Source organism: Melospiza georgiana, chromosome 3 (assembly GCF_028018845.1).
Source record: "Melospiza georgiana isolate bMelGeo1 chromosome 3, bMelGeo1.pri, whole genome shotgun sequence".
Lineage (NCBI taxonomy): Eukaryota > Metazoa > Chordata > Aves > Passeriformes > Passerellidae > Melospiza > Melospiza georgiana.
Window position 1 is genome coordinate 35,088,870 of NC_080432.1, and position 288,358 is coordinate 35,377,227.

Here is a 288,358-nt window from a genome sequence, read left to right on the forward strand (position 1 = left end):
CATGATGTCTGAGACTTCATAACCATATTTCTAAAAGTACAATATCCTCTCTTTTGCCTGCTATTCTACAAAAACTTTTTTAAAGTTGTCTAACTAAGGGCCATGGCCATACACTTTGATCCACAAATGAATTCAGCATAAATGTGAAAGAATATGTGAGGAATTTACACTGTCTAACTTAAAAGTCTAACTTCAGGTACCCACACTAAGACCCTATATAATCAATAGAGATAGGTGACAGGCTCTTCCTGAAGGCCATCTAAAGGAGTGAACTCTAGCATTCCACAATTACCTCTAATTTTTTTAAAAGTTTTGATTCTATTTTGTCTTTTCCATTTTAAAATTTTAAAACATATCAAAAAGAAGTGAGGAGAAATAAAGAAAATGGCAAACTACGAAAAATGTACCTTTTAACTTGAAATTAAAATTTCAATTCCAATAAGTCATAGGAAAACTACTAATACTGACTACTAATTATCTAAAGGTATTTTCTTATGATAAATGTTGGTGAAAACTGGTGTAAAAGAGTCAGAAGGAAATAAAACTCAAAGAACACCCATGGAAATTATGCATAAAAGCATCCAATATTGCACCACTGTTTTCTTTAAAATCTACTACAAGCTTTCAAAGCGTAAGTTTATTGCATCTAACATAATAAGCCTGTACCGTACACAAAGTTATTATTGTTAATGGATCTGGACATGCTCAGTAATGTCAGATCTCTAAGTGCTCAGTACAGAAATACCCATTTACAGCAAGCCCAGCAAACAAGAAAATAGCATCAGATCTAATTCCTTCAATTCATAGAAGCGGTTGCACAGTTTATCATCTTCTAATTCCCACTTAGAAATCAATGGATAAGCTCTTAATAGATTCTTTTGGATTTTTCTAGGGCAAAACAGGAAATAATTAATAAACTGGGATTTATTAACAAAACATACAGGGTAATGTTTGAAAACCCTTATTTATTCATCCTTCTTAGATGGCTGACTCAGGTATGAGCAGCAAAACAACTAAACAACTTCTTTCCAGATGAATAGCATGCACCAAAACAAAAATAAAATTATTATCTACTGCTTGCCCACAAGATAGGTTGCAAGATTGCAGTCTTATGGTATTCAGATACTCAAACTGAGGGATCTACCTCAAGCATCTGAACCAAAATGTATATTCCATAATGCCACAACCTATCTAAACACAGGACCAAGGTTTTACAGCAAAAATTCATCAGCTGCCAAATGTAGCAGGCTGCAGATGCAATCCAGGCTGAAAAGTCTTCCTGCTGAATCCAAGACAGCAGTTCAATCCAAGACACTGTTCTGCTCATCTGAGCCCTTCCTGCCAAGTCACTACATCTGGCCCATCAGTATGTTCAACTAGAGGTTTCTGGGAGCAGCTTTCTGTGGCTTTGGGGTTAAATAGCAAAATCTGGATCCTAAATCAACAGATCAGATTTGTAAGCAAATATAAGCACCATATTTTAATGCAGTTTGCTCTGTAAGTCCCTCTCAAAAAGCAGTCACAAATTAAGGATATCTACTCTTACCCCTACAATTCTTTTCTGTGTTGCCAGTAAACTCAGAAATAGAAGAGATTGATCTTGAAAGGATTTCTGTCTTATTTCTACATTAACAAGGCATTAGTTTGTCTTCCTAATTTCAGAATTTTTTAACTAATTTAATTTAACTAATGTTTTTTTAACTAATTTCAGAATTTTTCTCTGAGTACTGCTAATGCTTTATTACCCAGCAGCAAACTTGAAAAAAAGGTATTAAGGTTTTCATTGCTAAAAGATAGCCAACTGCTAAGCAAATCAGGCACCTTAGAATGCATTTCTAATACTCCAGTAAAAGTAACCATTTAGAACACATTTCTAATACCCCAGTACATGCAGCCATTCAGACCTCCAAGAAGGAGGCTGAAGCCTGGGTTACAGTCATCCAAGCTGGCTATTCTGGAACATCACAAGAGTTCTCACAGTTCCACCACAAGACCAGACTGACACTTCGTGCTACCACACTTGTGCAGTCTCAAAGCTGGCTACAAACCTTTATTTCCTTTTTTTCTATTCCAAGACACACTGAACATATAGGAAGACAACTCAAAGATTTGTAAGTGAAACTCCAATTTCTCAGTTGAACTGCTTCTGTTACAGCCACAAATTAAGGGGCATTTTTTGACTTCTCAAAATACAGCATGATAAACTGAAATGCCTGCAAAGAACCTGCTGTGGTCTAGTAGATTCACACAGTGACCTGAATTATTTTCAGCATTAACCTGTGTTATCACAGTGGAATTATTGGGGTGAGAGTGAGTTCACACTTCTGTTTGCCTTTGTTCCCTATGGTCATCGATATCAAAAGCCATCCTGCATGTGCTGTGAAAATAGATAGTGTCATCATTGTATTAGGCACTGTTGAGATGTATCCAAATAGATATTTTTCCCTAACAGATGGAATCATAGCCTAAGTTCTAGGTAGTCCATTTCACTGATTTGGTAAAACAGCAAGTTCTATCTGTCTGAAAATGTAACTTTTAAATTATATCATATTTATGTTATAACCTATTATAACATTATTTTTAGTATAATTATAAATAATACATTATTTTTATATAAAATATTATGTATTGTAATTTCTATTATAGCCTATTTTGTATTGTATCAGCTCACCTGAAAAAGGTAAGACCTGTCCCTTCAGATCTTTCTGTCTTCTCTAATATTCTCAGACTATCATGGATATAATTCTATACTTTGTGTCCTTTAAACTAATATACTCCTTCCATTTAAAACAAAACCTAAATAAGTAATAGAAAGTAAGCTGCTCGCGTGCTAATAGACCATATTCTGAGCTTGTTAGCTATTTGGTATAAATTGAATTGCAGAAAAATTATATAAGGGTAAAAAAGAGAAACCTGGTCTTCACAGCCAAGCTTGAGCCAGCAAAACCAGTAAATGCTGAAAAGCTTGTAAACAGCAAGGGTGGCTGAAAGTTTTAACTTTCTGTTGTTAATTGGGAGATGTCTTTAATAGTAGTGCTGGTGAGTCACACCACTGAAAACACGGGAAGAGACGCAGTGCATTAGAAACCTTGCCAGAGCCCATCACTTTAGAGGGTAGAAAGCTGAGATGGACAAGGAAAGCATGTTATGTAAAAGCCATTATTTCCATTAATGGGCTTGTCCAACCATAGATTTTTTATTTGGGGAGTCATTGTTCTTTTAAATATTCATCTGGCTTTAAATGTAGCCAAACATACTCTGCTTCTGTGATTTCCCAATCTCTATCCAGTCATAAGAACTGCAGCAAAACCTGGCTCTAAATAGAGATAGAGAAGAAATCATTGAATCTCTATCTCTGCTTGAAACACTTTACGGTATCTTAAGATGTTGGCTTGTGCAATGAGTGGACAGGATTGTACAAAGCTGAACTCCCAGGCTTTTTCAGTCACATCCCATCTTCTTGTACATCAGATTATTTCTGTCAAGCTGGCTGTATTTTTTTCCAAGCAAACCCTAACTATCAGGGAGGTCCAACACACTGTTCCTTTACCATCAGTTTTGTTTTCAAACACACAATGGTTTGGCATGACTCCAGTCACCACCAGGTGATTTTTGGCCCTTGCCCTTTTTATTATCTGGTATCTCTTAGGGAACGGCAGATGAAACCAATAGAAAAGGAGAGAAAAAGAAAAAGCGGGAAAAAAAGAAAGACCTTCTCCTTTGCTTTCCTGGTAATGTGACATCTTGCCCTCTTGCACTGCACATTTCTGTCCAGCTGATGCTTTGTCCTAGTGGAATCGTGGTTCTGGTATTAGCTCCAAATGGTAGGCAGGCATTTTCATTAAAAACAATTACTATTTCCAAACAGGAGCTGGTTCCTCAGTTCCAGCCATTCTTGCTGTAAAACGTTCAGCTGAGAGGAGCAGATTGTTCCTGCTGAAAATGAATGGAATCTGGCAGGAAAACCTCATGTTTTTCCAATCCTAGTTTTTTTACAAAGAAAACACTGGGATCTTGTTGAAAAATCACAATTGTTTTGGTGTGCACATAATTTTTCTCAGTTGAACTGCTTCCAGCTACAGGAGACAAATTTTGTGCATACATATGTGCATGTGTGTGTGAATATATATGCATATATCTGCACAAGCACACAAGATTTTGCATCTAATTGCTATGCAAAAAAAAAATTAATAAGTCAAGGAAGAGTAAACTTTTTTGTTGTTGTTAAAAAGAATTTATGCAAATTGATTTTTTAAATAGCTTCTACATTATGAACCTTCAAAAGAAAGTCAATGAGTAAAATACTATATCATAGTAACTGCTAGCCTCTCTTTTAATACTAGGAGAAGAAAGAGGCCAAGGTGACTGAACTGTTTATCCCTTGGTTGTTCTCAGTAACTTAGAAACATTGTCAGACTGCATTATTCTGATGAAAATATCAAAGGAAAGAAAACAGAGAAGACTATTGCATTCACAAAAGGAACGAGCTGCAGACATCCCCATATTGATCACCTGTGTGGATGCTGCCATTTGGTAATAAGTGGTTTTGTTTATCTCAGACAGAGATAGATAATAGGTCAGGCTGACCTTGTGTCCATATGAGGGTGGAAACACCTCCTTCTAGGAGCTGTTTTTCCCCTTTTATGTGAAGCAGCCATGCCAGGCAGGTTGGATGCTGGTGTGCCTTGTGCCTGCTGCTCCTTGAGAGCTTCAGGGCACCCCCCAGGCAAAGCTCAGCCCATCACATTAGCAACATTCAAACCAGGTTCTGACCCTCTGCACCAACAAGCAGGCAGGATCCTGACTGACACTTCAGCTGTGGCATCTCCAGCCACAACCTTCAACACAGTGAAACTGTGTCACCTGCACCTGACAATCAAAATTGCCAAGAATTAGGCAATAAAACTTTCTCTACCAAAAATGAGCAACAACCTAGTGCAATAGCACAGAACAGCCCACAAGCTGATCACTTCAAGGATGTGCTGCCAAGGCCTCTGATGCACTTCGATCACAGCTGCAAATATAACCAGTCATACAAAACACTCTTGAATTTTCTGAGGCTGAGAAGTTGAGTCCCTGGTGCAGCCAGCTGTAAATCACCAGTTTTCACCAATCTTTTGGGTCACCTTTTGACCCAACACAAATAAATCACAAAGGAAATTTAAATGGAAAGGATGACAGTATTACGGTAACTGCTCATTTTAAAAGGAATCACCTGACAGAGAAAGGAAAAATGAGAAGCATTTCCATTTTCTGTTATTGGTCACCTAGTAGAATTTCTTGTCTCCCTTTCAGATGCTCTCACCCCAAATTTTATCATTATAACAATAAAATTTGGTAAGTTTACAGCCAAAAGGAACCTTAAGAGATCTGCTAGTCCAGTTCCTTGCAGCAAGAAAAGATCAACTACCTACCTATAGCTGCTGAATTTGGACTTAAAAGCCTTGACAGAAGAGTGCAAAACATCCCTTGTGAGTTTGCTATTTCAATTGTTTGTCCTGGAAATAAGCATGCACTCCTACCCACTCAGCACAAAAGCAACCACAAAATGAAGCATTGCTTCTGTGCTCCCTGCCAGCCTCTGGTCTGAGCACACTGCTCCCTCTAAGCCCTAGGACCTTCCTGGGTGAGCAGGGGTCAGCAGCTTCCCACTGTGCAGCTGCGGCACACTTACCACAAGCCCAGCCTCAAGATCCTGGCTGCCTTGCATTGCACAAGGGCCACAGTTTCATTGCTCTAATAGGATACGGCACCTTGCAGTCAGAATTTGAATGGCACAAAGTACATTGAACAAGTTCACTCTTCTTCTCATAATTTAAAATCAGACACTAAATAAGGTGTCAGCAGGCTTCCCACAAGGATCTACCTGTAAAGTCTTTATTGTTGTGTTTGCTTTGAAGTCAAGAGGAAAAAAATTCTTGTTTGCCAACTTATAATTCAAACAGTGCCAGAAGAATCTTCTTTCAAACAAACAAGATGCAAAAGAAATGCTGCCACCAAAGTGGTGCAGTCTTGTGAATTATGGAGTTATGGAATGATTTTGAAAGTAAATTGTATGCTACATAAATGTTCATGTTAATAAGAATAGATTTCTTCCACAGAGGGAGAGATACAGATCAGAGACACCAAAACTGTTTATGGTCAGCCTAGGAACTGTTTACTTGATACACAGCTATGCAGCAGATAACAAAAAGAGGACATTCTAGTGTGGAAGAACTATATCATAAAAATGAGGGGAAACCTTCTCTTTTTATAGAACACATCTGAGCCTGCAGTCCTGCAACACATACTGCACAACAAAACTAATTTCTGTCACTTGCAAATCTAGAAGCCTGCCTTTGTCAGCCATTTGCACATGTGAGGGATCAGAGCAGCCACTGCTCAAATCAGTCATTTTTCTTGAAAGGAATTAAAGCTCTGAGGCCTGCTGAAAGAGTCCTTTTGTATTTTTCCAGCAATTTTGTTGTTTTCCATTTGTTCTGTTTTAGTCTGATTTATACCATTCTCCAGTGTTTGAGCCCAACAGCTTCCATTTTAGAGATAAACAAAACACTGCAGGGGCATTGAAAAGGCAGACACCAAACACCAGTCCAGTTCCATACACCACAGCATTCACCAGCACCTGAGCACAGCTGTGCCCACCAGGGCCTTGCACTTACCTCATGGTAAGTGCTGATTCTGTTTCTATTGTGTGTGTGTGTGTAACCACACATATTTTTCTGTGAGCACCTAGTAGGCCTGAGTAAGTACAGAAGTACAGAAAGGCTGCATCAAAAGTTGGGAAGTTTGCTGTTTGAAATGCCATTTTGGAGTACTACCAAAACCAAGCAGACAACAAAAACTGCATTAAGGTAGAAAAAGCCAGATGTGGCTGTTGCAATATTGTGAGATACCTCCTGCCCTCTGAAGCATGCAGCACAAGAACGTATCACAGCTCATCCCACCAGCAGCCTCAGCCTGTGGCAGCAGCTCTGGGGCAATACCAGGACCAGCAGAGAAGGAGCACAAGAAAAGCTTTTCCAACATGAATGTAAAACCTGAGGTCAACGTTCTCAACTAGCCTGAAGAAAAAGATTTGGTTCAGGCAAGCTGTCACACCCCACACAGCCTTCTATCCATGTAGGGTTCTTCCTGACAGGAATTAGCCGTGCGCACAGCTCTGCTAAGTGGTGGCCTTCAGCACATGAAGGAGCCACAAGCTGGTGGCACTCTTCCAAGGACCTAAACTATGGGCACATGTCCTTCTCCTGTTAAACACAGCGTTTAACACTCAGCCAAATCTGCACCTCCTGGTTTTTGCTTTATCCATGGTCTATGCAGTATATGTGAGCACTCCCCACTTCACTCCAGGTCAAATATCCTAGCTGAAACCACAGTTTCCAGTTGTGTAACTAACTCTAAAACAATTTAAAGAGTGAGGAACAGTGACCTTTGAAGAGGAGGGCAGTAATATCTTCTATGGGTGCATCTAGATTCAGAGGGGGATAAACTTTCTTTGGCCATAAAGGTGAAAAACCTGCAAATTGTTAAGTGAAAGACCAAGTTGTTTTCCTGCAAGATACCTCCAGTCCTAAACTCAAGTGGAAATCAGACATCACCAGTTGTGACCCCAATTGAAGTCAAAGGCAGTTTTGTCATTGACTTTAACAAAACTAGGATTCACCCTAGGGTAAGGGGCATTGTGTTTTTCAGCAACCACTCATGTGGAAATTTTGCTTAGATGACTGACTGCCTGGAAGGTAGCAGTGGTAGACCACATAATACCAGAAATGTTTCTGTTAACCCATATACTCCAGCATTTGAAACTGCAGATATCGAAGTACCCTCTTGTCCTCTAAAAAGAGTATGTTTCCATACCCTTGGCTTCTTACTCCACCTGAAGCTGGTTGTGCACCTGAGGTACCTAACCCGTTGTTCAGCAGTGCTACTGGGTCTGACTGTTTATCAAGAAACATCAGGGAGTTTTTATGTTCTCACATTGTAAATAATGTGACAGACCTTGAAAATATAATGTGTCTTTTTATAGCTACTGTATGCATTGTGAATTATAACAACTCCTGAAAATAGAGTTGAAAATAGGCTGTTACGTTCCTGCTTCATGTTCACTCAAATTTTGATTGAAAAAAAATTCACTTATAATGTATGTTGAGAGCATAAGAAATGGATAAAAATATAATAAGCTGGAATCTAAAAATTAATCCAACAGCATGCCTAAAAAATTCTTAGATTAATTTGAGCAATTCATCTGGTATCTAGGCTCCAGGTGGAAAAACCATCTGAGCTCAAAAGAACTAACATACATATGAAAGGATATTTCAAAATTCCTCTGAGCTGTGAGTCTGAACAAAAGTTCTTGTTATTTCTCATGGTTTGACCCCACTCAGCAACAGAAATGCAACCAAAGTCCTTGGCAAGATTGCTTGAGCATTGGCTTTTCAGTATAAGGAGTCCTACACTTGGTAACATGCATAAGAATTTTACTTGTGCAAATACAGTTTGGTATTAAAACTGCCTTGAAAACGCACACTGTGTAAAGGTTAAAACCACACTGCAGTACAATAAAGCTCATGCTTAGCTGAGCTGATTTTACCTGCTGCAATTAGAGAGGGCCTCACATAAATAAAAGATAAAAATCAGAGGTGGAAGAAAAGTATCAAAAAATTCAGAAAGGTTGCAAAAAAAAAAAAAAAATTCTTCAGTCTAGAAATTAGATCAGAAGAGAGGGTGTCTCACACACAAAATTTCCACCATTTTCTGCTTCTCCTTTCTGCAGTGAGTTCATTAAAAGCACTTCCATGCTTCCACTATTGAGTCAAGTCACACAACAGGGGCAGGAGGAACCCCAAATTTCCTAAACACCATTCCTAAGGCACAGGAAGGGCCCCTTGGCTCCTTCATGTTTCTGTTCCCTCAAAGAATTTTTCCATCATTATGCAAATGAGGGAAGATGCTCCCATACATCCCTCTCCCCACTTACAAACTGCCTCTCTTAGAGCTATATTTTATGTCTACCATCCCTCTTTAGCTGCCAAAGAGCTTTCCACCTCAGCACTAGTGCCTTACAGAGCAACCACAAAACCCTGCAGTACAACAGAGCTGAGCTTCTATGGCTGGGACAACTGCTCTTTTCATCAATTCTTCAGCAAACCAGCTGATCATAAAAGCCATTCTTGACTAGGCTGCCTTTGTAACACCAGTCACCAGGAGAACACAGCACTTAGGATTGGCTGTGGCCCTCACTAAAATACACTGCATTCTCACACAACAACAAAAACTCCCACAAGGGCCAATGGACAGCAGACTAAAAACAGTAACCAAAGCTTTAAACTGCACAAATTACAAAGGTAGAAGAACTGAAAGCAGCATGCCACTAAAAGCCATCTGCCATCTTGGCCCGCCCATGTGTCCCTTCTCCCCAGCAGTGTTTTATATTAGTAATGATGTCTCTGTATTATGTATGACAGAGTCTCTGCTGCTTTGAGCAAGCAGTAATATAGATGCTCCTTCAGTCTGGTGCTTTGCATATACACACTAGCTGCGGGAGCAGAAGATCTGCCTCCCATGTCTCTCTCTCTGGATCTAGTTCAGTTGGAAGGCAATATTCACATGCATATATTTTCCAAATCACATGTACATGCTGTATTATCAGGACTCCCATGTGCATTAATAATACACAAAAATACACAGAAGGAAGCATGGATTCAGCCATGATGTAGATTAGATGAGACAAGAAGGGACAACATAGAAATACAGGAAGAATCAGCAAATGGTTATTCTGATTATGGCCAGTTTTCAGAGTATAAAAAATGGTTTCAGGTTTTTTATTAATTACTTTTATTAATAGGTTAATTACTTTACTTGTCATTGAAGCTGTCATTTATAAGAGTCTTTGAAGTGAATTCTCAGAAGAGTTTTGAAGGAAGAGAAATATGAAGCCAGCCATTAGAATAGCCTGAAAGAAGCTTCAGAAATGGAGACAAGGATGGGGCACAGTAGTTCCGTAAGGAGAAATACTCAAGATAACTCTCGGTGATCAAGCACAGGTACAAGAAACAGTTTCCCAGGTTAACAGCCCTGTAAAAGAACAAAGAAGGGAGAGAGAGAGGATCCATTAGCCCTGGAAAGGTAACATAGTGATCTGTAAAAACTGCTTTTACTACCTAAGCTAATGGCTTAGCTCAGGTGTTTTCATGCAGCCCTGCAAATACCATCCAAGCCAAGAGGCTGTGCTGTGAGAAACGACACTGACCAGGGACCAGAGAAAAGACCATAATATTAATCAGAGGAAAAAGCTTATCCGAAGCAGGTTCAAGTGAAATTACTACTTTTGCAGCTGACCTCGGAAACCACTGCAGGGAAATGAAATGGATTATTAGCAAGTTGGTGGAAAAGTTTATTTGCTAATTATACAAGTTCATTCAAAGCATCGTGCAAAATACTCTGCCTAACCCACTTGCTGGGCTGCTGCACATTGGAAGTGTGAGAATCCAAAACACTTTAGCTGGGGTTCAGTGGGTGCTCTCACAAGGCACAGAGCTTGCAGATCTCTGGTACCACATGACTACAGACATTAGTTAGTTTACCTCCAACTTTCTGCTCAAAGAGATCTCCTCCTGCTCCAGTAACTTCCTCAGCTTTCCCAGCTCACTCAAGGAGACTTTGACAGACATCTGAGTAACTGTGAGGTTCTGTAAGAAATGTGCCATCATCACAGTTCAACCCTCTTCAGGAGAAAGGCTGAAGGCACAGGATATATCCAGGATGAAGGCAGGGAGGTCTGAAGAGATGCACAGCACAAAAAAAAAAAAAAGAGGTGGAAAGATACGAAAGCAAAGGAAGGACCAGACAAGGAAAACTGCACAGGAGAAAGAGGGAGGCAGAGGAATTATCAGAGAAGAAGAAAAACAGAAACCCAAAGCTGAACAGGTAGATCATGTGTAATGGTGGGTAACCAGCAGCTTAGGAAAGAAGAAAGTCTGCAAACAACAGGACAAAGAAATAGCATGATGGAATGGTTGAATCCATGAGGAACCAGAGGAACCAAAGAGACAAATGAGCTGTCCAGTTTCAGAAAGACAACTGCAAAGGATATACAGTAGATGTATTTTTCTATTTCCTTGTTAGAACATTTATCACTTAGAATACACGAGAATTGTTCCACAGCTGAGGTGGAGATCCCACGCCAGTGTTATCTGTATTTGAGCACAGGATGTTATATACTAGTAGATGTCCTCATTTTCAAAGGTCCTAAAAAGGCATCCTGCAACAGTAAAAATTATTTTATTAGAAACATAATTTGGACTCATCAAGCCTCAGCTCAGAGAACTTCTGGACAAGAACAGTTATTTGGCTAGCACACAGTATGGGTGAATCTGTTCTTGGAGTCAAAACTTTTTAGGTATTCTCCCAGGCAAGCTGCTCAACTTGTGGTTCCTCATACCTGTGAGATAAGAACATCTAATTCTATAATTGCCAGGAATATTGGCCTAGGTATACAAAGTGCTATGAGATCCTCAGGAGAAAGAATTAGTTTTAAGTCCAGAGAGTTGACATTTACTTTTTCTTTTCCAATCTGCTGTTTCTTGTAACTCCAAATCAAAAAGGATGTGATGGTGCAGGTGACTGGTGACACCATTGTCACAACAGCAACATCACAGCACAGAGAGCCCCAGCTCAAAAGGCAGGAGGAAGCACATGAGTTGCTACATCAGAAAGGACTGGCAGCACAATGCCCTGTGTGGATGCCAGACTCACTGCTCACCGAAAACTGCACTTTCAAATCCACCATTCGCCTCATGTTTGAGTTTAAGTTGACTGTTACAGGGGGAAAATATCTTTAAAAAAATATTCTAAGCCTGAGACTTTGCATTGCTCTTGATTCTTGCAGCACATGGAGGAAATCAGCAATTTTGCACTAAAATGCCATTGAAGTGTAGGTCTGGACTGGGCTTTCTCTTGGCATTCTGGCTGTTCCTGCCTTTGTAAAAACTATCAGGCAAGGGTTTGTTTCTTTGTGAGAGATTTAATGAAGCTACAGACATCTATTTTAGCCAAAATGATTTCATCTGTTTTTCCTCCAAGGCTGCCCAGCTGAAGAGTTATCATCAGCATTTTTCTCATCGCAACTGTCAGTCATTGGTTGGTAACCAACCTACTATTCACTTCTTCCAGCCCCTCTCCAGACTCACAAACATCAAACAGTTCAGATGTAGCTCAGGAAAAATAGTATGAATAAAAACTAGTAGAGAAAATAAAAACTCAAACTACTCTTCAGAGATCTGTGCATATTTTACTTCACACTGAAGGTATTTAAGAGAGAATCTACAGGCTACTTCCCGACTTCTGGGGATGTTGAGCTTCAGGCTCATGGTTTGGCCTCTTTTTTTAGCCAGGAAAGCACAACTACAGGATAAAGGAAGAACTGCTTATGGATCCAATTACAGGACTGAAAGCCAGGAAACTGTGAATATCAGTATTATCACCAGAATTTTCCCTTGTAAATCACTTAATTTCAATGCCTCCTCATTCCTATGTCTGGCTGAAGACAGACAGACTTGCCTACTTTTAAATAAGTCTCAAAGTTACTGGCAGAGAATCCCTTAGGCCAAAGTCAGATTTGATTTTTGACCACTTGTCAGGAGTTGAATGTGTAAATTACCAAGATTAGAAAGAGCAATTTCATGGCAAAAGAGGACCTGTTTACAGGCTCTGAAGAAGATTTGGGGAAGCCCAAACATGTTCAAGATTGATCTTGTAGGTAGAGAAGTTATTTTCTTACTGACCTCAAATTTGTGTTGTTTATGTAGCACTGGACCACAGTTGGAGGCATTTTCTTTCTGTCATTTGGGAGTGGAAAAATGTTGCATGAAAAATTTCACATTTGACAATCAAAACATTCCTTTCAGCACTAAGAAACATAAGAAACATTTAGTAAAGACATCCTAAGAAACAGAAATGTTTCACTTATTTACATAGGCACTAATGCAGAACAGAAAAACAAAATGGGGGTCGATATCAGGCAATATTCTTTTAGTCTTTAACTCCCATAGGGTATTACAAGGAGTCACTGCATGGGCTATGATATTGCAAGCTGTGCAAGCTTAATTTAAGATCAAATACTTGCAGATTAAAAAAAAATAATAATTTTAAAAATATTCAAGCATTTCACCATCCATTTTTATCTACTGAGAGACCAACCCAATAAATGTGATAATGTACCTGATGTACTCAGTACAGAATGTCTGAACTGGTAATCAAAATAAGTCAAATGCAAGGGGAATTTTTAGAAATTCTTAGTAACATAAAGTCATTTGGCAAGATTCATCACTTTTTAAGGGTATGTTACAAAGTGACTTTGCTTGATGTAAAGTATAGCTAATAGCAGATATTTGATCAATGCAAAAACATGGATCATCAGTCCACCAGCATCAGAGACATCCTGATTTACTTAGATCAGCTGCTCTGCCAAAAGTTGTGTCTTCAGGATGATTAGGTCCTGCCTATATGCACGAGGAGCAGCCAACTGCATTTTCATTAAGGCTCCTAAATGAAGCACGAAGATAAGGATGATCATGCTGGAAATTGTATACAGCTGATTTGAATCCTAGCAGCATTTGCTTAGGAGTGAAAATAACTGTAGAAGCCAAGTTGAAACTAATGGGGAGTTTGTTTCAAAAATTTACTTTTCATCATATAATGTTACCATTGCAAAGATACAGTCCAAGAGTGGAATACCAGTGGGTGTAAAAATCCCCTTGCACATTTGGAGAGGGATCCATCTCACACCAATGCAATGTAAACAAATATAAAAGACATAACGGAGCAGATCTCTTGTTTATTTAAAGGAGCTCTATTCCAAACCACAGAGAGAAGAGATAGTTAATAATTCTGCAAAGACAGCCTAGAGAAGGAACAGAATGAAACCCCTAAACAGGATATACTCATCACCTATTGGAGAAGTGTTTAATGAAAAAATATACAGGTTTCTCCAGCAATGTTGGAACAAGACACAGGCATTAAAATTAAAAGCAATATCCACAATGAAAAAGTAAGCAAAAAGTAAGAGATTATGCTCTAGCCCCAGCTGAAGTATATAGAAAACAGACAAAACAGAACTTAGTGATACACATAATTTCTCCTGAAAAGCACAAGCAGAATGTGAGGTTTCAAAATCCCCCTAGAAATACAGAGAGGCTGACAGGAGACCTTGCTGAGAGCAATGAATTATTTGCAGTAATCACTACCCTTAAAAGCCCAGATGTGCAGAAGGAGTCCAGAACATTCCCAATTTAATGGGACAACACCTCCTGTTTTCCAGGCTTTCAGAGGGCCCCCAGTAGCTGCTATCACAGCCAAACTCATGTAAAATTATTAAAGACAGTGAAAAAAAAAGATTAAACTGGAAATAAAAGGTGAGTTGAAGAGTCCTTAGAATAAATCAATAAATGAATATTAAACAGTCACTTGGAATAGAAAATACATATTCAAGAGCTCCAAAACAAAGATGTTACTAAGTTACTGATGGAGGCCTGTAACCAAGACCTCAATTCTGCCTCAGTATCTGAAGAAAGAATAAGCAAAAAATGAAAATATTGGGATGTTTCCTAAGGGCTCCATAGAAGACTGAGAGAATGAGAGATTTGGAAACCTGACCTCTACAGCAGATAAATTGCTAGAAACCAATATAATGAATAAAATTAGTAAACACATATAAATATGATGTTCTGGGGAAAGATCCAACAGTTTCTACAAAAAGGAGTCATCCCTCACATTTCTTTTTAAGTATTCAATGAGCATATGGACTGAGACAGTACCAGGTCAAAACAGTGTGAACATCTCCACTTGCAGTGAAGCCAAGCATCCCCAGAATAAGAAATTAATAGCAGAAGTCAAACTGAACAATTAATTTTCCCAATGGAAAATGGTTTCAAGCATGTTCTTCACTATTCTCATAAACAACCTGGGGAAGCAGTACAAGTGAGGTGACAAAGTGTGCTGACAATACAGCATTGCTCAGAAGAGCCAGAGCTGAAGCTAATTGTGAAGAGCTGCTGAAGGATGTCATGGGCTAAGATGAAACTCAGTGGTGGGAAATGGCAACTAACACATGTGGGGAAATATAACACAAGTTATAGGTACACAGTGATCAGCACTGCCCAGGAGAGAGATCTTGGAGTCACTTTGAATAATTATAAAAGGTCACCTCAGTGCCAACTGCTGTCAGAAATGCCCACAGGGGCTTTTAGGAATTGTCAGGAAAGAAAACGAGAGAAAAACAGAATGAAAAAAAAAATCCATCTTGATGCATAAATCCACAGTGCACCTGCATCTTGAATACTTCCAGTCTCTATCTCAGAGCACAGAATGCATAGGAATGTTATGAAGAGGGGTGGAATAGCTGACCACAGGCACAGGAGAGCTTTTTTTTGCAGCAAGAAATGAGGCTGTAGCTCATCAGACTGGAAAAAATATACAGCAAAAGAGGGATGTGATAAAGTTTACAAAAGCATGAATGGTAGTAAGAAGGTGAACATGGAATGATTATGTTAATACAAAGAGTTGGGGCACTCAATGAAATTATCAGATAGAAAAACTTTTTTTTTTTTAATTATTCTTCATGCAACACAAATTCTGATATTTGCTGTCACGTGGTGTTGTGAAAGCCAGAAGTATAAACGGGTTCTAGAAAAATGAATGGAGAAATAAATCTGTGAGGCACTATTAAATACAATGCAGTGAGAAGCTTAGAAAGTTTCTAAAGTCCTGATTGATGATATCTTGGCGGGTAAATCTTTGGGTTGCCTCTAAATTTTCAGAAGGTGATGCTGTTACTGCTTTATGTTATGGCTCTCCTTCAAAGCTGACCAGGAAATCTAGGGTGTCGCTTATGCAAAGCATGGAGTCACATAACAGAGATGTTCTCTGTCCTCAAAAGTATATCCTTTGTGGGGAGAAAAGCTCCAAAAGTCAGGACACTCAGCTTCAATTTGCTGCTGAATCTGAGAAACTCTGGAATTTTTTTTCCAAACAAGTGTCATTGCTTGTACTAGGTAATCAGAAATCATGAGATGAGATAAAGAATAGCAAGATGCTGTCAACAGCGTGGTTCTTGAGAGTGCCAGTAAGAGTGCCAGTAAGACACATTTAGTTTGGAATTACTTTAAGAAATAACATAAATAATCAACCCATATAAATGCTTCACACCATAATACCTGAGTTAGCAGATTTGTAGTTCAACAGTGTGAATGAAGAAACCAGCTCAGATCAGGACTGGCTGATGGCAAGTGAGCCATGGCTTAGTGCACAAAGTGGACTCAGCTGTGATAAATACACCAAGATTTAAGGACACCATGGTGTGACTTAGATGCTCCTTCTGTTATGCATGGGAATACCATGCAAAGCCATTAGCTCTCAGTTCATGGAGCAGGCTCTGAGTGCAGCAGCTTCCAGCAGGGACACTTCTACCCACCATCACTGACAGGCTTCACTGAGCATTGGGATTTGCTCTCTGACAACACCAAGTGAAGGCTGTGCTGCTAAGGATAAAAGCAGGCACTCTTTTCCCAGAGAGATATTGGAGCCAAGTGTACCCTGGCCTATAGCACCAGAAGGCTGCAGGCATGATTTGACACAACAGGAATGGGAAAGAAATCTGCTGTTGTGACCTCTCTTGCTGCAGCTTGCCAGGGCAGGTAGGATATCCACTGGAGTTAAAATCAAACATGAGGGCCTGTTTCACTCTTCATTCAAAGGTACAGCTGCTGCATATCCAGAGGGATGCTCTCTTCCTTGCTTCCAGGAAGGATTTTCTGGTTTTGCAGCCAGGAGTAAGACCATCAGCATGTTTCAAACAGGTGATGCATGGAGAAATAAGCAATTTCAGGACTGATCTGAAAATAATCAAAATAGTGTAAGATGCCTAGTGACAGATGAGGAAATAAAAGAAGCTTTCTGCTTCTGTTATCTTTTGCCACTTCCTATTAATAATTTCCCTTGCACATCATTCTCTTCTTTCCTGCTCAGTAACTGATATCACTTCTTCCTCACTGACAAGTAGATACTCACCACCTTAGATTCCCCAAGGTGGATTCCAAGTAGCTATCTGGAGAAAATGGTTTCCATGCCTGTTAAAAATGCCCTTAGAGGCTTTGCCCTTCCTCACTTTAGCTTGTCTGCATTGCAAGGCAACATTTCTATTTCCAAAGAAGGAAATCATTAAAGGCAGTAAACAAATAAATCATGACAGTAGAAAATGGAGAAATCACAATCTTTGTTCCATTTACATTTTCAAGAAAAACTTGAGATCATATGGATAAAAGTAAGATTTTTAGAGAAGTTGCATCTGAAGCAGACATGAGCAATGAACAGAACTTGTATGGTTACAATGCTTTTCATCTCTGTCAGCACAGAGTGTCTCATAAGAGAAAAAACGTGCAGCCTCACCCAGAGTCCTGTGTAGGGGTTTGAGTGCCACAAGGTAAGAAGGATGTAAAGCTATTAGAGTGTCCAAAGGGCAATGAACAGGGTGAAGGATCTAGAGGGGAAGCCACACTTAGCTTGTTCAGTGTGGAGGAGACTGACGAGAGACCTCACCGCAGTTACAACTCCTCATGAGGGGAAGAAGAGGGACAGGCACGGATTTCTGCTCTCTTGGTGCCCAGTGACAGGACCCAAGGGAATGGCCTGAAGCTGTGTCAGGGCAGGTTTAGGATGGATGTCAGGACAAAGCTCTTCACCCAGAGAGTGTTTGGGCACTGGAACAGCTCCCCATGGCAGTGGTCACCGCACCAAGCCCGAGAGGTGTTTGGGCAACGCTCTCAGGCATTTGGTGTCAATCTTTGGGGTGTCTTGGGCAGGTTCAGGAGTTGGAATTTGATGATCCAAGTGGATCCTTCCAACTCAGAATATTCTGTGATTCTGTGATCCCAGAGACCCTCTTTTCAACTCTGTCAAATATAAGTGAATGTGAAGTACTTGCATGTCCTCCTTGCACATGAACACGCCTCCTTCTGCATTTAAAAATATTCATGCAGGACAATCACTGCATGCACCTGAAGGTTTTGATTGCAGTTTCAGAGTTGTATATAAGCATTTTGGAAGCATACAGCCAAATCACAGGCACAGCACAGCATAGAGCAACCTCTAAGAGTCCCAGCTGCAGCAGGAGAGCAGATAGAAATGGATGAGAAAATACTTCTTACTGCATACTGCAAGAATGGTGTTCCCAAGGGAGCTGCCATAAATATTTTCACTGTAAGACTCTGACCCTTGTATTTTTACACCCCACAAAATATCCCCTCAAAGTGCACTGAAAAAATAGCATTTCTGCAAAAAACCCATAAAGAATTGAGATTTAGAGTGTGACATTTCAAAAGCATATTTCATATCACGATAGGTCTGAAGTCATTAGGGAAAAGGACCCCTTTTTGCAAGGAAAAACTCACAAGCCAAGCTGGTGTGTGCGGTAGAGAAAAAGAAAGAGGCCTATTTTCGAGTTCAAAACACCACACAAAAGCAAGGTCATGTTTCCAGCAGTTTTCGTGGGGTTAGGTTACATCCAGTTCCAGCGATGCTATACATATCAGACTTTAAAACAATACCTCACTTGATCTTACTCAGTAGAAAAGACAAACCACATAAAACAGGTGCTAGAGACCAATGCAGCCTCCCCACAGTTATTTGGTTTACAAACAGAAAACTCTTTAGCCCTATTATTGTTCTCTCATTTGCCACATTCTAGCTCCAAAAGGCACTCTGGTTCTCTAAATTGTTAGCAGCTTTTATAGCCAAAGATAAGTATCCATCACTTTTAATTTTCATCGTTGCATCTGTTTTGTCATTTAGCTGCAGCAGGTTGTATTACAATGATTAATGAGGAAATGGATACAAACATTTTTATTTCGAATAGCAGCTCTCGGACAAGATCTGGAAAACAGAACCGAGCCATATGATTGTAAAAAAATAAATAAATACACACACACACGCAAACCTAAACAAGTGGGCATTGTGCCACTCTCTGTGAACACCCTTGAAATGCAAATATCTCTAGAAAGAAAGAAAAAGGTGTATTTTTCACATTTGCTCATGTGATGGTTTGTTTGCCTGTTTTCCTTGGAGGGGGGTGTTTTGCTTTACAATTAATTTGGCCCCTTTTATTTCACATAAATGTCCAGCTCAAGTGTGCCACATCAACAAATGGGTTCATTTATCTTTCCGGGGAAAGCCAAACATTGCATTTCTGTTCAGAAAATGTAGCATATATAAAATGTACTGCTAATAGCAGAGGCCTTTAGCATGAAAAATAATAATTTTTATTGCTCTCTTTTGGACATTTCCTGTAAACATATTTCATCTGTAATTATATTCCCAAAAAAAGTATTATAGTTACCTACAAACTTAGAAGGCAAATAATATTTTACAATTCCTGCTGGATGGAGAAAAGATTGTAAGTGCTTTTTGCAGAAAGCAGAAGAGTCTTTCAGGTTAAATGCCCTTTAGAACAATCCTTCAATTCAGAAGAATTAACTTTATTTCCTTAATACTGGTACTATATTCACTAAATTCAAAGATTTTTCTAGGACAGCAAGAAAATTTATAAAAATATACTCACAGGAAAGAATTATTCATCTAACAAACAAAGATGTGTAAAACACAGATGAAGACTATAATATTAGACTGAGATAAATAATCTAGCTGGAGACCTATTAGATTCTACACTTTCATGTCAATGAAGCATTTGGCCTACCGATGTATTTTTGCCTACTCTGCCAGGCAGGGCTCAGGCTCTGCAGGAGAATACAGCCGTGGATCTCTGCAGGAAGAGAAGACCTTTTTTCCCAAGTAAAATGTTCCCTAACTCCACAAGGGAGGTTGGCAGTAGATCTCAAACTCTGGCCTGTCTTTTTAATACCCCCACAATAGCTCAGTTGGATTGAGACCAGCTGTTGGTGCATTACCATTTGTAAATGCTTAAAGCAACTACTCCTTGTTTTCTTGGCAACACGTACTGTGAAGGGGGGGGGAAAAGCACTTTCATTCAGACATTAAGAATTGCTAGATGCCAGCTTTGGCTTACACAAGCTATTGTTTGCACAGCTCCCTTCAACAAGTTTTCACCAAAAAAAAAAAAAATCCTGTAGAGATAAATCCAGCCCCTAAAATTCTGATTTACATTATCTACTTCATTGGAAACAAGATTCCTTTTTTTAATCCAACGATTTAAGGTCACAGGTCTTTCAGAGTTTCAGCTTCCACAACACCCCCACAAAATCAACCATATTGTCTTAGGAATTAAAATTAAGACTTTCTTACTCACTGTTTAAAAATAACAGTGATTTTTTTTTCCTGCTAATATAAGCATTAAAAAAAAGATCTAAAATCAGATTTTGAGCATATGGAAGCTTGGGTGCAGGGGTAAAAAGAAAACAAAAATTACATTGGCATTATACTTCAGCATTCGAGAAATACTGAGTGTCTCAAAATACCAGATTGATAGATTGGGTTGCCACAGTAAAAAGAGCCTAGTCACAGTAGAGAACATACACCAACATTTTTTATGATTATTATTGTTGTTCTTGTTCAGATATAAACAGTTCCAGTGACCTTTCATTGCCTCATCCTTTCCAACCACCCCTACTAGAGCTTGGTGTACTGGAAGTGTCTAAGCATGAATGCGAGCATCTTGGTGGCTGCAGCTGCTAGTACAATAGGATTAATTTGCCATCCACCAACTCTAATGCCCTTCTGTTTCATCTTCTTTCCCCACCAGGGGCAGTGGTGACAGCATCTGTTCCACTGTTATTTTAGTGGCGCCTTTCGTGCTGTTATAGTTAAGGGTCTGTCAGCATTTCCATTACACACACACACACACACACACACACACACACACACACACACACACACTTCTTGAGGAAAGGAATGGCTCAAATCAGCCTCCAGGAAAAAAAAATACTGAATGCATTGGGGTTGACAATGGTATGAGTGTGTCAGAAAAGAAGCATTTGTATGTTTGATTTTGTGGTATTATTTGAGAAAAAGAAATGGAGATACGAGAGGCTCAAAGTAACCTGTTTGGCATTTAGCAATGGCAAATAATGGTGAAAGTTGATTTGGATTATTCTATAATCACATAGAAAGCAACAATGCCAAAAAAAAGACAAGGAACAAAATCTAAATAAGGTAATTGTTCTCTACCAAGAACCTTCTTTTAGGTAATTAATTTAGATGACAGAATACTACTTTAAAAGCATCTCAGAAAAGATTTGATGAACAGATCAGCAATTGTGGGTGACCAACTCTAAATACATAACAGGAGCCTCAGATCTCCAAGTTGAGAGTGATAATCACAGAGTCATAGAATGGTTTGGGTTGGAAGTGACCTTAAAGACTGTCTTGTTCCAACCCTCCCGCCATGGGCAGGGGCACCTTCCACTAGACCAAGAGCTCCATCCAGTCTGGCCTTGAACACTTACAGGAATGGGGTATTCACCGCTGCTCTGGGCAACCTGTTCCAGTTCCTCACCACCCCCACAGCAAAAAACTTCCTCTACTATCTAATCTGAACCTACTGCCTTTCGGTTTGAAGCCATTCCCCCTTATCCTGTCACTAAGGCTCTTGTAAAAAGTCCTTCTCCATCTTTCATGTAGGCTCTGTCCAGGTACTGAAAGGCCACAGTTAGGTCACCCCAAAGCCTTCTCTTCTCTAGGCTGAACAAACCAAATTCTCTCAGCCTTTGCTCACAGGAGAGGTGCTCCATAGCTCTAATCAGTTTGGTGGCCTCCTCTGGACTTGCTCCAACAGATCCATGTCTTTCTTGGGCTGAGAACCCCAGGACTGGACTCAGTATTCCAGGTGGGGTCTCACCAGAGTGGAGTAAGGGGACAGAACAAGAAGAACATGTTTTCTGCAGCCAGTCAAAAACACCAAGAGGTAAAAAAATCTCCCACTGCCAGGAGTGGTTTGAGAACCATAGGTGGCTGTTCCCAGCCTCTCTGATATGTGTGAGATATAAAGGGTAATGATTTCTGCAGTCTGCAAGACACAGGCTCATCCCACTGGTGCTTTGTGGGAGCTGTTGCCCACACACACATCTGACTCATGAGCATGGCTTTCTATCCACAAAAGGAACAGGAAAAAAGCAAGTGCTGGGGCAATTAGAGAACAGGTCAACTTATGGCAGCAAAGAAACCCTCTGGAAGATGATAGGCTTGAGGTTAAGCCACTTAGGGCTGCTTCACAGACCCCACAGGTGATTTCTCTCCTCAGGCTATGCCAGACTTTCCATGTGAGATGATTATGCATGGGCAGGTTTCCACCTAGTCCAAGAGAACTTTGAACTAGCAGAACTCATCTGAATTCTCAAAATAAATGCCCTCTTCTTTGGCATGCTTCACTACTGCAGGCAGGTACGACTTCTGCAACAGGAGGTGGGAATTATGTTTTTCCAGATATCTCTTCTTACAGAGAGAAATTAACAGAAAATTTAGAGGGTCAATACAGGTCTTTCCTAGCACCAGAGTGCTCACTATAGGATTGGTATAATCTGTAACACCAGATGTGAGTCTCCCCCTAGTCATACCAACACCCTACCATTTACAGCACTTTCTGCAAGTCTCTCCAGCATTTTGAAGTAATACCAATGATTTGTCTTGCAAAATACAGAGACAAAAGAGATTTAGAGTTAACTGGGGATTTTCAAACTCACAGCATACTAGGAGGGTAAAAAAAACTGTTAAGCAATTAATTTGGAGGCAAGGCTCTGAAGCAATGCAGATTTCTTTAGTCACAATCATGGTAGGCACAGTCCAGTCTCTGTGATTCAAAATGGATTAATAACATGATGTTTCTTTTTCAAGTTACATTATCAAATACCTAGGTGTCTTTTGTCACATCACTTAACTGCTCTGCATTTCAGCATCCTCATCTGTGAAATGGAATAGGTAATTAAACACTCATGAATGCTTTGGGACTCTTTGGTGGAAAGAATTATTATGGTGTCTTATTACTGTGAGACAACATGCAATTGTCTCAGGTCTCTGTAACAGCTGAGCCTAAACAGAAAAGGAAGAAAAATCTAAAAGCTCCACTGAGATCTTCTGCCCTATCCTCTGCAAGATGCAACTACTACTTCAGTCCATTTTCCATGCTGAAGAAATTGCTCTGAGGTTGATCACGCTGTGAAAATATTATCATGTTGCAGGACTTTCAAAACCATTCTGAGAAAGGATAAAAAAAAATAACATGTCTCCCAGAAATATTGCATCCATGGATGGTAGGAATTATTTAAGAGATGACTGAAAAGAGGAAACTCAAAAGAAAAACACGTAATATAAAGATATAAAGCCCTCCCCTCAGGAAAAAAAACAAACCTAAAAGCATCAGAAACCCACTCCCCACTGTACAGACAATTTCCCAAAAGCTTACAGCAATGAAAAGCATTTTATATTGTCCCAAATCATGCCAGCAGAGAGATCTAGGTGGCTACTGCCCACCTCACAGCACTGAAAAAGCAAGTGCCCAGTGGGTATCATTCTCCATTATCCCTCAAACCTTTGCCACCAGTGTACAGATAGAAGTGGCGGAAAAATGAAAAGTGTGTATATTGTAAGCGTTGGTTAAACAACCCCACAGTAATTCTTATTTGCTGGAGGTTTTAGAGAGCAGATGTAGGATTGGCAGGGGCTGGGAGCTGGCTATATTGTTCTAGCACATTTAGAGCCAACACGGAAAGAACACGGAAAGCTGCATTTTTTTGTGTGTATGCATGTGAATGTCTGTGTGTACGTGCATGTGTGTGTGTTTGCCTTTTGCCATCAGCTCATCTAAGGTTTCTTGGATTCACACTGACACATAACAAAAAAAAAAAAAAAAAGCTAGGTTGGTTCTCTTCCAAAAGAAATATGACTTATATCAGCTGCTGCATGAGAGTCTCTCAATTGCCACTACTAAGCTGCCTATTTTGCAGTAGCAAGTGGCCATGTGCTGTAACACACTGATTGCCTGCTTTGGTGGTATCGGTTGCTAGAATAAGGGCAAACAAATGGGGAACCAAATATAAAAAGCAGCCAGCAGCACTGAAGAAGCATTACAGCTGCCAGGCAATAACTTAGATAGTTACAGCTGCCATCACCTAGTTCACGCAAGCTTTTTAATATCTTTTGGCAGCGCTCGGTGTCACAGCACAAAAGGAAAGTTGGCACTTCCTAGCATACTTTGTTTGACATAACTGTGGGCAGAACCCAGCTGATACCTTCATCAATGTGTGTGTGTTTGCTCTTAAGGTACGTTTTAGCAGATCAAACATTGTTTTTCTCTTTCTGTTGCACACACCACGGTTAAATCATAGGTTGGGAACCACACCAGATAAATGGGAAAGAGCACACTAAGCTGCAGCACACGGCCAGTCCCAGCAGCACCTCAGATAAGGAACACAAAAAACCCTGAAAAAAAAAGAAAAATATAGTACAGCAGGAGGGGCTGTGGAGGGAGGTTTAAAAAAAATAAATATACTGCTTTGCCAAAATGTTCTCCTGCCTCGCCAGTAGCAGCAGCAGCCTCAGAGCCAGGCCAGATTCTCTTCTCCATTTACCGTACTTATAAAAAACCCACAAGCACAAACACATAGACCATCACATACACATAATTAAAGCATCGACATCCCTTACTGTGATTTACAATCCACACCACCAGAAGTACACAGGCGCTCCCAGGATTTCATCAATGTCTCATCTGGTGCTCTTGGCAAACCCAACCTCTTCCTTAGACACAGCGCATGCTGCACCTCGTTCTCTCAGAAATGGGGATGCAGAGCTCTTCCCCTTATGTGAACTAGGGAAGACAAGCACTAAATGTGTCAGCACTGGCTGATTTGCTGCTGTGGGACCTCATTTTGCAGGAGATTAATAAAAGACTAGCCTGCAGCGTTGACTCTTGAGACTGCTTTCTATCATCACAAGCCTTCTCTGTGGCCCACGAATTTGGGTTACAATATTGTACATGGGACTGGACAGCCTCTGCATAATGATATTATTTTGTGGCTCTTAAAAACAAATATACAGAGGGAGAAGCTTCTGCCCCCAGGAGCTTCCATTGGCCATGAACAAAACAAGCCCATAAACCTCTACCTGAAATCAGCCCAGGGTTCTAATAATGTACGAGTTAGTTTATTTGTAATTCATCCCCTTAAATAAATGCACTTATCTTTTAGGCCTCTGGCACTTGAACAGCGTCAAAAAGCTACAGTATTGAAACGAGCAGCTTTAAAAGAATTTTCAGGTGTAACACACCAACAAAAAATAGCAATTAAGCTGACAGGAGGAAAAAATGCAGAGAGCAAATATCAAAATCTCCATTTGAAAATTAGGAAACTACAGAGCATGGATGTGAGACTGGTCCCAGCCTGACCCAGACAAGAAGGGCGGAAGGTTGGTCATCCTGAGTTCCCATTCAACACCTCACCCCCACAAGCCAATTGCACCCCTGAACAACAGAGTGAAAAGGGCTTCCCTTTAGGAAGAAGTGGAGTCCTGCCCCAGTCTGCCTGCAGCCCCATGGAAGCTGAGGCCTTTTGCTGAATCCAACCCCAGAAACACCAAAGGGACACTAAGGAAGTGTTTGCATGTTTTCCTAATGCATAGTATCTATACTGGACATTCCTTGGGTAAGTCAGATATTGACAATAAAATGAAAAGGCATGTCAAGAATCACACCAATCTGAATTATTTATTTGAAGCTGATCTAGGAGCAAACTGTTTTAATAGCAACATACAAACAACTGAACTGACTGTGGCTAGGAATGAATAAAATGCATGTGGTGGCCCATGGGAAGGACAAGAAGTTTTTCTTTGGGACCCCAGGTGATCCTTTTGCGGTAGCAGGAAAGGAAAGCCAATCCATAAATATGCACATGTGCCCCCAGAATGGTCCAGGCTATGAATATATTTTGGAAGCTCCTAATATGCTACGTAAAGAAACAATCATTCATGTGCACACACACGAAAGGACAGTCCCAGATTTACAGCCACCCACCAGGGTAGAACAGGTGGCTGTAATGTAGTAAAAATGTATTGCAAGGAACTTGTCATGAATTTTAAAAACAAAGACGCCTACAGACATAATAAAATTGATGTGACATTCAGTTAAAGCTTAAGCTTTCACCTATCTTAATAAAATGACAATGCAGGGGAATTCAAGGAAAGGGAGCCTTTCCATCAGCCCTCAAAGAACAAAGTGTTTCACTCCGTTTGTGCAAATAATGTCATTGATCTCATCAATGGCATGGCTTACACCTGCTACATGGATAGGAAATGAGGACCAAAGACACCCAACAAAATCACCCCAGACAATTGCTGTAGAAAATAAATGCCTCAAGGTCCTGGCAAAGAAAGCCAAGTCCTTTCCTTCCTCTGCCACAGGATATTGCATCTTCTTTTCCTTGATTATTTTAAACATTTCAGGGGAGATAATTCCAACTGTTAGCCATTAATTGCTTCCTCTTTTCCTTGATTGTGTTTTTAGTGGCAGCACATGAATTTGGAAATACTAGAAATCCTAGTCACTTCTCAATAGCTTGGGCACAATAAACTGACCGATGCCCCTGAGAACCCCAAAAACTAAAGTGGAAAAGGAAAGAAAACCTCATTTAGATTTTGCAGGCAAGCTTTATCCATCTCTATTAAGATGCAGCTCAACAAGTTAGCCAGTTATCATATCTTTTAACTGGGTGGGAAAAACACAGTCAGGTGCCATGGGATAGAGAACAGAAAGAGACTGGGATAAAGAATGAAGGATAACCAATTATGATAAACTGGTTTCCTTGGTAACTATATTTATAACTCTAATGATGTTGCTATTCTTTTAGCAATGAACAGAAAGGTTTGGTACAAAGTTATATAATTCAGGCATACAAACCAGCATCTGTTCCATTGGTAAAGCTGAATCCATGCCTTAACACAAGACAAGGCACATCAAAAGATTTATCAATGCTTTTAAACAGCTTCCAAATGTTTCTAAACTTTCTCCTCAAGACAGGCGAGCTCACAGTGTTGAATTTCTATCCCCACATCCAGGTCTGGCTATATGTAATTACCTCATGATCTTTGTGCCTGGAATAACACCCCAGTTCAAAAGACAGCAAGCACAGGGGCACAGGAGAAAAAGAGGGGAAAAAAACAAATGAGAAAACCTTGGGAATGATATTTGAGTTGTCAAGCAGTTAAGTGCATGTGACCTTTACCAAATATTGCCATAATTATACATGGCATTCCTGACTGCTTCCGAACATTATGTTGGTAAACAATCCCTTCCTTTTGAAAATGTACTTGAATTTTCACTACTGTCATCTGAAAATGAGGTCTACTGATATCTGTCACTGCCATTTTAACCATTTTGAGAAGTCCATTGAAATTCCAGTATAAATTACACCTGTCCTATATAGGGTCTCCACAAGGACTCACTTTAAAGAAGTAATGGGGGCAGCACCTAAATGAAGAGCATGGGCACCCTGCTGTTATGAATCTGTGATCCTGACAGCAGGTCAGGTATACAGGAACTGGTTTTCTCCCTCCACATGTTCCCAGCTTTTCCCCCAGTGATTTTCCAGGGTTGGAGGACAAGCATAGTTGATGCTCAGTTTGCACTTGGAAAGAAATAATCCTCCTGATGAGCTACTCTCTGAGATAGGGGCTGACTGTGTGCCTGTGTGTGAAATGCAAGCCTTCCTTGCCTGACTGAAGCAGGCTTTTCAGTTGGTGCTCAGCACTGACTAATGGAAGCACTACAGCTCTAGCATTATAATGCTCACAAATTTTACCCTCTGCTGTCTCTTTAGGCCATTGCCCCAAAGGCTTTCATGTTCCTAAAGCTGTCATTTAAAACATTTGTGAATCAGGATGTGTGGACAATAGAAGAAGCTGGTAGAGCCAGGGAGTGCAGATGTGAAATAATTTAATCAACAGCAATTTTTCCATTTACTTCAATGGGCTTTGGATCACCCGCCTCATGAGTGGAACATGTATTGAGGAGGAAGCAACCCGAGCCAGATAAAGAGCCAAGATACCAAAGTAACAGAGTTCCACCAAACAAGAGAGTCCACAGCAGCTGCAGCTTGAGATGCATGATGTAAACACGGATCTAGACTCAGCTAGCAGACTGGGAAAAGGACTGAAGAGAAAGCAGAAAATAAGCAAGGATTTAGCCATCAAAGAACAGAGCTGTATGGGTTACTACTAAGAATTTTTTTTTGCGGTAGGAAATGTTACATAAAGTATGAGCAATATTTAAAGAGCTTTACAGAATTTATCTGATGAGGAAATGAAGGCACAAAGAAAAAAAAATGAAAACCTCAGAATACAGATTTTTTTTGCCAAATCAGAGAAAAAAAAAAGCCTTAAGGTTTTTATTCCCTATATGACATAAGTATCAGGCTATGATACTCATTGTAATAGTTATATCACACTGTGGTGCTGAGATCATTGTATGCTAGTTGACAATGCTTGCCCTAATTGGGGCCATTAAGTAATAAAATAATAATTGTACCTCAGATCATTGGCACTTCAGAAATGGCCATTTCCAAGCACAAATGATGGTGTGTCCCTGTGCACCGTTCAGCGCTGAAATGGTTAACACCATGTATTATGTGTCAGTAATGAAAACTAGCACTCAAGCAAGGAAATTCAAAGCTAAGGCTGACACATCATCGTTAACGCAGCCCTTTGTGCTTAGCTACCACAGGAGTCTTGGAGCAGCACATGGTGTTGTACCCCACACAATATGTGCTACTACAATACCGCATTCACAACACAATGAATTGAGGTCAAGTGAGTGACCTTAAAAAGAGCTTTCTTTTATTTCTTTAAAGAAACACCCCATGATATGTAGGAGCCCATTAAACAAAGCTGCAAGAAGATACAGTAAACTTTAATTAGCAGTGAAGGCAATAACCTCACTTTATACTTCATAATTTCTCCCACCATGTTTTATTACATGGAACAGTCATTTTAGTACCTTTGTACCTAAGGCAGCATCCATGTGGTGTGGAAAGGGATGTGTTGTTGGATATTTATTGTAATGGGGCTTCATGTGGTTGGAGGTCAAAGTGTAGGACTTTCATTTGTACATCACTGCTCTACTATCTGCTCATGTCTCTGGGTAACCTGATGTTCAAACCTTTTGTAAGGCAATTGCTGAGGAGGTTGTACTTATTGTTAGGAGAACTTGGAGAAAGGATGCTGGGCCCTGGCTTCGGCACAAGCCCGCTGTGTGACATAGGGTACTCCGCCAAAATTTTTTCTCACACTGATCTCAGAATCTTCCATTTTTAGGGGACTCAGGTGCAGCTCCTAGGGTCGTGTCTCAGAAAGCTTGGGAACCAGTAGTTTTTGGCTTCTCAAGGCCATTCAGAACCAAGTTTGGAAAAATCACAAATTCATCTCCTCACAAATTACCTACAATTTTGAAATGTTGCCTTTTTCCTCTCTGCCTGTCAAAACATCCCACATCAAGTCGGAATTATATTTTCCTAGCAGCTTGCAGTCTGAAAGGAGTACTGTTAAACTTTTCTTTGTCCTTTTTATGTTAACTACTTATCTGATAATGGGGCACAATAACTGAACTCCTTCGGGAGATAAGGACACTTTGTGCAGTTTACTGGTAGAAAACTCAATGCTTCTGGACCAGACTCACAACAGTGCTTGGAAAGCTATAACCTGCCTGCATGGCAAAGATATAAGCCTCACAACACCCAGAAGTCTTTTGGCACATGAGTCAATTGCATTGCATTTTACCCAGCTTCCACAATTTTGTTTCTATGCATGGCTAGAAAATGCTGTCTTGAAAAGGCCCAGTCACTCAAAGGGGATCAAGTACTTTTGCCCCAGCAGGCATCCACACATTCCCATCTACATCAGAAGATCAGCCTGGTCTTATAGGTACCTTTGGAACATGTGCTGAAAGGGCCTTCCATACAAAACCATCTCCATAGAATTCTCCATTAATACACCTGGACTAAGGAGGAAGGCACACCTAGCAGTAATGACAGCACTGGATTTCTATTATGTGTTTCACAGTCTCTGACACACAACCTTCCTTTCCTAAGTAGGTGTGCTAACTAATGTGCTACAGAGTTAGGTTATTCTCACATCCTTTTTCTATCCCCATTAATCCTGAATTTTACAACAAGAATTGTTTTAAGAAGAGGCATGAAGAGTGTCCTCTCCTCTCATCCTGCTTACAACTAGCTTGATGTGTAGGATCTAATCCTACCAGAAAAGAGATGAAGGAATTAAGGCAGGAGAAAAGGAGAGTGAACTCCAATGTTTTGGATGAATTTACAAACCAGTAAAGTATCAGACAAATTACTGCTGTCACCTTGTTGGCTCCTGAGAGAAAGGTCAGACACTGAGCTGAGCCCAGGCACAGGGTGACAGTGCCAGTTACAGAGTCTGTGCCTGGAGGGCAGCACCTTGCAATGGTCACTCCTGACCAGCTCCAGAACTCCATCTAGATTTTACAACAAACCTGCACACCTACGTTCAGGCTGCCAATCTCTCCATGGGCACTGCACCACTGGAGAAAGGTGCTGTGACACTTGCTACAGTGGCACTCAGTGTTGTATCTGTGCCGTGGGGCCAAAAGGCTTGCCAGAACTAGTACAGAAAATGAAAATATTCTAGAGGGATAAAATACATCAACCAAAATGTCCAGTGCCATAGCTGAGACATAAATACTGGATCAAGTTTTTCTTCTTGAAGCTTATTCATTTTTCCTGTACACACAGTTGCAAACAAAATTCTGCTAATAAGGGTGGGACAATCCTCTCTTCTAATACAATCTTCTTGAACATGTCTGCTTTTTGATGGACTAGCTCCTGGTCCACTCAGTGCTTTCTCATTATGTAACTACGTTTTCCTTGGTGCTTTTCACACAAAAAAGAAAATAAAACTACTTAAGGACAAGAAGAGTTGGAAACTATAACACCCAAAAGTTACCGAGAGGCCTAAGAAGCAGGTCTTGGAACTGAACCTGTTGTAATTCACTTTTTTATACAGATTTCAAGCTGACTGTGCCACTTCATTTCTGGCTTCAAGAAAAAGATTCCATTTTTCCACAAAAAATGTCAGTATTACTTCTTCTTCTTCTTCTTCTTCTTCAAAACATACATGTTTCATGCATTCTCAATTAAAAGGTCTATCCCTTTCCTTCTGTCTGTCTGAAAATGTCTGGAAACAGTAACAAAAGCACTATCTATGTCAAATAACATACCACAAGGCCTGGCTTTCTTTCCCCAGCTTTATCTATGTAGTTTAGTACCTCAATCCAGGAGTATATAACACAGAAAAACTCATTTGCTGAGAAGGACTAAGATCCTAAAAGGTAGACAGGTACATACCACCCTTTATTTGAGTTTGCTGATGTTTTGCCTCTTGTAGAAGAGAATAACTAATTCTGTCCAGGTCCATAACAATCAGATACAACTCCTCTTGTGGGTCTGAGACTCCATTCACAGTAGGCTTCACCCTTAGGACAAGTTTAGAAGACCACAGCCCACATGAAATAACTGGATATGGATACAGTTGTGCACTACATGCTCCCCAAGATCATCCTTCCCAATAGCTTTATCTGCACCATCTGAAGGCCAGAATTATCAGCGCTCAAGCAGGGACATGTGGTTCTACATAGGAGCACACCAGGAGCTTCAGCCAGCTGGTATCTGCACACACAAACACACACAGCCAGCAGAATATCCAGATATGATGCAGGTGGCTGGGAATAGGCCACAGAGGTTTCTGAATCTGGAGTACTTCTGAAGGGTCTAAGCAGGGCTGGTATCACTGAATCCACTCACAGTCTGCCCTGGCACAGAAGTTTGAGTGGTGCCTTGCAACCACAGGTATCTGCATGCCTTCAAAATAAAATGTTTGGGACAATGTTATGATGTGTAAGGAAAGAAGAAAGGCACTTTTAATGATGTGTTCTCCATCACTCCAGTTGATGTTAGTTAGCACAAATGCAGTAACATACCCCAAACTGTGATATATCCCTACCAGTGCTGCAGAAAAGAATATTTCCCAGAGTACTATAATTACTAAAATGAAAAGCACAGTCAGCATTCTAAAAAGGGAGTCTTGAGGTTTGAGAAGAGAGCAAGAAATGTAACCTGTAGATGCTAATGATTACATCATTAGCATCTACAGGTTAGATGCTAATGTTTACATCTCTTACTTTTCATCCAAACCGTTCATTTGTTTAGATCAACATCTCCTCAGATCTTTCTGCTGCAAGATGTTAAAGGATTGAAAACAGTAAGGGAGGAGAAATTACGGAAATAAATATGATGCTCCTTCCCTCTTTTTCATTCCTCCTAACAAAACACAGCTGAAACCCTCAATAGTAATAATGGGTGAGATATTATTAGTATTTTTTTCTTTTCTGGCAATGGTAGGGCCGCAGTGCTCTCTGGTTCTACCTGACAGAAACACTGCAAGAAGCACATAGAATAAAACTGGAGGATTTATGTAATTTCTCTCAAAGCAGTCCTTCAAGAGGTGAGATATCTTCACCTCACTCTGACTTAGAAAAGCAGCACTCCTGAGCATCTGGAAGGCTACACACCACAACAAGCATGTCAACAGCATGTAGGCCTGCCTTAGCAGCAGGAGAGAACAGAGGTGCTGCATGCTCCCAGCAGCACATCCTCAGGGAATGCTGGCCTGGATGCTCTGATCCAGCACAGGCCTCTCAATTCCTGAAAAAATAGCTTTGTTTGAGCACATTACAGCAGCCTGCCCACATGGTGACAGACACACAGGAAACTGCCACAACCTCGTGACACAGGAAAGGGCAAAATCTGAATAACCCAACAGAGAGACAAGAGGTGTGTTCATATGGAAGCAAAGGAGAAAATTCAGCAGAATTAACACAAGATGAATTAGCACTTCTTTCATAGGCTACGCAAAAGGGGCAACAACAATAAATGGTAGTTGGATTTATCTGGGTAAATTTTCCCACTTTAAGAAAGGCAGCACAGTGCCATGGGTGCCATGTGAAAGTCCTGTTGGGATAAACATTTTCTAATCTGTGTTGTGTGGCTAAATCTTTGTTGCAATCCCAATCCCAGCAGCTCAAGTACCCAGACAGTATTGTCATCTTGCTCTACAAAAAACCATTGTGGAACTCTGCAAGAGTTCCAAGAACACCAAATAAATTCCACTATAATATAATATCATCAATAACTCTCAATAACTCCCTTTCACACAACACCTTTATATCTAGAAATTATCAAAATACACTTGTTTAGATTCATCCTTGATGCAACACTACCAGATCTGTCAGCAACAAAATTATATCAGGTGTGGTTTTGGCCCTAGGGCAGCATTCAAGAAAATTTCAGTGCATTGAGGCTTAAATGCACCAAGAGGAGAAATAACCAATCAGCTCCAGAAATTCCAGGAATGCCTTCATCTTTCTGTTTTCCCTGTGCTTTTATAGAATTTTATTACGTATGAGTTACAAATGTGGGAAAACATTAAAGTTGAGCCAACTACAAAATAAGCTAATATCTTGTGTTTTCTAAAAAATGCAAGCCTAATTAGAGTTTAGGTAATTAAAGCTTTCACAGTTATAAAAAATACAATACATTCATTTATGCAAATCTGCCACTGAGTGTGATTTCAGTAAAATACCATGTAATGCGCATAACGTCAGAATTTTGGTTACAATTGAAACGTCTGCAAAGCAAGTTCTCTTCCTAAATTTCAGGCACATGCACTGTAATTCTGTTGCATTATGGATTTAAAACTCAGATTGCTTTGTCTTCATTTAAAAATGATTAGCAGTTTACATCGGATTTATGTGCTGGCATAGCCTTTGTATCATTGAACAACTACAAGCTGATTTACAAAAGCCCAGATACACTATGTGTATATCTATGTAACTACAAAGTAATATGTGATGGCAGGCATAACCAGCAGACATAATTTATAATTAAGTGATTAGCAATATAAGCCACTATTATTAATTAATGTGTAATGCTGACATTGTGCTTGGGGCTGTATAAACTACAAGTGTAAGGCAATCTCTGCCTTGGAGTGGCAAGAGGCTAAAATGACAGGCGACGTCCCCTAGTCCCACAGCTTCCGGAGAGCTGGGAGAAGGCAGGACCCAGCAGGAGTCCTGGAGCTGGTTTGGCACAGCTGGAGGGGCTCAGCCAGACACAGGCCACTGCAGGCTGCCACAGCCACCAACACCTCTGAAATTACAGCAGGGGCAAAAGCTGAGAGTTCTTCTCTCTAGTTCAAAAGCAATGAACACCAAATGCATAAAGACTCTCCAGTCCTTATAACCCTGGAAAAAAATCAGTAAAATTACAGAGAAAGGCAGACCTGGTGTCTTTGCCTCTTCTTGATGGGGAGCAAGTGGGGAGAAGTCTCTTTGGGAGCTGCATTGATGATCTTTTCACCACTCCGTCACTCCAGAGCTGAGATTGACTTGAAAGCCAAAACCTAACCATGCTTCCTAAAAGATCAAGAAAGATTAACAGCATATAAGATCCCCTTAAAACCCCAACACCCAGTTCTCATGAAAAAGCACCTAATGCACATCTGCACAGAAAAATAGTAGTTCAGAAACACAGTCTAAAAAGTGAGATGCCACAACCAGAGAAGTTAATCAGGATATGTAGGAGCACAAGAACAGTCACTAAATATTTGAGGGAAACATGACTTTCCAGGTAGAGCACATATTTGGGGTTGATCATTTCTTTCAAATTTAGATTGGGATTTTAACAGGAGCAGCACATAAGAGAGCTATTTCTAGTTCACTGCACTCACAACATTGCTCTGGGAATAGTCACATTTCCTTGAATTCAGAAGGCCGAACGATATGAAACTTCTTGCCACAAATCAGTACAGCTCCAACAGTGGTAAACACTCAAGAAGGAATAAAAATCCCTTTCCATATAAAGAAGGATAGAGAGAGATTTTAATATTTGCCCTATGAATTAGCCAGGTGAAGTTTTCAGTAACTAAAATTGAGGTTAACATTTTTTTGAGGGTAATTAGACTTTGGAAAACAGGTCTAACAGATACTGCCACTAGTTTTGAAAATCCTCTGCTTCTTTCATGCTTAGCAATCAAAATGGGAAAAAATCCAACTTGGAAGTGTCCTTCATAATTATTTACATAGGGCCTTACCTGCTCTTTTGTTGATACATCGAAAAGCTGTACTTGCAGCAAAATAATGATAATATCCAGCTGCATGGGCAGATTACGAAAAGCCAAGCAGCCAGACAATTATTTACTGTGCTGCTATAAGACAGGCACTAACTTTCTTTACATCAACAAGTTTTAAAGCTGTCACGCAGCTTTTAATTGCCATTAATAAGGTAGAGATAAAGCCCTCTGGGTCTTAATCCCATCATCATGGTGTCGCAAGTTAATGATATGTTAGCCAGTGCTTTGTATCACCAGCTTACAGAAGGGTCAGGGGGAACATTTCATCCTAGGCCATCAAGACTGTATTCCATGGGTAACCTCTAACCTGTTGGGGCTGTCAATCAGGGAGCACTATGCATGAACACCATGCTCCTGGTAAATCTCCTTTCACACCTAAGAGTTTTGTCAGTCATCATCCATTATTAACAGTTCTTTCAGTTGCTACACCTAGGCTTCAGTTGCCAGATCGTTTTAGGATAGCAGAGGATGATGGGCTATTGATCTTATCTCAGAGAATTAGGGATCTACTCATGGGCTTGGCTAGCTGATGGCACTGTGAAAGGTAGAAGATTGTTTGGCTTGCTTTGAAGGACCTCAGAAGGTTCCAAGAATACAAGAACTGTAAGAAACCTGTAAAATATTGAAAGGGCTATCAAGGAAACAGCTTCAGATGAATTTAGCTAAGAGATGAACTGGGATCATAAATGTCAGGTCATGGAAAGTAGCTGGGCCCCAGTAATGAGCAGGACCTCTAAAAGGTATTGTCACACAGATAATAGAGATCTGCATCCAATCTACCACAAGATTCATTGGCACTTTGATCAAATCTATGTCTCCTGTATAGATAAGGGCAAACAAAGAATCCAAAGCAAAGGCCATTTTCCCTAGCTTGCTATTGAAGTCTTTTTACAGAAAAAAAATACTCTGGAGACCAGGGGCTCTGTTGAATAGTTTTACATAAGAAATAGGACTGGAAGAGTCCTCCCAGGTCATCCCCTGCTACGTCTGACACATCATATCTCATTGATATCACAACATCACAATCTCATTGATAAATTTCTCAAGTTTTTTCTTGAAACCAGGTAGTTTTCTTGCCCCTGTGACTCCTATTGGAAAACTGCTCCAAAACTTCACGTTATTAAAACCTTCATCCCTTTTCCAAAGAACATTTATTCAGTTGGCTCCTATCAATTGTTCCTATGTTCCTACACCCTTAATTTAACCAGTTCTCTCTCACCACTTACCCTGATAATATATCTATAGGGAGAAATATATCTCTACTCAGTTTTTGTTTTGCTAAACTAAAGACACAGTCCTTTATCCCCCATTTCCTATCTCAATTTAATTTCCCTTCTTCTGTAGTCTTTTTTTGGATGTCCCCAGTGTCTTGTACAAAAGTAGTCAGGAATCCCACATGTTTCCTGGATATGCTTCCCCTGATGCAACATCCAGGAGAACATCTCAGGGAATACTTCCCTTCCCTGCTGTTGCAGAGCCCCAGCATTTGTCAATCATTGGGAGATTCAGCAAAACACTTCTCTCTTACTTCCAGCTGATGAGCCCCCTGCTCAGAGCAAAAAAACATCTGCATGACCTTGTGGTTTATTAGTACTTCATTTTATCCGTTTTCCATTTCTCCTGTTGTCAGGGTCAGTCCTTCTCTGAACTGTCAAGGCCTCTCAGCTGTCTCTTTATAGACTTGGTATGTGCACAGATTTTCTGCTGCAACTACAAATAAAAATATTCAGATAGGTCAAAAGACTGATCATTTAATAAACTTTGCTAGTTACTGTTCTTGTCCCTTGGCAGTTCTTTTAGTTCAGTTTTCAGCAATCTTTCCTTAGCCATTTCTTTACATTTATTGTGCCATATCTTCTCCAGCCCAAATAGTTTTCTTCTGTATTCCACTGTATTAAACATTTTATAGAAATCTTGATGAACTAGAATTTCGACTCTATTTCTCTTGGTCACAAACTCAGGGAAATCTATCATAGCAATGTAGCAAAATTTATCTTTGGTGGGTATCTATTGCTGTATCATTTGTTAATTAATCTTTCTTCCAACAGATCTACACAAAGTTCAGTGTCCATGTATTATACTTCCAAAAAAAGGTCAGCTACCCCTAATCTCACTCTGCTAGAAACAAAGAGCTTAAAAACTTAGTAACATTACTCTGTGCAAAAAAAGATATAAGAGCTGACCTGCCTTGGAACACGAGCCATTATGCAAGCCCATAGCAATAAAATAATTTATAGAAATTGAAAAGATTTACCATCCCAAAATTATGACACTATTTATTTAGAATCAAAATAAGTTGAAATGTCCCACCAGCCTTAGATATGTTTTGAAGTTTATGACAGGAAGTATCATTGGCCACTGTTGTTAAGCTAAGAAAACACCATTTAGTTGCATACAGCTACTTACCCTGGAGTGTGCAAAGAGAGTAGAGCAAAATTTACTGTATTGTCCTAAATAATCTCTAACTTTGCCTCAGCAATTCCCAGGTGCCAGTCCCTCTCTAGTTATGACCTTGTGTTCTGCAGGACGTAACTTCAAAATTACAAACATGCACTGAGCCCATGCTGCTGTGTGTCTTTTCAGTCTGCTACTCATGATGTTAATGGAAGCATAATAATATGGACAACTGGCTGAAAATTACATTCCTTTGTGAACTCCTCTGTCTCACCAGGTCAATTTAATTATTCAGACAAGATTGACAAAGAGAGGAAGAAGTCCCATCACTAGACCCCAAACCATGTACCAACCACATCCTTCTGCCAGGAGAGAGGATGGCTTTAATTAAAACAGAGCAAAGAGACTTCCAGTGCGATTCTGGATGTCCTTCATTACATTGGGTAAGTCATTTGAGCTCTTCGTGCCTCAGTTTCCCCCCATGTAAAGTCTCCATCATGACAGCACACATAATCACAGACTCATTCTGAGACTTTTAGATCCTTAGGTGAGAGTAGCTAGAAAGTATTACTGACCCAGTAAGTATGTTCAGAAGTAACAATTCTGATTTTCAGCTGAGTCAATAAGGCTGCCCCTCATATGAAGCTCTCAGTATAGCACTTCTTAAGGGTTTAAAGAGCCTGAGTTACAGCCTTGTTGAAGTAGCTTGAAAAAACAACAGCAATGTGCACAACCTAGCAAGTGTTGACACACTTGTCACTGGAAGCCAGTAGATGTAGGTGAACATGAAGGTGACAGCAGACAGATACCTCAAACCCTGACAGAACTAAATGGTAGGAAATGTTTTAGCAAAGGTCTGGCATTTGCCTACAGGCCCAACACTATGAAATGCAGGGCACTGTTTCTATGACAGCCATTCACCTAACCCTCACTACTAATTCACTCAAAGCTGCCTGAACAGTCTAAAACATTTTCCTTACAGTTATACAATTTCTTTATTAAACTTCTCAGACCTGGGCTTGTATGAAATCCAAGTCAAGTCACCAAAAATTCAGCATGTAATCTGCAGACCTGTGCTTTATGCCTGACTGTGTTCCTGCTAGGTGTGCATAACTCCTGTTGTCCAGCCTTCTCTAGAGAAAGAGGACAAGGGGAAAGTTCATTGTTTCCTCAACAATTTGCAAGAATATCTGAATCAAAAAATGAAGTTTTGTCATTTGCATGGCAAAGAGAGCAGGGAAAGAGAGGAAGTATTGTTAGGTATTGGTAATGTAAAAACATAAGTATGCTGTTATTTATGTAATTAGTTATTGCTTTCATTATGGGTGCAGTCTTAATGGTTATAGTATTTATGTATAATTACCTTAATATTCACTGAAATTTCCAAGTAGCTCCCTAATTAACTGTCTCAAATATATAATTACATTGCATCTTTACGCAAGACTTGCCTAATTAATGTAGTTACACCACTTCTTTGTGAATGTGCATTATTAAATGCTCTTCGCATCATTCTTCTGACTTCTTGTAATTCACTCTTTACAAAAATTAAGACCCTGAATTAGAAACCTTCATGAGCAACCAGCTCCAAAAGCAAGCGCCAGATGATCTTTTCTTAACAAAAAACAAATCTTACTAAGCCTCATTACCACTCCTTTCAACAAAAGCTTTCCATCTGGATCTGAAAGAAATCCCAGGTACCATTGTCTTTTAAGAGGGCATAGAAAACATGTTATACATAAATTTAAAGAGAAGAAGACTTTGCTGCCATCAAGGGTCCAAACTCCTGGACTTCTAACTCATCCAAGAAGCCCATCTAGCAGAGGGATCAGGTGACTGTTTGATAGCACCCGTATCACTCGACAGTGTTAGGTGACATTTTCAAAATACAAAAAAGTAACAAAAGATTTTGGGAGGCTGTCATTATACTCCAAAACCAGGCGTGACTTGGTTTAAATCAAGAACTTTGAATTCCTTTTTCCTAAGTGCTCCACCTCTGTGCTTGGCACACTGCAAGCCACTCTCAAGTGCCTTGCATGTCACAAGTTAGCAGTGTCCCACAGCTTAGGGGCTCTTCTCTTGAATTCAGCGCCCAGCTCCATGGGGAAAGGACTGAATGCCACCATCAACCAACAACACATGTGAAGGGAAAGTTTCTGCTGTGAAGAATTTAATTGCATTTATAGATTGAATTCCTCTGACCCTCAGCATCCTAGGCAGCCCGGGCAGTGACCAGAGAAGAAGATTGAGAAGAAATTCTGGGACCTCTTTCTGTAGCAAGGTTTTTCTCAGGGGTAATTTGTGCCCAGTTTAGGACATTACCAAGCTACTGAAGTGGCAGAGAGGTTAGGCCAGACACAGTTTCTCTAACCAGGAGTAGATGCACAGGGAAGTAGCAGAGCCATGGGTCAAACTTTGGATACATTGCACACAGAGAATCTAGCTGGCAATAAGAACATGAAAAGCCTTACAATGTCCTCTAGTAGCAATGGACTCAACCATGTTCAGCTGGTTTAAAGGCAGCACATTTTTTACACACTGGGTCTTTTGAAGAACAATAGGGTATTCATGACAGACATTTTCCAAGCATGTATGTACCGGTTAGAGTTACTCCAACAGTTGGGATTTAGAGAAAATTTTCCCAAGTGTACTTGTAGACACTACAAGTGCTTCAGCAAGTGACATCCACCCGTCAAGTGAGTGAAGTGGGGGAAGAAACATGCTTCAAGGACATTTACTCAGAAGATGTTCACCTGCAGAACTGAGGGGAAGGCTGACAGAACTGTGACAAAGATAGTTGCTGTCAGTTCCAGATAACCTGGGTTTTACATTAGTTATCCCTTTCCAATGTGAAATTTGACTTGACACATATTCATGGCAACTGAATCTCAAAGATAAATTGGCAAAACCTCTGGAGCTTAGGACCCAGGCTTATATGTACTTACCTTTGCAAAGTTTTCGGCAATGAGCTGTCAAATACAAGCATTACAGGTACATAAAACTGAGCAGCTCATCCCATTTCAGCTCCAGGCTCAGTCTCTATATACTAGCACCAGGATACACCACATCTAAACTACACCATACAGGAAGAAAACCTGATCCCAGTAAGTCTGCTTGGATACAGATATAATTACTTTGGTAAGCAAAGAGTTGGCATGGCTGAGCTTTATGAGGCAGGCTGATATTTTCAAGTGTAGAAATACATAGTTAGTCATCAGAAGCCAGAGTAAGACCTGCTGTGTGCATCTTCAAATATCCTGCCCTAGGCCTGTGTATTTTGGCCATTTAATAAGTCCTAAACTACCTACATCAGACAAACCTGTGCCTAAACAGGTTCAAGCACTGAACAAATACTAAATCCATGATTGCCAGCAAATCGTTGCTATTTTAAAAGAGCCTCTTGCTTTTCGAAATAGCAGATGCCAACTATACCCTGAATGGACACAATAATTAAGCCCTTTGTATAGCAGTATTTTAGATAGATGTTTAACATATCAGTTGAACATGTTGCAGCCAGCGTGCGACACGCGCATGGAAAATACGCTACCATTCCAACGTGGGGTTTTTCCACTGGCCTTTTTTTTTTCAGTTCTGTAGTACGCAAAGAGTTACTGAAATAGCCAGCCATACAACATCTGGGAGAAAAAAAAACACACACAGGAAAATGCAGCAGAAGGGCACGATTCATGAAAACAGGAAACATTAAGAGGAGAGTGAAAATATGTCAAAACAAAGGAGGTAATAGAGTGTCAGAACGAATGAGTTCAGCAATCGGCAGAAGTTCCTCAAGAGCCTTCAGAGACCAGCCAGGTGACGTCTGCCACTCCTGACACAACAGGACAGCAACCTTTTTAACCTCCATTCTGAACACATATGAAGGATGGTGGTCTGCCCACAGACATGCCCATTCCACACAGAAAGGTCCATTTGCTGAGCCTGTGCCTCTGATAGGAAATGGTAGCATATAAAGAGCACTGCTAACAGCAAACACAGATGGCCACAGGTGCCCAGCATAGGTGTTTGGACCTAGTTAAAGCACCATTTACAACATGCACATTGCTGAGGCCTTTTGCTTCCAACTGTGTCCATACCCTTTTCACCAGTGTTGGCACAAATACCCTTTTGTTTGCCCAAAGTTTTGCCAGTGCTTCTTGCCTCCCAGGCACACAAGAGTATTTATTTGCATTCTTCATCTTCCTTCATGTTTCCATTCAGAGTAGTTTAGTCCCTCAGATATTATTGCTAATATTCTGTGCATTGGGATACCTTCACAACAGAAGAGTAAGTGGTAAATACCCAAAGTGAGCAGCCCTCACTCAGACTGAGTACTGCTCACCCAAGCTCAGGCAATGTTGCATTGACAAATACAAGTGTAGAAATCAGGACATGGTGCAACATGAGGAGCTGTGAAAGCAGAGGCCATTCTGCAAGAGATTACACAGACTTTAAAGCCTGTCAAAGCAAATCTCCCCCCGCCTCTCTGAGGGGACCCTCGGATAGAGGGAGCCTTTGTAAGACATCATCAGCTCTTGAATCTCTATAACTTTAGACAGAAAAGCAGCCAGGTATCATCTGTACAAAGACAAGTTCCTTGTGTGGATTTTCTCAGTCTTCTTATCACAAAACTATCTAGGAGGATTTCGACTGAGGAGATGAGGTATCTCAATGCTTTGTAACAAACCAATTCCCAGCCTGTGAGAAATGAAGGATAGGAAGGCAATTTAAAAAACAAAACAAAAAAAAAAGACCAAAAAAACCCACAAAAAACCAGTTCAGTGTAGCCTCACCCATTGGCTTTCTTTATCACTTGCAACAGATATGTGGGCTCTACCCATTTCACAGTATTTCCCTCACACACAAAGGCCATTTAGATGTGTAACTCCTGTTGACTTTCAAAAGAAAGTAAGCACTTAAATGCATTTGTGCCTTCAAAAATCTCCCCCTAGTGACACAGCAGTAAAATTAAGCCTCCAAGACTTGCAATAAAATGTGTTCACCAGTGCCCCATGAAACACCCCAAATAAAAATCACACGTGCTCATGGGAATGAAAGCAGTGCATGGAACAGAGCATTACTTTTGCTTTTTCAGCATAACTAGACCTCTGTCTTCACTGACAGAAAGGGGAAATGATCCTGGCACAGGATCTGCCCTGCCCAGGGCAAGGGGAGCCATCAGTTGGGCCCCACTTCTCCTTGGGGCATGATTCTCCTTCTCCTCTGCACAGGGGGAGAAGTGGGGAAACCTTGGGACCAAAGCAACTGTGGGCCATGGGCACTGTGGAAGGGCTGAGGGGAGGACAAGGAGAACAAGGTGGACATTGGCAGCTGTACAACAGAGGTTCTGGCCTAAAAATTCCATCAGCTTCAGTCCCAAATGTTGCCATCTGAAGGGCACACCATCTCCATGAACCTGTATCAACACATGGCCTCTAAAAGGACTACAGGAGACAGGTTCTTTGGAATAGCTGCCCCCACAGGAGCAATGCAAACAGTTGTTAGATGCCAGCCTTGGCAAAAGGTGTCTTCAGTTTATCTCCTTGGAAATTGTGATCTTGAGCTCTCCCTCCAGCACTGCAACTACACTGCCATTGCCATGGGTGTTTCATTTTACTTCAAGAAATGTTAAAGAGTTTCACAATCTCCAATTTTGGCTTCAAAGGTACCCAAAAATCCTGTGCTGTGCAGTCAAGATGCAAACACGATTGCAGAGTAAACTATTGTTGCTGGGCATCTGTCAGGTTGCAGCAGATGTTGGGCCAAAAGATAAATGACTGCAGACCCCGAAAGTTCATTGTAATCCAGGACCATGTCGTATGACAAAAAGACCTGCTCCTCTCTGCCCACAGATGCCCACAGTCATCAGGCAAACAAGGGATACCCCAACTGCCCCAGATGAAAGAGCAGTAGCAGCTGCCAAGGCTGCCCCGTAAATGCACAGAGAGCAGCACACACTTGAGAGCCAGGCATCGGGAGCTGGTGTGACCCCACTCCAGCCCCTGCGAGTGAGCAGTGCAGCGGAGCAGCACCGTGCTCAGCAGGACACTGGGAAGTGAGTCCCTAACCACACATCTCATTTTTACAAAGTTAATGCTAACCATTACCTGAAAGGCAGCTGTTCCACAAAGTGTTAATCATTCGCAACAACAATGAAACCAGGAAACATTCAGGGGGTTAGGAAAGAAAAAAAAAAAAAAAGGAAAAAAAGCCTCTTAATTACATACAGTGCTGCATGACTTCACAGAGCAAAGCTTTTCTTTAAGATCTTAAGACCACCCACAAGCATAACACATGGCCTGGAACCTGAAGAGAATATCTGAACAGGGGTCTCAGCATAAGGATGGGAGGGGGCAGTTTTGCTTGGGCATATGCAAATGTTTGCTTCTATGGGATCAAATAAAAATTAACTATTTGTTGTGTCTGGTTATCATTTGTCAGAGCTGGGAGCTGCTTGGTAAAACAGGGAGAAATAAACCTTTAAAACCTGTGACACTGGAGGATTATTTGTCTGTGCAAGGCTTTAGTCATGGGTTTTGGTGGTTTATGTATGGATATTGTGCAGGAACAGGACAACAAGGGCTTTGTTCAACTTGATCATCTCATCAAACAAGGCTAAAAGAATAAAAGTTGGGATGCAGGACTAAATGGATATGATCTGAATGCATATTTGTGTTACATCTAATACAACTAGCATCATAGATGAACAAGATCAAATAAATGGTAAAACCTGACAAAGAGAAGAATAGATGGTGTGTGGAGCCATCTGTTTTGGAGGACACCCAAATCTGTCTGAATCAGGAAGGCCAAACTACCAGCTATTCTAAGATCCTCCATTCCAAGAGTGGCCTAATACGCAACTACACAATCAGCTTCTCTCACCATCACTTTGGCTGCAACTTTTTTGTGCAATTAAGTAATTTATTCCTTTCTTCATCCTCCTGATTCTAATGAATCCAAGCCACAAACAAGCCCCAGTTGCTCCTATTCAAGGAGTCTGATTGCATCTGGCAGTAATTGCTGAAAATCCTGAAGAGGAAACAGGGAAGGAAAGCATATTGTTTGTGGGGGTAATAGGTGAAGACCTGCCTCTCTTGACCTATAATACATTAGTGTCAGTGAACATTTGGCAGCCTTCAGATGATTAGCAATGAAGATGAATCAAGCAAAAAAAGAGGTAGAAATCTGCCTCATCTGAATCGCCAGAACTGCATAAATTTGCATGTTGATTAGCTGTTCTTTTGTCTGTGTTCCTAATTATTATGACACATTATGTCTTCATCATGCAAGATTCTGATCTGTCTTGTTCAAAATGCATGTAGAAAAAAGTGCTGTTTATTGATTCAACATGTAACTTTAATTTTTATGTTTGCTTTAATTAAATACATATTTGATTGCCTTTGACTGGTGCCTCCGATTTTTTTAACTCTTATTTACTTCATCCTGTTGACAAACAAACAGGTAACCTTTCTTTATTCTCAGATCACTTGCTGATTGAAAACCTCCCCATCCCCACCCTTGTCTTCACACACAACAACCTTTGCTTCCTTGTTAGAGCAAAGATTACCAAAAATACTCCTTAGGTGGTGAAGTGTGGTGTCTACAGCACGGAGCGGGATTGCAAGGGCCTTAAAAGCGCTGACAATAGGAAAGAAGTGCACACACTACAGGGTCAAGGGAATTTTCTCATGCCACAGATTCATCAGCAACAAGCCCAGGGAAGTACCTCAGTCTGCAGACTTTTTGATTCACAGGATTAGCTGCAACAGGACAGATCCTGCACACACATTTTTCCACTGACTTCCATGGTAGCCAGCTCAAAGTCCAAAGCTCCTAAGCCCAGAGCAAGCGAAGTCCCCACTATTCCCTTGACTCTCCTAACTGGTTCCAATAGTTGGAATATTTTTTCTGTTTCTAGGAAGTGGGAAACTTGAAATTGATGTTTATTCCTTTAAGCTTTGTTCAAGGGGCTATAAGCAGCCAACCCTAATCAAAGCCAAATCAAAAGATAATATGCAATCATTAGTTGCTTTGACCTAAAATAAGTTTCCAGAAGTTTTCCTTTGTTAAAAAATAAACATTAGCAAAAAAAAAGCGGATTATACCATCCCAGCAAAAAAATTTATTCACTCAAAAAAGTTTAATTTCTATTTAATCTCTTTCATTTTACTTTTTTAAATAAACCGGAAGAAATTTTGAAAATGAAATAACATTTGGAGTTGTGAAATCAAAGTGTTTCATTGTAGAACATATTGGAATGTTTAGAAATGCTGAAATGAAACAGGTTTTTGGCCATTTTTTTTACTTTTTTCCTCAGAATGAAGCAACTCCCTACAAGCAGCAAAAATTCATTACTCTCTTTGTTTGACAGAAAACTGCATGTTTTAACCAAGAAATCAGTTTCAGATTAAACATTTGACCCTCTCTTCTGCTGGCTAATATTAGTTTACCTTCATTACATGTGTGCTTATTTTGAGCTCTGACCTGTTTGTAATAGGGCAAACAATACTGTGCTGGAATTTTTGTTTGTTAAATATAAATAAATATAGTATTGTAATTTAGAAAACTAAATAGCTCACAGATCTTTTCAAATAATTCTTCAGGTTCTGGGTCAAATATGAGGATCATCAGCATTGACTGACTTCCTCTAAACATAAACATTAGATTTTTTTTTTAAATTCCAAAATCCACCTATTGGACAAAAATAGTGAACAACCTATTAAATTTTCTCTAATGGCAATAGGAAAATGCCAGTCAGTGTACAGATATTAATCAAAGCTGTGCTGATAAAGATGCCTGAAGGTGAAAAACCCTGTATATTCAAGCAATTGATTTAGCTGTTATTTTTTACCATCATACCCTTGCCAAACCAAATGAGATTTGAAACAACAGTGCCTGCCATTTTTCACTGTTAATGGCACAGGATTGGCTGTAAGTGTAATCAGTTGCTTGGCACCCACTAATCATCTTGAAACACAGGTAAATGTAAATCCACATTTATAAGAATATAAACACGTAATTAACATGTAGCTGCAGAAAAAACTACTCAGACATAAAGACTTAAAGGTTTTTACATTGATCCACAAGGTAGGAAGGGAAAAGTTGTTGCATATTCAGGCTCTCTGTGTTTATTTTTGTTCAGTGCCAAGTGCATTTGGTCCCAAGCTGATGGTACACAGTAACCACCCCCATGGATTTACATTAAATACTGACAGCCAGAAGGAACCAAGGAGCCAGAAGAAATCTTACACATAGGCACAAATAATCACAGGGAGCTCAAATGAGACAGCTAATAGACTTTCTCCTTTCTGTAATTCTCTCCTTGAGGCACTTCAGCACACACTGATCTGCACAGAGGCGCAAGAGCTCTGGGCTCACCCAGCTTCCACAGCAACCAAGCAAAGCCAGAACAACTCAGTGCGCTGCAAGCTGGGGCCCAGTGCAGTGGACAAGTGGCCTTTTACACATGGCCAAAAGCTACCTTCATTTAAAAATCCTAGGAAGTGCTCTGACCCATTTGATCAGAAGGTAAAGTGTTTAGCAGTGTGCTGACAGGACAGGGCTTCTGGCTGCAGTGACTACACCTCAGAACTCCTTCTTGTCCTGGATTTAACCTGGCAATGTTGTCGGGATTCCTCATGCTGCCATCTGCGCAAGATTGTTCCAGAGCCCAGCCCAGAAAGTCCAAGTCTTGAAGAGGGAAGACAGGGAACACCAACTGGGGAATTACTGACACGTTGGGATTTGACTGTCACCTAGCCTTGAGAAAATCTACCCTGCGGACATGAGTTCTTCCAAACCAATATTCAAGAGGGTTCCCAACTACCAGGAAATTTCCTACAGTTTCTAGCCAAAGGGCAGCTTGAACTATACCTGCTAAAGGTGAATCTTTTAAATCTGGCACAGTCTGGATTGAAGCCAGGACATGGAACTGGAGCTGTTCAAGTGGCATTGATGGATGACACCCTCCTGTCAGTGGAGAGAGGGCAGGCATCCATCCTCATCCTCCTTAACTTCAGCATTAACCATGAGATATTGCTGTCTTGCCTGATGGGTGGCACAAGTCCAGGGTAATGTACTAAAATTATTTTGAATCATTCCTGCTGGTACACACCTCCTGACTTGTGAAGAGGTGTTATCTCCAGCACTACACTCCTCTCTCCTGTGGGCTCCTGATCTGTATTTGTTGTGGTGCCTCCCTGTTTCTACACGAAGATGCTGAGTGATACAACATGGACTGAATTGCCAGGTGAAATACAGCTATACCTAAATTTCTCTGTATATACTCACACTGCTACCACAACATGGCAGTGAAAGAAAAACAGCTGGTTAAATACAAGCAAAACAGGGGTAAGACAGATGGGAGACAAGAAAGTTTCTCTAAGACCTTGTCACTTGAGTGCACTATGCATGGCTGGATGGTGTATTTCCCCAAGTGGTGTGCTGGTTTCGCAATTTAGGTGTGCTCTTGGATTTGCTATTGGTGCCAAGTTTTCCCATGGCAACCACTGCAAGAAACACTTCTTTTCCATTGGTTAGGAGGCTCTGTGCCACCCTGGCAGGTGATGACCTTGTCTCTGTTATTCATGGCTATGTCACTTCTCAGCTGGACTATAGTCATTTGAAATACGCAAACACGCAGCATTCATGCTTAGAAAACTTCATTTACTGCTGCAATGCATCTCTTCAGTGACAAAGGCATATCAAACCTGGCATTGGGCCTGGGACCAGCTTCCTGTGGAATTCTTAATTGAGTTCATGGTCTTCATTCTTATAATCCTCATCACATCTAACACTGCATGAAGCTGCAGCAAAGGAAACATTTGACAGATTCACTCGGTGGAGTGAGCCCTATGAGCTCTCTGCAGAAAGAATCACACACATCTGTCCAAAGCCCTCAGCTTGAATACCTTCAGGGAATGCAAACCTTCACCAAACTTCCCCTCCATCACATGGCATATTTGACTTGCATAAATAACAACATCAGAAACACAGAAACACAATACTCCATTACATCCACTTCTCCCTTGGCAGGAAGGTGGGAGAGGGAATCAATGAGCGACTGATGAATGGACACAAGGCTCACTGTATGGTTCTGGGAGCTGGCTGTTATGAGCATGACCCACATGAGCTCATTCCCCACCAGTACTACTGCCCTCAGCCACCAACAGCACTTTCATAGGCCTCTCTCCCCGTAAATGTGTCCTTGTTGTGCAGCGTGGTTCCACCAGAAAAGCCTTTTCCACGGCACCTGTTTCCCATGAGACTCTATCTGCAGGTAGCAGCAGTCCTACCAGCCATGCCAAAGCTTGGTACAGCTGGCTGGCCTGACCCTGGCACCAGCTGTGCCACCCCTCCCAGGGAAAGGGTGGGCACTCGGGGGGAACCAGTGTCAGGGCACACCTTTGGGTCAGGAGTCCATGTCGGACCTATCGTGCCTGGGAGTTAGCCTAGATCTGACTGGAAAGAAACCAGATCTGTCCCACTCACATTGCATTCACCATTTCTATTTTTAAATATTGTTCCGGTTCAAATAAGGAGTTTGCATTAATTCTATACCTTGCCAGCTTCTTAGGATGGATATTATAATTGTTTAAACTGAGAGTTTATACATGCATCTCAGCATATTAAACATGGTTTTAAAGGATGTTAGCAGGTCATCTGGCCTTTAAAATCATATGCTCTTCTCTGAAGTATAAACTTCAATCCAAATAAGGCTTTTTAAAATTGATTTTTCAAGTGCTGCAGTATTTTTAAAGCATTATTGTAAATCCCATTTCAAATACTGAGTTATCTCTGAGTCCCAAAATCTGAAAAAATCGCAGCAGATGATGGTGAGATGGCAGTCACACTACCAGGAAGCACATGGAAACTATTTACAATACGAGAATTTGTAAATATAATGAAGACCTGCATAAGGGATGAAAGCATTTTGCTTAAAAGCACTTTTCACTGAAATTCACACTGATTAAATTATTGTGGAAACAGTCTCTTGTTCTTCCCACAAGCTTCTTCCCCACAGCTAACTTACAAGTCACTCATAATATGGTTCTTCCTAATATGTTTTTATCTGGGAAACTGAGTACTGTATTGCACCTACTTTTTTTTGCTGTAAATAGTCTTTACCTTCAAGAAAGATTAATACTTGTTCCATACTCAGATTTCTACCAATGTAATGGTCAGTTAGACATATTTATTTTGCCAGTGCATTAAAACTGGTACAATTCATAATGCACACCAAAACAGAGCAGTTACACAGTACAAATCTACTTGTGTTGTAAGTAAGAAATCACTACCATAAAGCATCTTTCTATTAATTAAATTGCTCTCACACAATGGAGGTTGTGTTAATTTAATCAGGCTAACACGATCTGAGACAGATCATGCAAAGCTTGCTAAAGTCACTGCAGCTACCTGCTTGTGGTCTTCCTTGGGGAGAAGGATCACCAAAGTTCACATTGGGTGGAGCGTTTCCAACTCTTTTTGTTAGTGTGGCTTGCCCAAATCTCAAAATCAAATGAGAGGGGGAAAACAAAAAGACCAAAGGGCCTTTCATCTCAGAGGTGATGAGACCTGTGTCGAAACTTTGGAAAACAGGACTTGGCCAGAAAGTTTGCAGATATGGTCTGCCCACTCAGTAGAAGAGACCTCAGGGTCTGGGGGAGATGGCACTTCCTGACCTTCCGATATCCCTGCATAAGGGCCTTACCTGGTTTTATCTGTCGTTGCGCTGTCAGAATCCCACCATCTCCTGTTCCACTCTTCTCTCAAAACCTGGAACAGATCAAAGAGCACGTGGCTGTTTCAGTCTCCTTATAATCTTAGTGTTTTTTTGTGTTTTTTTTTTTTTTTTCTGAGGAAAGATCTCCAAAAATCCACACCATACTCCATGCCCTGCCACCCCTGGCCCTGAGGCAGCTGGAGGAGCCCATCTCCACCAGGGGCCTTGGCCCCGCTGGGGTTGGGACAACCCAACAGGTTCACCCAACTCCGCCCTCCTTTTCTGAAGTTTTGGAAGGAAAGGGAAAATCACAAACCTGAATCTGCTGAATCACCACAGGCAGCTGGGCGGGGCTTGGCTCCAGGGCAGGGGCAGTTAAACACTCTGAGGGACAGACTTACAGACAGAAATGCATGCCAAAAAGCGGTTGGCAAATTCCTTGAAAGTGAGGATTTGCAGGGCACTTCAGCTTTTCTGCTCTCATGGGTCCTGGGCAGCCCTGAAGTGAGGTCACTTCAGTGACCCACAGCCATGTCCCCAGGCAGGAAAGTGACAGTGGCATGGCTCTTGCCGTCAGCAGTGGTGAGAGGAACACCACTTTAGGGTGCGGATTATTGTTCCTCGTATTCCTTTGTTTGCCATTGTAATCTCAGCAGTCATTCTCCTTGATAAACAAACAAGTGAAAAGATGCAATGAGGTGTAAGAATAGATTTGCACAGGGCAGACAACTGAACATTTAATTTATTTACCTCTCCTAACAGATACCTGGGGTGACATTTATTAATAAACGGCATTATCAGGTGTCTGATATGTAGCTCACAGAAATTAATTACCCAGCCCATGGTAAAACCATAACAAGCCTGCAGTGCTGTAACATTTGTGCTAATTGAAAATGAGATAAGTGCTGTGGGTGCAATTTGCATTCAATGCAGTGTATTAATTATCTTCAGTTCTCTTCATGATAAATATACCTGACTGAACCACTCTGCTAATTTACTGGGTAATAGAGTCATAAGTGGATTCCCTTAGGTGACCAGCTACAGGCATCAGGCTCTTTGGAACATCAAGGCCTTCCCCTTTCCTGAGCACTTATATGGGTTAGCAACCATGGATCGCTTTTCTTGCAGGCTGGGCTGGAGGTACATGGCAGCAAACGCTTCTTGTGACCACACGGCCGTTCAGTACAAAATTGGGAAACAACACCCCTCACCCCAAAACTTCTGCACTGAAGAGAAGGTAGTTTGCCTATGTTGATAACACGCCGTGGTGTCTGATGGCAGCTCCATAAGGAAAGGATTTTCCCACCCTTCTCCTCACTCCCCCCTTCTTCATTTCACAGTCAGGTTATCATGGGATTTAATTACATTTTGTGTGAAATATAAATTAATTGACTCTTGTAATACCCATAATGATCAGGAAAATTCAGATTTAAAGATACTGTGTAGTCCCAGTAGATTAAGGCACTAATTGTTCTGCTCTCACCAACTATGATTTATGTGGGGATCAGGTTACAAAACCAATATGTGCTCAAGTTAAAGCTCTGTGGTACCATACAATTAGGGCTAAAGCTTTTTGTAAATGGGCCCAATAATGCAAAAAAGCTCTTTGCTAATCCTGGTCTTTTAATTCAGAGGTCACGCATTGTCTAAGGCAACCGTTTATACTGTACACAACCACTGTCCTTTATTCACCCTCCCCGTGTAGCTTGGGTATCTGAATTTGCCACTAACCTTGGACGTGCTGTTACTAATTTCAGGGTAGGTGATGGCAATGCAAGAAGATCAGGGCCAGCGCTTTGCCGCGCTGCCCCCGGAGCAGGCTGGGCACGCTGTGACTGAGAGGTGATATCTGCCTCCCCAGCTCCCCTTCAGTGCGCAGCCCGCCGATGGGGTCAGCCCTTGGGCTCGGCTGTCAGGCAAGCAGACGTCCGGGGCAGCAGACGGATGGAGGTGACAGTCACTCCCACAGCTGAGGGGGGCAGGAGGTGGTGCAGGCAAGGAGAAGGGGCAGCAACAGAGGAGGGGGCAGCAACAGAGGAGGGGGCACAGGCCCTGCTCCCCTTCAACCCGCCTACCCCACGGCCAGCAGCACTTTGTAATCTTCATGCAGACAAGTGCTTTTCCATCATTTTGTCCTTGTCCCTGGGGTGCTAAAATTCAGCTCAATTTTCCCTGCTGAGCATTACTAGGACAGCTCTCCATCACTCTCCATCAAGTACTGGATTCCCATGTAGTGAACATGTGTGTGCTCACAGGACAGGAGGTGGCACAGGACGAGCACATGGTCAGCGTGCCAGAGGAACTAAAAGGTGAGAAAGATCAATTCAGTGCCAGAAGAACCAGTTTGCTTTTTCAACAGATCATCTAAGTAGGAGCAAAAGAACTGGAGATAAGGTGTGTGTCTGACAAAGATGGGTTCACATGTTCCAATGTAAGACAGAGGAAGCTCTCTGAGCTCTTACTCTGTCCATTTCTAAACACACCAACAACAAAAACACGTTGTGTGGCTGCCCAAATATTCCTTGATTCTTGAGTTTGGTCAATTTAATATGAAAGGAGCACTGTAACTTTTTGAAACTATTTTTAAGTTGCTGATATTATCTATGCCAGAGACCTTAGCAGTGACATCTACAAAGGAGGCATCAATTATATCTCTTCATCCCTTTCTTATTCTTTAGTAAGGAATTCTTTGGAAAGATGCAATCAAAGAAATCTTATTTCTTAGAAAACTCTGTGTGTTAGCTTAGCAGTATCACTTGGTTCAAACAATAGCCCCAAACCAGATTTCTTATTTTTCCCTTCAGTAGGCAGAGAAGAGGAAAGCCTGGTGGAATACTGGTTCTCCCAATCCAAGTAATTATCTCGCTACAAGGACAAGGGATGAAGAGGGATCTTTTAAGGGTGGAGTACTGGGGTAGTCCTCAACCCAGAGCAAAGGCAGGGTTATCCCACTGACACCAGAGCTGTCTGACATCACGGACTTGTGGAAGCAAGTAGGCATGGGACAACATTCACTGCAGACACCACTGCTTTACCATCACCCAGGTCCAAAATGAGTTCTTCTCAGCTGTAACACCTCATATGGACTCCACATTCTTTTTCTGGAGAAGAGAAAAAAGCTCTGAGGGGAAGGAGAGCCACAACACATCTGCAGTGCCTAAGGACCCCAGCACAAATGTCTGAGCTGGCATCCCTGAGTGAGATGTGCTGCAACACCTGCCTCTCTCGGCACCATGCAGCCCGCCTGCATCTTTACCACCATGGAGTCGACCAGCAGCTTCAGCAGTGTCACAGCCCCTCCTGGGGCAAGCAGGATGGCTGCTGTGCTCTGCTGGGAGGGTGTCAGCATCCCCACCCCTTGGGCAAACAGGACACAGCAGAGTGCAGGCACACAGCTTGCCCAGGGGTGCTCAGAGGGCAGCACCAGGGCTCAGACAATGCCCTGCCCTGCCTCATCCTTGTTTTGCTCTCAACATGCCAGACCTCACTGCCTTTGCACAGGTGCAGTGGGTAAAACACTTCCCTGCTCTTTCAGGCAAGCCAGCACTGCACAGAATAGGACAGGAGATGCAATTGAAATCATGGCAGGGAAAACATGAACAAAAAAAAGTCTTAACTTTTAGTGTGAAGCACACATTTGCTAAATAGAATCCTAATGGCATTATTGTAGCTAAAAACAGAGACTTGAAAATGCTGTATACATTATTATGTTCATTATCTACCAACTGCAAGAATGCTGTACTGAAACTAACTCAAAACACCTCAGGTAAGGTAATTGCTACTAATGGATTTGAAGTGTGCAAAATTGAGCATTATTACACAGACATCACATTCTCAACTTGGTGAAGCCGTTGGATATTGTAGCTACCAGCTCACTCATCTCTCGATCAGGGAGAGATTTGAGGAAAAGGGCAAGCTCTCTTTCATGTGGCACTGGAAGGAAAATTCAACAACACGATATTGCAGCAGCCTGTTTGCACCTCTGTGGTTAAGAGGGGGTCAGAGCTTGCTTTCTGAATCAATGCTTCAGAAAAACATCTACAAAAATTTGCTCCAGGATTCAGTATCTCGGGAAGGACCTGAAAGTAGACTTTGCATTTATAAACTTTTGCAACTTGTAGGTCAAAAGAAAAGAATAGCAGAGGAGCCTGGAAAATTATGAGGGGATCCATAAATCCTGTGTCATATTCTGATGCAAATTAAGGGCTGGCTCTTCAAGATATTCCATGCCACTATAAAGCCCTCCTGCCTAAAGACAGAAAACAATTTTAATAGACTCCCTGCTATGCTAGGATATGTCTGTGGGTGAATCACAGCAAATCTAAACTTCAGCAAAGTCCAGGTGTGCTTGAAACAAGATACTCGATTCACCTGCTGGAAAAATCCCATATAACAATATAACTAATACATTTAGTTTGCTTGATATCTTGGTTTTCAGAGAGGGTAGGATTAATTTTTTTTAAATTTGTGACTCTGCATAAAAATCTATGATTCCAGTTTAACTGTTTGTAGCTACATCAGTAGCCCCCAGGTTATCCTCCAAAAGTGCCTCCCAGGAGTTTTGCTCTCTTTCATGAAAACAAAAATTGAACTCTACCAGAGCAGATTATTTTTTCTAATCTTTGAGAAGTTAAGTTGCTATCTTATAAATTATTTTAGTAGTAACATTAAAGCCATGAAATAGTGTTTGGATAAAATTATATAAAACATTGTCATTTCAGTTAATATGTAGAAAATATATGTGGCCAGGAGCTAGTAAGCTTCAATTCCTTCTGATTATGTTGAGAAAAAGAAATTAAAAAGGCCATGTATGTTCAAGATTAAAGCAGCCTCTATCCGAGTACAGAAAGCACAAAGAAATTTGAACTCGCAGCTGCAACCGAAGGCAATGGGAGCTGTGCTTTGAACAGATAACAAACTAAGTCCTCTGAAAAATCAGACCATGCATCTCAGATGGGGAACTTAAAATTAGTGAATACTTTTGTACTTAATCTCTTTCTGCCTCAGTTCTTCATCATGAAATGGGGATAATACTACCACCCAATGCCTCACTGCAGTGCAGTGAAAATAAGTTCATTAATGTTTATGAAACATTCAGTTACCATAGTGATGAGTTCTATAGAAAAGCCCATGTGGAAATTAATATTTCTGTCTTCAGAGCAGGGTTTGAATAGAACACATTTAGTAAGGCCTGGGGCCGCACAATGGGGAGAAAAGTAAACAGTAAATAACTTGCCATTGAAAGATAAAAACAATAATCAAATCAAAATGGCCTGTTAAACAAAATATTTTTTAAAGAAATCTTTTATTTCTATAAAGTGAAATTTTATTTTACAAATTTTTACTGATTTCTTGGTAAAATATCCCAGCTGTTTTGCTTTTAACTTTCACTACTCTAGTTTTCTGCTTTTGTTTTCCTAGCCTAGGAGAGTTTTTCTAAGGAGATTATTTAAATAATCTTGAAACAATTATCTTCCACTTTTCAAAAATCAAAACTTTTACTGATTTGCTTTGGCAAAATACCGGAAAAATTAGTGACATTGGTGGCCTCAAGATTGCCAAGACGGGTTCCTGAACAATCCTGACCCATTCAATCCAGCAATTCTTCTCACCAAGTTGGGTTGCAAAGTGGGGACTATAGGGTTTATATTTTGAACCATAAGCCCAGGTACTTGGTTTGGATTGGTTGCAGGTATATCAGGTGCTGATTGGGCAATCAACACAATTATCTCTGAATTTGAGTCATTAACCTCTTGGCCATGCGTAAATCACAGGCAAGCACAACCTGACTCTGCATAACCTGTGCAGATAAATGTGTAGATGAGAAGACACCCCATTTTAAGAGGAGAGATGGTTCTGGCAGGAGAAGAGTCTTATCAAGAAACTGCCCCCATGGCCAATGGCAAGTTCCTATGGCAGGTGCTGGGTGACCCACAGCAAGCACAGATCAGGGATAAATTTGCTCACTTTCCACCATTTCATAAGCTGCTTTTGAAACTAGATCCCATTTTTCCCCTTCAAGCTGTTTTGCAGTCAAAGGCATTGCCTTTCCTTTATGAGAGAACTTTTGCCAAAAAGCAAAGAAGAAAAATCTGAATACACCTACCTTTCATGGAAATCAATTATTTAAGTCTTTCTCCCACCTGTCTGCTTTAGTCATTGCTTTCTCACACACCTCTGCCATTGTGCCCAACAGAAATGTCACAGAATCATAGAATGCTTTGGGTCAGAAGGGGCCTTTGAAGGTCGTCTAATCCAACAGCCCTACAATAAGCAGGGGCATCTTCAGCCAGAGCAGGTTACTCAGAGGTTGGAGGTTACTCAGATCCAATGGGATCTTGAATGTTTCCAGGGATGGGACACCCACCACCTCTCCAGGCAACCTGTTCCAGTATTTCACCTCTCTTGTTGTAAAAAAAGTCTTCCTTCTACCTAATCTGAAGCTTTTTTAGTTTAAAACATCTACCCCTTGACCTACCTGTCTTTTTAGAAAGTTTGTCCCCAGTTCTCTTGTAGCCCTTTTAGGCACTGGAAGGTGTTATAAGGTCTCCCCAGAGCCTTCTCTTCTCCAGGCTGAGCCCCAACTCTCTCAGGCTGTCTGCACAGCAGAGATGTTGCAGCTCTGTGAAAATTTTCATTAACCTCCTCTGGACCTCCTCCAACAGTTCCATGTTTTTCCTGTGCTGAATATAGTGGTGGAGCCTTCTACAGCAGCTTCATTTTCATTTAGCAACAATGCTTTTTTCTGAAAAATGAAGTTTCAAAATGTTGTAGGTGACAGGATTGAGGCAGGGATAATAAACTGCTGGAATTATGTACTGTGCTCGTTTATTGAATTTGATACCGAGCTGGGTTGCTCACCTGCTTTTTTCTTTCTAATGAGTAACACTGTTGTCCTGTTAATTACCACTTATTTTAAAGCTATGATTAATAGTTTTTAAATATATAATAACAGAATTAATAGAATACATTTCTAATGTTCCTATGTAGGAAGCAAAGGATCCTGTTCACTCAGAATTTCCACAAAGCCAAACCTCCAAGGTGTGTGGCTGCAACTGCTCTGAAATTCTTGTTGTCCTCAGCTGTGCTGGGAGGTGCTTCTGCTCCCTTCATTAGCACGGGGTGACTCTCCTACCATGCAGGAATTGCTTTGGAGCTGAGCCTGGGAGCAAGCACTCCAGGCAAAAGACAGCATTTCTAGTTAAGCACAGCATCAAATGGGCTTGTGCAATCCACTGTCACAAAATCCCCTTAAAACCAAGACATTAATGGGATTTTAAAAACAATAAATAAATATTTAAAACCCAATAAATTTTAACAACAGTTCAAGCAGATCTAGTTAAAGCTGTTCAAGTAAACAAAGGTACGATGGGTATAATCTTCCACATTTCAAAGCCAAGTCTGAAACTAATTGGACTTTGCAGGGAACTCCACCTACAGAAAATTATGTCATGGTTCTTTATTATAGAGATGCAATTCTCAGGCAGGCCTGGTGCTGAAAAAGAGTGAGGAGCAGGCACTCAGGGCAGTGAGCAGTGATTTTATTTCAGAGTGCCTATGTTTCTCTATGCCACCTAAAGCTGAGGAGGCTGCAGCATCGCTGGTGCTGCGTGTTTGCTGGGACACGCAGGGGGAGAAAGAGCAGCTGTGCCTGGAGCCTTCACTGTCCTGTCACAGGAGTGGCTCAGCCACACAGGAAAGGAGCAAACCAGCCCACAGCTACAAACTTGTCCTCTGAGACAGAGAATCATGCTGTCCTTTTGCACAAACCAGGGGGCTGCACCAGGATTACAGAAGCTTTCAGGTTTTCTTTAGGAAAAGCTCTTCTAAACTGAGGTAGCCTAATTATGAGACCTGAGTCTGCTACACAGAGCTCTTGTACCAGAAATGATGAGAGGGCCAATTGCCAGGAATAAACATTTACTGCATCAACAGGTGTTACATGTTATGCATCAATGAGGTGTACATCAGCGAAACATAAAGACCCAGCAAGCCAACAGCACAGCTATCAACCAGAACAACACAGCTATAAAATCCTAATTAGCCTCATACACATGTTATGGACATTTTTATTTATTGACATGGTCAAATTAACAGGCAGCAGCATTTATTTTTAATGATAGCCTTGAAATCAGCCCAGGAAGAAAGTTAGCATTAATGTTCAGAATACTGCATGCCATCCACATTTTTCCAGATGAAGGTATATTTAAAAATAATAAATAAATATTAACACCCTAATTAAGTTACCTTGAGCAGGTGAGAGAAATCCAGTTCCCATTCAATGCAAATCTTGTTTGTCCTGTTCTCAAGCTGTACAGGAAAACTACCCAGCAGGAGAAACTCAGCAAGCTCCATGGTTTTAAGTGTGCGCTTAATTTAGGTGAATGATGAGCTGTGTCTGTAAAGATTTGTGTTGGTCACCACTGAATGGAAGATTCCTGTGAAGCAGACAAGATGTAATTGCCAGTAAATATCAGTGCTAGCTTGGCCACACAACATTCACAGAGCAGGAGTGAATATCTTGGTATATTTGTTATTACAGTGGGGAATTTTGACAGTCACCCTAATCACTCTTTGAGACAGGTGAAGAGAAAGGAACTGGGCAGCAGCACAATTATCAGCTGGGTTAGAGGAAGCACACAGAACAAAGGAGATTGAAGAGCATTTCACAGGGTATTTTAAACAGGTTTACATTTGGATGAAGATATTAGGAGTTTTTGGATATTAAGCACTTGTGGAAATAAAATCATTGCTTCAGGCATTTAAAATTTACTTGCTAGAAGTGCCTTCACAACCAGACTGCCCACTTTAAAACTTCTGATCTACCCACCTTAAACAAGAATATTCCATAAATTGCAAAGAAAGACTGGGAAATGATCTGTGTGTAATAGCTGAACCAAGCAATTTGCCTGTTTTCATGAATTACTGTAATGTGTTCTGCTTGTAATTTCACTTGTGTACAAAGGATCACAGTTGCAAGAAGTACCAACATGTCATGTTCAAAAGTGATTCAAGAGTCTAATTTCATAGTCCAAAATGCTGAGACAAAAATTAAAAATTGAAATCATTGTTCTCTTCATTGCACTAGAAAGTTTTGCACTAAATCCTGCTCAGTGGTTTAGATATGGGGTGAAAATTGGAGGAAGAGGAAAGCCCTAAACCAGGACACACTATCAGAGGCTCCTTGGTTCTTTTGAGTTGGCATTCACGCATGTGCATGCTGTCTCAAGCTATTAAAAAAACAAAACAAAATAAACACATCAACCCCCTCCCCCCCCCCAAAAAAAAAAAAATCAATTTTCACTGAAAGATTTTGTTTTTTTTCAGGGAAGTAAAGGTCTGTAAGCTTACCTGAGAAAAAGTTTCTCAGCTGATTTTATTTTTTTTAAATGGTGATGAATGACCCACATTAAAGGTGGGGGAAGGATCCAATTCCTGCCCACAAGGGAGAAGAGTGAGGCATGGTGGGCATCTTGGGCTGCAAGAGCAGGCACAGGATAGGGCATGGGCTCGCAGGGCAGGTGCCTGTAGCTCCTGGCCAATCTCGGCCTCTGTGGGGTCTCTGAGAGGGGCTGAATTATTGTGCCCAGGGAGCTCCCCCCCATGCTGGCCAAGTCAGGATACATTTTTTTAGCCTTTCCTCAAGTGATAGAAATATCTAGGGGAGGGCAAAAAATAGGGGAGGGGGGGAAAGGGACGCAGTTTCCAGTATTTGTCATTATTATAGGTTATATATACAGGAAGAAAGTTAATTAAGCTTTAAAAAATCCATCACACATCAATGGGTGCATTTTAATGAGTACAAAAAGTTGAGATGTTTACTGCCAATTAAAGTGGTTTTTAAATAAGCATTAATTAACACGGAAATTCAGAAGAAAGTTATACCTTGTCAAAGAAAGGCCAGTGCAGTCTATGCCCACTTCTGCTCCCATTCATACTCAGATAGTAATTACCACCAACCCTATATTTTCCATAATAATGAGGAGAGGCTGTCATGGCTGTCAAACAAAAACAAAACAAAAAAAAAAAGAAAAAAAGAAAAAAAGGTGCTGCACAAAAATACTCTCAATCTGAAGTAAACTTTTGTTTTTAAATATATAATAAAAAGCCACAGGAGACAGCAGTGTAGAGCATGGCGGTGAGGGGCGCAGTCAGGCAGCCATGCCAGGGGCAGCTGCACACACATGGCTCCTCCCTAGGGAGCAGAGACTTTGGATTTTGGGAGGAAGCCTCCCCAGACAGTCCAGCTGAAGAAAGACCCAAGAAAAGCCAAAACCAAGCAGTTGTTTCATCCCTAGCACTGTAACTCGTGGAGGAGCTGATTCCCCTGTTAAAGCTAGAGGAGCTGGTTTTTTCCACAAACAAGTGCTGACAGACCAGCTCCATGCTTCCCAAAGTCAGGTCAAAGCAACCACTGCAAATAAGTTCAGCTTCCATGTGCACTTCCAGCTGGTCCAACTGGTGACATGGGAAACAGTATGACCCTCAATTCTGTCGCTTCTCCATTCTTAAGGATTTCTTAATAATTGTCAGGAGTTTCAGCTCTATTTCAGCTAGTGTCAAATCCTGAGGGAAGAGCAAAGGAAGTGATTTCTCCCATTGTTAGTCAGGTGAATGTTTAAATATCTTAGGAAAACCTTTCCTCCCCCAAATGAATCTTAGGCACCAAGTAAGATTTTCAAACGGCCTTATTGAGAACGGCTTCTCTCCTCACTTCCCCAGCTGTGGAGAAACAAAAACCCCACTGCCTTTTCAGCCAGCAGAAGAGGCAGGTCCCATTCCCAGTGGCCTAACAAATTTTGGACAAATATTTGGTGTAGTGTTTTTAAAGTTAATTTTAATAAATATCCAAAACCCCAGAAAAGAAGGCTGTAGATATGCACAGACTCCTGTTCCTGCCCCTCGGCATGTCACTCAGACAGTGTGCAGCCTCTCTGTAGCTTGTGTCTATCAGGGAGTTTCTGGGAGCCTTTTACCTACTCCGTGTCCACAGACAATATCTGCAATGAAATAAAAAAGGAGAGCATTAAAAGCCATGGAAGTTTTGTTGAATTTAGCTGGATAGGGCCTTCAGATCTTGCAATAATCTTTCTAACATACCTGATGGCACTACAGAGGAATATTTTATTGCTAGAAATAGTTGAGCGATTACTTCAGAGAAAGGACGGACGTAACACAAAAGAGTTTCCAAGAGCCGACAGGAAGGAGTGTTGCTCATGCAAAATTCCACATTAGGTGTTACAAAAATAATAAAAAAAACCACCGGCCCTTGTGATGTCTGAACTCCCTGACACTGATGTATGGACAGGGGAACAGAGGAGGAAAACGACAGGGAGAGCAAAGCAAATACACTGGGATGCTTATGAACTGAATACAGGAGACAAGTGTCACAAGTTGACCCTCTGTGTTTGCACTGAAATTTGACCACTCCAGACAAAATTCCTTCAGTGGGTTTTACCTGGTTGGAGTTCAGTTGATAATGGCTATTTCTTACAGTATTGTGACATCAATGCTGTTAAATCAAGACTTCAGAGGAGGAGTTACAACTTTAATTCCTAAAAAAGCCATTGTAAGACCTTTATGTTTTCCTTAGAGGGATGTGACCCAGCTCTGATTAAGGGCTGGAATAAATAAGCATTGTGCATAGAGTGGCACACCAGGAACACAGCTTCCTTTGTAACAAATGAGCTGCACACATCCAGGGCAAACACTCTCTCCATGATGACTGCAGAAAAGCCCTGTTGTATTCCATGCTAGAAAATCTCTGACTTCCTGTAGAAGAGCTGGCCAGTGCTCAGGGTGGATGTACTGTACATCATCCTCTGGGACTCCTATGGCAGCAACACCTGGACACCAGCACAGGAGGTTCTTATCATTCAGGAGCAAGGAAAACAAGCAAGAAAGTTGTGGTGGATATAAATCATGTAGGGTGGATATAAATCATTAGGGTGAGGGTGGCAATGGGCTGGGGAACATCTGGGAAATATCAGGGACCTGAAGAGCTCAGTCCCAGCAGGATCAGTGGTACCAAACACTGTGGCTTCAGCCCCAGTGTTTTTTTCAGGCCCTCTGATGTGAGACCATTAGAGCTGTCAGTTCTCTGGGGCTGAGAATGTTCCCTCCTTCAGGCTTCCACATGGGTTGGATGAGATTGTAGCATAAAGACAAAATAGTGCTACCTCACTGAAGACAGGAGTTTTTCTCTTATCTATCAGACTTTTGGGTTGGTGTCCTTCTCCAGCTGGTCCAATTCACACTTAGTTGGAATGGGGACTATACAAATCCCACTACTGGCAGGAATTCTTGGTGCTTGGGGTTTTGCATAATAAAAAAAGTTAGCCTCCAGCCAAAAATCCTGTTCAAAAAAACAGTGGCAACAACAGTCATACTATCAACAGCAGGCTTAAAAGATGGAAACCTGAAGAAACCCATTCTGCTTTCAGTCATCTTCTGGACAGTGCACTGACCCAGCTCTGAAGGTGGACTCTGAATTCAACTGACTGTCAGAGCTCTGCAGTTAGTCTCTTAAAATGATGAAAGATGAAGGACAGAAAGAAAGCTTTTGTTTAAAAAGGCCTAGCTGAAGGTTGACTTATGCTTTAAGCTAAAAGGGATTCTAATTCTTCCAAAGCTTCTAATCTCATTCAGAGTATTGAGATTTTTTTAATATTTCTCATTCATATAGGAATATTTTAATAGCCACATAAACTTGAACTGCTCTTGGCCTCAACATACAAGCTGTAAGGATGTACTAAAAAGAAGGGAACATGCTTTTAAAATGTTAGAATGGAAAGAAAGCCAGCATTTCTGCAGCAAACCACCCTTTTGGTGGCTAGGACACAAGTCAGAACCAAGTCCATCTAGAAAAAGACTAAAAAATAAATGAAAGTAAAAACTGCTGTCATGTGAATGAAAAAACCAACATTCAATGAATAACTTGGTTGCAAATGGAACCCCCTCAGGAGGCACATATATGGAGAGAGGAGGAGGAGATATTCCCTTGGGAGTAATGTAGGAGCTGTCCAGGCTCCTGAGGCTTTGAGTGAGGGTGCCTGGTCTAGCCAATAAGCAAAGCTGTGCCATACTCTTAAGACTGTATTTTATGCTGTTTTGTTTTGTTTTGTTTGGTTTTGTTTTGTTTTGTTAAATCAATGAAAAAAAAAAACCCTACCTGTACTCTCTGAAATCAGTGGAAACCTGATTTCTTTGCATGCTGATCTCTGCAGCCTCAGCAGACCCAGCTGGCCAGGTGAAGTGTCCTTCCACAGGGCACAAGCATCATGACACAAGTGTAAATCTCAATATAACCAATGTCTTGCACCAACACCAGAACTTAAACCAAAATGAAAACATCAGACAATGTTGGCTTGGCCTGGACTTGCCGGGAAACTGATAAAAAGTCTCAAAACCCAGGAGCACCACCGGGTTCAGCTCCATGAGCAGTTACAGCTGTAGGACAGACAGCTTGCCTGTACCAACCACTTCAAGCATGTACAGCTTTATTTGTGATCCTGAAAGAAATGCACATGTCCTTCACTGCCACATAAACATAGTGACCCGTCTCTCTAAAAACCAACTTGACAGTTCTACGTTTTTTGTACAACTGAGCAATAGGTTCCCATTTCAGTGAGGCCTTCTCTTTTGGTCTCCCCTCAATAATATACCTTTTGATTCAAAAATCACTTACACACCAGAAACATTTTGAAAGGACTAAAGAGATGCCACACTGCAAAGAGGGTCCAAAGAAAATCTCCAAAGACATCTCTCTTTTTTGCCATTGACTGTGTGGCAGGAGCCCTGATTTACACCTCTCTACCTGTTCAAGTGACAAAGGTCAACAGAAAATTTCCAAAACGGAAACAAATCTTTAATTTTAGATACTACATTTCCAGAGATGAGGCCAACAATGTGACAAGATAGTATGCTGGTATGAAGGTGGATATTATTGTGAAATGGGTGGGAGGTCAAAAAGCCACCCCCGAGCTACAGACAGGAGGTGACCAGTAGCACAGGTTCCATATCCCTGTGCCAGAAAAGCCAAACCAAAACATAAATCCTCACGTGCCTTTGCACACGTGCTGCAAACCAAGGTGTGGGACTCCTAAAGGGGCCGTGCCAGTGCTGGTGTCACATCACACACAGGACCTAAGGTCTGCCAAGAGAGCTGCTACCTCCATTGTAAATTCAGCTTGCCAGATATTTTTTATTTGAAAACCAAAAATTATACACTTTCTAGAGGGAAAAAAAATGAGAGAGAAAAATATTTTTTCTAAAATCTAATTGACATAACAAAAAAAATAGAGTACTGTGTTTCCAAGAGAGTCTGAATAAAAACACACCCTGAAAACCTCACGTGAAACAGCTCTGAGCATTTAGAGGTTTCTCATGCATTGTATTGTAAAACAGCAGCTCGTTCTTTTCAGAGCAGCAGAGGTAAGAGCACACAAATGATTAAACAAGGAGGTTTAACTATCTTGCACTGACGAGGAATTTGTCAACATGGGCTCGGTATTTTTGCAGCTCTGCAGCAAATACTGTGTGGCTGCAGGAGTCAAACAGCTGTCTGTCAATAAAGCTATTCTCCTCGCTGGAACATAATAGCACAGACTCAACATGACCCTCAGAGGCCTCTTTAAGCTGCCTGGCTGTCTCCTCCTTCTCCATCCCTCCAGAGTCCTTCCCCAGCAAGCTCTGAATTAAAAGGGAGAGGGAAAAAAAAAAAAAAAAAAGAAAAAAAGTATTAGAGTCTTTTCTACCCATCTTAATATTAAAAGTGACTTAACCCTGGGCAAGTCAGTCTACACACACAAGCCTGAGCGAAAGCAAAGTTAGGGAAAGACAGCTTTGATTCACCGCACGTGAAGGGCTACTGACAATCCCTTTTAATAGAGCTTGCAACATTAATGTCGCCAGAGCCACATGTGACACCCATTAGGGCCAGGGAGAGCTCCCACGCATATATTTCAAGGAAGCAGTAGATTCCCCGGTCCCAGAAGCTGTCTTCATTACAAAAGTCTAATGCATTTTTTATTATTCAGCCTTCAGTGGAAATGTCACCTTTCTAAAGCAAGCTGTTATCGTGTGTTTCCCATGCCAAACACATGGCCTCTAAGGAGAGGGTTTTATCTCTACATTTTTAGTGATTTGTATTTCTCTTTCAAGGAGCTCCATGCCTTAAGGCACCTGAAACGCTCACAGCACAAGAAGGTGAGGTTACGCGGGATGCTGCCGATGAGGACAAAAAAACCCAGGGCCGGGAGCCGGCGCAGCTCCCAGCAGCAGCCGCCCCAGCCGATAATTCACCTCCTTTAGCAGATTTAATTATCATCCCTGGTCTTGCTTGGGACCACATCCTCAAAGAAGCAGGGCGCCCACCAAGCGCCGCCACGGCCGCCTGACAGCGCGGCCAGCACCACTGCCCGGCGCCTGCCAACCAGCCAGATGCTGCCACATATTGGCATCTGGGGCCTGGAAAAGCAACTGCGGGCTCCGTTTGGCGGCCAATCCTGACCCCGACAACTGAAGGAGACAAAAGGAAGATAGACGGGAGCGGGGGGCGGAAATCTCTCCTGACAATTTCACTGGTAAAGATTTAGACAAAAACCTATTGTTTCATCGCTCTCCAAATGAATAAGTTTCGGAGAGGAGAAGAAAAAGAACCTGCCCGGCATATTCTAAATGCTGTCAGAGTGCAGGGTGCAAGGACAAGGGATTATTTATGAAAAGAAATAATGAGGAAACCAGATGCCTGCCTTTCTCAGCCCTCTGCGCTCCAGTCACCCTAACGGGGCTTGTGCAACCCTGCTCATCAAAGACTTCTCAGCCTTAAAACGCAGGGCAGGCTCTCAGTAACTCTTCCCATCTCTGCCACCAGGCAAAATGCCCTCCCTGTTTTATAGGGAGGCCCCCACAGTAAATCAGAGGCACAGCAAAGGCTGAGGGAAGACTAGCAGATCTCACCCCAGCCAGGGAGAGTAACTGAACTGCCATATTAACTGCACCCACCAGAATAGCACAGAAACCAAAACAGCATTAAAAAAAAAAAAAAAAAAAAAAAAAAAAAACACTCAAAAATTATAAAAAAAAAAACACGCTTATTTCACTAACACCAGGACTGAAATTGCATGGGTGTGCTTAAAGTAGGAAAGCAAACAAGCTTTCTATACCTGTTTCCAATGAAATTGGCTTCTCTCTGTAATTGAAGGGTAAGCTCCTGACCCCAGAAAAGTCAATGGGAAAACTCCCAGTGAAGTTAATGGGGCTGGGACTTCACACTGAGAGGTTGCTTTACCCTGGGAAGGTGATTAACTCAGGACTCGGCAGTACCCCAGAGCACCTGTCAAGGGCCTGCAAGGAGCCAGAGCAGCCAGGGTCCTTCTCAGGGGAACTGCCCTCTCACCTCACCCTGCTGTGCGTGCTGGGCCTGGCAGGGGCAGATGGCAGGGGAGTTCTCTGAGGCCAAAGAAGACATGAAGCTGGAAAGGATGCAGACCAAGGCAGCAGAGTAGCAAATTTTAAAATCTGGAGAAAGGGTATGTGCCACTTGGCTCATGATCCATGCTGTTGAAGTAGCTCTTCTCCATGCTGGTTTGTAAAGGAAGATTATGAGCTGGCAAATGTCAGACCACAGAGCACTAGCAAGACCCCGAGTGGAGCGTGGCTGGCCAGAGCCATGCTCTAAATCATGGCACACCACTGGTCTCTCTCATGGAGGCTCCTTCCTTGTTATCCCAGCGCTGCACGAGGTGCCGTAAAGCTCTCGTTACTCACACCCTGCTGGGGGAACCAATTTCCCAACGCTTTTACAGTCCCTGTACTTTCATATTGTGGGAGTAACCCTCTCTCTTTGCTTCACCAGTGCATGGGGATAACAGCTGCATTTAATAATCTGCTCCTGTGTGCCAGCATTTTGGGGCAGCATTTCAGAATCAAGGGCACAGAGAAGGTAAGAAAATCTATGACCAAGGCTGAAGGATGTAACACAGGACACCGATGGAGAGAGCTAAGGAAACCTAGAAAATATCCTGTAAATAAATGGCTCAGCTCATGGAAGGGGATGGGAGAAACTGGCACAAGTGAGGTTGTATCAAAGCAAAAAGTCTCTTCTCCAAGGCAAAGAAAAAAGAGGTTAGCAAGGCTCTGCTAAGACCACTGACCTCAACAACTGCTCATTCCTTATCTGGTCCATCTTTATCCAGCTCCACCACTTGGCAACAGCCCAGTCTAGCTTATTACCCTGAAAAGACTTTTCTCAAACTTGCCACTCTTAGGATCTCAGCAGCAAAGCACCAAGGTAACCACCCACAGCCTACCCAAGACAACACCAATTCCTCACTGCCCAGAGCTGCACATGTCCCCAGCCTTCCCGCACATCACAGAGCCACTGCAGTCCTCTGGCAGCAGCACTAATCCCTCCTGATGGGTCCCTGGGCCAAGAAGATGGAGACAGAGCAGCCTTTGGAGAAGGAGAGCCTCTGATCTGCCAAGAGACAGTGAGGTCCTGTTGGGGCAGCACATCAAGCTGTCGCCCGCTGCCAGGAGTCTGGAGCATCCTCTCTGCTGTACCCTGATTAGCCTCCTCTGCCCCGCAGCAGGGGTGCAGGAGATTTCACTGCACAGCACCAGCGAGCGGTGGGATCACTTCCACCGCTTTGCCACTCACAAGTTGGGATTTTCTTGAGGACAACGCAACCTTTGGGCCAGGGCTGCCCAGCTCTGCTCATGCAGATGGCTCAGGCAGGAACTAGCCCTCCACCGGCCCCGCGGCGCAGCAGCCAGCCCTGCGCTGCCAGTCTCAACCCCTGCTGCCAGCAGCAGCTGCTCGGCACCTTTTAAGCAAGTCCCATTTCCCCTCTGGGAGTTGGCTCTGCCACCCCTTCCCAAACGGCAGCTGGAGCCACGCGAGGCACCCTGTCCCGGGGGCTGCCAGCATCCCTGCTGCTGCTGCTTGGCCCTGTCCCTCAGTCCCCCCCTGGCCCCAGACCCACTCCCCTAAGCAGGAGCTCACCCCAGCCCGGTGACCTTGCCACAGCCCTGTCCCCGCGCAGCGCTGTGGTGTGACACCCACAGGGGCCCGGCCAGAGGCACAACCACACAGAAGGTCCTCAGGGTGGCCAAAGTCCCAGACCTGGTCCTCACTACACCCTAAGCTACCCTTTGCTGGGGGCACATGCCAAACAGCCACCATTAATGCCTGTGGTGCCACAAACTACCGCAGGGCAGAGCCCTCAGGGCGGGAGCATGGCTGAGGGGAACAACAGGCCCCGGGCCACGCAAGGGCCTCTCCAGTGGCGTCTCCCACAGTCCCCTCAGGACACCAGGCAGCAAGCACGGCACTCCTCAGGGAACAGCCACTGAGGGAGGGAATGGGCAACACTCAGCAGGGCGCTGCTGCAGCAAACCAATCCCGCACACCAAACCAAACCTCTCGGGGCCTGCAAAGAGCTGTGGGGCTCTGATGTGAAAGCCACGGGTGGCTCAGCCGACGCACAGAGCTGAGGGCTGGCTGCCAGAGGTGCTGCTGACTGGAGGAAGGGATGGTGCCCAGCCACAGGATGGCACATGCCGGGGCCCAGGAAACAACCCCCTACATGGAGCACAGGACCAGGCAGCAGCCAGGAGCCAGAGCACTCAGCCCACAGCACAGCCCTCACAGAAAGCAAAAACCCAAAGAAACCAACAATTGTACTTTTTCATTTTATTGCTAAAATCCCTACCATAAATCTCACCACAGAGGAAGTTTCTGTTTCTCCAGCTTCCTACTCAGTGTCCTTGAGAAAACAAATGATACCACACTCAAAAAAAAAAAAATCCTATAGTGGTTTACTTCGCACTTCCCTGTACCTTGTTATGCTGAGTGCTTCATTTAGAGAGAGCTGACCTCCCCAGCCTTCTTCATCCCAGTGCCCTTCGCTGCAGGGACACACCAAGGAACAGGTTAGCACTGGCGAGAGGAGCGGGGTGGATGTTCCGGCACGGGTAACCCTGCCAACTCAGCATCCCAAAGGTGCGCCCGCAGTCAGCGTGACAGTGACTGCTGTCTGCCAGGTGATTTTCACAGGAGACACAGGAGCTGTGCTACAAGAACAGAAGCTGTGAATACAGCCATTCAAAGTTATATCCCTTGTATTTCATGAGATGCACTTTCTCCTATAGGTCTGGGCAGGGGCCCAGGCTTACCTCACGGCAATTCTACCTAGGGCAAGCCTTTGAACATTTTGTATCCCAGATTTTCTTAGTAGGACACAAAGAATATTACAGGGTTCAACAGGGTGCAAAGAATTACCACTTTGAGGTGCCCCAAGTGTGTAATCTGCTGTACCTGAACATCCAGAGGAGAATAGGAAAATCTATAGGTTTATTTTACCATGTTTTACATAGACTGTAGCTAATTCTTGTGGGGAAAAAAGGCACTGATTTGTTTTGCTGTTAGCTACTAGGTGTAACAGAAGGAAGTGGGAATGAACACTCATCCAAATGGAGGTGTGCATCACAGGGCTTTGTGACAGGCACCAAAAAGAAGGTATCTAGAGCATTTCAACCAATTAAAGCAAAGGACAAAAAGCACTGATAGGTAAGGTCAGTCTTCAAGAACAAAATGTGAAGTTCAGAAAGCCAAGGCCTGAATTAGGTTTGAAAGGTTTTGTTTATTAAAGGAATACATGTAAACACCAATACAACATAATACATGTTCAAGGAAAAAATAAAAATAGAAGCAGGATTGGTTTTGTGCAATTAACTCCAGACCGTGCTTCCCTTGACAAACAATTATCTGAGTCAGTGGTAATGTTACAAATACTTGTAGCATCTCAAAAGCTCATTTCTGGCAAGTCATACTGCCATTCCTTCTACTTTCCATGATCTAGATTTCCTCACTACTAACATACTTGAAAAAATATGTTGATGTCATTAACTAAACCGAATGCTTTGCAGTGAAAGTGACTGATCATCTGGTTTCTGCCAGAACAGGGTTCTCCTGCTGCTGCTCACAGAAACCAGTTTGTGCTCCTGTGCTATCTTATCCTGCCTTTGCTTACAGCCAGCACACGAGCACAACCTGAACACAACCGCATTTCCAAGTAACATGGAAAATACTTTTTTGTACAGTTATCACCAGGCAAATGCAATGGGACAGATCAACACAGGCAGGGGCATTATCTGGTGGCTGGGCTGGAGAGCCCCAGGGAGGGAGGGAGTCAGGTGGCTGAGGGGAGGGAGGCTTTCCTTGAGCGAGGAGCCCTCTCCAGAGTCCCAGCCAGGGCAGTGCTGGGAGGAAGCTGGGGATCAGTTTGCTCTCTGCATTAGAGATTTCCGACACAGGAAGTTGTTCCTGTGGCTCACCTGAGGGAGTTCCTGTTATGAAGCCAGAGGGTGGCGGGTTGAAACGCAGCTTCTGCGGGTGATGTAATCTTGGACAGCCCTGGCTAGGCAGTGATACCAGTGACCTGGTTACAACCTGCAGTGTTGTGACAGCCCCTCTGCTGGCCTGGTGATCACAAGAAAGGGAAGAAAAAAAAAAAAGAGGGGAGTGGAATAATTTTTAAAGGAAAAAGAAAAAGTTTCCAGATTTCCTTTGTTTAAGTGAAGCATTTTCCTTTTCCACTTTATTTGAATACATCGACCTGGTGTCTAACAGATGGAGACTGTACAGATGCACTTTTGGGAGTGCCCATAAAATACACTGCTAAAATACAAATGGAAGGATACCTCTTTTTTTTTAGAGTTGTAAATTCAGTAATCGTTGCTGTCTCCTCACTTTCCCAAAGGAATTTGCCCTTTGTTCTCCGGATAAAGCTGGGCAGAAGAAGAAAAAAGGGGGGGAAAAGAGTGCAAGCAAAGGGAATATTTAGGAAAAAACCCACGGATACATAATCTGTACATTGCAGTGTACAGCATTTATACATCAGAAACCCATACAGGCATGGCTGCTTAGCAGCACTAGCAGCACTCAGCAAAATATTCTGCATGTCTTATATTCTTCTCCCATTCTCCAGACATTTTTAGCAAACAAACAGGTCAGCTAATTGGCTCCTACCCAAGTCTTACCCACTAGGGTTTCCTCAGAGATGTCACTTAGTCATTTGGCATGAGCAAATCACAGGCTTCTTCCTGTTCAAGCAGCAGAGTGGGTGAAGGCTTTCTTTGATTTATTAAGACTATTAACAAACAAACTGGGGAGTTCAGAAGCTTCCTCAAGCACAAGAACACGAGCAGAAAGGATTTTTTCCTGAAGTAGCAGCTAAAAATAGGACACTTAGAGGAAGTAAAGTTCATTAAGTGATAAAGCAGTGGCTGCAGCGATGAAAGAAGAGTTTTTCCTTTTTTATCTATATATTTATTTAGTGTTATGTGTTCTTGCTCCTTATTAGAGTGCTAAAGCAGTGTTTATCCAGCTGAGGAAAAGAAGATTTCCCTTTCTGTAGTGACTTTAACATGTAGCTCATCAAATACAATAGTCAAGAGTTTTAAACAGACATTGCCAGCCAACAAAGTACAACATTTGACAGCGTTATTTGCCTTTCATATGCTCTTTCCAGAATGGGAAATGATATGCTATTTTCAAGACACATTCTGCAGTATTATGCAACAGTTTTCTTAATTTTTAATGGATATATTATTTTTAATGTGTCAACTTTTGCATAAAGCATTTTAGTATTTTATTTAGTATTTTCTTTAGCATATACCGTTAATAAATTATTTGCTTTTTCCTTCCCTGCCCCCCCAAGAGCTGCACTTAGCATAGGGAAATGGTCTATTGACACAATAAAAAAATACTTTCAACTGGCACAGTCTATAGACACCTCCATCACCAGACAAAGCACCAGGAGGACATTCCTGCCCCTGCTTATCTGGCAGTGCCAGACATGCTGCCCAGGAGTTGCCTCACAAACCTTCCTTTGATGAAAGGACTCACACACACGTAGCAACCAGCTGTGGTAAAAATAAGCCAGCACCCTGTACAACCAGTGATTCCTGTTAAAAGTGTTCACTTCTGGCTCTGTTGCTCCAGCATCCTTTAGCCATTACATCCAAGTGGTTTGAGACATCCAAAGGAAGCGAGTCAGGGTGCTCCTGTGCCAGAGAAACTTGTCCAGTTGACCTGAGTTTGTTCAGAGGGCGCGTGTCTCTCATCTCTGCAGATCTGCCCATTCTATAAGGGCAAAAAATGGATGAGATTTGATGTCTTCAACACCAGCAACGCCAGCACCAAGACGCTCCGCAGGATTAAACTGCAAAAGCTTGACATAAAAGAAAAAAACACATGATTCAGTGAGTAAGAACAAAAACAACTGCTTAAAAGTTACAGAAAGGTCTAAGGTAAGGGACATCCTACTGTTTTCCTGCTCTATGAATTACTTTCAAGAGTGCAAAAGCATACTTGAAATTCCTAAAATCCAGTAAATGGAAGAAGACTCTCCTTTCCTTGAGTATCAGTCTTACAGTCTTCAGAGACTACTGATCACAGCATGCAATTCCCTGAAGCACTGCACACTGGGACTTCATTTCAAGTGTAACCTCATTTTAAAAAGAGACAGCAGCAGCCAGAGCCTGCATCAGTAGAACTCTGGACGCTGCGTTTGCTTCATGTTAACCTTTGCTCACACCACTGTGTTATGGCTACATCAGAGACAGCAGTCTGTAACTTTCCGTTTCATAAATTTTGAGCTGATCCTAAAATATCAGGATAACATAGCCAGCTCTCCATTTCCTAAAAAGAAAAAAAAAAGTTTTAAAGAGTCCTACAAATGGCCTAAAACTGAAAAGTCAAAACCCCAGTGAAAGAAACAAAACAGCCTAATGGCTTCATGGAAATTTCCTGAAACTCAGCACCTCATTTGCTTTTTAGTTGTACATCACATGCTGAATTCATGTGAGAAGGAAATCACAATATTTACATCTGTTTAAAGATACCAATCCATATAAAACAGAATGCAAAGGTAAACTCCAAAGAGACTAATAAAGACACACAAACATATTTTGCAGTTTTCAAGAAGTGTTTATACTCTATTCAATTACAGCCAGTACAAAGGCATGATCTCTTGCTTGCTTTTTCTGCAACAGCTAATAGGATAACTTCTCCCAGTTGTCACTTGGAAAAATGTGTATTCATATCTTGATGCAGTCAACATCGAAGTGAGCCTACATCCATAAACATAGGAATTTACACATTTTAAGATGGCTCTGCTACTTGCAGTCACAGTGTCACACAGTAAAAGTAGCTTGCTGACAGTGAATGGCACTGCTCTGGTATCTCCCACAAGCCACAAATGCAGCCAGGGTGTATCAGTCTTCCCTGGAAATACAGGCAGCACCAGCACAGGAAAATCACGCATGGTCACTTATTTTCTGGAGTCTGTCCTTCCAGAATAACTTTAATTTCAGAAAACAAATGTAAACTGAAACAGACACCTATTGAAAAGTCACATTGCATGTTTTGTTGGTAGTAGAACTTGAAGGTTCCTGAAAACAAAAACCTGAGTGCAAAATTCCTAACGAACATCAAAAAACAACTTTATCTTTCAGCAGAAATAAACAGATCTCTGTTTTTCAGATGCTGGCTAAATGAAGATGATGTTTACAATGAAGTCACCTGGACTGGATGCCACAGCAGGAGACAACTCCTGACACAATTTTCTGTATAGCTGAACACTGATCCCGGAGAGTTACTCTGTGATGTTTTGACCTGTTTACCCTTGGCAGTGGGGGGAAGGAAAGTCGCAATGACAAATTGCTATCCATGCCAAGAGAGCTCTCTTCCTTTTCCTGACAAGGCTTCCTTAACAATGAATGGCAGCTTCCTTGGATAGTCACACAACAAAAATGTGATTTACTGCTTCGTATAGCCAAACCTCCACCAGATAAGTCACCACCCTACACAAGACAGCTTGATCTAACAGGCACTGGGGAAACTGTTCTCTGAACAGACATGGCCTTGTAACACAGCTGTGAGGGGCAGAAATACATTTGCCACTTAAACTCACCAGTGGCAAAAGAGACATTCTTTGGCATATGTGAAAATAGGCAATACATCAGAATCATACTAATAGTAGTACTAATAATACTATTAGTACTTATAATACTATATTAATTATTATTAGTCTACATCCAAAAACAATCCTGCAATGGCAGGGACACATGGACTGGACGACTTCATTTGTCTTCTAGTCTTAATGGGAGAATTCCCTTCATTAAATGTGATTTTGCTTTCCTCCAGCTATTTGTCTCTTATGGCGTAAAAATTTGCTACCGTCCAACTATATAAATGCAGAATATATAGAAATGGATTTTTCTTTAATCATTTCCCTTTCTACCTTTGCCAGACATGGACTTTCACCTTCAGTGACTTCATGTCACTTAGTCAAAATAGGTGGTGTCCAAACATACAGTTCCATTTCCACTAATCATTTCACAGTAACAGCACAGAAATCAATCTGTCACTGGATCTTCTCACTCACTGAATTTTCAAATTCTGTTTCCTTTGTTTTCTTCAAGAAATACTTTTTCCACTTTGCTCTGTTGAAAACTACATCTAAGTCATGCCACTATTTATGCACCCACTAGCAAGATCCTCTTCAAAGCTAAACAGCACAATTTGCATATATTGTTGCTACTTCTCAAGTGGAACAGGTCAGATCTAGGCACCACTTCCACAGCTATGTCAAAATTAACTAGCAGGAAGATTGCATTAATTGAATTTCAAGACCCTGAACTATATGTGCAGTTATGACTACCTAAAGTGTGAGTAAACTAAACCCATCAAACAGTACTATTTCCATTAATTTTAAAATGGTGTATCAGTCTGGAAGCTTGTCTATATCTTACAATTTTGCCTTTTGTCCAACCTACCCACTTATCTTCTGACTACAAAAGTCATTGGATTCACCATTTAAAGTACTTTTCTTTAAAAATGGCATCCAGAAGGTTTCCTGGAGGAGAGCTACACACTTTCAAGCACAGCAAGGTCATAACTTCAAATCAGTGTGCTACAGGTTTTGTAGCACTTTGAGTTATTCTGCTGAATTGGCATCAGCATTTTTTACTTTATTTCACTACAATGTTTCCACGAACATTTAGGGCAGAATTCCTAAAACGTGCATCACCAGCAGGTGTTTCCAAAGCGTTTGCCAAACTTGTTCTTTGAAGAAATGGCAAAGCACTCCAGTTTTCTACAGACCCAGCTGGCAGCAGAAGTCAAAGTTTGCAAATGCAACAAGACAACTGGGCAAAATTCATCAGTGCTGACAAAAGGGCCATCCACGTTCCTACCAGCAGCTTACTGGTTTTACATTTACTTCACTAGAACAAATTAGGTAGGTAAGTATTTGTCCCATCCACACATGCACATAGACAAAACAAATTCTCCCCTCACCTACCTGCTGAATCAGTGATCTGGCCTCCTTCGATACATGGTCTGGTATATTCAAAGAAGTATGAGTGTTTATTCCTGATGGATGGCACTCAGCCAGAGACTAGAGGAGAAAAGGAAAAACGGATAAAGTAAATCAAAGCAGGAAAGCATATTTATTGATTTCAAAACTGCAGTGTTGGATTATCTCCTACTATCCATGCAAATTTAACACACAAAGCCAAAATTCAGTGCTTCCTAGTGTGAAGTACTGGTTCTGGGAAGAATGTCTACAGGTGCTGAGGAGCTCCCTGAGTTAGAGCTTTAGAACATTTACGTCTTAAAGCTTCTGTTCTATTGCTCAAATTTGAAGAGCCTGGGAATTTGGTGGACTTTGCTTTCTTTGTGCAGAGCCATCAACCAATCACCAGTTTGATTTGGTCGATCCCTCTTTGCCTCAAAATACTGAATTAATGTGTAACAACAATATATGGCTTCTACACAGTCTCAGGAAATACTACTGGAAGTATTAGGGCAAAAGTTTTGTACATGTACAGATGGAATGTTAGAGAATTTGGATTTCACTGCAGCTAAGAGGGCATCATGGTTTTGGTTATTTTTTCAGTCCTTAGTTTGGTACAGCTCTATTAAGTTGTTCTGCTGAAGGCTGAAAATGTTTTGTTTCTCTGGTCCCATGCAGACTAAGCAAATTGAGAGTGCTCAGGTTGGCAAAGCTCATCAGAGAAATACAATCAAGGGAATCACACCTGGGCACATCACTGGTAAGAAACTACTGGCCAAGAAGTCACTTTTATGGAGTCACTTGCCCCCAGCCCTACCTTCCCAGTGAGGAGTTCGAAAAGAATGGCACCCAGGCTCCACCAGTCACAGGCTTCTGTCTCTTCTAGGATAGCACCAACCTCTAAACATGAGACATTTCAATTAATATTAAAAAGGTCAGTTACACCTTCAAAATTAACATATATTTACAAGGTGACTGTTTAATGCTGACAGAACATATACCAAACACCACAGAGCTTTCATTATGCCTGCAATTTAGTTAGCCCTTTAGCCACCTACAGACTGCATTGTTCAAGCACAGCAACACCATACATTTCATGCATAATTTGTATTTTCCATGCACACATAGGCACTTTCAAGACTTGTAGGCATTACAGTTATGATTTTTCTATTCTGGACAAAACTGGACAATGACAGACAGTAAAACAAAGCATATTTAGAGAATTTACCCTGGCCACAAGAGCTGGACACATCAGAATGGCCTAATCCAGAAAAGCAGCTCAAAGGAGGGTGCAGTAGTTTACTGCATACCTTAGTTTTGCCTCTGAGGGTAGGATCTGTCTCATGGCTAACCCACACCATTTACTGAGATCCCCATGGAAGATCCCCATGAGCTTTTCACAATGGTCTCATGGAGAGATATCAAATCTGCTTCAAACAGAATAACCACAGCCAGTAACCGTGTATTGCTACAACCCAGCCCAAACTGTACATTGGTATAAAAAGTTGTTTCCCCTTGCATCCAACCCAACAGTGCTATTGCTGCACAGGCACAAGGGACAGCAGGGAGGGGAGAAGGGGGTGACAGTCCCTGGCCGTATACACACACCTATTCAGTGGCATGATGCATGCAGAAAACTTGGCCTTCACTGACTCAGGCTTTAAACTGCAAAAATTATTAAATACAAACACACCACACTGTCTGCCCTAAAACAGGCAGAAAACCAGATTGCAATGAAGATGAAATCTTCATTATGACTGTCAAAAAAATGCAGAGGCTGCACTAAAATAGCTTTGGTGGCAAAAGCCACACCAGCTCCCCAGCAGAGGACAACAATTAGCATACAGTCACATAGCTGTTGCTGTGAAAAGCAGTGCAGCATGGGCAGAAAAATCCTGCTCATCATTTTATGGAGCTTAGCATGAGCACGGCCAAGAAGAGCTCCAGATGAGTCCCAGCCCAGGGTCAGGGAGAGGGAGGTGTCACCCCGGAGCTCCCCAGAGGCAGGGAAGCACAGCCACACTGAGCTCAGGGACGTGCAGCAGCCACACAGCTGGAAGAGGCTCAGCACCTCCCAGAACTAAGCTCAGGCTGCTGTTGCAAGAGCAACAAGGAGGGATGGCTCAGACATTGTCTCTTGAGGTAGCACATCCCTCACACTGAAAAGTTTACTACACTTAATGGCCTTGGAACGACCAATACATCACTGTAAGGGTGCCACACAGCAGAATTTATTCCTCTCCTTACAGATTATTGCTCCTATCAGCACCAAGAAACTTTTACAAAGATGGAACAGCAACTATAAGAGAAACTGTATCAGGATAGTTACATCCATTTTTAAAATGTTTTAAGATCCCATGTGAGCACCAGGATGAAGCTGAAGTTACAGTAAACTGAGAGAATTTGTGTAAAAATCAAAATGTGTTCTTGCAATTTAATTTTAAAGTCCTTCAGAAAGTCTAACCTTCTAGGTAACTATCCTTTAGAAGAAGAAAAAGAAAGAAACCCCAACGTTGGGCCTTTCTACACAAACCAGCTGGTGAAAGGTATTCAGAGCAATTCTCAGTGAAACCTACTACATGGAATTGCCTTTTCAGCTCAAGGAAGATTTCTTCCCAACAAGTGAAGATTTTTATTTTTAAATTAAATTACACACTTATTACAGAATAAGGACAACAAAGCCAAGAATTAATAAGATTGACTACTACATTCTCAGTTCCACTAACTATCCCATATTGACACACCTTAAATTTTAGAATAATGCCACAGAAGGAAATAATTCAATTTTCCCAAAGGTGTTTAGTGGGAATGGACCTCATGAGTTACAGCCCAATTGAAAAAAAAATTACCTAAATGTGAAAAAAATACATCATTCAGAGTACAGAGAAAAGAAATTCTAAAAAAACAAATTTTACTCAGTTTTGGTGCTATTTCTCTTTATGCTGGCAATCAGAGATGCTGATCCAGTTCTCTAAAGAACCAAAGTCACAGTGCCTCCTGTCACAGAACTGTTCGTTACAGGAAGCAGCACTGATGAAAATGGACATATATAGAATAAGAGTCAAAAAACAAACCAGAGTCCACTTCCTCAAAATTCAAGCTCATATTTTCAACTGGAAGAACACTTTCAATATATGCCAAGCCAAAACAAATGTCACTGCAGTTCTCTGACAAGAGCAGCACTGAACTGGTCCATCCACTTTTGGCCATCACCAAAATGACATGAGTGGAATAAATTAAGAACAGGCAAGTAACACGGATTTCTCCCAGGGCTGAAGGGCTCTGCCTGGGTTCTCATGCACAAGCAGAAGTTGCATAACAAGTCATCTGACCAACACAGAACACAAAATGGAAGACTCAGCTGAGGGCAACACCTGAGTCCCCTTCTTTACAAAAACTAAATTTTAGCTCAACTTTTTCCCTATTATGCAATGTCTGCCTTCCAGCTGCTTTCCCTATGTTCTGAAGTTTCCTTATTTCATGTTAAAATAAACGTTTTCCTTTAAAAAAAAAAAAAGAAAATTTAAAAATCACTGTGTACACTACAAATAAACATATGTTGTTTACATTTCCTTCCTTCAAACAGGTCTCATGATTTCTGATGCAATACTGATCATAATAAGTCCAGGATACCACATCAGTATTACTGCATTTTATCTTGACTAAACATCATGGAAAATTTAGAAACTGTAGATTATGAAGTGCTTTTGAGGGACACAGAGTAGCTGGCTAATGTAATATACACACAGGGCATATGCTTTTTTTAAAGCTTCAATATTGCAATAAATCTGAACTACAATATCTGCCTTCACTAAGAAAACATTTTCATCTCAATCCATCAGCAAAGTAATTTAGACAATAAATGGTAGTGACACATAAGCTTAAGTGAATAACATGGGGATATTTGTGCCAAATCTTTCCTTCATGAACCTTGAAGTCAAGGACCTTACCCGGATTTGTACAAAAATAAACATGTGTACACATGTACGGTGTTGGTGCTTCTAGGACTGGCAGAACAACATTTGCAGAAAAAAACATTCCTATCATCCTCAAATAGAAAATCAGAGAAATAATAAAGTAGGGTGAAAAAAATTTAATAGCTCTTTCAACTCTACTGCAATTTCATTAAAGAGAGAGCTTTCCTCTTTCTCCTTCCCAAAGCATGGCCATGACATCCAGCACCACGAAGCACAAGTCAACAGCAATGCTAAATTCCTGCACAAAGCAATTCCAACGGCAGCCACTGGGATAACTGAAGGGAAGGGGATTTGTAAAATGCTATCAGGTTTATACAGAGACAGATGGTGCAGGTAAACACCTTCACTACCCTGCACTGTCCTCCTTCCAGAGCAGCTGGTCTCAACTGAAAGGCCATTTCTTTATGGTTTCCATACTTATCTCAATATTTGCATTACACACAGCAATACCTTACTTCCTGATAAGGGAAACATAGCTGACAACATTTTGTATTTTAAACAGAAGTGCCAGTTCTGAAGAAAAAGCAGAACTTCCCTTCTCTTGAACACACATTCTCAATAAAGCTATTGATGGCAAACCAAGGCTTTTCTCATTCTTTACACAGCAACTTGAAATCTATACCCTATATATACCCCGTCTTGCTGAAGGATTTCAAAGGCTGTTACTACAACACCTGCCACATTTTCTTCCAAACACAGTTTCCTCCAGGGCTGACAATAATGCCTCACAACCAGCACAGGCAAACAGTAGTTAACATGGAAGAAGCCAGGCTTACAGGAGGCCTTAGACATTCTCTGTGCAACTCAGGCCAGATGGCTCATGAATCACCAAGAACAAAAACTTCATCAAAAATTTTGTAGGACAAACAGTAATTAAAAAAAAAAATTTAAAAAAGCATCTCCAGTCAGCTCACAGAAAAACTGGCGCTAGGTGGATGTAGTGCATCCCCAGACACCCAGGAGTCAGGAAAGGCTTTCCCCTTACGCCACACTGCAAGCAGGAACAGCATACTCTCAAGTATCACTTCTGCACTGATAGGAGAATAGGGAGACTCATCTGAACTACCATCAGGTGTCTGAAACTGTTCATGAGGAATTGGACTTGTTCAACATCCTGAAAATAAATACAATGTTTTCCCCTTCTGCGGCCATTAAGATAAACATTGCATGAAAAACCATTAGAGACTCTGCAAATTCTATTTACCTTACACTCACTTAATTTTAAAAGATTACTGTTTTATCATCTTTTGATATCTATATATGTAAAGAAACATTTGCAGAGAATCAACTAAAATAATTCCAACCTAATTCACTCGCAACAGACTCAGTCAGCCAAGATACCATAAGATACAGTCACTAAATAGAACATCCCACAAGCAATCTGGCCATAATGCTTTGCCTAAAATGCTTCAGCAATTTATAAAGCACAGTATTGAACCATCTATATTTAAGTATAAGAAGTTTATCATGGTATTTAAACAATAAAGTAGTGAGGCAAGTCCAATGAACATTTGCTAAGATCAAATGGAGTATGAAAATAGGAAGTTTCATCTAAAAGTTATTCAAAAACACAAGCATCTGTGCTCTTCTTTGGGGGAAAAAAAAAAAAAGAATAAAAATAGAGGGAACTGTATTCTTTCTTTCTTTTAGTGGCCCAAGATGGAATCAAAACTTCCTCTAAAATAATCATATGATGAAAGAGACAAAGTTTTATGACTGTTCTGTTATCAAAACAAAGCAAACATTAATTAACCTCACAGCCAGCTCCGCTTATTTTCACAAGGCATCTTGTATGCTATCTTCAAGGTTTAGTCCCATCTGTAATGTTAATACTACTAATAACAACAGATATAAATAAACACAGGTAAGTACAGTTTCTTCTGGAGTTAACAACTGGCATTTATGACAGCCAGACTAAAATATCAAATTTTTGACAAATCAACAGCTTGGTACATCTTACTGCTTATTCTAGTTACAGAGTCTAAGAAAAACCACAAGACCATGTGCTTCACCTGAAACACACTGTGTACTTACAACAAGCCTGGGATCAGATTTTTTTCAGAAAGTACCTGATGCTCTCCCCAGACCTATGCCTTCAATTACCAACTCCACGTTCATGACATTTTGCTATTCAGGGAGCAGTCAGTTGTCACTGTTTTCTGCGGGACACTCTGGGGTCTCTAGAGAGCTGTCCCACTCCAAATAGTTGCTGAAAAACTGCTACTCCCAGCTTCACAGGAATCAGTACTTTTTCTGCACATTCAGACCTTATTCACACCAGCCATTTATTTTTCATGTTTGTGTTTGATCCTGCTTCCTATTGCCAGGGTTTTTCAAATCTAGCTCATCCTTCTGATTTTGGTGTCCAAAGCTCCTTCACCTATCCAGATATTTTCTTTTCCTTTTAGGATAATCCTGAGACATTAATGTCACACAAAAATCTAGGACAGAGTTAGAGGTAAAAAGCAGGAAGTCCAGTCTTACACTGTAACTACGAGACCAGCCCACCCCTCGACACATCTCAGGGTCAATGGCACTTTAATCCACCACAGTTATTTTTCTTCTTAAACAATCTACTCAAATTAAATTACTATAATACAGAATAGCAGATTTAATGAGTGCCTGCAAACTCCTACTGAAAAACACATACACAAATAATATGCAGGTTTTTCTGCATCAAATGTCTATTTGGTAAACAGAGGCAAATAATCTTTTTCCTTATTCAGTAAATAAAAATTATAGCATGCAGGCTAATAATATCAACTAGCAATTTTTATTTTCATGCCATCTATTTTAGGTGACCAGCTGCACTTTGCATCTGTATTTTCAATTGTTTAAGAGCAAAAGTGACATCTTTATTTGGGAGTACAAAAATCAGGTTGTACATTGAAACATTTTTGTCTTTTTTTTTTTTTTGGAACAAAATACTTTACACACAATTCCTTCTTTTTGCTTAGGTTTTGCACTGTGCACAAGTAACAGCAGGTTACATAAAACCAAATTTACCATATATTTATTTGTAGGCTTCTGTGAATGTTACTTTGTGTAAATAAGACTTGATTATAGCACACAGCTTATGAAAGCCTCAGAATAATACGAAGCATTACTGATGGCCAGTTTCCTACTTACATTTTCTAGGAAGCTAAGCTCCCTTTGGCTTTAGGATCTCAAGCAGCAAATCTCCAGTTTTTAGTAAACACAGTCTGGTGAAAACTTGTTTAAACAAGAAAGAAAAAAGACTCTAAAGGCAGCCCAGTTCTGAAACCTCGTCCTCCAAAAACACTACAGGGATGCAACAGAAAGCATCCCCGCTGCTGAAACAAGAACTCGGGGAGTGTAAATAAAACATCTCGTTCACACATCATATTTACACAAGATGTCAGACCAGCAAGCTGCTTCTACAAGGTTCACAGGTTAGACTGAAAAAGTACCTTAAAGATTTCTCTTCATGGAAAATCCTCAACTTAAATCTGCTTTACCCGAAGACAGCCTTGACTAGGCAACGGCTGTAGACAATTCTGTCTTTCTCACAGGTATTCTCATACTGAGAATGGCTTTTTACAAAAAAAGTTACCAATTTTTTTTTTTTAAATTGTGACTGTCACGGATGGAATACAATTATTATTGTATTTAAAAGTTAACAACTCTTTATATTTAAGATCACAATGTTGGCAAAACCAATACTTAAAATAACAGAAGGTGATAATTTGCATTTCAAAATTCATCTATCTTGCTTTTCTCTCAATTAGACCAAAACATGTTGATTCACAGGTTAGTGTGTGTGTGTTTCTTTTTTAAACTTATTTATAGAGCAGAATAATGGCCCCCCTGCTAGGCTGGCATTTGCTCAAGTTTCTGTCCATGTAAATTGAATCTGTTACTGGAATTTTCCCCCCTTCAGAATACCAAGGCACATTAACCAAGAGATAAAGAGATACATTGCTGATACTATCAGCCACCAGGCAGGTGGATAAAGCAAGGGATTTTTTGTTAGTTTTCGTGGGGATTTTTTGGACAAATATGTGATAAGAGTTCTCAGGGGGCATGGAGAGCAAAGGGCTGTTTAAACAGAAGTGAATCATTCTCATCTGATCTGCTAATAACTTTGTATTCAGACATCAGCTGCTCAGCGCACTTTAAAATGTTCAGAAAACAAAATTACTACAAAGAGGGGGAAAGTTAAAGGAAACAAAACACATAAACCTCACTATAGTCACCTTAGCCATATTAACACAGCAGAAAGTCTCAGTTACAAGTGCCTAATTTCTTCTTTAAAAGCAAATAGGTCATTCTTAGCCAAACCTCCCACAGTTTTGCTTGAAGTGGTGTCGAGTTTATACGGTACGATTTATAATTTAACATTTCCCTTGTGAATTAGAGAAACAACATTTGACTTATCATAGGTGAACAGCAAAGATTTTATTTGGGCATTAATCAAAGCATAGCACAGACACTACTTTGAAGCATCTGCAGACAGCTTTGCTGGTGCCAGAGCTGGTTCAGGAACTTTTGGGTTTTTTTAAATTGAGCAGAACTGTACAGCAGTAAAGAGTAACCCAGCCACACCAACAGATCCGGCAGCACCGTAACACACCACCAGCTTACGAGCACAATTCTTGATGTGCAAATCATTACAAATGAGCCGCATCTTCCGTCTCCAGTTCTTAGGAGAAGTTAAGCAAACGAGGGGCAGGCAGGGCGACAGCAGCATCCATTAATGGTACAATGCCACCTCCCGTCGGCAGCGGGGAAGTGCCGCTCCTGCAACACACGCAGCCCCCTCGGACTGAGGCACCGTGCGAAATAACCATCGCTATTTCACACAGAACTAATCATACTGCTCGCAGGGAGCGCGACGCAGCTTTTCAAACTGTTCCCTTCCCTCGTCTTTTTGACACTTCTGCATTTATAGTCGTTGCATTTTATACATGCACTGCATAATGTCTTTTTGCCTCTCCACCTCCCCCAGGACAACAGGAGCTGAACAAGTCGCTGCTCTTCAGGGATCTGATCACTGCTGCTGAACCCACTCTGCTTTGCTTTACTTCAATGCAAGGTTACACTCTGGTGCACAGAAAGCCTTAAACACAAAATCCTACATCCCACAAGCAAGTTTCACACAGGTGGACCTATTATCCCTTGGCCCTGCAAAGCTTCATCACTAATACATTACTATCCCTAGCCCATCCAGCAATTAGTTTTCAATATATAAATTGCAGAATTTAGATTTCATGGTTTTTTTCAACAAATAAAACAGCTTAAGATTTAAATACATCTTCATGCACTTCACTGCTAATCATTTTATAACTTACACTGTAGAAAAACAATACCTGAAACCTCAACAACTGAAAAGACACAAGTGTTTCAAATACGTTTAAAATTTTCATGTAATTCTCAATACAATTTTCTACTTCTTTTTAACTGAAGATATCCTGCAATGTGTTTAAATTTCTCATTCATCCTCCCCTTTTTCTGCCCGCAAAATTTGCTCCTCAAAAATCAATGCAGAAAAAAACTGCAGCCCTAAACTCATCTGTTCTCAGTCTCCAACAGCAAACTCTAAAAAGTAAAGTTTATTGATAGACACCTTCCCTTTCTTGCATACTATGAAAGAGTGCACTAAATTGTTGAAATCAGGTAGAATACAAGTTATCATATCCAAACCTATTCTGTCTCAAACTCTGTTAAAAGCACACAGCAAGCCAAACACAAAATTTTTACAAGTTTCACTGCATCCTTCAGCAGGAGAGAAGAGGAGAAGGAAGGCTGACTATCCAGAGACAGGGCAACACAGCACATAATCCTGAAAACACCGGGAAAATTCAAAACGAGATAAAGACTCATTTTGAGTCACTTATTTTAGACACTGTGTTTTACTACAGTGAGAAATCATAAGACGCGATAAAATTTTGTGAAGGTAATTGTTCACTTCTACAAAACTACAGCATTTGCTTCAGGAAAAAAAAAAAAAAAAAAAAAAAAAAAAAAAAAAAACCAAAACCAGGCTGTGAAAAACACTTATTAAAAAGAAACTTAAAAAATAATATTGAAACCTCAAAACTTGTTCCTAGTGTACTGAACTGAAGGACAAATATAATTTCAAAATCCTTATTGGAAGAGGCAGCTTGAGGAGAAATGCTTTCATGATAAAGGGGTTCTGGGACATAGTGCACTCCTCAAAATGAAAAAAACTATCATTCAAATGAAGTTTTTTTTGCCCCCAGTAATATTTTAACGTGATTATTTCTTTTAACACTGCTCAAAAGTTCTAAAACAACATTTACCAGCAGCAGTAGCCCTAAGAAAGCCACTGTGGACACAGCTACACACCATTACTGAATCATTCTTCATAAAAGAATGACACTTGAATTCAAAATAAATTTTGTGCTGCTAAATTATACCAATTATTACTCTCCTACTAAAAATTAACATGTAACAGTTACACTAAAGTACCAGCATGCTTCACAGAGGCAACATTAAGATCAAGAAATCTGAAAGGCAAGAATCACGGAGCAGTACCAATTCATCCACCTTGAATACATCTAATACTTGCGTTTGCAAATCCTCACCTTGCAGACACACAAAGCAAATGCAGCCTGGGGTAGGGCAGAGAGGGCAGAGAGGGGAAGGCAACTCCAGGAAAAAAAGCCCGGATGGGTACCACACCTGTGCTGTGAGGTGGAAATAATGACGGTGTGCAAAACTTCATTCCTGCATTCGGGGACTTCTAAATATTATTTCAACTGCTCCCTAAACACTTAATTACTGCAGGAGTTGGCTGGTTGGGGCTTAGGGGGCAAAAAGCACCTCTCTTTGGATCCTCATTAAAGTACAGAAAAATTAAGCTTTGACTTTCACAGCTCATTAATGATGACAGGGTGGGAAAAGGCTGCACTTCCATCTTTGCTGGAACTCGACTGGGGAGCGCTCTGTTCGTGGCTGCATTAGGGAGGCAGGAAAACACCTCTCTAACAGGTTGTCACACATGTTGGCCTCCAGGACAGCCATCTATTTAACAAACACAGTAATTGCTGGGATCCCCAATTATCTTATTATTTAATAAAAGTGCCCTGAGGGTAGAATGAAGGTGTTGGATTTACTTTGATAGGTGAAAAGAATTATTTTCTGTGATACCTGCCCTTTTGACTTGCATAGAAAAGATTTTATTTTTCACTTATCTCAAGAAGCTGACATTCAAAGTTTGTTGAGACCCTACCACCTTTATTCACAGAGGCAGCTCCTTGCCTCCTTGCCTTCAAGCATTTCACTTGAAGAACAAAAACACAGAAGAAACACCTAATGCCAAACTAAATTCAGAACTTCCATGGCTGGTAACTCTTATTCTAAATTTTTCTAAACACACATTTGCAGACCTTGAGCTTGAGGACTACCTGCATGCCAAGTTGCAATGCTTGGCCAGACCATGCACTCTTCAGAAAGTTATGCTGGCATTTCAAGGTTGGAATGAAAATGTAGTAATCTCGAGTCTAAACATAGTTTTTATAAGTTAACTATGAAATTTTAAAAATATTAAGCTGTACATGAAACACCTGAATTTTGGCTGTCACTTCCAAAAATCACAGACCACTGTATTAGCAGAAAATAAATTGGAAAAAGGAAAAGAGGGAGGGCTCAGTTTCAAGTGCCATCCTTGCTATAAGATCCCAAGAGATATTGATTTTATCACCCTCATGATTGATGAAAGCAGTTCTAAGGAAAGAGCTCTCTAAACTATTTCAAAGCCCACTGTAGCTCATCAAAAATGTCAGAGGCATCTCTGAGCCTATTAGGGTTGTATTTTTCAAACCTCTGTGGTTCTCCCCCACCACCCATGTCCTTTGCATGTATAAATTTTTATATTTTTAAGGGTCTTAGCGCCACTTTTTCAGCCTCATTTGCTCTTTTCATTTACCAAGATGTACTCACACACAGGAAATAACTAGAAGAAAACAGAACATTCCTAACTTGCTTAAACAAGACATTCAGTACAATTACACGTTATGGAAATGACATAACAAACACCACCACAGTTCAACAATAAAGCAGTTATGAGCCCTGTAGCTTTTTAAAACATTAAGGAAAAGAGACAAAGAAAACTCAGATATCGCATGATCTCAAGCTGTATGCTACAGAGACTACAAGAGAAAATGAAAGCTGCTAATCTACTTTCCAAGTGAAACATTGTAGGTGATTGCTCTAACCTGGGGCACAGTACATTCTCTCTATGGCATCGTTGTCACAGGAATCTTCAACCTCCCTCCACCTGCTAAAATACGTTAGCTGAATGTGTCCTAAAAACAAAACGACAGGAGAAATCAAAACATTTTTCCCTTCCATTTTCTGCAGAAGTGAACTGTAATTACTCCTTTTGTAGCTAAAAACAGTATCATTAAGAATAATGGCATCATTAAGTACTAGAAGCTATTACTGGGGGTGAATTTGCTGCACTGATAATGAAGCTCTAGACAGGAAATGAAGATACTAATTACAAGATAAAACGCCTACTCAGTTAATTGGAAGCAACAGCGAATAAAAAGAAATGCATTTGCAAAAGTTCCTGACCTCTATCATTCAATAAGATGTTGTTTGGGTTCAAATCGCGGCACACAATTCCTTCTCTATGTAAAGCATCAAGGGCTACCACCATTTCAGCTGCCCATCTTTGAATGCAATCCTCTGGGATATTAAACCTGGAGGTTAGCGCTAATCTTTCGTCGAGGTCCTGAAAAATTTGATGTATTTCCTTCTGCCCTGCTCCTGCTATTTTGTCTTCCTTCTTTGGTGCAGTCTTTTTACTTTCAGCTGCTGGTGACATAGCTGAGTCTGCCTCCTCTTTTCTGCTGTCTTCAGTTTGACTGGAAAACAGCGACACTCCTTCATTCCTTAGTGTGTCTGTGTCCAAGCTAACCTCTGGAGCACCTGAGAGCGGGTTGGAAACACATGAACTTTCTTCTTCGCTTGCCATGTTTAAGGAGCAGGCCCCAAGCTCTTGGAACAGAGCCCCATCTTCTGAAGCACCTACCTCTTGGTCAGATGAAAAGAGGGTCCCAAGAGCTCCCTGAGTGACACCACTTTGCTCATTTGCTTCCTTGTGGGCAGGATCACCCACTTCTGGTGCCACATGATTTGGCTCTTGATCAAATGCTTTGCATGGCTCTGCAGAATTATTTAATTGCAAGACATCAGGTGTTTCCAACAACTTTACTTCTGACACGTCCCTATCAGATTTTGTAAACTTTGCCGGCCTTGACACGGCTGGCTCCTCTGTTTCATCAGACATGCCTGGTAAGTTTATTAGGAGATCAGGCCTTCCTTCATCAATGCTGTTCACATCATCAAAAGCAGCATCCTTAAAGGAGATGACTGGCACAGAGTCATTTGAACCCCTGCTCACAGTGTCATGAGCTTTCACACCCATCTTGCTCTCCAGGGCATCCAAGCTTCTGTCATGATCTGGAACAGAAAACAATGGCTTTAAAGGCTCTGATTTCAGGTTATACAACTTTTCTCCAAACTCAAGCCCCAGGAGCTCACTAGTGCTATCTTTGCTGTCTATCCTGAAGAGCTCCATGGGGCTGTTCTTGGATCTAGTCAACGAGTCCAGTATCCTAGTAGGGCTGGCTATTTCTGACTCGGCATCGTTGATGAACAGCTTTCGTTCCTGAGGCGCAACTTGGGAGGTGAAGCTGTCACTGCCAACAACACTGCACCTCTGCAAGGAACTCCTCTCTTTGGTGTGCAGCCCTTCACTCTCTGCTTTAGCCACTGGTTCCTCACTTAGGGAGCCAGAGTCAATTTTTTCCTGCCCGTATTCATTGCACAACGTTAAATAACTAGTGGTGCACTCTTCTTCTGAGCTGGATGCCGAGTCCATCCACTTGGAACTCTCCTGACCATCTTCCTGGGTGCTGCTGTCATCCTGAGAGCTTGGTGTCAGGCTGCTCCTCAGTGGCACCACCTTCAGCATGCTCTCTCCATAGCTTTCTCTGGAATCAGTGCTGCTACCAGTTTCTTTAGGAGTTGGTGTTGGTTGCTCCAGGTAAATTTTAGTTGAACTGGATGTTCTGGATTCAGGAATTTCAAAGCTCTCTTCAGGACTTCTGTTCAGGAACTTACTGACATAAGACCAGAGTTTCCCTCCTGAAAAAAAAAAAAGAAAAAAGGGAGGGGTTAATTTCACTCAAAAATAGAATTATTTTTTTTTTATGAAACAGGAAAATATCCTCACTGTCACTGTACCCTTACATCCACAGAGTTATTTGGATCTGCTACCCCAGCAGTAAATAATTTCAGGGACTACAACTTGCTTTTCACGTAGATTTGTATTATTACATAAATATTTAAAGAGCTGCATCTGAGATTCAGATGCTGCTTTTTTGTTTCTAAACTTCAGTAAAGTCTCATTACAGAGCATGTCTCAAGTTGCAAAGTGGTCCCTACTCTCCACCTGCTGCCTCAAAAGAAGCAAAAACCAGGAAAAATCAAATTGTTTAGTGCTCATCACCATCTCTATCTACCCTGAATAATTCTGTACCCCAGCTCTAAACTCATCAGCAGCATTAGTGGAAATGGACTGAAAACTAAACAGCAAGTTCAGTAAGGGAAATTACCATATTAGCTGGATATTTTAAGGGTCTGTGTCTCTCTTTGAAGAAGTTGGGGATTTTAGTTAAATACTGATATAATTCTTCTATTTACTTTAGAATTCAAAAAAAGGTTTCTATGCTTGGCTGCACCAGACAAGAATTTATCAATACTTTAAGGTACACAGGCAAAAAGCTCCTTCACAGCATCTAAGAAAGTGGTATCTCCAAAAATAAGTTACATTTAAAAAATACAAACCAGGACTCTTCATCTTTCCAAATGCTGCACACATTAAAAAAGCTCACAGACTTCAAAACGTAATTTTAGCAAAATAAATCAGGAAGTTACTGTACCTCTTGTATGTGCCAAAGAATTTGGCTTAAAGCTAGCAAGTCTCCTTTGATAACTTAGGGAGAAATGCAATGTCAAGACATTTCAACTTCAAAGACTGTACAGAAATTCTGGAAAATGCAGGAGTTTGAACAAAATCTTTGTAAAAGAAAAAATAAGTATCCATCCCACTGGGCATCTGCAAAGTTGGTGGGGTTTTTGTTGGGTTTTTGTTACTTATTTGGATAAACCAGAGTTTTATATTTTTCCAAAATACATTCTTTAATAGCTTGGGGTTTTTAACACTCTCTTTATAAGGCAAAATTCCTTTAAAAAGTACAATAAAAGAAGAAACTATTTATCATTGCCTAGGAACAGATTTTCTATACTCCCAGGTATTTCAAATAAAACTTATCAAAGACAGAAAAACCTTGACACTTTAAAAAATTAATTTGAATAATATAATGTGAAGTTTTCCTGCCCTCCATCCCCCTGGCTAAGACAAGACTTGTTTTTCAAGGGGAAAAAAACATCTCACTGGCTGTGGTGAAAGTAAGTATATTAAAAACACTAAAAGGCAATTCTAACAGCTTGAGTCCAATGGTAAAAATGAAAATTTAGGTCTGTTAATCACCCTGGTTTCTGCCCAAAGTACAAACAGAGCTAGCACCAGGTCAGGATGACCCTTGCCACCTTCTAGAATGCGGTGAGAAAGGATGCCAGGTAAAGCAACAGGAGCAAAGGGAAGCAATGCTCACAGAGAGAGGAACAAGAACTGCTATACTGACCACTGTAAACAAAAGCACTTTAAATTCTTACCCAGAGGTGCATTCACAATATGCACCCAAAGTGTGCCCTGCCTCAGCAGCGAGCACAGCCCCTGGGTCCCTCCCAGCACAGCTGCAGGGCAGGGACTGGCTCTGAGCCTGCCTGGGCACAAGTGACCCCAGGCCCTGTGCTGGTGACACCGAGGGCCCTGGCCCTGCCAGAGCTGCCTCACAGGAGGATCTCAGCCCTGTGAGAAGCAGGGAGCCCCTGCAGGCCCTTCAGGTGAGGCCTCTTGCTTTAAACACAACAGGTCACACAGCCGCGCAGCAGGGCGAAGGCAGCCTGCCCTTGGAGCCCTGCAGCTTGCACAGCACTCCAGGATTACTGCAGCTGATTTAGTGAATAAGAGTTGCCCATCCCATAATCACCAGCAGTTCTTTTCTAATGTTATACTTCTACATTTATTCATATTTTTGCTATAAAACAGCAGGGAGATTAAAAAAACAGAAAAGTGAATGAGAAAGAGAGTGAGAACATACATAATTTTTACATATGTGAGAGTTTGTCCTCTTTTCACACTTTTATCCAGAAGAATTAATTTCCTTTAAAATTTCAATTAAATTACTTCAAGTACTTTGCCCAATTTAATAAAATAACTATTTTTATTATAATTTATTTTTAATAAAATAACTTTGCCCAGTTTATTAACTAGGCATGTAATGATTCATGTCCATTTCATACAAAACAATAAAATCTAATTTGAGAACCACCAACTGCATTTAATAAAACACACTATCTAATAAAAAAATTATATAGTCTCCCCATCCCACTTTAATTAATGATTAATAGTACAAGCTAAATATTTTCATCTACATATTACTAGTGTTTAGTCACAAATTTATGCTGAAAACACAAATCTCAGGTGTCAAAGCAGGTTCACAGACCATGAAGACTCACATAAGATATTTGGAGTTTTGGGAAGTGCCTGGCACAACCTGGCACCACCTCAGCCTCCAGGTATGGCTTTAATTCAAGTATGAGCATCATCAGTGCTTCCCCTGAAGGAAGTTGTAAAAGGTCTTTCTAACAGAGGCCTGCCTTGAGCTTTGACCTAGGGAGACAAAGCTCAAAACCGTCTTCCTGTGCTCTTTTGTCACATCTTTTTCCTGTGTCATTACTGGACACCAGGTGGGCTTTTACATGTGACTCCTGAATGGCTCTCACTGACCCAAATGTTTTGTACCCCTACACTGGTAGGGGGTACAAAATAAGATAAGAAGGGGCTGGGCGGCCCACAATATGAGGAATGCAAGAATTATCTGTGCACAACTTAGGTTTTTCACCTATTGAGAAGTTCAGCTGCTCTCAGGACAAATCCTGTCTGCTGCTCCCTCTGCCTCACTTCATGGAAGATTTCATGCAACCTCCACTAGATTTGGACTTCTACTTGGATTACTGCAGCTTAAAGGAGACCCAAGAAAGATTAAGGAAGGAAAAAGAGACATGTTGGGATCAATACTTCAAAAATCCACGGAAAAATCACTGGCAGATTTGAGAGGTTCAGTAAACAGAGAAGTTGCAAAAGACAAAAAAGAAATCTCTTTATTTTTACAGTGTTCAAGAATTCACCACTGTCCACTTGTGAAAACAGGGAGAACTGCAACAATTCATTTATTTTTGCAAATCTATTATCTTAGGTTTTCAAAAAGAAGTTGTTCATTATTCATGACTTGTATTTAAAAACCACACTGGAAATGACTACTTATTGCAACTTCACTTAAGAGTTAACACAAGTAAACAAAACAAAACAAAAATTATGTCCAAATATGTTAACATACAAATATTTCAAGACTGGCCTCCTGGTCAAGTGGAAATACGTAAATAAATGTCATGCAATAATTGTGTTCTATAGTGAAAAACAATAATTTCATTCCTTTTTGCAAACATTCAATCCAGGGTCAAACAAAAGTGATATTTGTATCTGCGTATGTAATTATGCCTTTATGAATGACATACTAATAATCTTTCCCCCTCTCCCCATGTGTTGTGTAAGATCAAGAAAACCCATTAGCAAACCATGCTAATATAGTATCAGGAATCTATAAAAACTAAAATTACAGAAATCAATCCAAACAAGTAAGCTTCAGTCACTGTCAGATAGTCCAACAGACTAAATAACTATAAAAGCTACAGTATTAAGCTAAAGTTTATTAGTGTTTAATGCAATTTCAGAACTCTATTATTAGCATAACTAATTATTATGTTTGTTTTCTTCTACCATGAACTGATTCTACAGTCAGTCTAGTTCAGTCTTTCTGGTTTTATAAGCACATGAAAATCATCAAGTTTCACATTCTTCTGCAGTTATTCAGTGAGAAATTTCTTATCAGCAGTGCTATACTTAACCACATTTCCAGTATTCTGGAGCTTACACCTTTGTTTCTAAAGGCAGAATCTAAAAAGTTAGTGTCCAAAATAAGCAACAGGAAATTCAGCATAAAGTGACCAAGTGATGAAGCTGACTAGAAATTTTTTATATTCTTTCAAACATTTCTGCAGCTTTTTTATTAATAGCACTTGATGTAGGAACACCAAAAAGAAAATACAGAGACTATAATAGCACATAAGACAGAATAAAACGAAACCTAACAGATCAGCACATTTGTCTCCTAAACATGTTTTTTGTTCCAGCTGACAAGAAAAATTCATGACCAGTTGGATTCTTCTTTACCCAGTTATCAGACACTTCCCATTTCAGTTTCACATCCTGAAAGACTGGCTGACTAAAGAGATAATATTCCAAAATAAATCAATCGCTTTTGCTACCTTGGCCCATGAGATTATTCCCAATAAGTATTGGCAATAATGTTCTGCAATTCTCACAGAACTGGAATGCAGCTAAGAATGTAGCAGTCACTGTATTTAGGAAATCCCAAACAAAGTCAAAGTGAACAACCCAAACTTCCAACTAATTGTGATGTGATGGGAAGAAAAATAGTACTGAAAGACATATGCCCGAATTATTCTCCAAAACTGGGCCCAAGTGTCTACATCACCGCATAAGGATTTGTATATGGCTAGGACTTTCAATCCTAAACCATGCACCTCATGAGAATTATTAGCCTTCCTTGCTGGGAAAGGAACAATTTTATGGTTTTCAAAGAATCACTGTCCCCCTTTTGAACAGAGACATGCCCTGGTAAACTTCACCATCTTAACGCAACAGCTACAAAAAGTGGGGCTTGCACAGTTCCTAGGCCAAAAGCAAAGCAGACACACAGGCACTGCCATGGCACAACAACAATATTCCACAGCATCCTGAAGGCACACACAGTGGAGCTGCAGCTCCACACGAGCAGGAAGCTGAGCTCCTGCCTAATCTCCAACATGACAGTAGTTACAAGCACCAGAGTCCTGCATCTGCAGTCCTGTACTTCCAGTGCTGCTGGTGAATCTCTGCTGCAAGGTTTGCTAGTTTAGGCAAAGCTCCAATGCACTTGGAGCAAAAGCTACTATTCCAAAGCAGCCTCCTGAAAAAGTCACTTGCCAAGGAGCGTATCACCTTCCCTGCATTTTCTGATTGCTCTCAAATATTTACAGCTAGCATTATCTCCTCTCCTAACAACAAATCCTCAGCTTTGCAAGCCAGAGCGCTGCCGTGGTGTTGTCTATCAATTGCTGCATGCAGCAAGCCTCTTCAGCAGGAAGTTTCTTGAGTGCTCTCCAGATTGATAGGAACTCCAGCTTGTTTATGCTTAAAGAGATTTGACAGCTTCTAACAGCCACTTAAACTTTGATGTCCCATGGAAGCCCCCCAGCCTATTTTGAAGCATCTGTTTCTAAAATTTCAGTTGTTAGTAGTGCCAGGAAGAAGCGAGGCCTTATTAACATCAGATTGGCTCTCTCCCACACTAGAACTTGGCAAGTGCTTTCCTAAAAAGCTACAAGATAACTTTATGGACTTTTGTGCTTCTGATGCATCCTTGAAGCCTGTCACTGTGGAGGGGAGAAAAATCTCTAAAAGAACCCAAGACCTCACTCACCAATTCTAGGCACGTTACACCATCATGATTTACCAAACCAGCCAACCAAGGTCTTCCTCTTGAGTCAGTGGTCAAGCTTGCAGAATTCCACACAAAACCCATCAGTGCTGCTCTTAGTAATATAGACAAAATCTACTATGAACCAGTCAGCAGCTTAGCAAACATATATTGTCCATTCATAACATTAAAACCTTTGAATTTGCTACGATACGAGCCGCTACCCATTTAAAGTCGTATATAATGGGTATACTAAATACACATTTGGTATTTTACCATTCAAATTCACAGTGGTGGAGCTAACATACCTAACATCATAAATCAGCACCACTTACAAATTTGACTGGCACAATCTTATTGCTTACAAGAATTACTTGGAGTATGAATATTTAGAGCACTCATAAGTCATTAAATAAAATTTCAAGAGACTATTACTTAAAAAGTACTGTCTTAGAAATTTTTATCTTTTCCCAACATCAACTACAAGCACCTTCTCTATTCATATCTACTCTGAGATGGACAACATTTTAAGATAGGTTTGTCTATAGGGATTCCTGGTGTTATTATCCTTGTAATTTAAAGAATGAGTACTACTAACATAAGACTGATCGGATCAAGACCATCATCACTGGGGTGAGCAAGACTACTCTGCAAATAGTGCAGCATAACTTCAGCCCTATTTTTATTTATCCTTTATTCACACAGAGTTAGAAGCCTTTCTCCTGAATCTCTTCCCAGCATCAGTGTCACAGCAGGGTGAGGAGCAGTGGCCACTGCCCCAGTTTGGGATTTGGAATCAGGCCCTACATCTGCAATACACTTATTGAATACATTCTCAGGCAATCTACTCATCACTGTATACCCCAGCTACCACTCTTTACAGCAGAATATATCACTCTTCTATTCCCTTTGTGTGTTCTGAGCCCAGACAGTAGGTTCTTGAAAATGAAAGAGCTCTGTTCGTGCAATGTCTCTATTTTTCTTATTGTTATCACAATAAAATTAACAATTCCAGAAGATTGCCGTTGTAAGCTGCTCACATTAGGCCTTCCTTAAAACTTGTTCTTACATCTGACCACTTCTCCCACAAATATCACGACTACTCCACTCACTTTTCCATCTGTCTCAAGGAAGAACATTCTTCCTAAAGAGAAGACCAAAACTGTAGAACTTCAGAAACTGCAGAAGTATTAGGAAGGCTTTTTAAAGTTATGTAATTATGCTAGTTTTAAGGGCAGCTGGTATCTGACAAAGGTTATGGGTGGGATTTTGTGTTTGGTTTGGAGCTTCTTTGGTTATGGGTTTTTAAAAATACTTTTTCTCTAAACAAAATATAACAGCTTATACGGAGATTGCAGCCCAGGTGAGAATTTCTCAATTATTGTGTCTATTATTATATACACACCTCAAAAAAAGTGCTGCACTGTACAGACCAGCACTGTAAATTCCCAAGATCACAATCAGGCACTGCTGCAATGTGAGGCTTTTCTTCCTGCATCAGTGCTCATGGCAAAACCAAGTCACACATTGTAGAAACATTCATTCCTGTTGCAAAGCTAACTTTAGCTGGCCTCATAAGACAAATTGTTCATGAAAAAGCCAAAATCTAAGTTATTAAGGGGGAAAAGAAATAATATTCAATGTAATAAAATTATCTTCTCTATCAGCCAACTTAGTTTCTTCACATCATCCATTCTGAGTTATTAACATTTCCTAAAAAAATAACTATTAGCAACCCCAAAATTTATATTCTGTACTCATTTTAAACAAATATGGGTAATTACATTTAGGGAATATTTAAATCCAGGTGTTAGACAAAAAATCAAAATGTAATTATTTTGTGCCACCTGTTCCCTGTACATTCAACAGGAATTTTATAAATAGTTTGAAGGCACAACTCTGTGGTTCTGCTTTGAACTCCTGTGTGATGCCACTAGCTATTTTCTTAAAAATCTAGATCAGAGCAATATTAATCAACAGGAAAATGTTCATGGTTTTTAGCAGAGCTATTAAATTCTTGTGCAAATACTTGTCATTTTAACTAGAAGATGCTAAAAAGGTTTACTAGTTAAAGTTTACGCAAGTAGCCAAAGACTTTATCTATGAGAGCTAACTGTAAATAATGCAGATCGTTGTTGCAGTCAAAGCACTCCCTCTCCTGTAGAAAATAAACAGTTGGAAGCCTTCAATACTGCTACAATTCAAGGATTTGAGGCCATTTGAAGCAGGAATCAGATTCACTGCAGAATGACAGGCGAAAAGGGAGGGACAGAGGAACAGAGTAGGGTGTCTTACATGACACCTCTCTGCCACACTAAAATATTTTAGCTGGATGTATGAGAGATTCATTTGACAATGAAGTGCACCATTGATTAAAACTAAAAACCTTTGACTCTTTTCAACAATATGCTTAAAGGAGAGACAAACCTTCTGCGTGCTGCAGCACAAGGAAGACAGACTCGTCGGAGATGATGTACTTGTGCAGACACACCATGTTGGGCACGCAGTGGGGGATGATGGTCGTTCTGCTCCTGCTGCACTCACTACTTTTCCTTAGACCCTGACAGAGAACAAAAAGGTCAGTTGTACCCTCAGTTGCCTTTGGAGCCTGCTGTGCTCTGTGTTTATCAACCAAACTAATCTATCCGAGTTACTCTGGGCTTCAGAGAAACCACTCATCTGCTGCTCTATGCCCCTCGGTCCCCCGAGGCTGTGCTGATGGCATCTGGCGCATTTCCAGAGAACAGAAGATGGCACAAAGCTGCCATTAAAATCAATTACATGGGTCAATGTTTTTATTAGAATCTCTCTCAAACTAAGTCATCAGGATGACACTCAGTTATTTCCCTGTGACCTTTTTTTAAAATTTTATTTTTGCGCATGACCAAAAGACACTATTTAAAAAATTCAATTCAAGTCTTAAAGACAAAAGAATGCCTTAGCCTCACAGGTAATCCTCACACTTCCATTTTACTTTACTAAAGACAGCAACCACCTCAATAAAAAGGAAAGGAAAGGATTAGTCTCCTTGAGAGGCAATGATTTTTGGGAGGTAGTGCAGGGATGAAGTTGCCAGAAGTGAAAAAATTGATGTGGGAGGGTGGAAGGGAGGGGAGAGAGAAAGAGAAAAAAAATTATGTCAATAGTGTGACCTATTACAATATTGATAAACATAGGCAGTTACATGGGAAATTCAATGTTACCCTATCTGCCAGTAGATAATGTGAGGTTCTAATATAAAATATTCACAAATGAACCTTTATGAGAAACAAACAGGTTTGCTGTATCCTGCACATACAATTTCAAAGGCCGATTCACGAAGTTAAGGTGGGATGTAAGCCAGATCTGAAGCAAAGTCACAAAATGTTAACAAGTAATTAAAGCTTCATGTTTGGGACATAGCTTTTTTCCCATCCTTCCTGCCATTAGCAGTGGAATTCATGTCAAGGGGAGCCTGAAGTAAATGGCCACAAAAACAATACTCATAACTAAACCAATTCTCAGCATCACAGATGCTCTTGAGTACATTGGGGTCTTGATCTGAACACTTACTGAAACATAAAAGAGTAATGCAAAAATTTTATTCTGACCAAATAACTGTACAGAAATGTAGTGGGTTATCTCAGTTATCTCAGACTATTGATGTAAAACATAAGGAAACAAATTTGAAGAAGGCCAGTTGTACATTTCATCCAGAACCCACTTAGGCCAGCAGGATATTCCTCAGCTACAAAAGACCAAACACAAAGCGCAGTGAATGTGCTTGGATTAAGGAGAATTTTCACCTTTGTCAGAAGTCCTGAGCCACCAAGGCTTCAGAGATGTTTTAAAGCAGCACATGAAATGTGTGATTTTTTACCAAAGTCTGCAAAGGTGTTGGCCTCAATAACCAGAAGCATCTCAGGTGACTAAACCAGCACATCTGAGCACTAGGGATGTTAGAAAGAAAAGGAAAGGAATGCAACCAAACACTGACAAAAAGAATTCCAGAGCACTTAAAATGTATTACCATAACAACAACATATTGCAGGGATACCTCTATAAATTACATACAAACTGATCTTTGGGTGGTGGTGTAATTTCAGAGGCCATAAAATAGAAGATTTTACTCACCTTCAATATAAAAGTCTGCTGTGTTCTAGTGTCCATTACAAGCAAAACCTAAGCAAAAAGTAATCAGAATTTATTTAGGATTCACAGGAGTAAGCGAACAAAACTTCTAGTTATAGTTCCTAAATCTAATGCTGAACACTCTTAAAAAGAAATTATATAATCAATTTAAAAATTAAACCCCTGCAGCATACAGACTTGACAACCAGTCTTCTTTTACAGACTTGACAACCAGTCTTCTTTTTTTTTAGCAAAAAAAATGACTGAGGATATAGGTCTCTAAAATTAGGGTAACAACAACAAAAAAGAGGATTTATTTAGAGAGAAAATAGTGGATGGGTTTGCTGCAGAGACAAGAACACCTACAGCTGCAAAGAGCATCTCTTCTAGCAGTGCATCATCTCTACTGAAAGCACGTTAAACACAACAATGAGAGAAGCACTAAATAGCACCTACACTCCTAGCAAGCTCCATTTGGTTATGTGTTGAAAACAAACAAACAAAAAAAAAGATACATGTGTATATAAATTTAGGAAACTGCATCTTTAGAAAGCTGGAACCCTCTGCCTTCAAGTCATCCTGCTCAGGAATGAAGTGTTTTCAAACCCTAAGAATACAGATGTGCTTGAAAAGCACCAGCTGCAAGACAGCCACACAAGCAGCACAAGCACAAGCTCAACCCTCCTCTAGGAACAAGTGTGCCCTCATTGTTTATTTACAGCAGACATTGTAAGCTTCCAGTATAAATATTCACATACAGTTATAGCAAAATATTTAGGCTGTAAAATCAAACTCCTAAAAGGCTTCTCTCCTTTGCTGGCACTGGGGTTACCCAACACTGGGTTGAACGAACAAGGAGCAGTGAAGATCAAGTCAGAGAGTCAAAGACTTCTTGCAGAGGAATGACGCACCAGGAGCAACATGGCTTCATCAGGTGGCAGAAGGAGAATCCACCCAGCCTCTCTGAGCTCCCTGCTGCAAGGGGCAGGAGTGCAGCCATGCTCTGTCGTCTCTGGATGGCAGCATCCAAAACCTACTTCTCTCCCCATTGCATCTCGAACATCAGAAGAAGAACTGAAGTATTTTCTAATCATTTCACTCTCACGATATTTCACCAAAGTAAACGAAGTCACAGACTTGTCCCCATTTCAAAGACCTCCTCATTTACTAGGGTTGCAGACAATTTTAAAAGCTTTCTGTATCTTTGGGGGGGAAAAAATATCAACAGAAGTTGGTGCTACTGAGATTCTTTTAACAAAGGAATGACACACAGTTTCCATTTCAAGGGCATGGTAAGGAAAGGCAAATATTCCCAGTCTTTTGAGTTTGCCAAACAACTTTTTAGGCCTCTTACATAGGGCTTCCAGAAACAGAGGAAACCAACTCAATAAATAATAACTGCAAAACTGGTTTTGTTATCCTTGCTTAACCAATAGGTGTAAAATTAAAATTTAAGAAAAACACAAAACCACACCAACCAACCAAAGAAAATCAACAGAACAAGAGAAAATATAAAAGCCACTTTACAAGAAGAAGCCAAAAGAAGATAAAAATGGTTTGGAAACATGTATGTGTTTACAATCACTCTCCTTCCTCTTCTCCCAAGTTTGTTTGCAACTAGACACTGTTCACATTGAGGCAATAAATACGAGAACATATGTGATTTTTTTTTTTAAATGTGCCCTTTGACTGTCAATATCTCCCAAACAGGTGTTGGCTAAATGATTATAAATTGGCCTCTGGATACACCTCTTCAACTGAGCCGTACAGGACTGGCGATAATATAATTAGACCTAAAAACATCAGGCTGGTGAATGCTTTCCATCTGTTTGGCAATAATGTTTAGTTAACAATAGTCTTTAAAAGAAGCACCTTCAACTTCAGTTCTTAAAGTTATTTATAGGGCCATTCTTAACACACCAGCACTCTTGCTAACAAGAGCTTTAGCCACTTGGAAATTATTAGCCATACGGCTGTATATGAAAAGAAATGGCAGCATTTAACATCTGTATCTCTCCAGATTTACAAGCATCAACCTCATTTAAAGTCATTTCTTAATGAACAGTTCCGTGGTCTGTATTAATATTATAGTTGCATACACAAAGATCATAAGGAGCCAAACATTTTTTTAATACCAACAGTAGGCCAATCAGTAATGAAGCTGTCAGCATAAAGGACAGAATAATAGCTTCTTTAACCCTCAAACAGGATTTGTTCATTTGTAGAGTAGAAGACACCAATTTAAAAACTGCTCATGGGTTTGCTCACCTTTATAAAGACAAAAATCTAATTTGGTACTAATTTGATACAATTGTCTTTCCAATAAAAGCCTCCTAAAGCCATCTTTTATTCCATGATAAAACAACTGCTATAACTAAAACTGTCATGAAATAATTACCTTTGATAGCATACCTTATTGCACAAATACAATTAATGTATTCCTCCCTTTCATTTTTCACACTTGCTTATCAGCACTGTATTAGCATATGGTGCAACAGAAGAGATTACTGAGCCCTCTCCCCGTAAGTTGAGGCACAGAACCACCACCACCACCAAGGCCAATAAAGCAGGCAGCAGCTCCCTGTAGGGTAACTTCACCTGCTGCTATATTGCAGCATCAACACAACTGCAGCAGCTACACTTTTATACTTGCAATAACAGCAACTAATATCCCTGTGCCTTTGAGGTTAACTACCTGCATGGGCTACCCAGTCCAACTGACCAGCTCCTCTCTTTTTGCTTCCTATCAAGCATCCTCCCTTCCCCGAGTGACTAACATCTCATTTACAGCTCCACTTCATCTTACGGACAATTATTTCTTTGTTGATTCAGTACCAACCTTTGGCAAGGCTGTTTACTTCAAAAGGGACTTCAAGAAGCCCATGAAGAGCCTTGGAAGTAACTTCAGAAATTCATGTAGTGATGGTCCACTTCGCCCTGGCAGACTGCAGACTTCACAAATCAAAAACTTGTTTCAAGGGAAAGCAGCCTGCACACATTATTACAAAGATGTGGTTTAACCAGATTCTCCCAAATAATTAAAGGACAACATGAATGGTGAAGTCTAATCAGAAAGCTATTTCAGGAAGGAGTAAGTCCAGCAGAGAGAGGGTCACAAGTATATTTGCTTGAATTTTTATCCCTCACCCAGAGCAGAGAAAGGTCAGCAGCTCTTGGATGCATTGCAACAGTGCTGCAGAAGGGCACAACTGACCCAGGTGCCAACTTACTCTCACCTCATGCTTTACAGCCAATTTATAGACAGCAGTGCACCAAGTCTCCTGTTTGCATTCCTTTCCACTTCCTTCCCGTGGCAAAAGTGTTTTTGTAATTCTAAGATTCCTTTTTAAAATGCAAAGTGACAAGTCCTCACCCTAAAGGCAGGATGGGACAAAACAGGATTCCACAGAGCATTCCCTGGGACAGAGCTCTGGTGTTCTCCAGAGCAGATCACACAGAGATGCTGGAATTAGCCAAGGCTGCTTCCAGCTCACAGAGCTGACAGAACCTCTTTCACCATCTAAGTTGTAATATTTAAGTTCTCTTAAGAACAAACTGCCAGCTGTAATATTCAGCATCCTGTCTCAGAGGAGGGAGAAGAAGGCACAGCAGGGCACTCCTGGGCACTGAGCAACTAGACTGTGACACAAAAGGAGACAAGGCAAAATCCTATTTGTAATACTAATGGATGAACAGAGTCAAGGTCCACATATCATGCTAGCTCTTACAGCTCTGTTGCTTACTCATTCTTTCTCTATTTTTTTGCACTAATGACAACCTCAACATGGCCAAAAACACTGACACACAAATAGCAATCACCACAAATAAATATCTAATGTAAATAAGTGTCTTCAGCAGCACAGACATCCTAATTTTGTACAAGTACTGGAGCTCTCAGGAACATCCCAAAAAACAAGTGAACACAGCAGCACTGTATGACAGCATCTCAGTAAAGTGCAGACAGCAAAACCCCTCCATGATGCCAAATAGGATTTCCTACTTGTGAATCTTTTTTCCTTTCCTAAGTCAAGAGTTAATTCTGATGCTGACAGCAGCTACTTAAAAAAATTAGCTTCTTAGATTTGATTTACAGTGTACCCAACAGCTTAGAGGAAAATAAATTCAATTCAATTCAATATAGTCGGTCCAATTAGTTGGAGAAAAATAAAATAAAACCTGCTTGGTAAATAACCATAGTCTAGCTTTAAGAAAACAGTTCATTTCAAGATCCTCTAAATGCACAGAAATTAGCAAATGTTTCGGTATGCTAATTTTTTTAATTAAAAGATATTTCTGCAGTAAAAGCTCTTTCATATGCACTACTGATTCTTCATCAAACGTTAAGTTTCCAACTTAACACCAGTATAGCCGGTGGCAGCCTGAAGGTTTACCATCTGCTGCCACCCAAAGTCACGGTGGCCACCTTCAGAACATATGCATCAAAGCCCTGAGATAAGAGGCTGAAGGAATACTGCACAAGTCAGCAGAAGGGGGAGCACAGAGCCAGGGGCAGGCAACAGGCAAGGCACCAGGAGAAGAGAACATGGTGAAGCAGCAGTCACCCAGCGAGCAGCCAGCCAAGGTCACGGGGGACAGCTCTGGAGAAGGAAGGGCTGCTCTGAGCGCTGCTCTCCCGCCGCTGCCTATAACACCAGCGCACAAATCCCAACACACATTTGCTTCCCCAGTTCTCTCTCCTTTTCTGGAATTGTTCTTCTTCCCTTCCCTGCCTGATCTTTTCCCTAGTTTCTGTTCTTCCATAGCACAAAACATACCTGTGCTTTTTATTTACCCCCAGCTTTTAATACCAATCAAAACAAACACATCAACACACTTGCTTACAAAAATGTGACTTTAGGTTCACTAACGCAAGTGAAAAATAGCTCATGCCTGATCAAAGAAAATTGAATAAGATCTCTTACTGCAGAATCAGACAGCAGAAAGGTTTCCAAGACAAATCACAGCTAATCACACTTTAAAACCAGCTCCATTTTGTTATTAAATTGCTGCTTTACACTGAAAACACATCATGTAAATGTTGCCACCAGTGGGCCACCTATGAACTCTGGTCCTTATCTTATGTAAACAAATGTACCCTTATCATAGGATAGATACTCTAGCAAAAGTCCTACAAACTTGAATATGTATAAGATGATCATCTAGGATTTCTTCTCTTGTGTTTACCCCACCAGCTGGAAAATGCTGTAGTGAGAGATGACAAGGAAGGAGACAAGTCATCCACCTGATCCCTAGCACGAGTATTTGGGAATGCAAGAAAACCTCAGCTGGGGCTGGAGCTCAGCTGGGTGCTGCACTCAGGACACAGCTCTGTTGATGGGCAGGAGCAGGGGTGCAATTCCTCCTGCTCTCCTCAGCTGCACCGGCTGTCACAAGGCTACCAGGATTAAAAGATCTACTTAACACAGATTTATTCTTGTCACTTTTCAGATTACACCACCCAGACTCTCACTCATCTCCCTCTGTCGTTACAGAAAGAGATTACATTTGGCTAATATGTATGAAAAATGTGATTATTCCTTATCCTTGTACCTGTGCAATATGAATTATCTTCAGTTTGCAATTATTCCTCCTTTCAAACCATTATTCGAAGGAACTTACAGCCTGTATATTCTATGACTTGGAATAATAGTGTACTTATAAGACAAATGGTGCAGCTTTACATAATGAAAATGCTAAGAAAGCAGCAAATATTCAAATTCGAATTTTTAAATACTTTGAGTCGGTTGGTAACAGAGAGGAAAGTCCATTTTCTTAAAGTAAATTAAACTGGCCAATAAATTACAAATGGTGAAATATTAACCTAGAAAATATATCTGACAGGTTTTACTAATGAAAGCATTTTACAATATGAAATGCCACTGGCATCCCAGAGTAATTGCCTGGCACAAATTATGTATTAAGCAACTCAGTAACAATTAGGAAGACAAACTTATATAATCTTGGTTTAAAAGAAAATATCTCAATAATTTATTTCTTTCTGAAGGCCAGAAGACATACAGTACAGCCTGTAGAAGAACATTCAACAATGTAATTTCTTTTTTCTATAGGCAAGGGCAAAATTTGCGTTACTCTACCAAATCTCACCCAAGTCAAAAGAAATTTTAGTGATACAAACAGGAAAGAAGCTAGAAAGAAACAAGGGTCACAACCACAAACACTGAGAAATGCTCAGATTTGTGTAAATGGAAGGATTTCAGGAAAACAAGTGGCAGGTGTTTGGGGGCAGGGAAGAAGGGACAGGACCATTTCTAGCTGGCAGAAAGACTAGGTTTTAAAGTTGAGCAAGCTTTGTTAGTTGGGGCTTGAAATCTGACAGTATCTTAGGAATAATCCCACAGCAGTAGGGAAAGGAAGGTGGTGAGCCAAGAAATCACTTTCGACAATAACTCTGTGGCTGGTTTGATTTTGTAGGACTTGGCAAGCCCCTTAAGAAACTAAAAGGTTATCAAAACATCAAACCAGCTCTTAAAAGTTTATTTGTATGAATAGTTACTATTATTACTCAGTTTCAGATTTTCAACGTTTTTCTACTGCTATTTTCCATTCTGCCCTGTTTGTATGTACATTCCAGCTCCCTTTCCCCCACACCTCTTAGGCACACACAGCCACTCAGTGAAATCTGTAAGATGATCTAAAGGTGCTCACAGAGCGCACCTGAGAGCCAGGGGAGAGAAAACATCTGCTACAGTCAACTCAGTTTCACAGCTGCAACAGTCTTTAATCTCACCTGACAATAAAAGGCTGAATATTTAAGTTCCTAACAAACACTAACAGGACATAGTTAGCTACGTCTGTTACTCAGGCACAACACCACACATGCTGCCATAAGTAGGGACTATTCCTCCTACCCCTCTGATTAAATTTCATTAGAACTAGCCATAACCTGTTTGAACTCAACCCTGGATCTGCAGATTATGCCTGTGAAGTTGACATATATTCTACCTATTTTTGCCTTTTGGCACTTTCACTCATTAAGCAAGACAAGTAGTGATCACACTTTACAAATAATTAATAATATTAATTTGGTTCTCTTGTGTATTTTTTAAGTCACTTCACCAACATGTACAGCCACCAGAATCAGGAGCTCTCAGGACAGCATGGGAGACACAAAAACCCCTATATCCACAATTAACAAAATTGCTTCCATTTTCTAAAAAATGTTATCTATCTCAGAAACTCCAAAAACAATTTTACCACAAGGCCCTGATGAGAGTATGTGATTTTATTAGGTTTCATAATAAAGCTTAACAGTGTATTGAACAACAAGCTGAGATGCATGGACAGCTGTGGAAGAACTGAACACAGCCAGTGCCAGTACCAACAGTGTGCCTTGATGGGGAACAGGGAGGGGATAGAAGAGACATAAAAGACAGCCATTGGTTACAGAGGCATAGTTATTACTTAATGCACTCTGCTTTCAAGGTGAATCTTTAAATTGAATGAATCTAAATAACAGAGGGTTCTAAAGAATAAGAAATTGGGTTTGAAGCAGCATTGTGAAGGTATCCAGCAGCACCATAACAAAGTCGTTTCTTTAGGGGCCGGTCGTAGCTTCAAAGGAAAGATTTGCCTAGGGCAGAAACTCAGCACAGAACCTGCAACCTTGATTTTTAATTAGGCAAATTTTGAAAGCAAAACTCTTCCCTATTCCAAAAAAAGAAGTTTCCTACTTTAATTAAGGTACATGAGATGATAAAGTAATTGATCATTTGTAGTTGGTGATAACAACAGCTACAGTATTTAGCTATTTATTTCCAATGCTGTACCTCTGGTAACATTAATAAGAGCCTTGCTGCCCAAACAGCAGCACCTCACATTTCACAAGGTTTGCAGGACAAAAGCCACCTTTACAATTAGATTACACCTCCATTTTCAGAAACCTACTCACGGCAGGCTCTTTACATATTAAACATATAAAATACCTGCAAACACCACCTCGTTACCTTTTGACACCATGAAGTGAGCAAACACAGCAGCAGCAGAACTCAAAAAAAAAAAGAATGGCTTCCTCAAGGAAAATATAAGTCCACTTTGGTCTACTAAAATAGTTAGATTTATACTACAGCCTTTACATGAAAGGGAGACAAGGCACATATGGGCATACTTCCCTGAATTCTCACAATAATTTAAGGAGCTTAATAATGCTAAGATCTCTAACTCTCACATTTAGCAGAAAAGGGCCAAAGCAACAAAAATTATTGAGGTGACAAGGAAGGTGAGAGAGCAGACAGGGAAAGAAAGATTGCATATTGGGAATAAACTAGGCTAAAATTAAATATCTAATCATTCTGCCTAGTCTAAAGCAGTTTGAAAAACCCAGAGTTTCAGGTAGCAACAAGCATTTTGTCCATGAAAATGAAGCCAATTCAAAACACTTGAAGAGGCTTCAAAAGAAGAACAAAGAGTGACATTACTCTAAGGGAAAGCACTGAACCTTTCAGCATTTGAATGAGGGAAGGTTAACAGCTGGTTTTCTCGAGGCAGCGCTGCAGCAGGCAGACACCACTCTGGGCTTCAGCAGTGGGAGAACAAGTCTGCAAACCAACCAACACCATTTTAAGTCGGTGTGTTTAAGCCAGTCTTGCACAGGGTTAGTCAAGCCAGCAGTTACAATGCCAGTGGCCCATTACTACCCACACCTATTTTCTGCTGAAACCAAAGCAGCTACCTTAGGGTAAGAATGGAAGATTATTCTCAGGCAAAACTCTGCATGGTGCTGAACCAGTTACAGCCTTGTGCCCAAAAGCATGGCATCTTCAATGCTGGCCCTGAAAACCAAAACCCATTGTCAGGAGCAAGCACACTATGTCATCTACTTGGCTGCAGCAAGGATACTTACACATTGATTGGATTTCTCCATGATGAGAGCTTTAGGGCATATGGAAGCAGAGAAGGAGGGAAATGACAGTGATGGTGAGGAAGGAAGGGAGATGGTGCGTTAAACCAAAGACAGGGACATCATCTCCAGCCCACAGACACATCTGCTTTTTGACAGACACTTTTGTTTCATATTCACATGCATTTTGTGTATGCATTATAAAACCAAATAAAATATTCTCTGGGCTTAGAGTGGGTTTTCATTTACCTCCCAACTTTACAGACCCCTAAAAATATATGCTAAAAAGCAGCATACTCAGATAAGGCTAAGACTGTGATGTGAGAATCTGGAAGAAGGAAAGCAGAGTACAAAGACACCTGAAAGAATCTGGCTCCCTTTTCTACACAGTAATTAAACATGAACTCTGAGCCCTATGATACTGCTTACAGAGGAGCATTCCAGCTGTGTGCACAGGCCTGCTACTCCTTGCATACATCTTCAGCTCAGACAATCCTGTGTTTTTGTCATCATGAGAACCCTGATTCTCCCCAGTTCTCCTTCAAAGTTCTGGACATGTTCAGCTCACACCTGGGATGCTTACTGAAACTGCTCAGAGAGCTAAGGAGACCTGGTACCACCAAGGACTGCAAAAGCTTCACTCTGGTCAAGCATCTTTTCCAGTAGCTGTTCATTAGCACTACACAAGAATGGAGATATTGAGAAAATCTTTCTTGATCCATTTCCAGCATTTCTTCAGGCTCACTCTGTCAGAATAATTCACAAAATCAATGCACACTGCATCCATTTAGTAGCTACTAACTTAGTTAGCACCTACTACCAGGTGCTACAGATAGGTGGTCTTTCCAACATGTCTCTTTGATATGTGTACAGAGTGGAATACAGGCTAAATTCTGTACTTACAACTGAGGAAAGAAGATACAATGAATATGAAGTCAGAGCTTAGAAAACCTTGTGTGCTATAAAAACAACCATAATACCTATGTATACAGCCCCCTAAGGAGAAGTTATCAACTTATGCACACAATTACAACGGAACAGGCAAAGAAAAACAAAAACTAGTCCAAATAGCTAGGTTCAGTCCAACAAGAAAAAGCAACCAAGAAATACAGACCTCAAGGGATGAGCCACAGGTTTTTGATGCACGTTACAAATGCATAAATTGACCATGCATCGGTAGCTCATGCACAAACTAGGGACTACATGAGGAACTATCAAAAGGCACAAGGGATTTGGCACAGCAAAAAGGAAACGAGCCGTTACAGTCTGCATTAGCCACTGTCACACTGCTGAATAATGCATCATCTTAAAAGTATTTGGTAAGGTGGTAACTAATCAGCATTATCAAAACAACCCAACAATTCTTCTGGTCTCTTAATTAGGCTTGCAAAAAAATCCTTATGGTCCTTTACTGTTTACAGATGGGTATTATGCTGGGATTCTGGAAGACATTATTTGCATGACTCCAAAATAAGCTTGGCTTCATTGCTGCATCTCTGTCTTGGCAAGGGATTTCAATTCTGAATTCTCAGGGAAGGAGAACAGTCGTGTGTGTCCCCAGCTCCCATTTCAAGTAAGAGTTCAAAAGTAAGAATTTCTACCCTTCTATATTTTCAGTGTCCACCAGACTGTTCAACTGAAAACACATCAACTTGTCCTTACCCCAGAACAGCAACCATGATTGCATTTTTGAAAAACAGGCCCCATCCTATTGAATGCTACCAAACATGTACCTCATCCTTTAGCTCAAATACATTTTGCATGACCTTACATGAATTGCTTAGATAAAAGCCTTTTTTTCTTCTACTTTTGTTATTTTAAAGTGCAGATGCATTTGAGTCATTTTCCCCTTTTGTTTCATATCCTTAAGATCCGCAGCTTCAAAGACAAAATGTCAGCATGCAGTCGATTTATGACTGAATTCTTGAAGAGACACTGAAGAATTACCTTGTCAATCACCCCAAGGACTCTGAAGGTCTTCAGTTCCTCGGCAGGGCTCCTTAGGTTCCAAGAGGGCCTTGAACTTAGTGATCCTGGAGGCTAATGGAAGATATCAAAGATTATACATCAATCAGGGTGGTACTTGAAGGAAGACTGCCTGCTGAAGCAAATGCCAGGCCGAAGGAAACTAAATTTATCATAAATCAGAGAGACTGAAGATGAAAGGAGAAGTTTTCTGTTTGTCCTTAGTGGGGGGAAAAAAAAAACAACTTGCAAGTAAATAAAAGTCAAGATAACACTGAAAACAAAAATTTAAAAAAGAAAAAAGCAATGAATTTTTATATTTTCTATGCTTAATGGAACCCAGAAATTGATTACTTAGTTCTTACCACATAATAATAATCAATCAAAGCCTTACAGGTATTCTGGGTACAAAATAATTCAGAGATCACTGAGGAGGAGAAAGCAAATTAGAGGCTTTTTAAGCCTGAAGAACATAAAATATAGAATTATAAATGGGGTTCTCTTGCTCTCTAGTGAGCTGTATGAAATCTTTTTAATAATAAGGTGCACAACAGAAATGATTCCTAAAGCTGCCTTAGAAAAAAAGTAACTAACTATGAATCATTAATCTAGAAATTAACACCACAGCAAGGAAATTGGCAGGTGCTAACTATTCAAGTAGTTAATACGCTAACATACATAGATATTTGTCCATACTATGTTTTGTAGTTTCTCAGAGCAAATTCAAAGCTTGCATGCCAGAGGGGGAAACAACATTTCAACCGGAAGTCTTTTGGGACAAAGATCAACATTTTAAGCATCCCATATACCTCTGGCATGTGAACAAATATTTTCAGCAGTTTCTAGTTGCCAACTGAGAGAATTTATTAGATCTTCCTCCAAAAATTCAACATGTAGCTTCTAGTAGAACCGCAGACCTGCATCTCTTCCTCAAAAATAAGGTAACTTCATTTGCAGAGCTGCTGAATGCCAAACTCCTTTGAAGCATAACCTGGCCTCCCCAAGTAGATTTCTATCTCACAAAGGTGCAAAGGAAGAGGGAGAGGGAGGTCAGAATTCTGAGGCAATATTTAACTGCCATGTCACAAAGGAAAATGGTTGGTAAGAAAATACACTGTGGATTAAATTCTTAAGTATCAGGAAAAATCAAAAATTTTTCCCATGTGATGAGAAACTCCAAGATCCTGGCAATTTCCTGCCACCCTATTTTTCCCCCCTCAGGCATCCTTACTGCACTACCCTCCAAGGCCAAAGCAACTCCTCGAAGCCTTCCCCATTCACTCAACAACACTCTTTCCTTCCAAATTCTTTCCTAAAAATCAGTATTTATTTAAGTACTGATTGCCCACAAAATCCAAAAGAAAGGACCATAGATACATGTTCAAAAAGCTTGGAGAAAAGTGTGCTTTTCTGGGCTCAGTGTTTGGGAGTTTCTTAGTTACCTTCATTTTTTTGTATGGATCTGGTAATTGTTTTGTCACGTAAACCCTGCCAAGCAGGAACAGCAATACCAGTTAAGAGAAAATAGCCCAGATTTTACAATCTAAAACTAAAGGCTTTAACAGGAAGAAGAATTTAAAAAAAAAGAAAACTGTACATGAACTTTTTTCTCCAAACCTAATTCCAGTTCCACATTTCAGTGAGCTGTTGAAAGTATTTTGAGAGTAGGCAATTTTTCTGCAATAATGAAAAACTTCCTTTGAAACAAAGAGTTGTGCTAACACAGTTTATTCATGACAAGATTTCAAAAGCATTCTAAGGAAGACATTTAAAGGAAGAGAACATTTCCTAATCCCCTAGACTACTATAAAAGACTTTCACTTCTATCTGCTTGCTATTACATTTTATAGCTATTCCTCAATAATCACACTTTTAATATTTTCTCTTATGAATAACATTTCAACCATGAATTAAGTTCATACATCTCTGCAGAAGTTAATAGTTGTCTAATAATGCTATACAATCAGATTTCTGCACCCATCCTGTCCAAAGATCAAAAAGCCCTGGTATATATATTTTAGGTCCTTCTCTAAATGTGACCAGTGGTGGCACAGTTGGTAATAGTGTGTATACACACTGATTTTTATAAGTGTGCTCTACAGTTACTTCTTACCTTAAAGGGATTTACAATCACATCCACAGCTCCCAGCAGGCTCTCCATTTTTATCAGTTTTGCTCTTTACAGTACTTTGGTTTCACTGTTTCAAAAGTCTAACAGAAGAGCCCAATGATGGGAAGGCATCACATTCTGTTGTGAAGCAGGCTGGAAGCAAACTCTAAATTCCCAGAACAATTCCCAAAACTACAGCAATTAAGCACTCTATGAAACAGCCTGCTCCTCTGAATAGAGTAAAAATCCAAGCTCAGCATCTAGGCAGCAAGAAGAAAAATAACTAAAAACCCTCACTCTCATCAAAAAACAGAGGAACAAAAAAAAATATAGGAAGGAGGATAACCAAAAAAAAAAAAAAAAAAAAAAAAAAGCTTAAAAAAAAGCTTCATTTGCCTTTAGAAATGAGACAAATATTCAGAACAAACTGTCAGGCTACCTCTGCCTGCAGAAGGCCTTCAGCAGCCTGGCCAAATGCTCAGCATGCTGCTCAGGTATCCCTGGATCTTCTCTGTTGTGGTCATGCCCTCTCTATTTCCAGGCTACACTCTGAGCTGCACAGCTGGATTTATCCAGATTTAGGACAGGCATCACCAGATCCTCTCCCACCATCACCTTTTACACCACGTGCAGATTTCAAGAGGAAAAGGCTGATGCTGATTGTGATGCTCCTGTGGCCACTGCTTGCCTTTGGAAAGCTCTGGTTCTGTAAGCTACACAAGGAACATGGGCAGAGCCCTTGCCTCAGCTTTAGCATCACTGCCAGCAGGAGAAGAGCAGAGGGAGGCAGAGAACTCCACCAGCCAAGTAAGAGAAAGGGCATTCCATGTTAACCTCACTTAAGGCAAGACCACTATCCCTAGCCCAGTGACACAAACACCATTTGATGGGAAATCATGGAATATCCTGAGTTGGAAGGGACTCACAAGGATCCAGCTCCTGGCCTTGCACAGGGAAACCCCAAAAGCCACACCATGTGTACATCCCAGGCTGGGGGCACCCCAGCATCTCTGGTGGGGTTCCTTGCACCCTTTTCCTCCTGGGATGCAGTGAAACATGAGGAATGGTGAAGTCCTGGTCCTTCCTTGGCTGCTCAAAGCAATCCATGTGCTCAAGCAGTGATGCCCCTTGCACTGGTCTCTCAAAGCTTTCCCAACACAACTGCTATTTTCCCTGGATTTCCCTCTAATTAAATATTCGATCTTTATTTTCCCCTTTTCATTTTTTCACCCAGAAAGCTCTGCTAATTTAGCCGCTCATGCTGCCACCTTTGACATCAGTCACCACAGATTCTCAGGATAAGAAAAGAGAACTTTCATGTACACCAGTGCAGAACTGCACATCAAAATGCAATCTCCCATTGCCACTCAGAGATCTGAGTCTGATATTTCAATATCTGTCTACCTGTAGCATAGCCAGATCTTCACTTGCAGCAAGAAGATGCCTTGTTTTGATGCAGATACACTAGAATCTGCCTCATGGCTGTGACAGTGCTTCCAGCTCTCCTGGTATGGCAAACATCCTGGCTTCTTCCTCTCTCTGCACCAGGAGAAAACCAGGTTGGATTTCTGCATCTGGACCAGACAGAACTGCAGTGTGCTTCAGGAGGCCCTCAGTGAGCACCAGCTGGGGAATGCACTTTTCCTGAAGCTGGGACACACCTTGGATGTGATCCTAGAAGTTGAGACTGAATCTCTTATGTTAAATTTATATCTCACAGAACTACAGCAGTGCATTTTCTTTACACTTCATGTAATTTTCATGCACATTTAATGAGAATTTTAGGAAGATATCTTATGGAAACCACAAAGACTGCTTCTTCTGTTCCGGCATCAGGCTTGCATGTATCTCTTGTTACTAAATTGCTTTGAAAAATCAAAAATAATTGACATTGTGAAAAACAACAGCTTTCATAATGGTGCAAAAAGAAACAACTCTGAATATGGGAAGTTAGCGTAAGTAGAATCAGAACTAATTTCAAAAAGGGAATAAAAATATGCTTTATAAAAACTACCAAAGTTAAAACTGCCCCACAGCCTGTACCAGCAGCTGTGCTGGGCTTTGCAGCTGACAGCTATGCAACACTCCAGCTTTCTGATGGTCAGGCCAGTGGGATTTAGAGGCTGTTGCTGCAGCTCCCACTCAGGCTTGGAGATGGCTCCCCAGAAACACTATCAATAAAGGGGCAGAGGAGAAAATGCAGCTTGAGAATCTGCAAAATGACCCAGTGCGGCTCTCACACGGTGCTCTGCAGCACTTGTCCAAGAGACAGCCCTTGAGGCTGCTGTGCTGCACCAAAGGAAGAAGAAGAGGACAGCATTTGCTGCAGGTTGTTTTTCCAGAAGGTTCATGTGCCTGTTTAAAAGCTCCAAAAGCTGTCTCCACATCTCTTACTCTTATGGGTCACAGCAAGGCTTTTCTCAATGTTTACAAGACACTCAGATGAGCTCCCAGCTCAAGGGCACAGCTGAGTCAGTTCCCTATGTTTCTTTTAAGCCCTCTACCCAAAACCTTTCTTTAACAATGCCAAGGATTCTCCAAATACCATCTTCTTGTGCTCCTCTCTCGACCACTTGAACTTGCAAGCAGCAGGGTGGTTGCTAAGGGTGCTATCCTTGAGAGCTGCACTGCTGAAAAGTAACAAAGTAGTTGTTCTTCATTTGGTTTCCATGACATCAAAGGAAATTTTGCTTCTCAGCTCTCAAATACCAGACTTTTGCCTCTTTAGGGAAATCTGGTTTTGGAAGAGGCGAGGGCCTGGCATTTCCAGCCACGAAAGAATGGCTCACTTCCTCCTTGCCTGGGCTCCCAGAGAAAAGCCAGGCTCTGTGCTTTATCTTCACAAGGTGCTCAGATGGCAAAGGGCACATTTAGTGGGCACAGTCTTTTGAGACTGCTGCAGGGGGCTCAGCACATGGCTCAGCAGACAGCTGGCATCCCAGGCCTTTGGGAGATCTGACAGGCTGAGAAGTGCAGGACAATAACTGAACCTGCACTTCTGAGCTTGCCCCTTCCCTTGCTGGACAGGTCTCCGGCCTGGTGGAGGAGAAGGAGGTAAAATTCCATGTGTAAGAAGGACAGGTCAGCCTAGTCCTGATGCCCATGACTGCTCCTTTTAAGGGCACCACAGGAAACACAAAGCCACCTCCAGCAGACAGGGGTGACAAAGCAGTTTTGCCCTGTGACACCAGGTCATGAACAAGAGCACTTTGCCTTAAATGCCCACACCCACTCACTAGCCAGACCTCTTCCTCCAAGGTGCAAATGCCCATGACATTCCCTGCAGAAAACCATGCTTTCCATAGCAAAACTGCACTCTGCCACTCCTAACAGGGGCCCAGGTACTGCACTAACTTTGACCATCATGCACTTAATATCTTTAGGAGAAGGACACAAAGTATGTGCAAGTTGCCACTGGTATCTCCCAAATGCACTTATCACTGTCCATATGGAGTGGAATAATTCATGCAAACTCCAATATAAACTATCTTGGGAAGTAAAAATAATAAGCAGTAACTAAAGTGCAACAATTCAGGCCTGCTCAGCGGCCAACACATGGGAACAGTCACATTCCTCATTTTCCTTAAGACATTAAGCAAAAGCACAGAGCATGCCAATTATTTGTGGTCCCTACCACTACCCTCACATAATTTTGGGAGTTAAGTTCTTCTCCCAGGTAACTTTCAACAAGAGACAAGCTGTTTCTCACCACAACTATCATGACCCATAAAGACCTTCTGCCCTCGATTTCAGCAAATTCCAAAATTCTAAGATAAAAGTAAAATTCATGCATTATGAAGAGCAGCAAATAAAGGACATTAAAATACATGTACAAACTTAGGGAAAAAAACAAGGCTAAATCATGGCTGCATGGCCTTTTTTGTAAACAGGAGAATCAGCAAGGTGCAACACTTTGTACAAAACAAGATTTGCCATGATTGTCAATTTTGAGTCTCAATACAGAAGGAGAATGGTTTTTTATTCTGTCTGCTTTATTTTGTCTTGTCTTATCCCAATTAAATCTGCTTTTCTTTGGATCTGCAAAGAAGGCATGTGTCTTATTCAGTACAGCATAAAAGAGGAAATACTTTACCTCTCAAGCTCACACAGAAAAATGCAACCTATTTCTTCCTCCTTCCCAACCACAGTTAGTTTTTAAACTTATAAAAAGGCAAAAATAGGTTGTTCGTGGATTTTTTTCTCTTGTTCTTCAGTTTCCAAACACACTGAGGATTCCATTCAATACAGCTTCTTCCCCATTTTCAGGGGTGTTTGACCCAAAGAAAGAATACCTAGTAGGAGTTCGTATCTGTCCAAAATATTAAATTGTTCAAAGTACAGTTCATAGCAACAGCAAGACTCCAAGCCTCACAAAATATATCCCATTTGGAACATCCTCAAAATTGTACTTGTAGGCTCTCAACATGAAATAATCTACCCTTAAAAAATCAGTGTCTTTGCTTTTTAAATTTACTTATTAGATAGACAGCTTTTAGAAGGCTTCCAATTTTTGCAGCAGTTGTCTCCTCAAAACATTTTTAGATCTGTGCAAAGTAAGAAGCAATAATCTTCTATCCCTTTTGTTATCCCTTGATATTAGAGAGTCAGGAAGTTTGCAGCTTTTATACTTACTGCAATAGGGCAGTCATTGACAATAACACAGTTTAACATGACTGCAGTAAAAGTCTAAAGTAGAAACAGATAAATCCTAAAGGAACTGTTTAAGGAAGGGCAAGTTAGATATTTATGGAGGGTGTCTTAGAACAAGCTTTGTTTGTCTTTTGTACGAGCACAGATAAAGTGTTCTGCTCAAGAAATTAGCACAAAAACTTCTCAAAAATCAAAAAGGAACTGATCCCACAAGCATATCCAAGAGAGACATTTCAAAGGATCAGGAAGAACCTTTGCTCTGTTAAGGACTTGTTCTGTGGAAAATTAATTTGATCCCCTCTACTCTGTGCTTGACTCACTTGTGATACCCCACTATGTGCCAGGCTAAAGAAATCAACAGGTTTCTCCCTCCCTACAGGACCAACCAGCATTCTCATGGAAAAGTCAAATGAAATGTTACACTCTAGAGTGATTTTTTCCTTTACCTTTAGATTCTTCAGCATGATGAAAAATGTCTACATCATCAACCATGAGCAGTAGGAAAGCACATGAAAAGTAGTCCTGTGTTAAACCAAGCACTCCTCGTACAATTATGAAGAATCAGAAAGAATGGCAACTTAACAGAAACACAACATCAAAATACTCCTCCAGCCTCCCAAAAGAGAAATTCTAGACAGCTTTTGAACCTTAAGCTAGAATATGCTTTGCTACTTAATTATAACAAATTCTGGAAAAAAAAGAATTCAGAAAAAAATTAATTAAAGCCTACCATAGAAACAGATGTATCTTCAGAGGTTTTATGGTAGAGACTGGAAATTTTTTCAGCACGCATAAGGTATTCTGCAGTCTTCCTTTTCACCGCTTCTCGACGAGTTGGACTTGATTCACCTCAATGAAGAAAAAAAAAGTCATGTTTTCTATAAAGAGAGAGGTACTAAGTAATCAAAGCACATGACTACTTTGATTCTACCTTTTTGATTTACTTTGGGTTATTCCTAATCAAACCTAAAGATATGCATCTTCTAAAAATCCAGTACTATGATCTCAGAGTTCTACAAAAATAACAACTTAAGCCTTGCTATAGACTATGGTAAATAAAAAGCATTTCCAAATATTTCTGTTATTTGGTATATGTTCCCATGGTAACATAGATAAGAACTGAAACAAACCACTGATCCAAACCCTGCATTCCAAAAAGGAAAATCAATTAGGAAAGACAGAACAAGATGATTACAACAAAACAACAATTTTTTCCTCAGGCTGTCTCCCTGTTCTTCTAAAGTTCTCCTAATCCTTCTGATGTTTACATTTTTGTAATAGAGTTTCTCACACACTTTTCATCAAAATAATCATTATTTTGCATTACTTTCTAGAAGAGGAGAGAATTAGTAGACTGTTAGTTTGACCAGTGTGGTTGGAGAAGTAGCAATTTCATCCTCAAATCCATAGTTACTTTTAAAATTCTATAAATATCAAAGTCCAAAAATAAACATGCTTTTTTGCCTTAGACATCCCAGCATGTGAGTGTCATTCATTTCATGTCATATTGTGACATCAGGCATCCAGTATGGACTCTCCTAATTATACACGAAGCCTAGAAATGCTATTGAAAGCAAAAAGGCAACCGAGGAGAGGCACTAAGAACTCCTGCTCTCAGCTTTTCTATGCTAGACATTCCTTGCCTCTTGTCTTGGGGTAACATGAGAAGAAAGCAATAAGCACTTGCACCAACTACTTCACTTTCCAGATGGCTAAACAACCACTGTATTATTTCTGATCTAGCCAAACTCTTGGTGAGAACCACATGGCACCACACAAACACTGAATTCACTCTGAAGTTTTCAGTTTGGTTTAGGCATTCACATCCTGAGCGATGTATTGCTGTAACAGACTCAACCTGTGATGGCAACACCCAACCAACCTCAACCACCCAACAAAGATAAGAGACTGTGAGACACAATTGTTATAACAGAGAAATGAGATAATTATGCTGAAAAAAGACAGAGACAACTGTCCCAGAAGAAGACTGAAGGACAGCAGAGACTTGATATGGCCCTGACAGTTTCTCCCAGCCCTAACTGAGGCCATCCAAGACTCGCAGAAACAAAGCCTTGACTGTGACAGGCTCTGCACTGCCAGGTGCAAGCAGCACCTCTCAAACCGATGCTCAACAGGGCAAGGAACTGCAAGGATATCTGTCCAACAGCTACTCCACATGAAAGACAAGGCAAGGAACAGGAGAGGCAATAAATTAAACACACAGATACACAAACCCCAACCAACAGCAGATAACAGATATTAACAAAGACGGGAGCTCGTAAGACACCGATCACCGGGCCATGAAAGGAACCGAGTGTAACCTTGAAGGAGTTCAACCAGAAACTTTGTAACTGATAAGGAAAAAAAAAAAAACAGGATTATTGTGAGTTATCAAGAATGAGTCTCATAAAAAAGGGCAAGCTTATTATGGAACTTCTGATAGAGAACTTACTGTGTGAATGCCTGCATTCAGAAATTACTGCAGGAGGTTTTCAGGGGGCAATTGTGGCAATGTGTAAGACATTGTGAGATTTTCAAGGACAGAATTAAAGGCAGGGGTCAAGGTGGATTGTTTTAAAATAGAGACTCCCAGTCCTTTCATATCACAACTAGAGACTACCCAAACACACAGAACCATCACACCCAGACTCCATCAAGAGTAAGCAGAAGAGACTTTGGGTCTACTCCAAGTTCTGAGATAAGTGGTCACTTGTATATTTTACTATCCACCTCACAGCAGGGGGAAAAAGTGATTGTTCCCTCCCTGAATATAGACACGAGACTGCTCTGCTAAAACCTTTGTCTACCCTTCGTTTGAGACAGACAGAAATTCAGTGCACTTTCAGCATACAAAATTATGGCTATTTATCAATATCTCAGTAATTTCTCTCATTCTAAAGACCTCGGGAAATCTTGGTTAAAAATTCCCTTCCTAAGACTGCCAGTCTTTTCCAACCTAGGATAAAAACAAAAAAATAGCATCACTCAACTCTTTGAAGTTGAAGTTGGCATTATCAAAAGAGAATAGATACACAGTATTTTTTTTCAATAAGCCTGTGTTGCAATTTCCTAAAACAGGACTAACTCTGGCTTTCATCTCTGCAGGTGGTGTGAAAGCACCACCAAACTTCTTCGTGCTGCTGCACTGGTGAGCACCCACGTTCTCTCAGACACACCAAGTGGCAGCTGCTCGGGGAAAGCAAGACATCTGCACAGCAACAATAAACTCTGCAGCCAGCATTTCCTTCAAGCTGCTAGAAAACTGCTAGGTCAGTGTCTAAGGCTATCATAAAAGTCAAGCTTACTGCTTAATTGTTAGTTATGTGTATTTAGTTTGGATGTTTCTTACTCTTTTCCAATGCTTCAGTAATTTTACAGTAATTAAGGCAAACCAGCTAGGATGTCCCCTCAGAGTTGTCTTTGTTCTCCCTACTTTCACAAGACATTAATTCCAGTTTTCCTTCTACTTTTCCTTCCCGAGTAATTTGTTAAATAACCTTTGCAAGCTGTTCCTCTCATTAAAATCTTCAGCCATAAAAAAGGGTGTGAATTCAAAAAATAACATTTATTCAACAAGTTCTCACATTGTATTTGTGGATAAGATCATTAACAGTTCAGTCTCTGAATACTTTAACAGGTGGATGACTGAGAATTAGGTTCATGGAAATAGGATTTTGGCTTTTTATATTTTTGCATTAGTTTAACCAAGAAAATGTAAAAAACTACGTTGCGATACAAATTCCCATTTAAACAGCCAATATCTCACAAAAATCTGTAAATAAATACAGGATATAAATTTAATAAACAAGTAAATGCTATTTAAAAAGCCTCAAATACAGACAGTAACAATAAAGACCCCATTAAGCTAAAAATAAATCTTTAGCATTTGTGCCAAATTCGAGGTCATAGAACTGTTCACTTAAAACCAAATAAATCACTAAAACACAGTACTAGAACAAATCCTTATATCTGACAGATGTCAAAGCTGTGATTCAGACTCCATGGGTTTTTCTAAATGCAGTGTTACATTTTGTCATGAAATATTGGTTTTGGTTAAGCAAAATGTATTTTCAAAAGCATCAATTTAATTTTATAATAAATTAGGAATAATCATTTATTCCTAGTTAAGAACTTTTGATTTAAATATTGTGTGAGCATATTGAGCTCCTATTTCCACTCTGTGGTTAGCTCACAATAATCTAAAGAGGTATCTCTCTAATTACAATTTAAACTTGAAAGGCATTTTTCTTAAAATGCCAGCAAACAGGAAATGTTTAAACTGTGTCAAAGCCTTTGATGAATCTTTACAACTGCTCATAAAAGCTCATCCTGCTTAAAATAATATTGATTTTTCATTTATTTTCCTAGATACTAGAAGATTTATGTTTCATCTGATCAGGATCAAAGCTTCTCCCCCCTCCTGAACACTGGGATTAAATCAGCAATGTCATTTTACACTTTTAAAAACTACACTGCTAAAGCAAGATATAAAAGTGCAGCAAGGCTGATCATAGGGACCTTAGAATAAAAACCCCTCAAGATTCCCCATTTCTCTCTCTCTGCTTTTGCTACAGAGCAGCTGTGCCTCACACAGATTCACATGAATGAAAATATTAAGGCGAGAAACCACCCACTTAGTTTATTTTCCATATGACTTTCCTGTAATTATTTTGTAAACTGTTCACACAACAATATATAAAAACATCTGCAAAAACAGGTAATTAATGTGTCAAGCTAAACTAATGCATTTTTTATGGTGTCCATGCTTCGTCAACTGTAATTATAACTCTTTTTAAGCAAATGATGATGTGTTTGTTGCAATGTGCAAGTGGTTATTTTAGATGCTCTGTTTACTATTACTGCAAACAGAATATAAAAACTCTACAGCTACTTTGTTACACATATAAGCCTTCATCCACACACAGAAGCACAAGCAGGCTGCTCCCTCATTTTCCAAAGGCTTTGCCTATTTCAAAAAAGTAAAAATATCCTAAAATGAAAATTGGGTTTGGAAAGGCTGACCAGGCCACCCGCTGACCAAAGTAACAGTAAGCCAGGACATGAGGACAGCAGCCAATGATTTAAAATTTGTTCCTTAATTTATATTTCTAAAGACAGCTCAGCAGCAATATATTTACAAACACAGATATTCCTAACAACACTCAAATATTTTGAGGGTTTGACAGAGGAAAACCACAAATATTGGAATAATTGTGCCACTGAGTTCTTCTGAGACTTCTAATTGTCTATCCATAGTGCACTGATTTGAATAAAAAACACAAACAAGGAGCACTTCCATAATGTATAGCAGTGGCATCTGGAAAACCAGCAATATTTATGTTTGTCTTCTGCTCAGAATCCTCACTCACACTTCACAGTACCTCAGAAGAGGACACAACTTGGAGAGATCAGCTAACTCAATGCTCAAGTGTTCAGCTCAGGTAACTGCTCATTCACACATCACATCTTCTGTAATTCTATCATATAGTAAAACGACCAATGCTTAGGTAGTAACAGCAAAAAGCTATTGAAAGGGGGCCATATTCAATAAACTTAGACAAATAAAAAAAACTGGGTCAGTAAAGACTGTGGACAAAAATCTGTCCCTTTTCCTCAAATAATCTGGGATACTACAAGGAGAACACATCTCAGACACACAGAAGTGCTGTCAAAGTTGCTCTGGTGTGTAACTATTCTCTTCCAAGGATCCAGGATGAAGTCATGGGGAAGATCTGTTTCTCTCTGGATGACAAAGATAGTTCTAGTTGCCACTTGCTACTAACATATACAAAAAAACCTAAAAATCATTAAATCATTAAATGTACCACCCACCCAGGAATTCTAGATATCCTTTCCTTTCTTTGTGCCTGACCAGTTCCAAATCATACCCCTTAAGGTGTTAAGAGGTTTTCCTCAGCAAGAGTTAATTTGTCAGGGCAACACAGGTGCACTCCCTACTTGAGTAGGTGGGTGGTCAGGACAGGAATACTTTCACAGAAAAAGTAAGGCCATAAAGTTAATATTACTTGTCCCAATCCTCTGTGACCTCCTCTTCCTGCTTTTCTCTCAGACTTACTAAAAATATATGTGGGCTGCCTTCCTTTAAAGAAGATATCAGAAGAGATTTGCTCCAGGAAGGAATATCCTCTTGCAGAACAAGCTACAAGGAACTTGTACGAGACTGCCTGTTGTGCCAGCCCCAAACTCCACGTTCTTAACAATTTAAACAGTAAAACTTTCTCTAAATACTGAAATCTTCAATGAAACATTTATAATTGCCAAATCTAACAGCTATAATACCATTTTTTATTTTTAAAAGTTTCTTTATCTTCTTCACAGTCTTCCTGCACATATCACCCAGCTGGATTGCTGAATTTTTCAAAGAATTGCTCTCTATAAAAATGCAAGGGAGTAAGCCTTAAAAGATTTATTTCTTCTCACAATGAAAAGAGGTTTAGCAGCACCTTCCTTATTAGTGGGTAGCCCAGCTGTTATTTTTGCCTAATTGGTTCAAGAGGACCTCTGTTCTTCTTAGGGCAAACACTTCTTACATCATGTGAAGCAGACTCCTTTGTCCATATTAGCCAAACAAAAGCTCAGGCACACCGTAAGTGACAATGCGACTCATAATCCAGCACGGGTTTGTGATGACTTTGGGCACTGTTTTATAACCCCAAAATTTATTTCAGGAAGGGGAAAAGCTGCTGATTTTGGAACGAGTCTCCACCAACTTTCACAGGAGGGAGGGTAACCTTTAATTCTCAAACAATTACTTAAGTGAAATGTGGCAGGTGCTGGGGTAGACGGATACTGCAGCATCAAGGAAAGAGCTATAGATTTGAGCAGCAGGTGGGGCTTGGAATTGTGAAATAAGACCACTACCTCATCAGCTCTAGTATGCTTTACATTATATTAACAGCGAGTTACTTTGAGGTGCTGATCAAATTCTGCTGCTGAAAAAAACCTGTAAATATTAAATAATAAGACAAAGGTTAAGCCCATTATGATAAAACAGCTTGAAGTGATCTTTTTTCTTCTTTTTATTTTTTCTTAATGTTTTGAGAGAGAATTTATTAAGATGCAACACATTTACCAGAACCGTTCTTTCTTGCTTTTCTGAAGATTCAGGACAGTACTGCACTCTATCAACCAAGAAGAAAAGCCAATTAGAAGTTAAACCTTTCACACTAAAGCACAAATTTGTGACAGTGAGTGAATGCCTACAAATTCTTCTTCCAACTTTCCAGTGTGCTGGTAACTATTATGTCCGTATGTTACTTACATCATCTTCACTGCAGGTAGCCTGAGACCCCTAGAGATCTATATTTCCTAGGAAGTTGCCAGTTCTACATCCTGTAGAAAACCTATGGCTACACACCTGTCAGGTAAATGTCTAGGTAAACATCTCTCTAGGGAAAAAAAAAAAAATGTTGGCACATTTGCCAAAGTTAAAATTACACAGAAGATGGTGTGGGTGAAATGTGTTTGAGTGACCAGTAAAGGAGTCAGTAACACTGAAGATGTTGTAACTTGCCAGAAATATTAACCAACAAACATCTGCTTCTAGATAAACTCTCATGTTGAATCCACAAGGTGGTGGTAGCTTTTCATGTACCTGGGAAAAATAAAATTAATGGTCACAGCATGCAGCATTTCAGGGAGGAAAGTCTTAACTTCCCATCTATCTGCTAATACTTGTAGTCTTAACTGTAGGGTATTTCGCCCAAATAAGACTTAATATGACAAATATTCTTGAATGCTCTTCCATAGAACTACACTCTAAGTGTTTCAAGACAGAAGGACAAGCAGTGACATTCTAGCACAGAGGAGGGAACAAAATGGTGACAGCAGCAGCAAGTCCTCCAACACAAGCACCAATGGAACAGGGGAAGAACACTGACAGCCAGGGCAAGGATAGATGTTATCCAGGCCACCACCACGAGAGAGAGGAAATTTCCAACTTCTCTGCACTTCTTGACTAAAAGGACAAGTTCAAATTAGAATCAGCATCCACAAACTCCCTTGCTTCAGAGCAGAGGGAATCCAGGCACACAGACACCTATCCCTTCAAGTAAGAACAGTTTAGTGCAGGGGAAAAAAAAGAAAAAGGCAGATTAAAAAAACCCAATTATGAGATTCATAAATCCTGACAGTCTAATATTACTCCTATTTATGTATTAAATGCAATTCATATGTATTTTTATATACTCCTATGGGAAATGGTATTTTTCCCCGAGCACTCACAAGAATCTCTAAAACAGAAGACCCAGCAGCAGGCCTTAAAGAGATCAAACCCATACTAGTCCTAGACAGCTCTGAAGCTAAGGAGGCTATTTTAAGATACTGGAAAAGTTAAGAGGAAAAGAGGACAGTAAAAGAGAAAAGGGGGATGTGAAAAGAGAGAAGCTGTATATGCAAGAACTGTTTGGGAGAGAATCAGAGCACTGATTATCATGCAGCATCATGCCCTTAAACCTATCTATGCAATTTTTCTATTCCAGTAATTTGCCTCAATTCACCTACAGTGCCTAAGGCATTGAATTCTGCAGCCAGAGACTTCAAATTTCTCACCTGCGGACAGCAGCGGCACTGCAACCTAATCAGTCTGCCCTGTCTACCCTGCATGCTGCAAGAACTGTGGCAGCCCTACTGCGTCTTCTGATGGGAGGCAGAAACCCCACACAGCTACAGTCAGAAAAGATTCCTGCACTTTGCAGCTAAGTGTTGTGGCTAACAACAGCTGAGATAAAAGGCAGTGCAGGCTGGAAGAGATGTCTGTCAAAGAGGCCAGGCACAGGCAGCAGCCTGGCAAGGAACTGCTATGAGGAAAGACTCCAATCTTGGAAAGGTCAGAACAGCACCAAGTCAGCGGAGTTAGCTGTGTCCCAAGAGGGAAGGAAAATGAGATTTCTAAGGCTCACCTGGTCACATATTTATTAATTCTTTAACAGTTACCTGCTAAGTAACCACATTCAGAGTCATCTCTGCATCACACCCTACACACTGGCTTGCAGGTATTGCTACAATTCACTTTTACATGTATTGCGAGGCTCTAAGCTCTGCAGCATGTACTGAACCTCACACCTTTATCAGCCTCCTGGTGCAGACAAGTCCGGCAGTTTAAATGGAACTCTGCCTTAAGTGTTCCTTTACATAGACAAATCTGGCTGTATTTATAGAGTAACCAGTTGCTGGCATTAACTACATACATTAACCATACTTTACTGGCACACACTGTATTTTACTGCTTTGCCACAACGAGGTGTCTAAACCCAGCACTTCCACATAGGCAATGACATCACTCAGGGTAGTCCATGCAGCACCTACTGCACAGTGAAGGATCTACAGCACTGATCTGCTCTGAAGCTCTGTATGGTCTGCAATGGGCTTGGAGACAACACATTCCAATTATAAACAGTTCATGGTCCATACCAGCATGTGTTTCAGCATCACTGGTAGCATGTTGAGATGTGACTTTTTTTTCTTTTAACCAACCACAGTATTTCCAGCATCCATTCTTAATCCAGCTGCTTATCAACAGACAAGTCCTGTCACACACTTTTCTTCTGAAGCAGCAGCTGTAATTTCAAGGTTGTATGAAGCACTAGAAGGGAGGGAGCACTTTGTAGCATTGCTCAGAAAGCTCAGCCCAAACAGCTCTACAGCAAACAGGTTGAGTGATAACACACCATAGGAACACAGAAGCCTAAGGTCAGGGCAGGGGGAATGACACTTGCATCAGTCATCCCATCACCAACCTTCCCTGTGGAGTTCAGCACAACTCTGAGGGTTTCCCTGCAGATATCAGCTCACACCCCAACTCACCTTCTCAGAAAACAGGTCTGTTGTTTCCTTAAAGACACTGCCACAACCAGACACATCTGCTGGACAGCTCAGAAACTGTTAACAATCAATGAAGAACACTACTCAGAGGCCTTCACAAGTGAAAGGAATTTAAAATAGCTACTGTGGTAACAGAAGTTGTCTTCACAAGTGCCATTCAACAAACAAGCAAAGGAAGCCAGAAATGTGCTGGTGGAAGGCCATGGCTGTTTCCCTTTTCATAAAGTACTGTCTTCTTGGCATTCTGTCAAGCATGCTCCTGTTTGCATCCCTGGCTCCATCACAAGTTCAAATCATAGCCCATCATAATCCCAGTAATTAGGCACAAGTTGGTTTGTTTTCAGTATATCCAAAAATATCGTCTAGTTGTCCAAAGTATTCCCAGCATTTCATTGTACATGCATTTCTGGGTTAAAAGTCAAAGTCATTTTAGCAAGGTTCCAGTAATTTGTGTAATTTTTGTTCCGGCTCTGTTTACTGGATAAACATTAAAATAGCAAAGAGCAGTGCAAAACTGACATTCACAGCCTGCTTTCAAAGACACCAGCAGCTTATTCAGAACTTGTGGATCCCTAACACAAAACAGAGATACCTGAAAACAGCTTGTGGCTGCTGACACTCCAGAGGCATCACATACTTCATGCAACAGGGTTCATGCTGCCTGAACTAAATCAATATTCATTCTGCCCAGCCACAGCTGCTACACACGTGAAAACAAACATCCCAAAACTCCGACGGAGTAAATGGGCCGTCTCCCTTCAGATGTTAATGTGCACATGGACAGACCAGCAATGAACACATTTGGTTTCTAAAACACATGGAAGAGATCCTGTACTTTTCTACATGAATTAGGCTGGCCAGGTTGTGCAGCATTCTTGCTTCTTCACATGCCTGTGTTACTGAAACACAGCAATAAGCAGCAGTGTTAACTCCATTTATCACACACCTCAGACTGCCCAGATCCATAATGGATATATCTAAAGAAAGGCTGCTGTTGTAAAAAGAGAAGCAGTCTATACAATCAGGACTCCCTTCTTTATTACAAAAAAAAACTCTACATAATTTCAGTCTCGTGATCTGCTTCTTCCTATCATAAACTATGCCCTATACCAAAGTCAGGGAATGCACTGCTTTGCATAAAACAGAGTTAACTTCCAGCTGGAAGTTGGTGGCTTGCTATTGATTAGTGCATTTTTTTCCATCTCTAGGCCTGAAGCAATGCACTGACCTCAAAGTGCTCTGACATACTAACAAAACAAAGGAACAGTTATAATTGTCAGCCAAAGTTTCTGTTAGTTAGCATACTCAGTATGCTTAAAAAGGCAGAAAACCTTGAATTCTAGAAGGTTTCAGCTCCTAGAGAATTGTTGAACCATGCTACACAACCTGTCTTGCAAGAGCTTCCAAACCCAGCATGCAGCAATGCCCAGAAAAGACAAGAGGAGCAGCAGCATTAGTACATATTCAGAACAAAAAGGAAATTATGGTAGCTACTCCCTGTCACTGCAAGCAAGGCAGCTCTGGTATATATGAAACAGGAAGGCACAAAAGGTGCAGTTCCAGGGCTACACTGCCAGTCCAAGATTTCATTCTTCTTCCCACTGACAACTGGTTAATACTAAAGATGAGTATGGAGCAGAAGTAGGCCAGACATGTATAAGGAGCAGATCCCAGAGTCCAAGGTATACGCCAGTCTCTGAGCATGCAGTCTTTCCCCAAGGGACACAAATTGGGTCTCTTGGCAGGACTATAAACAGGACATGAAAGGATTTAGTACTAAACTCTGCAAGAGACTAGCAAAAGAAAATACTTGTGCACCTTGCCCAGAATAATTAACACCACTGTACATTTGAGAGCATGTGCACAGAGCTGAAAACAAAGTCAAGATGGCCATTTCTCAAATACACAACACCTGCCTCGCCCAACACTAGTGCCAGCAGCTCAGAGAGCTGGAAAGGCATCGGGAATATAACAGGCTCAAGAGTGCTCAACTGCCGGTAGGGAAGCACCTACCTCAAACTAACCAGCAAGGTCTATAAACCTGCAGCACTGAACCTTCCCGTGCATGGTTTTGTCAAGAAGATCTTGTGCTGAGCCTAAAGGAGTGACTGGTGCCAGACACAGCCTCACCCCTCAGACCCACCAAAGCAGCTCACATTATATACTTTTACTTATAGGAGGGTCATGAATTTTCATTCCGATAGCAAAGGAACTTGTAATTTTTTGTAGACATGGGTGTCAGAAACAGGCGCTGCACCTGAGCGAGTGCTCTGCTCTGCTCCAAACTGGAAGCACAGAGGATGGGTAGCATTCCTTCCATGTCCGGGCGCTGCTACAACCGCCCGATTCCAGGTCTCGGGTGGCAATTTCTATTTCCTTGCCGCCACCTCGTGGCCACGGTCTGTATGTATTCCCGTGTCACTGCATTTCCAGGGAAAAAGCCACCTGCAGCCCGTTCTGCAGAGGCTGTGCACAGAGACAGCGGCACTGCACAGGTGGGTAAGGATGGATGAACACTGTGTTTCACTCTCAGCTGTTACAAAGTCTTATTTACATTGAAGAGGTGCAAAATAATCAGTGGCAGATGACCAGAAGCATTTTGTAATAATTGCACCATCCTTATCTTTGAAAGGAGTATGTGATTACCCGTGTGAAATACATAACTAGGGGTGTTTAAATAACAAGTAATTAAGTAGAAGCTTTGTGGGTTTTTACTGAAATATACATTAAATGTTCACATATTTATGCTAAACACACTGCCTTCACAAAGCAGCTAGATTAGAAAGTTTTGTTTGGGGTTTTTTTGAGTTTTTTACTGCCCTCATAGATCAGGAGATGGCACATTTTTAAGAAGACGTTCGGACCAGCCCTGCCATCATGAAGAGGGCAACAGTGTCTCTCTGCCAGACTTCATAAGCTTCAAGGAGAATGGGACAAAATTAGCTGGATCTACCCAAATCTAGTGTGAATGCCCAGAAGAGAAGTAATATTCCTTCACAGCCATGCAGGGGAACATAGAGAAATGAAGAAATAGCTGACTGCTAGGAACCACCCTGTGTACAATTATCCCAAGGGATAAGATGCCACCTAAAACGCAACTCATTCCTATTACTCCCTCTTGTGTGCAATACAGATACAATGTCAGGGACTGAAAAGAAAAAAGTGCCGGTGCTGGTTACATGTTTCTTCATCCTTCAGGAACGCTGACACACCACACAAGTAACCATCACTAAAAATTTATTAGTAACTCCCACTGCACTGAGTGGCATAAAGAAAATCAAGCAAAATATCACAATTTTCTAAGATTCCTTGAATTTCTTCCTAGTCTGAAAAGCAAGGATAAGTGGGCGATAGAAATGGATTAACAGTTTTCTGAGGCAGCTGGAAGACAGCCTAGTCAACAGCAAAGAAGAAAAAATCCTTGGCAGAAATTTTGGTAAATATAAATAAAAAGTTCAACCTACTCTGGTTTTACAAGTTCATATGCATGAGCAAGTCACTTACATGCAAAAAGTCTTTCATAACTTTAAAGCAAATGTATTACCCTAACAATTACCATGAATTCAAAGCCAACATGTTTAACCACTGCCACAACTCAAGTATAGACGGTAATTACCACAGCAAAACTGATGGCAATAGACTGACTTGTTTTCATGCCCTAACAGTTTGAAACTGTTTAATAAAGAAAGCTTTTGAAGTTGAAGTTTGAAATGTCAGTTCAAAACAGCATCATGGCAGCCTTGCATCATGGCTGGCAGACAGAGTGTTTATGACAAAATAGGATATCCTTCAGAAGATCACAACTGAATGGCCCACAGGTCTATGAAAAAGTGTACTTGCAAAGAAAGAATAGCTGGGCTCTCCAAAAGAAGACTGCCAGCATATTCAACACTAAGAATGAAAAACATTTTGACAACACAGGCAAGGAAAGGAAGGATGCTATTGAAAAGCCACAACAAGCAGCAAAGCAGCAACCCTACTGACATCACTGAGACTTGAAAAGAGGTGGATTTACTTTTGCCAAAAAGTATAAGACACTTGAAGCAAAGGCTATGCACATATCTTGGCTCACACCTCTAGTTCTCATCAGTAACCTACCCATTATTTTTTGCCAGGCCCCATTAAATCAGCTCAGCAGGTAATTTCCATTGCTAGAACTGTTCAGAAGGTCTGGACCACCGCTGTGCATCCCACTGGGATGCAGCAAAGGCTTCTTGCTTGTGTGTGTTTGGTACATTCATGTCTAAGTCCAGATCTGGAAGAGCAGAATGCACCTGTGCTGTACACTGTCAAACAAAGGCACAATTCTAATCTCACTCATTTGATCTGTGTGGGACAGAAGCACAATACACAGACCCTGAATTCACTCCAGGAAAGAACAAATCTTTCCCTGTAGTTTATAGTTTTAAGCCACTGCTGGACAAAACACAGATTACTTGAGGTTATCACTTGAGATTCTCAAGAGAGAGAAAGGAAAAAATTTTCTCCCTTACTGACAAGGTGCAAGGAGGCAGAAGTTTGCATGTAGTTGCATCCAGTCTATTAACAACAGCTTTTGCAGACATATATTGACAGACCAAAGTCTTTTGAAAAGGTAAAAAAAACCCTGTTCTCCTCCAGCAATGCAAGCATTTAAGTTTCTATGCATCCTTTAGCTAGAAAAGGAGAATAGTTTAATGGAAGAAGCAAGAGGCTGTGAGACAAGAGCAATTCTAATCCTTTTGTGATTGGGAAGTTAACCTGAGTCTGCCTCTTCCCAAGCGTAAAATGGGGATAATTAATCCTCACTTAACCATGTAAATTAAATAATGTTTCAACAGTGCTGCAAGTGCCACATATTAATTAATGGCTAGGCAATAAAAAGGAAAGAGGCAAAAGTGGAGCACTTTGCTACTTACCTGCAAGTTGAAGGTTGTGCTGCAATTCTAACAGAGGAGATACTGGGCACTTGGAAGATGAGACCCTAAATTATCATTCAGTCTTAGAGAGAAAAGTTTCTCTCTCTCTCTCTCACACGCACACAGCTATCAAGCCCATGAAAGCCAGGCACGTGTAACTCTGCATTTCAGATCACTTCTCTACAATGCAGTAAGCTGATGTTAGCCATGGAAATGTCATAAACAAACATAACCAAGGAGAAGACAAACAGCATGAGAAGATCCATACCTTGAACACCTTCCAGAAGCAGATCAACCCCCTTTCTATAAAAGCTTAAGGCAGTTTCATAATCTTCCTCTTCCTCCTTCTTCAAGGCCAGTTTTATTAACTCGCCTGCTTTCTCCAAGTAATCTTGTTTTCCTGGCTTGGATTTTAAGCTTCCAGTAAACAAACCACGGCTTTCCTTTTCTCCTTCAGGTTTGCTCCACTCCTGCTCAGATGCCAGCGTGCTTTGGACTGGGGGTTCAGAAGTGACACAAAGGCCCGCAGCTCTACTGGGAGAACTTTGGTTGGATGCCATTCCATCATCTACCTCGGCAAGAGAATCTACATCCACTGTCAGAGAGATCAGGTCACTGTCACTGGAGAAGCCTGGAAGTCAGAAAGGCATCCATTACTCTGGATTGCTCACATACCTTAGAAGCCTTCAAAATTCCTTAGCCCATGCAAAGATTTAGCTCTTTTCACTTATGCAGTTTCCTCAGAATACCCACAGAAACTCCCTGATTGCAATGCTGCCTCTAAAAATATTTTTGTACCTATAGAAACATAATTTTAAAAATTAATGACAAACTCTGCAGAACAACCAGTCTTCATTTCAGTACTGGGAATGAAGACACCAACATCTAACACCCAACTTAAACTTCCAAAGCAGCTCACCATTGGGCTCCAGGAAATTACAAAACTAAACCTGTGTGACAGGAGCCAAATTACTGTTGCAAGAAATCCCAACATACTGTTTATAATCAGCAAGATGAAGCATCCTCAAAACAGTAAATTAGGAGTTTGAATTAACACAGAGTTACTGTCAGCTTATGCATCATGCAGCACTCAGCTCACATTTAATACATATAATCTTCCTTCATTGCTAACACATGGTAAAATAAATTACTTAGCACCTCTTTCATCACTCAGATCTGAGCTAACACATTTTATTTTACATTTGCCATAAGTCACTACACCCATACTGCAAAATGACCTTCAGTATCTAAACCACAGGTACTTTTCACATGGTTATTTGGGAATAAATGGCAACAATGCTATTTTACATATATACCATTTCATTCTGTAAGGATTATCATCCATAAAAGGCATTCATTCAATTAGGGTTTTCTAATGATTTAATTTCCATAAATGTAATGGAGACAACTTCTAGATCTCACCTCCACATTCCGACTGGCTTGTAAGTGTCACATCATCAAGCCCACTTAAATCCTTTCGAACTGAAAAGAAGGACAAAAATGTTTCTGACACCCATGTGTACAACAGATTACAAGTTCCTTTCCCATCAGAATGAAAATACATGACCCTCCTATAAGTAAAAGTATATAATATGAAACTGCTCTTTGACTGGCTATCAGAGATATCCATTTGCTACCACACCATTAAAAATAGGTATTAGGTTTGCCATTTCTCACTGCTTCCAAGATTTAAAAAATAAAACACAGGTTCTTGCTTGAACAGGGGATTATTTGAACCTCACACACCACCTCATTTCAACAACAGCAAGACTATAGTCCCTATCTCTCACTGCTCTGACGATTTACAGCTAAGGAGATGTAAAACAGGAAAGTTTTCAAAGCTGGGACCTACACACAAGGGAAAAAAAAAAAGCCAGCTTTCAGTCTCAAAAACGTCATTCCAGAACAGTACTCTGCATGAGACATATGGAGCAAGCCACAAATTTGGCAGTGGCACCTGGATATCAAGTAGCAGTTTGTTTTATCACCTTGGCACATGTACCCACTGAGGCAATAAAACAGGCAACAAGGTCAAGATATTTAGCTGTTTGCATGCACAGATAAAGTAAATTCTGAGCTCAAACCTGCTGTCTGCTTTCTCCTATATATTATTGTCAGAGTGATGAGTTTAACCACATTTCCAAGTAACATATTCCGACTTATTTTCAAAAAGTATATGGCAGCAGCTAGAAGCTGACTCAAAAGCAACTAACTCCAACTTTCTTTTACATTTTGCAGCTGTAAAGTTACAGGAGTTTACAATTTATGGAAGAGGAGTAAGAAGGCACTGCAGAAATACTGCTTCTCCAAAAGCCAGCAGGTCCTTAACATGAGTGAGAGGAAAAAGACATGAAGGACAACAAATTACCAGCCACTCTTTGTCTGAAAAGCAAGGGACAGTGATACTTAGGACACTATACTACTTGAGAGGAAGGGACAGGGTACACAGGAGACAATGTTCCTGATCTTCTAATGGAAGGGCCATAAAGGGAAGTGTACAGGCAGAGAAGAAAACTGTGTAGCCTCCAGTCCTGCAAGAAAAGAAAAACTCACAACAGAAAAGCTGGAGGAGGGCAGAAGATTCATTAACTAGCATAATACTAATGGGCCATTCACCTGCTCAATTTAGGGGCAGCAATATCAAATTTAGGGGTGGAGAACTGAGCATTTATTAAACATCATTTAGAGGTACCAGGTGATGAAAGCAGATCTGACTGATGGACAAAGAGTGCAGAGAGAAACCATGAAAGGAAAAGCTGGGGGGTTGGAAGGGTGTTCTGGTCATCCAGATGAGATGAATCAGAGCCCATCCACACAGCAGATTTCACAGAGACTCAAGTTCCCTTCCCTACAGGCCAAACAAAACCACATTTGCTCTTGTCTGGTAGCCAAGTGGACCAAAAGCTCTATGAACACAGCTAGCATGGCACAGAGCCTGAGCTAATAAACTTTTCTTTAGGTCAGGTTTAGAGTCCAGAGCTGGCACCACACAACTATAGTCATGGGGTTTCCAGTCAGCTTATGGGGTAGAAAGCATCTCAGGTGCACAGGATTATTTCTAGAAAGATAATGTGTACATGGTAAAACAGGAGAGAGGAAAAAAGAGAATGAAAAAAAATATATACTTCCTGATGAAGTTCTCTAAAGAATCTGGTAAGTTAATTAATATAGAAAGATTTATGATGAGCAAGTGGGACATCTGAACATCATCCAGTGTACTCAGAGAAGACAAAGTGACTGTTTATCTGGAATATAAGATGAGAATAATGATGCTGAAATTGAACACAAATCTCTGTACTAGTCTGAAAAAGGTATCTGAAAAGTAAACACAGTTTCCAAAAACTGGTGGAAAGCCTGGGTAACCTGGCCTCTTGAAAAGCAGATTCCTACAAAAGCATGAACTGCCAACCTCCTTTAACAAGCAAGATAATTGTTGCTTATTTTGGTACAAAAACATTCCTACTACTGTCAATTTGCATCTTCCACCATTAATGTGCACACCTTCTGCAAAATGAACTTTGTCTGGAAAGAACAGATAAAAGTGAGAAAACACAACCCACCCTCAAAAGCAAACAGCAGCACCTGTTAAGGGATGGATTTGCTACTTCTCAGCACCACAGCTTGAAGGAGCAGTGCCCACCTGGAGGCCCTTGCATGCCCACAGAAGGTGACAGAGTGAACAAGGCACAGTTAATTGCCATAATCAGACTGGGAAAAATCAGCTGCAGGCAGGAGCTGTGAGGAGAGTCAGGGAGAGGACTCAGGGCCGAGTGTTGCCACTGCCATCTAGAGGTTTTAAACACAGACGTTCCTTCTGTCCACAGCCTCCTGCCCACCAAAATCTGCTTTCAAGCATAAGACAATGTGAGCTGGAAGACACATAGGTTTTTAGAAAATGTAACTCCACAAAATTCACATTCAGCACATCCAACTCCTGTGCTCATAGTTGTTCCAAGGATCCCGTAAAAGCCCTCCAGCCGATTCAGAAGGGTATCAAAGAATTTTTCTACTTTACAGCATTTTTTTTCTTTTCAGTATTTTATCTGACATAAATGAAGTGGTTTTCTTCTGCTAAAAATGAGGCCCTTGTGAATAATGAATAGAAATGTTCACATTAAGCACTTTTAGAAGCAGTCTATTTTATAGGGCACAGTGTAAAGTGAGTGCATTGTCAGAATCTGAAATGTTAAATTTCACAGAAATCATTAAAACCCTTTAACACTAGTTAGTGCTATTTATCATAACTGCCCTCTTCAACTAAACAATTACATATAAACATATATGTTTATATATAAACATGGGGTTTTTTATAAACATAAACCTAAATGGTTTTATATATAAACAACAACTTCTATACTTTTCCCTTCACAGAACAAAATATTGTGGGGACATTAGTTCATTAACATCTTAGAAGGTACTACAAAATAAAATGCAAAACTCACTTCCTATGTAGAATATATTGTACAACTAAGTCCAAAGTTATTTACACAGAGATCCCAGTGCAAGTCATACAACCTCAAGTGAAAAAATTAACCAACCACTGTCAGAAGACAAAACCCATGTTTTGTCCTGCAAGGATTGCTTTATCAAAGCAAATTCTATGCCAGAATGATCAGATCCCCTCCTAAGTAAGCTTAAGAAGTGTTTGTATAATAATGTGGATTTATACATGAGTGCTAAGCAATTCCAAAGGAAAACTTAAGAGTTGAAGAAGAATTTCATGGAAATCACAAGGACCAAGAATAACTCAGAAATACATAAATATCTAAAAGATTGCATGGTACACAGAAATGCTTCACTGACTCAGCCTAGAGGCAGGCAAGAAGCTCCAGTACTGTATTTATTTGGGCTGACTGACCCTTCCTTACAGCTCTACTATTTTTTAGTGCGAGTGAACTGCCCCTAAAAGTGCCACTAAAATTACTCTACACGTGGTATCCAAGTCAGCATGTACACCTTTAGAATAAAACTTCCAGAGGTGCAGACAGCTCTGCTGAGCCCAATTTCTCTCTTGCCAATCCCAGCTCAGCATTTTTGCCACAACAAGCAAACAGAAACTGGAGGCCAATGCTCCATGAAGAAATCTGCCACTTGCCATTTATGAGCTGCTTTAAAACAGATCACGCTATGAGGTTATGTGGGAAAAGAGAGCAAACCTTCAGAGCTGCAGTCAGACAGGTTGTCAGTCAGAGAGTCAGACAGAGGCTCAACAGGACCAATCAACTCAGAGCCATCATGCACCTCTCCACCCTGAAAAAAAAAGAGGCAAAGGAATTACTCAGCTGCTGTGCTCTATGGAAATTCTCATTGTACAGAAGTGATAGCCAAAATGATATTTTTTTATCTTATCAGTGAGTGCTCCATTACTTTAGAGTTAATGAATTGAATTAAACCATATAAGTCTGCAAAATTAAACAAGAACTTTCAGTTAAGCTATGTTTGGTTGCCACAGACTGACTAGAGATCTAAATATTTAGCCCACTGCAGTGTCAGAATTTTGAACCACACAGACCTGCACACCCAAGTCTAACAGGGAGAGAATAACAATGCTCCTGATCTATTGTGTCACATATAGTCTGTGCCCTTCAGTGGTGCTCCCAAGCACAGGACTGTCCATCAGACTAATGTCCCACCCATGACTCACTATCTTGAGTTCAGTCACAGCTGAGACTTTACAAAGATACAAGGAGGACATTCCTCTCCAAGCCTGAAAGTAATCAAAGCTAAGAGAAGTAACAATAGCATTAGAAACCACCTAAATATTTCAGTATTTTCTTAAATTTCTGCTTCACATACAGGTGCACACTTTCCATGCCACTTTAACAAAAAGTGCACCATTTTCAAAATCGTATTACAAACAGGCACTGCTAATCTGTCTTGAACCAGCCCAGCACATTTTCACACAAGCCAGCTCGTTCTTCTGGAGTTTATAGCACATAGATGATCAGAAGACTCCCTTCAGATGTTTCTAAGAATTCATTGTCCAAGTCTCTCTCTCTACAGCCACAAAAATCTGAAAAGGAACAAAACTACCCATGGGTAGAGCTAAAAGCACACAGGCTGAGCTGGTGACAGACCAAACCTAAGGCTCTCTTACAGGAAAGCATGACATGACATCAGCTAACAAATGAGCCTAAATTATTGCATTTGCATAACCCCCCTTGAAGACATAGTTTGTCCTAAAAAAACACTGGTTTTCTAGTTTTATTCATTTCCCTGCAAAGCCAGAAAAGATCCATTGGGAGACTAAAACTAACACTTTCATTAAGCAAAGGAAGGAAAGAGAGGTCTGAAAAACTACCCAAAACCACAGAAGTATTTCCAAAGAACTGAAAAAATGTAAATGCAAATAAACCAAAAAGTAAAATAGTCTAAACTTGGTCTCCCAGTCATTTATTGACACCAAAGCTTAAAAAATATTATTTTAAGTATTTTAAAGAACACTGCAATAACTTCATCACGAAAACAAGTGAAGAATCTTAAGCTTTGATAAAACTTTGCTCTAGCATATAGATATCATTTAAATATACTAAACACATTCATATGTTTAAGTCCCATCTCAGCCAGATGAACATTTCCTTAATTCCAGAGAGTTACTATCATGGGTCCATGTAAATTTATGCTTATGAGTTTGCAGTACATTAGGCTAAGCTACTGAAAATAAAGAGGTTTGAAGGAACTATTGAACAGAAACTGCTTCAGCTGTAATAAAGAGCAAGTCCATATCAATGTACTGTCCTAAAATTTGTTATGGGGACTGGTTCTCACAGCACTGTACAAGCAGCAGATTGGACTAGTTACAAGACAAATTTGTTGCTGTGGACCTGAGTCCACAAAGACCATAAGGAAACAGTGTAAACAGTCTTCACTCCTTTGGTTTGAAACTATAAACATCTACTGAAAATATAGGAACAGTGACAATATTTTTATTACTTCCCACTGGAATTTATCATCACAAGTTCTGCTCATCATTCAATAAAAAAAAAAAATTAAATCTCTTCACCTGAAGTTCCTGTAAAACTTTCCACCTTGTAGAGGTGTGGCATGGGGTTTTTTTTAAAGCCACAATTCCAGAGTGAGCGGAAAAGCCCCAGTCCCATCCCAAAGCATGTCAGAGCAGCTCACTGCCATTCCGTGGTTTATAAAATAAAGCAGAATCAGCACTGCACTTCAGTCATGTCGGTAAGAAGCAAATACTTCTGCAAATACTAACCAACCTTAAAAAACTCTTCCAGCTGTTTGCTGTTATAGAGAGCAGGGATATTGGCAGAAAACTGCAAGAGATCTTCAGCACATTGCCTTCTTTCTTCAATCACAGTTTCATCAAATCGCCCTGGAACAGACACACAGATTGACAGTTTAGAAATAACCACACATTTATTTTGCAATAACAACTACAACGAAAGAAAACAAACGAGACAAAAGCAACCTTCTGGAGACAATGCCCTGAGTCTATGAAAGTCACTCCAACGCTTCAGGAGAACATAGCAAATCTTCAAACTTCCTATTCTCAATTGTCCCTAGAGTCCCATCTTCTGCAATCCGCTCGGATGATGAAAGCTGGCAGCTACGACAAGAATCCTTCGCCCTCTCATCGTAAGAATATGTGAGGCAACACTCTTGATTAGCCAAGAGACACTAACGGATGTCCAGTGTTATCTGACAATAAATGATACATGCACAATTTGACAATATGCCAGTCAGTGTCAGCCTTGATTATGGCCCAAATCCTGTAAGGAGCTGAGCAATCTTCACATATTCTCAAGAACAACGCACAATATGAGCGGGTAGTAAACAAAGTATTGCTAAAAGCCCCCAAACAGATCTTCAATTCCAAGGTGCCATTTATGGAGGAGACAAAGTGTAGGGGAGATGGTGAAGCCCTGCTACCAGACACTGAAGCTTTCCTCTGAAGTAACTCCATGCAGACAGGGTCTCATCTCCTTCTGGATTCAAGAGGTAAACAGAGCGGGAAGCAGCTCATTTACTAAAATGTATGATCATTCCTTTTTCTCTACTCAGCACCCAAAACATTCCAATTAGAAAAAACATACTTAAAAACAATCCCACAGTTCACCTGAAGAGATTTGCTTCTCAGGAGAAAACCCTTGGGTTGCTACCTTAAATTCACATCCTTCACAATTGCACACAACTTATTTTAGCTTTTTATATCAACATCACTTTGTTGTTGAAATAGTTACAAGTTTACAAAAGAAAAAGGGTAGAGGTTAACAGTAATAATTGGAGGAGAATAGAACAGATATTGCAACAGCTATACAGAGGGGAAAAAAAGGACTGGGAAGACAAGTTCAAGAAACAGTACTGCTGTAACAGCATGACTAGAAAAATAAGAACCACCTGTGACAGCTCTGTGGCATTAACCTTTGAAGAGGACAAAAGAAACATTGAATACAAAAGCAAAATTCATTTATACTTAGAGCAAGCAAAAAAATAATCCCAGAAGAAAGTATCAAAGCAGGATTCTTTCCAGAAATTCTTCAAGTAAATAGCTCCTGCCCATGCGGTATCAGAAAAAAGAAAATAAAACTAAAAAGACACACACATACTCACAAGATCACAAACAAAGCTTTTAGGGCTTATTTTTCCCATGAAAGAAAAGAAAAGACATCATTGGGCTAATTTTCAGCTGGACTGGTTCCGTGCCTTGCCCACCCTGCCGTTTCAGCTGTACAAACAGGAGCAGCTGCACAAAAGAGTGAGCAACAAGCAACCAGAAAGAAGGCAAAAGCAATGCTACCACAGTGAGTGGGAACATTGAAATCAGGCCCCATTAAACTGCTCACAAACTTCCTAAGTCTTCAGAGCAGCACTGGGGGTGCATTAGGGCTCTTGGCTCATTACATGCAAAACGAGACGTCATGGAAAGAAAACAACTTCCCTCAGCAAAGCACAGCAGCATGAGCCAGCTAAATGAATCTACAAATTCACACAAACGCTGTTACAATGCAGTAGGAAATCAATGGTGAAGAAGTAAACACCTAACAATACCAAAACCAGAAAACTTTTGCAAGAAAAAAATTCTGTAAGATATTTTTCCTCGTTTCTCAAGAATCTCTCCCTGTTTCATTTAATCAAGCTCAATAAAAACAAAGTTTGCTTATTTACATCTTCTCAGTATCTCCACTGGGTACCAGATAGGGCACATCAGGACCAGCCCTGTCAGGCTGGCCAGTGTGCATTCACTGACTGCCAGGCAGCTGCAAACCTCACCGGTATGAGCTGAGCCTGCCTGGCCCTCAGCAGCACCAAAACACATGCTCTCTCCTTACTCAGCTGCCATTTCACAGACTTTGCAGAGGTATAACTACATTTGCAACCTCTTCACTCTCAAATTTAGCTGATATTAGCCACATCAGTAAGGGGTTTGACTTTCTAAAGGCACAATTACACAAGCCTTAGCTTCTTAGGACACTGAGCTAAAAAAACAGAAATACATGTTAGAACAGAGCTGCTGAAACATTAGTCACTGTCGCATTTTCCAGTCCATTAGCATCATGATAGCATCAGGAAAACTGCTTCTAGAACTAGAGGGCTTTAGGGGAAGGAAGAACATTATTCAGTACTGGTTCAGTTCACAGACCTCCTGGCATCTTGCTGGCAGTTTAACTCCCAGGCAGCCCTGCCCACCTCCTTCCTCCTTTTCCTTTTTTTGTACTTTCAAGCAATGTTGAATTGCTCAACACTTTCATTGTCACTCTTCTCAAGGAAATGCTCAAAGGTGCTTACACAGCCAGCTGACCCTTCCAATGTTTCTATCAGGATGTCATTCTGCATCTAAATCAACATTCTTTCTGCTAGTCTTTACAATTCTCAGACATACACACACTTCATTATAGGGATCACATTTTTCTGATATTTTTAAGAAGTGTCAACTACAACTTCAGCGTATAACACAGTTCTTACTCCTCCAGCAATGATCCATTCAACATTTCCTATTTACATAAAAACTAAATGTAAGTTCCTGTTAAAAGAATCCACAATTAATTTTGTGGAGCAGACCTGAACAACTAAACACCCAGCAAAGTGTGTGTTTATGTTTCAATCAACTTCTCACAAGACTTCCTACTGTACATGGCACCAAATTCATAAACACATTACCTCATTCAGTGTCTTCAAATACACAGAGCACCCTTATGTGAGCTTTATAATGGAAATCATCTTTCTGACTCACTGCTAGCAAGTTATCAATATCTGGGGAGTTTCTGTTTCCTTTTTGGTGGGTTGGGGGGTGTAGCATTTTTTTATACTAGAGTACATTTCTGCAATTGCTAGATACAATACATACAGATTTACCCATATTTTGGTAAAATGCCATGTATGGTCAACATATGGAATTACTACCAATGTCCAACAACAACAAAAAAGAAGTAGCTTGAAAGTACTGGAAAACATTGTGCTAATGCATACTAGGATAGGACAGTAATCATGTCCCAGATAGAGGTATCATAATTTTAGCAGGTTATGTTAGAACATTTTAGATTTCCATGATCAAGTTCACTGAGGTTTTTCCTATAAAACAAGTGGAAAATGTTCAAGTGAAGTACAGAGAAAGTCATATGATTTCTTTCTCCCATCCATAGGATTTTTCTGCTTTGATACAAGCAGCTCTACTACAACAACATAAAAACACACACACTTTGTGGCAAGTCCTTAGTTGCATGCAGTATGGAAGCACAGCATGACACATTTGTTTTTAAATACATCTCAGTTCTCCACACCATCTCCTGAAACTCTCAATGCTGAACTGGAGATGCTCCTCAGCTTTAATAATTCTACTACAACTAAATTCAACTGTCAGAGCCACCAATGCACATTTTGCAAACTGCACCCTCTGCAAACAACAGGTACATACATTATTTAAAGCACAGGCATCCAAAAAACCCCAACCAATCAAAACAAAACAAAAAAGGGACCAAAAAAAAAATTACAGAAAAACCCCCCACCAGTTGCCAACAATTCTACTCACAAGTTTAATTAGAAACTAGTCTAAAAGCTGCAACAATTGTAACATTGCCACAGGGAAGCAATACTACAGAAATTGTCCATCAAAGCAGCATGGAAACAAAAGATCTTGAGAGAGATGGACCTTGCAGGTCATCCCTAACAGAATGAGACTGAAAACGAGTTTTTCAAAACCTTGTTATCTATAAAGATTGTATTTTTCCTCTAGTACAAAAAAACCCTTAGGATTTTTATTTTAAATAAAAATAAATCATATGGCAGCTACTATGTGCAGAATTGCAAGGGAAGGATGCACAATAAAATTTTATATTGTAAATACAAAAATAATTCTTAAATCAGAGAGTCAAATAGGGCTGTTCCTCTCAGATATGTACCAATCATTTAAAATTTGCTTTTACATTACTCCACTTTTCTGTATTCTTCTGTGTCTCAGCTTCATCTAAATGTAGGGGGGTTTGTTTTCATTTAGTTTTAATTTCAAATCACTTTTCAATAAATAACAGCATTGAATGTTTCTGTGTATTTCCTTCTCTCAAAAGTACATTTCTGTCACTTTTGTTCACTAAATACAATAGAAGAAGGATGTTTTTCAGAAGGGATTTCACTCAATTCTTCCCTTGCTTACAGAGCTAGTGTAAAAACAATTAATTTGCATTTATAGCAATTTTAAATTATTTAAGACATTATTAAGGACACCTATACTCTCTTCCACCCTGATTTTGTTTTACCCCTCCCCTATTCTCCCCTATGAATAGCTATCATATCTTCTACCTGAAGTTAAATTATGCTCTGCAAATACTAGCTTTGTAAATAATTTGTCCAGTGAGAACTCTACTTGGTAAATCAGACTTAAAATAATCTCAGAATGAAACTAATACTATATCTTTTATTTAACAATTATTGCCCACGCTCTGACATAGCACCAAAACTTACCCCACATCCAACTTCTTAAATAAGCAAAAATAAAATTACATGAAACTTGGATACAATTTGGCTATGTGAAATACAATTTAAACCAGGAACTTCACCTAGCAGAGAGGCACAAAATCTACATCAGAATTCAGCTTCATAGATGCAGGCCAACAAATGTGAAACATACTGGATGCTAAAACATACCAATCTAAGCCACACAGAAAATTTGGGAAAATAGCCTCTAGATGACTGCCCAACACTGCTAAAAAATGCCACACAAAGAAAACCTGCAAAAAGCAGCACTAGATGTGCACCAAAAAAACACCAAATACTGTCTGGGTGCTGAAACGTGCACAATACATCCAAACCATGCAAAAAACATATATGGCAATAAACACAAAAGCCAGACACAACACATGGGAACTGCAAATACACATAAAGCATGCCCTAGAGGTATGGTAAAAAAAATGCCAAACAAGCTCAACACTAAAAATGCTAAAAATATGGGAGGGGGGAAAAAAGGATGTGGTAGCAGAATGCAAAAGAAAAAAAAAGGCAAATCCATGCTGAAGTGTGCTGTATGTTTAAAAAAACACCAAAACATATCCAAAACACATGGCAATGGAAAGCAACGCTGCAGCAATGCCTAAGAAACATAAGACTATTTTTTTAAAGTGCAAAAACTTAGCAGAAAAAGAGCACGTTGGAAATTCACGCCAAAAGATTCCAAACATACTGGACACCTGAAATACCACTGCAATAATGCCAAACATACTGGGACAACACTGTAAGAACCAAAATCCACCCCAAAAAACACACAGAAATCCCAGACCAGAAACAAGAGTATATGGCAGATGCATTTTAAAAAATACCAAACATCCTGGACACTAAACCCCATACAAGGTGCACAGAGAAACCATGTACACAAATGAATGCTAATTAAAAAACAAAACAAAGGAAAAAAACACCAAACTAAACCAACTTGTAAACACCATAAAAAGGATTTAATATGCCCAAAACGCCTTAGGTTCTGAAAAGGATTTAATAAACCCAAAATACACCTCAGAAACTGAAAACCTCACCAAAAAGGTTCTGGTGGATGCAAGCCAAAAAAACCACCAAATATGTTCAAAGATTAAAAACCATTAAAATGCCTAATTGTAAATTGCACATGGCAAATTCATGCTAAAAAGGCCCAGCAAATATACTGGATACACTGAAAAAATTCCACTGGATAACTCATAAAATAACACACTGAAAAATCATACTGTGTGTGTATATATGCAAAAAGAACCCACTAAAGAAATCCTGGACAGAAATAACATCTTAGCCATGCCCGAGGGAGCAAAACCACACCTAAAAATAGTCCACACTGGAAACCTTTAAGCCCAAAAGCACATTAGAAACCAAAAAGCTCATGCAAAACCAAACCAAATGTGTAAATAAATATCAAACACTTTTTAGACACTTTCAAAATACAACTTTAAATTTTTTGGGAAAAAGGTTTCAAAAGCAGGTGGTAAATGTACACGAATAGCAACAGTCAGCAACACTTAAGAAATGCCTCAGAAACACTCACAGAGCATGCAGAGCAAAAAAGATACCAAACATGCTGAACATACTAAAAAATTGTTGAAAAACACTTAAAAACACAGTGGACATTGTGTGATATATATGTACACAAAAACATAGCTTCAGTTTGTGCTGAACATGAAGAACATACACTAAAAAAAGGTGATTTTATAAACACAACACTGCTAAAAAAAGTGTGGCAGGTGGAATTCTGTACACTCACACCACTTCACTGGAAGTCCATCTACAGTTCATTCATGAGGACATACACATCAGGATGAAGTTAAGACCTATAAGAGCTAATTTCCTTTTTGTCACTTGTTTCTCTGGCAGATTATTTTGGTGAAATATGTAAAACTGATCTCAAAAGCCTAGCTAGATAAAACTGACAATTGCAATCAAATTGCCATAATATTTTTTTTCTGTAACAACCATTTAATACTTTAATACAGCTCATCACTAAATATCAGATAGCTCATATTTAAAATGTTTTTTTTTGCTGTTCAAGTGCTGTTCACAAAGGTAATACAGACTTTATGCTCTTGAAAACAGGGAATGCATGTGGTAAAGATACAGAACATATACATCAATAAATATCTCAGCAACTATGTCTAACTTGGAGGCAAGGACATAAACTCTTATACATTACAAAAATAAATAAAAGCATCAAGTTATGATACCAGCACACCTACGAGTAGGAAAAGCACAAGGAAAATTTTTCATCCAGCTACAAAACAAGATGTATTTATAGATATTGAGTTATCAAAGAATTTCAGCAGGTCAGGAAGAAATTATGCTTACCAAACACTATTGCTTTGGCAAAAGGTGGAAAGAGCTCTGTGTGTCTGCATAGGTTTTTATGAATTTGCCAAAGATCTTTGTGCAGTTTCTTAAAGTCACTGTATCTCTTCCAAACGATTATCTGAAGCAGAGAAACCAGAGAGAAGCATTAGTGAGGTTCATTGTTCATATTACATCACACCACAAATCCACTGGGTTAATCACATCAGACCACTAACTCCAGCAAATTTGTTTAACAAAAATATACAGTCTGAACTGCCAAGTGTAACAAGCATAAAAAAGGTCATTATCTGTCCCCAACCCACATTGTGGCTAGCAACACCTCAGTGCATAAAGAAAAACTGAGTAGAATCTCAAAGGAGGGCAAAGGAAGCACTGCTTCAGTCATTCTGAGATCCAGACCTACACAGGGAGCCAGTAAGAGAGAAAAAAATGCTGAACAGCAGTTTTGCACTATCCAACATTCAACAGCACACTGTGCCTGGTGCAGCTGCAGGTGCGGAGAAGAGACAACAGCAAAAGAGAAAACCAGGGAAGAGAAATCCCAATACAAGCAAGGGATTTTTAGGGACACTATATTGAGCATCCAGGACTAGAAAACAGCTCCTAAATTGTGTATGTAAAGAGGGGACCAGGTGTAAATGCTAGCCTCCATCTTAAATGTTTTTTTGTAATAACACCAAAAAAAAAAACCCCACAGTTTGTTCCTTTTGTAATCTAGAAAAAAAACTCCATTTTAGGAATATAAAGATCAGCTATTCCTGATGCCTCCTTTCCAGAAAGTAGTCATCTCTCAGTCAGGTATCTACTTCAGGTATCTATCCTTCTTCCATCCCATTCTTTCTATTCAAGAAAATCGGAGAACCCAATAGGAAAATCAAACCAATGAAAGAAGTAAACAATAACATTTACACTTGACTGCTACTGGATTTGTTATCAGGATGAAAAGATATTAACACAGATTTTTTTTATATCCTGACGTCATTTTTGGTCAGACTCACTAAGCCATCACAATAAACCTCAACACTGATGTAAAGTGATTAAAGCAGAACAGAAGGGAAAAAAACAAGAAGAGTGCATGCATTCAGCAGTTGATTCCACAGTTGCACCAGTCAAATATCTCAATTAACTTAATACAACTAACCACAGCTTTAAATATTCCACAATATTTCTGAATGATTTACCAGGTTGCCTTCTCATGAGCCATCATAATCGATTAAGTTGAATGTTTTTTCAAGCAAACCAGATTTCGAGCTAAGCAAAAGGTTTCAATTAGAACATTTTTGTGTTGTTGTTTCTCTGGGTTTTTTTAATACTGCAATCAGAGGCCTTCTAAGTTTCAGCAGATGCAAGTCCTACCTCCAGAACAATGCAGATATAAGGTAAGAGGTTTGTCAACAGTGGACATGCAAAGCTTTAGTGTGGCAACACATTAACCACCTTATAAATGTAGCTATATTGGAACCACCAGTCCTGATTTTGACTCCCTTATTGGCACACATTTTCATTACTTAATTACAGCTGGTACTCCTCACACACAAGTGAGGAATCTCAAGAAGGCAAACCAGTCATTTTGCTATCAGAAATAATATTTTTTCAATGCTGTACTTTTATCTAATCCAATAACCAGAGAGTGCATGATTAGCACTTCTTGAGCAGTGTGCATATAGAACACAAAATTGCTTAAGATGGTGAATTCTTTAAACATTGAGTTACTGTATTGTCAGTACTTGGAAACAACATGAAAAGCTGCCAGAAAATAAGAGCACATGAGATTTCATTCTACTAAAAAGCATCATTTTTCACTGCTACGATAAATGTCCCTAAGTAACTTGCATAGCAAAGGCAGCCAAGGTTATCCTAAAACCTTCCAGAAGCTCATGGAAAACATGCCTTTGCATGCATGTGGCCCAGCAAAGTTAGCAAAGTTCTACCATCCTCATTAGACATTAGATTTGGAGGAAGGACACATTGTACTTTGAGGCCCAATGAAGCACAGCAAGTATATCATAAAACATATGTTAGACTTGTAATGCAATAAGGTGCTTGTCATGGCAAGAGCCAGTAGATCTCTATTAACTCATGCAACTCATCTGTTCCACAATGAATAAGCCTTTCTCCTAAATGAAAAGGAAAAAAAGAACCACAGGACTACCCTAGATGCAATTGCCTTACAAACCACATTGCCACCATCAGTCCCCAGAAGCAAGGACATTAAAGTTAGGTCCACTGGCCTTTCTCCATCTGCTATCCCCACACAAAACTTCACATTGATCTATTTCATTCTTTCTAGAGGAAAGCCCTTACAAGGTTCTCTTCCTTCCTGCCCCAACAACAACAGCTGGGATTACCCTGAGCTCTAACTGGCTGCAGTAGTAAAGGTTTGTATCCCAAAGGGCAGCCAAAAGATGTGACAGAAAACTGGCAAGTGGAGTTGAGGTCACAGCACTCAGCCTTACGAGCAGCTGCACTTATGTAAAGAATGCATTCACATCACAGCAGTGGCACTAAGGGACACCTGGAGGAGGAGGCAAGCACAGCTCACTGGTCCTACATGGATGTGGGAAGCAGGCTGCATGAGACACATCCAAAAGCCATGAGGTGGTCTTGTGCACAAAATTTCCTATTTAATTCCTCATTCAGCATTCTGGAAAACTGAGGTAAATTTATTTTCAGTGGGAGCAGGTTAAGGGCATATTCTTTTTCTTCCAAAGACTGCCCACAGTTCTTTTTTTTACTGTAAGAGGCCATGTAACAGAAAAGCTCTCAGCATATGAGGGTTTCTGACTACAATTCCCCCTTATGTCAACTAGCATTTAGGATATTCCTTGCAATAACCAACTATTTTCAGATAATGCTTATAGAGATTCACCCTGCATCTAACATGCTATCACATGCAGAATAATTAATAAGGTACAATGCAAGGTGGAAAAGGACAACTATTAAAAGTTCATCTCATATTTATGTCCTCTTATTGTCGAGAGCATGTGAAACTCTGCATGGGTAACCTATAGCCACAGATCAAAGCAACAACTAAAAGATATGGTTTTGCTATTGTGTCAAAACTACTTAACACATATTCATGCAATACTCTAGCTGAAAGACACTTACAATATATTTTTCTGATGAATGGACTCATCAACAGCTCTTATAAAGTGCTTTTCCTCACAAATGAAGATTAAGGTAATGGCAGAATGTGCTCATGGATAGGTTCAATTCAGGAGTCTCCCTGGAAAAGGTGAACATCAAGCCACAAACTACAGTAATGCAGTTCTAAACTAGATCCATGATCATCTCTGATAGGTTATTTTAATCTCCTAGAGATTAAAAAAAATGCAAAAAGTACCAATGCTCATGCTTGCCTGATTCTCAAGATTTCAAAGAAAGATGCAATAAAGGGGTGTTAGATGTATTAGCCAATTCAATGATGCAATGAATTCAGTTATGAGCTCTTCTTTCATCAACTATGCAGGCTCTCCTCAGCTGCAGTAAGAGACTACACCAGAAACTGAACATATGCATGTGTTACACAGTGTTTGAAAAACCATAAGGGGAAGATTTTGCAGGTACATAGTATAATAGTAACCATGTCAAGTCACTAGTCCAGGAAAAAATCAAGGCGGGGGAAGATTTCCTAATTAAAAAGAAAAAAAATCTACAATGCACATACATGTGGTGTATTTTTCTCCCTCAACAAATGACTTCTGTGACAGACTTTTGAGATATTTAAGATGCACAAGAATAGATCAGACCCTTATTCATAGACTCATCAGAAGAGGCAAATAAGTAGTTTTAAAGTTTTGTAAAAATATATCACTGGAAAATACTAAAGGAGCCTCAGAGAGATAGGCATAACATTTATGACTTGCAGTCTAATCTCTCTCAGCAACTCCTAGACTCCTCCATTCTCCCTCTTCACTAACAGACAGTAATGGTGTAGGCTTTTCAGTGAAGCATTGGTTAAAGAGGAAAAGAGTACCTACAGCTGAGACCTAAGACTTGAATTGTGGACTGATCTCTAATTTTACCAGTAGGAGTTAGGTAACCATCAATTTGCCAATTCCAGCCCCAAGAAAAGAGTTTGTTAAATTATCAAAGCAGTTTTGTCATCAAAAGACACTTTAGTCCCTAAGACTTTGTTTCAAGTCACCATTCATCACTGACGGATGAAATGCATCATGTTACACTAGCTACTGTTTTTATGAAAACAGTAAAAAAAGCTAAAGACAAATGGAAACACACAAAAATTGTTGGCTCAATTACAAGGACAAAACACACAGAAATTGCTAAATTACATCAAAGATGCTTCAAAGGATAGTGTGATTCATAAAGACATTTGCACAAGTTTAAAATGTTACCTCCTGGACATCCTCTGGATTTTTTCTTGAAACAATCTGAAAGGCAAAACAAAAATGAAACCACGTAAGTCCTTGGATTTTCAGTTTGGAAGTTAAAGAGTAACATACAATGATTTGTTGCTGAAGAGAAAAGTCTGGGAAAAGGCAAACAGCTGCATGGTCCTGTGCACTCAGGAAGTTTTGATTTCGTTTTAGAGAAGTCAAATACCCAAAGACAACACAGTGAGGGATTTCAGCAGCAGTCAGTTGTGATCACACATCAAGACAGACGTACATTCTAGGCAGAATGGCACAAAAGGCATCTCTCAAAACAAAGCTACACTGAGCACATCTCCTATCATCTTTCCAGTCTCTTCCTATTAATTCATATTATGGCCACATTATTCGCAATAAGAAGAGCTCACTAAGACTACTTGGCTTAATATAAGCTGCAAACAACCTCACTGAGAATGTGAGGATTTGTATTTAGTAAGACAGTATTTCCACTTTACTTACAATCACCAGAGCGCAAACACCTCTGACTATCCTGGTGTATTTGTTTCTCCTTAAAAACTCTTGGCCCAATTAATTATAAATGACTTAGTCCAGGGGAAAATTGCAGTGAAAATCAGGCTTGGCTGCACACCATAAAGAAGCCTGTACTTCATCAAGATTTGTTTTTCTTCTTTAAATAAGTATTGATCACAAAAGCCTTTGTAATCCAAGTTTTGTTCTGGTCCTATAAAGAGCAGTAAGAGCGTATCCCCACAAACACACAAACCAATCAGACACATCTTTAATTCATAACTGCAATTATCTTGTGCAAGTCACTATATCCTTCATCACAAGAGCCAAAGCTGTTTAACAAAATAATTAGTCTGTTAGCTAAAGCAAAATAGGGCATTCCCAATGCAACTGGGACTGTCCCCAGTGCCACACCCCGGAATAATTGATGCCCTGAGGAGGTGATGCGTGCAGGGAAGCGCGGGGAGCCCACGGCACGGGCACCCCAGAGACTCACACACCGTCCCGCCGCTCCGCAGGCACCACGCAGCTGCTGCTGAGATGGAAGCCACTGAATCCACACTCTCCTCTTGCTAAGTGACAATAGCACACCTCTTACATCTCCCACAAACTCAGCTCTCTTCCTCACTTCCATTTTGCAAGAATCCTTGCCAAAGCCTCCCAGATTTTGTACCATCCGTTTACTACAGCCCAGCCGCTCATCTCTCACACATTTTGGAGGAGACAAGATGGAAAAGAGAAGTGTTTCCTTCTCTATCAATCTCCCAAAGACATGAAACGTTTTCCTTCGCAGCTCCATGTTCTCTCTCTCTCACCTTGCACACCAAAGTCCTCTTCTTCCAGCGTAGTCTACATTGACAAAACCCTTCTCAACTTTTCCTCACTCTGGAGTAATCTAACATTTGGTAACTTTACCAAATGCTAACCTTGGTGGCTGTTGCTCTTTCATTCACTACCAGGCAGTTTATAAGAAGAATTGGTGAAATAATCCTAACCTCCTTTTCTAATAGCTGGCGTACTTGATGCAAGGAGTCTGTAGAGCTGGGGGAAGAAAATATCACAGGCATGGCTACACATCACAGAGAACACCAAAGGGCAGACACTAACTGCTCTGCTTTGCAGTTCACCTTTAGTTAAAGCCTTGCAACAGTTTTGGCAGCTAGGGAAGTTACCAGATGGGCAGAAGGAGACCCAGAGAGATGAGTAATTACCCAGCCAGTTAGTAAGAATCTGGAATAAAACCCAGAGGCCCTGTTTCACACTTGTTCTTATGTTACATCGCCTTCTATATCTCCCAGCCATGCCAACTTTAAGTCAGTATGTAATAATTTATGTGTTGTCCTACTTTGTTCTTCATATCCTTTTCTGAAGGTCAATCTCACAAGAGGTCTGCCCCTTCCTCCCAATCTATAGTCAACCTAGACACTTGGCAAAGATGACCCAAACCCCTAATTTTTCCATGTACTTTTTTTAATCCTTCCCCAAGGATCAATGCAGTCAGTTCCTTCTGCAAATCTGTAACACAAGCCTATTTACACATCTATAACCTATTTTCAAAAATATCATCAGGATACCCACCAATGAGCTACGCAATGTGTGGTTACTGCACCAGACTCAGGAAACAGAGATATTACAAGGACCCTCAACATCAAGAAAAGTATTTCAGATTACCCCATTCTTCATCTGACCTGCAGGTATCCAACATAACTCATTAGAACTTTAATTATCATTAATGATTTTAATCTTCCAAATTCTCTAAACTTTTATTAGTGGCCTATATTTTCAGGTATTGTTAAAGAACACTCCTCATCACAACTTGCTAATATCTATCTGTTTCTTTGCATTTGGAAACAGGTATTGAAAAGCTAAAATTCATTTAAACTTGTCTGCATTTAAAATTATGCTACAGTTTATGAGAAAATACATATTCTTTGCTATACAAACAAAACCTTTAAGAAAAAAGCTGTAATAATGATATTAGCACTCAGCAGAGGCTGCATGGGTAGTTATGCCTTGGGCCAGATGTTTAGGACACACTAATACAAGTGCTTTCTTATCCATGATTATTTATCTACATTACTTAGAAAGTTCCTTCAACTTCATTTCACAAAGGATTCTCTCACATACTGCACTAAGGAGCCACAAATCTCCACTCACACATCCTGACTACCCTAGATCTCAGCCAGAATGATATTCAACACAACAGGAAGGCCCACCTCACTTCTTTCCTGGCGGTTCCCCAAAGTTGCTGAGCTGATGCTCAGCAAATACAGCTGGAGTGCTGTGATATCAACCATGGAGCCAGATCACCACAGGAACAGGAGGAAAGAACCAGAAAGGGTACTTGATATGTACACTGAATCCTTTTTAAATCATTTTATTCAATTTCCCAAATCCTCACTTCAAGTACTATACAACAGATTACCAGACAGAGCCCTGCTGAAAAAAAAAAGTTATTCATATTTCTGCACTTGGGAGTCCAAAGCATCCTTTACTGCAAAAAAAGGGAATAATTTTTCCCTTTGGTGATTTTAGCTATCAAAACACCGTAAAAAACTAATGATCTCTGGTTCAGTCAGTTGAATTTGGACAGCTCACAGACTGATCAGCTCCTTGCTCTGAGCTAAATCACGCACACCAGCTGATTCTGCACTGTCTCACTTGGAAAGGTACCAGAGTACCCTCAGTTTGTGGGACAAGGAGAGAGAATGACATCCCCAACTAGTCAGCCACAACTCGATTTTGAACAATTCTACAGAAACCAAAACATCACAGAGAAATTTAAATGGCTTTGGCTGGTAAGAACAAAGCACCAGAGCAAAATAAGCAGCAGAAGTCTTGGCTCATTCCTATTAGTCCTTATTCCACTGACACAACTTTTTAGTACACACACACACACTTGGGCCATCAAGAACAACTGCAGAAGATGTGACAGTATTATCTTCTTCTCTGCATCTATTTCAGGAGAGTCTTTTTAAATTGCAGCATCATAGGAAAAAGCAGCTCTTTTTTTCCTATTCACAAATACTACATTGTATTGGACAAAAAAGAATAGTTTAAACATATTTGTGTTTGGTGAACTTGGAGAGATAGGTAGGTAGGTAGGTAGGTAGGTAGGTAGGTAGGTAGGTAGGTAGGTAGTTGACCAAAAATATATTTTTTTTAATTTTTAATTTTACAAGTCATACAAACTGATCATAGGCTAACAAACTGACATTACAATCTCTGTACATATCCAGGATGTTGTATTTGAATTAAGAGGACGGTGCTTACAAGCATGCCTTGCTCGCACAGGCAGGATGCCTACGGCTGCAGCAGCTACAGGATCACGGGTCATTTAAGGGAACTCTGTCTCTCTGTGACACCTCTACTGATGCTCTCACTATAACCCACCACACCTGTGAGCTAAACTGCCACTCCTCTTGAACCTATCTCCACATACTTACTTACTCGCCTCCCTTTTTTGGTTCAACAGGAAAGTGGAAGAGAAAGCAAGGGATTTCCCTGGGAGAACACGCGGAGCTTTCATCAAAGCCACCACAGCAGCTCTCCCAACATCTGCAGCAGCTTCCCAGCCTCTGGTGCTAGGCCCGAGGGACCCGGAGCGCTGTGCCCGCCGTGCTGGCCGCTCCCGGGCAGGCCGAGCCTCCGTGTGTGGCTGGGGCCGCTCGGTGCTGCCGCCGTGGGCGTGCAGAGCCCCGCACCCCGCCCGCTCCCGGCTCCTTCCCGGCTCCTCCCGGGCGCGCCGCTGCGCTGCGGGGCTGCAGCAACGCTGGGCAACCCCACCGCCACCCACACACCGCATCTGGGCCGGAAGAACGGGGAAAAGAGAAGGAGCCGTTTGTTTTTAAGCTGCTCTCGCACGCCCTGCCACGCACAGCGAGGGAACGGAGAGTTAATCGCAAAGCGCGTCTGAGGCCATTACAACGTTGCGAGGCTACAAGTTTGCAGGAGGCGAGCGGGGCTCGGCTCGGGAGGGGCCGCCGCGTTCCACCAGCCCTCCCTCCCTGTCCTCCCACCCGTGTCCCTCACAGGGGCTGGCACGGCAGCCGCGGGCGCTGCTCCGCACCCAGCGGCGGCTTTGCAGGCCGGGCGCGGGGAGCCGCGGGGGCGAGGGGCTGGGCGGCGGCCGCCGACTCACCCGCGCCGTGACCTTGTAGACGGTGTGGCCGCGGGGGTGGCGGCGCGGCTCCGTCACGGTGTAGAAGCGGGCCAGGTCGGCGCCGCGCTCCCGCGGGCTCAGCATCCTGCTGCTGCCCCCGCCGCGCCGCCCGCCCGGCCGGCACAGGCGGAAGCGGCGCCCGGGAACGCCCCGCCCCGCCCGGGCGGCGCCGGGGGCCCGGCCCGGGGAGCCCCGCCCGGCTCCGCGGGATGCTCGGATCCCCGCTCGCGGTGTGTCCCCGGCGCTGGGAGCCCGCGCCGCCGGGATGAGGCCGAGGTGGCGCGGCCCAGACGCGGCAGGAGCGGCCCGGCGGCGGTGCGGCCCCGTTCCAGGGGCTCGGCAGGGCACGGCCGTGGGGATTTACACTCGGCTGGACTGACCGCTGAGCCCCTCGCTCACACAGGCGCCCGTGGCCTCTACAAATCCGTAACGAGCCCCCGGTACGCCGCTCCCAGCGTCTGCCGTGGGCTATTTTAGGCTATGCTGCCCTAAATCCATAGGCCTGTAACGCAGAAATGACTCACGTAGTTTAAAGAGGAATGCTACCAGAAAGGCAAGTTAGATTGTTACCGAGTCACCATGCTTTGTGGGTTGTGTCTCCTCCGGGTTCTTTAGGCTGCACCTGGACTTCTCCCTGCGGATGGGCTCTCTGCGTGCACAGGTCTGCGGGACACTTTGGTGTTAGGAAACCCTCCAGGGTTTGAGGGGCATTGCTGCAGTTCTGAGGAGCATAACTCTGTGCCACAGGACCCTGTCCTTTTGTAAGATTACCTTCAATTTCTTGCCTGTAGTGGGGTCTGTACCAATGTAGATCTCACACCTCAGATCATAGAAACTCGATTTTTTTAATCACTGGGTGTTCATTCATTTAATTGTAGATGTTAAAAAAACAGCTTTTCTTTACCAGGTTATTAATATCTCTGCTCTCATACAGGTTTTTGACATAAAGTGTTTAACAATACTTAACTACGTGTCTTTGTGAAAGATAAGAGTCTCTTGTACTGAAGTTCGTAGTAAGCACGTGCCTCTCCTTTGAGGAACATTTTCTTAAGGAAGAGAAAAAAAGAGGACATTGGTTTTTAGCAGCTCACTTGTCACTCTCCCTTATCTTCTGAGAGGGGAAGAACATGTCTTTTACATCTTGTGCTGGTACACAGAACTGCATGGATGTTCTATAAGTTACCAAAAGTTCGCAAATTCAAGTACTTGGGGGAGAAAGTCAGTGAGTAACTAAAGAGACAAACACATCAGGCTTAGAAAATGCATGGAGCTGAAAACAGCAAGAGGCAGGGAGAGTGTTCATTTGAAGTGTGCCCAGCCCCTGCACATTTCTAGGCATCTGCTGCTAATAACGTTTAGAAAGCAGGAAACTGAGCTCAGTGGACCACTGATCTGAGCCATCGTGGCTGTTCTTATGTGCAGAGTAATCAATCAAAGCATCCCTCAGTGAGTCAGTAGCCTCCATTCACTGGGGAGTTTCAAAAGCTCAAATGACTCATAAAATAATTTGGCTTCTACTTACAAATCAGAATTTGGAGATATCTAATTCTGCAGAATATCTTTTCACATGATATAGCCAACACAAAATAGTAATTAGACAGGAATAAAAACCCCACAATTAAGTGTTACTGGCTTATTAAGACTTTTCTAGGTCAAGGCAAGAAAATGTAGCAACACTGAGATGAGAAAAAATTTGCATCATATTCAAAGGCTAATCTTTTTCTTCTCTTTTGTCTATTACACAACTTCCATACTTTTCAGCACATCTTCATTTTCATTAAAACCCAAAGCTTCCATCATCAGCATCATTACTGAGACTACTACTATGTAAAAACCTTTGAAGTGACAGATCAATTTGGGTGTCCCTGTGCCGGTCACATATAGAAAATAGAGAAAATAACTGCATGTTATGTGTAGATTCTGCTCCTAGAAATAACAGCAGTTGTTGTTGCTATAGCTATGGCTTACTGTCTTCTCTCCTAAAAATACATCTAAAAGATAAGAATACAAAAATTCAGAAAAGAACAAACCACCAAAACAAGATAGTCATGAAAATGCAGCTGGGAGATCCTTTACTACACATGTGTTAGCAGTTTCATTCTCACATGGTAAAGAAACTAACAGAAAATGGATGGGTATTCTTACCTCTCACCAGTAAGTTGTGTCCAAGAAATGGAAAACCCAAAGTGGATCTGACACGTTGCCTAACTAGCATGCTCATCACTGCATTATTTCAATTCCAGTCTTCCCTACCACTCCTGGGAAAACTTTGTTATTTAAAGTCACTTTTATGACAGATATAAAAGAAATGCAGAGAAACAGTATTTTACTTGATTGCAGTTCCCGCACAGCATCTGCACTATTCAGCACTATAATTTTTCATATGCATTGTGCTACGTTTCTTTACAGTAAACAGGGCCAGCATTTCCCCTGTCCTCAGAAGACCTCAAGAAAGCGTTCTGAGTGCTTATTCAAGCAGCATCAGCAGAGGCAGAGGATTGTTGCTGCAGCTGGTAAGCAGCGGTGGGTCTGTCAGTGGGGCTGCAGGGCAGACAGGCCTCCCACCCTTCTCTCAAGCCAGCTCTCCTCAGCAGAGCCCCTTCAGCTGCATTTTAACACCTGACAATGTTGAAATACTCACTTGGGTGAACGGGGTTTGGTGTTTTTCTGCAAACACTAAGCATGATGCTGCTGCCCTTGAAATATACTGTGGCACCTTGAAATATACGGCAGCTCTTTCCCGGCCCCTTTGACCCTGCAGGAGCACGCGGTGGTTCCAGGGAGAAGACCACTTATGGAAATTATCACAGAATATGCTGAGTTGGAAGGGATCCACAAGGATCATCAGAGTGCAACCCCTGGCCCTGCACAGGACATCCTCGAGGGTCACACCACGTGCCTGAGAGCGTTGTCCAAATGCCTCTTGAATTCTGCCAGACCAGGTGCTGTGACCACTTTCCTGGGGAGCCTTTTCCAGTGCCCGACCACCCTCTGGGTGAAGAAACTACTGCACTGTGAAAAGTGCATATTATATGGCTCATTGCAGATATTTACTATATGTATTTTGCTGTATTGATTAGTAGTGCTGTATTAACATTTTAATAATATGATAAATGTAGTCTTGTAGTTTAAAAGGTAACTTTTGTAGTTAAAATAAGATCTATGTGAAGTTTTTTAAAAAAGGAATGAAGCACTCGCACCAGATAGCAGCCACAAGACACCTAAATCTTTCAGAGAAAAAGGAATTTATTGTTCTCTTATCAGAAGAAACTGAATTCCTCCTGCCTATCTAAAGATCGAAGGCGCCTTAGGATTACGAAGAAGTTGACACTGACCAGACCGAATCCTTTGTTTGAATAGAATTTATGCATCATGTAAGAAGTGTATGAATATGCAACAAGCTATTGTTTTTAAGGGTTGATCCTCTGTTATCGTGTGTCCTTTTTCGGGCTGCGCTGCCCAGAAAAAGGTACTCAGACGTCCGTAACTCTTTGTCTCTATTGTCCCGTATTGTCCTAATTCTAATTGTCCAAATTATTATTACTATTACTATATACAATACTATAGTATACTATAGTATTACTATTTTTATAACCATTTTATTGCTACTAAACTTTTAACAAATTTTAAAAAGAAGTGATTGGCGTTTTTCACATGCACGAACCCCGTGTTACCCCCATCTAAACGCTTCCAAAGCCCCGGGCGGGTTCATCAGCGCTCCGGAGCGGGCGCGGCCCCCGGCGGGGCGGGCAGCGCGGGCTGGGGGCGGGCGTCACCTGCCCGGGGCCGGCATGGCGGCGGGGCCTGGCGTCGCTGCCCGCGCTAAACATGGCCGCGGGCCCGGCCCCTGGACTACAAGTCCCAGGAGCGAGCGGGAGGGCGCGGGGCGGCCGCAGCCCGTGCGGAGGATGAGGCGGCGGCGGGGCGGCCGGAGCGCGGCGGCGGCCGGAGCTGGCGCTGCCCTGAGCTGACCCCTTCGGGGGGCGCCGGGGCTGCGCGGGGCCGGCAGCGGGGCCCGGGCCCGCCGGGAGGTAACGGGGGCGGGGGGCGCTGGCGGTCAATGCCCGCCCTTAGGCCGAGCAGGGCCGCGGTAAACACAGCGCGGCGCGGGGCGTGCTGCTGCCGGGGTGGGGGCGCCGGGGTTGGGAGGGAGCAGTTTCTCAGTGTTTTTCTGTAAAACATGTGTTTCAGGGGTTTTCTGTAAAGGACTGATGCCTCTGTTTGCCCCACAGTAATGCTGTGGTGTCCGGGAGGGTGTTTTGTTTTTGCCTCTGCCGTATTACATCTGGTGCGTTATGGCGGAAAAGGTTATTTGAGGACAAGCGGGTTTTGCTGAAAGTTGTGTTAGAGATTAGAGGGTGTCCAAAGGAGGGCTACGAAGATGGTGAAGGGCCTTGAGGGGAATCTGTGTGAGGAGCAGCCGAGGTCATTTTCAGCCTGGAGGAGACTGAGGGAGACCTCATGGCAGTCTGCAACTTCCTTAGGAAGGGAGGAGGAGGGGCAGGCACTGGTCTGTGCTCTGTGGTGACGGGGACAGGACCCGAGGGAATGGCCTGAAGCTGTGTCAGGGCAGGCTTAGGCTGGGCATTAGAGAAAGGCTCCTCACCCAGAGGGTGGCTGGGCGCTGGAGCAGCTTCCCCAGGGAACAGCACCAGGCAGGCTGAAGGAGTTCAGGGAGCCTTTGGACAAAGCTCTCAGGCACATGGTGTGACTCTCAGGGTGTCCTGTGCAGGGCAAGGGCTTGGACTCAACGATCCTTGTGGGTCCCTTCCAACTCAGCATGTGCTGTGATTCAGTGATTCTGTATTTCGGCTTATTTCCTGGGCTGAATGGCAGCTGGGAGGTTCTCACTTCAGCGCAACTTCAACATACCAAGCTTTGATATCTTTTGCTTATAGGCTCAAAATACACCTTATTTAAACAGTGAGGAATCTGAGACATCATTGTTACTCAGCCTAGCTTCCTGTGATTTTGTTGAGAGACAGATTTCTTTCTTCTAAAGAAAAAAAAAAAGAGAAAAAACCCCCACCTTTTTCATGGCTTTAGTTGCTAAGCTGAGATTTGCTCTCCTGGAAAAGAAGTAAGAATACAAATTTAGTCTTAAGCTTAGGGATGCCTTGAGACTTAGTACCTTTATTTCCCTGTTGTGTTGGCATTGGGATTTGAGCCAAATCAATGGCTTTCCAAACAAAGTCCTGACAGCTTGCAGGAAAGTGGTCCTCTCATTCCTTACAAATAGCCTTATGATAAAGTTAATGCAGCATGCAAAAATGACCTTTTGTAAAGGTCGGAGCGCTTGAAAGATCTGACACTTGAATTCAACAAGGCAGAAAAGAAATTTTATATTGTTACTGAGAGAGATAGAGTTTGGACACTAAATGGCACTTGTAAATCTGAGGGGGGAAAAGGATGCAAGATCACTTTGTAAAGTCCCATTTTGCATATCATTTAGACAAATGTTTAAACACCTTGTATTTAAGTGTTTGAATATCTTGTATGCATTAACTTGTGGAAGAGAGAGTATATTCTGTAAGTGCTGACCAGGATGACTTTGCCTCCACAGCTCTCTACAGGCAGATGTAGCTGTGTGCTAGCAATGACACTTGTGCTTTTTTGGTAGACACTCCATGCTGCCCCGCCATGTGCAGAGGCTGGGCAGAGACTGGATCACCCACTGGAATGGCTCCCAGATCCTGGCCTTGAACAGCCCAGTTTCCAGCTGTATGAGATGGGCCGGACACTATCCTCCCTGGGCCTCCTTTCCACTCCCTGTTTCAGCTGATTTTTCAGCAAACTGGAGATTCCCTCCATTTTTTGGACCTTGGAGGCAATTTCAGAACTCTCATTGGCATCTTGATAACTACACACAAAGTTGTTGCTTTCACCTCCCCAACCCCAGTATGAAATCTGAGGGAGAAGAACCATTGACAAAGAAGAGAAAACTCAGTGGCCAGGATGATACTCCAACTCCTGAGCAACAAACAGACTTGTCTAATCAGAAGGAAGTATGTTGTCTTTCTGTAGCACAGAATGAAGAAAAGCATGGCAGCAAGAAAGGTAAAAGATGCTCTTTGCTCATTTGCTGTGTTTATTTGTAATGCTGAATACACCAAATAAGGTTAGAGACATGAGCAGTGGTGCCTGCTCCTTTTGAGTTATTGTTTTTCTTGGCACCCCTCTCAGGAAAACGTGTCTTTAAAATGCTCCAGTTTTGTAATGCTGTTTAGTCTGCCAACTTGTATTTTGTGCTGTCAAACAGTACCAGAACTAGGTTCACTGCACTTGGCAGTGGAACACAGTCAGTTGTGTGAGGGATTGCCCAACCTGGGGAGTCCTGAGCTTGCTTCAGACTACAGTCTCATGTCTCTGTCACCAGGTCATGTCTGGTAACCTGGAAGCTCTGGAAAGCAAAAAGGTTTGGCTGACTTGCTGTAGGGCTGAGCTGGACTGGCAGTTGTATAGCTTCATTCCTTGTGCTCTACCTGAGCTCATGGACCTGAACTGGTTTCCAGACCAGTTGTGTTATCTGTGACCTAGAAAACTGAGAATGAATGCACTGAGTTTTAATGGTGCACGCTTCCAGTGTGATTTTGTTCTTACAGCTGTATTCTGCCGCTGGCATGGTAGCAAGTTTTGTGTCAGATCACGTCTGACAGAGCAGGCAGCACATGTGCTTATCCAGATAAATACAGGAGGAAGTGCAGAGTTGTCTACTGGGCTTAGTAACAAACTTCCATGAAACTTCAAAGTGTCTGTGTTAGCTTGTTACAGATACAATCTCCTACATAGCATCCAAATATTTTACTGAGTCTTGTGTATATTTACAGTTGTGTCTTGTGTGAGACAAACGGGGGGGACACAGTCAAAATTGTTGCCCTCTTGCATAAATCACTTCCTTAGCAAAATAAACTGGAAATTGTATTATGACTAAAAAGAGCAACAGATGCTATCAACATCCCAAAGGGATTTTTGGACACAAATACCCATAAGGCTTAGAACATCATATTCATCTTCAAGAGCCAAAGGAGGGGACTTTGTGCATTAATTACAGAGTCTTCTGTTAACCCTGCTTGCCTTTTATCAGATAGCTTTATCTGAGGGTGAGGTTGGCACTGTGGTCCTTCCCAGTCACCCTTTGGAAGGTGATGCTAATTAAAGATACCTGCTGAGGAGCAAGGTGACTTCTCTCCCACCACGGAAACAGAATTTTTGCTGTAATTCATTGCAAACACTGTAAAGTCCTGAATAATCTAAGCACAGCAATGAAAATGACTCCCCAAACAGGACAGATGGTGACAGCTATAGCTGCAGTCTGCCACTGGTTGTTAGCACAGATAACTGGACCTCAGCTTGCTCTCAGATGAGGTCAGATATAAAGGGTGAAAAGCGTCTCTGTGAGCTTTGAAGTGGAGAAATACATTTCTTAAAAAGTAATTGGATGCTTAGTGACGAGCAGATATGTTATTATGAATTTTCCTACTAATACTAAGTATGAAATTAAAAATGGCAGAAAGGTGAAGGATGTCTTTTCAGAAGTTGTTGGTAATTCTGAAACTTAATAATTTCTTGATTTCTCAACTCACTGAGGAAAATTGGGTTCATTATTTGCTTTGGGACTCCTGTACGAGGCCCTGTTGCAGGTTATGGCTGAGTTTTACAGACTGTTCACGTGGTAGAGGTGATTGCTGGATTCCTAACCCTTTGTTAGTCATGCAGAGAGAGATCAACAGGGTCCCATATGCTGCCCTGAGGAGTGTATCCAGACTGGCATACAGCATCTCTGCTGAAGAGGCAGTGGCACAAGGCAGTGTGAGACTCCCAACAGACTGGATTTGGCTCACCAGTTATGCAGCCTTTCTACAGGAGCAGGGGGTGCAATCTGATTGCAACAATCTCCTTAGAACAGGCCAGTTCCCCAATTTTAAAGCAGATGGAATTCAGGGCATATAATGGTTTTGTGCTGTTTGTTTGATTTTTTTTTTTTTTTTTTTACTGATGCTTATCTATCTTAAACAGAGGGTCTGAATCACTGCTAATTTAATAAACTTTTAGAATTATTTAAGAGATTTGAAAGACAAATAGTTGTCAGTAGAATGATTTCCAAGAGCAGTAAGATGCCATATGGTCCATAACATAACTTTTTTCTGCTTCATATGTTCTTAACAGGAACCATCAAAAGACACTGGGAATATTATTGTCAGCAGAGTAAAACAATGAAAATAGCCAAAAATAAAGGATCTGACCAAAGCAGCACAGGAAGTGAGGCAACATTTGATTTTACAGTCATGTCCTACAACATTCTCTCACAGACTTTGTTGGAAGGCAACTCTCACCTGTACAGGCACTGCAGGCAGCGATTGCTCTTCTGGACATACAGATTTCCCAACATCCTACAAGAAATCAAAGAGCTGGATGCAGATGTGAGTAGAAAATGAGCATGTGGATATTTCTTAAGAACTGATAAACTGAAATAGCAAATTCTGCTACTCTCTGCTGGGATCTGAAAAAACACCTCTGTGGTTTTGGTTGGTTGTAGAGTTTATTGTTTGTTTTTAAAGACACATAAATTATTGTAAGTCTTAATCAGGAAGTCAAGTCAGTAAAATGTTGCTTCAGTCATTGTTTAGAGCAGCAGAAGTTCAGTGATAGAATCCATCCTGTTTGTGTCAAAAAACAGTACTGAAAAAATAGTTCTATTGGGGAAGCCACAGAAAAACAACCTTGTGCCATTTATGTTAGTTATGTTAGTAGTAGCCAGGAATCTGGAAATTAAAGTCCCTTCAAAACTTTTCCTTTCTTCCTAATAAATTTATACATCCTGTATGCATGTATCTTTACAACGAGATGCCTTGGGTAGCTTTCTGAGAGGAGCAGCTGCTCTCACACCCTGGTAGGTGCAGGTGTCCTTTCCACGCAGAAAGTTCTTGCTAAAGGACATAGATTTTTAATTGTTTCATTGGTTGGACCTGTTATCTTAAGAGAAGCAGAGATTTTGGAATGTTGCTTGAGATTTGACTCTCCCTTGAGAGCTTGACTGAGCTGATGACAGCTGGGCAGGTGGGATGTGTTGCTGCAGTTGAGCAAGCAGGGGTAGCTTGTTCCCCTTTGGGAGCTCAGTCCTTTATTCCAGTGGTGGCTGTAGATCTGTGTTCCTGCAGCCTGCTGGGGGAAGGCTCACAGGAACTCACAGCTGGAGTTGGACTCCATGATCCTTGTGGATCCATTCCAACTCAAAGTACTCTGTGATTCTGTGACTCTCTTAAATGAATATTTTGAGTTTCAGCTTTGGTTCAGGTTCTTATAATATGGAAGCCTATTTTCCACCCTGTAGTGTGCCATTTGCCTCCTCATCCCTTCTCCCTGAGCCTTCCCCTGAGCTGCTGAGAATGTTGAAACGAGTTACTATTGTGATTAAATTGAATCTCACCTCTGAAAATGTCTGCCTGAAAAAGGAGGAACTGGGGCCTTCTTCATAATCTTAGGGAGCATTTTCTATAGAAGAGTGAATTCTTTTGTGGGATTATGGAGTCAAAATGCTTCTGAGTTTGCTTTTTTAATACCTGTACAGACTGGCCAACAGAGATATGCTGTAATAACATTTTGATGTACTTACTAATACATTTTAACTGTAAACCTTTGCCTTAGGTGCTCTGCTTACAGGAAGTCCAGGAAGACCACTATAGAACAGAGATCAAGTCAAGTCTGGAATCCCTGGGTATGATAAAACTCTTAGGACCAATATATTGTCTTCTTCCCTGCAGGGATAACTTGTTACCCTTGGAGAACTCAGTACCAGTTTCCTCAAAAAAACTCTTAGAGAATCAAGTCTTTTGCTATCATATGCAACAATGTTGTGTATCCTCTTTTTTAAATTCATCAAGTGCTCTCTTGAAACCACCTTAATCCTTTTTACCAGTGTTCTTGTTGGGCAGCTCTTCAAGGGCATGTTTTTTCTGCCTTGAAACCTTCCAAATATTAGCAATAAATGTTACCCATGATCAGTATATACTCATGAGGTTTTTATACCTAATGAATATATACAGCATTATAGTGCTGTCAGTCAGTCTGAATAGACTGTCCTGCCACTATCCCTTGTGATTTTATGCAAGGAATGTGTTGCTAAGGGTTGATTCCATGGTGGTTTAAACTGATCTGAATCTTTTATGCCCTGCACCACCTTCCAGTCCCAGGGCCCCACTTCCATCCTGGCACTGTTCTTGTCTGATGCCAGGAGGACATGGTAAAGGAGCAGCCCTGGACTGATACTTTTTTTCTTTTTTGGTTGGTTGAGGTAGTCTAGCTCCCAGAATTGAGTGTTTGCAAAGAAGAGGGTAATGGCAGTGATTGAAATCCACTTGAAATGTGAAACAACATTGTGAGGCCAGGCTTGTGGGGGCCAGAGTGCTTGTAACTAGTGTAGGGGAGGATCTGGAGCTTGCTTTAGCTCTTCCTTTCCCCATCCCTAGCTCCCAGATGCATGTCCTGCCCCTTATCCTGGGATAGTTTTGGCACTCACTGGTTAAATCCATCAGTCCAGCAGAATACTATCCAGACTAATTTTATTTTTCTGGGTTAGTTTTCTGTTAGCTTACTGAGTTAGCACTAAGTGCCACAACAGGTGGCAGGAGCAACATGGCCTGAATCTGGGAGAGGGGAATGGGAATCCCCTGTCCAGCACTGGTGTGAGATCAGGTCAGCTCACCTTAGTGCTGTACTTCATGAATTCATATGGTCTGGGCAGGGCAGAGAACATTTAAAAATGGCAAAAACTAGATACTGTTTCAAGATCTAATTTTTTTCCTTATCTATATAAGGTCTTGTTTAAATCACCTCTGCATAAAATGAAGAAATTGGCAAATCACTATTTCTAGATGGACTTGTTTGAACTCCAGTGCTGTCATTTGATAAGTGTCTCTGTTTCCTTGGTGAAAGCTTGCCACTTGCTGCTCACTGGATAATTCATAATTATGTAAATACATTTGAGACCTTTTTTCCATGAATAATTTTAGACATTGACTAATGACTTAGCATGATTAAGGCTTTTGATTGGTAATGCTTCACTGGTATTACTCCTAAGCCATTCTTGTAGCATCCAGAAAAAACTTCAATGCACAAGGCCACTTTTATGTGCCTTGTGGGAGTTTCTTTGTTGTTTTGGTTATGTTTTTTTCCAGATGAGGAGATAAGAACATGACTGGTATCTTAGAGTATGTAGATGTTTGCACATTGCATGAGGTATTGGACCATGTTTGCTGTCCTGCCTTGCCTCAGCTCAGATTAGGGCAGAAAGAAAAGAGCACAAGTCTCTGTGAACTTCACACAGACTTTGGTACTTCAGACTGGGGGTTGATTCTGATGTGAGAAAGCAGCATGAGATCTTCCTGATTTTTTTTTGTTTGTTTGTTTTAAAATCTCTATTTATACAATAGTATTTTATGTTCTTAATTGCCTTTCTTGCAGGGTATCACTGTGAGTATAAAATGAGGACAGGCAGAAAACCTGATGGCTGTGCCATTTGCTTCAAAACTTCCAAATTTAGCCTGATTTCCTCAAACCCAGTGGAATTTTTTCGCCGTGATATCCCACTCTTGGACAGGGACAACGTTGGACTGGTGTTGCTGCTGCAGCCCAGATTTCACTGCAAAGCCAATGCTGCCATTTGTATTGCCAATACACACCTGCTGTACAACCCAAGGAGAGGGGACATCAAACTGACCCAGCTTGCAATGCTCCTGGCAGAGATTGCCAGTGTTGCCCCTCAGAAGGATGGCTCTTTCTGCCCAATTATCATCTGTGGGGACTTCAATTCTGTTCCTGGCTCTCCATTGTACAGATTTATAAAGGAAGGAAAGTTAAATTATGAAGGACTTGCTATAGGGAAGGTAGGCTGTGCTTCTCATTTCTCCCCAAAAAATTGGTTAATGCTGATTAAAGAGAAGTATTTGGGTGGTGCTGTGATTGTTTCCATTGCAGTGCCTCTCTTAGTGCCCTGTCAGCAGCCTGCAGAGCAAAAGTTACTGCAGTTAAATAAGCTTGGATATATTAGCTGTGCCTTAGGGAATATTGTGTCCTCTCCCAGCATTCTGAAAGAAAAAACTTACGAACAATCATTCCTGAAATTTAGTTAATCCACAGAACAATTGGATCACTGTGTTTGGATGATTTTATCACTGTTTAAGTGTCCCAGTATTTAAGTAGGATAAAATAACCACTTAATCCAAAACCTCCTGTGTGCTCTGTGGGAAGATAACTCTTACTGCAGATAAACTTGGTGGCTACAGTAATTGTAAAAGCAAAGCTGCAATTAGATGTTGATTCTCAACTGTTTCATGATAAAAGATGTCTTGTTGTGAGCTCTTGTATGCAGCTGTTGGATGTGTCACATGCTATGTATTAGGATGACTGAACTACATAAAATGAGGAAACATGACCAAAACAATAGCCCTGCTGGATGTTGTTTGCTAGTGGGGACTTGATTCAAGCCCCCCTTTGACTTGACCTGCTCCCAGAAGGATCAGCATCTTGCAGCTGATCTGGGTAGCTCTGTATGCTGAGCCAGGGCTGTCACACTGCTAAAAAGTGTCCTTGGAAGTGTGTCAGTGTCACAAGAACCATCTAGAAAAATTGGGTACCTGCAAAGAACTTGCCATAGATAAACAGAGTGGATGTACATAAAGGCTGTTATTTTTATGGATTTGACTCATTATAATTATTCCAAGGGGCTGGGCCTTTTTCTTTAAACTTTACAAAAAATGTTCACTTATTTCAGGTTTGTTTGGTGGGTTTTCTTTTTTTTTTTTTTCTTGTTTTTTTTTTAAATCAGATTTTTTTCTGAAAAAAAAAAACTTGTTGTCTTTCTCAGGTCTCTGGACAAGAACAGTTTCCAAGGGGACAAAGAATATTATCTATTCCAATTTGGCCCAAAAAATTAGGTATTTCACAAAACTGTGTATATGAAATAAAACAGCAACAAAAGGAAGAAAATGCAGGTCAGTTTTTGAATTAATGAATTTTTGTGAGCCTTTGAAAGTGTCATTCAGCTAGTACTGAAAATCATACACTCTGTTTTAGTGGGGGAAGAACAGTGGGCTCATTAGAGTGTAAAGTGATTTATTCACATAAACTTTGCAAATTGGAACTTTATAAGATAATAGTTTGAAATTTTCCTTCAGGAATTGGTGTGTAATGTTTAAACTCCTGTGTTTGCATCCTGAAAGCCAGCTATGCTGTGACTGGGTGAGGGAGGAAGGAATGCAGCACATGGACATAGAGTGTGGACCTGCATTGTGCCTCAGTGTTTGTGAATTATAGTGTTGGCACTTCATGGAACAGTTGGGAAGAGCAAGTGATATAGCAAGATTATGGCTACATCTTTCATCCACTATTTTTTCCTTTGACAGTAAAAACAATCTTAAATGAATGGGACATAATATAAAAGAGTCTTTAGAGGGGATGTTACTAATGGAAAGAAGAATTTAATTCTGCTGGGTGAATTGTATCTTGTCTGCTGTAAAAAAATAACTGTACTTAAAGATATTTTTTTTTTACTGTAGCTTTTCTGCAGATTTTCTGTAGCTCTTCAGCATTGGTCTCACTTATATCCTATTTTAAATATAAATGGAATTTATTTTTATTTTGCAGAAGAAAAATCGGAAACAGAAAAACCAGACAACAATCAGGAGATTGTAATAGCATCTAAAAAGTATGTATTGGGGAAAAAAGTGGAAGCCCCCATACTTGGGGGTTGGTTTTGGTTTTAGACCAAACTTATATCTGATTCCAGCTGTGGGTACCTCATGATCACCCAGTCTGCCCTTTTGGCAAAAACAGTACATTTAAACATGAAAAGGCTGATCAGACAGCAAAAGACTAGAACTGGCAATAATGGAATGTGTGATCTTCCAGGAACTTGCAGATATTTTTTCAGAATGCAGGGCTCAGGTGTCAGTGCTGTCTAGAGGGTACTTTCTGTCTGCTCATTAAAAGAATGCTTCTGGCATTTTTTATCACTTCTTGACATAAACAGAACATCGTCCTCTGTAGGGACATTACAAGAAACATGTGAACTTGAGTCCAGTTGCAGAAGCCATGTTTTTAAAAGAGGGAGAGAAAAAAATAAGCCAGTGTTGTCCAGCTTCTGAAGTATTGGCACTTCACTCTCTTTTTATTGTTTTTGATACCCTGGTTTATGGATGTATAAAATCTTATAATACAGTGTGAAACTGGGATGAAGGAGGGAAAGGAACTGGAAAGGTCATAACATCTTCCTTGTCATGAGTTCTGTGGGAGTGTTTAAGTTCTTGGAGTCTGAGAAATGTGGAGTATTATGGATTTGGTAATGCAACTTTCACTCAGAAGGAGGAAGCCATGGCTAGAATGCTGAGGAGGAAAATGTAACTGCTTTTTGAAAGCAAGAATATATTTGCATTTACCAAACTGGTAAAGGCATATAAAGTAAGGCATAGAAGAAGGAAATTGCCCTAAATGTATGTATGGGATAGTAGGCTCCAAGTCAGCTATTTCTTACCAGAAATGAGATCTTGGCATCACTGCAGATGGTCATAGTAGAACTCTTGGTGATTCTTGGTGATGAAAAAGATGTCATGGCATTTCTGAGAGAAGAAGTATTTAACAAACAGGAGGCCCTATGCTATGGTTTAAATCCATAGCGTGCTGAATGCTTCTTGCAGGGCTTTTCCCCTCATCTTAAAAGGGATGTCAGGTAACAAAACCAGAAATTACTACTTGCCTGTGTTGTACCAACTGGCATGTTTGTTTCTGTTCTGAATCAGCCAAGGTAATGTGCTGATATTTTTTTTCTTTTTTTAATTGCTTGTGTTTCAACCAGAACACATTGCAGCCTAGGTTTAAAATGCAGGATGAGACAGGTACCAGCTGAGGGATTGATGATTTGTAGAGATGATGGAAGCAAAACTCCTGAGAGACAGGAGTTCTTTTGCTAAAAGGTGCAGTTTTGCATTTTGCTTTCAAGATTGAAAAGACATGTGAGACAAGATGGGCTGAACTGAAGAGGAACAGACAAATGATGGGGAGACAGAAAATGGGAGCCTGCGTGGAAGAAAGACATAAGCATAGCCTAACTTGGAACTTGATACCTCTAGCTTGGGGGAGGATAAAACATCTAAAAATCTGAATTTCTCTTTATGCTGAAGGGTCTGGTTAGATGAGTTTGTGTTTTGTTGCTTTCATATGAGCTGCTTTCATGGACCTTTCTGCCTACGTGTCAGGGAGAGATTGCTGAGTGAGGACATGTGAATGCTTACAGAATGTATATGGAGTTCAAAGCTATCTATTAAGTAAAATGTCAGCTAAACCAGTTCTGATCAGCATTTTACTTGAAAATGCTGCCTGCATTTTGCCTTCAGAGTTTTGGACCTCTCACACAAAAGACTACAGGATGGCTTGCAGGAGAGACACACTAGTTTGCATGTCCAGATAATTCATTTTGTTCGTAACCAGGAATTATTTGGTATTTCTTCATTGCTTATTCCTTCTTGGTAATGGAAGAAAATAAAATTCTTTTCTTTGATGTCTCTTTAGGTCGTCTTCAAAATTGCGGCACCATTTTAAATTGTCTTCAGTGTATTCTCATTACTTCCCTGAAACTGGGATTCCAGAAGTGACAACTTGTCATTCCCGAAGTGCTGTCACCGTGGATTATATCTTCTATTCTGCAGCAAAAGATGATACTGCTGACCAGCCAGGTACAGACACCAACTTTTCATTTTCATAAATTCTAAACAAGAATATTTGTTTGCTGTAGTGATGATTTCATCCATGTGAAGTTCCTCAGAGGTTTGTGGTAGTGCTTTGAATGTCAGCTGTTACCTGAGAAACGTGGTAAGCTCACTACAGCTGGACTTGTAGTGCCACACAGGGCCACCCTTTTCATCTGAGTGAACGTTTCTGTGGTTCCTGTCCCAGCATGGGGACAAGCTGGAGGTACAGGAAAGCAGCAGTGGAAGTACTGCTGTCAGTAATGCAGGCCAGACCTACAGCAAGGCACTGTTCCCAATCATCTGATCAACACAATGAACAGCAATTTGTGGTGTGCATTAAAACTGATAAACGAACATTTCCTGGCAATTTACTTCTCAGCTTGTCTTGCAGTAATTTGTGCCAAGTAACAGGCCTTTGCTGTGGGCACGGTCACTGGCTCGGGCCCAGCTGTCACTCTCCGGTTTGCAGTTGCAGCTAAAAGTCACCAGATGGTGCAAGAAAGTCGCGGTACCTCTGTGGGAATTTCGTGATGGGTATCACAGTGTTTCTCCAAGCTTTACTGCCCTGGCACTCGTTCTGTGGGTGCTTCTGAGCAGTTTGCTTTCCATGCTCCCATGAGTTCTGTGTGTCATGCCATCAACAAACATCAGTGCAGTGCTAGCACATTCATGACTCTGCATTAGAGCAAAGAAACCTGGATTCCATTGCTGTAGAGTACAGTGCCACTGATTTTTATAAATTAACATTCTTTTCAGTATGTGGCATGAAAACACCACCTTCATCTCTTGTAACTTGAGACTAAATTGTTAAAATTCATTGAGTCGATTCACAGAAGTCTCACTTGTCATAATGTGCACAGTAAATGCTACCTTAATATAAAATGGCAAATACAAAAGCTTTGACTGAAAAACCACAATATGGGAAGTATTTAGATTACTTCTGAATGCCATGTAATTTAATGGAGTGCTGTGTGATTGCAGAATGCATCTCTGCATAGAATTTAATCCTGATTCACCTGTTTCTGTATTTTTTGCACCGTTACATATTTTTTGCATCATTAGCACCATCATTGCTCCGGCAGAGATACAGCACTTTTTTGTTTTTGCAGTTGTTTTTCAAATAGATTGTTGTCACATCAGGGCACAGAATGGAACCAAACTTGAATTTTCCAACTACTTTAAACTAGTATAGTTTTTATTCATGAGCTCTTAGAAATTAAGCCATGGTTTGGATTTTCAGTTTTCTAATGACCTGGGCCTCCATATTTAAAGCTGCCAAAGTCTGTACAAGAATTTTAAATGTGGTCTAGCCTCACAGATTGGGTTTTTCCATTTAAAGGGTTTTATTTTAAAATATTCATGCTTTATTCTGTCATGTTTATCCAAATATTTGGTATTAAAAAATCCAGCTGCCAGGATTTCCTGTAATCAGGGTTCAGTATCTACCTGAGTCCTGCAGGCTGAGTTTTGCTGAGTGTTCTGAGTGACATTAACCACTGCATGCAGACCAAGTTCTCTGTGGCAACAAACTGCTCCTTTGTAGATATACAGGCGCTGATAAATGATAAATTTGTCTCAAGACCTGGTGGACATGTGCTCTAGAGCTGCCAAGAAATCTTTACAGTAAAAAAGCTTTTCTTTAAAGCAGCAAACAGCTGCTGGCTTGTTGAAGGGCTGGAAAGCTGGCAGATGGCAAAGGATGAAGCTGTTGAACTCTCTGAGGAGTTCAGAAGTTGCTGGATAGTCCTTTAAAGTATCTCTTGGGAAGCCAGTACCAGGGTCAGCCAGGAAGCTCTGAATTTGCTGAGAACTTTCACACAGAAAGTATTTCTGTCACAAGTTACAGCTGCAGTTTGTACTGGTCCTGAAAGCACTCAACTCGCCCAGGATCACCTCTGCACTCTAAAAGCAATAGGCAGGGTTGCTGAGTAGTTGTCCAACTTGAATACATAGCTCAGGAAATCTAAATTTTACACATCATGGAAGGATTTCAGTGAAATTTCTCCACCTGAGCTGAGAAGCTGATTGCTCTTTGATGATGGGCAAATCATGACTGACAAATACAGTGGCCTTGAGTGGCAGGGTTACAGTAATTGTAGAAAAGGTAGAACAACTGAACATCTCCCTGGGCTTGTGCAAGGCAGCTGACATGGTCCTGCCCAGCAGCTGGAGAGATGGATTTGGTGGCTGCACCACTACATGAATTAGCTGGAAACAAACAGCTGCCATCAATGCCTCAATATCCAGGTGGAGACAAGTGGCATTCCTCAGGGGTCAGTTCCTCATTCCTCAGGGATCAGTACTGGGACCAATGCTGCCCCATCCCTGGAAGTGTCCAAGGTCAGGCTGGATGGAGCTCTGAGTAACCTGCTCTAGTGGAAAGTGTCCCTTGCCCATGGCAAGGGGGTTGGAACTTGATGGTCCCTAAGATCCCTTCCAAGCCAAACCATTCTACGTAAGTGTGTAGTGATTGCAAGGCTTGAGTTGTGTTCCCTCTTGCATGAGCAGTGTGGTGTTCCATCTGGGGAAGGAGGTGGGAGTGGGTTCCTTAGGTTATAGGAATTATAGGAATATAATTATTAGTTCCTTAGGTAGTTGCAGGAATGGGTAGCAGGAGATAATGGAGATCCCTTCTTATGATGAAAGGGAATAGAAAGCTAGAATACCTTCATCCTTAGGAGCAAAAGTGTCTGTATGACCTGCCTGCTGGGGAGCTGTGTGCTTGAGGATACAGAAATAAAATGTTACGTGGACCAGTAACTAAAAAGATATTTACCTTCACAAGTGTCATCTCTGTTTAGCAATGCTGTTGTCTAAAGTAATGGACTGGATTATATGAGGCTTTTTCAGGGGAGTTACAATGAACAAATAAATGCATTTTCCTTTTTATTTTTATTTACCCTTCCACAAAATAGTGTCCTTAGGAATACTTTGAGCTCTACTGCTGAAACTCTATTTTGAGAATCATAAAAGAATTTCTGAACTGTCATATTGGTGATTTTGCATGGAACAGTACCAACTGTGCATTATTGCTGCCATACTGCTTTCCTCCTTCTACATCTGTATGAACATGTGATACTTAGCCCACACTGATTAACATTGCCTTGTGGTTTGTTTTTTCTAACAGGAGCAGAGGATTCTTCTTGTGGAGGTCTGAAACTTCTTGGCAGGCTGGCACTTGTAACAGAGGAAGATCTTTGGACTGTTAATGGTCTTCCCAATGAAAAGAACTCTTCTGACCACCTGCCACTGCTAGCAAAGTTCAGGCTTATTGAACGGTAATATCCAAAGGACTTCTCTCTCATGGGATGATTATTATTATTTTTTTAAAATTCAAGCACTGCTGGTCCAGTTTAAATAAGTTTGCCTGCATGCTGATTTATTAGTGTTGTGTGAAGTAGACTTTCTAAAGGGACTTGCTTTTTTTTTAAAAAAAGATGGTTAATTTACTTTACCAAGTCTTTTAGGGAGAAAAAGGATTTTACATTAGCTTCCTCTTTGATAAAGGAAAACATCTGTGCCAGACTCCAAATGGCATTATTTTTCATGAATATGTTGTAAATGATTTTTATTGTAAATCACAGTAAAAAGGACTATTCTGAGAACTGTGTGTTTCTTCAAGCAGAGGTGAACGTGTCTTTGTGCCTGCAGCATTTTAAAATGAGTTCAAATTAATGTTTTACTGTAAAGGTGCTTTGTGGTCACTTCCATCTTAATACTTCTGCAAATGAATTTACTCAGTGTTGTCAGTGCAGAGGCTGCAAGATTGAACTTTCAAAGGAAGAAAGGCAAATACTTATGCTTTAAGAATTTGCTGCTTAAAATTCTAAGGGCATAAATATAGGTAGCATTCACTGAAATCTTTTTTAAAGTATCTGAAATAAAGCTAAGCTTAATGAGCACACCACATCACAGGAAACTTAACTGATCTATATAGGAGCAAAAAAATTAGCCCTTGACATCTTAAGGTTTCAAACCTATTGAAGAACTCGTGACAGGGTGGGGTTTTTTTCCATTTAGTTATTAAAAAGGTCTGGTTGTATCTTGAAATGACAGATCCTGAGGTTATTAAATTATCATGGTTTTATATTTACTCTCACGATGCACTCATAAACATTCTCTATAAAATACAATTTACAAAGTAATTAAAAAACAACCAGACTGCCTGAATAGGAAATGTGGAGAGGCTGGAAACAAATCTTGTAACTTGGTCAAACAACACATGGATGTGTATGTAGAACCAACTTTGAAGTAAGAATTGTCTTTCAGTGTAGTGCTGGAAAACCTGCACCCATTCAGACACATTTGTCTCCCAGAAGCACTTGTGGAATCTTCATCTGTGTTGCCTTTCCCTGACTACAGACAACTGCAATTAAAGCTCCTCAGTCCATTACAAACTATGAGCACCTGCCAAAACATTCAGCTTACATTGCTGAGAATTTGGAGGGGGCTACTTTTGTTATAGTCAGAGGTAGTTGTAACTGACTGAAGATCTTTCTTCTGCCTGTTAACTGTGAGATTGATGCTGAGAATGACAATCTGTTTGATCCTGGATACTGTCTGGCTTCAAGCATCTGAGTAACCTCATAGATGCCAGCATACTTAGAGGCAACAAATTTCTGGGTACACCCACATTACAGGTAAAAACATTGTTCAGTTGTAGCAACCCTTGCTAAGAGCAAAAACAAAAAAGAAACCACACATAAGTCATAGAAAAAGACTATCATGATACTTTTATTGAAGTTTCATGCTGTGCATATACAAGAGATGAGAAAAAGCCCAAAAAGTCATGCATGTTTTTCTATACTATTTGACCACTTTGCTGTCACTTGAACCACACTTAAGACAAATGCCATCATAAGCAAGTTTCAAGAGAATATTTCAGCAGAATTTTAAACAAGGATCAAGAGCAATTTGTCAACACACCTCTACAGCATTAAAAAGCTTCAGTATCAGTTAAGAGAAAATAAAGTGTGCTGGACAAGGGTAGAAACTATATTACAACCATTATTTGAGCTGAAGTAAACCATGGTTTCATAGAAAAAAGTTGCAACATATCAGGTAACATTGTGCTATAGGATACAGCTGATCAAGTTTTTTGACATCATTTTATCCATGAGAAGTCATTAAAAAAATTATTTAGGTCACAAGACACTGGGCAGCACAAAGTTTGAAACCAAAACTCTGCAGCTGATGTCAAATTACACAAGAATTTCTACCAAAAGAGTATTTCCCTCTCTTCAGCTTCACTCCTTAAGCAAAAAAATCCTTGCTGTGAACACAGGAGTGGAAAAGTTAAAGAAAGAGGGATGGGAAAGGCCTTCCTGATATTGATATGGTAAACTTGGATAAAGAGGTGTCACACTTTTGAAAAGTTCTTTTTCTAGAGCTTTTGAACTCTTAATCAGTAGAAAGCCTTTCATTGGCTGTAGAAGGTTGCTGGGTCTTGGCTTTCTCTTCCTGTCCTAGGCAGGTGAAATTCAGTTTTTTGAGCAATGAGGTCTGTGAACAAGCAATTCTTTCCTTTTATATTCCTTCATTTTCTGGCTGATGGAAGTGTCCTAGGAGCTTACATCATTCCATTTGAATAAGCATTACTGTCAGTCTGTAACAGCGTCTATCTTCATCGAGATCCCAAAAAAGTAAGTGCCCAGGAGGGGAGGTACACCAGGCCCGTGGCAGCATCATCTATGAGCACAGCACAAAGGGTAGAGGCTGGACATGTACAATAATCCAGTTTATATTTAGGCACCTAATGAAACAATTCCAGGAATGCAGCACTCAAATGCTTCCAGAGAACTTCACCAAGTCGAATGGTGGACCCCAGCGAGTCTTACCGCGTCACTTGAGAACACTGCTGTCCATCACAGGTCCTTAGCCAAGTCTTACAACAATACAACTGAGCAGGGAGGAAGCAGACAAGCTTGATTTTCATCTATTTCAGTCATACTTCCTTATTCAAGTCTGACTAAGCAGTTGTTACTACAACATGTGCAGGAAAACTCCCTGCACAGCACGGCAGGTTTGACTTCAGCCTGCCATGCCTGATTTAATACAAGGTGTCAAGGCACCACCATCAGAGACTGCCCAGCCTTTCAAAGACAAGGTTCAAATTTGCACATAAATATGTGGAGAGAAAAGCACATAGACTCAGGTTAGCAATTCCCACAGTTTTTCCATTATTCCAGGTACTACATATATGAGAAAAAAGCTGACTTGTCTCTACAAAACAGCAATCTCTATGTTTTGTGCTTCAGCGGTGTAGTTCAGAAAGACTAAAAGCTTGTGACAAAAGTATAAAAAAAATTATGAAAGTTTAAAAATTCATTATTCATCAATTATCATCATTTAAAAAACCTCAACCCTTCTATCTTGCCTAACAAGATGTCAGTGTTAAGAATACAGTTGCATATTACTATTACTTAACATCTTTCGGCAACGCACAGAAAATAACAACAGAGGTGGCAGTAAAACATCCAGTGCTGTTTTAATACTCCCAGTAATGCTGGGAAACAGTACAAATCGGTTAGAAAACAATAATACTGACGGTTTTGCATATCTATTAAGTCAAGTGAGGTAATACTGATACTTTAAAAACTTATGCCACTTCTTCACTGCTTGCTTTTATTGCTGAATTAAAGATTAATAGTGAATATGATTTTTTTTAATTGCACTGCACCCCAGCACATCTTAATACTAAGAATATGATTTGTTAGTTACTCCAATGCAACCACCCAGCACAAGGCCAAGTTCAATTAACACTTGTACAGGGAAATTAAATTTGAAGAAACTCACACCACTGAAGTCACCTGCTACATGATGGGAGAGAAAAAAAAATCTCATATCCTGGCAAATCTAATTTTAGGTTCTCTTCACCGATGCCTTTTCTGTAAATTGAAATAAATACTGCCACCAAAAACAATTACCCCCTATTATCTAGGTCAAACTTTTATTGTGAGAGTACATAAATTAAAAAGCAGTCCCATTCCTTTTTCCTTCCGAGGGGGTGCAGGTAAAGTGCAGCGGCAGCAGCGGGAAGCCCTCAGGAGCCCGTGGCACGGGTCAGATGCGGAGCTGGTAGCCGACCTCGTTGAGTGCAGCCAGGTCTCCCTTCTTGTCCAGCACCGCCGGCCTGCGCACAGGGGAGGGAAGAGGGCGCTGCTCACCAGCGATCCCGCACGGCCGTGCAGCCGGGGAGAGCTCAGCAGCCGCAGGGACGGTGGATAGAGCCAGTGTTGTCATCTTAAACACAGTCCTGGTCAATCTGCTGCAGGAGCTACTGTGATAGAGCTATCTGTGTGTTGCCTCTGACAAGCTGTGCCTGGGATTTAGGATGCGAACCTGAAGCACCCCCTCCTCCTGACTTGAGAGAGCCCTAAATGAGTAGCTAAGACTAGACACACCCCACCTGTCATCCACCCCGGAGCAGGACTCCAGCTTTTAGAACAAAGCCAAAACAGCTGAGAGCAAACAGGCAGGGTCTCTCACACGGGCACTGCATGTTGGCTCAACCCCAGCCTGCCCCTCCTCTTGGCTGGCTCTGTGTGAAGGGCTGGAGCCCACCAAACAGAAAACACAGGGTGGACTCCCTTCAGCCTCCTGGCATCCAGCACTCTGATACCACTCACCTGAGCAATCACACATGGACGCTGTTGGACCATTTCAGTATTCCAACAGCCTGAACCAAAGGAAACCTTGAGCTATCAGTCTCTCATTTTAGCAAGCAATGGAAAAGGTCCTGCAACAAAGTTGTCAAACCAAAACTATTCAGCTGATTTATAGTCTGGAAGTGTCTAATCTGAGAATCTATTGCAGGCTCTTGGCTGCTTTCACACAAAGCCATGTGTTTGCTTTTCTGAAGACATACATTGTTTAAAGCACACATTTCTCTAGTACTCCATAGCATGTCTGCTTCCCTGCAGAAACACAGCTAAAGCCCCAGCAGTACAATGGGAGGCTGCTCCAGTGCTTTCAGCTCCTCAGCCCTGCTTTCCAGCTCTGTGTGCTTATTACTCTTTGCTCCCTCTGCAGCAGATGTGACCCCTGAGTTTGCTCAGCCAGGCTGGCCCTTATCTCCCTGCTGCAGGCTGCCAGCCCATTCCCACTGGAGCAGCTCAGGGCCGGCAGCAGTGCCACAGGCAGGCTGGAAACCAGGGAAAGCCCAGCCCTGGCTGTGGCACACTGCTGGGCACACACAGGGAAGAGCTGTACTGCTGCAGCCCCAAGAACTGAGAGTGTATAGCTCACACATGCATGTGTGCAACAGAGCCTCTGAAATATTTTTAATTGCTCAATTCAACAAGGATTTTTTTTTTTTTTAAGAGTTAACACCAGATGCCTGCTGAGAATCTGGACAGCGTTTGAGGCATCTAATGCCCTTCTGCCTAGTGGCACATTGAATGAAACCTGTTGCTTTGCCATTTATCTAAGCACCTTTCATAATAACTTCACCATCCTCACTGCAGTACTGCCCTGCACCATGCCTTGTGTTTGTCTCAATTTAAGTAATTCACAAAAGAGAAGAAGTCTTCACTGGTCTCTCTTATTTGCAGGAAGGGATCACACTTACAACAAATCACTGTAAGATAGTTTGCATTTTTCCTCATTATTCCTTCAGAGCAGATGGGATTTGACTAACCAGTAAACAAGCTACAAGCTGCATCCCTCAGAGCTTGTGTAGGAGTCAGAGACCAGCAAGAGATGCACTGTATGAGACTTCCAGTGTCCTTCCTTTCCCCTTCATTCCAATTTAGGGACTCTCTTCACACCTTTTTCTCCCTCCCTTTACTTAGGGTCACAATATGGTTTTAATTAAAGCATGCCTGGATGGTAGTACCTTCTCTGATTATCCAGGAGGGATGGGGAGTCACTGTACACCCATGGTGACATGAATATTTCCACACATCCACAACTGTCTGCAGCTTTTAGCTACAAACAGACTGTCCTCCATAAGTTTCAGGAAAAGACAAGACTTGGACCAGAGGCACCACAGATCCCATTCTCCTTGGTGCCACATGACTATGCCAGACATGCCCTCTGAGGCCAGGGGCCTCTGCTTTACTGGCCCATCAGATCACACCTCCTGTCCAAGGCACCCTGACCACAAGCAGGTGAGCAAGCTGTGCCCAGCTGCTGGGCACACAGCATTCATGAGCTCTCTGCACCTGAGCTGCCTGATTTGATACATCCTGATGTACTCCTGCCCCCTTGCACACCCTGATAAAACAGACTAGCAGAACTTCCCTTTCAGCAGCTACACTGGGCTGGAAGCACACAAGGCCAGTGTTGCCAGCCATTCACAGAGCATGCATGTTAAGGCTCAACATGAAATTGAAAGGAAATGGATCTGGTGAGCTCACATTTAGGAGCAGAGATTCTCCAGACTACTGCATGACCCTCCCTTCCAAACTCAGAGCAACTCTCCCAAACCCCTCCAGCTCCAGGAGCTCCTAGTGAGGATGAAACTCTTCACTGCCTGTTCCAGCACAGGAATGCAATTTACTGCACCCTGCTGCTTTGGGACTTCAGAGGATGGGCAAGTGGACACGGTAAAGCTTCAGACTCACCAGAGAGATTGACACTGCCCTATCTAATGCTCTGTATCCATGCAGGATCACACCAGCTGTGGGCTAAGAGCACAGGGACTGCTCACAGCTCAGTTAATAAGCTGCAATTTGCCTACACACCAGCCTCCTAGCAGGCATGCACTGGGTACTGCACTGCCACCTGCCCTGCAATGTGCCCCACATGCCTTGCAGCTGCACTTGCAGGCTGAAAAGCTATCCTGGGCTTGCTGGCAGCCACCACTAACATTTACCTAACAAAGCTGAAGGGGGAAGGATGAGAAGTTAAATGTTTGTGTCTGTGAAATCCTCTTCCGTCCTTAGGCACAGTTTCATCCTTTGTCCTTCAGAAACAATCCATCCAAGATACTCTAGTTCACACTCCATATCCTTCAGTGGGAGATTTCTCCCAGCAGGCCCATATAATTTTACTGTTGAAAAAACCCAAGCTGTAATAACAGCTTGTCATCAGCAGGTGAAGCCTTTCAAATGAATGTGTTATTCTGCCCCTGCCAGCTCACACTGGAGCAAAAGGCTTCTCTCCCCCTCCCCAGCCAGCTCAAGAAAGCTGTAATTACAGCATGTGAGTAAGAGATCCACAAAGAAACAAAACAGTGTTGATAAGCACAGCCATTCTTTAGCTTGGATCCCAGCCCAAAGCCTAGCCGACCTGACTCTTTCCTATTCTGTGTGTAACACAAAGGCCTCTCACTCCATCAGGTTCTCAGAGATTCACCAATATGGAGAAGAGAATACCCTATTTCTCCCCTTTATTTCTCACCTTACGTCAACCGCTGCATGTGTTGAGATTTGTCATTCAGCTCATCCCTGACCTGGGGATGCCATTCCCCCTTCAGGGCTCACAGCTCATCACACTGTGTCTGAGTCTTACATCTTCTGTCAGGGTGACCCAGGGTTTATTTCAGAGTTACATATAATTTGCTCTTGATGCAGAGCAACAGAGCAGAACCACTGAGCAAGTAACAGGTGCTGAAGCCACTGCAAGGCCACCTGTACACTCCCTGCCTTTCTGTCCTGGAAAAGCAAAGCTGCCAAGGAGAGATCAGTCACTGCAGAGCAGCCACATGCCCAGCAGCTTTTTCAGGAAACCACCTCAACTGGAGAGTCTCCAAGCCCAGTGACACTCATTCCTCTCCAGAAATACTTGATCCACTCCAGCAACTCAGAAGCACTATCAGAAACTCAAAAATGAAACTGTTCCCCAAAGAGAATCTAGGAGGAGAAGCCTGAAGCAGCTGAGCCCATCACAACTATAATTATCTATGCACTAAACAAGGAGCTCTCAGTGACGAAGCCCAAAGCACAGCATCGTGGATTGCGTGTGAATGAACGTGTAAAAATAAAAGCTTGCTGTGAAATCATCTGCTACTAACGTATCTTGAAGTTATCTTTAGAAGATTAGTCTAATGTCTTTGTTAGGTGCTTTAAAATAAATAAATAAGTGCTGAGACAGTAGTCTGGGAGTCTATTTAAAAAGCAATGATCATAAATATGTGACTAATCTGGGTTACGTATAGGCTTTCACAGTTGTCAGCTTCCTGGCATGGAGCACCACAGCTAGCACTCAGCTCTTCCACATCTAAGGTAGGGGAGTCTGAATTGCCAGTGCCTGTAAAAGGCCTGTGGATCTGGAAGCACAGTTTTATCCATTTAGAGGTATTGCATCCATCCTTCCCCACACAGCTGAAGAACAACTCCTGGCTACGACACACATGGAAAGAGGCCTGGGGTTTTTCTGAGGTGATTAAAATCAAAGAATACAATTCAAGTGATGTTGTCACTTTGGAAAGACAAGTGTACATTTCCCCTGTCTCTGTAAGCTGCACAGTGCAAGGACCCTGCATGGAGGGGCCACCAGGCAGCAGGAAGCACTGGAAGCAATGCCAGGACATCAGCAGTGCCAGCAGCTCCTGGAGCCCCTCTGCTACCAAAGGCACCTGGTGCAGTTTGTGCCAGTGAGCACAGAAGTTGTGTACAGCAAAGTACCAGCAGCAGCCTCCCCTGTGCCAGCAGGGATGGTGGCAGGGATACTCACGACTTGTCCCTCCTGCAGGCCCGTCTCTGAGGGCTGCCCTGCCTCCGGCGCGGCGACAGCGACTTTCCCCGGGGCCTCTCCTTCATCGGAGAATGGGCACTGGACGGCTTCAGAATCTGTGGGAGATGGGGGAGGGAAGGAAGTGCCTTCAATAAAGGCAATGATTCACTGCAAATAAAAATTTAAAATAAAGGGCCTCATACAGTAGCAGGGATGGCACACAAAGAGCCTTCAGTCCCTTGGGGCTTATTCAAATCCTGCCCAGGTTAAGAGGAACTCAAAGCTGTTATCATGTGATAGCTGTTCAGGGGCCCCCTGCAAGAATTAGTTGGTGTCACCAGTTCAATTCCCAGCTGAATACTGTCTCATCCACAGCTTTCTTCAGAGCTGGCAACAGCAAGAGATAAGAAAAATGGCTTTGAGCCTCAGCTGAAAGAAACTCAGGCAGCCAAATCACCCTCTCAGCTTTTCTCTCAGCAAACAGAGGTGACCATCTCTCAGGCTGGCAGCTGAACTCTGACAGTGAGGCTTTTCAGTAGGTCCCCATCCTCCAGGCCCTCCAACATCAGAGGGCAATCAGCATTACACTCACACTCTGGACAGCTTTAAAGACCTGATCCTCCAAACCCAGCCCACTCACAATGGAAGCCCTCTGAATTCTGTAATAACTCGAGGGAAAGATCAGATGCAGGGCTTTCAGCCTTCAAGGGTTCAGGGCTGTGGTCCTGGCCCCGAGGCACTCAGTGGGACAAGACCCAGTGTCACAGCTCAGTGCACACAGAGAGCTGGGCCCTCTATCAAAAACAGTAGAAAATTCAGTCAGTCATCCACCCCTGTGGACTTCTTCAACTCAAGCCTGTTTGCTCTCTCTGGACAGCATTAAAAGCACATGAATAGAGAAGGACAAAAAAACCCAAACTTACATTTGGGTAAGGGGTTTTGAGGTTACATCAGTAATCAGGCCCATATGCTTAAGCATGGTACAAGGTGGCCCTCAAAACTCCTTGGCAGGGCAGGGGAGATGGCAGCAGAACATCGATGCCACTGGCAGGGCTCACCCCAAGGTCAGGGCAAGGGGCAGGTGCCCCAGCCAAAAAGGCACGTGGCTGCCACGTAGGAGCCGTCCTTTAGTGGGGAAGGGGAGAGAACCCAGAATAACTTGGACACCATGCCACATACCTCTGCACAAGAGCCAGAGCCATTCTTAGCAACACACCTGCTCTGCTCTCGCTGCTGGCAGCCAGCTGGACAGGCACCAAATCTGCTTCCACCACGACCACAAAGAGCTCCTGGCCCACGCCAGGCTCAGAGGCACGGTCAGGGACACCCCTCATGCCCAAGGGCAGCCAAACCCTGCAGGCCCCTGGCAGCCTGCCTTGTCTCCCCATTGTTTCCCAATGAGCTCTTCAGTCCAACCAGCCAGCAGGGAAGTCTATCAGGGAGTTGCTTTACTTGCCTGTCCCACATAACCTACTCTGTGATTTAGCTGAGAGTAGTAGACATCAGCCCTCTGGGATGTCCTGCAAGTGTTATAATTAAAAGAACCCAGCCCCGATTCAACACAAATTGAACACCATTTATAAGAGGCAACTACTGGCACAGATTTCCCATGATACCTCCTGCAGGTCAGGTGGAAAACACAGACCCCCTACCTGCAACCAGGCCACTCTTCCCAGCAGTTCCAGCCCCAGCTAAGCTGATTCTTCCCAATCACCTTCTTCTGGAGTCATTGAGGAAAGCAAACTGGGCAGCAGCTCCCTGACAGCCAGGGACAAGTATGGGTTCAAGTGTTTCCCAGGCTAAAGGGGAGATCCTTCAACTAAATAGCTGTAAGGGCTTGAAAGCACACCAAAAAGAGAGATGCAAGCACCCCCTCAGCACACCTGCATGATCTCAGGCTGACACACAGCAAGGGACAAGGGGGACAAGGATGCAGGATGGGACAAGGCACAGCTGCCTCCTGAGCCCAACATCCAGGTGCACGGACCTACCTTCATCCTCATATCCCTGGCAAACTTCTCCAGCTCCTTCCTGACGTCCGTGCGCATCATCTTGGAGACGTTGAGGACCAGCTGTTTCCACTCGATGGGCTGGAAGCTGTGCGGCTCGTGCGGCACGTACAAGCCGATTTTCACTTTTTTCACCGAATGCAAGTACTTTTTATAGGAGTCTTCGAATTCGAAGATGAGGTCGCTCAGAGTCCGGTACGTGAGAGGTTTGTCCATGAGATCCGAGCGCCTGCTCATGCCCAGCGAGCCGTAGCGGCCATTGCAGTAAATGCCAAGCACCACGTGATGGAAATAGTTCCCTGAGAAGTGGGTTTTAAAGCTGATGGGGAATCGCTCCACCGAGGGCTGCCCGTTGGTTAAGTAGCTGGGGTGCACTGCATCAAGGCAACAACGGTGCTGGGAGAGCAGCAGCTACAATTACACCTGGGAGACTTCTTCAGCAGGTTTGGGGTTTCTAACTGCCAGGCAAAGCGCTTTCCTGTAAACAAACTTATTCTCACTGTGTGAGAATTCATTCATCTCACATTCATCTCTGTGCCCAGATACAGCCAATGCTGCCAAAGCCCATTTCACTGCTTGGAAAACAAATGACTCTTATTCACACTGAGGAAAAAGATAAAACCACAACACTGTTCAGGTCAGCACGACCAAAGACAGACCACCCTCCCTAGATCTGGGGAAGCTCCCCATTTGATACCTACATCAAACTCCCACACTTCCAAAGGGAAAAGTGTTTACCTCCCTTTCTGGAGGGTTTGATACAACTTAGTTTACTGAGCCTCATTTTCTCATGTCTTCAAATAGTATCAAGAAATTTGGATTTATTCCTCGCCAAGATGACAGTCTGTCTTTCTTTCTGTAAACTGGCCAATGACATTGCACTCCTCATACAGAGTGTTTCAGCATGTTACCCTTGTAACCTTGCTGAGAGGAACCAAAGGAAAGGTCCAAGATGAATAATTAATTAGATAAGCACAGAGGTATGGTCAGAAACACTCTTAAAAAGCAAACCCTGTCCCTGGAATCACGGACTGACCATTTCAAAGGCACCATGTGCAGAGGCCAGGACCAAGCTCTGTGCCAGTGCAATGTGTGAGCTCAGAGGGGAGCTACATGGAGGGGAGCAGGTCACCTCCAGGGAGGCTGCTGGCCCGTGCCAGGGAGAGGACAGGCTGAGAATCCCTCACAAGCAGCTCTGCGTCAGCACCTACGTCGCACGCAGCTCCCTGCTGCTAATCCTGGGACAGCTGAAACTCAGCCGGGCTCCACATGCTGGCACCTGGCCCTGGGACAGCAGGTGCCTTCCCCTCCACAGCTGAGGCCCCCACCCACGCCTGGGGATGGAGCAGGGATGACCAGAAAAGGCTGCAGCAAAACGCTCCAGCCTGGGGCTACTCCAGCCAGAGGCACCTGCTGGGACCCTGGAGCCATCCCTTGAGTCAGCTGGTCATGGTGCTGCCACTACAAAATACCCCACCCAAAAGGCAGCACTGCCAGGATAGTGTCAGGGCATCTTGACAGATGGAGGAGTGGGCTCAGTTCCCACTGAAGCTGCAGGAACCTGATTTGTCCAGGATTCTGCTCTGGGCATCACCAGCATCCCCTCTTCTCCATGCCTCATGCCCAAAAAGGAGGTATTTAACAGCAGTGAAACAAGAGCCACCACACAGCTGAGAGATCCTGGGATGTTACTGTGACCAGCCTTCCTGCCCTGCCTGCACAGCACGGCTGCCAGACAGCTGCTGGGAAACAGAGCACAAAAAAGCCTTTGTATCAAGACTGTAAAACAAAATTTGCACTCTGTTCTGGGTTCGGCCCAGCTTGACATGCCACCACCTCACCACCAGTGTGACTCCCTGGGATGCTGACCCCTGCCTGCACCCCACATTTCACCTCTTCTTTCTATAGGGTTGCATGAAAAGCATCCAGTGGCTCTCATCTCTCTCTAAACCATTTTCTCAGGGGGATACTTCACCCAGTGTTTGTTGAATTTCACAAATTCAAACTTTTGGATTCTGGGTAAATGCACAAACCAACCAATAAGAGGTCCATGAACTGCCCAGAATCTGAAGTCAAGAGCAAGGAGTTTCACAAACAAACAAAAAAAAGTCAGACAAAAAAACCACATTGACTCAGAACTTTTGGAACAGCTACAGGGAAGATTTTCAGTTCCATGTCAACATGTTTAGCTGTATTCAGTGCTAGATGTCATCAGCTTCAGCAGCCTGGAGAAAACATATTAGAGGGTAAAGGAACAGACAACACTGTGGGCTCAGCTCATGCTGGCTATATGACCACGAGTCTGGAAGACTGTGCACAGCAGAGCACAGACCTCTCTGCCACACACATCTGTCACCCAGGCAAGGCCACGTGCACCCACCTCCTGCCCCACTGCCACCAAACACAGACACCCTGCAGCATCAATGCCCACCCCAACATCACCCACACAGAACAGAAACAGCTCTGTTTGCCTTAGACGGTCTCACTGGATCACTGCTGCCTTAGGACTAGCTTCTCCAAGAAAAATACCTTCACCCCACTACCAGATTTATAATTAAAGATTATAAATACACTGCAAGGACAGAATGGGGCCCAGCGCCATTATGTCAACTGGAAAACTCAGCACACACTCACCTCATTTAAAAGGTCACCTTGCTTTGGTCCTTAAAAGGTGCATCCTGTGTACATCAAAGTCATGTTACAATCATTTGTGTCCTACAGACTGATTCCTGCAAAAGCCCATTGTATTTATCATTCTGTGTAACTGAAAAAGCACTACCTTTTATTAACACCTAGGAAGCTTTCAAACACCACCACTATTTTCCCCCCTCATTATGAAAGGGTTTTCACTCTGCTCCCCAAGTGCCTTTCTGTTAAGTCCATACAAAGCTTTGGTGGCCACCTGCCACACATACACACTTCTGCCACAAGGGCTCAGAGAAGTTGCAATTTAATCTCGTTAAATACTTAGTAGGAGTAAAAGAATCTTTTGAGGGCAGAAATTACCCACCATCAAACAACCCAGCAACAACTGCTGTGGAAATTAACCTTTAGGTATGGGTTGCTTCTGCTGAGGGACTGGTTAATGAGAGTCCCCACCCGAGATGAAATACACAGCAAATGGGCTGGAAAGGCACGTCAGATCTTCCCCTCTGTCCCTGCATCATTATTACAGCTTTCCTTTCTGCTCTGCCCAAGGAGAGCTGTATTGTGGCAAACAAAAGGCAAGCACACAGCAATGCTGCAGCTGTAATCACACTTCTGAGCTGGGACTGTGACTGCAGATCCAGAGTCAGGGAGTGAATTACATGTCACAATAGAGAAGCAGTGCAGAGCAGGAGAGGGCAAAAGCAGCTGCAGCAAAGCTCAGTGGCCTCCTAATCCTGGGTCTCCATGACAGTCAAGATGATGGAGCTGGGCTCTTCTCAGTGGTGCCAACCAACAGGACAAGAGGCAACGGGGCAGAAACTGAAGCACAAGAAGATCACAGCTCAGGCACAAGAGAGTCCTGGAGAACTGGTAACATCAGCCCAGAGTCCAGTCACCAGAGGGGCTCTGCAGGGCTCCATCCTCAGCCCAGGACTCTTCAACATCTTCATTATAACATGGACACAGAACTCAAAGGAAGTTTGGGGACAGCACTAAACTGAGAAGAGCTGTTGACTCCTTCAAGGGCAGAAAGGTGCTGCAGAGAGACCTCAGCAAATTGGAGAGATGGGCAACCACAAACCACACAAGGTTTAACAAGAGCAAGTGCTGGAATCCAGCCCTGAAAAGGGGCAGTGCTTCATGCCTCAAGAGCCCAGCAAGGGTGTTTTTGCTGAAGTCTGGTCAAGATGAGCACAGAAAACTACAGGGTGCCTGGCTGCCCCCTCTCCTGCCACTCCCAAGGGCTGGGGCCATGAGCAAGTGCCACTGAGCAGCAGTGAGCTGGAGGGATGGCAGCAGGCTGGGGAGAAGGGAGCAGCTCTAGGTCTTGGCAATGCTGAAGCTGCTAGCACAGAGCAGCATGTGGAGCAGGAGGAAAATAAATCTCAAAACCATCAATAAGGCTTCAGTAAAACCAGAAGAATTGGTTTTCCAAGCAACTGCTCAGAGGACCCCCAACCACCAGCAATAAACTCTCAGAGAGGTTTCCAGCTGGAGTCAGATAGCATTTCCCATGGGCTTGGGATTGCTTACTGTGAGGTAGAGCGCTACTGAGCCCACAGCTGGATGCTGTCTACAGAGGGCCCAGAGTTCCCCCTGGCAGCTCCAGGGTCCATGTAGGAAAGGCTCAAGCAGCTGGTTCAGCTTCCCCAAGCAGGACTGCCAGGGTGACATCCCTTAGACTGAGAAACCTGCTCTGCAGTGCCTGGCTACAGTCAGAGGAGGGACTACCTAAAGATTAGACCATGACAATGTAAGCAATTAAAAGCTCTCTCCAAGCTCTTCACAGCCACCACAGGGGCTGCAGACATTCAGCACCATCTTTCTTTCCCATATTTCAGTTAGCAAGTGGGTCAAGCTGTAGACAAGCATGCAGGAGGCAAAGAGGAGCACTACACAGACATCAATATCCTGCAATGACTGCAATAAATTCTCCCCCTTACTGAAATCCCTCACTTCCAGCCCAGGGATGTACCTGCTGGCCTGGAGGAGATGGATGGACCCAGGCCTCCAGTGGTGATAAACACCATCCACAGACTGCATCCACAGAAGGAACACTGCAGAAGCTACTGAATGATTTCTCACTCCTGAGATACTTTTGCTCTTCTCTTCCTTGTTTAATGATATTATTGGCCAGGGGCTCTAATACCCTGTGTGGGTCTGAGTGTTACCTCACATGAACTGGGAGAAGGTGCTGAAGGCAATGGGAGTGATTGATGTGATTTCTGTGATTTATGCTCAGCCAATGTGGACACACTCTGCAAGACTCCCCGAGGAGGAATGCAGTGTGCAGTTTCCTTCTCCTTCTCTGATATTCTGCTCTCCATGTTTTAATAAAGTGAATGCAGCACAGATAAAATTCCCTTGGCACTTTCTGGTTTACTATTCCCTTTCATGAGCTCAAATCAATTGGATCTTTGCTCAGAAAGAGTGGGCTGAACGCACCATTACTCAGCTGATTTACAGCTGAACTGAGCAATGCCCTGGGGAAGACAGCATGAGGAATGCTTCTGGTTAGGCTCTGACAAGCAGATCATATAAGCAGAGATATGAACCCAGTTCAGACAGCTACACAGAGAAAAAGAGTTGTGCAGACTGCTGCAAAATAATACAGGAAGATCTGCTTGAGCTTTCAGTCATCTCAGAGCAGCTGCTTCCTTGGTGTGTGCAGACAGGGTACCTCAGTGCCCTATAAAAACGCTCCAAGATCAAGTGCACAGGCAATTATGCAAAACTTAATTCTGCACCAAGAGGGATTATAGAAGCATTTTATTAGAAGTCACACAGCAAAAGGCAATTTTAAAAAAAGCCAGCGAGCAGCTCCATGAAAGCGACATCTCGCTAAGCCGCTCTGCGCCAGGCGGCCTTTGAAGGAAGGCTCACGCCGAGGGTCGCTCAGTGGGCTGAGCTTTTCCAGTATCCAAGCAACACCCAGGGCCTGCCAGCACACAAATTACAGCAGGACCTCACTTCCAGACACATGGAATGGAACCAGAGGTTCACACACACACAGGGCTGCTCAGCTGAGGCCTGTGTGAAGGCACTGGCTGGGAACTCAGGAGAGGGTAAGCACATCTTCACTGGAAAGGACCTGACCTTGGAGCTGGCCTCACCATGGCTGCATCCAGAGGGCAATGCTGAACATCAAAATCTCATGGCTGCCAAAAAACAGCAAACTTCCCTGTCACACATGTATTTTATGAAAAATCCTTTCGGTAGCATTTTTTCTCCAGTCTGAGACAGTTGGACTGTGATTGGCCATTAATTAAAAACAATCACATGAGACCAATCAAAGATGCACCTGTTGCATTCCACAGCAGCAGATAATCAATGTTTACATTTCCTTTCTGAGGCCTCTCAGGAGAAAAAATCCTAGCAAAAGGACTTTTCATAAAATATGTCTGTGACCTGTCATGCCAAAGATGCCCCCCAAAACCCCTCATGCTGCACGTGCATCACAGGACTGCAGGGTTCCATACTGGCACAGGCTCTGTTCCAGCCACTTCCCAGACACACAAATTCAGGGGGCCCATCCCCTCACCACTGCTACACTCTTTGTGTACCCACATCTCAAGCAAAATACCTGGGGTTTATAGTGCATGAATCTTGTAAACCTACATGCTTCTGTTACTGCACCACCAGCCAGCAGACAGTCCCTGCTCTCAGACAGAGACTTCCAAGACTGGATGCAGAAGTCCTAGCAAGACAAGCCTGTCCCATACACTCCTCTGGTTAAACCTTCTAAATTTAAAAAAAAAGTTTGCCCTAAGTTTGGAGTTTTTTAATTAGCATCTAGAGACAGAAATATTCGTACACATCTTAAGTCTGAAGAAACTTCAAATGACAATAAATTGTATAAAATACAGCTTTTGACTATTTTGCTTCCTTCACTTCTCAAAAAAAAAAAAAACCAATGCCGAAAACACCAAACTGAACCCGTAAGTCAGGCTTGAGGCAAGCAAAAAACCAGCAACAACACTTTCAGATTATCATGGTTATCCATAGGCCATTAATCACCCTTTGCTCCTGTGATGTGTGGAATAATCAGTTCACTGCTAGAAATACAGACTTACAGAGCAGCATCAACTCCACCTGGGGATTATTGCCCCCATTCCAATAGTTTGGAACACAATCCTGACACTAGGGCAAGTATAACAGATCCACTGACATCACTTCAAGAGAAATGAGTTAATATAAACTTTTTGGGCTTCAGGAAAGCTTTCAATATTGTTACTCCCAGTATTCTCCTGGACAAAACATCCAGCATACAGCTAGAGAAATACAGAACACAATGGGTAAGGAACAGGCTCATGGGTCACACACAAGGCTTACAGCAAATGGGGTCACACCAGGCTGGCAGCCACTCACTAGTGGGCTTCAACAGGGCTCCATTTTTAAGGCCAGTACAACATCTTCACAAATTACTTGGATGCAAGACTCAAAGGTATGCTTGGTAAATGTGCTGATGACACAAAATTGGGAAGAGCTGCTGACTCCCTCAAGGGCAGAAAGGTCCTGCAGACAGATCTTGACAAAATGGAAAGCTGGGTGACCACCAACCTATGAAGTTTACCAAGGGAAGTGCCAGATTCTGCATCTGGGACAGGGCACACCCAGTTGTGTGGACAGACTGGGGAATGAGAGGCTGGAGAACAGCACCACAGAGAGGGAACATGAGCCAGCAGTGCCCTGTCGGCCAGGAGAGCCAGCCATGTCCTGGGGGGCATCAGGCACAGCATGGCCAGCCAGGCAAGGGAGGGGATTGTCCTGCTCTGCTCTGCCCTGGGGCAGCCTCACCTCTGGTGCTGGGGCAGTTCTGGGTGCCACAACATAAAAAATATATAAATCTATTAGAGAGCATCCCAAAGGGGGCAATGAAGATGGTCCTCGGGGGGAAGCCATACAAGGAGTGGCTGAGGTCACCTGGCTTGCCCAGCTTGGAGGAGACTGAGGGGAGACCTCACTGCAGTCACACCTTCATCCTGAGGGGAAGAGCAGGGGCAGGCACTGGTCTGTGCTCTGTGGTGCCAGTGACAGGACCAAGGGAATGGCCTGAAGCTGTGTCAGGGTTAGGTTGGATATTAAGGAAGGGTTCTTCACCCAGAGGGTGGCTGGGCACTGGAACAGGCTCCCCATGGAAGTGGTCACAGCACCAGGCAGCCTGACAGAGTTCAAAAAGCATTTGGACAACACAGGGCCTGAACATCCATGGTTTTTGTGGGTCCCTTCCAACTCAGGATATTCTATAATTCTATGATTTCTCCTTCTGGAAGGGCTTTGAAGGGGGTTTGAGTCTCTTGTTGACATCAAGCCCCCAGGACCCCAATCCCTCCAGCTCATGCAGAACCTGTCAGCATTCCCAAGGAAACCCTGTGAGCCAGAGCCACCTCTCAGTCTGCAATCCAAGGCCTATCCCTGGCACACACTGCCCAGCCCATGCCCTTCCCAGCCCCAGCAGCCATGGATTCTCACAGGCACCACCTGCCAGGCTCTGCCAGCTCCCTGTCCCACGGGAGGGGGCAGCAGCAGCCAGCACAACACTGCAGAGACATCCCAGGAGATGGCTTGCTCCAGGGCTTATTTTCAGTTGGGATTTGTTTTAAGTGAAACTTGATCATTTCTGACAAGATGTGTCTGGCAATCTGTTCCTGCAGCCCTGCCTTGCCCTCCTCCAGTGTTTGAGGATGGTGCAGGCTGATTTATCAGTGACAGCACCAGTGGGTGGAGAAGCAATCAGTGTCTAAATGACTGAAGAGTGAGTGGGAAGCAAGCATTATGTGAAGGGGAAGCTCCAATGTTTAACTGTAACACACACATGTTTCTGCACAAAGCACAGCTGCAGGTTCAGAGACAAAAGCTCAACATCAGACAAACACAGAACAGAACCCACCTCCTCGGGTGCTACCAAGCTCCAACAACAACCAACAGAGAAATGCTAACAAAGAAAACAAGGATTGTGCAGAAAGGGACTTATCTGGGCGCTTTGGGTCAGATCCTGACATTATGCAGATTGGCAGGGCAGGAGGCAAAGCCTGCATGAGCTGGCACACAGCATCCCAACTCGCACCTACAATTCCAGGCAACTCAGCACCTTGGTGATGACTACCAGGGCAGCTCCCCAAGCTGCTGGCACTCACCTCTGGCTGCAGCCCTCTCAAACACCATCTGTGAGGGGCAATGCATCCAGCAGAGCTGCAGTGGAAAAAGGCACAGGCACGAGAAAGGATACATCCCCAGGATAACTGCTTCAAGGCATTTGATAGGTAAGGACTCCCTGGTCATTTCTCTTGCTGTCTCCATTAACCTAGAACAAAAACAAAACAGTTTTAAGTCCTTCCAGCTAGAGCAATTGACAGGAATCAAAAGGTCCTCTCATACACCAAGAGCCAGGCAACTCCAGTTCTCATCTCAGCAAGAGCTGGGGAACTTGATTCTCCCCTTAGTGACTTGTTGGAGTCCTGTTAGCTTCTGGAGGATGACTGGGGGGGAAAAGAAAAGGAAGAGGAAAAAAAAGATTTGAAGGTGAATGGGAGGAATGTAGTCCTCTCTGAATCCGGCAGCAACTCCCTGAGCATCACCTCAGACTGTAACACAAAGCCCACTGAACTGCACGAGCTGGCAGTCATGGAAATCCCAGAGCAGGACTGAGTTCAGCTTATTTTCAAAATAATCCTGGCTCTCCTCTGCAGGAAAAACAAACAAACAAACAAACCAGGAGAGAGAGAATGGTTACTGGCCCCCTAAAAGCTACAAATGCCTGCATAATCCCATAGCTACAGCTGCAGACCAGAATTTATTGCCTTTTTATCAAAGCCTGCAATGCAGAAAGCTCTACCAACACAGACACTTCACATCCCTGCAAACTGAGTTATTGTCTTGCTGCTGCCCCACATCTCCTGTGGACAGGGAAAGTGGCAAAATCCACAAAATTTCCTGCAGGAGTGCAGGAAACTACACATACCCAGGATTTTGCAAGTTCCCAAAGTTTAGGCACAATCTAGACACCATCTCTGGAGTACAATTATTTGACAGGGACAGCACTGTGACAACCAACTAAGGTCAGCTGAGAAAGCTGCTGTGCCAGACTGACACTGCACTATTAACCCAGTAGGTAACCCCTACCCTTCCACAAACAGATCCTGAAATCCTGGACAGTTTGAAAAAAAAACAAAATAAAATGGAAAAGCCTAAAAAAGGCCAGAAGAATCACATTCAATGCCACACCAAAAAACTGCCCCCCCAAAAAAGCACAGCTGAAAACTCAGCCAGAGGATAACTTTTCTTTTTCTCTATCCATATCCTTGTCTGGGAAGAGCTTTGTAAACAGATCCCTACTCTAAGGAAATACAAGATCAAATGACAAAAATATTTGTATTAGAGAAGATTATGAAAATATACATCTGAAACATCAGTCTGTTTCCCCCCCCCATTCTGATTCACCCACCTCATGCATTTTAAACCTTGTGTTGAATGCAAGTGACAACAGAGTTTCCACTGCTATTACAGCCTGTCACAGCCATTTCATTCCCATTTATCCAAGTTAGAAATTATCTTTTCATTTGTAAACAACCACCCCTTACACTGCCTGCAGTTCAGAAGACTAATTAGAGTTTGCCTGCCTCCTCCACACTCACAATCAGGCACAGAACCCCAGAGAACTGCTGGGAGCACAGAGCAGCCCTGGGGAGGGCACACAATGGGGCTCCTTCATCGTCCACAGAGGCTCCCACTGGTCACTGCAAAGCTGCAAAGCCCTGTCTCTGTCTCAGATTTGTTATGTGCAGATGAGGCATGGGAGGTATCCATAAACAAGATAATCCACTGGATTTCCTATCTTCTAACCACAAGGGAGTCACAAAAAAAAAAAAAAAAAAAAAAAAAAAAAAAAAAAAAAAAAAAGAGAAATTATTATCAATGTTCATCATGAGTTGTAAAAGCATTTACCTGCAAGCCACTTGGTGTGACCTGTGCCTGGTTCACACAGTCTGAGGGGCAGGAGCAGAGCCAGCATCCCCTCCTCAGGCACACCCAGCAGCCTGCACCTGGATCCAGGGATGCAAGGGCACTTGGCAGCTCAGAGACACCAGTGGAGCAGGACAGTGGGTGTCAGGGTCTCTGCTGGTCAGAGTGACTCTGAGAAGAGTTGGAAAGTCTCTTTTCTTAGCCTGGCGCTTGAAGAAGGAGTCAGGGCTCTTCATTTCTTGGTCTCAAGGTTGTTTATTGTTTCTTGTCTATAAAAAATTTTCTCTTGCTCTGCTGAGGTCAGCTCAGCAAGACGGTTTGAGGCACTCTGTTTTCCCCCAGGGTGGTGTTATGTCTTTATACTAAAAACTACGTATACAATGTCTACAATTACTTTCCAATACCTATCACCTATGTTAGACAGTGAGCTTCTACTCTAAACCAATCTGTAAGTGCCAACATCACAGCAGAAGATGGAGGCCAAGAAGAAGGAGAAAGGCTGGACACACCCAGTCCCTTCCATCTTGCTTCTTGAACTCTCATACCAAAAACCCTAAAATCTACTTTTCTACTCCATGGTAACTTCACTATTATTCTACTTAAACTATTGTGGCTTGCTGATCTTCATACAAGGTTGGTAACTTGCTCCATGGGTCATAATCAAAACCACAGGTGTTTTGGCCTCTGTGCCAGGGTCTCTGAGCCCCCTGGCAGGGGTCTTGGCTGCTCAGGACAGCCAGAGGGATGTCCTGGGTTCCCACAAGTGGGGAAGGTCTGTGAGAAGGGAGCATTGCTCAGGAGGCACCACCAGCTGTCAGCCAAGCAGCAGCCACTGCACTTCTGGGCAGGCTGTGCCCTCACACGCAGCCCCCCTGGACCCCTGGGAGCACTCTGCAAACAGTTTGCTTTCTCTCTGCATTTCCAGCACAGACCTCAGGGTTTGTGTGCATGACCCAGTTCAAGAGCCACTGAGAGTTCTCCTTCCACTTTTAACAAGCTTGAGTCAAAGCATGGCCTTGAACCCTGTGTTTGCATTGGAAGCAGAGCCCCTGGAGGATCCCCAAGCCACTGCTCGGCCCAAGGTAGCACAAGCCAAATCTAAATCACTCCCCACGGATTATTTTTCAGTCTGCTTTCAACTGGCTTCTCAAAAGCCTGGGAACCCACCAGCTAATCTATCCTATACTTAACCTTGCCTCTAAGAAGGTCCCCTAATGTTTAAACTAAATCCTTCCCTTTTTGCAAACCAAATCAGGAGCTGTTTTGGCTCTCCACAGTGGGCATGGAGACCATTCATCATCTCTCCTCTTGCTACAGACATTTGTATATGCAAAAGACTGTAATCTACCTTCTCCTCTGTAAAAATAAGAAAGCAGACACCAATTTTTATTTAATTCCTCCCTCACTCCCCCTGAGGTTATGATTTTAGGACAATGTTTGTTTCTTTCAATTTTGGAATCCCTTCAACCAACTCACTTCTCACAGTCCTTTGGCTAAGCCCACAACAGTACAAACAGACCAATTTCCTTCTGAATCCATCTTTCAGTGCATATTTGCAACCAAGCCAGCATGATGTTGGCTTTTCTCTGTTGGCCCACATTAAATCGGGTTCTGGTGGTTTTTTGCTGGGTTTTTTTGTTGGTGTTTTTGGTGGGGTTTTTTGTTGGTTGGTTGGGAGGTTTTTTTGTTAGGGGTGGGGATTTTTTGGCTGGGCTTTTTTGGTAAATTTTATTTGGTTTCTTTTATTTTTTTAAGCTCATCTTCTTTGCCAAACTCCACTTTTGCTCTCCACAGCTGGCTACTCCCAAACTCTCCTATTACATTTGTCCTCGCTAAATTATCTCCTATTTGTTCCAGCCCAAGAGATCACTCTGAATATCCCAGTTCCACTTGTCAAAGCCTTGTCACCTTGTCCAACCTGGACTGCAAATCATCCATCATGATACAATTAGTCCTACCCATACCATTAAGGAAAAACTGAGCTGGGACAGACACTGCACACCTCTGACAATCTCTGAGCTGAGAGATTGTAAAGTGCCACTTTACCAAGATCTCTGAGGCAAGATTGGTAAAGTGCCACTTCCTACGTGCTGCTTTCCACCAAGTTGGGTCCTTCCATTAAATAGTTTTATTTAGACTCAAGGTCCCTGCCTTATCTGCAGAGATAAGATGTGGCCTTATCAAAAGCCACACTAAAACAAGGAGTTATTACATCCACGTCTTCTCCCTTGTTTGCAAAAGCTCATAGAAGGAAATTCTCAGAAATGAACAGTGGCAACACTATTAATGTTGCCTTTCCCTTCCCTTGAACTGCAGATAAACTCAAAGTTCCGAGACTTATCTTTTCCCTTATTCTTTTTAAAGGCTGCTATCTTTGCCTTCCCCAGCACCCACCCTCCCCACATTCTCTAACACAAATATTAATGGTCAAGGCTGCATGTCAGCTCTCTAAGGGATCTATGACAAACAACTTATGGCAAATGACAGAACATTCAGCTCATGTGAAAACAGCACAATTCAGGTGCTCTTTGATTTGTCCTTTCCCTCTTTTCCCTCACTCCTAAATTCCTATCACATTGTCTCAGATATTAATAGTGACCAGAAACTCTGGAGTTAAACTTGTGAAAGGAGATTTAAGGAAGGCAGAAAAGAATTAAAAAAACAGCATCAAGCATTTCAATTCCCTGCCTTAGCAGAGCTTGCTTCTGGGATTTTCTTTAAATCTTGACAGTTACCTGAAAAGAGCCCCATATATAGCTATTTTTTAGTCTTATACATCAGACAGCTGGGAATTAGCCCACAGTTACCCTTTCCCAACACTCCAGTGAGCTCTGGGGGCAGTCCATCTCTTCCAGGAGAGACTGCTACAGCCAAAGACAGCACCCTGCAGCTCCCCTCCTTGTGGCATTGACACCACTCTCTTGATGTCTGCCAGGCACATCTCTATTCCAGACCACAGTGAACACTTCTGCCTTTTAACAAATGTAGCCAACAGGAACAGGCTGCTTGTTCCTCCCTCAAACCTAGTCCTTGGCAGACAGTGATACTTCCTTGTTAATTGATTCAAATTTCTTTCAGTGTTTTCAGGAGCCAAGCAGGACTATCTCCCTTGCTTCCTGCAGTAACAGAGGCCCTGAAAGGAGCTGACTTTGCCTCTTCAGGATGCTTTCTGTTCAAAATGGCAGCGCCTAAATACAGCTCACACAAATCATTAATTCCTTTTGCTTCCAGATTTTTCTCTTGGGGCACCCAATTTCATATACAGGTTAGAAAAAGCTTAAAACCATTCAGCATGCCCAAAACTGGAGGATCTCACCAGCTGGCACTGATCACACTGGAGTCCCTTCAGGGATGACCATGCTTAGGAGAGGCTCCCCATTACCTTCACCAGATAGACTCCTACAAGACTGAATAATTTTTTTATTAGTGAGATCCTCCAGTATATTTTTCCACAAAATTCTCCTTGCACAGACCCATGTATTTGCATGAGGTCTATAGAAAAACTTGGGAGGAGGAGATTTTAAGGCCCCTGACAGTTTCATTCATGATAACGAAGCCGAGAGAGAAGTGAAAGGCACCAGCAGGAGTAAAAGGAGATAAAACAGCAGAGCAGATATGGATCTTGTGAATCCTCTCAAAAACAGTGTTGCAACAGCAAAAGCATTTCCACCACATGCTGAACACCCCACCGTATCTGTAACATCCCCTTTGTGAGAGAGAGAAGCAGATGTTCAAATGCCTTCTGCAGCCTTTTGTCTGGAAATGCTATGAGCCCATTTTTCTTTACAGCCCCATCAGTGCTCCTTAATAACATGGTGTGTGGAAACAGTATTATCCCCCATATCCCCTTCCCTGTTATTTGGTTGTGTCATTGCCACGTGACAGCTCCTGTCGTGCTCCTTCCCTGCAACGGATCACACATCATATCTGCTGCCACTGAAGGGCTCTCCCTCCTCACAGAGCGGCTTCTGGGCTCCAATTCCTCACAGAGCACAGAACCCACCCAAACACCAGTTTCTGCCTCAGCTGCAGGTCCCCCTGTTCAGCTGGCACTTACTGGAGGGAACAGAACAACACTGCACCTCCCCTGATCCTCTGTGGAGGATAAAGGGATTTGTTCCTCATCGTGCCTCATGCCTGCATCCTAGAACAGAGGCTTCCAGAGGGCTTATCTCTCCTTGCAAACCCAGTAGTAACAGCTTGTTGACATTGAATTCACAGTTACAGATATTACTAGATATCCACACATACACTTTTTTCCTAAAGCTCTTACATGATCCAAGCCTGGAAGTTTTAAAAAGAAGGACTATGTCAGTCAAATGTATCATTTTTGATCAGACTGGTCATAACAACAAAAGTCTAATATAGGTTTAGCCAGCATAATTCTGCATGGGAAAAGGAGAACCAGTCCTACTGGTGTCTGAAACATTCATATCACATGCATACATACACGGATCAGCAGAGCTGAACTTCACAGGGTGCCCTTTACCTATTCAGTACAAAAAGGCACATCATGAAGCCTGTGAAGGGCACTCTCCCAGGATACTGTGTAAGCAAAGCACTCCTACAGTGGATGTAGCGACACCCATAAATTTGGATTTTATGCAAATACAGCCAACTCAGGAGAGGTGAGACCCAGGCACATTTTCAGACACAGTTTGCCAGCACAACAAGAACAGCACACCAAGTTTACAGGTTCACAGCTCTGCCACCCTGACTCACACAGCTACGCCAACAGAAATCTAGCATTGCTAAAAGTGCTATCTGTAGTCTAGACAAATCCACATGGTGGTCTGGCACTCTAAAATTCAAGTTGATAATAAGAGTAACTTTCTTTAAAGAGACTGTAAATACTGAGTTATAGCAAGACTATATCCCTTAATGAGCACACATAGATAATTTATGCTGTTCTTCCTATGCTCAGCCACACATTTTTATTTTGTCATACATCACATTGATGCTGGCAGTAAATCTCTACAATATCTAGTCCTCCCTCCATAATAGGAAAACTCATTAATATGCCCCAGCTGCTTTAGGACACTTTGACATGAATTTATGAATATTCAATTTCCATCTAGTACTCAGCTTCTTTGTGTCCAACCACTGCTGTCTTGAGGAGAGGCAGCCAAAGATTTCGTAACACTTTGAGCCCTCGCATTATGAAATCAGCAATATGTTTAGTGTCAATAAAGCCCTGGGAACAGCCTCATTTTTCAAGAGCCAGTGGCAATTGGAGGCCTTCAGCATCTTGCCCAATCAGCTTGCCCAAACACTGTGTTGCAGCAAGCGAGACCTTTCACACCACAAAAATTGTCACCTCAGCACAGGACACCTGTCACTGCCACGCTGGGAGCAGATTTCTTGCAAAGCAGAACACACCTCCCAGGAAAAATAACTTGGAGGTGTGAGTGATTTTTCAGCTTTGATGAAAACTGGCCAGATGAAGGAAAGGGAAGCTTTTGTGCACACCTCAATGCATTATTCACGGAGAAACACCAAAGCTGGGGTTGGAAGGGACCTCCAGAGACCATCTGCCCAGCCCTCCTACTAAAGCAGTTTCATTTAGAGCAGGTTGCACAGGTAGGTTTTGAATATCCCCACAAAAGGAAACTCCATAACCTCTATGGGCAGCCTGTTCAAGTGCTCTGTCAGCCTCAAAGTGAACATTTTCTTCCTCACACTTAGATGGAACTTCCAGCTTCTGCCCATTGCTCCTTGTCCTGTCACTGGGGACCACTAAAAATAGTCTGGTCCCATCCTCCTGACTTGGCCAGGTAAATTTTAAAAGATATGAAATCTAAACCAGAAACTGTAAGTTTCATAAAAACAACTGGAATTTTGGTTTCATAAAAATGACAGGAACTTCATGCAGCTTTGCATGCATTCTCCTCCTCAAAACTGGAGAAACCAAGCCCAGGCAAGTGTTAGAGCCTACAGCAGAACAGCAGATCTGGGCAGCAACTCATGCTCCTGACAGCTCCACTCCTCCCAGCACTCCCATCCACCCAATCCAGGAGCAAAGCAGCACAGCCCTTCTTAGGATTTAACACTGTTTGAGTCAGCACACACCGTGCTCAGGCAACTGTGCCTGGAGAGCTGGCAGCCCCTGAGGGGTTGGACACTTCCAGGGGCACCATCCTTAACCCCACAGAAGTCCTGCCACCCCATTCCAAGCAGTTCCCAGCAGCAGCAAGAGAGGAGTCAGACACTGCAAACCAAGCAATCACTAAGGCAGATAAACAGAGGAAATGGCTCCACTTGGGAGGTGATTCAAAGCCACAGGCACATATCCAGCTGTGAGCACTCTATCTGTTCCCTTCTAGGAAACAGCACCATCCTCTAAGCCAGGCTTTTATCCAGCCCAGGAAGACAACGACCTTTTAAGTGGTAAGTGCTGAGCATAATTCATTTTCATCCTTCACTTCCTTTGAAAAAAGTAATGGGACAAATTTAAAAATGAGTGAGCAGCTTGAAAATTGGTTTAAGCTTCTGTAAACTCATCTATCATTCGAGGCACAAGATTTGTTTTAAACAAGTTCCACCAGACCAGTGAACATTAGATAAAGGAGGTGAGAAAGACTGCTGTCAGCAAGATGAAAACCTGAAGCACAAAGCTGAGATGGGAACTGGAATTTTAGAGTGAGGGACCATTAGTTTATTGACAGAGAAATGGAAAGAGCTAGGGACAGAGCAGTCTATGGGAGTAATTATACTCTGCTTATCTTAATTTCACCCTAAAATAAAAGCATAATGCTGTCAACACCCTTCCTGCCCTAACCTGCTAATTTATTAGGTTCTGTTAAAGAGCTGTCCCAAGTATGATGCAGTTCTAACACACAAAAGACCCCAGCTCTCTGCTGCCAGGCTCCCTGGGCACATGCTCATAGCTGCACTGCACAACTCATCACCAGCCAGCACAAACCCACCACATGGACAAAACAGTAAGATAAGCAGCAAGGCAGAAGCACAGACACAACTTAAACAGTCCATCGTGAGCCTCCAGGGAAAACTGCTGTGCCCAGGATGTCCAAACTCCTGCTGCACTTCACACAGCTAATCCCTTCCTACACCTGCAAAGGGCATTTCAGCACAACCAGAATATCAGGACTTACTCAGTTTCCAGAAAAGCACCCAGCCCTCCCAGCCCAACACCAATAAGCAGAGAGTTTTCCCAGCCCTGTGCATGGAGCTCTGGCCTGCAGCCAAGCAGCTCCCACACAGCTGCTGAGTAAGAGCAGCCCTTCCACTCGATGGTCCTTTTGGCACCCCGCAGCAAGCTGGGACACTCCTTGCAAAGGCAGCAACAGAGGCAGCTTTGGCCCTGCTACAGGAGCACAGAGGACACAGCCCTCCCATGCCATGTGCAGCAGTGCTGCAATGCCAGCTGATCAGGGACAAGGACCCCAGAGCAATTCCAGTGGCACTTACCCACTCAGAGGTCTGCTCTTTCTGATCTCGAAGAACTGTGTTCCCGTGTGATTGTATCTGCATTTTGCCTGTTAAGGGAAAGGAACTGGAACAGCCAAGCAATAAAATAACACTGCTGAAAAGGTGAATTTCAGTTCTGAGGTCCTGCTGAAACACAAAACAGACAGTAAAAGCTGTTGACTCTCAGATATTAAACATATGGCATGTAAAATAAAGCAAAACTTGTCACTTGTCTTTTTATATGACTTATTAACAGCAGTTAATAAGTTAATACATGCAGAATCATGTATTAAGGTTGACCATCTAAAATGACACTCAAACTCAGCATTTGAAGGTTATAGACTCTCTTTTGCACTAGGTCCTGCTCACTACTAGGTTGCAAGTTTGGAAAAAAGTCTCCCACATGGGCAAGAGAAAGCTTTCATAGCTTACCCTAACCAATCAACATAATCCATGGTCTGAAAAAACTTATTTCCTTTAGAAATCTTTTAACTCCATCAGCCTCATGGCTCACCTGTGACCTGTCAACCAAAATCATTGCAGGTGCATCCCTTCACACTTAGAAAATAGAAACCATTCTCTATAAACACGATGCTCTTGAAATGAAAACAACCAGCTACGTGCAAGCCAAGGTCATTAGTTAACACTAATTGCAGAAAAGTTCATCACAAATGATGCCAGCAGACAGTCAACCAAATCTCAGCACCACCTTCCTAGCAGCATCAACAGAAGCAGCCTCTTCCCTGCTCCTTGTGTATTTCTGTCCAAGCAGCAATGCAATAAATCAGACCAGGAAAACAATCTGTTCAGTAAAAACAAAAACAAAACAAAAAACCCAATTAAGTTTTGTAAAAAAAAAAAAACAAAAAAAAAAATCACACTGCCCTTATTTTTAATAGGTTACTTTTCCAGTTGAATCTCCTTCCTAACCTAGTATCTAGTACCTAAATTCTATTCCCATCAGAATGTTCATGCCAGTAAAACTGATGCTACCAGGGCACTAGCAGGTGACCCCATGGAAGCTGAGAGTTGCTTGCAAGGTATAAATAGCACAGCTGCTGGATGTATAACCATAGCCTAAATAAAAACTCCAGCTCTCACCAGGATGCTTGAACTGACTTCAATTACAGTTCAGAGCTTTCCACAAACAAGGCTTTACTTCCCTCCTGCCTTCAAAACTAACTCATGAGGCCCTCTCAGGGTGCTCTGCACAAAGCACACGTCCTGCAGCCCTCAAAGGAAGCCCAGACGCTGCTCCCCAGCCCCCCTTTGAAGTTTTTCTGAACACAGACCCAAACCCTGTGCCTAAGGCCTGCTCCTGCTACACAGCAGAATTCAGGATTTCAAATCCACTGTGGGGGGAGGTAGGGGATAATGTCATTTTTGGAGCTCTGTATGGCACGGTACCCTCTCTGGCACAATCCCAGGGAGCAAGAAGCCTCCTGTCCTGGCCCAGTGGCTGCCATAGAGAAGAGAAATGCACCATCTCCCTGCAGAGCAGGCAGGCCCAGGCTCCCTGCCCAGGGCAGCTGCTGCAGCTCCAGGCCCGCCTTGATCCCAGCCACGACTGCCCCCAGCTCACCACGCCTGCTATTTCTGGATGCTCTTCCGGCTGTCTCCCATATCCTTCTTAATCCTTACCAGCACTTCACACTCATTCCTCATCCCCCCAGTTTCCCCACGTACACAGAAAGGCAGAGTTTAGGAAAAAAGGGAAACAGAATAGCAGCATCTGGGCCAGCAACCTTCCCTGAAATTATGTCAGCAATGGAAAGGCAGGAATTGGGCGTGGGGCAGTGACAGACAGGCTAGACAGATGTGTAGATCCCTGATGAATCCCCAAGCAAGGTGGAACATGTGGAAGGGAGATGCCTTTGGTCAGCTCCTGTGTCACAGGCAAGCCTGCCCACCTTGGGGTCAGGACAGCTGCTTGTGCCCCCCACCCCAGTGACAAGCACTCCCTGCAGGCTGAGCACACAGGCAATCCCCAGGGGCTGCCCAGGCACAGGGAGAGAGGGTTTGACACAACACTGGCTCCCTCTTAGCGGCTTTATGACAAGATACCATATTATTTCTCCAGGCATCATGATCCAATCATAATATCCTCATACATCAACTTCAAAATAAGCACTTCTATTCCCACCAATGTCACTCCAGTTAAATTTTTCAGTATAATTTAAAGCTATTACATCTTCCAGAGGACTGCTATGACAAGCTCAGTGCTGCTGGAGCTATCACAAATCCCCGGAGGCATCCCTTTACCCCCAAATGATCCCAAGCCCTCGCAATCAGCGAAAGCTTCAGTAGAGCTCTGTTAATTCACACCAGGCACAAGTCAGCCTTCATTCCAGAGAACACCCACAGGAGAAGGATACTGCAGCATCTTCATGTAGGTCTGTATTGCCTGGAGCCATTCTGGGATTGACATGGAGAGCTTGTAGTTTGGCACTGGCGGCACTGAGGGCTGGACACGAGAAAGAAGATGAAGAGGTTAGACAGGCAGGGCTCCCTGCAGAGCAGATAAGTGATTTACTGAGCAGTGGCATGTGCTCAGTGCAACACCACGCTGCAGCACAGATGGCTTAAGCCCCACATGAGCTCAGGCATCAGGCAAAGTCATCCTGCTGACCACGGGGGCTGCCCCAGCAGCAGAGCCAGCCCTGCCCTGCACAGAGACCGTGGCAGGCTGATCATCAGAGCATCCCTCAAACGCCCCCTATGCAGGCAGGCAGTGCAGCACAGAAAGCCTCTGCTTCCCATGCCCATCCCCCAGCACAGGGCAGTTTGGATGAGCAGAGTCCCAGTACTGACTCTGCTGTGCTCCCTCCCCCTGGAAGCCATTTCAAGTCTCATTTCTGGCCTCCTTTACCACAAGAGAAAGATAAAAGGAGACAAGGATCCTGGGCTGCATAATTTCCCATCTGCCATATGTCTGCAGCAAGCTTGCTGGGGAGGGAGAGCACAGCACCTAGAAGACTAGAAGACCACCTGGGACCCAAATATTTAATGACATTAAGACACTTAAAGATATAGACTGGCAACATAATGGGATTTTTCCAAAATCTCATAAGACATCTGCTTGTGCCTAAGCATTTTAAGAAGGCAGGCCCTCAATCCACGTTTAATCCCCACAGCTATTTGGCTCCTGAGCCTGCAGCCATGCAGGAAAGGGGCACAGCCTTGTCACAAGTCCACTTATTTCAGGGGTGAAACTGCAAAATATGGGGTCAGCAGATATTAAAGTAGGCAGCACGACTAAAAAGAAGTCAGCACAATTCTCACAAACACAGTGGAGGAAGCAATTTGAATATTAATGCAGACTCAAATTCAGGAACCAGCAATTTGGGCAGCTGTGACAAGGTGCAAAGAAAAGTGTCTGTGGGACCACACTGGTGTAACCAGTGTAAAGCTCATAAAGTGACATATCACTGTCCTTAATATACTTCAAGTCAGCAATTACTGATAAGAACAGCAAGTTCAGGTGGTATGGGGCATCTTTGCCACAAAGACTGTCCTCTCCAGTTCCCATCTCTGTTAAGATTGTGTGTTTGCTTTCAGAGAATGAGCACTGGTAATCCCAAGGCAACAAAACCCAGAATTTACTACACACAGCAAGTTACTACAGCAAAGCAGTAAATACATCTTGGAGAAGGAGGGAGAAAACACCAAACCAGAGACTCCTACACTCCTGGCACACAGAAACAAACTGTAAGTGGCAAGCAGATGGCAAGGCTTCCAGCTCGCCCCCGCCATCCCAGTGCTACATGGTGGCTGCACACATGGGCTGTCTCCTCTCACCACTGGGAGTTATGAGCAAGACTCATTAGCACTTCTTAATCATGATTTTCATGCCTAAGCTCTTCATTAGAGGAATTTTCTTTTGGTTCCACAGGTTCCTTTCCCACCCAGCCCCTTTGGGCTGGATGAATTATTCACCTGTTCCTTCCAGCACGAAGGCCTCAACACACCAGATAAGGCTCAGGTTCCAGAAGCAGCAAGGAGCTGACAAAGGTAACTCTGGCAGGGCTGTCACACCTCCCTGGGAGGGCCATTTCTGCTCCAGTACACTCGGTCCTTTGCTTCAAGGATACAGAAGCTCTAGGTGCATTCCTGCACTTACACAACACCCGAGCAATGGGAGCCCCAGCCAGAGAGGGGCCTGCAGAGGTGGGGATTCCATCCTTCTCCCAGCCCTCACCCTGCTGTGGGAGCCAGGACAGCATCCCACAGGGACAGCAGCAGTGTGGACAGACACAGCCCTTCCTGAAACCCACAGAGGCCACCCTCACCAAGGGGACAGGTTCACACTCCAGGTGAGGTGCTCCCCATCTCCAAGGCAGGTGGTCACATTATCCAAGGAGGTTGATGGTGTCAGATAGCAGAGCACAGCCTAGAAAAGAGAACCAGGGTTTTCCCACTGGCTAGAACACATTCCAGTTACCTCAGCAGGCCTGCTGGGCCAGAAGGCTCAAGCGCCTCCAGATCTCAGGCAAGAAGGGAGCAGCATCCATAAGCCTGATGCCACACAGGGCAGCACTGCTCTCCTCTCTCCGCGCAGGGCAGGCAGCCAGGCCAGGCCCTGGGGAGCCACACACCACTCCCACTCCCTCCAAACATGTTTCCCTCCCTGATTCTGCCCCAGCTGCAGAAGGACTGATCTGGGCACCCACTCAGCATGGAGCAGAAGCCAGGGCTGCACAATACAAGCGCAGAAAAGCACAGCTCTGTGCAGCCCTCCAGCTCCTGGGATGCATCCAGAGCAGCAAGGAGCAGGCAAGAGGTCATGGATGGCAAGAGGAAATGCAGACACAGCACTACAGGCCATGAATTTGAAAAGCAAGTGAAATTCAGAGGCAAGTCAGATGAAAAGCCTTGACCTTATATCAGTCTTTCCAAGGAATTGCAGCTCCAGACAGTGGAGCTGCTGCAGTGCAAGACCACGTGGCAGAGCTGGAGACTCATCCCATGGCTGGAAATGCTGTAGTCTCACTTTACCACAGACATCCTGTGTGGAACTCCTTTTGCCCAAATCCACTGTCTCACTTAATGACCAGAAAGTCATTTTCTACCAGCTCCCCCTGCAAGCACTCTGTTACTCAGCACAGATGAAGCTGACAGGCATGAGTTCTCAAAGCTGCTGAGAGGTTTAATTTATTACAATCTCCAAGTACCTCCAAGATCACAGAACAAGTAAAGGATTGCACAGCCCTTCCAAACCGTGAGCCTGCACTATTTGCAGACCTCAAGCCAACAGCCAGAGGTGGGGAGCCCACAGGTTCCAAAAGTGCCCTTGCAGACAAGCCAGCTTTGTGTAAGGACTCTGCCTCTGAGAGACATGCAGCCCTGCACCTCTGCAGCTTGCATTCATTGCAGTAAGGACAAACCTCACAGACACAGTCAGGAGCTACTTACACCCTGCGTGTATGATTGCTGAGACTAATGCCAAGATGATTAGAGCAATCAAGCGGAGCTTCTTGGAGAGGGGATGAAAACTCTCTCCCATCACTAGGGATTAGGAACAGATCAGATGCAGAAATGGAGCAGTTGCACATGCCACTCACTCAGCCTGGACCAACTACCCATGCAAGCAGATTACAAATCATCTTCTCACAGGCATGAGTTTCCCTCATAACTCCCAAACAGCAGCACCTGGTCTTTTGCAGGGTGACATACACCCTGCAGCACAAGCCAATTAAAATAATTTGTACCACCATTTAAGGAACAAGTCTCCACTCACATTCCTACTCTGACCCAGAAATTACCATCACAACTTTGGTAATCCACTACCACTTTGGCAAAAAAACCCCTGCCCCTAACCTTCATTTGCTCACCCAAGCTCTGTCTGCCCTAATAAGGGCCAGACAGTCCTCAAACTACTTTCTGACCCTAGAGGTGCCACACTCAGCCAGCAACAGCTACTTAGTCACAGAGGGCACCAGGTTCTCCTGCCCCTGAAGAAACTAATCACTGTAACAGAGATTTTGCATCCAGGCACTGCTGGAGGAGTACAACTCCTACAGCACTGGGCACTGAGCATCAACATCAAATGATGTGGCAAGGCAGATTTCAAAACATTTTTATTCTGCCCAGCTTACACAGATGCTACAGAGAGTGATCCCAGAGCTGTGGCACTGAGGAAGAAGCCATGGGCAGTACTCTCTGGGACATTCCCACAGGAATACAGTGTGCAGGCCAGACACTGGAGCCACTGGCATGTCCCTCACCAGATGCTCTGTTAGTCACCAAGGGTGTCTCCTGTAAAAGTTACATGCTCTGGAGCTGGGAAGTAAAGGATGAAAGTCAAGTCTAGCACGTGCTTTGCCATCTCTTAACACCAAGTGGGCTTGCAGGCCATCCGGACTGGCATAAGCTGGTCAGGCTGCTGGAACAAGAAGTTCTGCCCAGTCCCTGCCCCTTCATTTCCACCTCAAGTGCTTGTGTAAGTACAAGATGAACCACAGCAAGGAACCACAAACTCAGCATAACCTGATTATTCTTTAGTTGGATGTGCTCCCCCAGCCAAACAAAGGCTGGTTCCAGCACAAGGAGAGCAGAGAGGAGAGAGATGGTCCCTTCTGCACCTGCACTAGACTGAACATTGCAGAAGAGAGATGAAAGGCCTTCTCAGCCCGCAGCTTATTTGACAAGCACCTTCTCAATACAGCCCTACACAACAAGATTTCAACTTCCCTGTGCACAGAATTTCCTTTCTACTCCATGAATAGAACAGGCATATGGTTCATGTCAGTATCACTGACAGCTTGGACCATAACAGCAGCCCAACCATCTCACCCCAACACACACAGGGGTATGAACCAAGCCAGACTCCAGCGGTCAGCTCACTTTAATGCTGCCTGATGTGAGCAGTGAATCAAGCTCAAAATCTGCCAAAGCAGAGAGTGTTAAAGACATTGTGAGCAGTAATGCAGCACAGTGTCAAGAAGCCTTGGAACAGCAGCAGACATCAACATTTTATTTGCTGTCTGGAAGAAAAAGACTTGGGTGAGGCAGAGCTATTTGGGGCTTGTACTGAGGAACATATCAGACAAAAGCATTTGGAATCTTTCCACATACTGGAAAAGAAATGTCTGAGTTTTAAATCCCTTGTTACATTTGAGGAGCAATGCTGTGTTTAAGGAAACACCTGTGTTCCAAAAGCAAAACAAAAACCTGCTTGAAATTGCACAAAATGCTTCACTCAGTCCCTGAAGATTTAACTTTTGTTTTCTGTTTTTTTCTCCCCAAGCTAAAACGAGGAATTTTCTTCTTGCTTGTTCCCCAGGACACCCAGCGCATCCCCTAAGCACCCGCAGCCCCGTTCCCCGTTCCGGGCGCTTTGGGACAGCGGATACCCCGTCCATCCCCGCAGTGTCCCAGAGCATCCTGCGGGCAGCGGTGTCACCCCCTCCGAGCCGGCCCCGTTGCGGCGGACCGCGGCAGCCGCAGGACGCGGCCCCGGGGCTGGCTGTCACCCGCCGCCCCGCACGAGGGACGCACGGCGGCTCCGCCTTACCCGAGCCAGGCGGGCGGCGCTCCGGATGGCCGCGGCCACGGCCCCGCCGTCGGGGTGCACCCGCTCCACGTGGCCCCACATGCGCTCCCAGGTCTGCCCGTCCATGGGGAAGCCGCTCTTGTTCACCAGGAAGAGCGAGCCGCCGTCCCGCTGCTGCTCCTGCTCCTCCTCCTCCGAGCCCCCGCCGCTCCCGCTGCCGCCGCCGCCCGCCGCCCGCGGCTGAGCGCTCCGCGACCGGCCGCCCTCCTTGCCGGCCGCCGCACGCCGCCCGCTCCCGCGACAGCCGCCGCCGCGGCCCGCCACGCCCGTCATGGCCCCGCGGCCATGCCCGGGACCGGCACCGGGACTGGGACCGCTGCCGGGATGCGCCCCACGGCCTCGCCGCCGCCGCCCGGCCGCTCTTTGTATGTATGTATGTATGTATGTGTGTGTGTGTGTGCGCGCGTGTGTGCGCCTGTGAGGGGCGTGCGGAGGAGGCCGGGCGGGGGCGGTCCCTCGCTAGCGACGCCGGCCCGCTCGCTCCGGGCGCCCCGTCCCGACCCCGGTACCGGCCGCGGCCGCGCAGGGGGCGCGCCCCGCGCCGCGCGCCATGCCGCGCGCTACCGCGCGACCGGCCGCCCGCCCGCCCGCGACGCGCTCCCATTGGCCGCCGCAACAAAGAGGGGCGGGGCCAGCGGGGCGGGGCGGGCCACCACTGGCCGAGACGCCGCCGGGAGGCGCCCCCTGCTGGACAGCGCGGGACACCACAGCCGGGCGGCGCAGCCCGAGCGCTTTCGCCCTCAGCCGAGCCGGGCCGAACCGAACCGAACCGTAGCTCGTGCCAGGTCGAGCCGAGCCGAGCCAGGTCGAGCCCAGCGCAGCCGAACCCAGCAGAGCCGAGCCCGACCCCTCCGAGCGCGGCGATCCCCTGAAGCCGAACCCAGCCCAGCGCAGCCCGAGCCCAGCCGTGTGTCCCGGCCCCCAGTGTGGGATGGAGGCCGGAGGATGGAAGTCCGCCTCGGAGAGAGCCGGGCTGTTCGCTCTTCCCAGCAGAGCTGGGAGATCCCTGTTAAGCACACAGCGGTGCGGTGGTGGCAGTGAGATCCTGAAGGCAAAGCGCCTGTGAGGGGAGGGCAGAGGAGCCCCCGGCCCGGCACAGACCGCGCCCTGGCCGTGCTGCCCGCTCCGGCGCCCACCGTGCCCTGATGGCTGGGGCCGACCTCGGACGGGAATTTTCAGTTCTTCATGTCAAGCACAACAGTGTCAGTGTAATAATGCATCTGCTAGAACTGTGAATGACCCCCATCAGATACAAATAGTGTGAAAAACATTGCTCCCATCCCCTGACCATGCGCTCAGACACTGCTGCAGCTCTGATCTGCCCTGCTCCCAGTCAGGAATACATTTCTGCCGTCCCTAATCAGCTTCCCAAGGCTCTCAGGAGCCAGGAGTGCATGATGAGTTGCTAATCACTCTCCACAGGAGCCGGTGTCTCTGAATCCTAGCAGTAATCCTCCCTGCTGTCTCCTAGCCACATGGCATGCCAGAATCTCACCAGGGGCTTTAACAGAAGGGAGGACAGCGAAAAGCTGCTCCATCAGCTAAAGCAAATCAAGGGCTTCAGCTTACATGGCTCCCAGTGTCAGCTTTCAACCCAGTGTAGAGACCCCCAGAGCTGAATGCGGGGCTCTGTGTGTAAGTGGCAACACAATCCGGGGGAAAGGGGCAAAGGTCAGGGTGGATTTAGAGCTGCTGTGAAGTCTTCACCCTCTCCACTATGTCCTGCATTTCCCTAATCATCAAGCAAACGCTGCAGATGGAGGGAAAATGTGCATCCATGCTGGGCAGAGATGATACACACACCCACACCCTGCTGGGTTTGGAAGCAGGATCTCAGGGGAAGCACAGTCTCTCCTTCTGGAGCACAGATGATGCTGAACATCAGCAAGATGTGAGAGCACCAAGAGGAGTTCCCAATGGGAGGTGATGAAACACAGAGACCCAGAGAGGCTGCAGATGGATGCAGACACAGAGGAGAGGGCTCTCAAGGAGCCAAGGGAGGCTCAGGCAAGACAGTGCAAGGGAAGGAAGGCCAAGAAAGCCTGTGAGTTCACCGGAGCAGAGCCAGGGAAAAGCCTGAAAAGTCCTTCAGACCTGGATCTTAGAACTAATGGGACAGTGCAGGTGGTGGCATCCATGTGTGAGCAGCTGAGGGGCACACTGCATGTGCCAGAGCCTGGAGTGCTGGGATTTCACAGCACAATGTCACCCTCAAGGATGCTCATACACAAGCTGGCTGTCATGTATATCCCAGAGCCTTGCTCCCTGTTGGAACAGGCAACCATGCTGAGGCTGTCACAGCCCTGCTCAGTGCTGCTTCGCTGCCCAGAGCAGCCAGGAACCTTCAGATCATGTTTCCCTACATCCACCCTGGGAGGGTGAAGATGAGTGATGCCACGTGCTTTGTCGTTCAAAGCCTCCTGCATCCACCATGTCAGGGCCTGCTCCATGCCAGAGGGAAGGACTCTCCCTGGCCAGACAGGTCAGGGGCTTGGCAAGGTTTGGACACCACAGCTCTGCTCACAGCAGTCTGCAGCATCCAGACCACTTCCAATCAGGACTGAAAGAAAGAAAATTCTTACCAGCTCCTCCCTGATGCTCAGGTGAAGAGTGACAAGTTGAACTCACAGAGGTCAGTCAGTGTGTCCAAGGCCAGCTGTGGGCTGGACAGGCAGGGCAGAAGTTAGCTGGTGTCCTGGAGCTAAAGGCGACTTCAAAGCAACAGCCTAAGGAAATAAAAGTAGAGTCCCTAAGTCCCTACAGCTAAGGGAGAGTCTTAATAACCCACTCACCAGCTACAAATGAGGTGTAAAAATAGAATAATACTGCTTTGGATTAGCCAAAGCTCTCCCTGGTATTAGTTATGAACAGATACTCAAGATGAGTAAGGGCAGGATGGGATATGCATCATGCCCCCAACTTTCACCTTGTGGGGCCATTTAATTTTGATACCGTGACTCTAGGCAGAGCTGCCTTCCTCCCTGCTCTGTTTGCAGGTCTTCCTCTCACACCAGGCTCCTGCCCAGCCTCTGTCCCAGTGTGCCAGACCCGTTTAACTTTGAAATTCAGTCCCTTTGTATGGATGTACCTTTCTAAAGCTAGCTCTGAACAGCACTTCCATCTACAGTCCTACTCCTAGTGCAGAGCTCATTGCTACCACAGCTGCTTTCTGGGTCAAAGGAACTAATTTGATCATAGAATCATCATGTAAGAGGGTTTTAACCTTCATTATTTCCAATTGCAGACTCATTTAAATGCAGCATTCAAAAGGCCCTGCAGTGCAATTACACAACCAAGTGCAGGAAACCTAATAGCTCTTAATTTGCACCATGGCAGCAAGGTGATAGCAGCATTGGCACTTTTTCCAAGCAGGCTTCTTCTCCCAAGTGCCCCCCCCCCCCCCCCCACAAGGAGTCCCACTATCCTGTCCCTCTGAGAGCAAACAGAAGTGAATTCAGCCTGGCCACACAGCAAACCCTCACCGCCCTGTGCTGTTGAGCAGAGGAAGTTCATTCATGTATTTATTTGGACTTGTCTGGGAAAGCACTTCCTCTATTACCCATTGTTTCCAAACAGCCCTTCTGGTGCGAGGAGCCAGCAGGAGAAGGCTTTCCTGGGCAGCAGCTCCAGCCTGGCCTGGCCTCAGAAGAGGGAGCTGCAGCCAGGCTGGGGAGGGATGACTGGTGTCATTTGCTGTCCCATGGCCTGTGAGGTCTCATGCTCCTGCTTTGCTGCTTGCATATTCAGTGGTTTTCTGCTCTGCAGAACTTTTGCCAGCACAGCTCCAGCCTTTTCTAAGATCTTTGTCATGCCTTGTCCAGACTCTACTATCAACAAACCTTGTAATGTGAAAATACTTCTCACTGTGAACAGGAATGCCTCTCTGTGCTACCAGGGCCACAAGGGGGGCAACAAACCCAGAAGTGAAACAAGACTAGCAGCAGCACTGCAGCAAAGGATGGGCTGGTCAGTAGATTGCCCTTGCCCCTGCCCTGCCTGACCAGCCCCAGCTCTGCAACCTTGGAGCCCTCCAAGCCAGGCCATGCAGCAATTCCCCGGGTCCCAGTCCACAACAGGACCATTCTCAGAGCCACAGCACACAGCTGGCCCTGGTGCGTTTGCTTTGATGCCTCTGCCGGCAGGCAGAGGGCAACTGCTCCAGCCCAGCCAGCAGGGGCAGAGGACGCGTTTTATTCCAACCCTCCTAGGAACAGATTAAGTTTTCTTTTGTGCAAGAAGGGAGTGTTCAAATCTGGTGCCATCCAAGGCAGTGCTGGGAAGCAAAAGCTTGTTTATCTTTTCCTCCTGTGAAAAATGCCAATCACTTGTTTTTAAAATTTTTAAAGTTTAATGGTAATAAAATGGTTATAAAAATAGTAATACAATTAGAGTAATAATAATTTGGACAATTTCAATTAGGACAATATGAGACAATAGAGACAAAGAGTTATGGACGTCCGGGCAGCACAGCCCGAAAAAGGGCACCACGTTTACAGAGGATTTCCCCCTTAAAAACAACAGCCTGTTGCATATTCATACATCTCATACATGATGCATAAATTCCATTCAAACACAGGATTCTGTCTGGTCATCGTCAGCTTCTTCCTCTGAATCCTAACAGCACCTTCGAGGCAGGAAGAAATTCGTTTCTTCTGATAAGAGAGCAATAAATTCTCTTTCTCTGAAAGATTTAGGTGTTCTGTGGCTGCTATCTCACTGCAAGTCCTTTCTTTAAAAAAAGCATCCTACATAGCATAGTTTCTATTTTAACATTTTTTATAACCTAAAACTATATTTAACACACTAGTAAAGAAAATTAATACAGCATGACTTTCTAACATAACACATATAATATTCATTTTAATATTTGTGAAAAGCCAATCATAAAATATACATTTTTCACACTACTTCCTTCCATCAGATGGTAACAGGACAGATCCAGACCTGGGCTGTTTCCCAGGTCAGTAAAAGTGGACACCAGCGCTGTACCAGTATCACTTACTGGTGGAGCAGGAAATGTGCCCAGCACCTCCAGCTGGCAGCACTCAGTCAAGAGCCTGAAGCCTGGATACCTTCCCAGTGAGAGGAGAGAGTCCTTACAAACAATTCTATGGGTGAAGGTGTGGACGCTAACATCTTTGAAAAAGGGCTCAATGTCTCTGCTAACTGTGGGCAGCAGGTTCCTTGCAGAGCCCTGACAGCTCAGCTCCTGAACCAAACAAGTGGGGTCTGCACCGGCCTGAGTTTCTGAACTTTGGGGTAAAATAGTAGGTTCAAGGGGGGAATATGTGGTAAGCATTTAGTGAAGGCTGTACCTTCCTGGTACCTCAGCCAATAAGGAAAGGAAGGGAGAAACATGTAGTTGGGAGTTGAGGATAAAAGAAGGCTGCACTCTCCAAAACCTCAGGAGAGAAGGGTTTGTGGGCTTGTGCTTCAGTGGACTCTCTTCCTTTATGCAAGTAAACTTGCAGGACTCCTCTGCCTCTTTTTTGGACATAAACCTCTGGTGTTTATGGATTTTTCTGGCACCAGCTTGGGCACACTGTTCTGCCAAAACCAGGCCGAGTGACCTCAATGGCTTTCTCTGCACTTAGCAGCCGGCAGAGCGGCTGCAGGCCACAATGGATAATCCTACAGGGGTGCTTCAGCTTTGCAGAGGGCAGCAGGAAACACAGGTCAAGAAATTTTGCCTGCTTTAAGTAAATTGCATTATTGCAATGCAAATATTGGCCCATTTCCTGAAAAGACCACAGTGACCTCATTTGATCCTTTGAAAGGAATATAACATTTGTTTCTTTGGGGCTTTTTTCCTAAATTGAACATTATGTTGGAATGGGATTTTTTCAGTGATGAAATGAAAGGTCAGACTGTGATAAGGATGTAACCATGGCAATATGGGAATGGCATGGCTGTTGGTACACGTTTGCAGGAGCGATTTGCGTAACCAATAAAATTTCTGTACTCATAGAATTTCCCTGTGATCACTGGGAAAATAAATATCTAAAGCAGACTTTAAAAAACCCAAAAAAACAAAAAAAGAGGCAAGCTATAAAAGAAATGCCTGAGGGTGTGCTTCCTTGGAGTGTTCCCCAAGGTAGCCCTTTCTGAGAACTCTTAAGCCACTGTTTATTTTGCAATGGTCTAGCAGAAAAAGTAGCCATCAGCTGCTTTGGCTGCCCCAATGAAGAACTTCAGCAGCATGTTTTGATTTCTGCCTGAGCAAGTCCAGGATCTCCTGCAATAATCCTACTGCAACAAATCATTACAGTGTTTATTTTGGATGGGGCTAGATGGACTCCAGTTGTTCTCAGACTAGTCCAACAGGCAAGCTTTTCTTGCAGTAAAAAAGATTTTTAAAAGCACTAAAAAAAAAAAAAAATCAAAGTGTCATGAAAAGCCCATAAATCAGACCTTCCCCAAAACTGGTTTGCAAATTTTCACTTTCCACTCCCTATTGCAGTTCAGCATGTCCTAGTAACCTGACTGAGCCCTTGTTGATGGTGAAATAATCTTTTCCATACTTCCTACAGTCACCTCACTCTGGTCCACAACTGATGGCATCAGATACAGGTGAAACTGTTGTTCCAGAGTGGTACAACTTCAGCATCCCAATTAGCCTCCCTTACTCCTGTCTTGTTCCAAAGTCTCAGTCTCAAACATTGCAGTAGCTTGGGAAAATAATTACATCAATACAGTTTTCTCTGAATGTCTTACTTGACACCATATCACATGATTTGTTCTCTGCAGCAAGCTCTGCTTACAAAAAACAAGAAAACACTAATGTAACCTTCCATGAATATTGGCTTCTTTTTTTTTTTTTACTAATTATTTCTTTAACATTTAGTCACAGGGTAAATTACCCAGCACAATCACTTTTTTCTTTTTTTTTTTCCCAGGGGAGCTGCATAATAAAAATACAGGCAGTAAAGAACAGCAGTAGCTGAAAAAAATCTGCTCCCTAGAAATGAGATTTCTTTTCAGCAATCATCAGCACCCACAGACCTTGGCACAAAGGAGCTGCCAGTGGTGGCACCAGAGGTGAGAGTCAGGACTTACCTCCGCTGACAAGTGAGCACCTGAGTCATCCCTGCCTTCCTGGAGAGAGAAATGCACTGCAAGAAACCCCTGCCTGCTTGAGGTTAGAAGCACAGTTGTTGTTGCTGATCAGAAATAAGTTAAGCAGTCTAGCTGTGCTATGGGATAACCTGTGCCCTCTAGGAACAGTGTGATGCTGGTTAGGGAACACTGACCAAATGTCTTCCTTATTATTAAAGTTCCTCAAATGCATTTTCTTTCCAGGAAGGAAGAAAAGCAGACTGGAAAAGTTATTAAGCCTAGCAATAGAATGTGTCACAAGCCCAAACACCAAAAGCCTTTGAATTGAGATGCTGTGTGAAACCTGCAAAGAGAAATGTGTGATTTACTGTTCCCAATGCCATGGTGCTGCAAGGTGTCATGACGACACTGATGACTTCATCAAACAATTTTTGATCTGAAGCATCACTTCAAGCATCCCTGGGAGACAGTGCTCTGCAGATTGAGTTCCCCTTTCCAGAGAATGATTGAAGGGTAATCAAAATGCTGCAGAAGCACCTGAAGGTTACAGTAAAATTCAAATATCACAGTCATTTTAAAAATAAAGCTCTTAGAGGAAATACAGTAATCTGGAGCAAAATTACTTTATTTCAGCCATCTTCATTTTTTGCCATGACATGAGTGATAGTAATCTTCAGAGCAAACTGAAGCCTACAGAGCACCTTCTGTCTTTGGAATCAAACTCAGGAATGCTGTGTAATCACACAAGCTGTGGACTTGGAGTAGACTCCTTAATGCTCTCAGTGCATGCAGACATTTCAACTCTTATGAGATTCTTGCATTCAGAGCAGGTGAAATAAGTCAGAGAGAAATCACACTGACCATGGGGCTTTCTGTTCCCCAAAAGCTGGGGGACCTCTGTACCTCCCCTGGTGACAGGCTGCTTTGGACAATTTTGTCAAGCTTCTGAGCCTTTGAGGCCTTCTCTACCCTTTTGAAGCTTCAGTGGGGCAGTGACAAGATGAGAAATCATGATTTCATCAAACAAGGCTACACTTTAGGCAGTAGCCTCCAAGTGATTTTTTTTTTTTTTTTTTTTTGTTTAGCATGAGGGCCTGAAGAAAATTCAGTTGTTCAATTGTGAGCAGAAGATAACACAAATTCAAGTCCCCTGGAGCCAGCTAATGATCTCTGGGTGAGTCATTCTCACTCCCGTGGGACAGAGCCTCTTCATTCCACACAGGATGTACATTCTGTCTAATGCCTGCAGGGTTGTTCAGAACCAGCTGATGAATTATTCTGAGAAAATCAAGTTGCCTTCCAATATTTAGTGGAGAAAATGCCATGCAGAGCCTTGGAAGCTGCACTGTTATATTTTAACTTCTTTTTTTCTTGGCAGCAAGCTGGACAATTTGATTTATAAAAGAGTAACTGATTCTGCAGTCAGCTGCAGTCCCTCTATTACCTTAACCAAGCTAGTGATCAACATCTAAAAAGCCTTAGGACTGCCCCATTCTGAAAAAGAAACCTCTCTGGTTCAGCCTAATGCAGGCTAGAAAAACTTCTGAAGCCTTCAATACTTCCCGAGGATTTTTCTATCTGCATGGATTTTGTAGCTTTTGTAGAATCTTGTCTCTGTTTCTGGAAACTCGTAACACAAGGCCACAATACTGACAATGCCCTTTAGATTTACTGCCTTTTTAATGGTCTAAACACTGTTACAAGCAGAAGCAGTTTATTGAGGAATCACTGAAAGTTAGCATCCTAGAGGCTGAATTTTCATCCCTGACATTAAGCAGATATAAGCTGTTACTCACAAATATATAATTACTCACAAATCAGTAATTATGCCTAACCAGTGCCAATACTTAGCCTTTGTGACATATCTGCTGAAGTCCTTTCTACAAAGTTCAGGATATTATTGTTTTGTTTTCTCAAAAGTTGTTTAACAGAGCTGTAAATATTGATTTAGAGCCTGGTCAGATAGGGTTAGTTCACTGTGAAGCACAGGCAGAAGGAAATCCAGCAGACTTCTAAGGGGCTTCTCCTGGGCTTCTTTCCAGCCCAGGAAGCAGCTGGACTGTTAGACGTCTGCCTATTTTATCCATACACAAACCACATCACTTTCTGGAAGAGGTAATAATTGTTAGCTTTGGATCACAGAGCCTCCTCCTAGATATAGAAATAATTATCTGACTAATAGGCAGGATGGCTTCACATTTCCCATTTACCTGATGAGGTTTCTAGTGTTTTCTTTGAATGACTGAGAATCTAACCAGAAAAAAGAAATAAAATTACCAACCCCAAAACTCCAATGCCAAAGAAACTTTAGACAATAATGATTTTCTGGGATTGTTCCTTCCTAGCTGTGGGAATGTTTAAATTACAGTGCTAACTGGGGATATTGCCTGCAGCTTTCATAGAGGTACCATAAGAGGAACATGACCTTGTGGTCCTGGTTGTAAAACAAAGAACTCACCTGAAAGTTCAACCCAGTGTTGAACTGCATCTCAGTGTTGCTTCATGACACAAGGCTTGTGTTTGCTGTGCTCTGCAGCACCTGCAGCCACCTTCTGTGAAGCATCTCCTATACCAAAATAGCTGAGAGAGAATTCCAGCTTTGTGGAAAAGTGAGATAAAAAAAAAAAAAAGAAACATTTTCTTACCATGACTGCATTTTTTGAAGCAGGTTCCTCAAATTTTCCTGGCTCACACCTGGGCTAACTGCCTGAGGGTAGGTGACAGAACCTTGCAGAGTGCTCACAAGGGTTCTGCAGTGCTCCCGCTGAAGACACCTCTGATTCTAGCCATAACTGAATGTAATGTCTCCCTTCTATCCTGTCTCAGAAGTTATCCTACCCTCTCTCCCAGATAATCTCTCAGCAACCAAGTGCTTTATTAAAATAATGTCTGCACTACCATCAAGAAGCTGCCTTTGGATTGTTCTGCTTTAGGGGTTAACTCGCCCCTTCATTTCCTCACAGACCTCTTCCAAAGCCAAGGAGAATTCTCTGTGCTAGAGCAGTACAACTTGACTACCAATGCTAATACTTTAATTCTATGCCCCAAGAAAATGTCTTTGGATGCCAATACTCTTGTGCAAAATAAATTTCTATACCCTGCATGTACATGTATGTTTATTAATGTCACAGTAAGTCATACACTTACACATTTCCTACATTAAAAGGCAGGTTCTAAGGAAAAAAAAAAAACAATCACTTTCAGATTAGCAGCTGTATTACCAGCTGTCAAAAATGTTACCCTTGGCTCCAATCAATTTAGGCATTATACACTTTATTAGTAACATAGAATGGGAAGGAATGATGCCATCCACATATACACATACATACAGTATTGCAATCAGAGAATATTCATTAAGAACTTTTAATTTTCTCTTGAAATAAAGAATTGGACATTAACAAAACCAAAATATTACAGTAAAACACATTTTTTATCTTCATGAGTAGAACAAAGGCATAAGCAGTAAACAACATGGGTCTTACACAGAAATACATTTCTCTTAGGAAATTTTTTTGCTTAATTCATTCCAGTTCCTGTATTAACATCACTTCTTCCTTCTTCACAGAATTCAGACCGAATGGTGGGGCTGGAGCAATCACACATTATTGTGTACAATGACAGCTTGTGCTCCATGAAACATCAATAGCCTGTAACACTTGGGATTGTACATACATGTATTGAAAGACAGCAACTGTAAAGGTCACACACTCCCATTCACACAGAAAAACTAGTGAGTTCACAAAATGGAAAAGGAAAACAATAAATGTTTACATCTCAACCAAATTTCACTTGGTTGTAGATGCACAAGGTAGTACAAATATTTCTCAAAAAAACTTTTTTTCATTAGGCAACATAGGTTGGCAGCTCTAATTACACACTCCACTGATTGTCTCTGAAACAACAGACTGCCTTGAACAAAAGAGATAACCAAGAGGCTGAAGTTAGAAAAGCCCTATTGATGCCTTAAGTTTGAGCTTTCATATTTTCCAGATTCTGTACTGCATTAGTGTATAACTGTGAAGTTCATATGAAGTGTTAGCAAATTCTCTTCACAGTTTACTTTGACAAAACAATCCTTTTCCAGCCTGAGAACCCAGGACACCATTGCAGTTTTGGGCCCAAAAGAGAAAACTGAGGAGAGCAATCTGGGAGGATGGGACTTCATAACCTGAAGCTGTAACTGGACAATTAACCCCAATATGTAAATGGACCAAAACTTACAAAAGTGTGAAAATGTGTGACCCATCACCCATCTTGGGTGTAGCCCTGGCTGGGCTCTGTACTGCCCAAGGTGTTTCCTTTGAAGGCCTTTTTAACAAATACCTACTTATTTACTTTATTCCTTTTACACTGTCTAGCCTCTGTTCTAGGTAGCCTCTCAAGGCATCACTATTAATCTGAAATTATTCCTATGTATTGTTGCTACTTCCTCCCTTGTTCTTTCTTCCTCATAAACCATGGGCATTTAGCAACAGAAAGAGATGTTACTGGGGGGCAGTCCCCTTGTTTATTTATGCTCCCTACTGTGTACCTTGTGTGTGTTCTCTTGCATCCTCCAGAGCTCTCCTGAAACACTCAGAAAAAAAGCAAATTGAAAAGCAGAAGCTGATGCATGGGACTGGGATGCCTGTTCTCACTTGGTTTCTTGCACCATCCTCTCCTAGCTGATGTGCAATTCCATTCATGATACAATTACTTTTTTAAACAATTAGGGTTTTTAGTCCCCAGCTCTACTCTTGCTGGGGGGCTGAGCCAGGATCTGAAAGCTAAGAGTCAGAACCCCTATTTGCAATTCCAGATGCATGTGGAATTTCCAGGCTAAGAAGGTTGCATGGAGAACTTACAGCAACCTTCCATTATCTGAAGAGAGACTACAGGGAAGTGGGAGGGACTGTGTCAGGAATTGTAGGGATAGGACAAGAGGAAATTGGTACAAACGGAAAGAGCGGGAATTTAATTTAGGTATCAGGAATAGATTTGTTACTGTGAGGATGGTGAGGCACTGGAACAGGCTGCCCAGGCAGGCTGTGGACACCCCAGCCCTGGCAGTGTCCAAGTCCAGGCTGGATAGAGCCTGGAGCAGCCTGGTCCAGTGGGAGGTGTCCCTGCCCATGGCAGGGGGGTTGGGACCAGATGGTCTTTAAGGTCCCTTCCAACCTCTTAACATTCTGTGATTCTATGTTTGATTGAGTGGATGTTTTCTGCTAAAATCCAAAAATTAAAAGCAAAAACCACAAAGCCTCAACTACTCCAAATTTATTTCTGTCATGATCTAGAACTTTAATTTCTTGACAGATAAGACTATTGCATAAAAAATACTGATTTGTTCTTTATTTGCTCTTGATTCTGCTGCTGAGCCTTACATTTAAATACTTCATCATTGCCTGAAAATAGCTCATAGGTTTCCAACTTTCAAGCTTCTTTTAGAAGGGGAATATTAAATCCAGGATGTAATTAAGCTTTCATTATTAGGAATATTTTCTTTTCAGGGACCCAGCAGGGTTTCCAGCCAGCTAAAATCTTCTTTCAACCTTTTCAGAAGGTAGCCAAGTATCTTTGGCAGAAGAAAAAAGGAGCTTCATGGGGGAAGCAGAAGCCACACACACAAGCAAAGAAAAACAAGGAATTAATTCACTGCTTCCCATGGGCAGGCAGGTGCTCAGCCATCCCCAGCAAGTGCAACAGCTGCTTGGGAAGAAAACACCATCACTCCAAACATTCCTCCCTTCCTCCTTCTGCCCCCCAGACATCACTGAACATGATGTCCTATGGTCTGGAATTTCCCTTTGGTCAGCTGGGGTCACCTGTCCTGGCTGTGTGTCCTCCCAACATCCCAGGCACTCCCAACTTCCTCACCTTTTCTGACCTATGAAAAGCAGAAAAGGCCTTGGCTCTGTGTAAGCCCTGCTCAGCAAGGATAAAACATCTCTGTATTATCAGCCCTGTGTTCAGCACAAATCCAAAACACAGCCCCCTGTCAGCCACTGTGAAGAAAATCAACTAGCCCAGCACAGAGTCAAATAATTCCCCATCCCCAGCTGTAACAACCTGTGGAAAACTTGGAGCAGGATTGCACCTTCTGGATGGCACTGCATCTGTGGGAACTCAGAGACACAGCAGCACTGATGCCACTGAACTTGCAGGCTCACTGTGCTGAGCTAAAAATGAAATGTTTCCAAGAAGTCCACTGACCCAGGTCTGACTTTCCCAGCAATAATAGTATTGTAGTGCTATCAGTTCTGTGGGTGTGTAGATAGAGCACAAGGTAAAGGAGAAAATTTTCAAAAGCACTGAACTGAAAAAAAACCCCATCCCAAATACAGAAAAATGAAGTAACAAAAAGTTACTGTTAATAATGTCTGCTCATTTTGCAGCTAAAATGGTATAAAAGAAAATAATTGATCAGAAATAGTGAAAATATCACTATTTTCTTTTCAGTCATCCTTACAGCTTTTACCTAACTGTAAAAGACATGATTTCAGTTACACAAGCACAAGAATTTCACACGAGACAAGTGATACAATTCATAAAAAGGACAGAACACATTTTCTGATACTCCACAAATATTCAGAGGTTTAACACACAAAATGGAATTTCTTCAGCAGCACTGATTAAACTCAAGATGAGGCAGGGATCTTCTTTACAAAGTAAAGGCACTGGCTCTTTGTAAACACGTACTTCTCTCTCTTTAAATGAGAAAGCACTCAAAATATTCCGTGGAGGAAACTTGTGTGGTAGTGTTCCATTGTTTATAAATATTTCATAGCAGAGATATCAAAGGCCTTTGTCCTCCTTTTTACTGTATTTAATAAGAAATGTTTTGTCTCCAACTTATCTAGTGAGAAACTTTTTGAATCTCCCCAGAAATGCTACAATGAAGCTATAGCAAAAACAGTGTTTTCTCTTATCTGCCTTTTGATACCTATAAAGAAGTTTCAAGGCAAAAGAAATGTCAGATGCCAGTATGAAACACACACGTCATCTCTCGTTTTCAGTATTGTGCTATCACTTTCCCAGAAGGAATCATTGGCTTATATTCAAATACAGATACATTTAAAATAAAAAAATGAACTCGTGAACATCCTGCTGCTGTGCATTTCCCTACTCTTTGACTTTTCAAATGCACCAGCAAGAATGAAGCATAAAAGATGATTAGATACTTCTGATCATGACAACTGTACTTCAAGACTCCTGATTTTTTTCAAGTATGCATCCTGAATGCACATCTCCCTACTTTGGAGAGTGTTCACACAGTTCTTTACTAATCAAACTGCAAGACTTGAAAATGTTAAAATAAATATTCCATACAAAGGTGAATTCTTTGCCTCTTGAGCAAAATGAACTGAGCATTTTCATAGCTTCCAGTACACAACTACCACCAATATCAACAAACACATGTCACTATTCATACACACAAATCCAGTGATTACACTAGCTCATATCATTCCATATCTAACCAAACTTGTGCATTTTTGAGTCACCTTCCTTCAGCTTCATAAGGCTGACTGAATCTTTAATGTAGTGCTTTCAGGTTCAACAGGACTGTCAACTGGTACCTGAAGAGGAAGATGAAAAAGTAAAAACACAACAGGAATTAGGCTGTTATTCAACAGAATTATTCTCAAACTCAGTATTCTTGGGTAATTATTAGGTTAGGCTCCAACAGTATATGTAGTTAATTAGCCCAGTTAAGCAAATTATATGAAACCCTATTTTCTTTTCTTTTTGTAATAAGAGAGCCCAAACATAGAATTTAGTTTCTTAGTATAACTCTGAAGTATCTGTTTACTGCATATAAGTATCTGTCACATGAAGATTAATTTCCCTTTGTTTTCTCTGTTACATTTAACCACAGTAGATTCCTGATCAAGGTTCAGCATCAAAGTGATACTGAATATTATTAACACAGCCAGGTCTCAGTCATGCATGGCAACATTAGGGCAAGGACTGCAGCTTTTCTGACACCCTGGCTAATATGAATGAAGCCGGGTGATGATCTAGGCTAATTAACGAGGTGATAATGGAAAGCAGATAAGTGATGAACAGCCCCAACCCCGGCTGGAAACCCACACTGAGCACCCGCAGCTGCCAGCAGGTTTCAGGTTCAAGTTGGCTCAGGCAGCACCAGCTCAAAGTTTCTGAACCTCATACAGACACTAAAATTGGTCACAGATGATCAAAAGCTGCTGGGCATGCAAGACACCTACACAAAAATAAGCATGGCAGAGGATCCTGTGATGTCTGACTCCAAAAAGCTGTCTCATATCTTGATCCAAGCAATGAAATACCCACAGCATTGAAAAAACTTTCTACTGAGAGCTTTATTTCTACTAGTAACTGTAGTAGCTTGGAAAAACTGCTGAAACATGGAGCCTTATGATGATCAGAAAATGCTAGGCTCACTCTTCCTTTAAATTGAGAGTGTCAGCAGAAGAACAAACCCAGCTCTTTATGCAGCACTGCATAGAAACTCCAGCATGGCTTCTGTTTATCAGACACTGACTTCATCTGAAGAGACTGCAGGTATTTTAAATAAAATATATAGTATACAGGACGGCCTCAACCCAATAAACAAAAAGGCTTCACAATTTAAAATGCTTCCCCGCTATTATGAAAACGCAAGATTCAAGCAATAAAACAATATTATTTGCCACTTAAAACTCAAATATTCAAAAAATTCAAAAAAATTCTGAGAGCAGAAGTTTTTTCAGTTTTTTTCACGGGAGTTAAGGAGAAAAACAGATATGTGAGAGCAGCATGCCATGTGGCTTTGTTGTTCAATACGAACATGGAACCAGCCATAAGACCTTGTCAAGTATTCTTTTGCAGCTGGTATTGTTCTGCCAGTAGAAGTCAAGCATTCAAGTAGGTAATACAATCATGCACAAGAGTCACCACTTACAGCTTTGACGTCCAAGTTCATAATCCCTGAATTTACATTGTGTCTTCGCAAATCTGATTTTATTAAGGCTGAGAAAAGAAGGAAAAGGAAAGCTGGTTGACACCTTTGCAGTGATATGCAATTCAAGGGAAATGTTTGCAAGGTGCAAGCACACAGAAGCTGCTTTCAGCACATTTTCAAAATACCCCTATTTTTTCTTTGCAATTTGAACTCACTGATAATTTGAACTTGCTTGCTCCTCACAAAGCACACAAAGAAGGCAATGACAATAAAATCTTTTAAACCACAAGCACTTAAAGAAAAGCTTAATAGTTCAGCACTTTCAGCACATTTGTGAGTCAACATGTATAAACACTGGCACAGCTCCAGAGTGCATCAGCAATTTCTTGCATTTGGAAAACTGCAAACTGCCTCCATTTGTGCATTTGTTTCAATTTCTCACCCCACTCTAGAGATGGACATCTGTCTCAAATTCAGGACATGTCTCAAGAGATGGTGGTCAGATGGCTGTGCATATATTAGCAACATCATCCTAAAAGCACCTATGTTTTTACATTAAATAAAAGCCATTACTTGCACTTGTAATTACCTGTTAAAATAATGCCCACAAAAATCCAAGCACAAAGAAAGATGTTTCCTGCACGAGGACTGTAGTCTGTAGTGAGCTTTCCTTGAACAAGTGTAAAGATAATTCCAAATATCTATAAACAAACAAGTAATGGCATCAGGATCACACAGAAAAGAGTAATTTCGCCTTTAAAAGTTCCAGGTCACATCTTATAGAAATCAAATTTTAAAAAATCAGGACTGTAGCAACAAAACAGAGACTTAGCAAAGTCTAAGAAAGCCTTCCTAGACATGAGCATAATGGCATTCCTGAACATTACTTCACTTGAAGAAATAAAATGCTGTAACCTGTGCTGATGCATTGAGGAGACCTGAGGAAGTGCCTTCAGACTCTGGATATGTAATTTCCACAGCAAATTCAAACCCAAGTGGAAGATAGCCAGTCATGAAGAACCTGTTAAAGAAGAGAGTAAGAGGATGATAGGTGGGCCTTCATCTGTTACCAGAGCTAAGAAAACCTAACATACACACATGGTGTTATGAATTAGCTGGTATTCTGAATTGTCATGGGTTCATGACTTAACAGAATTCAGTAATTCCAAACAATAGTGACTGCTTCATTCCCTCAGCATGGTCCAAGAGTTTTAGCCACACATCTTTCTCTTTAGGGCAAAGCTGCTAAAACATGTTTGTCCTATTTCCCATAACCACCATACATATGAAACAACCTTTGCAAAGGAGTCTGCAAGCCACTCCATACTTGAAGCCAATTACTTTCATATGAAAGCCATGCACAAACATCATCATTTGATCAGCCCAAATATCCATGGTAGAGGACAAAAGGAGGCCATGAGTAGGGAGTGAGGCTGTACACTTGAACACCTGCTGGAAGCTGCTGTGGAAGAAGCTGAGGGGACCAAAGAGAAAAAGCTTAAAATACAGCTGATGTTGTTTGGTTTCTAGACTGAAACTCTCAAGACGTTTCTGGTTTCATCTTGACTTCTGTGTCTGAATACAGCAACATTCCCTCAGCCCCTCCTGAGGCTTTTAGATTGGGTATCTATGAGCACAGCAAACAAAGGAACCAGCATGTTGCTTGGGCTGTCAAAGCATAGATTAATGAAAATGCAGAGAAGGCAGTCTTCCTAGACCTGCTCAAACTCTGATCACCTACACACTGCTCAAGAGAAAGCTTCAACTTCACTGCAGACAGCTTTTTGAATAGGAACCAGACAAACTGGTCACATAGGGACCTCTCTTAGGTCCATAAAATGGTAAATGAAATTTACTGAAAAGTGACTTACTTTAGCTTTATTCTGATGTAACAGAAGCTGAAACCCTATCTGTACTGTGAGCTAAAGGCATAGGCTGAGACCATGGTGACAGAATACACAGAATCATCTAGGTAAAACATTTAAATTTGTTTCAGAAGAGAACTGCAGTAAGTCTTGCAGTGCTCTTTAATTGCTCACCCAAGCACTCCTCCAGTCACAAACACCACTATAAGGTATCCGAGGTCCAGGGTGAAGGTAAACACCAGCAACCCAATGAAAGAGAGAATGTAAACAATCAAAGTAGTTTGCCTGCAACCCAACAACAAAAAATTAACATTGTTCATAGAACGCCATAGCACACTGCTGAAGCATAGAAGGATAACATGAACATTACATAAGCCATTCTAAAGCTATAAAATTTGCTTCATGTAATCCTGTCTCAAACTCAGCATGCAGCGAGCACATACGCATTCCTGAACCCTTCATTGTCTGGCTGCTTCACTCCAGGCTAGGGACAGAGACTCAAACCCTCAAAGGATGGACAATCACAGCACATATTACCACCTTAAGACTATTTTAGTTCTCTGCTATGCTGTACCTCTTGGCCATTCTGCAGTGCTGCCCATTACACAATACATCAACACAGGAGCAGCTGAGTCCAACACTATTAGCAATAAAAGTCAGCCTACAAGAGGCAAGTCAAACAAATCTCATTGCAGTGTTCTATTTATTTTCAATCTGGAAGAAGGGATCTCTTCCAAATTCTTAAAGCACATATTTGTAAGCCAAAACACACGCAGAAACAAAGCCAACCTACAGCATTAACATCCATTAGGCTTGTAGAGGCACATAATATACTGAGTCACAGGGGAGAACTATTCCATCACAAACAGTGCTCCAGGGCAGTGCTCACTCCTGGGGGCACCACACCATGGATGATAGACCCAGGAGCTCCTGCCCCAGAAGAGAGCTCTGCTCCATGGTCAACCCCTGAATTAAAGCAAACATTACACTTACTAATAGGATCAGGAGTAGCATAAAAAAATTGAGAATCCATCAGCTGGCCATTTTACAAAACAATGCAGGGCAGGCTTTGAGACTTTATGCTTTCCTAGGAGAAGCAGCCCACTGGGCCACCTGTTCACTGTATGTAGGACCTACAGCGCTTTCCTTACACTCCTGAAGAGACAGGAGTAGATGACAAATCCCTTTGCATTGTGCTCCCTCATTTCTTTTGGCCAATAACCAGTGAGAGTCTCAACCTTTCTCTGTAGCTACAGAAACTTCTCTCCATGCAGACCACTAAAAGATCAGGGACCAACTGCATTTCATCAGCCAATCATTTCAGCCCTTATGTTGGAGTATTTTCCTAATGCAATTGCACCACTCTCCTACCCCTAGCCCCACACATGCCTACCCACACTTACTTGTATGTTTTAGTGTAATCCAGCCACAAACCACAAATAATCGAACCCACCATTCCTGCCACCACCAGTGTCAAGCCAATTCTCCCAGCGTTCACTTCTTCTCCCTTTCAACAAATATTTATATGGTGCTCATTAATAATTGCTTCCATTCAGAGTCAAGTTCAGACCTCTTGGCAGTCATAAGTGCAAACAAACATTCCTATGACTCCCACAGCTGCATGGCACAAGAAACTGTACAGAGGTATAAAAGAAACCAAATGTCTGAGCACACATAGCACCTACAAAATAAATATCACCTCTGCAACTGCACAGTGAAAAAGAGAAAGATAAGATCCAAGAAACTTACCTCATAATGAGTTACTATCATCTGGTTTAATAATGTAGAGACAGAGTAAAATGCCCCAGTCATAATACCTGCAGTACCATGAAAAAAGCTTCAGTCATTACAGGTGCAGACATGCTGATTTGTTACCCTAAAGAATTCATCTTCTGACATTTATGACTCACAACACAAAGCCTTTTATGTGCCAGGTAAAATCTGGACTTATAAGCGATATTTTGCATCCTTATGGACTTTCCAGCACTGGCACCCGAGTAAATGAAAGTTTGACACTCCCTCCCCCTTAAAAAACCCCACAACTAAAATTCTACATGCTTCTGGCCCACATTTGAACCCTTCTGCCAGAATACAAGCAGATAGCACCACTTACCATAACTGATTAGCAAAAGTATAAATGGAATATTTCTGAACAAGTTAATAATGGACTGCTTGTAGGAGTAATCCTCAGGAGGTTTAGTTTGCAGGACTGCTTGAGAGTGACTGGGAGGGTATTTGGGCTTTTCTTCAAACACTGGGGAAAAAGAAGAAGGAACAATTTTTGATTAATCTCTACCAAACTAATATGCAGGGGGGTTTTTTAGGTTTTTGGAAGTGTTTCAGCTTGATGAATTCCAGGAAAGTGACTTGTAGTTTTAACAACTCCATGAAAAAAAAAAGTCTAGATTTTCTCATGGAAGAACTGAGTCACATCCACAAAGGATGTGTTATGTGGTCACATCTGATTGCTACCAAAATCTGCAATATGTCAGGACCTTTGTATACAAATTGTAAGATGAACAGAGTGAATTCACATTATATCATAAGTCCTTGCAGCAAAGAAACTAAGAGAACTAAATATTCTAACAGAAATCACCCCATGTGAAGCATGACATTCAGTGAATTGGCTGTTGCTTAACCCTGGCACAACACCTAAGTGAACACAAACTGGAAAAATTGTGACCTCAACTACTTTGAGCAGGCAGCTGCTTTAAAGCGAGACATTGTAAACACTCTCTGTAGCCAGCACATAAATCCCAGTAATTTAAACACTTACCAACTCCTGCTAAGAAGAACAGAAGTGTGGACACTATCGCTGTTCCGTAGAACATGATGCTGATGTTGTGTGCCATAAGATCAATGTCATTCGGTGTATTTGGGACCAAAACAGGTGGCAGCAAGAAGCCAATTGCAGTACCAAGCTGTAAAGAAAGGAGAGAAAAAAAAAAAAGGCAAAAATAATTTCCCTCTGCACATACAAATCAACAGAAGTGAAAAGTCTTACCAGGTAAAATTCAAAATTGTTATCATAATAAGCATTGATAAAACTTTAGTATCACACTTCTGAGCCACTTGCTCTCGATGTTGTTTTACAACCAGATCTTCCATAACCCAGGCTGAACCTTTCCCCTTCTCAATTGAGCTACAATACCACACTTGGTGTATATATTTACACCACACTTAGTACTTGTACAAGAATCTTCATACACATACAAGAACCTTTCACAGGAAGTGTAAACACCACGCATGAACATAAATTTGTATCAGTCATCCTGCAGCTGAAGGGCTACAGATGACACAAGATTCCAGCTACTCTTGCAGAAATGCTCTTCATTTGATGTCATGCTCCTTCCACTACAGCAAAGCCTGACTGCAAGGTTCACTGAAGAACCAACAGAGCAGAGAAAAGGAATATCCTTATTAAGAGCAAACTCAACAATTATTGCTAAGGAAATAAATGAAAACCACAGAATGAAGAAGTAGTGGGTTTGTGTGTGGAGTAAATGCCAACATAACAACTGATTTTGCATTAAAGAGACATAAAAAGACTGAAATTTTGGGTACATATGTAAAGCATTTTAAAACATGAAGGAACAAGTCTTGGACTATTCTCCTATTTCCCTCTTCTGCTCCCCCAAAACTTAACGGCATTTTAAAGTGTTGGAACATTTATTTTAGGTAAAATTAAATGAAAAAAGAGCACCAAAGACTGTTACAGTGGCAAGTCCAACAATCAGAAAGCACACATATTAGAGGTGTGCCACTGTGCTTACAAAACATCCCTTTGTGCATACCCTGATGAGAGTTTTGTTATTTTTTTTCTTCCCAGGCCATCATATTGACACAGTATCCAGAGGTCACTGGAAGAATTTGTCTCTTTTTGTCCTCACTCTTCATTATATGAACCCTACAAACACGAACTGAGCACACAGTTACTTTTTGTCTTTAGGTATATTTTTTCTTCCCCCAAGAGGAGCCGGTGCAGTACCCACAATGTCCCAAGAAAGTCGAGTGAAACCATTTCCCATCATTTACATCTAGAGAGGTTAGGGCCGGAAAAAAGTGTTCCAATGAGTTTGGCATGCCTCACTTAAGATGGTAAATACTTGTGGAGATCTGGCACTCCAAACAACCCTTGGCAGGTACACCACTGCATTCCCACTGATTTGTGTTCCAGCTGCAAACGATCAGCATCCCAAAGGAGTGAGATCTACATTTTGGTAACTGCTCTGTTCCTCCCCTGCCCGCTGTCCCTGCCGACCCGCTGCAGCTCTGAAGTTTCACACAGTCTGAAGCTGTGTGATAAGCAATCTGATAAGGAATTGGATGACCAGCAGCTGGGTGGGTTATAACAACGTGTTCTATGGCACAGTCCAGGTTGTGCAATTGCCCAGTACAGTGAGTGTTCTGTTACACAGGTCATGCTGTGCAGATATCCGGACACGGAGACCCAGCAGGAATGTGTATGCAGAAGGGAACTGCAGTGGATACACAGACATTACTGCTACCTTCCAAGTGCCTAAATTCCTGCTACTTTTTCAATCTAGCCTTTGAGAGGTTTTAGGGTTTTTTTTAAGGAAATAAAATGCGAGAATAGAGAAATTCTGTTGTTCTATTAACACACTTCAACAGGCACACTGAGATCAGTCCTAGCTTCTGGAGAGGAATACACTCCAGAAATATCCACGGCTTATTCTGTTCACATCCTGATCCTGTTTCCCTTGTCCATCCTTCTCGTGGCTCCCATCCACACAGTCCTGCCCTCCTGCTCCTGTCCTGCACCACTTCAATCCCACATCTCAGCATCCCAGTGAAGCATCAGTTTCGGGCTCCAAGGTGGATACTTGACACTCTACTGCAGAACTGAAAACCCAGTAACTCCTTGCTACTGGGAGGACCAGTGCATGCCAAAGAAACCTTTAACCTCATACCAGGATACAGATCCAAAATTTTTGCCTCACTGCTGAAACAACACCAACAATTTCTGAAATCTTCAGTCCAAAAGAGACAGTTGACTTGCCCACTGGAAACCTCCAATGCAAAAAAAAAAAAAAGTTTTTTTGAAGAACTGTGAACAGCCAGGTATCAGCTAATGAGGAATCGGCTAGGTGTAGGTACACCCTACTGTAAATATGTAAAATGAATGCCACTGCTGTCACAATCCAAAGTGCACAAACATAAAATCATTAGACTCACAAGATAAAAAACAAATTCCTCATTATCTTAACCAAACTCTACCTATGACCTCAGCCTGCATCAGTGATGCTGATTTGAATCTCAGCCATTTTTTTGCCACAGGAGAAAAAAAAAAAAAAAAAAGGCAGAAAAAAAAAAAAAAAAAAAAAAGCTGGGACAGTGGCAGGAGGTGAGAATTAGGCTATAGGAGGAAGAAGTATCATACCTGCACCTGTGCTTTCAGATGCACCTGTTCCAGCTCTCTGAAACTGGCCAGGACCAGGGAGCTTGAGGAAATCCGTGACTCAGTTATCAGCTCCCAACAGTGATGTGAACTATCACAGCGTTACACAAAACTTCAGGAGTCACCAGGGTATTGACTACTGGCACCTGGCAATTAGAGGCCATATTTTAAAAAGTAGAAACCAATACATGTCGCTGGGGCTCTTCATGAAAGTTCACCTCCAACGGGGGTGGATTCAGTCAAATGAATCCAAGCGCCAAAATGAGACAGAGGAAGTGGGGCAGGACCACATGTGAGCGAGAAGGTTCTCTTTCGGCTGCTGTGCTGCCGGCAGCTGCTGGAACTGCCACACGGCCCGGGGCAGCCCCGCTTCCTCACCCGGCCGCTCTCCCGACACCGCATCCTGCAGAAAGCTTCTCCCACTCAAGCACCACGTTTCCGACTCGATGCCGAGCTCCAAGGCAGCCCACTCCTCCAAGCCCCCCTCGCTCCCCTGCGGCCCTACCTGGTTGCCCAGCACGGCCACGGCGCAGGCGGTGGAGACCTCGGTGGGGCCGAACCAGACGGAGGCGATGCGGGAGGGCAGCCCCAGGATGAAGACCTGTGCCACGGCGCACACGGCCTGCGCGGCCAGCGTGAGCGGGTAGCGCTGCGGGGCCAGGCTGCCGCACTTGAGCCAGGCGCCCAGCGCGTTGAGCCCCGCGCCCAGCAGCGCCGTGAGCCGCAGCCCGCGGGCGTCCAGCAGCCAGGTGGCCGGCAGGATCAGCGGCACGTAGGCCACCATATACACCATGGACAGCCAGTCGATCTGCGTGAAGGACACGCCGTAGAAGCCGGCGAAGACGTTGCTGAGGATGCTGTACTGGATCCACTGGAAGGCGTTCACCAGCGAGTAGCAGCTGAACACGGCGAGCACCGCCAGCCGCCGCCGCGACAGCCGCGTCTCCAGCCGCGCCTCCCGCCGCTCGCCGCCCGCCGCCAGCATCTCCTCGGCCTCCGGGGCCGCCGGGGCCGCCGGCTGCCCGCCGCCCGCCGCCTCCTTGCCGGGCAGGAAGCCATTGCAGCGCTGCTGCTGCTGCGGCGGCGCCGCCGGCACCTCCCCGCTCTCCCCCTCCGCCTCCTCCTCGCCGCCGTCCTCCACCATCTCGGCCGTCTCCGCACCCAGCTTCCCCGGCGGCGGGCGCAGCCTCGCTCTGCCCGCCAAGGTCACCTGGCCGCCGCTCCGATCGCCGCCCCGCCCCGGGGCCGGGCCAGAGCCGAGCCCGAGCCGAGCCCGGCGGGCGGAGCGGGAGCGGGAGCGGGAGCAGGCCCCGGGAGGGCGGGACCGGCAGCGCTGCCCGGGGCGAGGGGCTCCGGGGGCAGGGACGGCAGTCCGGGCTGCTGGGGAGTGCTGGGAGCGTGGAGATAGATAGATTAGATAGATAGATAGATAGATAGATAGATAGATAGATAGATAGATAGATAGATAGATAGATAGATAGATAGATAGATAGATAGATAGATAGATAGATAGATAGATAGATAGATAGATAGATAGATAGATAGATAGATAGATAGATAGATATTTTGTTCACACCTCTGCTCCCATTTTCTTTGTCCATCTTTCTCGTGGTTCCTTATCTGCACAATCCCTGCACTCCTGCTCTGCTTCAATCCCCACATCCCAACATCTGAGTGCTGTATGTGCACACACACACACAGACTCACACTTCTTGAAGTCTTTTAAACTGAACTTAAACACTGTGTGACTTTAGCTGGCCGCATGAGAATGATGGGGCGATAGTAGATGTCACCCTGATTTTTTAAGATTTTCTAAGCCTTCTGATGTTTATATTCTTGTAGCAAATGTTTTCACACACTTTCTGTAAATAACGTATTGTTTTGCATTCTTTTATGGAGGAAGGGAAATTTGATAGACTGTTTGTCCAGTGTCATTGGAAAGGTGGCACTTTCACCCTCCAATCCACTGTCACTTTTGGAAAACTACAAATGCTGGAGTCAGAAAATAAACTTCCCTTTTTTCACCTTGAGAGCAGCGGTGTCTGTGCTCGTGTTGTTTTGTGTCCTATGGTGACAAGTAATGATGTGAATCATCCCCACAACATCTCCAAGGAAGGAGCAGCGCCACCTCCTTCCTGTAACCTTTTTGGTGGCTGGTGTGCTGGGCGGGCACAGCCTGGTACTTTGTGGCGCATCCCTCACCTCTCCTCCTGGGCACAGGCAGGGCACCTTGGCTGCTGCTCCATCTGAGCAGGGACACATGGGCCACACCACTTCCAGCACATCCTGGGAAAATCCAGGGCCTTCCCTGCCCTGGTAAGATTTGTTTCTGTGCATTGATGAGGTAGAGAAATGTACTGAAGTGATAAGAGACAGATGGGCAGAGGCAGAGCCCAGACTGCAGCAGAGGGTGCCAGTACAGCGCATTATCAGGGTGTGTGCATCCACCGCTGTCCTTCACTGCCTCCAGAGCCACAGGCAAAACATTCCTTGTTTCCACTCAACCTCTGAAATTGGATTTGACACATACCCCAGAAAACTGGCCCTCTGGCTCATGTGGATATCACTTCAGTAAGCAATCTTCCCCCAGACCCTGCCCGGTCCATGTCTGCACAGGAACAGTGTCTGGCAGCCCCTGTCACTGCTGGTAATTCTGCTGCTGCAGACAGTGTCCCCTAATAAAGAGACAGATTATTCTCCAAAGCATAATAAGAAAATACAGAAATATTTTAGTTTGCTAACAATGTTAATAGTATTTTACTGGTTTCTGTGGGAAATAGTTTGGAACATGTTCAGCAAATAACACACTGCACATTGTTCATGGGTAGGTCAGAGCCTAATCAGATCTGTCTGGGCTGTGGATACACTCAGCCACCAGTCCTAAGTACTCTCACTAATTAGGAGTTGGTATTTTACTCAAGACCTGTTGACCTATGTAAGCCACAGTTCCTAATCTTGTTTACAGTATGGATAATAATATGAACATGTGCTTCAAACTATTAATTTGCCTATGTTTGCTTTCCCTGAGCACGTAGCTGAGCAACAACAGGAATGATTGCAGGCATCATGGAATTTTAGAGACTACTGCAAGTAGTCCTGAATTTGCTGGTAGGAGGTGTGTGCAAGAAATCTGCTCTTAAAAATAAAGCTACCTATGTCAGATTCAGGCCCTTCTTGCCTCTCTCATTCCTGCCAAAAAAAAAAAAAAAAAGAAAAGCCTGATTTATTTTTAGTTTTCCTCTGTAAGATCAGGTGCTTGGTAAATTTCTCTCAGTTTCTCTATCTGACTTGTTCTAAGTACTGTAGTAATAAAACTTTTTTTCTTTTTAAACAGGACCTCAAGAGGAAGAAGTATATTGGGAACTGAAACAAACATTGTCAAAGCAACAGAATAACTGGGTTTCACTTTAGGAGTGTATATCCATATTGCACATTGTGGGCTGAAAATGCAGCTGAGACTCTGTCAGTGCCAGTGCTTGGCCCTTCATGAGCTCTGGCACAGGCTGTGGTTGCCCTTGGGGTCAGGGAAAGGGCTGGGACACTTTGACTGGTGGAATAGATGCAGTGTTTGCATCCTAAACTATTCTTGTTCTTTTGGAAGAAGGTGCAAACACTGATCTACATCTGACTTCATTTAACATTTTTTCCCCTCGAAATTTGGATGATCTCAAAGTCCATCCAAAGACAGCATTTACTCCTTAAAACCAGATGAAAATAGGCTCTGTTCTCCGATTCTTCCTTTCCCTGCTGTTGCGCCCTTGCCTGCTCTCAGCTGCTGCCAGCTAACAACCTCAGAGAAGGGCTCAAACTCTTCCTGTGCTAAGAATGGCCGGCACATCTTGGCTTTCACCACTGCCATGCCCACAGAGCATCGTCTGTCCTTGCTATCCAGCCACTGCTCGGCACACTCGCTGTCATGGGCTTCCTGCACGGAAGCAGCAATGAGACACCAGGGAACTGCAGGGACAAGGAAAGAGGCCCTCAATGCAAGCCAGCTCCTGGAAGGAGACTTCTTCCAGAGAGAAGCAAGTTTATTTACAGCAGATGGACACAGAGGCAAATCCATCTTTGCTGCGCTGCGCTGGTCTCAGTGAAATCAAACCCAGAGTTGGATTTTGGTGAGGCACAACCAATGCCTTTGCATCCTGGGGACATTTATCTCCAGCAGCACCTTCCTAAGAAAGAAAAGAAAAGACAAAGCAGATTTACAACACGATGGCTGTGAAAAATGGATATTTTATGACTGGATTTTTGCAAATATTAAAATGAATATTATATGTGTTATGTTAGAAAGCTATACTGTATTAATTTTTTTAATACTGTGTTAAATGTAATTTTAGGTTATAAAAAAATGTTAAAATAGAAACTGTGCTATGTAAGATACTTTTTTTAAGGAAAGGATTCACACCAGATAGCAGCCACAGGACACCTGAATCTTTCAGAGAAAGAGAATTTATTGCCCCCTAATCAGAAGAAACGAACTTCTTCCCGCCTTGCTCAGCCATGAAGACGCCATTTAGGATTCAGAGGAAGAAGTTGGCACTGACCAGACAGAATCCCTTGTTTGAATGGAATTTATGCATCATGTATGAGATGTATGAATATTCAACGGGCTATTGCTTTTAAGGGTTAATCCTCTGTTAACGTACTTTTTGGACTTAGGCTGCCCAGAAAAAGGTACCCAGATGTCCGTAACTCTTTGTTTCTGTTGTCTCATATTGTCCTAATCCAAATTGTCCAAAATTATTATTACTCTAATTATATTCCTATTTTTATAGCCATTTTATTACTATTAAACATTTAAAAATTTAAAAACAAGTGATTGGCTTTTTTCATAGTGGCAAAGCTTTGATATTTATCTCCTGCTGTATTTCATAGGTTTCACGAGCATTACTTCTGATTTATAGCCATTTGTTCAAAAAGCAGGGCCAAGGACAAAGTTGCCCAGCAAGAGAGTTACCCCAGGAGAAACATCCATTGTAGCATTTCACTTAAAATGTGAGTCCCTGGATTTCTGCATTTCGTGGACAATTTATAAAGCTAAAAACAGAACACTGATATCAAGGTTTACAGCACAGTTTAGCTTGAAATTGCTATCTGTTTTAAATTTACCCTCTAACTGAAAACTTATGCTCTCCTGAATACTCCTATTGGTGATAGAGCCAGAAATTTCTCACGTACACTCAAGCAGTAACAAAGTTATTTTCCTGAATGCTCTGAAAAGGCCAAAATGCATCTTATGTATCAGGCAGTCACTGGGAAGTATGTGATACAAATTTACTCCACAAAAATTATTTCCTTGTATCCAAATTCCAGAAGGAAGGCAGGGACCTAACACTTAAATTTTTATGCTGGAGAAGGTTCAAAAGCAATTAGAAATGCCAAATCCTTACTTGCAGTAGTGGTTTTGTTCCTTCTGTAGCATATGTGCCATTGAAAGAGGAGTGCATCTTCACAATTATTTTGAAACTAAAAATTCATCTTGCAGCTACTGCATGTTTGTGCAAAAAAATGGCTCAGAAGGAGCCTTTTAAATTCAATCCAGGGCATTTCACAAAATACAGAAACTCAGCTGTAGAGTGCTGCTTTCAGGGTGTTATTAGCTTTTGGACACCCCCAGCTGGGTATCTCAGTCATATCAATTCCTAGTTATGTCCTCCTTCCAAACCTCAAAATGGTATCTAAGCCCCCCACTAAAACCCCACAAGTCCATCCATCTTTGGAAAACATGAGGCCAAGGTTAGGAGTCTGAAATGGAGATTGTAGAATCTTGCAAAAAATTCCAGCAATTCTAAAAAAACCCTAAAGAAATTTTATGTACATCAGACACACAGTGAAAAGTTCCAGATCTCCTGGTTTTAATGTTTCAAACCATGTATCAGTCTGCAAGAAAAAAAAAATTAAACTTTATTTTACAATGCATTTGTATCTTGACCATCTATGATGGTCAGTGCAAAAGCTGATCTCTCCATGCAGAGAAAACCTGCACGGCAGGAGAGCGCCAGGTCCTTGTCTCCCAGATGAGTTGTTTAAAAAAGAAAACCACAGCAGCTCAAGAAAGGGATTTCACAACAAAAAGATCTGAAGTTCCAACTGAGCTAGAAATGAACAATTTTATCCGGATATTAAACAAAGCTCAATAAGCTGGACTTGAAATAAAGAGTTGGCGAGTCACACGCCTAAATGTCTTGGTGGAAAGCTCAGAGAGAATTCAGGAAAAAATGTAAACATCCTTTTCCTCCTATGCTGTCCTCATTCCAGCTACATTTGCCAAGTGTCCCCACAAGATAAAGCCAGAACCCTCAACTGCAGAAAAAGCATTTGCAACTCAAGGCATTTGCCTGAAATTTGGTTGTAGCTCCAGGAGTTTGCCTGGACACCCCAGTTTGGGAATATGACTGCCCACTGCAGGCTTGTTTGCCAATGACCTGGGTTCAATTTCTGATGTACTGACAAGAATATATAAGCGCAGAGAAAAGTTCTGAATTTTAAAATATGGGTAATTAACTTCTCTACCGTAAACAATAGAAATTTGTGTTCCTGATCTCGATCCATACAAAAGGTGCAGAAATGTACATCTGGCACTTCTGCTTGGCTGCCATCTGCTTTTATTTTTGTAGCTAGCTATCAATTTCATATATGTAATGGAATTTTACCCCTGAGTTTCCTAGCAAAACAAGCAGGGGAAAAACTACTGACACAAAATAATTTTTTAATGCAAAAAAATAATCATGTCAACAAATATAGTTGGCAAAATTTATTGGGTTCTTATTCTCCAAGATTAACAGGCTCTTCATATATTACAAAAAATGTAACTTTCATTTGAATTCTTTATGCACAGTAAGAAAAGTGTAAATGCCCACTAAAAAATATTGATGAAATGCATGATCTGTAGAAGGGTTGTCTTAGATGAACATTGTCATTTTTGATCAGCACTCATTCACTGGGAGGTTATTGAATCTGGGGAAAGGCTTGGAGGCCTTTTCAGTGGTGCATCACAGATTCCCTCCACTGATACACCAGCGCAGCAACGTGCTCTCAGGCAATCCTCATGCCTCGGGTTCCTTTCCTTACTAAAAGATCACCAAAAAGCTGACAGGTGACACCAGCCTGGACCATCAGAGGGCTGTGGAACAGGAGGGATGAAGAAGCTGTGCAGATGCAGCCAGAGGCATCTGGGTGTGCTCCCACAATGAGGAACTGCTGGGCTGCAGCTCATCCCACCCCAAACACACACCTGGAGATGTGTAGGACTCTGCCAACATGCTCCACTCAGCAACTCAGCTTACAAGAACTCAGCAATGTGGGAGTTTCTCTGTAGGCTGCAGCAGGACCACAGGTGGCTAAGTCAGAGGGAGCCCTCTGTGGATGCAGAATGTCCACTGAGAGCTCCTGCGCACACCTGCATAGGAATGGTGAGCAAGCAGCTGGTGAAACCACCTTTCAGAGCAGCAACAATAAAATCTTCACTTCTAGGATGTCTCAGAGTTACAAAAAAAAAAAAAAAAAAAAGCACCTTGCTCTTGAAAACCCATGGTGTAACTCTCCTTCACTACCTGATTCATTACACTTCACCTGCCTGTCCATGCACACAGATCCTTTGAAAACTAAATGAAAGGGACATGTGATTTTGGAGCTGCAAAGAGCCTGGTATGAAAATGTGTCTTAGAGGCAGATTGCTCACCCAAGCTTGAGAAACACTGCTACTTTTACTGTTGAGGAAAACCAAATATTTAGTAACAGCTTGAAGTTCCCAATTCCTCTCTGAAGAGGTTATCAGCAGGAAGAGAGCCTTTACAGGTCTACATGCATTCCATGGGGAAGATTCTGTCTGGCTGACCTCAGCTTCACTAAAAACCAGCAGGATTTTTCTTTGTTTAGACTGGGTAACAATAAAAGATTCCTGCCCAGGACCCTGGCTGTGAGAGTACATTATGGAAAATACATTGATATTCCAGCAAGGTTAATCATTCTAAAAGGAAGTCAGACAGACAGACACCAGGGACTCTCCTTGTTGGATCTCCTGTGTTGGGAAAGCACTCCAAGAGTTCTCCAAAGACCCTTTTGAACAGTAGCCTTTTGCATCACAGCTACAAGATATAAACTCTTTCAGATTAGCTGCAAACCCACAATCTTTCACAGAAAACTCTCTCTCTTTTACTGTCAGGGGAGACAAACTTAGTGCCCACATCAATCAGTGGGCAGCTCCTGTGGCAGGACAACCCCAGAGCAGGCAGAATTTCTTGCATGTGAGTGACAACACCTACTCCATCCAGATGTTTAGAGACCTTGGCCTTCTGCTCCCACCTCCAGCCTGCACCAAGCCCAGCTCAGCTCCAAGCCCAGCTCCTGGTGGCACCACAGGGCATGGAGGGCACTCAGCTCCTCCAGCAGTCACCCAGCTCCTGACACCCCTGAGTGCCCACAAATGCATTCATCAGTGTGTTTCACTGGAGCAGCAGTCAGAGGGTATCAGCCCAGCAGCTGCAGTGTTGTGGTGGTGCTCACAGGGCTCCCAGGATGAGGGAAGAGATGAAAGACTTGACTCCATGTTTCAGAAGGCAGATTTATTATTATTTATTATACATATCATATTAAAAGAAAATGATATATTAAAACTATACTAAAAGAATAGAAGAAAGGATTTCATCAGAAGGCTAGCAAGCAAAGGAATGGAATGGAATGAATAATAAAATTTTGTGACTGACCAGAGAGTCCGAGACAGCTGGACTGTGATTGGCCATTAATTAAAAACAACCACATGAGACCAATCACAGATCCACCTGTTGCATTCCACAGTAGCAGATAATTATTGTTGACATTTTGTTTCTGAGGCCTCTCAGCTTCTCAGGCAAAAAAATCCTAGCAAAAGGATTTTTCATAAAATAACATGGCAACATAGTGTCCACCTAAAAACTGTTTATCTTTCTTGTGAGTACCCTGTGGCTCTTAAATGTAGGGTGACAGAATTTATTTTGGAAAAGATCCTTGAGATCATCAAGTGCAACTGTTAACCCAGCACTGCCAAGTCCACTACTAAACCATGTCCCTTGGTGCCACATCTGCATGTCTTTTAAATACCTCCAGCATAGTGACTCCAGCACTTCTCTGAGCTGCCTGTTCCAACACTCAAAAACCCTTTCAGCAAAGAAGTTTTTCTTAATATCCAATCAAACCCTCCCCTGGTGCAGATTGAGGCCATTTATTCTTATCTGCCCCAGTGCAGGCAGGGATATAAACATGAGAGAATGGCCCATGAGAAGCAGTCTCACTACAGCAATCCATACAGCAACATGCAAAATACATCCCAGCTCTGCCAGAATGGCATTCAGACTGTTTAAGCCTTTGGAGATAATCCTACAACTCCAATGAACTGCAAACACAGGGTGAACAGAGTATTTGTGTCCCTTAAGACCCCAGACAGTACCAACAGTTCAAAGCTTTCAGAAACCTTAGGAGGGGAATGAGGTGGAAATAACTTGGGTCCTGGGAATAACTGTGCTCTGAGTGCTCTCTCCTCTCTGCTGGCTGTGCAGCAGCCCTGGGAGCTGTGCTCAGGACAGAGGTGGTGTTGGGGGCCAGAAGGCAGAATCAGAGCTGCTGGGAGGCACAGGGCAGCTTCACACCCTGGAGAAGGACCATCACAGCCAGGAGCTCAGGGACAGAGCCTGTCCCTCAGAGTGCCGTGCTCAGGGACATCCCTGCATCCCTCCTCCCAGCCCAAGGGAAGGGACAGGGACAGCTCTGATTGCCTCCCTCACCCAGGCAGATTTGGCATCCTTGGTGACTCCTGTCAGCCCAGCTGCTGCCAGGATAAATGTCAGTGCTGGAAGCAAAAGCCTTGTTCCCCTTCCTCAGAGCATTGGGAGGGGATGGAGCAGCCAGAGCCTGGGGCAAGAGCAGAGCTGAGAGATGTTGGGATGGACGGTGCTGAAGGTGGAGCTCCCACTGTTCCCTGACAAGGGCTGCATTTATTGAGGAACTGAAGATACCCATATGTTTGGGAAATTTTATTTATTTACAAACACCAAACTGTTTCACTGAGAATGTCATACTGAGCCTTCCCTTTAGAAGTGTGGAAATGGTCATTTTTATCTGGGGAATACTGAAAAATAAATGTGCCTCTAGTTTCAAGGTGGGCAGGTTTTTTTCAAAACAACATCTTATAGGAGGCTTAGCTTCAAACTGATACGTGACTCATCTTTCTCATTGGGTTTTTTCCTTCCAAAATCAAAAAAATCCCAGTGTCTCATTATCACTCCAAAGGGAAACATGGGCATTGATATGTTTAATGGCAGCCCCAACCAATTCCTCATCCATGCTAGCATTACTTTTCCTTTTACATTGATTCAGATACTGGAAAACGATATTTGCAAGAGAGAGAAAAAGCTGAAGGCTCATGCAATCTAATTATAACCCTGCTAAAATAACTTCCAGGAACTCTGCAAGGATTAACCTGATCAAGCCTTGTAATGGCAAGAGGGAAAAAAATAGCAAGAAAATAATAATAATAAAATAATAAAAGAAAAATAATAACTTGCTTGTCCCCTTTCTAGGATGACAGACTGTGTCTCACCAAAGTTATGGAGCAGCATGTCCTGAGCACCCACAGTGTACCTATGAAAGCCAGGGAGCTGGGATCAGGCTGCAGAATTGAGCAGCCCAAACCCTGTGTCTCAAACTTCCTTATAGCAGGATGAGAATACTGAAGACTTTAAGCAGAACTACAGCCACTGAAAAATGCAGAGCTTGGATTTGTTAACCCTGCCCTCCACATGGTGAAATGGCTGCTGAGATTCCCTCAACCCACTGGTAGGTGGGCAAGGACAACCAAATTTACTTACCAGCCATGTGGCAATGGGCACATTTCTCATTTAGCACCTTCCTGGTCCCAAATGGGACTTGCAAATACAGGAAAAGTCTTTGTTGCAATTGCTCAGCTGCCTCTCTTCCAGGTCCAAGGCACTTTTTTCTGTCCTGTTGTCTTCTGTCACGTTTTATTTTAAGATATTGTTTTTTTAATAAGTGGAAAGGATGTCTTTTTCCCCATCAAATGAGTAAAAGTTGGCATATACATATCTGCTTAAAATAGAATAGGGAGAAAAAAATACCTCACAAAATAATACTTTCTTCCATAATTTAAAAAAATCCACTATACTGGGTAATGCTGTGGCAGTGGCTCCACTACCTTCACCACTCCTCCCCCAAAGTTACAGTGCTCTCCTTGGTCCCGGTTTCACTAATTTTCAGGTGTATTTTGGGATTCCTTATGTTACTAGGTCTGTACTAACCAGCACCCTTGAGCCTCTGAGATGAATAACCATAAAAAGAAGTCTCCTTTGGGAGAGAGACTCTTGAGGAAAGGGCTAAGAAGTCTGCCACGTCCTCATCAGAAGCTCAGCTGGAAAGGGACAGTTTTCCAGTTGGCTTTTGGCAAAGACAGCATGCTCCTAGATGTAAGTGCTCACAAGTATGGTTATCTTTTCATCTCAAACCACTGAACACTTAGATAAACTTCAAAACAATCACCAGTGCTCCTTAGGGGATGCCTGTGGAGCTGTGATGCAGGAAACAGGTGTTGAGCCTCGTTAAAGTCCCGCGTACAAAGGAGACACCCTGAAAGGTTCTGACTCCTCCAGGCAAGTCCAAGTCCAGCTGCTTTGCTGTGCCAGGGGCTGCACAGGGCTCTCTGCTGCTCCTCACATTGCTGAGCCATGGACACAACCCATGGAGTGAAGTCCAGCCCAATCCACACAAAAAGTCATCTAAAAGTCATCTTTGTGAAATGTGATGAACTTCAAAATGGGGGGATCTAAAGCTTTTGCCAGCTTCATTTTCTCAGGAGAGTGGCAGGAACTTTTATCAGAGAATAAACAGAGCAGCAGACAGCATCCTTCAAAAGACAACAAACCTTTAAATATAGTAACACATAAATAACAAAAATCAAGAAAATGTGGTAACAGCTGCAAAAACACTCCTGGCACAGATTAAAGCAGCTTCAGTAGCTTCCCTACAATGTCTCCATTGCAGGAAGACATTAGCATTTCAGACATCTATCAATATGCTCCCTGTGTGGGATTTTGCAATTTTCATTTTACTCCTGCATGGATGTTTAGCCAAGAAAATGAAGTTTTGGGGTTTAATCTTAACTCATTTCATATCTATCCATGCAGAGGGGTGTAAGCAGTCAGAGGTTACAATGAGTTAGCTTCAGACAGTTTCCACACAGCCGAATCAAGCACCCTCTGGTTCTGCAGAAATCAGAGCAGATTGCCTCACCAATGGCCTCCAGCTTTATCTTTGTGTTTCTTGAAAAGCAGGACAGATTCCATGGCCTGTAATAAACCAGCTGAGCTGTGGCAAACAAGGCCACAATACAAAACTGTATTATGGCACAACTTGAAAAGCAGACCATGAAAATGACTGTCCAGGACAGAGGCTACCAGTCTCCTGTGCTGCTGACAGCTTCTAAATAACCTAATTACCCAGCCCTTTGAGAACAGAATTAAAAGATGGATTCAAAGGAAGTTGGAGGGATGTTAGTCCAGGTAACTCTGCTAGTGAGCAAAGAAAGGCCCCATTCTTCGTCACTTGGCTGAACTGAGCCTCATCTTATAAGTGCTGAGAAACCTCTGAGAAACCTTTTAAAAGGTCTCTGGCAGCTGGTCCCGTGTCCTTTCCAGAGGAAAGGCAGTGGTCAGTGCCAGGGAGCAGGTCCTGCTGAGCCACCCCTCCAGCCCAGCCCCACAAATCACTGCCTTTTCAGCCAGTCCTTCATCACTGCGGAATGTTGTGCTGGTTGGGCTGGGCTTGAGTTAACTTTCCTCAAAGGGCCTGGTACAGGGCTGTGTTTTGGATTTGCTTTCTGCACAGAGCTGTAAATAAATCAAATACCTCGACTCTGTGTGTGGATTGGCCTCTTGCACACAGGGTGAAATAAAGTGTAGGAAACCATTTTGGAACAACAGCAGCCTACATGTGCTGGTCAAGAAATGCCATCTTTGGATAAATGTCACACATGTGGATTGTCAGTGAATGTGCTGCACTCACCAGGAGCACAGGAGGGATTATTTTGGACAGCGCTGACATCTGCTTGTGCACATTATACGCCCCATTAGCCCACAGCATGTGCACCCACCATTGCTTCAACCCAGCACAGAAGTCCTGTGTAGCACAGAGCTGAGTTTCCACCCTGACTTTTCCAGGCAGGAATAATGACCCTAGAGAAACGGGAAATTACCTGGTGATGTTGTGACTGGAGCTCCCCACATGGTGCTCCATTTAACTTGTTCCCACAGCACTCCATTTGTTTGCTTCCTCACCCTTTGTTGTGTGTCCAGAAACGATCTGAGCACAAAAACACTCTCTCTATATGGTTACAACAATAAAGGCAGTGCCAAGCAGCACTTCAAAGCTGCCCTCTCCACTTCAGAAAGACAGACCTTCCTGCTAGATAACCCCAGGTCCATTCCACAGGTTCACCAGTGCTCATAGGCTGAGCAGACCTAGGAGGCTCCAAGCAACAGGTCCAATTCCACCCAGGAGATGCAGCATCCCATGCACACACATTTCTGTGGAATTCATTTAACATGCTGACCCTTAGTCCACATCCACAGCTTGGAGGTTTTTTATAATGGTCAACAAATTCTGGCAGAGAGACAAACGTCTTGGAGGTACAAAGTCCCTGGAAGGTTTGTGGCAGTTTGTGGACAGGTGGGTGACACTGTCCCTATTCCCTCTTGTGGCCACCAAGAGGAGTCACACACCCCGTGCTGAATCTGATGCCAGCACTATCCAAACATGACTAATATCCAGACTAAGCTTGCCTAAATGACAATCTAAGTCTTGGGGCAGGCACCACGGAAGAGACATGGGAATTACAAGGAGATGACAGGGACACAGAAGAAAGCCAAGGTGATGTGACAAGCAGAGTCCAGAAGGTACATGGAGGAGCTGGTTGTATCTCGACAGAGATTAGGGTGAAATACTGGGAGCAGGAAATGCAGCCCTGGGATTGCTGGGCTGTAATGGGAGCATCACAGGACATGGGTAGGAGATTGGGATCGCTGTGGTGAGGAGATCATAAATCCCTGGGGGAAAAAGAAGCATTATTGGTTGTGCTGCTTGTGAAACAACTTCTATCAATGTTGCATCATGTACTTTAAGGTGTGATTGGGCACCAACAAGGAACCCAGCACCCATTTGCACTCTTGGTGACAAAGCACACAGCCCTGGCACAGCCAAAAGAGCAGATGCAAAGCCCATATGGGAACACGAAACAAGTTAAACCCAGTGTCCATGCTCTGCTGCAGAAATACAAAATATATGTGGGCTGGAATGTGGCGCTGCCCATCTGCTCTGCTCTGAGTGGGATGAACCCCATCCCACACAGGATGGAGTCAGGATGCCCTTGGGGGGCTGAGGGAGCAGAGACATGTCAGCTGCTATTCCCTGCAGCCAGGGCAGCCCAGCACAGTGCAGGCAGGCAGCCACGGGGACCTCGCAGCACATGGAGAGAGAGGAGAGAGGAGAGAGGAGAGAGGAGACAGGAGACAGGAGACAGGAGACAGGAGACAGGAGAGAGGACATTGGCCATGGGGAGGGAGGGCTCTGCCGCTGCTCAGGCACCACGGGCTCGGTGAGAGGGACTGACAGGGTGGGGAGCACAGAGAGCTCTCCCTGCACTGCAGACAGGCTTTAACAGCCAGGCCAGGCACAGACCCAGCCTGTCTGCTGCTGATATCTGGGCAGCAGGGCCTCAATCACACTGCCCATACTGTCACTTTTCCATGTCTGCACTTCCAGAAGAGGGGGATGTGGCCCTGCTTCCCCACATGTCGCTGCTGCTTTGGGGTAATTCAGGCAGCTGCACTCACCCCCGTATGGGCAACTGAAGGCTTGCCCAGCCTCAGCACAGCCAGGGCTCTGCTGTGGCAGGCTGGGCTCATGTGAATCACTGCCCACAGACACCACACAGCTGCATCACCTGCCCGCAAAGGCAGGGTACAAGGCATATTACCCACACACTGCAGACAAAATCCATATATACTGATTCTGTCACTTTGGTAGGACATCAGATACTCTCCTCCAGACTCCTTGTCCTCAGTGCCATGCCTCAGATGTCCTCTAGTGCCTCAGCACTTCTGCTTCCTCAAGGAAACCCCTTCTCTCTTTTCATCAGCAGACCTGAGCAGGGTGGTGGCACTGATCTCCTGTGCTTGCACAAGCAGCATCCCTCTGAGCACAGCACCAAGCATTTGGGGAGATGGGCACAGCCCCTGCCCCTGGGTTCAGCAGGACCTGGATCTCACTATGGTTCCTCCTTGTTTTGTTACTCACAGGAGCTCAAAGGGGCATAAAAATCCACCAGCTCCTGGAGGAGGCACTTTGCACTCACTGCATGGTGGGGCCACCACCCAGTGCACACAGGGTTTGCATGCCCATGCCCCAAGAGATTCACACTGACAGAAAAGCCAGCCCCAGCAGGGAAATGAGCAGATGGATAACCACCTGCTGAAGAGGAAAACGTTGAGACAACTGGGTGATATGGCAATTCATATCCTTTCTTTGATCCCAGCAGTGTCTTAGTACTGCATATAGAAAGCAAAGGGGAGAACAATAAAGCTTTATGCTAAGCCAGTGACTTTCTCAAATTCACTTTCCTGCTCTGTAATGGGAACAGAGGATTGAACCCCAGCCTGCATTAATGAAAAAACAAACAAAAGCAGAACTTCATAAGTGATGAAAGTTGCATTTCCAGCCATTCATTTATTTGCTTTTGCCTCTTAAGAGCCTATCTATGCATTGCATAGGAGTCTGTTGGAAGGACCTCAGTAAAAGTCTTTAGTCCATTTGTCTAAACTCTTATCATGATGAACAGCAGGAATAAGCAGCATTTCATCAACTTGGCCTCATTACCATCTCCTCACTTGCTCCCATGTCATATTCTGGAAAAACTCCTTTGCCCCAGAGTTCAGGAGATTCAGGCCCTGTTAACCCATGGCTAAAAACAAATTTCAGAAGAAAGGCCCTGGGAGGGTGATCCACCTGCAGCCCTCCAAAGACTATTTCAGTGAGCACAGAGAGAGCCCTTTCTTGGTTTTTAATCACTCCATGTACATCCTGCAAGGTAAAATGACATGGGGAGTCTTGCAAAGTGCAACCAGATCCACTGTTTGTAGCATCCCAAGGAAAGCTGAAGGTTTGATGGAGATTGAGGCCTACCACTTCCCACACTGCTGCAGACAATCTGTGCCATTCCCCTCTCTGAGATGGAGGGCACCTGGGCTGTGTGTGTCCTTCAAAAGTGGTGGCATGGCTGAAAAGAAGACTTAAGTCACTGCTAACTTTCCCCAAAACTGAATTTGCACTGTGTCCTTCCTCCAATATATCCTTGGCCATTTCCGTCTCCTGTGTTATGTAGGGGAAGGCCTGGTTCATCCAGACACCCTGAGAGGCTTGCAACAGGGTTTAGAACACATGCTAATGTTGCTAAGGCCAACCTCTGTGGCCAGGAAGGGCTTCACAGTGCACAGCCACAGAGCTCCCCCAAAGCCATCCTGCCTTCCCCTGCCTCTGCAGGCCAGGTGTTAGCCTGGGAATGCAGGCAGAAATCCAAGCTTTCTGTTAAATCCTCCTTTTGAGGTAAAGTCACAGAACAACTGCTGAGGCTCAGTGATGTTTTCCAGCTCGGAAACCACACTTCTCACTGCACAGCAGTACCCCCAGGGACTGGGGCACAATTTGCACAGGCCAACGAGCAGCACTGGGAAAAGGGTGCTGCATCTGACCTTTGTTGTGTCAGGGATGCCAAGGCAGGGTGGGAGTGACACTGTATTTTCCTTTTTGGGACTCCAGGTCACCTGCTCCATGACTTAGCTCTGGCGCCACAGGTCTAAGGAGAGCACAGAGCTGGTTTGTTTTGCCATGGCCCCCTGCCAGGCTCGCCCTGCTGTGGCTGTTGCAATGCCAGCTCTCCCTGGCCCAGGGGAAGCAACTCTGTGCCTCCTTCACCAGGCTCAGCCACGCTCCTGCACCACCAGCAGCAGCTCCAGGAACTGGGCTGTCCCAGAGCCCCAGGGCCCCGGGGCTGCCCACCCTCGGCAGAGCCCTGCCCACACAGGGGCTCCAGCATGAGAGTGTGCTGGAGGCTTCTGCCACAGCAAAAGGGATTCAAACACAGGAATCATCCTACTGCAAGGCTAAGGCTCAACCAGAGCAATGCCACCCCCCTGCAGAGACAGGGATTTCAAGGAGACTCCTTAATATTCCCCCTTCTTGCAAAACCAGTGTTTTCACCCAATGCTAAGGATTCCACAGAGAAAAATAATTAGGTCAAAACTTTGCAAACAGCTGGATGTCGCCTGACTTCTCACCCAGAGCACCTCCTCACGTTGCAATTGCATTGGAATTTTGCATTCCCAAGCAATACTGGGAGACTTCCCAACACATAGGCAGCAGGAAGCACATGTGAGGCTGCCTGGTATCTACCACATGTTTAGCATCTCCAATGACATGGTTATAAATTAAGTGAATCACGCTAGTATTCTGACTATTGCACACCCGTTCCCTAGCACCACCTGCAGGCAAACCCCGTCCTTCGCCCCTTTTAGCGGAAACGGTGCCTGCAGATCCAGGGTAAGGAACGGCTCCGACTCCTCTGGACCAAATACTTAGCAGAGATCCAATTACCTGCTGCTCTAAATACACGTTGAAAACACAAATTGTGCAAGTTTGGTTGTTAGCTGCAGGCTGAAAACTGTTCAGGAACACATGTTTAGACTTAATAAGCTACTTCTAATCAAAAGGCAGAACAGCTGTTCTGATAAAGGCAGCAAAAAAACCCTCTTCACAATGTGGTTTTAAGAAACTGAGGAAAACAAAACTTTAGGATGGGGCATCACTTACACTGCAAGCTTTGGCCCCTTCTCCTCTCTGAGGTGGTCATGAACTAAGTTAATGCTTGTGTATTTTCTTCATTGACCTGGTAAGACTCTCCATAGTGAGAGAAAAGCTCCACTTTCTTAGTGGCCCTCAGAACAGTTGGGTGAAATATAAAACCCACCCCATTCAATTGCTGGTTTATAATCAACAAAGTTCTGATCAGCATTTCACAGGCCCACATCCACAGAGGTGCTGAGAGAGCAACAGATTCAGCTTTAGGACACTGGACAACATAGCTGAATCCACAGAGACCACCTCTAAGATATCACAAAACTGAGCTTGTCTCCCTTTCACATCCTGTGTCTCCTGGTACTGAGCAGTCAGAAAAGTGAGTCCTTGAACTACGACCAAACCCAGGCTTTTTGCTTTGAACACAACTCAAAAAATAAAGTATTTTAAAAACCCAAGAAAATCCATCTTAAAGTAGCCAAGGAAAAGAGAAGGGCTATAATTCTTCTAACTGTATTTTGAAAAGATATTGCTTCTGCACCCCTCAGTTCAGTCAGCACAGAATACAGAGAATGTCCATCCAGCTGGGTTTTTTAATGACTCAGAAAGGGATGTGCAGGCTGCCAGTTCTAATAGGAGATTTCTTACCATGCCTGGGTCCACAACTTGTGACTTTCAGTCAGCAGAAACAAGGAGTGAAGGGGACATCAAGCACTGTACAGTGGCCATCACCCAGACTAGGAGCAGCTGGCAAGAAGCCTGAGAAACTAAACTGACAATTTTATGGTGCCCTCCTTTACAAACTATTTGTTCAGAGACATGAGAGATGCAAAGGAACAACATGCCTTTATCATGTTAATGAGATTATTATGGTGCACACCAAAGGCCTTTGAGAAATTCCCTATTTTCATCCTATCCAGCTATATAAACACTCCTTGCTTCTTAAGCTTCCAACTGCAAAACTCCACTTTAACACAAGATGTACAACAATTGGTTTTATTAATTACACCACAAGTAATACTTTCTGCAACATCATATATTTCAGTTTCTGAATCTATATCCGAATAAAGTGCTGAAGTTTAGGGAATACTTTTAGTGCATTCTGTGTAGTCACTTCTATAACTTCTCCAACTGGAATTCCTTTAATTTTGGCAATGTATTCAGCAGCAATGTAAATGTTTTTGGGTTCATTTCTCACCTGAAAAACAAACAAAACCAATCAAATTACAGACCCCTAGAGATCACGAGTGTTTCAGATTCAGTGCTTTCTGACACAACTTCAGTCACACTGTGGCACGTGTGGCAGAAAAATCACATGTATCCATTCTTCTTGGATGAAGTTCCCTTGGTAGCCTCTTTCCTCTCTCGTAACTACACTCAAGACTACTTCACTACCCTGTGCCAGCAGCTGACCTCCTCCACAAGGTGTAGGTCTGGATGCAAACACACAGAAGTGCCTCCCTCCCATCACCTACCTGTTTTTCAGGCCCCAGAGCAGGAGAATCAGTTTCCAAGCACATACTTTCTAGTGGCAGCTGTTTCACAAGCTTCTGCTTCTTGAAGAAAATAAGACAGCCATTAAATGCTTTATGAACTTCAAACTGTGGGGGGGAAAACATGAAGGGAGGATATTCCCTACATTTAGAGACAGCATCAAAAGACTTTGGTGCCACTGTTTACATTTTATCAACAATTTCTGAATGGAAGCAATAACACCAAGAGCTGCTTGAGAAGTCCCTTCAAATTAAGGTTCTCCTGTTCTCTAAATGTCCAAAATACCATTATCTCAAAGCTGAATTCATTGTAATTTATTTAATCATGAAGTTATATTGCAGTTACAGAGTTGCCAGTGCAATTCTAATTTGCTGTTTTCTGTGCATATAATATTTGTGTACTTTTTCCTCCTCTCTGCTTTACCTCTCAACCCCAGTTTGTTTCCCTTCCTCCTAAGTGCCTAGCCTCATCCCCATTTATATCATTTATATCCACCCCTCATGCTCCCTCCACTTGAATCAAACTTTTTCCTCTCTTATATTTCCCGAGCTTATCACAGAAAGCAGTGCTATCACAAAAACTACTCCTTCTCTACGTGCCACGTCCCTGTTGTAAAACAGTCCAGGGACAGAATCTTCTGAAGAAGAGCTCACCGGAAACCACAATAAAATGAGAAAAATCCCCCTTGTTTCTCAGGAATAGCTGAGCTGCTTTAGCCAGAATTCCCCCTCCAAAGCACAGCTAAGGCAAAAGCCCCAGGCAGCGATTCAGCCAAAGTAAAAATGTGCAATGCATGGAGAAGGAGCAGACCCCAGCTGGAATGAAACATTACCTGTTCACTCCTTACAATGGAAGGAGGAATGGAGAAGTAGTATCCAGCTCTCACCCCTTCCATGGCTACAGATGGCTTCCCATCAAAGGCATGGAGCAACACCTTGGTAGCACCTTGGAGAAACAAAGCAAGCCACATCAACAGCAGGGTTACACAGGGCTGCCATGCCAGCTTCCCATGGCACCTTGGTCCCACACAGAATTAACACAGAAACTCTGCACTACTGCTCCTGTGAAAAATGCATATTTTATGATTGGCTTTTCGCAAATATTAAAATGAATATTATATGTGTTATGTTAGAAAGTAATGCTGTATTAATTCTCTTAAGTAGTGTGTTAAATATAGTTTTAGATTATAACAAAATCTTAAAATAGAAACTATGCTATGTAGGATACTTTTTTTAAAGTAAGGACTCGCAGTGAGATAGCAGCCACAGAACACTTAAATCTTTCAGAGAAAGAGAATTTATTGCCCCCTAATCAGAAGAAATGAACTTCTTCCTGCCTCGAAGGCACTGTTAGGATTCAGAGGAAGAAGCTGACACTGACCAGACAGAATCCTGTGTTTGAATGGAATTTATGCATCATGTATGAGATGTATGAATATTCAATGGGCTATTGCTTTTAAGGGTTAATACTCTGTTAACGGGTGTCCTTCCCAGAAAAAGGTACCCGGACATCCGTAACTCTTTGTCTCTATTGTCTCATATTGTCCTAATTGAAATTGTCCAAATTATTATTACTCTAATTGTATTACTATTTTTATGACCATTTTATTACTATTAAACTTTTAAAAATTTAAAACCAAGTGACTGGCGTTTTTCACAGTCCTGAATTAAACACACACAAACTGATGTGAGGACATGGCACAATTGGAGAAATCCTGTTGGCCAAAGCCACGGCAGAGGAAATGCATGAAAACCTTACCTTGTTCCTTCAGGAGATTGATGGTTGGTCTTCCAGCTGAGCGGGAATGAACATTTCTGCACAGCAAGGAGAGGCCCAGCATTAGGAAATTTAGCCAAATACCCTTTTCTTGCAAATACCAACAAACTAACAGTATCTAGGGATGAAAATAATGACTCCATACTACAACTTTTATCAAGGAAAAAACCCAGGGTTAATCTTTCAGCTATAGTGAAGATATAGAAACAACATAGCATGGACAGGGTACATAAGATGTCTGTACAGAAATGCAAACATAAGGAAAATTCTACAATTAAATCTCAAACTGGAGACTGACAGGACACATTAAACTATGCCAGTTTAATCCATCTCAGGAAAGTTCTGTGGGCACTTAATCTGGAAGTATTTCAACATGTTACTGAGACCTGGCAAATCCTCCTGGTACAAACAAAACCTACAATGGCAAATCCAGTCTTCTTGCCAGCTCAATCTGCTTGATCAAAACCTGTCTTTGTCCTTCCTTCTGTTCATCAGTGCTGGCAAATCTGGGAGTGAAATCTAGTCCAACCTACAGAACAAGAAGAGAAGGGAAAAGTTTTACAGACCTAACACTTAACAGAACCATAATTAGACATACAAAGGCATACCATGATTCAAAACTGCAAAACATTTCAAAATATGAATAGAGACTTCAATTAAAATGAGCTCAGCTGCAGCTTAAATCAAAAAAAAAAATGCATTCTCAACCATAAACTTTTCAACAATGAAAGCATTTGTGGGCAGACAGCTACTAACAAGGGTATTTAACATTTTAGTCTGTAACTGGTTTTCTGGGGGTTTACATTCTATTGAATATTATTTCAGATTAAGTCTCTAATATGTATCCCCAGTATAAGCAAAATTTTTGTCCTGAACCCATAGCTTTAGTCCAATCCTTAGCAAAAATTACCCATTAGTTCTATACTTTTTTGATCTAAACATGTTCAAACGTTTGTCAAAGCAGTCCTATTCACAGTTAGATGAAGATAAGTTCTTCACACACAGTACAACATGGCATATTTAGCTACAAACTCTGCCAAAACCTGCTTTTTCTGTAGCCAGTGCAGAACCAGATGCAAGTCCCTCTGGTACTAACAAACAAATCGAGGCAAACTCCATCCTAAAGCCTCAATTCATTTATAAACAAATGTAAGACAGCAGACAACAGATGGATACAGATAGATGAAGGATTAAAAAAAAGAACTGTACAAGTCACTGAAATCACAGCTTAGCCTAACTTTGTCAGAGAAGAAGGCAGCAAGGACCTGCCTTTGGGTACAACATGAGAGAGCATAAGTATGTAATCTTCCAACAACTCCAGCAACATAAATTCCATCTATTTTCTAATAGAAATAGCAAAGGAAAAGAAGGAATCAAGCAAAGCTATAATGGAAAGCACATTAAGAGAACTACCAATCAGCCTTAGTGCTTACTCAGGCTGACAGCAATTCTTATCACACACAGAAAAACAAGCATTGACTCAGTTTTTGTAATTCCAGTGACAGCTGCTGCTGGAGAGATTTAAACAAGTTATAGAATTCCACTCACTTCTCCAATCCCCACCAACTTGTCTTTGTAACGTTCTATAAGAGGCAGTGCAGCATCCAGATCCTGCAAGAATAAAAGATGCAACTCTCACTGCCCTTACAAGGGGAAAGGGTTATGAACCCAGCATCATGATAAAATTGGTGTTTCCTTCACTGTTCTGAAATTCTGTACTTCACAACTCATCATTACTGTGAGCTGTGCAGTCAGATTTTAGAAGTCTGAAGGATTTATCTTCTTTACTTAATAACCATTTCATTACATATATTCATTACATATTGTTATTACATTCTATACCTATATCTACCTGTCTCTCTCCCTCTGTATATATATATATGTGTGTGTGTGTGTGTGTGTGTGTATATCTTAAAACCTTATTCTAAATACTCCTGAGCTAACTTTTCACAGTAGCAGCAGAGATAATTAAAACAAGGCCCAAAAATAACTCAGTAACCTGAAATAGCTGCAGATAGCTCCCTGAGATTTTCAGGATAAGGCAATAAACAGTTGCCTTCCAGTTCCCACGTTAACAAAGGAACATCTGCACATGTTGTTTGCTGTAAGCAAAGCACGCTTGGGATTTCTAAAACCATTTCACTGCAGTAATACAGCCAGATGACTCCAGAAAACAATTCTGCTTTAAGGGCTAACAGGGACAAATGGATGTGCTGAGAGAGCCTGGGATTTGGTGCACTGGGTCTCCTTGCATGACAGACGGCATTAAAACCACTGAAGGTAAATCAGGCAGATCGGAGCATCCTGTCGCCTGTCCTGAAAAGTCCCAGCAGTATTTTAGAGGCCGCGTTTTACCTTCAAAGTAACACTGCGCTGCTCCTCTGGAGAAATCTCTTGAACGGGGTGAACTCCCAGGCATGGCAAGACAAACCCTGGGAATCTAGGCACGGAACAGATAGCGAGAGTGTGAAAAACCACAGAGAACCAAGTTTAACGCCAAGAGCCCGCAGAGAGCGCAGGTTTAGAGCCAAGAAGGGCCGGCCTGACTGAGGGGGGCAGCGCATCCCCCGTCAGTCCCCAAGGCGCGGACCCGGGTGGGCGCGGGATCCCCGCCGGCCTCGCACCTCTCGGACAGCTCCACGACGCTCCGGAACTCGCTCGCCTGCTCCGACACCACCACCAGCGCCGACACGGCCGCCTGCGGCACACAGAGACCCCCGGCCCGCTGAGACCGGCGGGGCCGCGGGCAGAGGGTCCCCTCAGGCCGCCCCGCCTCACCTGCTCCGCCGCCCGCACCACGGCCGCCACGTCCTGCAAGAGAGACGCACCGCCTCAGCAACAAGGCTGCGACCGGCACTCGGGACTGCCCCCGGCCGCCCGCCCGCCGCCCCTCACCGGCTGGAAGCAGGCCGCGGCCAGGTGGCAGTGACAGTCCACCGGCCCCGCCATGCCGCGCCCGGCGGGAAGGCACCCAGCGGCCGCAGGTTCCGCTTCCGGGCCGGCATTTTCCCCGCGTCCCGGGCGGGAAATGGAGGCGCCGCCGAAGCCGGAGGCGGCGGGCGCGGGGCCGGGGCCGGGGCCGGGGCCGGGTCCGGGGCCGGGGCCGGAGCCGGAGCCGGAGCCGGAGCGGGAGCGGGAGCCGGAGCGGGAGCCGGAGCCGGGGCCGGGGCCGGGGCCCGAGCCCGAGCCCGAGTGGGAGCCGGAGCTGGAGCCGTGGCCGGAGCCGGAGCCGGAGTCGGAACCGGAGCCGGAGCCGGAGCCGGAGGAGGCGCGGCGGGACCCGCGGGTGCGCTGCTGCTCGCGGCGCGGGCTGGGCGCCGTGCTGGAGCTGTGCGCGCCCTTCGTGCGGGCCCTGGCGGAGGGACAGCCCGGCGGGGCCGCCGCCGAGGCGGACGCGATCTGGGTGAGCTCTGGGGAGCGGGAACGGGAACGTCCCGGCACAGGGCCCGGCGGGCCCCGCTGGCAGCGCTCGGCAGCCGGGGTGACGGGCGGCTTGCACCGGGGTGGGCAGGGCAGTCAGGCGGGACCGGCTCTTCCTGAGGGATGCATGTATGGATTCACGGACGGACCGATGGATTCTCAGTCTGCTCCGTGCCTTGCAGAACTTCGAGACAGCGGTGCGGGAGAACGTCACCATTAACGGGGAGCCCTGGGAGGAGGCCTCGGATGACTCCCGGCTGCAGAGCGGTAGGCCTCGCTTCCATTCGCTTCCCGCTCCCCGGGCTGGGTTTGGTTTGGTTTTGTCCGGAGGTAAAAGGGGCCCGTTTGAAAGGGGAGCTTCTGACTTGATGTACGGAAGTAAAAACTCATTCCTAGGATAACGGAGCATTGGAAAAGGCTGCCCAGAGCTTGTCTCCAGCACTTGAGGCTTCCACAAACCCTCTGGAGCAACCTGTTTTGAAATGGGCTTTGACTCTGCTGTGAGCAGGAGGCTCTGGAGGGCCCCTCCAGCCTCAGTGTTGGGGGCAGTGACCAAGATCTGTCAGAGGACCCTAGGAGACTGCCTTGTACTGCTATTGAATATACAGATCAAGTGTTGAAAGTTATTGCTATATAAATATATGTAATGGAAACAGTGTATTTATAGTTACTGTCTTTTGAATAATAGTAGTGGAGATACTTGGTAGTCTGGTAGTCTGGTGAAAGAAAATTTCAGTGTGGTTCATTCACTCACCTGTGTTGGCTTTAGGTGGTCTTTGCCTGTAGTTTAATGCTTTTTGCATTTACGTAGAGCTGAGAATACAGATACATTGAGCTAACTATGGAGCTGTTAAACCAAAAGCATTGAACCGTTTTTTTGGTCGGGATGCTCTAAACAGTGTGATCTAGTTGAACCTATGTACCTGCTCATTGCAGGGGGCTTGGGCTAGATCACTTTTAAAGGCCCTTCCAACCCAGACTATTCTCTGATTCTGTGAAGTGTCTGCTGTTGTAGTTCTAGAATGATAAAACTCCAGGTACTTGGACTACAAGGTCAAAAATGCACAGAACTCATGATGCAAAATGCAAAACTGAGACACTGTCATCTGCCCACAGCTGCATAAAGCAGGTGTAAGGACTGTATTGTGTTTTTAATTCCATATAGATTTACTCACGTGCCTAGCTCTGATCCAGTTTGAGTCACCAAGAGATCTGTCAGTTTGTGCCTTCCATATTTATGTTGATCAGTGGCTTAAGTCTTTCCTGTCAATATTTAAATGGTTTCATGGTGATCTTAAAACAAACAACCAAAACAAACTCACAGAGTCCTAAAACCTTGGCTTTTCCTTTCTGAGTTTTGTAATCACTTGATTCTGCACAGAGTTACCCAGAGGGGGTGCTCAAAATCCATTGTTTACCACTAGATTGAAAACATTGCATGGCTTGCAAGTTATACTCAGCACATTAGTGAGAACAGTGAATTTTAATCTTAAACTGCTTATTTGTGCACTGTGTGATGTAAAATCAGCTAGGCTTCCAATTACTGTTTGTGCAGTTGGAGTTTGTTTAATGCTTGTAAATCACACAGATAAATAATTTTTCTTCTTAAAAGATAGCCATTGCTTCATAAGAGTTTCTTCACAGATTCAAAGTTCATAGGGAAATACATTTGTTATTTTTTCCCCTGGATGGTTCTCTCCCTCTCCCCACCCCAGATCATTTACTTCAGAATAACTGGCCAACATCAAGTTATGCTCCAATCTCTATACTCTCTTAGCAAGGAGATTCAAGACATACATTTATTTCTGTGTTGATAATCATGCATGATTTTTTTTTTGAGATCTGAAATTTCTTTTTCTTGACAGGTTTGTCTCAAAAAAAAAAAAAAGAGAATTCCACAGTAACTATGTGTGTTTGTCACTTTCAGATTCCAATATTAAAATTCTGGAGGATGAATTTGATGAATTAATAGTAGAGACAGCAACTAGGCGTAAACAGTGGCCTAAAAAGATCCTGGTGCATGCTATTGAAACCATGAAAGCAGAGCAGGAGATGTTGGTGAGTAACCTAAGACTTCCAGAAAACCTTTGCATTAAGAAATCAATCATCCAGTCTTGACCTTTAAGCTCCTTCCCTTGATTGCTTTGGATTCTTTATCATAAAATGAAATTGCTTTTTTTTCATTAACTAAGGGTTAAACTTAGGAAGTTTACTGATGGTTGCTACAAAGCATTGTGACTGTGTCTGAATTGGGTCTGTGGCACAAAGAAACTGCAGCAGATTGCTTCAGCCTGGTGACTCAGGATTTACAAGCCAGTAGGCACCTATTATCTTCGAGTTCCTCAAGTCCTTGCCCTAGGGCTGGACTGGCTGAGGTTGAGGTGCTAAATGTTACACTACATACAGATAGATAGTATCACATGCAGTGTACTGCTTAAAAAAATGTCAGTGGCTTCCTAAGCACTTTTTTGGAGCTAGTAAATACTGGGAGTAATGACTTTCAGTAAAGCAAAAGGCAGTGTGGATTAATGAATCAGCACAGTCAGTTCTGTGGGATTTTTGACACACAGTGTAAAGTAATTACTGGCATTAAACAAGCCAGTTGTATCCTTACCTGCTGGATTTCCTCCCTGAAGTTGTTAGGCCTCCCTTTTGCTTACCTCCTGATTAATTAGGATTCCTTTGGCAAAAATACAAGAGGCTGAGGCAGAGTCAAAGACTGGCACGAGCTGCCCAGTGCAGCTTTGCCATCTTCATCCTTGGAGAGATTCATGGATGAGGTTCTGAGCAACCTGCCCTAGTTGGCCTAACTTCAGGAGGATGTTTAGAGGTCCTTTCCAACTTCAGCTATTCTATACAAAAGCAGACAGGGAATGTTTTAGAAAGTTGTGTAGGAGCCTGCATTGTATTTCTGAGGACTAAAATTGACAAATGTTAACTCTCTGGGTTAGCCAGGCAGAGATGATTTACAGCAAGGAAAAGTGCACAGGTGCACTTTCATCTTACACCTGAGATATTTTCTGATATGTATTGCTTTTTGTGATCTCTCTGTTTTGTCAGTATATTAAGTATGTAAAACAAACAAAATCAACTTAAATTAAATATGCTATTGAATAACCCCAAGATTTAACAAGACCTTTTAATCTTTCTGCTACCTGAGTGCCACAGTGGATTAGTTATTTGGAATGCCTCTCATGCTCCTTTTTTTCTCTTGCTGATCTCTTCAAAGTTTACACCACCACAACTAGATGAATTTTAATTAAATTTCTCTGCAAAAGTTTAGTTTATCTCTGTAAGAATATGTAAAAATACATGTAAGAAATATGGAAAGCTTAGTTTATCTCTGTAAGTGGTCCTTTTTTTTCATCTCTCAGCTATTTCTGCAAAGGTACCAGTGGTTTCTTTGGTTTTGGTTGAGTGTTTCTTGTGTTCTTTCATCATCATAGCTAAATGAGTTATGCTTTCTGAGGCATAAAAGCAGGCATGAAGATGTGATTTATCTGGAGAGAACCAGTCATTTATTGTGGTGATTTCCTTGTCACTGCCAAAGCACAAGATCGTCCTGTGGGTTTCCAGTCAATGTGGTCTGTAGAGTTTGAGGCTAATGCAAGCCATGCTTGCTCTCCTGCTTGGAGCTGTTACTGCAAACTTGCTAAGTTGTGTGGACTGTGAAAAAAATTTCTTCCAAAACTACAGCAAGGAATAATTAGCTTTCCCCTACTTGATGTTGCCTGAAGAAGGTTGAGGGACAGCTCCTGAAGTGGAGAACACTAACTTGCAGATGATCTAACTTCTGTTCCCTTGGCCTTGCTTTGTGTCCTTCTTCCCTGTTAGCTGTTTCTAATTGCACCTTTAATGCAACTGAGAATGGGTTATATTCAGTTATTACTAGTTCTCTTCATGTCTCAGTTAACTGATGTAAGGCACAAGACTCACAGTGTGTGAAGCAGAGTGTTCTTAGTTCTGTATAAGTAATTGCAGGGCTAGAGTGTACTTGTTTAAGTACTTTTCTTTTTCTTAGCTTTTTGTCTTAATGCACCTTTTGTTGGAGTTTGTGGCTCTGGGAAAGCATGCTGGTTCTGTGAATGGCTCTTGAGAAGCTAGAGCAGCTCTTTTTCCTCAGTCATGCAGCAGGTGGCAATGCTTCTTCCAAAATGCCCTGGATGTCAGTTCTCATGCTTTAATAATTAGAATTCTGCCAGCTAAAGCAGGTTTCTGGAGATGTGTTTACAGTGAGTGTAACTGTGTTAACCAGAATGCTATTTTCAGTAACTAAGTATCTATAATCTGTACCTCTAATACATTCTTGATCTAAATAATTTCACCACAATATCCATATGTCTATATTAGGTATCTATTAAACCAAGGGAGTATTTCACAATTGGTTTTTTTTTTTTTAATATGCAGAAGCTCTACCAGCCTGTGGTAAAACCAGCAGACATAAGACGTCAGCCTTTGCAAGGTAAAGACTTTGTGGGGAGGGCAGCTGTACTGAGGAAACACTGCCTCGCTTACTGGCTAACTGTAAATGTTTGACAAGTTTTCTTTCTTTAAGCTTGTTTAAAATTGGCTGTTTATAAATTAACAAAAAAGCTAGAAGTTTGTCATAAGTGAATGTATTGCTGCCTGAATTTTACTGTGTGCATTTCTCTCATTCTGAGTGCTGCCTGCAGTTAGGCACTGTACTTGAAGGCAAAAAGCTCTCTGTGTGTGTGTGTTGGGGAGAAATTGTCACACAGCTACCCCAGAAGGCTTCCTTACTTCTTTCCTTCATCACTGGTGGTGCCAGATGAGGAACTGATGGATCACTGACATTGAACTTCATCTGTTCTTGTGTTCATTTTACACAAGTACTAGAAATGCTTCAGCCTCTCTTCCTAATCAGTCATTTCCTTCAGGGAATTGAAAGCTGTTGTGTAGGACTCAGTGGTGGCAGTGTTGACTCTCCTAACTAGGACAGAGATTTCATCCTGCCTGTGTCACTTGTGAGGGTTGATGAGGGAACAGAGATGCAAACAACCTTGTAAGTTTGCTGCATGGATTGGAAAGATGCCTTGTGCAGACTCCTTGGAACAAGGTGGTGGATTTTGCAGCGGATGATTGGGATGTCCTCTTTTGAGGCTGGCTTTAATAAATGGGGAGTTGTGTGTTACCTGTTGTTAAGTATTGAATAATGACAGATTTCAGCAGTGCAGTTCTAATTTGAAAAGTGAGCACCCTCACTATGAATTACTGCACATGATGTAACAAGCAGCGGTGCTTAGAGTTTGAGGAGCTGAGCTGAGTCTTCAGTTCTCACCCTGCTGATCTGACTTCATTCTAAACATCATTTCCTCCTTTAAGATGTGAGACATGGCTTCCAGCAGCAAAGCAGCCAGTAGCAGCAGTACAGTGGTCACTTTGTATCTGAGTTCCTTTTGGTTTCTAGTGTCCAAACCCAGGCTTTTCTCATGTCAGTCTACTGCTTGCAAGTTAGTAGCAGCTTGCACTATGATACTGTGGTTTTGGGTTTGGTAACAGCAAAGATGCCACGGAGTTTATGGAGCATTTTGGTATTATGTAGTCTTTGGGAAGTTTATGTATCCCAGTTTAGCAAGTACAGTGGCCAGAAACCAAAAATGTTTAGATTACTCAATACCTTTCATTTCCTTGTTTCGTTTCCCTATGTTTTGGAAAGCCTTGAACACTGAGGAATATAATGCCATCTATGTCAAGGCAAACTCTTGCAGGCAAGTTTCATTTAACTGTGTGTCAGTCTTTCTGTACAATAATCCAGATAATTATTTCTTCTTTCACTTAACTCCATCCTTACCATTTCATAAGGTCACCAGCCTCCTCATCCCAATACTTTATTGTAAGAATGCTTCATTGTAGAGATATCCTTCTTTTAGAGAATACCCTTCCACAGGGCTCTGAGATGAGTTTAAAGAAGTTGCTTCTGGACTGCTGATTCTTCCAAACTGAGTGATGGTGCATTTTAGTGTCTATGTTCATGTAGGGATCATGTGTTCCTAAACCAGCTCTGAGCAGCACACTGGATACATGGACAGTTCAACAAGCACCATCCCTTGGTGGTTACCACCTTTCAGCAGGGAATCACTGTAACCCTGAGCTAGAATGCTGTGACTGACTTATAAATGCCTTCAGCAGCACAGATAAGATTGACTTCAAAACAGAGAGTTGTGTTTAACCATGACAGGGTTTAGAGGTGTGTGCACCACCTGACACTGTGTCCTACTGCAGGCACTGGTGAAACCCTACAGAAAACTAATAGTAGTGGAGATGAGGCTCCTTACTTCCCAGAAGCATGCTAGTGTGCTCATTTTAAGTTTTGTGGATGGAGAACATGCAAAACAGTTTCATAATGGGCTAGAGTTTAACTCTTGAATACAGAATTAAAGTATTGGTGATCTTATCACATTGCTACTAGAGTCAAATATATGCTGGTGTTCTGCACCTGCTGCCTGCTTCAGTGTTCCTGAAAGCTGGGGGATTTTTTCTTGTTAGCACAGCAGAATTAATACAGTTCATGTTATTTATGTTTGGTTCTTTTTGGTGTTGATAAATTAAACCAGAAGAAAAAAATCCCAACCTTTATTGTATTTGCCCTTCTGAAAATGGGTTTTCTAAATCTCCTGTTCCCCACAGTGGTGTCTGTTCTCTGTGTTCTGTGTGGGTTTTATCAAATGGAATATGAGCTTAAAAGTTTTGAAAACAAATCTTCCTGTGTAATTATTTCTTTACAACTGTTCTCTTATTTCAAATACTGGCTTTGTGTTTTTTAGGTAAGAACTTTGGGGTTTTCTGTAGTTGGGACTGCTAGCCTCTGCAATTTGAGTGATACAGAGTACTACTAGTGAGATATACCATGCCAGCTGTTCTCAGTGTTACAGTGAAAGGGATGTGCTGCAGGTTTAGGTTTTATATGGCACTTTACTGGTTTTCTGTCCGTTTTCTGATAGTGAGCAGTGGGGGAAAGGGTTATGTTTCAGAAGTTGATTTGGCTGTGTTTGTCTACAGATGCTTACATCGCAGATCTGAAGCAGGCGGCAGAGGTGGCATCCAAACAGATCAGCGAAGCCATGAAGGTGAGACCTCCATGTGCTCCAAGAGAAATATGTTTTTATCTTCTTGATCTGGTAATATGTCACAAAACAGGAGTTCTAACTCATCTTTCTTATAGTTTGGTAGAAAAAAGCCTGTGTGTGTACTGAGGAAGCAGGTAAAGCATTGTGTGTGTAAAACATTCTCCCTCATGTGGTAGTAAGGGAGATTACCCAGGAAATGCTTCCATTGAGATTTTGGAACCTGCAGCATCTGAAAAACATCTTTTGAAGACTTGTATGGCTTCATCTAGAGTATGACATTTGTTACTTAGGAGCTGTGGTGTTCCTGTGATACTGCCTGAGCTTAGAGATATCATGTGGGAACACTTCACCTTGGCACACTCTTTGCATGGTTTCTGGGTGCAGACACCTCACTATTGGGGTGGTAGCTCTGCATTCACAGCCCTCACTTGCCATCCTGAGCATCATCTCTGCAGACACTGAAGCTTTTGTGCCTGTCAGAATCTCATTAGCATATTGCATGCCTTATGACCATTGTTTTTCCCATGTAACTTGAGATCCTCGGGTTTGTTTTTGCAGTGTATTCCAGCACTCATAGAAAAAGCAGAAGGTTTTTCCCAAGCATTGACTATGCAACCAACCTTGGAACTCTGCAAGCTACGGCAAGAAGTCTTTTCTGGTTTCAAGGTGAAGGAGGAAAACAATGTCCAAAATTCAGTACCACCAGGAGAAGTCACACCAACAGGATCTATTTGCAGTAAAAATCCTTATGTTTTGCTGAAAAGAAGAAAAGCTGCAGATTCCCCCGGGAGAAGGCGCTACCCACTGCGGCGGAGGAAGATCACTCTCAGTGCATGAATTTCTCATTTTGTGCTTTCACATTGGAATCTCAGTTGTACTTTTGTTCCATGTGTTCCATCTTTTTTCTTAGAACTCATCTCCCCTCAGTGCTATACATGGGAGCTTCTTTAATGAGTCTTTGACCTCTTAAATATTTCTGTTTTGCTGACATATGATGATATGTGATGATATATGGTACATGTACCAGTAGCATCCAATATCCAGCAAGTGTATTTGCCATTTAACTAATTTTTTGCTCTTATATTGCAGTTTTTAGCTTGAGTCCTTGTGCTTCTCAGAGTTCATATGCATGCTTTATGTATGTGGGCAGTCTTTTAGGAAACCACTAACTGCTCATTTACATTCAGCATGTCTCTAGAGAGGTTGGAGAATGTCTAGTTCTCCTAATGCACCTTCATTAATTACTGAGGCATGTGGCTTTTATATTAATGAATTAATTGACACTGCAGCATATTGAAATCACCAAATTTGGTGCAATGTTGGAGTTTTAAGGAAGTCTATGCACACATGTGACATTAGTCCTTGCTATCCTACCTTTCCTGAATGTAGGTCATTTAGGCTTATTTATAGTCATGCTTGTTGAAACTTGGAATTTTAATAATTGTATGTATTTACTTGCAGTGTGCTCTTCTGAACATGAATTCAACCATCAGCATCTTAGGGTCTGATAAATCATTTAATGTAATCCAGGTGTGCACCTGGGGTTTTCCTGAGCAATATTTCTACCCAAGAAAGGATCTTGACTTGGGTTATGTTTGCATTTGTGTTGTTTGACTAAACTTTAAAGATCAGTAGAGGTTACCAGTTAATGGTATTCACTTGAGCTAGCTTACTTTTGTTTTCTTTACTCATTAGTGCCTAGAATATTGGAAATTAGTACTAAATTGAGCCTTGTGCCTTAACCATTTATAACTTTTTCTAGTTTATGGTTGCATGTGCCTGCAGTAAATACTCCTGTCTAGTATGTAAAATATTTGTTACACAGTAAATGGAGGGGGGTTTTAGAAGCTTTATTAATGACATGTTTGGTGCTAAGAAGACAGGTCCAACCTCTTGTCTAAGAGACTGGGAGTTCACAAGAAAACAGATTTTAGCATCATTTCCTTTGTAAAAGTGAGCATCTGTACTGAGACTTTGTATATGTAATAATATGTAAATATTTTTCCTGACCTTGTATATACAAATGTGTGTTTTTATATGAAGTAAATTAAATCAATTAAGGAAGATCAAAGCTTCAGATAATATTGTCAGTTCTAATCCCGGAATAGATGGTGGCTGAGCAGTGAGCATACTTCAGAGGACATCTGTGTTAAATTCTGGCTTGAGTAACTGAAGTAGTTCCATTTACTGCCTTTGAACTCACAAGTGTTATTAATCTCAGGGCTGCAAAGCTTATTGGGTGAGAGAGGACAGGATGTGAGAGGGACTGGAGCTGCAGGGCTGTGGGGTGTGTGGCTCAGACTGCTTCTCACACAGCCCCTTGCTATTTTGAGTGCCAATGCTCTTTGAGTGCGGCGTTGGAAATCCCTGCTATGGCTTTCTTCTCATGGATCCTGGCTGCTGCTGGGCTAAGGTGAGCCCTGCAAGATTCTGCATGGCCACTGTTACAGTGTTTGGCCATTTCCTCTGTTAATAGGAAGATTCTCTGTTCTTCTCTGCAAATGACAGGCAAGTACAGAAAATTGCTAGGAATAGGTATCTCTTTGAAGAAGTTCCCTCAGAAATAGCTGGGGTAGGACAAATGCCATAAGAAATTAAAAGGGAAAGCACTGTGGTTTAAGACTTAATAAATAAATTCACGCAGTGCATGTTTCTGTTTAGAGACTAAAGGATAGTTGGCCTGCACAGGTTTTCAAGTTAGTGGGAATGGATGCTCTGAGTTAGAGCAGTTGGTCTTCTTTTCCATAGCCTGTGTTGCAACTGCAATTGGATGGAAGAAGAAAAATGCATCTGGAAATGCTGGCCAAGTAGACTGTATAAAGAAAAAGATAAAGCAATCAGGATTCCAAGTGCAGTGTATAAACTAGGAATTTAAAAATCTGATGGCTACTTTTGGCCAAGCAACACTGGAAAGAGAACCTTCCTTTAAATGCAAGTTCTGTGATGAGTTGAACTCAACATGAATGTTCAGCAGTTTTTCCAATGGTTATTAAAAAATTCTACAGCCAGTGATACCTGCAACTTGCTGTTCTTCCCATTGGCAGAAATACATAAAACACTTCATTTTTCCCCACTGAGTAGCCTTTTGTCCTTCAGTTAACTTTTCATAGGAATAGGCAGTGTTGTGCAAGACATGTCTAATCAGGCTTCTACTGAAATGTCACAACAGCCAGGCTTCTTATTTTTAACTTGGGGCGAATTGGTATTGCATCAAGAAATGTCTGGTAGTTTTTCTTTATATAGCCTTTGAATTTTGTAACACAGCTCAATGGTGAGGGATGCTTGGGTTCATTTGCAAACAGAGTTTGAATTTCTTGGCTTTTGGGGGCGGGACAGAACATCTCACTGTTTGTTAGTGTGTCCTGTCTGCAGTGTGCTTTTTGCTCATGAGGCTAGGCCATCCCTGGCCAAGAAGAACTTGCAAATTTGAGCAGCATCCACACATGCTTTTGCTGTGTGTACTTTCTGAACAAAGGGGATTACGAACTGTAAAGAGGAAGCTCCTCTTCCAGAAATCTTCACATGGACCCTGATGTCTGTTTGGAAGCCTGGGTGCTCTGAGACCCAGTTCTGACACGTGCCATTCTCCAGGAGAGCCATGCTGTGCTAAGCTATGATCAGAAACCAGTCTGCATGTGTGTAGGCTGCTTCAGTGCAGACAAAAATCACTGATAAACTGCCGTTATAAAATGTAAGCTCAGCTGACTAAGCTGCTTTCTGGGCTGATTTTCTCTCCTGCACAGAAACACTCTGCCTTTACTGCTGCACTACCTGGAATTACTGTGTAGGCATTTCTACAGATGTACCAGAGATAGCTTTAATACTAAGTAGAAACTTGTTCCCACAAGCAAATTTTGACTTGTCATTTCCTTTGTCATTTGTTCTGAACAAGAACAGACTATTCAGGCTCAAGGGGACTGTCCCCTGGCTTGTCCCATGCTTGTGTTATCCTGGAAACCTTATTCTGCAGCTGCTGGGAATTACTCAGTGAGGTGGATATTTACTCGGGACTAATAAATTCTTGGTGAGCTGCTCATGATTTGATGCTGTCAGGTAGCTGGTGCAGGTGCCATTTGCAGCAGCATTGCTCCTGGAGCATGGAGTTCAAAGTCCCTCTGTGGAAGGGGACTTTCTTTCCCACAGATCACTCCAGAGGGCTGTTTAGGTGTTTTATCCACATGGTTCATAGTAAGAGAACATACCTGTTCCCTGAGCTTGTGAAAATACTGCCTTCTAGTCCTGTTTATTTCAACAGAGCTAGAGCTACAAAGGCAGCAAGATCCCAATGCTCTCTTTTTAAGCAACTGTCCCAACTAAGCCTGTGTTTGTGCCCTTGTGTACTGCTTCCCTTTAACTGCACGAGGTGTAGTTAGGCTGTTTCAGAGGAGCAGTTGAGAGCAATTCACCCTCTAATAGCCCTCTGCCTAGTCCAGGAGGTGCTGGTCTGCATCCCCTCAGCTGGAGAATGGCACTGAACCCACACCTTACTGCTGCCTCCATGAGCAGCCCTTGGTGAACATCCTGCTCTTGGCACATTGGATGGCAAAGCAAGAAAGAAGCAAGACTGTGAGATGCTTGGGAGAGACCCAGCACAGTCAGGGGCTGCAGGTTAGGTCAGGGTCTATGGCAAGTGTTCTTCCCAGCTGTGGTCACCAGCCACCTCCCCAGGGCTGTTAGGGTGGCAAGACTCACAGGGACTCGGTCCTCCAGGGTCGGAGAAGCTCTTGGAAAAGTGCAAAATCAAATAAATTCATGGATAGCCTGGAGGATTGAGACACAAGCTGCTTTGAGGTGGAACAGCTGGGGAGAAGCCCTTCAAACCAAGGAAGTCATGCTCAAGCCTTGTAGTCACAGTCCCAGAGCCTACCAGGAAACATGTGGCAGAGCACAGGCGTCACTTTGACTCTTGGACTTGGGGGAGCATGGTTCCCTCACCTTTAGCATGAACTGTTCGCCAGATCTTCCTGGAAGGATAGTCTATATTTACTCAGTTTGCCAACTCTATAACTTCATCTAAGCTGGATGACTCAAGCTGCTGAGGAAACCAGAAAAAAAGGGAAGTATCAGATTTATGGAGATACCTGGGGCTTTGTGACCGACTGCCCTGCAGTTGGGGGGCACACACCCTCCTCTCATGGCCATGTGTTCACCTCTGTGAGCTGAGCACAGCCAGGAGGGTACAAATCCTTTTGCAGAAGAGCAAGGATGTTGAAGTAGCTGTCAGTGCAAACACTCCCTTTCAGAGCATGAGGCCAAGGTAACTGCAATTAAAATGCAAAAAGGTATTCTGAGAGGTAAAAGAAACTGTGTTCTGTTAAAATACTCTCGACAGAATAATGGAAGAGAAAGATTTTTGTCTGCAGCCACTGTATTTCCAGCATTCTTGGTCCGGCTTTGCCTTTACAAGAAGTCTGTCGCATTTCCTTATTATTTAAAGGAACAGGGTGAGTAGCGAAAGTGAAAATCGCTTTATCCCAGGACGGATGCCGTGTCCTCACACCCACGATCCCGGGCTGAGCTGGCTGTGCCGCATGTGGAGCTGCCGATGTCGCAGGAGCGCGGCGTGCAGGAGCGGCCGGAGGTGAGCGGCGGGGAACACACGGGCTCCGGGGCAGCCGGGAGAGCACAGAAACTGCGGGGAGTTCAATTCTGCAGGCGAAGGAGCGAGTCAGGCCGCCCGAGGGGGCGTCGAACCCAGCCGGCCCGCGGGGCTGGGGCTCTCCGGGGGGATTTTCAGGCAGCTCCTGCCCGGCAGCGCCGTGACCCGGACTTTCCGCGGCTCCCGGCGGTCCCGGGGGGCGGTCCCCGCGGGGAGCAGCGCGGGATGGGGCGGCCCGGTGGTCCCGGGTTCCCGGTGCGGGCGGGCGCCATGTGAGGGCCATGTGGGCGGCGGCTCCGCCCCGGGCGCTCCGGCACCTGGCGGCGGCACCCCCGGCCCGGGGCGGCGCGTCCCCTGCCCCGGCCCGCCCCTCCCTGCCCTTGCGCTCCCTTCCCTCCGCTGCCGGCACTCGCACCCCCGCGGGCCGGGGGAGCCCTGCGGGCGGCTCGGCGGCGCCGGCATGTCCTGCGCCCTCCCGGCGGCGGCGGCGGCGGGGGCCAGCGCGCTGTCCCGGGGCGCGGCGGCCGAGGGCGGCCAGCAGGTAGGCACCGGGCTGCGGAGGGCGGGCGGGCACATGGGGCTGAGTCACGCCGGGCAGCGCCGCGCCGGGGGTGCCCCCTGCCCTGGGCATCGGCCCTTCTTTTCCCGGGAGGCGCCGCCGTGCCGGCTCTTCCCGGGTGGGAGCGCGGGCGGTGCGCGGAGAGCGCCGGGGCACGGCCAGGCAGCGGCTCTTCCCCAGCCGCGGGCAGCCGGGAAGGCAGCAGCGCTTTCCTGCCCGCTGCTCGCACCTCCGCCCGTCGGCCGCGCCGGAGCGAGGCAGGTGTAAAACACTGCCCGCCGGCAGAGCGGGAGCGCCGGTCCCCGCTCGGCTACCCAGCTCCCCCCGCAGCAGCAATGCCCCTGCCCGCGGGGCTCTGCGGCATCCCCGGCAGCCTGCCGTGCTCCAGCTCCCCCCAGCAGTAGCAGTGCCCCTGCGGCATCCCCGACAGCCTGCCGTGCCCCAGCTTCCCCCATCAGTAGCAATGCCCCTGCGGCATCCCCCGGACAGCCTCCCGGCTTCCCCCCCTCCGCTTCGGGCCCGCCCGTGCACCGGGGCCGAGGGATGCGCTGCTGTTTGCAGGGACCATGAGGTCTCTGGGAGACCGAGCATCAGCGCTGTAAAGTTGGAAACGTTCGTTCTCAGAAAGTTGCACACCCGACTTCGGGCACCTTCTGTGTGCACCTTGCAAACTAGCGAAGTGTTTCTGGATGGTGTCTTCCAGAGTCGGGAAGAAGATGACAGAAAAGTAAGGAGGAGAGAAAAGAATCGAGTTGCTGCGCAGAGGAGCCGGAAGAAGCAAACGCAGAAAGCAGATAAACTTCATGAGGTACTTGGTTCTTTGCAGGCATGGCTTGGGTACCAAGCACAGGACTTTACAATAAACTAGAATTCTTAAGCAGGCATGGGCCTGTTTTCACACAATCCTGCTCAGAGAGATGTGGGTGTGAGGCACTGAAAGCGTGCTATGGGATGCCTGGTCGGGTACTCCAGACACTGATGCTGCTCTTGGACAGTGCAGCTCTGCCTTCAGTGACACTGCTAGGAAGAGAGAGACGTGGTCCAGCCCTTGCCTCGTCCTCCCTCTTTTGCTCTTCCTGTGACCCCCAAAGAATGGGATCACAGGGCTCCTTTGGGCTAAACCAGAACCATTTTCTTCTGTAATAGTGTTACGCTTGTCACGTTTGCTGTGACAGTGGATGAATTCTTGCTGTCTTACAAGGCAGAAGGTGATGGAAGAGGAGGGGACCATGCAGTGGCAATGCTGGCTTAAATAAATTCTAGAACTGTGGTGTCATCAACAGGATTCCCAGACATACCCAGTTGAAAAAGCTTCTTGGGAACCTGTAAGGGTGAGAGCTCGGCTTGGCTGGCTGTTACACTTGTATGCCTTGAAAAGACACAGTGGGTGCTCAAACAGATGAAATGAAAGTAATTGATTCTTACAGAAGCTCTTCATATCACAATGTGGTGTGCTTTTCTTGTGTCCCAGTGCAAACACTGGAGGACAGGGATCCCTTTTCTCTGATTTTGGATGTTAGCTCACACCACAGTGCTCTTGTAGCCAGGTGTCAGCTTTTGGGCCAGGTGTCACTTTTGCAGCACAAAACTGACTGCCACTGTGGCTGAGTCAGTTGCTCAGCTCTGAAGGTTCATCATGGGCTTTTTTCTTTCTCACTGTGCAAGGATTTGCCAGCAGTTAGCAGAGACTAAGAGGGACAGTGTGGGGAGTTTTGGGCTTGGTTTTTCCCAGATCTCCTCTGAGTCAGCGCCTGAGAAAGCCAGGTGCAGGGTAGTTCTGAAAAGGGGTAAGCCCTGGCTTTTGTGGAATTATTTTTGGGCCCTGTGCCATCCTGCAGCCTATCTGATGTTCCTCCTGAATTTGAGGATCTTCCTCGTGCTGGGAATCTTCATTTTGAGGCATACAGGTTTTGCCAGCTGTAGGCACATCTGGTTGAATGAACATTCATTCTTAGCAAGAACAACGTGACAGTTTCACCCCTGAAAATGAGACTGAGCAATGGGACAGCAACATTTATTCCAAAACCCAGGACCATGGGGTTTGGGGCAAGAAGAGATGAGCAGAATGACAGTGGGGGTAAGACAGCTTGGCTGGAGTTTGGCTCCAGTGCTGTGTGCTGTATTAGGAGGACTGTGCCTGTTTCACTCTGTGAGAGGAGGCTCAGGGGTGTGAGGGAGGGCCAGGGGCCCAAAGTTCTGCAGCAGACGGGAGCAGAGGCAGTGCCAGGCTGCCCAGGACAACATTGCATGAGAGCCTCTCCCTGCTGCCTTTCAGGCACGTGTAGGCTTTGAAGTTCTCTCTGGAGCTTTCCCAGGGAGGTGAGATTGAGTGGGTGGATGTTGAGCCTTGGGCCAGTAGTGAGACATCCATCTGCAGGTTTCCAGTGGGCTGGCCCTGAACCTCCCGCTGTCTGCTCTTTGGGATGGGAAGGCTTAGAAGCAGGGACACTTGGGACACACAGTTATCAAAAAATGTAGCACAGGAGTCTTGCATCCATCACATGCATGCTGCAGAGCAACTCAAAATTCCTCTGCAGTTAACAGCAGCTTGTTTATTGCCAGAGAAGCCTTAGCTCAAAAGCAGTCAGGTCAGGGATAACCAAAGGCAGTGGTCTGGCCTTCTGGAGACAGAATGAGTCTGGCCTCAAGCTGGCATGATGCTTCCCTCCTCCTGAGTTCTCAGGCTTCTGAGAAGGTGGCTACAAGCTCTGGCAGGCCTGGAGGAGAGCGCTGGACATGCTGTGCTAGCCTGGATAAATGGCTTTTCCCTGCACTGCCCTGGGGCAGGGGCTGCCCTTCTCTCACCAGCAGTGCCAGGCACTGGGTTGGGTTTTCCCAGCACCTCTCAGCAGTCAGTGCTTTCATTCTCTCTGACCTCACCGTGCAGAGTCCATCTTGGCCCTTGCCATCAGAGGCAGCCCGGGGTGGAAGAGGCCACCAGGGGACACAGCCATCCCTGCCTGCAGCCCTGGGCTCCTGGGGACTCTGAGGGCAGGTGGCATCTCCTGGTCTCTAGGGCTGTGAAAGGAATCCCAGTGTGCTCAGGGCACAGGTTGTAAAGCACCTTCCCTGTTCCAGCACCCAGGTTGGGTCTGTCTTTCTCTTAGCACTTTGTAAGTTGTACTAAGAAACCACACTGTTTTTCTACTGTTATGTGAATGTACTCGAGGTGGAAGCACTGAAAGGAATGTTTTGACTGTAAGTTGTTGTTTCTTTTCTTTCCCCTCCTTCCAGGAATATGAGTCTCTTGAGCAAGAAAATACCTCCCTGAAAAGAGAAATCGGAAAGCTAACAGATGAAATGAAACACTTGAGTGAAGTGTTGAAGGATCATGAAAAGATCTGTCCACTATTGCACTGCACCATGAACTTTGTGACCATACCAAGGCCTGATGCACTTGCCAGCTGCCTACCAAGATGAGTGCTCTCCTCAATCACCTCTCAGTGTGATGTGTGAAAGTGCCATTAACGGGAGGTTTCAAGAGCTGCCGCAGCTCTACTCCACGTTGAATTGTTACAGTCTTCTGAATCTCAGGAAAACACCAGCATGGAAAAAAAGACAATTTGAACAGCAGCTTCTAACTTGGTAGACTCTTCAAGCCATGGTTTTGCCTTTGGAAATGTCAAAGTGCCGTGCAGCTCACTATGGAGCGATGGAGTGTAGACAGGGAAAAGTACCAACCCCAGCCTGGAATGCCTTCCTCCCACACATCCACTGCCAGTAACCCTTTGTCACTTGTCACCCATGCCTGTCATGATCAGGCTGCTGGGTTTTATCTCTCTAAACAGGTTTGGTTAATAAAAGTGATGTCTCATCTCTATAATGTTCTCCACCTTCTTCAATAATCGATGTCTTTATAGCATCTCTGCTTTTCATTTGCTGGTTGATGCCAAAGTCTAATGCTAATTTTGCTGTTAGTTGTTCTATTATTTACTTATCGCCTCTTCATTGGTTCCTCTTTTGAAGTGTGTGTAACAAAAGGGTTTTCTTAGTCTTTAATATTCCAAATCATCAGCCCTACTGGCATTAGTCCTTGGAGTATTTTATATCCTAAAATACGGCCTGGTCAGTTTCTGATGGTGATTGTCTGCTCTGTGTGGAAGAAAAGCAAACAGAGTTTGATGGTTTTAAACATTGTTTTGAAAAGCAGATTTTAAAATTTACTCTCTTAATGCACCCACTGGAAATGAACAAGTATCTTCATCCTTCCTTCGTCTTGCTTATTGCCTCTGGAAGATTTTGTCTGTGGATTGAGTTTTGCTAAGCATTTTGTTCTATGTCCACACTGAAGGTGTTTGATAATTGCTTGAAAGAAAAACATTCTGTTTTTCTTTTTGGTTACAAAAAGGAAGTACGATTGCAATGTTATTGAGAAATACACAGAAAAATGTGTTTACTTTCTCTGAAGATTCCTAACAGTGTCAACCTCTTGAAATGTGGATGCTGTAGCTTGGGAACCAGCAAAGGGTCTTTTTCTCACAGTATTTCACAGTCAAAGAGCACCTTCGGATAATAAAAATCTCTTCCCTATTGCCAACTCTCTCACTTCAGCATTTGGAATTTTTTTTCAGTTAAACTCATGGGATTAATTTCTCCCCTCACCAGGATCACAGTATTTATCAGCAGAATATGATCTGAAATGTCTGGATGTTAATTTTTTTAACTTTTTTTTTAAGTTTCTTTAGTAGAATGGTGCATTGCTGATCACTGCCAAGATAGAATTTGGAGAACCATGTAGTCAACTCTGCCTTCTAAAGGGCCCTCTTGTACCATTGTCTTAGGATAGAAACTCCAGATGAGCTGTTGGCTTCTTTAAATTATGTGTTAGGTTGTTCCCAAGAGAATTTCCAGAATTTGCATCTGCAGCCTAAATGCTCTCTTCAGAGTTCCTTATGGTCCCATAAGAACTGAGTCATCCCACAGAGAGAATCTGCTGCAGTCTCTCCCTAGGAAATCAAAAGTCTCAGTACAGCTCAAGATTCGAATTTTGGGAAATGTCCTTGAAACTGCTCAGTGTGTCACCCTTAAGAATGGAAGATGTCCTATGAATATTCATCCACACACCACATTCCCTCAGGCACTGGATGCCACTGTGTAATCTGGGCAGAGTAGAGGTGTAATGGAGAAGGAGTGGCATGGTGGAAATGAACAACATTCACTCTGGAAAAACCTGTCACAATTTAGGATGAGAGGGAAAAATTCATATCTCTTATCTAGGTTTGTGCAGCTCACTGGGAAGTATCTAATTGAGGTCAGGACTGTACAAAGCTGGTCTCACATATGGAGCTCTGTGGACCCTCAAAAATGGGAGGAAAGATCAACTAGTCCAAGACAGTCCATCCCAGCAGAATCCTTCTAAAGACTTTTGTTCCACAGATGCTCTCTTCTAGAAGTAGAAATCTAGTTCCCTGTGTGAGATCCTCCTCCTTACACATGTATTCTTCTAGACATCTGTCTAGAAACTGACTCCAGCTTGTCACTTGGTGTCATATCCAATCCTGTGGTAGACTCCCCATCAGTAAGAATTGTTCTTGTTCTGCAGTTAAAGTTTTAATCCATGGTCTCTGCACTGGATTCATTGCTGTATTAATTGTACAATGTCTATGCAGAGTGTACAGGGGAAGACAGCAGAATTCCCAGCAATGTTGTGTGATGGAGACAACAACCCGAGTCCAAGAATATGCTGCTGTTCCTTGGGAGGGCTGGGAGCCCTGTGGGAGCCCTCACTGTCCTCACTTTTCCCCCACAACCTCAGGGTACTACTCCAGCTCTTCCTGTGCATCATGTCCTTTAGTAACAGTAGGGCATGGGTTGCTTCTTCCTCCATCTCTTGCATCACTTTTTTTTCCCAGGAATATTTCCAAAGGGCCTTTTGCATCATTCTATTTGATAGAGGCACTAAGACACTTCACCAATCAGTATATTGTGTGACTGATGTTCAAAGGCAGCTGGGAGCCTCAAGTAAAAGAAGTGAACAAAATTAGTATCCCAAGCCACTTAAGTCCAGCATTCTGATATATTTATAGAATTAATGTGATAGCTGAATCATGACTTGACAAAGACCATGAGCTGTTAAAGGCTTCTGTGTCCCTGCACATACAGATTATGCTTTTTGCACGAGCTGTGTGTAAAGATATTGATTTACAGGAAACTTCAAAACAGAAAGCAAGTTCTGGAGCCTGGGATAATTTTTACATGAATAGGGAACCAGAAAGGAGAACAGAAAGGAAAAAGGCCATTTGTTAAGGAAGCAACAGAAAATTCTTTTTCAGATCCAAACCTCTCCTTTCGCAGCAGTGTTACCCCATGAAAAAAAAAGGTTTCACATCTATATATGGCTAAAATCCCACTTGATGTACTGTAGCTTCAAAAAGCTTCCAGTTGGTTTGACTTGTTCCCCACAAAAATGTGGTCTGTATCACATCCACATGATTTTCAGATGCAGGTGAATAGGGGAGATCTTTTCTATATTCAGATCAGGGTTCATGTGAGGTGCACTGTGAACTGCAGTCTTATTTGTGGATGTGTCATGTAGATGAGGGTTGCTAACAAAGCTGGATTTTGCCTATTAAGTTCACAGTGAAGGTTACAGTTTGTCTAGATTCAGTTTGATTTCTTTTTTTTTTTTTTTTGAATTTTCTATGAGTCTAATGAAGAAGCAAAGTGCATCCTACAAGTTTACAGACCAAAATATTTCTTTTAGGAATAGACTGGGTCCAATTCAGCTATTTATCTATTATTTTCTTTTGGATTTAGTTGGGTCAGATTAAAAATGATTATATTTTAAAAATTAATTTTAGCCTCCAAAGCTAAAAAAATCAACAGAAAGGCAAAGTCAAGCTTCCCATTACTGCTTATGTGACAGAGATCAATTGTTGTACCTCAGGAGAGCTTATTAGAAAGTCTTGCTCCTTCCCACTGGTATTTTACATTCATGCCTGTGAACATTTATAAGTCCTTCATGTACTTATCCAGTCTCACTGAAAGTACATATTTAAAAAAAATAAATTAAACCAGCCTGTTCTACAGACTTTGTGTTCTTTGCCCTGGTACCAGTTACGGTAATTTAGTGCTCCTTCTGCAATGCCTCCTGATCTCATCTGCATTTGGTACTTTCACTAGCCTTTGTAGTTCATTATTTTAAATGCCACTTTTTTTTTTTTCTTCTTCCTGTATCCTTCTGTTTCCACACAGCTTGGTAAACTTGCCTTAATGGAATCAGTTTTACAGGATCAAGGCTGATCTGTAGGGCCACATGGAAATTGCACTTCACTTGTATACCCTGTATGTGATTAAAGGCTCTGATGTGTGCCTTGTTTGGTCACACAAGTATTAAGGAAGGTGTCAGTACAGTCTTTTAAAAAGTACTTGAAGGTGGCATAACCTTTACTTTAGCCTATCAAACCCATGCTGTTTCCTGTCCATAGATGAATGCTTTGCTGCTTGGCATTTGGGGTTTCCATCTGTGAATCAGTCTTGAATTTCTGTCTCAGTGAAAGTGATAGATAAAACAACCATTAAAAAAATCCCTTTTCTTCCCATCAGTGCAGTGATATAATTCCTGTTACAGGAAGGAAGCATGTCTGATTAGCAGGAGAAGTGGGGGTGTTATCTTCTGTCACAAAGACTAAATGCTATTCTCTTTATAGGAGGGGAGGAATTTTCTGTTTGTAAACCCTGGGTTACTGTCAAGTGGTCATTGGAGAAACATCTTACATGTACAGAGAGCATGTGGTATGGGCACACATCCAAAAGGGAGGGAAAGAATGTGGGTTCATTCTTTGCAGAAATGTGGGATTTACCTCAATTTCACTGGAAGTAGAAACGGTCCTACAGCTGCCTCAGAGGACATGCAGTCCTTTGCTTACTCACTTGGGTAATATTTAACTCAAGAATAGCTACAGGCTCACTGGAAGTGGGCACTTCTTAATAAAGAAACTGTACTAACAATCATCCCTGGGATTGCATGCTCCATTTCTGGCATTCTTTCAGATATTTTTTTCCTACATAGCTCCTATGGAAAAAAACTGTAATGGTAGAGTAGGAATCTTTTCTCACTGCAGAATTTTGAAATCATGACATCAAATGTATTGTGAAAATAGCTGGCATAGCTTTTGAAAATAACTTGTTTCCTGCTAATTATGAGTTTGGTCTGCTGTAAAGTAATCATTACTGTTCTCTTTAGAAGTGGAAAAACTTAACCACAAAGGTCTTGGTGTAGAATAAAAACATTGGTTCGTGGAGTCAGTGCTGAATGGCTTGCATGCTCCAGTGTCACAGCTTATCTCATCCTGAAGCAGCTTCTTCATGGAGCCAAAGAGAAAATGACATCTGTAAAACCTGTGTGTGCTTTCAATTTGCAGTAGGAGAGCTTTTATTGTATGTGTTTATGAAGTTCTACAGGCTGCTGGCAGAGCTTGCTGCACCCCTGTGGCTGCAGTCCAGTGAAGTCTGCCCAGACCATTCCCCTGGAACACAGGGTGGGTACATCTCCAGTCAGGTGGAAAAGCTTTCTCCTTTCACTGTCATATAATGAGCTTATTGTCATGTTTTCATTATTCTAAATTATTAAAATATCAGAGCTCTTGACATTCTAAGCAAGGGTTGTAAGTAGTCTCTCTTGGGATAAGCAGATTATTAAAATTTGTCTTCCCATTGTAAAGTGAATCTTGAGAGTACTAATTTATTGTCTGTCTCAGGTAAATAATTGACAATAAGGAATAAGCAACAAGACACTGCTTCAATATTTGATGCAATGCCATATAAGATACAATTGCTTCAGCTGGAGAAGTTGTGCAAGAATTGAAAAATAGGACTAGCTATTGAAAAAAGTAGAATTAGCTGAAGGAAAATGGCAAAAGTTATTTTTGAAAAGCGAGCTATTAGGCTAAGAAATTGTTTATAAGTGGAGGTTCTCAAGGACTGGTCACAGACCTCTCTTGTTTAGATAAGTCTTTGGTAAAGACTTTGGGTACAAAGGGACCATTACTACAGGAGAAGACTGAAATATCCTGCAAAAGAGACTGCATGACCTTGCAGAAGGGAATAGAAATGCCATTATTCATAGAATCATGGGACAGCCCATGCTGGAAGGAACCCTGAGAGATCATCTGCTCCAGCCTTCTGGGGACAAGGGGACCTAGATGACATTATCTAGCATCCTGCCACAATGCCAAGTGCAGTCACACACTTGAAGAACAATTCACAAGAATTTCTGTCACAAGGTGGGGACTCCTGAGTTGGAAATGCCAACAGAAGGAACAGCAAAAGCACATCAGCAACTGATGCTGAGGCAGCAATGCAGTGGAGCAAAAAAAAGGAAAGACAGGCACTCAGATGCACAGTGATGGGGCTATTTCTTTATTTGTCTATCTGTGTTCTTAAAATAGAACTATAGAATAGAAATATCAATGTAATTATGTGAGAGCCTGGCCAGACCTCATCTGAAACACTGTGTACGTTTCTGCTCAACCACGATAAAGAAAGGTGAACCAAAACTAGTACAGGTACACAGAAGGGCTACTGGAGGGTTAGGGGAATAAATAATTATTTTTCCAGAGACAAAGTCTGCAAAGTGATGGGATCATTTTCTATGTAACAACATCAGAGTAAAGATCATGTGAGGGCTGTCATAGAGAAGTAGTAGTGTTAGTAGAAGAATAAATAGGTATAACCTGTTCTTGTTTTTGAAGAACAGAAGAATGTTATGTGAAGAACTTTCTACCTGTCAGAAGAAAGACATCAGAAAGTCCTCCAGCAGAAATGATGCACATGAGCAATTTTGTGAGTTGGCATGTGTGTGTGCAGCCCACTTAGTTTTGGGATGAAGGTCATGTATTTCATGTGGGATGAATTGAGTACACTGCTGATCCAAAATATTTCCTCTTTCCCCATATCCTTATTCTCTTTGGAGAAGGCTTGCAATTGAACTTTAAAAGAAAGCAGGTCTCAAAACAAACAAAGAAATCCCCTAAGAGTTCTTTATCCAGAAACTCATTTTCACAGGAGATCAGATGTAAGGTTTTGTCACAGGAAGAGTTTTACCAAATTGAATTCTTTGATTAGATCCATATAAGGAAAGAGCAGAAAAAGGGGGAGTTTTCTAAATGCCTACCATTGAACCATGATATGTTCCCAGAATAAAAAAAAAATAAAATAGAACACTGTTCACAGAGAACAAAAACAAAATCTACCAGGAATTTGGGGAATTTCCCAAGCTGTTTAGTGTTTACTTTAAAAGCTGAGTTACTCCATCTCTGCAAATATGCATTTTACAGAAGATTGCGGGCCATTTTTGTTTGTCTTACATCCAGTTCATTGATTAAATATATAAACAGGATGTCTTTAAGAGCAGAAAGTTTTAAAACAGGATTTGATACTAAGCAAGAGCTCTTTTAGTTCCCTTTTAGCTATTTGAGTTTCATCTTTGCTTATCAGAGCTGTTTTAGGGCACAGTAATTTCCAAGTGCACTATTGGGTGTGAGGTAAATAATCTCTAGAGATGAATTTTTTTTTTTTCTTTCATTTCTTACAGTAAATGACAATAGTACATAAGCTAGAAATTTCCCTTGTAAATTCTGGTCATCCCATTTGTTTGCTAAGTTCCAGTATGGACCCAGGACCTATTCTGTCAGTGCACTGAGAGGTTAACCACCCTTGCTCATCCCTCTCTAGGGGCAGCTGATTCATCAGCTCTGTTAAAGGGCTTGGTTAATAGCCAAGAGCAATCAAATTTGAAAGAGCCTTTTTGATCATACAGGTGAGGAAATTGCCGACCACAGCTTAGGTATTGTCCTGTTTTCCAGGTGAGTAAATTGTTGATGGAGCCTTCCTGTGTGAGAACCTTTGTCCTGCTGGTGCTTCCACCCTCCTTCCGCCTGCAGTTCCAGATCCAAGCCGCTGAGCCAGCCCACGCAGAGCAGCTTGCAGCAAGAACAGCATCTTCCTGTGGACACAGTTCAAGCAGAGGAGCATAAATGGGGATATGGGTGATTGAGGGCTGTAAAACAAAGCTACATAACCAGCCATGGTTATTTTTTATGAGAAATGCTGAATGGCACTCACCTCCCAACACACCTGTATTTTTACCTTCTTGTTAAGAGATTGTGTAATCAAAATATTTTCACTCTAAATTATTATTATCAGCTTTTTATATAATTTTGATTGATATTTTGCAAAGCTCCATATATTTCACTTAATTCACATGAAAAACAATTCTCACAGTTTCCACTAATTGGTTTTCCATCATTATTCGTTTGGGGTTTTCTTCTGTACACCTCCAACTGCAAATTCACAAAACAACATACATTTGTAGATAATTACTTTGATACCAAATTATACATTTTATAATGTTCAGGAAAAAGAAATTATTTTACTTTTTAAGTACCAGGTGTATGCATTCAAAAGAAAAACCAGATTATATGTTTTCAATTTCACTTTTATCTCAATATCTGATATCAGATGCATGTGCAGAGACTCTTAGCTGTCATTATCTTGGTTTGCCCTCAAAAATTTGAGGTATGTACTTTTACAAATGATAACACAAGGATATTAAACTGTTGCATTAATAAATTAGTATTTGTTAATTATTAATAAGCAATATTTATTAATAAAAATCTCATTCCACATCTGCTGCTTGTTTTATACTGAAATAGTGTTTTATATGGAACAGTAATATTTCAAGAGCAGTGATTCGGTTACTGAATATAAATTAAAAATAGTAGTGAGTAAGAAAGCAAAAATCTATCCCAAGTGGATACTCAGAGTCTTTACTTTTTGTACACAGGAACATTCCAGTTTTCCTTACAATACTGACTTTTCTTTTCTGCTATGCATCTTCAACTCCTGTTTAATAAACAAATGTTCTTCATTTAGGCCCACTGTGCTTTGCAAGGTACATTTCTGTTTGTCATTTATCAGGTTAGATATATCTCTTCCCAGCACCATCTGCCCATTTTGCCTAGCAATTCAAGTTCTTCAGGGCACGGGGGTTTGTTGCACTGAGTAGCAATTCAGGGAAATGCTCCAGTACTTTCCTGGTTTTCCCATGCCCTGATACACCTGAACAAAACTCCTCTGCTTTTACTCATGCTTTCTCATGCAATAATGATGGTTGTGGGAACATCATGCTGTATCATGTAACCTGGACAGGTTGGTTCTGTGTTTCATGGACTGAGGCTTCCTAATAACTCAGTGATGCTTTCCAAAGCCTCTGATCTTTTTATCAGCCATATGCCCTGCCTGTGCCAGCTGATCCCCTGTATGAGTGTGCTTTGATTTATTTTTCCTTACCATCCCTTAAGAATACACAGTGTCTGCTCATGCTTGGCTCAGGTTGTGATATTTTAGCTGTAATAATTCATTGGGATTTCGTTTTCTCTGTACTGAAATGTTTGCTTAGCTACAACAGAATCACATCCATAGTTAGTGTATATATATAGTGTAAATATATGTAGATAGATAGATAGATGGATGAATGGATGGATAGATAGATAGATAGATAGATAGATAGATAGATAGATAGATAGATAGATAGATAGACAGACAGATATAGTGTAAATTTTGAGGAAATTTACACTACTTACACAAGTAGTGTAAATTACCTCAAATTACCTCTGCTTTTACTTGGATCCTTTTCCTTGGGTTCAGCAAGACTCTCATCAGCCACATGGCACCCAAAAGGCAGGCCATGGAATATGACATCTCATTTATAGAAATTACCACGTGTTAAAAAATGTGTCCAGTCCTGCAGCACATTGAAGAAACTCAGCACCTCCACAAGGTATTGTCAGAACCCACTGCTCTATTATAGCAGCAGAGCCTGGCGGGTTATGCCTCAATGTGAGAAACAAAAAAATTGCAATTTTCTGCTTTGGGGTTCCTTCTTGTTGTTTAGAGGCTGGATTCCCTGCATTATATGTCTTCTCTCTCAAATGATTTTGTGGCATGCAATGTTTGCCAGCACAATATTAAATGGTCCCCAGACACCATTTAAACTCACTTGTCATATTTTCTACACTATACCTCACTTTGTAATTACTGCCTCCCACTGCCAATAATTCATGCCCTCCAGAAGGCCCTGTTTAGGTCTGAGTAATAAAATACTGAGAGATTAATATTCAGTTGATGACAGATCATTTAATGCAACTCCTGACAAAGCTCTCCAGCGTCTAGGAAATTGGCAGAACAGGGCTGATTGCTGCTTTCTGATGTCATTCAATTAGCAGCCCAGGGTTAGTTCTCTGGGGTTATTCTATGGAGTTTAATGGAGCAGACTTCTTTCCAACCTTCAGTCCACTCAGGGAATTGTATGAGGCAAGTTTAATTAATGTATATTTAGCATGAAAGTGGACTTTCTTTGTTTGCAAAAAAAGATTTGCATTACTGTTACAGCACTGCAGTTAGCAAATTTAAATATTTTAATTTAATTGTGCGCTGATACTCCCAGTGAGGGCAAGAGAGATGCATGCACGGATCCATATTCAGGCTGTGAAGCTGCACATTGCAGTCTAGATTTTCTCAAAATCTTGGGGGAAATTGCAAACAGCTGTGTATGCTGTTAAGTGCTTGAATGATTTGCCTTGCTGTTCTCAAAACCGTGGTCCTACCGACTAAACTCATAAAATGAAACATCACTCCTGCTTTTTCTTCCCGATGCCCCATCTTTATGCCATCTTGGCAGTACAAAGGAGTTTTAAAATAGATATGGATGACAGCTAGCTTACAAACTGATTTCAGTAGGGATGTTTATGTGGGTACATTCCAGCTGAGTAAGAGCACTGAGAAATGGCTTCTTGTAAATGCAGCAGCCACAGTTTTGTCTGCATGGATGTCACCCTGCTCCTCTGCCCATTGATTACCAGAACTGACAGAAAGGGACAAACCTCTGCCTAACCCACTTCAGTTCTCACTCAAATGTCTTGGTTCCCTTGAAAGGCCACTGAGGCTTTAAGGTAAGCATACCACAGTGTGCTTACTTGTGGTTTATTGCTGCTGCAGTCAAAGAGTGAGAAGTTTTGGTTTTAATCTTGTGAGAAACGCCAGGGTGAAACCTGCTCCTCTCCATCTCTCAGCTCAGTGGTATTTGCCATCAGGGAATGCCTTTCTGCTAGGCTTTCAACCAAGATGCTCTGCTCCTACTCAGAGTTGGGAAAGAAAGGGAAAGGGAAGGGACTCCAGCCATCCAGGGGAAAAATGAACTTTGTCTCTGAAAACCACCTAGCCTAGAATTTCAATCCTTTGCATGAGAGAGTAGGTGCACATGCAATTTTCCAGGTAGCAACACCAGCTAAAGCAGGTTTCAACCTCTCTCTCCCACCCTTCTCCCATATTGCTGCTCTGCCTCTGTTGGCAGCACAATGTTTATAGGCTGTGTAATAAACTTGGTCATTGAACCGTAGATGGCTGAAAAGAAATCTTGTGTGAAAAAAGAGCCTCTTTTGAGCAACAGTTGCCTGGTTCTGTTTGGAATGACTTGGCAAACAGCAGACATGGCACAGCTGAAATAGGGGAGATGGCTATGGCAGAGAGACAGAAGTAAAGGCTGGGGAATGCCTTGAATTAGGAGATCGTGCTTGCTGCTGAACACATTGTGTTATGAACCCCTTCACCCTCATCTGGCATCCACCATTTGTGTACATAAACTGGACAGATCATCTGTCATTTGATATCTGCATAAATATCTCAGCTGGCTTGTTAACATTCTTCAGTAATAGCTGAACTCTGAGTGCTGATGGGCAGCCGTGGTGCTGTCACTGATCTGACCTGCCCACTCTGACACAGAGCACTGAACACCCTGAGCTGGAAGGGACCCATCAGGATCACCCAGTCCAACCCCTGGCCCTGCACAGGACACCCCAAGAGTCACACCATGTGCCTGAGAGCATTGTCCAAAGGCTTCTTGAGCTCTGCCAGGCTTGGTGCTGTGACCACTGACCTGGGGAGCTGTTCCAGTGCCCTGCCACCCTCTGGGTGAAGAGCCTAGTCCTGATACCCAACCTAAACCTCCCAGTCTAAACAAGTTTTCTTGAGTCCTGTCACTGGTCAGGAGAGTGAAGGGATTGATGCCTGCCCCTCCACTTCCCCTCAGGAGGATGTTGAAGACCACAATGAGCTCTCCCCTCAATCTCCTCTTCTCCAGGCTGAACCAGCTGGTTACTCAGAGCTATGTTCTTCATGGTCTGTGTTCCTCTGGAGCTTTTTAAATTCAAATGTAATAACCTGTAAAAATTCCTTTCCTTCTCCACTATCCTTTGGGAATAAGCAAGGTGGAGATTTGGAAGTTTTCCTGTGGCTAGAACGATGACTTATTTATTTCATATATGGAGATATTTTTTATGGTCGTGTCTTCTTGGGTATGTTGTGAAGCTTTGGGCGTCACACACAGCTTTATTTTCAAATAAATTTATGCTTTCAAGATGAAGCATTAAGTGATAAGCCCTTTTCACCTCTATATTAATACTTGCTATGGCAGTGCAATTGCAATACTCAGAGATTACCCTTAATAATTGTTCATGACATTTTGAAACCCAAAAGTATCCTTTGCAGTAGTGGGACCAGAACATGCACGCTGCATTTGAATCCCATGAATTGGGCAGGATAGGCAGCCCATCCAAATGCCACTCTGCAGAAACGTTTGCCAGCACCAATAAAATGAAATAAGCTCATTTGGAACTCAGAGCTTCTTGCAGTTTCCTCACATAGTTTTTATTACAGAAGAAGTGGCATAATGCACAGTGGAAAAACCATGTCTTACACAGCATCTGATGTACAGAACAGTGTACCCAAGCAATGAGTCAGGGCTCCCAGGTGAGACATGAGTCTGTGTCATGCAGGAATATGTTCCACACCATTCCCTTGGGAGCTGCAAAACATTAACAATTTTCTCAGGTGACGTTTAGCTCCCCAAAAAGGCACTCAGAATACTAAGTGCTTTTACAGAATGATGTGTACTTTCCCCTGCATATCCCATATGCCAGTTCTTTATGATTTTTTTTCAGGGATATTCATGTATAAAATAAAACCATTTGTCTAGTATAAATTCCTTTAGGACTTGCCCTCTATAATATTGTGTAAGAGACTGCAACAATCACATGGAAAGCAGTGCCTAGGGAATCCTTCCAGAGTTTACACCAAGTTTGCTGCCTTGGGGGACAGTGCTTTAGCCCCTGGGTGTTATTCTTGCTGACCAGGTGTGATCAGTGCAGCCCAGGACTTACGTGTCTCTCTGAGGGAACTCCGAGCATTGACTGAAAAGCAGTGAATGAAATGTTGGCTATAGATTGTACAAGTAGCTGTACGAGTAAAATACTAAAAGCATTAAGATAAAGCTGTTAAAAAGAGAAATTGCACTTGATATGAAGAAGGTTCCGCTTCCAAATGAGAGAGAATTTTTTTGGGTAATGTTTTTCTATTTAACCATTGTGTTAGTGAGTTTAATGTTTGCTTTTAAAAAGCGGATACATGTTCCTTTGGTCATAATTTCAAAGACTATGTGGCTTAAGTTGAGGGAGGTTAAGATGACCTTGGAGATGTTTGTTGCTCCCTTCTTTCCAGAAGTTTCCAGTTCTATAGCAGAATCAGCAGACCAGATTATTGTTTAGTAATGATCAAACATTCCTTGAGCTGCCTCCCAATCTTTGTACTACAGTGACTGCCAAGGGATGGTGTGATTTGTTACACACACTCTCCTCTGAGTTGCTTATAGAGTCACTATGCATGCTTGTTCTCTGAGTGCACCTGTACACCCGAGCTCAAGTGTGTGTGGACAATGCAGGGTGCAATAAATGAAAAACCTTTGGGTGGGAAGCAATGCAGGTGGATTGATAGGATGGTATAGTTAGCCTCGCTGAGCAGCGGAGCTAATAATAAAGGTTTTTTCTTATTTAGGGCTACATTGGAGCAGTGCTGGAGTGCAAATTGCATGGCTGTGCAGTGTTTTCAGTTTTGTGGCTTTGGCAAGATGGATGGGTAGCAATCCTTGTGCTGTTAGAGTGGGTGTTCCCTCTGATGGACATCCCACTAGGGGGATCTGAGCTGGTGCTTCTGTCTGTGCCCTGAGGACACACATTAAAGGTGTTGGCTCAGGGTTAGCAATAATTCTGTAATTCTGGCCATAGCTTTGTTCAGTGTGTGCCCACAGCACTGGCTGTGCAGCTGTCGTTGGAGATGCTCAGTATCTCACGAGCCGTTCTGGGATCTCACCCAT

At 42.7% G+C, this 288,358-nt stretch overlaps 7 protein-coding genes across 9 annotated transcripts; 3 read left to right on the forward strand and 4 right to left on the reverse strand.

Moving 5' to 3' along the window:
• Nucleotides 1–69,958: 69,958 nt before the first annotated feature.
• RPS6KC1 (ribosomal protein S6 kinase C1) lies at nt 69,959–155,225 on the reverse strand. The gene is made up of 16 exons (XM_058021093.1): nt 155,103–155,225; nt 150,458–150,493; nt 146,100–146,220; nt 139,049–139,164; nt 136,988–137,081; nt 133,254–133,313; nt 132,100–132,462; nt 117,821–117,939; nt 110,313–110,405; nt 99,512–99,559; nt 97,826–97,958; nt 88,239–89,816; nt 87,878–87,967; nt 76,517–76,599; nt 75,706–75,801; nt 69,959–72,570 (listed from the first exon to the last, which is right to left on the reverse strand). Exons 1-16 carry the CDS (start codon nt 155,205–155,207, stop codon nt 72,460–72,462), a joined length of 3,246 nt encoding a protein of 1,081 aa, XP_057877076.1. The 5' UTR covers nt 155,208–155,225; the 3' UTR covers nt 69,959–72,459.
• Nucleotides 155,226–159,069: 3,844 nt separating this feature from the next.
• On the forward strand, nt 159,070–174,468 carry ANGEL2 (angel homolog 2). Of its 2 annotated transcripts, none has more exons than XM_058021310.1 (9): nt 159,070–159,154; nt 160,744–161,180; nt 163,290–163,543; nt 164,769–164,838; nt 166,584–167,005; nt 167,986–168,112; nt 168,765–168,825; nt 170,685–170,848; nt 173,991–174,468. In XM_058021310.1, the coding sequence occupies exons 2-9, from the start codon at nt 160,751–160,753 to the stop codon at nt 174,143–174,145; spliced, it is 1,683 nt and encodes a 560-aa protein (XP_057877293.1). In that variant the 5' UTR covers nt 159,070–159,154; nt 160,744–160,750; the 3' UTR covers nt 174,146–174,468. The 2 variants fall into 2 exon arrangements, with proteins under 2 accessions (XP_057877293.1, XP_057877294.1); XM_058021311.1 differs by having other exon boundaries at nt 159,096–159,154; nt 160,687–161,180.
• Nucleotides 174,469–175,570: 1,102 nt separating this feature from the next.
• On the reverse strand, nt 175,571–210,355 carry VASH2 (vasohibin 2). Its single transcript, XM_058021529.1, has 7 exons — nt 210,044–210,355; nt 204,906–204,994; nt 202,531–202,587; nt 193,370–193,444; nt 184,474–184,855; nt 182,483–182,598; nt 175,571–177,995 (listed from the first exon to the last, which is right to left on the reverse strand). The coding sequence occupies exons 1-7, from the start codon at nt 210,353–210,355 to the stop codon at nt 177,926–177,928; spliced, it is 1,101 nt and encodes a 366-aa protein (XP_057877512.1). The 3' UTR covers nt 175,571–177,925.
• Nucleotides 210,356–218,255: 7,900 nt separating this feature from the next.
• On the reverse strand, nt 218,256–234,468 carry FLVCR1 (FLVCR heme transporter 1). Of its 2 annotated transcripts, XM_058020918.1 has the most exons (11): nt 233,830–234,468; nt 230,682–230,826; nt 230,019–230,159; nt 229,655–229,722; nt 229,309–229,412; nt 228,080–228,190; nt 226,956–227,061; nt 226,630–226,741; nt 226,041–226,108; nt 224,620–224,694; nt 218,256–219,735 (listed from the first exon to the last, which is right to left on the reverse strand). In XM_058020918.1, the coding sequence occupies exons 1-10, from the start codon at nt 234,466–234,468 to the stop codon at nt 224,632–224,634; spliced, it is 1,557 nt and encodes a 518-aa protein (XP_057876901.1). In that variant the 3' UTR covers nt 218,256–219,735; nt 224,620–224,631. The 2 variants fall into 2 exon arrangements, with proteins under 2 accessions (XP_057876901.1, XP_057876900.1); XM_058020917.1 differs by lacking the exon at nt 218,256–219,735 and having other exon boundaries at nt 220,395–224,694.
• Nucleotides 234,469–252,198: 17,730 nt separating this feature from the next.
• Nucleotides 252,199–257,435, reverse strand: TATDN3 (TatD DNase domain containing 3). Its single transcript, XM_058020603.1, has 10 exons — nt 257,382–257,435; nt 257,265–257,297; nt 257,111–257,184; nt 256,842–256,926; nt 256,035–256,097; nt 254,906–255,015; nt 254,469–254,524; nt 253,543–253,655; nt 252,692–252,772; nt 252,199–252,414 (listed from the first exon to the last, which is right to left on the reverse strand). Exons 1-10 carry the CDS (start codon nt 257,433–257,435, stop codon nt 252,271–252,273), a joined length of 813 nt encoding a protein of 270 aa, XP_057876586.1. The 3' UTR covers nt 252,199–252,270.
• On the forward strand, nt 257,434–267,952 carry NSL1 (NSL1 component of MIS12 kinetochore complex). The gene is made up of 7 exons (XM_058020602.1): nt 257,434–257,644; nt 257,744–257,889; nt 258,089–258,173; nt 259,834–259,964; nt 262,314–262,368; nt 264,927–264,994; nt 265,553–267,952. The coding sequence occupies exons 1-7, from the start codon at nt 257,434–257,436 to the stop codon at nt 265,829–265,831; spliced, it is 975 nt and encodes a 324-aa protein (XP_057876585.1). The 3' UTR covers nt 265,832–267,952.
• Nucleotides 267,953–270,477: 2,525 nt separating this feature from the next.
• On the forward strand, nt 270,478–275,526 carry BATF3 (basic leucine zipper ATF-like transcription factor 3). Its single transcript, XM_058020999.1, is given in 4 exon segments — nt 270,478–270,535; nt 270,538–270,575; nt 271,856–271,960; nt 274,387–275,526. Coding segments are annotated over 4 exon segments (387 nt in total). The 3' UTR covers nt 274,573–275,526.
• The last annotated feature ends 12,832 nt before the right edge of the window (nt 275,527–288,358 follow it).

What these genes read in the sequence shown, in the direction of transcription:
- RPS6KC1 (XM_058021093.1), bottom strand. Translation starts at nt 155,207, where the DNA reads ATGCTGAGCCCGCGGGAGCGCGGCGCCGACCTGGCCCGCTTCTACACC. An exon ending in TCTACAAGGTCACGGCGCGG is followed by an intron (nt 150,494 to 155,102) that starts GTGAGTCGGCGG and finishes TTTGCCTTTCAG; the next exon opens with ATTGTTTCAAGAAAAAATCC. An exon ending in TCGAACTCCTCACTGGGAAG is followed by an intron (nt 75,802 to 76,516) that starts GTAGGGCTGGGG and finishes TTTCTCCTCTAG; the next exon opens with TCTCTGGCTGAGTGCCATCC.
- ANGEL2 (XM_058021310.1), top strand. Translation starts at nt 160,751, where the DNA reads ATGCTGCCCCGCCATGTGCAGAGGCTGGGCAGAGACTGGATCACCCAC. An exon ending in ACAAAAGGAAGAAAATGCAG is followed by an intron (nt 168,113 to 168,764) that starts GTCAGTTTTTGA and finishes TTTATTTTGCAG; the next exon opens with AAGAAAAATCGGAAACAGAA. An exon ending in ATTGTAATAGCATCTAAAAA is followed by an intron (nt 168,826 to 170,684) that starts GTATGTATTGGG and finishes ATGTCTCTTTAG; the next exon opens with GTCGTCTTCAAAATTGCGGC.
- VASH2 (XM_058021529.1), bottom strand. Translation starts at nt 210,355, where the DNA reads ATGACGGGCGTGGCGGGCCGCGGCGGCGGCTGTCGCGGGAGCGGGCGG. An exon ending in ACCTACATGAAGATGCTGCA is followed by an intron (nt 202,588 to 204,905) that starts GTATCCTTCTCC and finishes GGCAAAATGCAG; the next exon opens with ATACAATCACACGGGAACAC. An exon ending in GAAGCAGTTATCCTGGGGAT is followed by an intron (nt 184,856 to 193,369) that starts GTATCCTTTCTC and finishes AGTGCACCCCAG; the next exon opens with CTACTTAACCAACGGGCAGC.
- FLVCR1 (XM_058020918.1), bottom strand. Translation starts at nt 234,468, where the DNA reads ATGGTGGAGGACGGCGGCGAGGAGGAGGCGGAGGGGGAGAGCGGGGAG. An exon ending in GTTCTTCTTAGCAGGAGTTG is followed by an intron (nt 230,160 to 230,681) that starts GTAAGTGTTTAA and finishes CTTTTTCCCCAG; the next exon opens with TGTTTGAAGAAAAGCCCAAA. An exon ending in GTGACTGGAGGAGTGCTTGG is followed by an intron (nt 227,062 to 228,079) that starts GTGAGCAATTAA and finishes CTTCTTTAACAG; the next exon opens with GTTCTTCATGACTGGCTATC.
- NSL1 (XM_058020602.1), top strand. Translation starts at nt 257,434, where the DNA reads ATGCCGCGCCCGGCGGGAAGGCACCCAGCGGCCGCAGGTTCCGCTTCC. An exon ending in CCGAGGCGGACGCGATCTGG is followed by an intron (nt 257,890 to 258,088) that starts GTGAGCTCTGGG and finishes CGTGCCTTGCAG; the next exon opens with AACTTCGAGACAGCGGTGCG. An exon ending in AGATCAGCGAAGCCATGAAG is followed by an intron (nt 264,995 to 265,552) that starts GTGAGACCTCCA and finishes TTGTTTTTGCAG; the next exon opens with TGTATTCCAGCACTCATAGA.
- TATDN3 (XM_058020603.1), bottom strand. Translation starts at nt 257,435, where the DNA reads ATGGCGGGGCCGGTGGACTGTCACTGCCACCTGGCCGCGGCCTGCTTC. An exon ending in GTCGTGGAGCTGTCCGAGAG is followed by an intron (nt 256,927 to 257,110) that starts GTGCGAGGCCGG and finishes TTCCGTGCCTAG; the next exon opens with ATTCCCAGGGTTTGTCTTGC. An exon ending in CTCTGGGGCCTGAAAAACAG is followed by an intron (nt 252,415 to 252,691) that starts GTAGGTGATGGG and finishes TTTGTTTTTCAG; the next exon opens with GTGAGAAATGAACCCAAAAA.